General features: G+C 39.4%; 19 protein-coding genes across 21 annotated transcripts; 16 read left to right on the top strand and 3 right to left on the bottom strand.

The window, feature by feature from the left end:
- Positions 1-1911: 1911 nt before the first annotated feature.
- Positions 1912-24754, bottom strand: dus2 (dihydrouridine synthase 2). The gene is made up of 16 exons (XM_079809789.1): positions 24663-24754; positions 24249-24385; positions 24099-24144; positions 23923-24014; positions 23798-23841; positions 18845-18905; positions 15074-15121; positions 14918-14983; positions 11518-11588; positions 11337-11423; positions 11022-11190; positions 10566-10687; positions 6040-6183; positions 5522-5609; positions 2933-3006; positions 1912-2499 (listed from the first exon to the last, which is right to left on the bottom strand). The coding sequence occupies exons 1-16, from the start codon at positions 24688-24690 to the stop codon at positions 2238-2240; spliced, it is 1539 nt and encodes a 512-aa protein (XP_079665915.1). The 5' UTR covers positions 24691-24754; the 3' UTR covers positions 1912-2237.
- Positions 24755-25500: 746 nt separating this feature from the next.
- Positions 25501-59628, bottom strand: slc7a10b (solute carrier family 7 member 10b). Its single transcript, XM_079809028.1, has 11 exons — positions 59428-59628; positions 55362-55566; positions 55123-55274; positions 47613-47738; positions 45615-45768; positions 45191-45314; positions 39070-39173; positions 35280-35376; positions 34993-35142; positions 33403-33580; positions 25501-26240 (listed from the first exon to the last, which is right to left on the bottom strand). Exons 1-11 carry the CDS (start codon positions 59567-59569, stop codon positions 26119-26121), a joined length of 1554 nt encoding a protein of 517 aa, XP_079665154.1. The 5' UTR covers positions 59570-59628; the 3' UTR covers positions 25501-26118.
- Positions 59629-64465: 4837 nt separating this feature from the next.
- Positions 64466-75033, bottom strand: faap24 (FA core complex associated protein 24). 2 transcript variants are annotated; one of them, XM_079810295.1, is made up of 4 exons: positions 74707-75015; positions 72071-72210; positions 68027-68182; positions 64466-66640 (listed from the first exon to the last, which is right to left on the bottom strand). In XM_079810295.1, exons 1-4 carry the CDS (start codon positions 74813-74815, stop codon positions 66398-66400), a joined length of 648 nt encoding a protein of 215 aa, XP_079666421.1. In that variant the 5' UTR covers positions 74816-75015; the 3' UTR covers positions 64466-66397. The 2 variants fall into 2 exon arrangements, with proteins under 2 accessions (XP_079666421.1, XP_079666422.1); XM_079810296.1 differs by having other exon boundaries at positions 64470-66640; positions 74585-75033.
- Positions 75034-75104: 71 nt separating this feature from the next.
- On the top strand, positions 75105-116448 carry bmb (brambleberry). Of its 2 annotated transcripts, none has more exons than XM_079809787.1 (13): positions 75105-75221; positions 76857-77110; positions 79911-80039; positions 80180-80365; positions 84629-84851; positions 87436-87552; positions 94980-95159; positions 95245-95451; positions 100207-100369; positions 104784-104827; positions 114907-115031; positions 115582-115685; positions 115837-116448. In XM_079809787.1, the coding sequence occupies exons 2-13, from the start codon at positions 76871-76873 to the stop codon at positions 115964-115966; spliced, it is 1848 nt and encodes a 615-aa protein (XP_079665913.1). In that variant the 5' UTR covers positions 75105-75221; positions 76857-76870; the 3' UTR covers positions 115967-116448. The 2 variants fall into 2 exon arrangements, with proteins under 2 accessions (XP_079665913.1, XP_079665914.1); XM_079809788.1 differs by having other exon boundaries at positions 75114-75221; positions 115585-115685; positions 115837-116442.
- A 4377-nt stretch (positions 116449-120825) lies between these two features.
- On the top strand, positions 120826-121440 carry LOC307121993 (histone H1-like; the record flags this gene model as incomplete). Its single annotated transcript, XM_079809792.1, has 1 exon — positions 120826-121440. One exon carries the CDS (start codon positions 120826-120828, stop codon positions 121438-121440), a length of 615 nt encoding a protein of 204 aa, XP_079665918.1.
- A 787-nt stretch (positions 121441-122227) lies between these two features.
- LOC307121418 (histone H2A) lies at positions 122228-122614 on the top strand (the record flags this gene model as incomplete). The annotated part of the gene is made up of 1 exon (XM_079809007.1): positions 122228-122614. One exon carries the CDS (start codon positions 122228-122230, stop codon positions 122612-122614), a length of 387 nt encoding a protein of 128 aa, XP_079665133.1.
- Positions 122615-123224: 610 nt separating this feature from the next.
- Positions 123225-123635, top strand: LOC307121512 (histone H3.2; the record flags this gene model as incomplete). The annotated part of the gene is made up of 1 exon (XM_079809116.1): positions 123225-123635. One exon carries the CDS (start codon positions 123225-123227, stop codon positions 123633-123635), a length of 411 nt encoding a protein of 136 aa, XP_079665242.1.
- A 7909-nt stretch (positions 123636-131544) lies between these two features.
- Positions 131545-131856, top strand: LOC307121765 (histone H4; the record flags this gene model as incomplete). Its single annotated transcript, XM_079809526.1, has 1 exon — positions 131545-131856. The coding sequence occupies one exon, from the start codon at positions 131545-131547 to the stop codon at positions 131854-131856; it is 312 nt and encodes a 103-aa protein (XP_079665652.1).
- Positions 131857-132749: 893 nt separating this feature from the next.
- On the top strand, positions 132750-133124 carry LOC307122002 (histone H2B-like; the record flags this gene model as incomplete). Its single annotated transcript, XM_079809801.1, has 1 exon — positions 132750-133124. The coding sequence occupies one exon, from the start codon at positions 132750-132752 to the stop codon at positions 133122-133124; it is 375 nt and encodes a 124-aa protein (XP_079665927.1).
- A 15490-nt stretch (positions 133125-148614) lies between these two features.
- On the top strand, positions 148615-149214 carry LOC307121996 (histone H1-like; the record flags this gene model as incomplete). Its single annotated transcript, XM_079809795.1, has 1 exon — positions 148615-149214. One exon carries the CDS (start codon positions 148615-148617, stop codon positions 149212-149214), a length of 600 nt encoding a protein of 199 aa, XP_079665921.1.
- An 810-nt stretch (positions 149215-150024) lies between these two features.
- LOC307121999 (histone H2A-like) lies at positions 150025-150411 on the top strand (the record flags this gene model as incomplete). Its single annotated transcript, XM_079809798.1, has 1 exon — positions 150025-150411. One exon carries the CDS (start codon positions 150025-150027, stop codon positions 150409-150411), a length of 387 nt encoding a protein of 128 aa, XP_079665924.1.
- A 1606-nt stretch (positions 150412-152017) lies between these two features.
- On the top strand, positions 152018-152428 carry LOC307121998 (histone H3.2; the record flags this gene model as incomplete). The annotated part of the gene is made up of 1 exon (XM_079809797.1): positions 152018-152428. One exon carries the CDS (start codon positions 152018-152020, stop codon positions 152426-152428), a length of 411 nt encoding a protein of 136 aa, XP_079665923.1.
- Positions 152429-167240: 14812 nt separating this feature from the next.
- Positions 167241-167615, top strand: LOC307122000 (histone H2B-like; the record flags this gene model as incomplete). The annotated part of the gene is made up of 1 exon (XM_079809799.1): positions 167241-167615. The coding sequence occupies one exon, from the start codon at positions 167241-167243 to the stop codon at positions 167613-167615; it is 375 nt and encodes a 124-aa protein (XP_079665925.1).
- A 5427-nt stretch (positions 167616-173042) lies between these two features.
- LOC307121994 (histone H1-like) lies at positions 173043-173657 on the top strand (the record flags this gene model as incomplete). Its single annotated transcript, XM_079809793.1, has 1 exon — positions 173043-173657. One exon carries the CDS (start codon positions 173043-173045, stop codon positions 173655-173657), a length of 615 nt encoding a protein of 204 aa, XP_079665919.1.
- Positions 173658-174563: 906 nt separating this feature from the next.
- Positions 174564-174950, top strand: LOC307121606 (histone H2A-like; the record flags this gene model as incomplete). Its single annotated transcript, XM_079809239.1, has 1 exon — positions 174564-174950. One exon carries the CDS (start codon positions 174564-174566, stop codon positions 174948-174950), a length of 387 nt encoding a protein of 128 aa, XP_079665365.1.
- Positions 174951-175570: 620 nt separating this feature from the next.
- Positions 175571-175981, top strand: LOC307121602 (histone H3.2; the record flags this gene model as incomplete). The annotated part of the gene is made up of 1 exon (XM_079809236.1): positions 175571-175981. The coding sequence occupies one exon, from the start codon at positions 175571-175573 to the stop codon at positions 175979-175981; it is 411 nt and encodes a 136-aa protein (XP_079665362.1).
- Positions 175982-185350: 9369 nt separating this feature from the next.
- On the top strand, positions 185351-185662 carry LOC307121323 (histone H4; the record flags this gene model as incomplete). Its single annotated transcript, XM_079808842.1, has 1 exon — positions 185351-185662. The coding sequence occupies one exon, from the start codon at positions 185351-185353 to the stop codon at positions 185660-185662; it is 312 nt and encodes a 103-aa protein (XP_079664968.1).
- An 892-nt stretch (positions 185663-186554) lies between these two features.
- Positions 186555-186929, top strand: LOC307121486 (histone H2B-like; the record flags this gene model as incomplete). The annotated part of the gene is made up of 1 exon (XM_079809090.1): positions 186555-186929. One exon carries the CDS (start codon positions 186555-186557, stop codon positions 186927-186929), a length of 375 nt encoding a protein of 124 aa, XP_079665216.1.
- Positions 186930-200568: 13639 nt separating this feature from the next.
- On the top strand, positions 200569-200943 carry LOC307122001 (histone H2B-like; the record flags this gene model as incomplete). Its single annotated transcript, XM_079809800.1, has 1 exon — positions 200569-200943. One exon carries the CDS (start codon positions 200569-200571, stop codon positions 200941-200943), a length of 375 nt encoding a protein of 124 aa, XP_079665926.1.
- Positions 200944-220000: the final 19057 nt, after the last annotated feature.

Below are 220000 nucleotides of genomic sequence, written 5' to 3' on the forward strand. Positions count from 1 at the left end.
TAATTGACTTTAGAAGCTATCATTATGGTTACCCTGTATTTAAGGGGTTATTTTTACAGTACTGAGCAATATTAACTTATACTCACCGTAGGGTTAGGGTTTGTTGCATGTAATTGTGCATAATTTACTACAGTAAGTACGTGTAACATGTTACAAGCACACTAAAACAAAGTGTTACCTATTATTTTGGGTTACACTTTATTTTAAGGTGTCTTTGTTAATCTGTAATTATACATTAAGTACGAGTAATATTAAATAACTACATTCGAGTTTGGTTTGGTTTAGGGTTAGTTGCATGTCAAATCAATGAATCACATCCAAAATAAAGGTTTGTCTTTACATAATATACGTGTGTACTGTGTATAATTATACAAATGCACTCATTCATGTAGATATTTAAGGAATATTTGTATGTATATACTGTACATATATTTATATAATATATACGCACATATATCAACTTTTTATATATAAACAGGGTTAATGAAGGTACATTGAAGACACTTTTAAGACCATTAAAAAAATAAGGAATAAATTGAAGGAAATATAACACGTCAATGTTCTCTAAATGTAAATGTCTAGGACGAGTTATGAGTTATATTACTACTTTTCTTTTTGTTTTTACAAAAAAAAAGCTTAAAGTTTGAGAAGAAATCATGTGAAAGTGATTTTATGATTAAAAGAAGAACAATCCACCAATATAATTACACTTAAAATTCAAATGCAAGCTATTTTCATACCCATTAACAGATATTTTAAGCATAAACTCATTTAAATTTGTTCAGTTGCTCAGAAAACAAGAATTAATTTCTTCATTTTGCATCTCATGTAAATGTATCTTGATTTAAGGACGTTTAGATATTGGACCTGGAAAACAAACAAAAAAAAATCGGATATACATTTTTTGCAGTTCATTTTGTAATTAAATGTAGGGCCATGCATGAAATCTTTGAATTAATCTTTTTTTGTTTTATAGTTTATTCTGTTTTCATTTTTCTGGGCTCCGCTCTAATGGTTAATTTAAATTGTTTTAGTCAAAAAAACGTGTCTAATTAATTGAAATCATGAAACAGACAATTTAACAGCAAAAATAATAATAATAAAATAAAATGTAGGGCCCTATGAAATGAGATTTATGTTTTCTCTTAATCACAGGGCCCTAATTTAAATGTCATGACATTGATTTTAAGCCTTTCTGCTCCAATTTAAGACATTTTAAACCCGCGGAAACCCTGATAAATATACAAATTTTCTTAAATATATGCATGCGTGTGTATTTAAACATACATAATTATACACACATATTTTGGATGTGATTAACCGATTTGACAGCACTAGTAATTATGCATAATTTATAGCTATTACTTTAATAACTACACGTAACAATGACACCAAAATAAAGTGTTACCTTATTTTGATCGTAGAAGCTGTTAGTTTTATTTAAAGGCTAAGTGTGAATTTTCTCCAATGTTAAAACAATTTTTCCATCTTCTACGCAAAGACACATGTAACTAAAACCAGTTTATAGTGTTTTGGTCAAGACCACCTAAACCGAGACCGAACCAGCACTGGATCTAAAACATCCATGTCTACCCTCTGAGAAATGACTTCTATTTAATAAATAAATCAAATAAGAATAATAAAACGCTGTAGAGCGGTTACAAATAAATTCATCTGTGTTGCAGAGGTGGCACAGACGTTGAATCTGTACAATTACACCTCCATAAATGATCCATTTTGTTAAAAAGGTTACCACAGGATTTTTTTTAAAGGGCTGCCTACCCATACAGCTATTTTTGCACATTATAAAGCCCAAAATGCTGTCTAGTTAGGCAGCTCACTAGGTTGTGTCTCACATGCGAGTCTTTGAAGCTTTCGTTGTTCAAAACATGAGAAAAACAAAATCAAACGCATAGTTAAAACGGTTTATTTCACAATGACGCTAAAGTTTCATGACACCATATGGGACCGGTTTGTACTGTAGGAATTGGAGCAACACTGCGCCCTTCAGGTGAAGGGTGGAAATCCATCCAGATCATTATATAAAAAAGTGGCATAGGACAAAATGACAAACAGTATTTCTAATAGTCTGCAATAAAACAGAGATGGCACTTGATAATGATTTAACAACCGTAAAAGCAAATACAAAGCGCACGGTAGTTTGTCAGATAATATGGCACTTAGCGTTGACATGACGAGTAATGAAAGTGTTTTACAGTGAGTTCAGACGCCGAGTGTCAATGTTCACCTGTGGTCTGACCACAGTCACCATTCACAACTTTCGTCCTGCATTTCTCTTCCTCTTCCTGTGGGGGTTCACTTATGTGTCTCTTTCGTGTTGCTGACTCATTGTCATTTAGCGGAGCGCATTTGTTGTCGTCCCTCTTGCGTTTATTTACCAGTCCACTGTTCTCCTCTCCGAGCCGACCCTCTGGAAGCCCGAGAGTGCGTAAACACACTATAGCTGCCGCCTGCTCGGCAAACTTCTTCGACTTCTCCCTGGAGAGAGTAAAAATGCGTTCAGAGACAGAAATATCATTCTCTCTGAGTTACTACACTATCATTTCAAGCTTTCTATAGATATAATTCTTATTGTGACTGAGGTACACGGTTTCTTTTTCCTTTATTTTACAAAAGTGATTTGTTATTATGAGTGTATGCGAATAAAAAGACCCATTTAGAGTTTCAGATGATGTCTTAGTCTTGTCTGTATGACCCAAAACGACGGACTATTTTAAGTTCTTTCCTCTGTTACGAGAAAAAAAAGTCCTGGCGCGTTTGTCACGCCAAATTAAAACCCCATATTAGAACAATGTGTGGCGCCACTCGGCCAGATGTGCAAAAACACATTTATAAACTTCAATATTTAGTACAAAATAATCACAAAACATGCAGCCAACATAAAAAAATAGACTACACGACTCAGACTCACCACAGGGTAGAGCGGTACGTCTTCTCAGACACAATAACCGTAGACTGAAAAGCTCGATCTTGAGTTCGCTGCTCCTAAAGAGTAAACAAGCTGTTTAAACAATCGGTCATAGGTTAATAAATTAGTATAATCCTATACACCAGCGGTTCTCAACGCCACATTGTCATTAATGTTCATCACAGAACAAAGTGCTGCTGTGACTTTAAGATGTGCCGCTGCCGAACATGACGGGGATCTGACGCGCTGTCACTCACATCTCATTTTCTCACACAAGTTCATTTAAGACGTTATTTGACTAATTTGAGACTGCACAAAACGGGCACTTTGGCATAATTCTGTGCGTTATTGTTTGTTCAAGCGCAAAAGAGTACCCGATACTGGCGCACGTCTTTCTGAGCGTTGTGTGTGCGCGCGCGCGTCACGACTAGGGTTGGGTTTTTTTCCGGTGCCTAAACCAATACTTTAAAAAAATTAAAAAGGCCACAAAACGAGGTGGATGACATTAAATAATGGCTTTTTATTGATTTTTTAAAAATTATTATTTAAATTGAACAATTTATTAAAAGTTTAAAGTATACTTAAATATATAAATAAATTAAAAACACAATTTATTTAAATTCCCAGTAAAACCTAAGCCACCTAACCCAACTACAACAGGCCTAATTTAACACTAAACTGTTACACTACAGTACTAATAACAGCAAAGTAGACGGTATTCTTGCTCTGCTACAAACCAGCTTCAAGCTTCAGCTTTTTTTTTAAAATATGACCATGTTCTCTGGCTAAATGCTTTCGACGCATCACCTTACTGTTTCCATGGCGACGCTGTCATGCTTCTCACATGACACACAGCAGCCACAATAGCGCTGTATAACAGCTGTATCGGGTTTATTTGTTTTTTATTTTTTATTCAAAATATTCACAAACTTGCAAACTAAGTCACAAACTGTCTGATATTGTGATTTTCAAATATGTGTGAGTGAATGTGTGTTAGTTGATTTATAATGCGCGATGGGCGCCGCCATGTTAGTTTGCGCCTCAGAGATTTATCAGATTTATAACACGTATATTCATCCTCGTCTCACGAAATACATGAAAGTGAGTGACCGCTGAACTGGGAGAAGAATAGAGTAAACTATAGAGTTACTATATAATGTGTATCTGATGCGAATAAAACACGTAGTCAAATTATTACTGTCTGAAAGGATTGTTATTGCTGCTTCCATACGTCAGTGTGTATTTTTTGCTAGTACTTATGTGCATTTAAATGTCTGAAACAAACATGATGTGGTTGAAAACACTGAATAGTTGTGATATGTGACGAGCGCTGAGCGTGTGTGTGTCTGGCTCGGTGCCAGCCAAAGCGCAAAAGCACGTTTGTCTCTTATATACTTTTGTATTGTACAATAAAAAAAATCAAGTATTTAAAAACCTTAATAATACTACATTTATATGTAATACAATATAGGTTATAATAAAAGCATTAACAGAATTATTATTATTATTATTATAAAAAAAAGAGAAGACAATTCTAACATGTATGCTTGTCCTAATTTCTTTGTTTTCCAACGTTAAACCACTGAGCTTTTATTTTGGCGGAAAGCCACAGGGACCTTAACACTTTAACACTCTTTGTAACAACAGATTTATAAACATTCTCATTATGAATTTATGAAGATGGTTGACAAAGGTTGCGTTCACAAATGCAAATTATAAGCGACCCAAACACACAGCACTTACACAGTAACATTTACTGTGAATGGAAACTGAAAAATGAACAGTGCTGTGCTTAACTCTGAAACATGCAGCGTGTCAGAATGTAGATTTACAGAATTACATCACAACCGTTGCAATTTGATGATCGCACTAAGCCATGCATTGTATTTTTATTTATTTTTTTAAGTTACCGGGTTACTGCCGTTTCAACACTGATTTTTACTCTGTATTGGCGTTTTGAACCCTGGCTAACATGCTAATAGTGTCCCACAGATGGTGCTGCGAGTTAGACGCAATCCATGCATGAATAAAATGAATTCGAAAACCATACATTTAGCAGTTTATTTACTAATTGTTAAAGGCCATTTCGTGATGTCAATCATCATACAGTAACCAGCATTTTAATGCATAAAGCTACACTGTGTGATATTTTACCCCATCTAGTGGTCAAAAGGTATGTGACCATCCAGTGAATATTAGTTTCTCTTCCTCTCAATTCCGACTTCGTTTTAACTCCTACGGTGGCCGATTTAGTCCAAGATTAACATGACTTCCTGTTCGACCTCATCCACATTCGACACGGTGCCATCGAGTGTTAAAACGCGAAAGGCGAAGCTTGAATTCACGGGTATGTCCCTCTTTGGCTAATGTACTTTCAAGATGGAGGGGCAACATGGCGACCGGCATTCGAACCCCTTACCCGTATGCATTTTCAATGGCATATTATAAACTTACGAGAATACTTTATTACTTAAAAGAAGTAAATATACATTAGTGAGCACATTTTTGAAAGAACTAAGTGTGCTTTAAATCATTTATATGGAAGTTTGCCATGGCGCTAGTTGAGAACCACTGCCATCTAATGGAACTGACCGTCTCATATACAGGTTGATCAAGCTTTTCCTTCCGGGTCCATTCCAGCAGGTACATCTTTGGGGTGATCTGAGGTGGATAATCTCGCCTGGGAAACACAGACGCACATCATAAACACAGTAAATACAGTGCACAAGTCAAAGTGCTTTCGCTTGGTACATACTCTGCAAGAACAAAGAAATGTGTTTGTTTTCTTGAGGTGGCAAGAACAAGAACAAAAATAGTTCTGGCCAGTACATTCCATACTTCACGAGAAAAGCAGGTGCCGAACATCTCCGTTTCTCCGCATTAACCCCGCCCACTTTAAAATTCTGACCAATCACACAATAGTTCTCGGACACCCACAAGGAAAAAAATTCTGCTCAGACGATGTGTCGAGAACGAGCTGCGAGAACATTTTGATTTTCATTTTGTTCTCACAGCCCTGGGAGCGAGAACTTTTTTCTCTGTTCTTGCGGAGTATGTAGCGGCCTTTAGGGCCATGGGGCCACATGGGTCATGAGAGGGTCACAATTCACCTTTCAAAGCGGACAGGCATTGTGATGACATCATCATCCAGTTCAGGGTTTTCTGACTGATCACCGTTGGTCTGTCGGGCAGCTTTTCTAGCCTCCAGTTCAGCGTTGGTCTTCATGTAGAAGTCAGTCAATCCAAACACCTCACTGCAAAATAGACACACACACACAAATAAATAAACTATACACACCTTCACAAAGAAATTGCCATAAACTCATAACAAATATGAAATATAGCTGCGAGCAGCCATTAACGGGGCCAAGCGCAAAGAAGACGACAAGACATGCCAACATGGCTGGGAGGGATAGACCAACTGCAAAAATGAGCAATTAAAGGCGTTTTAAGATGATTTTAGGCAAAATGGCTGAAAAATCATATATAGTCACTAATAATATTATTTAATGGTTTGTCACTTTTGACCAATAGGTGGCGCACTAACGAAATTGTCATCTCACTCTGACCACACCACATCAATGACAAAGGCAAAGTTTGGTGTCAGTATGTCAAAGCATTGCAGAGATACAGCCTCAAGAGGCAGTTTGGCATCATGGCTCAACTTTGTCGCTGCAGTATATGAAAATGGTTTTGTCTGTTGACAGGAAATTAATACTTTTTGCTGTAATAGTCTGAAGATGTTACGATTCGATTTTGGTGAAAATCAGACAAATCGTCTAGGAGGAGTTTGAAAAAGTAGGTTTCTAAAGGAAATCCATATGGCGAACAGAATGTTTGGCCAAATATGGTAAAATTGAGATCCATGCTCTTGGCATGACCCAAGGAATCTATTAAAACCAGTTTTATGACAATAGTCAAATTTAATCAAAAGTTATTAGCATAATTGGAAAAATCATTATAACTTTTGTCCACAAGGTGGCGCTGCCTTGAAACTTTGTGTACTTTCAGGGCTTGGTGACGAAGACACACACCGAGTTTCTTAATGATACGCCAATGCGTTTGTAAAACATAGCACTTTCTGACAAAATTCAAAATGGCCGACGCCCAAAATGGTTGATATGGGAAAATTGGGTATGGTATGGCTCAGCGTGATGCCCCGACTCTAAAGAGACCAGTTTTGTGATGTTTGGCTAAAGCATTCTTAAGTTATAATCAAAAATATCAAATTTTTGTATCTCTGGACCACTAGGTGGCACTGCGCCGAAACGCTGCAGGCAGCCTCAGGTCATGGTTGGCATAACACACACCAAGTTTGGTTAGAATATGCCAAAGCGTTGCGGAGATAAAGCCTGACTTTCATTTTTGTGAGCACTGTCGATTTAATTCGAGCGTTGTTCAATAACAGTTTGACTAATCATCTCGAGTCTAATACGGTTTTGTCAGCAGAGTCTGGTGATGATCTGGTTCAATTTTCGTGCAAATTGGAGCAACGGCCTAGGAGGAGTTCGCAAAAGTAGGTTTTTCGGTTAAGTAAAAAGGGCGGGAAAATTATTATGACGGAAAGTGACGTCATATGGTGCAATCGGATTGGCTTGAGCCAAGGAATCAGAGGAAAAAATAATTTTGTTTCTAGCCCTTATGGTTCGAAAGTTATTAGCAACTATATGAGTCAAACTTTGGACAGGTGGTGGCGCTAGAGGGATTGTTTAAGAGATTCCAAAATTGGTGTGGTTAATGCTGGGACTGTCCTCTATCTGTGTGCCAAATTTCACAACTTTCCCGCAAGCAGTTCTATGGGCTGCCATAGACTTGCGGCAGAATAATAATAATAAGAAATCTAACGGTTTCAATAGGTGCCTGCACCTTCGGGGATTGGCCCCTAATTATATATTCTCTTACCCACCTAATACAACATAAATGACTAGAACATGGTAATCAATATATAACTATTCAACATTTCTGCCCAAACCATGGTAAATTACCACAGTACATTAAATGTTTGTAAGGGTGGCGATTTGGAGATTTCAAAGTAATTTTAAGCCGGGAGTAAACGCGACTCCTTTGAGCTTGCGCTCCGTTATCCTGGGCCGTGCTGCGCAGCTCAAAGGAAACCAGTGAAACAGCTGAACAGCTCTATTTGCTGTTACTGATCGAGAAATCGCTTCAGATGATTCAGTGACAGAGCGAACAAATCTGAATCGTTTCAGACCATTACGCAAGTGCGTTTGGCCAATTCACGGAAAAGAAAGAATCAAGCCAAAAGAATAATTCACAAATGATTAGTATCTCTGGTTCAGTCGACAGAAATATTGGAAAATGTTTCTCCCAGGTCAGTCGGCGTCTGCATGGTATGATGGACATGATTGGCGGGATGGATTTGGCCCACCTGTCCTTATTAACGGTCTGAAACCTTTTTAAATACCAAATACTTCATGCTATTTATATCAAATAATATTTGTTGAAAAATATTTAAATAAACAGTATTAGCCATCATAAAAGTATAAGAAGTTTGTACAATAGGAAATAAGCAAACTGTTCAGTCGAAAGTACAAAAGCAGCGCTAGTTATAGCCTTCACTGTCTACATAATGGACAGCTGAAAATACCCAAAAGCAGCGTCTAAACAAATGGTCAAATATGTGCCAAAACATTCATTTCATAAACACCTCCCCTCACTTTCAATTCCCTTACTGCAATGAAAGGTCAGATTTCTGTTAATTTTTTTATTAAACGTCAAAAAGATAAACAATGGAGATTTGATCCTATTTACCAGGGGTGCCAATAATTCAGTCCATGGCTGTATATACATACATTTCAATTCTCACTATTAGCTAATTGATTATTAGTAGGGGTATGACGCGATCATTGTTATGACGGAGTGTGAGGGTGAAGTAAGGATAGAATATGCCAACGCTACGTTTACATTACACTGTCGTTTTGCTTTTTATAGAAATAAAAACTATTTACTTCAGGTGGATAACAGTCGCTTCAATTCCATCAGCTCATCCAACACGAGCTGTTCGAGCCGTACATATGGCGCAGCACTGATCACATGACGGCGGAGGATTCGTTGCGCAACAAAAGCGTCAGACAAACGTCTTATATTTTGAAATGCGCATTCAGCACAACCGCTCGCAAAATAGTGTTGTCAAAAGTACCGACTGCGATACTAAGTAGGTACTGAAATAAAAAAAAATGTGCCGCTTTGAGCGCTGTTGAGCTGGAACCGTAAACACCTCTGACTGGCCAGTGCTCATGCGCTCATCGGATGTGTCTGTGATTGGCTACAATGATCAACGCACACAAGCGTTTGAAAGCACACGGAAGTGTTTGTAAGTGTTTTGAGAGCGGGAGTGTTTGAAAGCACAAGCAGGCGTCGACCAGCGCTGATAGGCACCTGCATTCACACGCTCCCGTGTGTATCTGTGTAAGCGCTTTGTGAAAAGCATGTATATTTACAACATGTTTTTGAAGCGCAGGTCATTGTAGCCAATCACAGACATGTTTGATGAGCGCATGAGCACAATGGCCAGTCAGAGGTGTTTACGATTCTGCTCAACAGCGCTCAATTTAAAATTTCAGTACCGACTTGGTATCGTGGTCGGTACTTTTGACAACACTATCGCGAAATTGAAAGTGAAAGTAAACGGGAGCATTTACTGAATATGATAATTCATACTCAAGTAGAACTGATATGACATTCATTACAAGATGATGATTTGAAACATTTCAAATGCACCTGCAAACAATTTTTCTAGTCATGCATTTCATCATTGATGATGAATTAAAAATACAATGTAAAAATATTGTCTCGTTCTCGTGAAACCAATCTCGTGTCTCATCTCGTAAGCTAAAAGTCTCGTCACACCCCAATTAGCAGCATGCATATTACTTGGATATTGGCTGTTTATTAGTACTAATATTAAAGGGTTAGTTCACCCAAAAATGAAAATTCTACTCACCCTCATGTCGTTCGACACCCGTCAGACCTCCGTTCATGAAGATATTTTAGTGTAAAGCATATGCTGAGAAAGGCTTCAGATAGGCCTCCATTGCCATTCAGTACATTTACACTCACAAGACCCATAAAAGGCACTTAAAACGTCGTTACAAAGTCCATCTCACCACAGTGACTCTACAATAATTTTACGAAGCGACGACAATAGTTTTTGTGTGCAAAAAAAATATCTAAATAACGACTTTATTCAACCTCTTCTTGTCTTCCGTGTGTGCCTCCACGACGCATGCGCGAGAATATGACGCAGATCATACATTTAGTAGCTTTTCTGGGTCTTGAGAGAGGAAATGTCATTGCTGCCAATGGAGGCCTTTCTGAGCCATCGCATTTCAACAGAAATATCTTCATTTGTGTTCTGAAGATGAACGGAGGTCTTACGGGTTTGGAACGGCATGAGGGTGAGGAATTAATGACAATTTTCATTTTTGGGTGAACTAACCCTTTAATCCTACACAATACCCAAACATCACATCTACCTTACTAACAATTAATAAGCAGTAATTCAAGTAAAAAGTAATTATCGAGGCAAAATTCATAGTTAATAGTGACAATTGGAGCCTAATCGAAAGGGACCATATACATAAACAGAAATTCCACATATACAAAACATAGTTACCATATCTCTTCACTGGTCTGAGCTGCATGCAAGCGTTTTCCAAATGGAGACTCGACTCTGTCTCGGAGCATCTGACATAAGCAGTATTTGGTGTTAAACGGGTTATTTTCATAGCGAACAGCCTGTTAGTAGACATAAGAAAAAAAGATCTCATTAAGACCCAAACAACATTTTTCACATGTATTTACAATACTATTTGGGAAGACACTTCTGGAATAGAATATGTTTATGGAAGATAATGTCAGTCATCTGATACATTCACTATGCATTTTATTGATCATAGTATAATATTTCAATGCATTTTATTTGACTAATTTTCCTTTCATGTTTTATGATGTGTTGCACAACTTTATTATCCCTGTGAACAACAAAAAATGTACTTACAAATATAAGTTATTGGTTGTTTGAATCATTTATGGCTGAACTCAAGACATGCTCAAATGTTGCCCCGCTTACGTATTTGATGTATTCCTCCATGACCTGCTCCACAGACAGCGCCCCCTGCTGGCGGAAGACTGAAGGATTCCACATGGCCGCCCGTGCGATCATGACAGACGATGCTCCTGTAGCAACTCGAAACGTCTCTATGTCCTCAAATGTCTTCACCATGTCTGAAGAGCCACCACTACAGAGAGACAAATGATGAACACACCAAGATAACTACAGGAACCAATCATACCAATTGCATTGCATGTGTAAATACGAAAAGTTTCCATTTCACAAATACTTCGAGTAGTTGTGGCATAAGTGTAATGAAGGGTAAAGCCTGACTTGGCAATGACAGGTATGGACACACTCTCAGCTACGGCCTGAATATAGTCACAGTGGACTGGATGCCGCGGCCTCTCCTCTTTCATCCTGACAACAACAGAAAGGTCAAATATAAAGATGCCGTCACCAGACGCAAGAAGAAATCACATGTAAGAAGATGTTTAGCGAACACGCTTCGAACCTGCCGTGCACTGCTATGGCCGCCACTCCTGTTTTTTCAATTCTCTTCACTAAATTCACTGTGTCCTCAAGCTGAAAGAGCACATTACATCAATGATTACTATTTTTATACAACCCCAAATCAGAAAAAGTTGGGACAGTATGGAAAACGCAAATAAATAAAAAAGAAGTGATTTCTATACTTTGACTTGTATTTCATTGCAGACAATATGAACACAACATATTTCATGTTTTGTCTGGTCAACTTCATGTCATTTGTAAATATGCATCCTTTCCTGTCATTCAGACCTGCAACACATTTCAAAAAAAGTTGGGACAGGAGCAATTTAGGGCTAGTAATGAGGTAAAATGGTTAAATAATGATGTGATTTGAAACAGGTGATGTCAACAGGTGATTGTAATTATGATTTGGTACAAAAGCAGCATCCAAGAAAGGTCTAATCCTTTAGGAGCAAAGATGGGCCGAGGATCGCCAGTTTGCCAACAAATACGTGAGAAAATTATTGAAATGTTTAAAAACAATGTTCCTCAAAGAAAGATAGGAAGAGATTTGGATATTTCACATTCAACAGTGCATAACAATTAAAAGATTCAAGGAATCTGGAGGAATTTCAGTGCGTAAAGGACAAGGGCGCAAGCCTAAGCTGAACAACCGTGATCTCCGATCCCTCAGGCGGCACTGCATCAAGAATCGTCATTCATCTAGAAGCGATATCACCACATGGGCTCAGGACTACTTTGGCAAACCTTTGTCAGGCACCACAATACGTAGTTACATCCACAAATGCCAGTTAAAACTGTACTGTGCCAAAAGGAAGCCCTATGTTAACAGTGTCCAGAAGCGCCGTCGACTTCTCTGGGCTCGGAGGCATCTGGGATGGACCATCACACAGTGGAAACGTGTACTGTGGTCAGATGAATCAGTATTTCAGGTATTTTTTGGGAGGAATGGACGCCGTGTGCTCCGGACCAAAGAAGAAAAGGATCTTAAACATCTTTTAAGTGTTGTGAAAAGGAATGGCAACATTACAAAGTGGTAAATGCTTTACTGTCCCAACTTTTTTTGAAATGTGTTGCAGGTCTGAATGACAGGAAAGGATGGATATTTACAAATGACATGAAGTTGACCAGACGAAACATGAAATATTTTGTGTTCATATTGTCTGCAATGAAATACAAGTCAAAGTAAATTTAGAAATCACTTTTTTATTTGCGTTTTCCATACTGTCCCAACTTTTTCTGTTTTGGGGTTGTATATATATATATATATAAAATCCTATCATATATTAATTACCAGGAACAATAAACATATACCAGGTTTCACAGAAAAGGCTTAAGGGTAGTCTCAGAATAAAATGCATGTTTGAGCTGTTGAGCAACTAGTACTGAGATATCTTAAAATATTAGTGCCCTTTTTTTCTGTCAAGATGTTACGATTAAATGTAACATTAAGGCCTAATCCTGGCTTAATCTAAGCCCTGTCTGTGAAACTGGGACTAAAGCCGGGTGCACACTGTGCGATTTTGGTCACGATTTGGCCGTCTGAGACAAATTAGGCAAATCCTAAAAGAATCTGAAGTCTTTGATCGTTAGTTTGACACGTTCAGCTGATTAATGACCGCTGCGATCAAATTTTACCTCAGACGAAATTCTGTCAGTGTCAGAAGATTTGGCGCACAGTCCTGCAGTGTGACTTCTCCTACGACCACCGTCAAATTATCTTCGTTTTTCTATCGTACAGTCTGACATTAATGACAACTGAGATCTTACAGTGTGACATGGCTTACAGCGGGGATCATGGTCGTACAGTTTGACAAGGAACAATCGTGAAGGACTATTATAAATCACACAGTGTGTACCCGGTTTTAAGGGTTTTAAAGTCATTTGTAAGAATTATTGGCACCCTTGGAAAATATGATCAAAGATGGCTGTAAAAATAAATCTGCTTTGTTTATCCTTTTGATATTTCATTCAAACACACGGCCGAGCTCAGTATTTTGACTGAATATTAAGCTAAACCTTATAGTATACCTCCTGAACATTTTCCATATATGGCACGTCTCACTGTATCATTGTGTGATACTTTTGTATACTTTCCGTAAAGTCGCCTTTCACTGCCATTATATGGAGGAGCGCGTGCAGGACTATTTTTTTTTTATTTCTGCTTTTGCGGTCTGAAAAAGATATAAGGACATAGGACATTGGAACAACAGCAGGGGGAGTAAAAGATGGCTTTGTTTTCATTTCAGGGTTAACTATCGCTTTAATCATCCATCACAATGAGTAAAACCACAGAATATAGTTCTGATGTGCAGCAGAAGATTGAGCTTCACAAAATAGAAAGTGACTAAGAAAAAATCTAAAGCATTGAAAATCCCCATTTCCACCATCAGGGCAATAATGAAGAAGTTCAATCAACTAAAGATGTTCTGAATCTGCCTGGAAGAGGACGTGTGTCTAAATCGTCCTAACGCACGAGAGGAGGAGAGTTTGAGTGGACAAAGACTCTACAAGATCACAGATGAGAATCACAGAGATTAGTTGAGTCTTGGGTCAGAAAGAGAAACAAATATCAAACAACTCCTACATCACCACCTCCTACATCACCACATGTTGTTTGGGAGGTTTGAATAAAAATCCTCCTCACTCATCCGGAAACAAACTCCAGCAGATTCAGTCACGACTTGAGCTTCAGACGGGACCTGGTTCTTAAAAAAAGATCTTTTTGGCAGCAAACACACCAGATGGCTTTGGTGGAAACGGGGATAAAAGTCCCCCATTCCAACGGTTAAATAAACCGCTGGATCTTTAATGTTTATTTTTTTGCTGGAGGTCCTGGACTTCTTGTTCAGATTCATGGCATCATGGATTCTAGCAAATACCAACAGATAGAAAATCAAAACCTGACGCTTCTGCTAGAGATCTTATAATGGGCCGTGGTTGGATCTTCCATCAGGACAACGATCCAAAACAAACATCAAAACCGTCCCAGTCCCTGACCTGAACCCTGTAGAGAATGAGTGATGAACTGAAGAGAAGAGCTGGAATCTGAAGGATCTGGAGAGATTCTGTATGGAGGAATGATCTCTGATCTCCAAAAGAGGTTGCAAAAAGTATTATGCCAATAATTATGGCCAACGTGTTTTGGAGAAAAGCATTTATTTCATAATGTGAGTTCTCCCCCACTTTCAATTCTTTTACTTCAATGAAAGGTTAAATTTTTGCGAATATTTTGAATGGAAGATCAAAAGGATAAACAATGCAGATTTATTTTTACAGCCATCTTTGATCATTTACCAGGGGTGCCAATAATTTGGTTATAATTAGGTTCTCTTTTCCAAAAAATTTGCACAATTTAAAATTACACAACAAAAAAAACACATAGAAAAGCATCACTTTACCGTTGGAAGTATTCTGATTTTACATGTGACTGGTTTGGAGATTCCATTCACAAGAGTGCTCAGAATCTAAAAGACAAGACGTTTAACATACAAAAAGTTAATAATCGTTATAAAACTGATATAGTATAAACAAATGCATAAAGTAAGAAAACTTACAGCTTCGATTTTCTCGGGGTCAGAGAGAAGCGCCGAACCCATTCCTCCCTATGTGAGATGAATGTGAACAGCAGCAGAAATAAATATGAATAAATACATAATCAAATGTGCACATAATACAACACAATTCACTCTTTTCTGCCATGACAAATTAAGTTATCACCTTAACACTAAAGAGCTGCAGGGATGATGTATTTTTACAGGTCAAAAGTTGCATTTTATCATCATCCCAAAGTCAATTGGTTTTGTTTAATTGGCTGAAATAAGGTCTGTGGTGAACACGGTTTATTCTACAACATAAAATACATCAGTAATGCCCTCTTGTGGTGCTTTTAAAGATTTAACTTGTCTTGTAAAAGGTGTCTAAATGGGACTACAGAGGTTGTCATTAACACCGAAGTGAACGGGTCACTTTCACAGCCTTGTTGTGTTTATAATCAAACTATTATAACTCAAACTTTCAGGGAAAATGTTTTATAGACTGAAAGAGTTGGCAGAAGCTTAGTGATGGTGACGTAGAAGTTGTGGTGTAGTTAGTGTTCATTTGTGGAGATTATCATGATGAACAGAACGTTTGGGAATCATAAGCTTTTGTTGGTCACAGAAGTTGGAAAGATGAATCGCACTTTGGCAATTGTAGTTTTTATGTGTGCTGAAAAAAAGGAGGAAGCGAAAGAGGGGAATATGGACACGGTCATGGCCAGAGAAAAGAGGCCAACCAGGCATTTTGCAAATCAAGCTTGAAGTAAATGGATTTAAGTTTTAACACCATGTTGCGTTGATCAACACGCCATTACATGTTGCATTTTTATCGGCTTGTCAGCAGACATAAGTCGTAGCAGCAAACACACTGAGATGATCATGCTAAATTTATGAAAATTATCTTTGGTCGCAAGACCGTGACAACAGCCATCTTTGAACCTCTCTCACTGTTGGACATAGGGATACTGATTAGGAGCCGTGTCCACAAAAATCGCTGCGATTGGTCATCTTTCATTTCAAAATCGTGGCTTCAAGGCTTGGCCTACAAAAACAGAGCTCTATTTGAGTGAGAAGCAAAAATTAAAGCTTAATATGAATGTTGTAATGCCTGAAGTGTAGGGCTGGGCGATATGGCCAAAAATTGATTTCGATCAAATCTGTTCATATCAGTCGATATCGATAAATATCACGATATTATTTATTTCTTTCAAATTTAAAGGCAGATTTTTGCTCCTAATTGAAGGTTGTACAAACCAGACTGTTAATTGTGGTTTTAAACTACTCTTTATTGTCAGAATATGACACACTTCACGTTTTTGAATTACTTACACTTTTCCAGTCATTTTTCCTTAACAAAATACATTTCTTAATAGAAAAAATTAATGTTCTAGTTTCTGCATGTTCTAATAGGTGATATTTTTTCTAGTCATGAAACAGGTTTGTGTCGCCTGACTTTGGCCTATATCTTCAGCTGCAGAATTAATAATATTACATGTTTAGTAATATGCACATTTGACAGTGAGTTGACAGTAGTGGTAGCTTGAGTTTGGAGGATGCAGATGTAAATTATGCGCATTAACAAAAACACGGACATCTGTAAAAAAATTCCTTATTTTTATATGGCAAAATATATTATGACCAGGGCTTAAAAACTGAAAAAAATATCAATCGGTTCACTCCGAGCAGAATCGATATTATAGCGTTTCCGTTTTTGCGTTCCTCATTAAACATTACTGTTCCGAAAACGGTTTGATTAAAAAAAATAACGGTTAATAACGTTATTTTAATTTAGCCTATACTTTAAACAAATATGTATAAATAGACTTATTTTCACTCAATAATAATATGACGCATGGTAATTAAACTTTAATATTTATTTCATAACATTTTTAAAACCACAACAGAAATGCATGCATTAATTACAAAGCATAAACAGCGGGACAAATATTGACCTGTTTTAATGGAGCGTTAGACAATCGAAAGTGGACATATGCCTAATTCTTTTCAGAAGAGTGATAACATTCTTTGTACATAACTTTTTTTCAACACGACTTGTTTAAAAAATTGCATGAATAAAGAATAAATAAACTGGATAACTATTGCTCTTTTAATGCTGCTAATTTCAAAGCAAACACTGCGCAACACGTCCTTGCAACGCATAATCAAATTCAGTCAGCTAATAAAGCTTGATCATTTAATGCAATATAACACCATTTAATACGAAGCATCAGCCGTCTATATAGAAAACACTGACCTGTCCTGTATTGGCAATCTGAAAGACTATAGGACAAATGTTTGATAGATGCTAGTAACCTACTTGGATAGGCTTAAACGGAATCCACAAACTAGCCTAAATCAGTCTATTTGAGCTTAAAGTCCGAACTGCTTATTTAAACGTACGAAAAGAATGTCCTCCAATACCTGCGCTTTCATTGATGACCTCAGTGAGGAAAGAAATGTACTTGAGGCATGAAAATGTGCGCTCCACACTGACGGTAGATTCATAGATGATGGAGCGTGGGCATTTCACTCACGCTTGATCCGTCAACGTCACATGCTGTACTACTCTATTCATTATTGGTCACTGCCAAATTAAAATATTAAAGAGAACGATAAAATAACGTTATTAACCGGTTAATGGCCATTTCAAATGAACGTTTCTGTTCAGAACGATTCAAATTGATTTTGATTTCGTTTTTGTTCCTCTTAAAATTTCGTTCGTTTCCGGTTTTCGTTTTCGTTCCTTGAACCGGTTCAGAGCCCTGCTTATGATGATTTTTTATTAAAATGAGGCATTGGTCTTCCATAGTATCATAGATTTAGATCATGATAACCACAGTTAAAAACATGCATATAGCTCTTCACTGCCTTGGTCAAATGTATCTATATGGTTTCTATGGTATTTGTATGAAAAACAGTAGACCTAGCCTAAAAACATTTAGCATAAATGCACAAATTCTATAGCTCAATCACAAAAAAATACTGTAATATTCCATTACTCCTTTAATACATGGAAAAGCCTTCTGACTGTATCATTGCACACAGTGTTTCTCCTGTTTGTCAGCGCTGTTACATCAGGCATTAAACTAGCTTAAATCACAGAGACATTTGTGTTTTCCATTGAATGCACGCGCTTCTGGGTCTCACAACGCGCTTTAGAGTTCGCATAACCGTTCAGAGAGGATCTCTTCTAGTGAGCTCCTGCCGTTTGGACTTTAACCAGAGCGGATATGGTCTGTGTGACGCGGATCAAATGAGTAACATTTCGTGCTACCTTTTATCAACAAATTCATCGTCTTTGGATGATGACTCAAGGTTAGCTTCACTTTTGAATTAATGTTCGTCACCGCATCCACTCATTTCCACTTGTGTACTTACGTTAAAAGCTGCACGCTGACTGACTCTGACTGGCTGTTCTCGCATTTATTTCTGTTGTGCAATTGGGTGATCTATAGAGTAAAAACGTCCAGAGCTTATCATTGTTATCGACATGAATTTTATCGCGATTCGATATATCGTTTATCGGCCCAGCCCTACTGTAGTGCATTTCCCCAGTGTTATCCAACATGACTTGATTTAAATGTTCCAGTAAAAGCATCCTTTTGTACAAGGGAGTTTACCGTGACAATATTTCTTCTTTATTTCAGGTCACAATGTTACTTTTGTTTTTCAAAATCCACATTTTTTGTGTTCATTTCTAATTTTAAATATGATTTTGAATTCCAGATATGCAATATGGCCTCAGACTTTCAAACCCCACTGTATGTGCGACACAGAACCGAACCGTACCTTTGTGGAGTATTCCTTGGGACAGCCCATATTCACATCAACGGCTGCGACATCGTTTTCCCTGTTCAGGATGAAAAACTGCCACGTCAAACAAGTTCAAAAGTGATCATTCAGAGCAACACTATACGCAACACTTGGTCTACTGTGAATATCCCTTACGCTGTGGTGAAAACCCTGGAACACAAATACAAAACTTTTCCTAATTTAAAGAAAGTAAATATGGAATCCAATATTTGGTGATAATATAGCATAATGAGAGAGATTTATAAGCTATCCCAGATAGCAAGAACATTTGGGTCAAATGTGGCAGAAGGCTGGTACATCTGGCCTAGATATGGCATGGCTGAGCACATGTGGGCCAACTTTTCACTATATATGCTTTTGAATTGGATCGTATGTGGCTTGGCTATGGCACATCATGGAATGTGTTAACTAGTGTTAATTTTGTCACCTATTTTTAATTTAGTCTTAGTCTTGTGCCAAATGTCCTTGTTAGTTTTAGTCATATTTAGTCATTCACATATCTTTTTTTGTTAGTCAAGTTTTAGTCGACTAAAAGTCTTGTCATTTTAGTCTAGTTTTAGTCAAAAGACAACACAAGGTATCTTAGTCAAGTTTTAGTCGACCAAAAGTCTAGTCATTTTAGTCTAGCTTTAGTCAAATGAAAACTCAATATATTTTGTGGCAAAATAAGTTACATAAAATATATATAACCTGCATAATGTGCAACAACACCATAGCTAACTGGTTGATTTACAGCATAGATGCCTAAAATCAGCATTAGCTCATGAGACGATGGGCACAAATATTGATTTCGATCTTGATTCAGTATGAATTCATATGTATATAGCCTATAAGGAACAATACGTTTTTTACACTTTTTTGGGGTTATATTATATTTGCTTGCATTCTTTACTATTCACTATTATTAACATTTCAAAATTTCACAAATAAGTAAGCAGTTATGATCTGCAATACTTTTTTGAGCAACTAGAATACATGTGTATTATTAAAGAGCCATGCAGGCACCAGTGGGTAATGGCATTACAAGTGAATTTTTGTATTTTTCCAGCCACAAAATGGCTCTAATTTACCTCTTTGCAGTGGAATTCTCTATTTTAACCTTAATTAACACACTAATTGTAATATAAATAATAAAAATATTAGAAGAAAAATATTTTAAGTGGTCATTAATGGACCATAAGTATTGCACAAATAGTATTTAGTACCAAAAGATCTCCTCAAAATATTCAATAAATATTATTGAATTAAAATATAGGCTATTTATTTTTAAAATAGTTAAGGTGTATGGTCACATTTGACCACCAATGAGTATAAGTGTGACTTAATTAGTAAGGAATACCTGAGGGCTAAATACAAGAAAAACATTAATATTAATGTTAACAATGTTGCATCTCTACCACTCTCCCTAATAAAATGATACTGTAAATGTGGCTGACGCACACTATGCTGTACTGTTTACCAAAAATTGCTGCAAACACCTGTATAGTGAAGCTGTTGTGTAACTTGCGCGGCTTAAGCCATTCACATATACTGACACAGCGCTAGAGGTATTGAGCGCTCCGTGAACCACGTGACCACACGCGCGCGGCCGCGAGATGACAGGCGGAGTCTGAGAGACCTGTAACCTACTCGAGCAACAGCGGGAATATTCGGAATATTTTGAACAGCTGAATATTCATCTCATGATGAAAAAGTAGAGACAATTGTAGACGAAAATGAAGAGAGATTTTATCTTAGTTTTTATTTTATGCAAAACATTTTAGTCTCGTCCTTTTTCATCAACAATAATGCATGTTAATTTAGTCTTAGTCAGTGTTTTTGGACATTGGTGCAGTCTCGTCATCGTCTCGTCTTCTTCATGGAAAAAAAGGTCGTTAACGAACATATTTAGTCTCGTCTCGTCTGACGAAATTAACACTAGTGTTAACTTATGGTTTATCATGTGCGGCAGGTTTGTGGGAGACTATCAGCCTATTAAACGACGCTATTTTCGAATGATGATTCGGATCGCGTGTCAAACCGCCAAACTGCTGAAATTTGGCGATTCAAACTGCTGAATCGACTCACTGATTCATAACGCTTCAAAGCTTCATGATGCCTTGTTTTGAAATCATCATCACTATATAAGTCGTTATTTAGGGTTTTTTTGCGCACAAAAACTATTGTCGTCGCTTCATAAAGTTATTGTAGAACCACTGTAGTGAGATGGACTTTGTAACGACGTCTTTAGCAGACCTGCCAACATGTACGCATTTTTCGTACTCGGCACGCATTTTGACCCTTTGGTACGCTTGTACGATTCGCTGCTCTCTATGTACGCATTTTGTTGCATCTCGCATTTCGCCGGTTTCAGTGCAGTCTATGACGTTGATTCTGCTGCTGAGACACAGCGTGAAAGTGGAGTGAAAAGCTTTCGGCCAATCAGAGCGCTTCATTTTAACCCTCCGCTTACATGCCCGCCCCTCCTAGACAATGCTTCAAGCCCGCGCCGAGCGCGTTCGTTTCATTTCAGTGCCTCAAGCGAGCTAGGCAGGCCGGATAACTGCAGGCTTGCATGCCATGGCTGAACCGCCTCACAGAGATGCGCTGTTGGCGGTTACAGCCGCGGTTGACTTGACGAAAAATTATATTTAAAAATGTGGCGGTTGAACCAATCAAATGGAAAAAAATATATACATTCTTAAATATTATTACAGTGCACTAAGCAAACCTGCAAGCTATGAGCCCAGCTGTCAGTATGGAGGCCTAGCTTCTCGTAGATATTTTAAAACAGCCAGTCATTGTAGTCTACCACTCGGGGAATAGGCATTTAAAACATAGACAGATTATGGAGTGATATAAAAATGGCATCGGGCAATGGCAGCGCGACGCGAGATGTTCAGAAGAACGCAAGAGCTAAACTTCTAAGCTCAATAACATCCACAGCAACACAAAAAAAAAAAAAAAAAGGTAAGAAAAATAGTCGAAAAAAGTTGCCCATCGTTTATTAGCAGATGTGCAAGGCAAGCGGGCAAGTTTTGGGGTTGTTGTGGATAATTAAAATGTGAACATGCACGTTGCACGTTGCACAGTTGTGCTGTTGACTTTCAGCAAATTTTAGTGAATGAATAGAGTTGGCGTTTCTGTAATATCAAAGCTCCATAATTAGTTTCTTGTATGATTTTGTTAGGCCTGCTGGTATAAATTAATTAACGTAACTGTTGTGTCGCGTCGCGTCTTGCCACATTCAATGTAGAAAGCATTGCTTTCGTTTGAGGGTGCTTAACTCGCACCAGGTGTAGACAAAAAGTTACCTGATTGGGACAGATGGTCGAATTCACATGACCCATTATAAATTAGCATTATGGTCTGCCATAGCCTACCCTATAGTATCAAAAAGACCAAAGCCATCTGATGCAGGGAAGATGAAAAATGGGGATAAAGACAGAGGTAAAGTGATGTAATGAATGAACAGTTTATCAAATTGCATAGTATTAAGATACTAGTAAATGAATGGCAGTTATTTTTACCTTAAACTTTATGCTAGCAATTGTGCTGGGTTGTCTAGAGAGGCACCAGACAGTGTGATTTTGCCTTAATCTTGTCAGATTTTTTTAAACGCATGGAATATCAGTTTTGTATTAATGTTTTACTCTACAGTTGTGTAGTTTTGTGTAGTTGTGTTAAATTATATACATTTTTATTTATTAATTAAAATTCATATTTAATTTGATTAAATATTAAATTAAATGTACATGTAAATTTGTAATAGTCTATTTATATAATAGCAACATTTTATGTCAAATTCAAATAAAATATCTACTACTCAGTTTCATTCATAGTGAAAATATGAAATGTGCCATAGTTTAGTGGAAGATTGCTGCCATCTACTTGAAAACAAACACTTTTGCTAGTGAACACGGTAGTTTGTTATTAATCTTACTATTTGTGTTTAATTTGTCTTTTGTTCTATTTTTGTATGACGTTTAACCATCATCAGCCTTTTTTGTTTATAATATCCTGAACACAAGGATGGGTGTGCAGTAACTGTATAACATTTATGGTCTACTTGTATTTGGTTATGGAGTAACTAATAAATCGTAATTGGTGAAAGTATATTGTGTATATTATGTATTTTAGTGTTAGGTATCTCATAGATTTCTTACTGGTGGGTGGACAACGGTGGAGCGTACATTGGCGGTGGGCTATCGGGCCCGCGGGGGGCCCGTGGGGGGGGGGGGGGGTGTACTCATAAAGTTTCTTCAAGGTTGGCAGGTCTGCTTTAGTAGCTTTTAAGGGTCTTGAGAGTGAACCGTGCCATTGAGCCAATGGAGGCCTTTCAGAGGCATCAGATTTACACTAAAATATCTTCATTTGTGTTCTGAAGATGAACGGAGGTCTGACGGGTGTCGAACGACATGAGGGTAAGTAATTAATGACAGAATTTTCATTTTTGGGTGAACTAACCCTTTAAGCCCCTCGAGTCGGCGATCGGCTTGCTTTCTTTCTTATCAGTGCCAGTTTTTGTGTACAGTAACAATAAATTTTTTTTTTTGCTTTTTGCAAAATAAAGAAAACAAACATGATGCGCGATCTGCAGCCTCTCTGTCAAAGACGTTCATTCAGATAGTCTTCAGAAAATGACCTCTAGCTTAGTGAATACTTGTCTCACAGACATGAGACATATGTCTAAAGAAACGCTGAAATGTCAGCATTTGTTTCCAGGCGGACCGTTAAAGAACGTAACACACGCGTCTCGTGGACATCCTGTAGAATTCAACCAATCAGAGGACGACTTCGAAACTCCTGAAGTGTTCCCAGTTAAGTGTGCCATATACATCAGACGCAATGGTTTGTTGTCTGAGGCTGCGATTGTCAGGAAAGGGAAAATCCTCTCAACATAAGGGATATATGATACTAACAGAAAAATTAAGAAAACTTCAAACTCACACAAGCTTAGCCACAGTCAGGGCTCTCTCTGGATCAGCCGTTCCCTGGAACACAAGCACAGAATCAGATTATGTTTTAAAATGAGTAACAAGGTAATGTTACGTTCAGGAAGTTCGGATACTGACCATCTGAAAGACCACACGGCTCTTCTCTTTACCGCAGGTGCGAAACATCACACGCTCATCTGGAGCAACAAAATCAACCGTCTCCAAAACATCTGAAGACACATATTTTGCCAAATGTGAACCCATTTACACACGGTTTGTTATATAATATCCTCAGACATCTGATATGACCGTACCGTTTACTACTCTCTCACACTGAGCCATTTTGATGTCAATCAGCTCCTGAAACACCAAAGGCCCCATAGATCCATGTTAACAAGTACTTTATCTTCAAATGCTTCATGGAAGGAAATGTGACGTGTATTGGTGTTAATGTTGCTCCTCACCTCACAGTACACAATATCTGCCCCATAGTCCAGAGCCAGGAGTCTCATGGGCAGAGTGCCCACCCGCACCATAGGGGCCAGAGCAGTCTTACCCTCAAAACACAGCCTGTCCGCCATCATCACCCATCCACCAACCGCTGCACAACAACATTTCACTTGTTCACTGTCAATGGTGAGATAAACGAAGCTAAACACAAATTATCGGCATTATATTTTCTAAAGTCCGTGTACCGTTATATAACTATCAGATAAAATCAAAGCATTTAAATGGTCCCATTATTAGTTTCAGTCATATATTATTAACTCAGCTAATATATAGCCAAATATATTCGGTATTCTGATTATATATATATATATAACACAACTGTGCCATTATAATTACAGTTATATAATCTCAATTTTGTAGATATTTACATGATATCAGCGCTGAACTTCCACGCATCAAACACAACTTCAGTCAACATTACAGCTGCGGCGAACACGCGTGCACTGCACTCGCTTCCGGTGTTGACGCCATCGCCGCGCGACTATAACTTAAGTTCCCAGGAAATGAGGATAATTTCACTTCAAAATATAAATCACGGCTGATTTTAAAGCTTGAAATTATTAAGCGATCATACAAATCAAATCAAATTAATAAGAACGTGAACATTCCCATTTAATACATGAACACACGCTTATAATCTTCAAGAGCCGTATTTTCCAGTTTTAGCGCGGAGGCGCCGTGGCTTAGTTGGTTAAAGCGCCTGTCTAGTAAACAGGAGATCCTGGGTTCGAATCCCAGCGGTGCCTTTTATAAAAATGTTTCCCCCCCCCCTCCTGCTATAATAGCGTTGTTTTGTACTACTACGCATCAAGTTAAGTGCTAAATAGTCTTGCTCATCCCAACTATTGAAGTTTTATAAACAATAAAACTCATTCCCTAAATAGCAATTTAGTTTGTTTCTATCAGTTTGTAGCATATATGTAAATTGTGGATTTTAATGACAAGTTCATTGGATCTGTTTGCAGTGTGCTTGCACTGGATTATTAGTAGCCACAATTGATCATCTAAATGTTACAAATCAGAGTAATGACCTGGGTTTATTTTGTTATTAACAAGGGAGTGTGGTTTTCTAACGTAGTGAAGCTACAGATTCGAATCAAACTATTCTTATTGGTTTCTCTCCTTATCTGAGTAAAAATAACTGGATAACAACAACAACGTAAACTTACCTGCCACAATGAAAGAGTTAGATCTATTATTTGTATTTACATCTTGTATTTACACTAGATGTATTATTTTATTTCTCATTTTCTAACAGCATTTTCCCCAGGATGGTTGAAAGGTTCTTCACCAAGGGTGAAAAAAAAAAGAAAAGAAAGGAGAATATAAATTTCAATCCCTTGTAAATAATTTTAAGCAATTAATTCTGAAATCACAGAGAAAATATGCCTGCAGGTGACAATATCATTTCAGACTAAAGACCAACATTGTGAAGAGTTAGAAACCATTTAAATGTATTTACAGCATAGGCGTAAAGAGCCTGTAGAAACTGTTATGTAGGTGTAAAGACATCACAGGTGAAGTACATCATACAAAAGAGAGGAGATTCTGTACATGTATCAACATAGGACATTTGCAAATGAACCCCAGTAGCAAATTATAGGGTTTAAAACAGTTTTCTGCAGGAGAAATAACATGCCTAACCGAAAAGTGAGCAACGCCCAATGCCATTTAAACTCATGGAAGCAGACACTCATTCAAATACAGTCCCCATTGAAATAAACGAGGCGGTTATTCTTTCATTTCTCTTTTTTACTATACTACTACAAGCCTGGGAAGTGTGGACTTTAAGTGAAGAGCTGCCAGATTAAAGTAATAGAAAATTCAAAGCGGTCCAGAAGCTTTGCTTGTGAAGGAAGATTTGTCAGTCCATTCTGCCGTTTCAATAGGGTCAAATTGTGGGAAAACAACAAAAAACACTCTTTGTCCCAGGTACGTAGCCCACTCTGTAAAAAAAAGACCACATATGCACATACATTTAGTTCATTAAAACATTGAATAATTGCATGGTTGTCATTAATACACAATTTAAAGGAATAATTCACACAAAACTTAATCATTTACTCATCCATATGCCATTGCAAACAATACGACTTGGGCAACATTTTACAAATATTCTGAATAGTTTTGTGTAAGAAACAGCCAAATTTAAGTTATGCACTAGAGAGAAAAATGCTCCCAAAATGTGCTCATTCACACGTGGTATATTTGTGCCAAGTTTCTCATCAGTCATGTGTGTTCAAATTTTGTATGCCCTGAAAAAGAAGCGCACTTGTAGTGAAAAGTCATTCAATGCTTTGGAGGACAGAAGAATACTGCAGAAATGTGAAGGTGTTATCTAAAGAGGAATGATTAGATTGTATTTCTGCTCCTGCCCAAAGAAGTGTTTCGAGAACGAGTCCATCAGGCTCATGTTTCGGCTGCTTAGAGTCCAGATTTGATCCTACAGTGAATATTTGGTCTCACATTAAACTCGTTTTTCACCGGCTCATGAACTGTTCGAAGCCTTTAACGTTGAGTGGAACGACAGACTCTTCTTGTAAAAAGCTGTCTAAATTTGAAGAAGGCTATACTGTGCTAAGTTATTTTATCTAAAGTATGTGTGCAATTCTTGCTCATTTCCTGACCAGTGATTAAAATAGTTAAGACCATTAAAAGATCACTAAACATTTTGCCATCTTTGGCTTGGTGCATAAAAAAAAAAAAAAAAAAAAAAAAAAAAACACTTGCAGAGAATATAATATTAATGAAATTAAAGGCCACTTAAGTGTACTTAAAAAAAAAAACAGGCTTTTTATGACTATGTTTTTAAAAAGTGCACTTTTAAATAATTTCAATAATTATGTTTTAAAGTCAATGTGTAAGATTTTAAGCTTAAAATCTCCAAAAACCACTAGAACAATGTTATATATTTGGTTGACTTGTGTACTTACGTTATCCCAAATGTTTCCAAGAATGTTTAAATCCAGAGAAATTAGCTATTTTAACCAGGACACGGACCGTGTCCATGCGCCGCCTGTCAATGACATCATAAACGTGTTACCCTCGATTTCCGATTTCTCGATTTTTTGTTTGTTTTATTTTGTAGGAACCGTGGAAACACCAAAGACGCTTTAAAGAGGTCATGAACTGGCTTTTTACATTTTTTTATACTGTTGTCTGAAGTCAACTTATGATGTTCATGTGGTTTTTACATTCAAAAACATCATAATCAATAAGTAATAGGCTATTTTTATTCATGTAATTTCATCCATGAACATGATTTCTGCCTGAGTCCCGTCCCGATTCTTTTACACCGGCTATGAGGTGAAAATACGCGCCATGAATCTGCTCAATCTTGGCGTCATCAAGCTACACCTTTGTTTTGAATAGGTGACCTCTAGCGGCGAAAAACTACATATTCTGCCTTTAATAATCTTTTGTTGTGCATGAATAATCTTTTGTTGCGTTGTGAGTATTTGCAGTGTGTTTCTGTATTTGGTTGCGTTGTGAGTATTTGCAGTGTGTTTCTGTATTTGGTTGTGTTGTGAGTATTTGCAGTGTGTTTCTGTATTTGGTTGTGTTGTGAGTATTTGCAGTGTGTTTCTGTATTTGATAGCGTTGTGAGTATTTGCAGTGTGTGTTTCTGTATTTGGTTGAGCTGTGAGTATTTGCAGTGTGTTTCTGTATTTGGTTGAGTTGTGAGTATTTGCAGTGTGTTTCTGTATTTGGTTGAGTTGAGTATTTGCAGTGTGTTTCTGTATTTGGTTGTGTTGTGAGTATTTGCAGTGTGTTTCTGTATTTGGTTGTGTTGTGAGTATTTGCAGTGTGTTTCTGTATTTGGTTGAGTTGAGTATTTGCAGTGTGTTTCTGTATTTGGTTGTGTTGTGAGTATTTGCAGTGTGTTTCTGTATTTGGATGCGAAGTGAGTATTTGCAGTGTGTTTCTGTATTTGGTTGTGTTGTGAGTATTTGCAGTGTGTTTCTGTATTTGGTTGTGTTGTGAGTATTTGCAGTGTGTTTCTGTATTTGGTTGTGTTGTGAGTATTTGCAGTGTGTTTCTGTATTTGGTTGTGTTGTGAGTATTTGCAGTGTGTTTCTGTATTTGGTTGAGTTGTGAGTATTTGCAGTATGTTTCTGTATTTGGTTGAGTTGTGAGTATTTGCAGTGTGTTTCTGTATTTGGTTGTGTTGTGAGTATTTGCAGTGTGTTTCTGTATGTGGTTGTGTCGTGAGTATTTGCAGTGTGTTTCTGTATTTGGTTGTGTCGTGAGTATTTGCAGTGTGTTTATGTATTTGGTTGTGTTGTGAGTATTTGCAGTGTGTTTCTGTATTTGGTTGTGTTGTGAGTATTTGCAGTGTGTTTCTGTATTTGGTTATGTTGTGAGTATTTGCAGTGTGTTTCTGTATTTGGTTGAGTTGTGAGTATTTGCAGTGTGTTTCTGTATTTGGTTGTGTTGTGAGTATTTGCAGTGTGTTTCTGTATGTGGTTGTGTTGTGAGTATTTGCAGTGTGTTTCTGTATTTGGGAGAGTTGTGAGTATTTGCAGTGTGTTTCTGTATTTGGTTGTGTTGTGAGTATTTGCAATGTGTTTCTGTATTTGGTTGAGTTGAGTATTTGCAGTGTGTTTCTGTATTTGGTTGAGTTGTGAGTATTTGCAGTGTGTTTCTGTATTTGGTTGAGTTGTGAGTATTTGCAGTGTGTTTCTGTATTTGGTTGTGATGTGAGTATTTGCAGTGTGTTTCTGTATGTGGTTGTGTTGTGAGTATTTGCAGTGTGTTTCTGTATTTGGGAGAGTTGTGAGTATTTGCAGTGTGTTTCTGTATTTGGTTGTGTTGTGAGTATTTGCAATGTGTTTCTGTATTTGGTTGAGTTGAGTATTTGCAGTGTGTTTCTGTATTTGGTTGAGTTGTGAGTATTTGCAGTGTGTTTCTGTATTTGTTGAGTTGTGAGTATTTGCAGTGTGTTTCTGTATTTGGTTGAGTTGTGAGTATTTGCAGTGTGTTTCTGTTTTTGGTTGAGTTGTGAGTATTTGCAGTGTTTCTGTATTTGGTTGAGTTGTGAGTATTTGCAGTGTGTTTCTGTATTTGGTTGTGTTGTGAGTATTTGCAGTGTGTTTCTATATTTGTTTGTTTTGTGAGTATTTGCAGTGTTTCTGTATTTGGTTGTGTTGTGAGTATTTGCAGTGTGTTTCTGTATTTGGTTGAGTTGTGAGTATTTGCAGTGTGTTTCTGTATTTGGTTGTGTTGTGAGTATTTGCAGTGTGTTTCTGTATTTGGTTGAGTTGTGAGTATTTGCAGTGTGTTTCTGTATTTGGTTGAGTTGTGAGTATTTGCAGTGTGTTTCTGTATTTGGTTGTGTTGTGAGTATTTGCAGTGTGTTTCTGTATGTGGTTGTGTTGTGAGTATTTGCAGTGTGTTTCTGTATGTGGTTGTGTTGTGAGTATTTGCAGTGTGTTTCTGTATTTGGGAGAGTTGTGAGTATTTGCAGTGTGTTTCTGTATTTGGTTGTGTTGTGAGTATTTGCAATGTGTTTCTGTATTTGGTTGAGTTGAGTATTTGCAGTGTGTTTCTGTATTTGGTTGAGTTGTGAGTATTTGCAGTGTGTTTCTGTATTTGGTTGAGTTGTGAGTATTTGCAGTGTGTTTCTGTATTTGGTTGAGTTGTGAGTATTTGCAGTGTGTTTCTGTATTTGGTTGTGTTGTGAGTATTTGCAGTGTGTTTCTGTATGTGGTTGTGTTGTGAGTATTTGCAGTGTGTTTCTGTATTTGGGAGAGTTGTGAGTATTTGCAGTGTGTTTCTGTATTTGGTTGTGTTGTGAGTATTTGCAATGTGTTTCTGTATTTGGTTGAGTTGAGTATTTGCAGTGTGTTTCTGTATTTGGTTGAGTTGTGAGTATTTGCAGTGTGTTTCTGTATTTGTTGAGTTGTGAGTATTTGCAGTGTGTTTCTGTATTTGGTTGAGTTGTGAGTATTTGCAGTGTGTTTCTGTTTTTGGTTGAGTTGTGAGTATTTGCAGTGTTTCTGTATTTGGTTGAGTTGTGAGTATTTGCAGTGTGTTTCTGTATTTGGTTGTGTTGTGAGTATTTGCAGTGTGTTTCTATATTTGTTTGTTTTGTGAGTATTTGCAGTGTTTCTGTATTTGGTTGTGTTGTGAGTATTTGCAGTGTGTTTCTGTATTTGGTTGAGTTGTGAGTATTTGCAGTGTGTTTCTGTATTTGGTTGTGTTGTGAGTATTTGCAGTGTGTTTCTGTATTTGGTTGAGTTGTGAGTATTTGCAGTGTGTTTCTGTATTTGGTTGAGTTGTGAGTATTTGCAGTGTGTTTCTGTATTTGGTTGTGTTGTGAGTATTTGCAGTGTGTTTCTGTATGTGGTTGTGTTGTGAGTATTTGCAGTGTGTTTCTGTATTTGGTTGTGTTGTGAGTATTTGCAGTGTGTTTCTGTATTTGGTTGTGTTGTGAGTATTTGCAGTGTGTTTCTGTATTTGGTTGTGTTGTGAGTATTTGCAGTGTGTTTCTGTATTTGGTTGAGTTGTGAGTATTTGCAGTGTGTGTTTCTGTATTTGGTTGAGTTGTGAGTATTTGCAGTGTGTTTCTGTATTTGGTTGTGTTGTGAGTATTTGCAGTGTGTTTCTGTATTTGGATGCAAAGTGAGTATTTGCAGTGTGTTTCTGTATTTGGTTGTGTTGTGAGTATTTGCAGTGTGTTTCTGTATTTGGTTGTGTTGTGAGTATTTGCAGTGTGTTTCTGTATTTGGATGCAAAGTGAGTATTTGCAGTGTGTTTCTGTATTTGGTTGTGTTGTGAGTATTTGCAGTGTGTTTCTGTATTTGGTTGAGTTGTGAGTATTTGCAGTGTGTTTCTGTATTTGGTTGAGTTGTGAGTATTTGCAGTGTGTTTCTGTATGTGGTTGTGTTGTGAGTATTTGCAGTGTGTTTCTGTATTTGGATGCAAAGTGAGTATTTGCAGTGTGTTTCTGTATTTGGTTGTGTTGTGAGTATTTGCAGTGTGTTTCTGTATTTGGTTGAGTTGTGAGTAATTGCAGTGTGTTTCTGTATTTGGTTGAGTTGTGAGTATTTGCAGTGTTTCTGTATTTGGTTGAGTTGTGAGTATTTGCAGTGTGTTTCTGTATTTGGTTGAGTTGTGAGTAATTGCAGTGTGTTTCTGTATTTGGTTGAGTTGTGAGTATTTGCAGTGTTTCTGTATTTGGTTGAGTTGTGAGTATTTGCAGTGTGTTTCTGTATTTGGTTGAGTTGTGAGTATTTGCAGTGTGTTTCTGTATTTGGTTGAGTTGTGAGTTTTTGCAGTGTGTTTCTGTATTTGGTTGTGTTGTGAGTATTTGCAGTGTGTTTCTGTATGTGGTTGAGTTGAGTATTTGCAGTGTGTTTCTGTATTTGGTTGAGTTGAGTTTTTGCAGTGTGTTTCTGTATTTGGTTGAGTTGAGTATTTGCAGTGTGTTTCTGTATTTGGTTGAGTTGACTTTTTTTTTCTTCTCTTTTTGACTGGTTATTGTGTCATTTTGCACCGTACCTGAGGTCTGATTGGTTAGCGTTATACAGCACACCTCCAGACCGGTCAAATAAAGTGAAACTGAGGCGTGCACTGCAGTGATGTCTGGAATCATGAGATCATTAAATGGTTATTGCAAGATGTGCAGCGCCAATCTGTCATAGCCTACATAGCATTATAATGATAACACGATGGAAATAGAATGCGGTAAATTCTCTGTGCTTAGCTCCCTGTGTATCAGCTGTTAAAGGAAATCCACAGAGAAACTAGAACACTCAGACTAGCGGGTGAAGTTCATGTGCGCATTCGCGTCCTTTTCTGCAGATAAGATTCTGCAGGTAAGATAAGATTACTTTTATGTTTTCTATATCTGATTAACCTAATATAAAACGCGTTTGGTTGAGCTTAATAAGCTAGCAAAGCGCTGCCGTTATACCAGCTTTTGTTCATTCTCTTCAGTTTCAGCTCAAATGCATTAATGCTCGACATTATAATATGGTTTAGCGACGGTCATATTCTTTTCAGATAGGATATTTCTTTCTCAGAATCATTGATATTAGTTATGCAGCAGTGCTATACTGTTCTCGTATTTTTTAACAGTAGACCTAGTTTATTTAAAGCTGTTTTTCGTTATGAGTTCGAAAACTCGCAGGGATGTCTGTAAACACTGCGATCATAATAAGTCAATCTGTCAGAGCATTATGAGAACACGTTTTTAATAAAATGTTGTTTCTGTGTGCTTTCGTTGTCCGTGTATCAGCGTTGTTAAGGGAAGAGCGCATTCAAAATGTTCCGTTTCCAACCATAGCCTGTAAAATCTAGCACGCTGAAGTTCACGTGTGCATTCACGTCCTTTTGTGTTGATTTAAGTTGTAATAGGTTCATATTAATCTGATATAGGGTGCGTTTGGTTGAGTTTAGCAAGCTAGCAAGCTAGCCAGGGTGGTGTTATTTCACAGTTTCAACTCAAATGCTCGATATTATTGACTTGGTTATTTGAGACGGTCATTTTATAAAGAAGTTTATTTTTCAAAGACATTTATGCATCATAATCTAGCAGTTATTTTTTGTTTTATATGTTCATATTTTCATATACCCGTTTTCATGTCACGTTTGTATGTCAACAACCATTTTAGTAACAGTATTTTCATTATCTCAATGACGGACATGCCCCGCCCCCTGCACATGCCCCGCCCCCGAGTACTCGAGTACTCATTTTTGAGACCCATCGATGATCGAAATGAGAAATTGACAAAAATGCCCATCCCTAGTTACTGTATGTGGCTGTGAGTATTTGTAGCATGTGTTGTCAAACGGATGGAGATGTGTTGTTAATTTGCATGTGTTTTCTTTAGTTGTAGCACCTTGAACTCTCTCGGTCACCGTTTATAACATGTAAGTGGCACTTGTTTGTCCTTTTGGAGCTTGACACTCACTGACCGCTGCTGCTGTATGGAAAACAGCAGCATGAACATTCTTCAAAACATCTGGTTTTCTTCTCCATCGATAAAAGGTTTGGGATGGCATGAGGATGAGTAAACAATTAAATATGTATACTGAGAAGATATTCTTTACTGTATTCCTATAGAGAACACATAATATAAATTGCACATCCAGTCTCCTTACCAATGAAGTCATATATGCATTTTGGCTTGTCTTTCCAGTAAACTCCCAGGAAATAAACTGGTACTCCAGTGAGCATAATGACCAGCCCCACTCCACACACCAGCGGCTCTGAGTGCAAACTGAAGCCCAGCAGCAGAACCCAGAAGAGCAGATAACACACCGGCACAAGGAGACTCACCTGACAAGAGAAGAAACCTGAAGCTTTGATATTCACACACTATAAACATGATCTGGTCGTGACTACTGTCTACTGCAGCAAACCAGGTGAACCTGCTAGATGCACTGTTTAATGCACCAGCTTTACTATGTGACATATAAGTACATGTTATGGATGTAGTATACATATACACTCACCTAAAGGATTATTATGAACACCTGTTCAATTTCTCATTAATGCAATTATTTAATCAACCAATCACATGGCAGTTGCTTCAATGCATTTAGGGGTGTGGTCCTGGTCAAGATAATCTCCTGAACTCCACACTGAATGTCAGAATGGGAAAGAAAGGTGATTTAAGCAATTTTGAGCGTGGCATGGTTGTTGGTGCCAGACGGGCCGGTCTGAGTATTTCACAATCTGCTCAGTTACTGGGATTTTCACGCACAACCATTTCTAGGGTTTACAAAGAATGGTGTGAAAAGGGAAAAACATCCAGTATGCGGCAGTCCTGTGGGCGAAAATGCCTTGTTGATGCTAGAGGTCAGAGGAGAATGGGCCGACTGATTCAAGCTGATAGAAGAGCAACTTTGACTGAAATAACCACTCGTTACAACCGAGGTATGCAGCAAAGCATTTGTGAAGCCACAACACGCACAACCTTGAGGCGGATGGGCTACAACAGCAGAAGACCCCACCGGGTACCACTCATCTCCACTACAAATAGGAAAAAGAGGCTACAATTTGCACAAGCTCATCAAAATTGGACAGTTGAAGACTGGAAAAATGTTGCCTGGTCTGATGAGTCTCGATTTCTGTTGAGACATTCAGATGGTAGAGTCAGAATTTGGCGTAAACAGAATGAGAACATGGATCCATCATGCCTTGTTACCACTGTGCAGGCTGGTGGTGGTGGTGTAATGGTGTGGGGGATGTTTTCTTGGCACACTTTAGGCCCCTTAGTGCCAATTGGGCATTGTTTAAATGCCACGGCCTACCTGAGCATTGTTTCTGACCATGACCATCCCTTTATGACCACCATGTCCCCATCCTCTGATGGCTACTTCCAGCAGGATAATGCACCATGTCACAAAGCTCCAATCATTTCAAATTGGTTTCTTGAACATGACAATGAGTTCACTGGACTAAAATGGCCCCCACAGTCACCAGATCTCAACCCAATAGAGCATCTTTGGGATGTGGTTGAACGGGAGCTTCGTGCCCTGGATGTGCATCCCACAAATCTCCATCAACTGCAAGATGCTATCCTATCAATATGGGCCAACATTTCTAAAGAATGCTTTCAGCACCTTGTTGAATCAATGCCATGTAGAATTAAGGCAGTTCTGAAGGCGAAAGGAGGTCAAACACAGTATTAGTATGGCGTTCCTAATAATCCTTTAGGTGAGTGTATATTGCATATAACTGAATACCTTAATGGGCCTGTATAAGTTTGGCTTCTTCCATCTGTAGTAGAGCAGGCCAGCAATAGTGACTCCATAGGAGAGGTAGTTGATGAAAGAGACATAGTTTATAAGGTTGTGTGTTTCTCCAATGCACAAGATAACGATTGTGGCAGTGCACTGAAAGACAAGATCAAGAGGCACAATATAGAAAGAATGTTAATGGGAACAAATTAGAACAAGTTACATCCTGGCAAGCAACACAATAGACTGGCTACTGTAACAAAAACTCATTGTTCTAAATGAAAGTCACATACACAGACAAGCAGAGCTGGAATCGGTGTGCAGCGCTTAAAGTGGATCATAGCAAGAAGGCTGGGTAAATGTCCTTCCCGGGCCCCGGAAAAACACAACCTGAATGTTGTTAAACAAATACACATGTAAACAGTAAATGCATAACAGAGAATCGCTGTCATAATCGGTACTGCTTTTCATTTAAAAACATCTAAATATCCTTAAAGGGTTAGTTCACCCAAAAATGAAAATTCTGTCATTAATTCCTCACCCTCATGTCGTTCCACACCCGTAAGACCTCCGTTCATCTTCAGAACACAAATGAAGATATTTTTGATGATATCCGAGAGCTCTCTGACCTCTCCATAGACAGTAAGGGTGGAACGGTTCAAACTACTCACATTCGGTTTGTATCAAGGTTTTAGGGTCATATGGTACACTTCTTTCCCTTTAAAGGATTGGTTCACTTCCAAATGAACATTTCCTGATAATTTACTCACCCCCATTTCATCCAAGATGTTCATGGCTTTCTTTCTTCAGTCGAAAAGAAATGAAGTTTTTTGAGGAAAACATTCCAGGATTTTTCTCCTCATCATAGACTTCAATGGAAACCAAAATGTTGAAGGTCCAAATCAATGGCGTTTCAAAGGAAGGGCTTCAGAGGCTCTGCGTGGTCCTAGATGAGGAATAGGGTCTTATCTAGCTAAACCATCGGTCATTTAAATTTTTTATTTTTTTTAAATGAATATACTTTTTAACCTAAATTGCTCATCTTGCACTGCTCTGCGGCTCGCCAAGGATTGCATAATCACGTCGGAAAGGTCACGCTAGAAGACTAATACAACTCGTGCGAAGATGTCGGACGATTTTGAAGTAGAAGATTTTTTTTGGTTAAAGAAGTTTGTATTAATCCTTGCACATTCGCTTGGGGCGGTACTTCTGCCTACGTCTTGCGCGACCTTTACGACCAATCCTTGGCACATCGCAGAGCAGCACAAGATGAGCAATTTAGGTTAAAAAGTATATTCATTTGTAATTTTTTTTGGCTAGATAAGACCCTATATCTCATCTGGGATCATGCAGAGCCTCTGAAGCCCTTCCTTTGAAACTGCATTGGTTCTATGATGAGGAGAACAATTTTGGAATGCTTTGCTCAAAAAGCTTACTTTCTTTCCGACTGAAGAAAGAAAGACATGAACATCGTGGATGAGATGGGGGGTGAGTAAAATATCAGGAAATTTTCATTTTGAAGTGAACTAATCCTTTAAGAAATAATGCACAGATCCAGTACATACTGTTACAGACGAACACGTCTTTCTCAACTGTTTATGTTTTACTTAAAGGGATAGTTCCCCCAAAAATGAAAATTCTGTCATCATTTACTCACCCTCAAATTGTTCCAAACCTGTATGAGTGTCTTTGTTCTGCTGAACAAAAAAGAAGATATTTTGAAGAATGTTTGTAACCAAGCAGATAGAGCAACCATTGACCACCATAGTAGGGAAAAAGTACTATGGTAGTCAATGGTTCTATCTGCTTTTCTATTCTTTTGTGTTCAGCAGAACAAAGACACTCATACAGGTTTGGAACAACTCGAGGGTGAATAAATGATGACAGAATTTTCATTTTTGGGTGAACTATCCCTTTAAGACAAAACCTACTATGTTTGCTAGGATACTCACCAAGTCTGGCACGTCGACATATTTTTGGTGTGAATTTGTCCGTTCAAGCGCAAGACTTGTAAGAGAACTCAATATTTGTCCGCTTTCTGCGACGCGCCGCGTGCGCCCTTCAGATGAGTACACACACACACACAAATCTTCTCTCCGCTCGCGCGAGTTCTCTTTCGCGCTTTGCTCTTGAATGTTTAATTTGGCAAGGCTTAAATGAGTTTAGTTTAAACACAACGTGTGCTGTTCAGGTCTCACCTGCGCTCGAGCGCTATCAACACTGGGTGATGATGGGTAACCCCCAAAGCGGGACTTGGGTTCGCCGGCATGAGAGTTGGACGCTCTAACATGGAGGCTAAAGGCTTCAACCTCTAGCGTCTGTCACTAACGCGTCTTTTGAGATCAGAGGAGTGAGGTTTACTCGCACAGCAACTACTAGCTGGCCTCTGTTACACTCACCCCCCTAAACCTCACTCCCATCCGGGTCACGGCACCAATGTAACCCCTCCTGTTCGAACCGCCCGCTCCAAGCGGGACTCGAACCCGGGTCCGCCGGCATGAGAGTCAGATGCTCTAACATGGAGGTTAAAGGCTGCAACCTCTAGCGTCAGTCACTAGAGCGTCTCTTGAGGTCAGAGTAGTGAGGTTTACTCGCACAGTAACTACTAGCGGCCTCTGTTACATATATGACAGGTCATGTTCGAGCATACACTCTTGTACAAGAGTGGCTGTTTCGTCCACGCTTTTTGATCATCGCTGTTGTGAAGCCAGAATGTGTATCAGAAACATACATTAGCACAACTCTGTCTGTCTGTTTTTCACGTTGTTATTTTCAACAAACCATATTATAGATGTGTCATCATATTTGAGATGAACCGCAGTGCAAGTGCGTGCCGAACAGTGGATAGAGAACCGTAAGGTTCAATGTTTTTCCCCCGAACCGTTCCACCCCTAATAGATTTAATAAACACTTTCAAGGCCCAGAAAGGTAGTAAAACATTGTTAAAATTGTCCATGTGACTCTAGTGGTTCAAGGGATCAGAGAGCTCTCGGATTTCATCCAAAATATCTTCATTTGTGTTCTGAAGATGAATGACAGTCTTACGGGTTTGGAACGACATGAGGGTGAGGAATTGATGACAGAATTTTCATTTTTGGGTGAACTAACCCTTTAAAACGCGATTTAATTACTTGAACAGCAAAATTGAGTAAGATACTACTTGTTTACAATATTAATAATATAGCTGCAAGCAGCAATTAAGGGTCCAAGCACAAAAAAAGGCACAATGAGTTATGCAAGCATGGCTGGGAACATCAGACCAATGATAACAATAAGTAACTAAAATTAAGCAAAAACAGGTGAAAATCATAAACGCAATCACTGATTAAGTTGTTTATCTCTTTTGACCAATAGGTGGCACTGTTGCCAAATTGATGTGTCAGTGTGAGGTGACAATGACACATAGTTTGATATCAATACAGCAAAGAGTTGCAGTTACAGCCTCAGAATCTGCATGGCATCTTTCCATCAAATCCGTTGCGTTATTCAAAAACGGTTTGGTGAAGCTTATAATAACTTTTAGCTTTATAAGATGACTTTTATAAGAGGATGTGAAGATGCAAAATTAATCAAAAGCTTTGCATTTTTTATTAGCATTTTACATTTTGAAACTTTCAGAAACCTTTCGAGTTTCGAAGCGATATGCTAATACAAAATTCAATATGGCCGTTGCCCAAAATGGCTGATATGGAAAAATTGGGCATCATTTGACTGCACTGAATTAAAAGAGACAGGTTTTTTATGATTTAGGGCAGACTGTTCAGAAGTTAGTATATAAAATATGACAGGGCTGCCATATACTTCAATAGTGGAAGAAGGAAGAATAATAACGATTACAATAGGTGCCTATATTTATTTTATATAGGTGCTGATTTCTGAAGGATCATGTGACACTGAAGACTGGAGTAATGATGCTGAAAATTCAGCTTTGATCACAGGAATAAATTACATTTTACAATATATTCACATAGAAAACAGACTTCTTTCACTTTCTTTTTTGCTGTCTTTTTGACAGCTGTGTGTGTGTTTTTTTAATGTAGGTAAGATAAAGGTAAAGGTGAAATGAAAAAGAAATGCGCTCACCTGGAGGAGGTGAAGAGGTAACCATTGATGCCCCCAAAAGTGGAGAGTGCCACAGAGATCGGCATGAGGGTGGAAAACACCCCGAGAAGTTTTTCACCGAAAGTCTAAGGCAAACGAAACAAAGCTTTAGCACATCATTAACAGAATCAGCACATTCAGAGGAGAAGGTTTTGCCCACTGATACCACAGTGTATTGCCATGTGCCGTCTGTGTTGTTTTTACACCTGGTTTACTAAAGTGTTCAAATCAAGCCATGTACAAATGCAGCCACACAATCTGTGTTGAGCACATTTACACAGCACTATTGCCAATCTTGTGTGATGTTTTTGAATTATGCAGCAGACTGCCATATTTTACTAAGATTATACAGCATCACTCCTCCACCACGATCCAGACACCGGAATCAGCGGTCAGTAAGAATTAATTTGTCTTTAATGACAGAAATTAACGAAATTAATACTTTTATTCATCAAGAATATATTAAATTGGGGGGAAATAATCATATAAGAAATTAATGATTTCTGAAGGATCATGTGACACTGAAGACTGGAGTAATGATGCTGAAAATTCAGCTTTGATCACAGGAATAAATTACATTTTACAGTATATTCACATTGAAAACAGCTCATTTACAATTATAATAATATTTCACAATATTACTTTTTTTTATCAAAGAAATGCAGTCTTGGAGAGCAGAAGAGACTTATTTAAAAAAAAAAAAACGACGCACGCACGCACGCACGCACGCACGCACACACACACACACACACACACACACACATTTTGGATTATTAGTATAACTGCCAACAAAATAAATTATGATAAAAACTCTATTTGAGTTAAAGCTATTTGCCAAAGCAATATTTCTAATTTTCATTTAGTTAAGTTGATTGAATTATGAATGAATAAAAAACTATATAGACAATGAAAAAACAACAATAAAAACACAACAAAATTACTAAAAATGTTCTTAAAGGACAACTCCAGATTAGCTTATAATGCTAGTATATGGGGCATATAATAAGTCAAATTAAATCGCTAGTTAAGACCACTAACAAGGCTCAAAATAGCCTCACACTAACACGGGAGCATAATGAGGGTCCCTACATGCAAACCGAAGCATTGAGAACTTTGTAAGTGTACAAACAGTTTAATAAGAAGATACTTTATTAAGACAGTACATTACGCGTATACAGACAGGAGCCATCTTGGAAAACAGTCTCGACAAGTCGAGCCACGAACGCTGTGCTCAGTGATGAACTGTGAGTTGGAATCTCATATGGTCCGTTGTTTCCGGAAGAAAGCACTGAACGCAACAGAGAAAATAAATAAATAAAAATAATTTAAAAAAAAACTGAACGCCACAGAGACTAGTGCTTCCAAAGATACACACTAAAGAGATGGCGGATTATTCAACCGTTTTCCAAGATGGCTCCTGTCTGTATACGCGTAATGTACTGTCTTAATAAAGTATCTTCTTATTAAACTGTTTGTACACGTACAAAGTTCTCAATGCTTCGGTTTGCATGTAGGGACCCTCATTATGCTACCGTGTTAGTGTGAGGCTATTTTGAGCCTTGTTAGTGGTCTTAACTAGTGATTTCATTCAACTAATTCTATGCCCCATATACTAGCTTTATAAGCTAATCTGTTTTTAGAGATAAAACTTTTTACATTCGATTTTCATGAAAATGCATCCCAGAGAACGATCTACTTAGTAACCATGTGTTAATTACCCCTAGGTTCATTTTTCACCGGAGTTGTCCTTTAAAATTAAAATGAAAACCGAAAAAAAGCTATATTAGTATCTCAGTGATACTAAAATAACACTGATTTAATCATCAATTGAACAAATAACTGCTGCCCTGATCAACAGAAAGCATTCACAAACACTTTTAAAGTCATCATGACATCAAAATGGACAATTCTTGCAGTATTTATTATAGATCATTTATCTGGGCTCTAGTGTTGTACGATATACCGGCACTAGAAAGTATCGCGATACCCTGCTATTAAAAGCGGTACGATATGAAATTGTATTAGTACCGGTACTTTAAGAATGACAGCACTATAATAAGAGCAGTATTTCTTCATTTGTGTCGATGTGTGACAGCAGGAGTCAGGACGTTTGTGCAGAGCTGCTTCCACTGTTCACTAAACAATGGAAGCAGACCAGTTAAATATGTATACGCGCAGCGCATGACAAAGAAAGCAATGAAAATGCAAGCATGAGAAAATAAAGCGCGGCGCAGGACCTGAAGCGCACACACATGCCTTTCACTCAGCATGCGATTGCGATGTCAGTTTCGCAGATTATTACGTTTGAATGGTCAAAAATATGTAAAAATGCATGTCCTGGCGAGTATTCAGGTAAACACAGTCGGGTAATAATAATTTGTTACATTTATATAGTGCTTTTCTAGGCACTCAAATCGCTTTACAAGGGGGGAATCTCTAGCCTGACTAGCTAGACCCACATCAAGATGTTGGGTCTGGAATCTCACCATCAGGGCTCAATCCGAGAGGCGGGACAAACGGTTGTCTTTCAAATTCACTCTGCACGCAATTGGATTGCGCCATGAGCGCCACAACCAACCAGAGCGAAGAAGAAGGTGAAGCCGAGCTAACATTAGTTGATAGACTTTCGCCGTATCCGGTAGGCAAAACTTATAACATGTCTTCTTTTCTTAAGAATGACTTCAGTGCCGTTCTTTGTTCTTTTCTCAAAGAAAAGCTTAACTCAAGTCTTCCAGAGTCGCGGCCAAAGCCGATTCAAAAGACAGCTGTTCGCCAGCTTCTTTGTTTACGTGTAGCACGCAGAACCTCCGCAACTCTGCCGTCATTATGTTAAGCCCCGCCCACCGACTCTACACACACACTGTGATTGGCCTGACCAGAGTTTGGTTTTTCCAGCTCTCAGGTCTACCGAGAGTTGCTAGACTACACTCGCGGCAAAATAAATTTTCTGCCGCTAGGGTGCGTCTAGATTTCTAGGCTAGGGAATCTCCTCATCCACCACCAATGTGCAGCACCACCTGGATGATGCGACGGCAGCCATATTGCGCCAGAACGCCCACCACACAACAGCTGATTGGTGGAGAGGAGAGAGTGATGAAGCCAATCATATATATATATATATGGGGATGATTAGGAGGCCATGATGGACAGGGGCCAATGGGCAAATTTAGCCAGGATGCCAGGGTTACACCACTACTCTTTATCGATATGCAGAGGGTATACAATGTTTTGGGTCCATTCAGGTCTTATGCTGTATTCACACCAAACATTGATTTTGAATGTTAAGTCAATGTAAAGACGCGTTGGCGCGCGTCAGGAGGTCCTGCAGCGCGATAGACGCGTTCCGCGCAGCGCGATGCAGGCGATTCCGCCTCATTCCCGCGCCCAGTTCCGTCTTGTGCGAGTGATTTTATTTGGTGCTTTTTGTGCATTCAAGTTGAAAAACCTGAACTTTGGCATCTATTCGCGCCGCATTAACCAATCAGGAGCCTGCTTGCTGCTGTCACGTGCTAAAGTGACGTGATGAGAAAGCCTGCATAATTTAAAAATACTACTGTTATTGTGTCACAAAATTTACTTTTAAGACTTTTTCAGGTGAGAATGTAGTTGTTTAAAGCTCAAATCTGTGGTTTATTTATAAGGAGAGCGCCTATTTAAAAAACAATAATTGTGTGTTTTTGGAGTTGTGAGATCCAGGCGATCAGCGCTCATTAACCCCGGCGAGAGCAGCCTTTCCTCGGCCAGTCCTTCTGCCGTCTGCCGCTGGCTCTGATGTCCTGTAGTGGTTAAACTTGAGATATAATTTGTCTTGTGTAGATCTAACCGGCGATCTTTGGTGTCATGAATCTATCATTTGTTGTCTGCCAAATCGTTTTGACTGAGGGCAAAGAGAAGTTTCATAATTTTTTAAGGATATTTAAATATACATGCAGTGAAGATAATGTAGTGCGTTGCCTGGACCACATATGTGTGGCTATTAATGTTTAATATATTTTTTTATTGAAAATGAAAAGAGGCAGAGTGGTGTTTTATGACATATTTCTCCTGGAGTGCCTTGAACGCACGTCTATTTTGCTTCAAACGCTCGTTTTATACGTGCGTCCAATTCGCTGTGGACACGCGAATGGATTCAAAATGTTCAAGCGCCCAACTAGACGTGATACATAGACACGAATTTGATGATTTTGGTGTGAATGCAGCATTAAAGGGCCGTATCTAATATTCTGTGTGATTAATGTCAATCAAACAACAAAAGAAAATAGAAAATCACCCCATCCTTGACAGACTAACTTAAAAAAGTTTTTTTTACACATTTGATTATTTAATTTCTTTCTTGAATGCAACTGTTAAATAAACCTACTGTAGCTGTCATATTGTTTGTAATTTGCATTTTTGCTTATTTGTTAAAAACAAATTAAATATCTATATTTTAATGACAAAATTACATTTAAAAAATATTAAATTACTTGTATCATGAAATCCCAACCTGTTCAGAATAGTGAAAGGTTAGTGTTAACTTGATTGATAATGTGATCGTGCCAAACATGTCTATAAGGATGTTCACACTAGCATGTAGTCATTATTATATAAGCAGGGCAGGAACATGCTGGCCAAGTGAGTTTTTAGTTAGTTTTTGTTTTAAATAAACGTATAAAACAATGAATTGTAAGTTCTGTCATATTATTAAATTACTTTGACTGTTTTTTGTTGCCGTGGTATTGATTCGGTATCGGTATTGAGGTATTTTAGTCTGGTATCGTATTGAAGTCATAATTTTGGTATCGTGACAACACTACTGTGCACATCATTGTTTTTAAATTCAATGCCCACATCTCTTCTTTTCTCTGATGATATGTTTACTGGTGCGAGGATGGGGCAATCCACAACCATCCAATCAATTCCCCAATGGCAGTGCTTGAAGTGGAAAAAATAAAGTGTGGGTACTCACCAGAGGGGGCGGGGCTTTGTTGGGGGCGTGGTTATGGGGGATTGTTTAGTCAATAATTCAAGAAGGTCCATATTTCAAAGCTCTTTCTAACTTGTACTCAGCCTTAAACCTAACATATAGTTCTTGTAATTGTTTAACTATAGCATTTGTTACAATACGGATTTATTTACAAAGCAAGACCATTGACGGCTCCTCATTACCATGCAGGCCAATGTGAACTTTCTAATCAAATAACACCGTTAGAAACTCTAGCTACAGCATGCCAAAGGTGTTATACATCTTTAGTGAAAACTCTATTCCCTTAACTGATTATCTATTATAAATTCTACTAGTCAAAATGTACCACAGTAAATACAACAGAACTTGATAAACTCTAGTAAATGTGGTCATCATGAGTTTAAAAAGCGTGCAGGATGATGCTTCCCCTCTTTTCATCAGTCGTTTTAGTGGCTGTTTTAGCTCATGTTCGACTTTCTCCGTAGTGTTTTGCTACATTCCCAATAGAATTCTAATTGGACGCACATTTTATCATCAGCGTCGCATAGGAACGGCTCGTGCAAATCTTTATTTTTGTCCGCACGAAGGTGCGCGTGGCAAAAATTACATCATCTTGGAGTGGGCGGTCGTGTGCGTTGAGAGCGCGAGACCGCATTTTGCTTGCCGTTGTGCCAGGAGCCAGGTGAAAGTGTAAACAAGGCTTAGCACTTTTGGAGCGTGATGGTGAATGCACCTACAGTGATCCGCACGCCACTTAATTAAACATTTGGGCGTTGGTTATAAAGGCGAGAAGTAGTGGTACGCAAGAAAAGGTGCAGGTGCGCTTAAGAGTCAAATGTAGCGGTGCTGGTACTGCGTACCGATGAGTACCGCCCCACTTTGAGCACTGCCTAATGGACAAAATCAAGCCCCGCCCTACACTTGTTCTTGTTGCAGAAGCAGTTTCACTTGGATATAAGTCACAATAGGGAAGAAAAGACCAGCACAATGTCTGTTTCATGCTGACTTTTATGACATACCGGCTGCTTTCTGCAGACTGTAATAGTGTGAATCCCACACACAAAAGTGACAAAAATGTTTAGTGAATCCATCCTCGAGTGTTAGCAGTGTTAATAATCTAATAAGAATAAACCCGGCGAGTCAAAGTCCTGTACTTACAACAGCCACTGCGTTGGAGGACAGCAGTTCCTCAGGAGACATGGAGGAAAAATAAGCAATGTTTGTGAGAGTGTACACAAATGTCACCAGTGGAATGGAGATGTATATGGCTCGTGGCAGATTCCTGATGTAAAACAAACAAACAAACAATATTCACATTTATATTTGATTTATATCCAGCCATAGTGCATGCCATGTTCCACATGGTAGAAATTATGGAGTAGATAATAATTATGGGTTCAAAAAGTCAAAACATGTATTTAGCCCATTGACAGGAATCTGACTGAAAGTTTAGGATTTTAATGTATACAGTGCATGCAAATTTTGCAATGTGACTCGAATGAATCATCCTGATAATGATATCAGTTGAATGGCAGCAGTTGTAGCGGATTTTGTGATTCCAGACATGTGGTATCAGACTAACCTCCTCGGATCCACCACCTCCTCCGTAACATAGTTGAGGAAGTTCCAGCCGCTGAAGGCAAAGGAGGCATGAAGGAAAGCCAGGGCGATCTGCCCTATAGACGGAGCTTTAATAAACGTGAACGCCACCTGTGGGGTCAGGCTCTCATAGTTACCTGAGCAGACAGAGACAGATCGGTTACTTTGACAAGTAACAAAAAGATGTGCTGTGAAGATATTTGAAAGGATTGAAAGGATAATTATATCTATTGACAGACTGATATAACATAGTTTGCCTTATCAAAACTGTTGTCAATAGATTTCCCAGGGGGTGTATGATTATGAACCAAATATTTCGGATTTCAATTTCATAATTATTCTAGACCATTTTGTAGACATCTCTACAAGAGACATCCCCCCCAGTCCAGTTGAAAGTTGGGGGTAAAGCACATTATGAAATAAATGTTTTCCTTCAAATAATTATTGGCACCCCTACAACCCCTAGGTCTCCCATTAATATATATATATATATTTTAGCACACCAGGGTGACTTAGAGCATGATATTGTCCAGCCATGATTTGAGTATACCCAGGAGTATAAATATGAGAAACACAAAGGCCAAATTCCCTTTATCATCCATCACAATGAGTAAAACCACAGAATATAGTTCTGATGTGCAGCAGAAGATTGAGCTTCACAAAATAGAAAGTGACTGTAAGAAAAAAGCTAAAGCATTGAAAATCCCCATTTCCACCATCAGGGCAATAATGAAGAAGTTCAACCAACTAAAGATGTTCTGAATCTGCCTGGAAGAGGACGTGTGTCTATATCGTCCTAACGCACAAGAGGAGGAGAGTTTGAGTGGACAAAGACTCTCCAAGATCACAGATGAGAATCACAGAGATTAGTTGAGTCTTGGGCTCAGAAAGCCTAAAAAAAAACTCCTACATCACCACATGTTGTTTGGGAGGTTTCAAGAAAAATCCTCCTCACTCATCCGGAACCAAACTCGGTTACACTTTATAATAACTACACACTATGAAGCATTAGTAAATAATTAATTCATAATTTATAAAGCATCAATATACATTAATAGGCAGTTTATAAATACAGCTATAAATGCTTTATTCTTGATTTATAAGCATATCTATAATGTGTTTAATAATTGTATTTTCATACTTTATAAATGATCCATTTATCATTTCTAAATTCAGTATTACATTATTTACAAACCAGTTATTTAGGAGTTGTCAGTGGTTCATATTATCATTTAGAAAGTGTAAGTAAAGGATTAATAAACTATTTAAATGTACATTTATACATCTTATTATTTAGACATATAGTAATAGTAGGTTCTTAGACATCTTGACATATAGTAGGTCCTGGACATCTTGTTCAGATTCATGGCATCATGGATTCTAGCAAATACCAACAGATAGAAAATCAAAACCTGACGCTTCTGCTAGAGATCTTATAATGGGCCGTGGTTGGATCTTCCATCAGGACAACGATCCAAAACAAACATCAAAACCGTCCCAGTCCCTGACCTGAACCCTGTAGAGAATGAGTGATGAACTGAAGAGAAGAGCTGGAATCTGAAGGATCTGGAGAGATTCTGTATGGAGGAATGATCTCTGATCTCCAAACTCATTACAGGAGAGCTGGTATCTTGGCAAAAGGAGGTTGCAAAAAGTATTTAATAAAAGGGTGGCAATAATTATGACCAACGTCTTTTGGAGAAAAGCATTTATTTCATAATGTGATTTCTCCCCCACAGGTTAGATTTTTGCGAATTTTTTGAATGAAAGATGCAGATTGATTTTTACAGCCATCTTTGATCATATTTACCAGGGGTGCCAATACTAAACTTTATTATTAACATTATAAGTGAACCGCAAGGAACATTAAAATAATGAAACAAATCCATGTCAGCATATAAATATATAAATTAATGATATATTCATTTCTAGAATGAATGAGACCATATTAACTCTCCAGATATCCATGTGACATTCTCACCTCCAAAGATCTGCACCAAACCGACGGTAATGATGAGCCCCAGAGCTAGAAGCTTTCCTACGGTAAACGCGTCCTGGATCCGTGTGGCCAAACGCACGCTGTAGCAGTTCACCCATGTCAAAAACACTACAAATATTCACACACACACAGAGAGAGACAACATAAACAGTTGAACAATGTCTTGATTGATTCATTTAATAGATGACTTCAAATGCAATGCTTTTCTAACAATGTGTTTAAAGTTTGCAAGTAAAATTACGACCTGTTGCCATCAGGAAATACTGATTTAGGATTAGCTTGTGTGGGGTACTTGACCAAAATGTGGGAACACTAAAGGGGGAGTTGGACTTGTAATTCTATGGGCTCATCCATCAGTGTCACCGCTTACAGACTCTTTCATAATCACTTTCCCTCTACCAAGAGAAGTTTAAGCCCAATTGAAACAAATAACTTTCTATGAGAACAAAAACAGGGAGCAAAGAGCAGGTCTGTGAGGAGATGGAATGCCTTGCGTTTTCCGGCCGCTGTTTTGTGTGCATGACTCCACATAACAGGCTTGAATAAAGAGAGCTAATGCAGCAATCACATGCTATAGACCCATGCCACCTCCATCACTGAGCAGTCAAGTGCTTTTGGCACAAATCCAGGGTAACTGTAACTGGGTCATTCCAAAGACTTTAGATTAGTGGAGGAGCCGGATCCGGGGCCCACTAGAGGGCCTCAGCAAACTTAAAAGATGCCTTAAAATGATTTAAAGGGTTAGTTCACCCAAAAATGAAAATTCGGAACACAAATGATATTTAAAGATATAAAAGATATTTTTGTTGAAAGCTGATGCTGAGAAAGGCTTCAGATAGGCCTCCATTGGCATTCAGTACATTTACACTCCCAAGACCCATAAAAGGCACTTAAAACGTCGTTATAAAGTCCATCTCACCACAGTGACTCTACAATCATTTTACGATGCGACGACAATAGATTTTGTGCGGCAAAAAAATCTAAATAACACCTTTATCCAACTTGTTCTTGTCTTCCGTGTGTGCCTCCACGACGCATGCGCGAGAATATGACGCAGATCCGGCGTTCGGACACATGACCCAGAAGCGATTTGTTTACAAGCAGAGGAAGACGCGCGTGTCTAAGCTGTTGAATTCTACATTGATCGTGCTTTAGGTCTCGGCGTAGTTCTCAAAATGGGGTTAAAGTGTGCATTTCATGGATTCCCGAACGCCGGCGCTACGTCATATTCTCACGCATGCGTCGTGGAGACACACACGGAAGACAAGAAGAGGTTGAATAAAGTTGTTATTTAGATTTTTTTTTGCGCACAAAAACTATTGTCGTCACATCGTAAAATGATTGTAGAGTCACTGTGGTGAGATGGACTTTGTAACGACGTTTTAAGTGCCTTTTATGGGTCTTGGGAGTGTAAATGTACTGAATGCCAATGGAGGCCTATCTGAAGCCTTTCTCAGCCATCAGCTTTCAACAAAAATATCTTAATTTGTGTTCCGAATATGAACGGAGGTCTTACGGGTGTCGAACGACATGAGGGTGAGTAATTAATGACAGAATTTTCATTTTTGGGTGAACTAACCCTTTAATACAACACTAAACAAGCATTCAAATCAGACAAAACAACTAAAAAACAAGATATTCCCCCTCAAAAAAGAAAAAGAAAGGATGAACCAGGGTAGAGACCTGTACTCCCGCGGGACCCAATGCAATAGAGTGCGGTGTAGGACTGGATGTGATGGCCGAGTGCAGGCGCGGGCGGTAAGGTATCGTGTGTATGCGGGTTGCGGGAGAATAAAACCATTTGCAGGACTTTTCCGGTCATGAGTATGAGGTAACGCGGCTCTGTTTATCATATTAGACACATCTGAGTGTGTTGAAAATTATGTTATGACTAGGGGTTGGGTATCGTTTGGGTTTTTTTCGATTCCGGTGCCAAACCGATACTTTTAAAACGGTTCCGGTGCCTAAACGGTGCCTGAACCGATACTTTTTTTTTTTAAAGGCCACAAAACAAGGTGGATGACATTAAATGGCTTTTTATTTATTTATTTATTTTTTATTTAAATTGAACCATTTATTAAAAGTTTAATGTATACTTAAATGTATGAATATAAATAAATACAAAACAATTTACTTATTTACAAATTATAATTGACTTATTTACAAATTCACAGTAAAACCTAAGCCACCTAACCCAACTACAACAAGCCTAATATAACTCTAAATAACAGTTACAGTAATAACAGCAGTTAGCCTAGTCTGTATTCTTGCTCTGCTACTAACCAGCTTCGAGCTTCAGCTTTATTTTGAAATATGATCATATTCTCTGGCTAAATATTTTAGAACGCATCGCCTTAATGTTTCCATGACGACGCACCATGTTTCACACATGACACACAGCAGCCGCAATAGCGCTGACAGCTCAGCTGTATCGGGTTTATTTCGTTTTTTCTTTTTATTCAAAATATTCACAAACTTCTTAACTGTGTCACGAACTATCTGATGTTCAAATGTGTGAGTGAATGTGTGTTAGTTGATCTATAAAGCGCAATGGGCGACGCCATGTTAGTTTGCGCCTCAGAATCGGATCTGTTGGATTTACAACATTTGAGTGCATTCTCGGCTTACGAAATACATGAAAGTAAGTGACCAGTGAACTGGAAGAAGAATAGAGTAAACGATATAGTTACTATAAAATGTGCATGTATCTGATGTGAATAAAACATGTAACCTTAGTCAAATTATAACCGTCTGAAAGGATTATCATTGCCGCTTTCATAGACATCAGTGTGTGTTTTTTGCTAGTAACGTTAGCCTACTTATGAGCATTTAAATGTCTGAAACCTGAAATAAACATGATGTGGTTGAAAACACTGAATAGTTGTCAAGAGTTGTGATGTGACCAGCGCTGAGCGTCTGTCTCGGGCTCGGTGCCAGCCAAAGCGTGAAAGCACGTTTGAATTTTGGCGCCGAAATGATGAACCGAAATCTGCGTTCTGATTCGGTCCGGTACATACCGGTTATATAAGTACCGGTGCCATATTGGAACCGGATTTCGGTACCCAACCCTAGTTATGACGTTATTCTGTGCGGTTGCTCGGCAGCTGCTATGACACTTGTTCACACTGCAGTGAGAGTAAAGCGTTTCTGCTAAATAAAACTGGACACCGAGGAGAACGCAGATATGATGGCATTGACAGGCGACTCCCTCACACGGTCATCCTCATTCTCATGATTTACAAATAGTTGGACACATATGGGATATTGTAAGTACTCAACTGAACAAAATATATAAAACTGGCCTTGTGGTTTTTGGATATTTTACTGGAAAAATGTTACATAGTGCACCTTTAATTAACATTAACATTAATTTGTGTGCAGCCTAGATTACAATAACCTGGTCCTGGTTGAAGTGCAGCATTAATGCAATTGGCCAAATCGGTGTTGTTTTGAGCAAATTAATTGCATTCCAGCTGAAAAACAAGCACTCTAGCACGAAAATGTTGCATATAAATTATGTTGCGCGCCTTCTTATCAAACCCGCCACAGCAATGATCAACCTCTCCTCCATTTTGCTTGGGAACTAATGTGGTCGGAACCAAAGTTTACAGCACTGCGTTCTCTGGAATCGTCTCAAGCGGAGCACTTCTACATTCCGATTGGTTGCCGCCGAACCACATCATAGCTCATTACCATAAAGTTGACCTGATTTCAACTCTCCTCGCCCCCCAAATAGTCCAAGACGCAGCGCGCCTCGCCACCGGCTCATGCTCTCGCTACAGGCGGTGTGAACACACAGTGAAAACAAATAAACTCTTATTCATCTAGGCATATTGCACAAAAGCAACAACTAAAATAAAATAAAAATGATTTACAGGCTCAAGCATTAGGCAGAGTTTCTATTTATAACATGTTTTTGCAGCATTGAGCAATGTAGCCAATCACAGACATATGTGTTGATTTCTTGAACGCAATGGCCAATCAGAAGCATTTAAGAAAGAATCCACTCACCGCTCAAGATTAATTAGAACGTCCGTGATAATTAATGCGATATGGCTCAGATTGTCAGTGAACTACGGCTCTGTGTAGTAAATGCCACTCCATCCGAAAGCAGGTGATGGCGATTTACTACTAATCAAGGAACCGGCTTTACTAACGAGATGCGCTTAACAATGTCATGCGATATATCCCCCAGCCCTAGAGCTTTGTGAGATCGCAATGAACTGAGATGTCAGCTTTTTAGGAATTATTAAAGGGTTAGTTCACCCAAAAATGAAAATTATGTCATTAATGACTTACCCTCATGTCGTTCGACACCTGTAAGACCTCCGTTCATCTTCGGAACACAAATGAAGATATTTTAGTTGAAATCCGATCGCTCTGAAAGGCCTCCATTGGCACAATGCACAGTTCACTCTCAAGACCCTTAAAAGGTACTAAAGACGTCGTTACAAAGTCCATCTCATTACAGTGGTTCTACAATAACTTTATAAAGTGACGAGAATAGTTTTTGTGCGCAAAAAAACCCTAAATAACGAATTATATCATGATGACCGATTTTAAAACAAGGCATCATGAAGCTTCGAAGCGTTATGAATCAGTGAGTCGATTCAGCGGTTTGAATCGCCAAAGTCACGTCATTTCAGCAGTTTGGCGGTTTGACACGCGATCCGAATCATGATTCGACTCACTGATTCATAACGCTTTGAAGCTTCATGATGCATTATTTTGAATTCGGTCATCACTATATAAGTCGTTATTTAGGGTTTTTTTGCGCACAAAAACTATTCTCGTCGCTTTATATAGTTATTGTAGAACCACTGTAGTGAGATGGACTTTGTAACGACGTCTTTAGTAGCTTTTATGGGTCTGGAGAGTGAACTGTGCATTGTGCCAATGGAGGCCTTTCTGAGCCGTCGGATTTCAACTAAAATATCTTCCTTTGTGTTCTAAAGATGAACGGAGGTCTTACGGGTGTCGAACGACATGAGGGTAAGTAATTAATAACAGAATTTTCATTTTTGGGTGAACTAACCCTTTAAGGGAGCGCACTTTGCGATTCTGCCATGCCAAACCATGCACGCGCTTGCTTTTAAGTTAAATTACTTGAAATGATGCAGAAAAACAATCTATGTATACTTTTATGAGTGCGGGAGCGGGACAAAACATGAATGTTGTGGGCGGGAGCGGGAGAAGGTAATGTATATTTTTGCAGGAAAAATCCGTCCCGCACAGGTCTCTAAACCAGAGTTCCCACAGTCTTGAAAAACTAGGACACCTAATTTTAAAAGTGTCCTTTCTAGATCTGGAAAAATACATAAATATATAATTTCATAAACTCTTAAAACTCCATGGGCATTACTGGCCACTTTATTAGGTACACCTTGCTAGTACTGGGTTAGACCACTTTTGCCTTCAAAACTGCCGTAATTCTTTGTGGCATAGATTCAACAAGGTGTTGGAAACATTCTTCAGATATTTTGGTACATAGTGACATGATAGTTGATGCAGATCCATGACGTGAATCTCCCGTTCCACCACATCCCCACGGTGCTCTACTGGATTGAGATCTGCTCATTGTCATGTTCAGGAAACCAGTTTGAGATGATTTGAGCTTTTTGTGACATAGCATGTTATCTCGTTGGAAGTAGCTCAGAAGTTGTGTACACTGTGGGGATGGACATGGTCAGCAACAATACTCAGGTAGACTGTGGTGTTTAAATTATGCTCAATTGGTACTAAGGGGTCCAAAGTGTGTCAGGAAACCACCAGCCGCCTGAACTGCTGATACAAGGCAGGATGGATCCATGCTTTCTTGTTTACGGCAAATTCTGACCCTTCCATCTGAATATCGACAGCCAACCTTTCTACAATCTTCTATATTCCAGTTTTGAGCCCGTGTGAACTGTTGCCTCAGTTTCCTGTTCTTAGCTTACAGGAGTGTTAGCCGGTGTGGTCTTCTGCTGCTGTAGCCCTAATGATGGTTGTGTGTGAAATCCCAGCAGATCAGCAGTTTCTGAAATACTCACCAGTACTCACCAACAACCATGCCATGTTCAAAGTCACTTAAATCACCTTTCTTCCCCATTCTGATGCTCATTTTGAACTTCAGCAGATCGTCTTGACCATGTGTACATGCCTTAATGCATTGAGTTGCTGCCATGTGATTGGCCGATTAAATACGTGTATTAATGAGCAGTTGAACAGGTCTACCTAATAAAGTGGCTGGTGAGTGTACTTACAGTATGCCAAGCTCTAAAATATTTTATCGGATTTATCGCAAATCAGTAAGTAAACGTGAGTTAAAAACGAGTAAAATCATTATTCTTAATCCGTATCCAGTAAATAATGAGTAATGCAAATTCATTAAAGGGATAGTTCACCCAAAAATGAAAATTCTGTCATTAATTCCTCACCCTCGTGTCGTTCCAAACCCATTAGACTTTCGTTCATCTTTGGAGCACAAATAAAGATATGAAAATTTTGATGAAATCTGAGAGCTTTCTGTCCCTCCATTGACAGCTACGCAACTAGCACTTTGAACCAGAGAGGCTCCGGTAGTTCGGGGGACCAAGGAGGCACCGGTAGTTCAGGCGCTGACCGTGCAAGGCTGAGACAGGACAGCCTCCGTGGATGGGTAGCCCCCAAGACTATGGGAACCCTCATTCTGTTTTCTGCACTGCAAATCCACTTTGATGAACTTCCAACGGATAAGGACTTGCGCTGGAATTGATCCAGTAAAACTTGTTACTGTGTATCAAGTGATGAGGAAGTAAGTGGTGGACCAATCACAACAGACTGGGTCGTCTGACCAATCAGAGCAGAGTAGAATAATTACAACAGACTGGGCTGTCTGGCCAATCAGAGAAGAGCAGGCACTCGGAAAGGAGGGGTTTAGAGAGACTGGATCCTTGATCAAACAGTTTCAGACACTGTGAGAAACGAGCTGATGCTGCAATGTATATTATAAGAAAATTAAAGTGTTTTTGACCTTGGATGCTTGTAAACCTAGACCTCCAAAACTAAGACTTTTTAAACTTTTTTAGACTTATCTACTGCATTGATGATATTTTACAACACTTATGCATACTTATATGCTGCTGCTGTTCATTTCGGAGCCCCCAGTCCTCGTTCATTTTCATTATATTGGAACGAGTATTTTTCATAAATTCACCTTCTGTGTTCCACAGAAGAAAGTCATATGGTTTCGGAATGGCATGATATGCTTTCTCCTATCAAATTGCAAGCATTCATAGGTGAAGGTTTTGGGAAACCTATTTGAAAACAGTCATTTTATTTGCAGTTTTGCTTGGTTGAACAGAAAAACACTTCACCAAATTCCCAGGGTTAAATTCTGCTGAATCCTCAGGTTAACTAAAGCCATTTCAAAATGCAGACGTTTAGCACTGTTATATAAACTCTGTCATTTCTTTAAACAGCCTGATGTTTAAAGAAATACATTGAATACATAAATAAAGAAGCAAGCACTCACATATGCAGATGGTGGACAGCATGCGTGTGGCTATGTATGGAGGAATGCAATGTGGAAAAACTGGCTGAAGCACATAGTTGGAGAAAGTGAGCGCTATGACTGCCAATGTGGTGGGATACATGATCAACACTGCACTCCATAATAGCAGAAACCTAGAGAGCAACACAACACATTCAGGATATGTGACGGATATCTGATTTTCATTCATTTTTAACAGATCGTTTTTGAACCTCTCATACCCCATGAGACCGCCAAAGATCTCGGTGACGTAGGAATAGTCTCCCCCAGATTTGGGGATGGTGACCCCTAGCTCAGCGTAGCAAAGGGAACCCAGAGCAGCTACGCCTCCTCCTAACACCCACACCACCAGCGCCAACCCAACGGAACCTGAATGCTCCAGAACACCCTTAGGAGAGATGAAGATTCCTGAGCCAATAATGTTACCTGAGAAAACAAACAAATCACATGTAATTGTTATTTCCCATCAACATTTGAACACAACAGCCCCAGTCATTCATAACGAAAACCTGTTTTACATTCACACCTTCATATTACATTTGCTCTTGGACAAACCAGTGAACACAATGAAATCCCACGGGTGTCTTTGATATATACCATTTGATAAATTATGTTCTATTTACTTCATATTCATCAGAGTATCATAGCAAAGTCCCTTTCAAGCAAATTCTGTTCACTCAGCGGCCATATTTTTCCGGCATCCAAAACCAAGTCCTATCTTAGGGGATCTACCCATCTAATTGGGGAATCTTGAAATCTCAAAAAATGCAGTACTTGCCGAACTCACAATTACATAACATTAATTCAATCAGCAACCAAATCTGAGATGAACGGTCACATAAATGTTTTTTAGATGCTTAAATAGCATTATTACACTCATCTCAGAACACAGACAGCTTTGCCAATTAGCAACTGGCTCTTTTATTTTAGAAGGCAGGACTTGTTCCGCCATATTGCACTTTATCCCATTCATAAGTAATATGAGTGCACTGTCTTTGTATATCTAAAGTCTTTGATCATGGTTTCTATATTTAACTGTCTGTGTTAAATGTCTCTGGAGGAGCTCTGACCTCATATGTGGTACCATTCGAAAGCTTAGAGTCTCTACTTTCTGGAGATATGCATCACTTTGGCATTTGTTTTACACAAAGTAACTTATTTACACTAAATTACTCTGGTACCATTTCCGCCTGGATTTGGCCGACCCAAATTGAAAAGCTTCCCATACCCACATACAGTGGTCTCTAAATTCAAAATGTTGGTGTCATTTTACAGGAAACCCTTTGAAGTTACATAAACCACTGCTAAAAGTGATAAACATGTAATCTGTTGTCTGAGCTGTAATACCCCCCACCCCCATATACAACCCCAAATCAGAAAAGGTTGGGACAGTATGGAAAACGCAAAAAAAAAAAAAAAAAAAGTGATTTCTAAATTTACTTTGACTTGCATTTCATTGCAGACAAAATGAACACAAAATATTTCATGTTTTGTCTGGTCAACTTCATGTCATTTGTAAATATGCAACCTTTCCTGTCATTCAGACCTGCAACACATTTAAAAAAAAGTTGGGACAGGAGCAATTTAGGGCTAGTAATGAGGTAAAATGGTTAAATAATGATGTGATTTGAAACAGGTGATGTCAACAGGTGATTGTAATTATGATTTGGTACAAAAGCAGCATCCAAGAAAGGTCTAATCCTTTAGGAGCAAAGATGGGCCGAGGATCGCCAGTTTGTCAACAAATACGTGAGAAAATTATTGAAATGTTTAAAAACAATGTTCCTCAAAGAAAGATAGGAAGAGATTTGGATATCTCTTTGGATATCATAATTAAAAGATTCAAGGAATCTGGAGGAATTTCAGTGCGTAAAGGACAAGGGCGCAAGCCTAAGCTGAACAACCGTGATCTCGGATCCCTCAGGCGGCACTGCATCAAGAATCGTCATTCATCTATAAGCGATATCACCACATGGGCTCAGGACTACTTTGGCAAACCTTTGTCAAGTACCACAATACGTAGTTACATCCACAAATGCCAGTTAAAACTGTACTGTGCCAAAAGGAAGCCCTATGTTAACAGTGTCCAGAAGCGCCGTCGACTTCTCTGGGCTCGGAGGCATCTGGGATGGACCATCACACAGTGGAAACGTGTGCTGTGGTCAGATGAAGCAGTATTTCAGGTATTTTTTGGGAGGAATGGACGCCGTGTGCTCCGGACCAAAAAAGAAAAGGATCATCCAGACTGTTACCAGCAACAAGTCCAAAAGCCAGGGTCTGTCATGGTATGGGGTTGTGTCAGTGCCCTTGGCAAAGGTAACTTGCACTTCTGTGAAGGCACCATTAATGCTGAAAAGTACATAGAGATTTTGGAGCATAATATGCTGCCTTCAAGAAGACATCTTTTCCAGGGACGTCCATGCATATTTCAACAAGACAATGCAAAACCACATTCTGCACACATTACAAAGTCCTGGCTGCGGAGGAAGAGGGTACGGGTACTTGACTGGCCTGCCTGCAGTCCCGACCTGTCTCCAATAGAGAATGTGTGGCGCATTTTGAAGCGCAAAATGCGACAACGAAGACCCCGAACTGTTGCCCACCTTAAGACTTGTTTGCAGGAAGAATGGGACAAAATTACACCTGAAACACTTCATCACTTGGTGTCTTCAGTCCCTAAACGTCTTTTAAGTGTTGTGAAAAGGAGTGGCAACATTACAAAGTGGTAAATGCTTTACTGTCCCAACTTTTTTTTAAATGTGTTGCAGGTCTGAATGACAGGAAAGGATGCATATGCATATATTAGGTTGCGTTTGTCGCTATGTCGTCGAGACGCTGTTATTTTCATCCCGGAGTCAAATCACCTTTCTTTGGCCAGGGACGCTGTACTTTGAGCACATGCATCTCCCCGTCAAGGTAAGAGGCGTGACCTTTCTGGGCAACGTGCGCTAAGCTGCTGTCGAATCACAGCACGGGAACCGCTGGCACAATCAGAGCTCGTTACGTATTTCTGAAGGAGGGACTTCATAGAATAAGGAAATTTTCAAGCCGTTTTTGAGGACAGTGAAAACAGCGGTATACAGATAAGTAAATTGTGTGAAAAATACAGTTTTTTTTTACACGTGAAACATGAACACGTGTTATATTGCACACTGTAAACACAATCAAAGCTTCAAAAAAACAGGAAAAACGGGACCTTTAAGAAATATCCACAGCAAGGAGTAAAGACTAGCTCCAGTCTCCCTAGCATGCAAACAAATACAAAAGATTATGTAACAAAACTGATATATCTATTTTTTTTTATTATAGCTACATTTTAAGTAGACCCCAATATTATTCAAAAGCAAACAATTATAGTTGCCTAGTCAACATCAGCACTAGCCCTGCTGTAGTACCTGAGAGAGTTTTCATGGCAAGACAATGATCAGCCCCCCTCACTAACCCGCTTTCCTGGCAGCTCTTCTCTCAAGCACTCGTACAACGAGATTACGCAACAGCAGGCATAAATAATTTACTGCTGCCCGTCAAAGCCCCGGATACCATCAGAAGCGGAGGGAACAATCTTTAGCTTTCATTCGGTGGCCCCTTTTAAGAGGACAAACACATCTGAGAGGCCCACATATGGTCGATGTTGATTTTAGACTTATTAAGTCAAAGTATAAAGTTAAAAAGATCTGAAAACTTTGACTGTTGTTTAACTCTCATTAATTGTTGAGATTCAATGATCACATTGTTTTCCGAGACTTTTTTTTTTTTTAAAGAATAAAAAAAAAAAAAACAGAGTCAAATACATAACTACAATAGTTCCTAAGTAGGCCTAATACAAAATAAATCACAAAAAAACAACAAACCAAAGATTACACATTTAATACACTTTTTTAAATTAAATAATGTTCACACAAAACAGTATAAGTTTATAAGCAATACATATAATAAAATCATAGTTACTATTGTTATTAAACAATGACATAGCCTAATTAATATTAATAAATACATTTATAAATACATTAAGCTATTAATATATAATAAAAAAGAATCAATCAATTTCTAGAGGTAAATAAAGAACTCACAATTAGTTAACCTAACTATGGTAGGCCTTTTGAAACAAGCATTTTGAAAATTCATAAATTGTATATATTGTGTGTATGTGTCCATAGAAGCCAAATATAGCTAAAGGTCAACAACTAACAAGATGGCGAATATCTGTGATGCATTTGTCTTTACAAGTCTTACTACGTTTACGTGTTAGAAGAACGAACATGAAAACAAGTTGTGAACTTTCCTTACCAATGATGATCGCGCACGCGCTCAGAAGTCCAATCTCCTTCTTGAGTGTCACGCGCTCAGGGATGCTGGAGTCTCGTTTAAGCTCGCTATCTTTCATGATGCTCCTCTGAGCCTCCGTCCTTTTCCTCTCTACTCCATCCATTTCAGTTACCGCACGAACAGAGAGCTGGGCTTCCTCTCTTCAACTCGCTTGAGAGGACTGAGAGACGGTGAAAAGGCCGCGCAGGCGCCGCATCGCGCGCTGTCCGGGCAGAATGTTAACGAGCGCGCGGCATGACTGATTCACACACGCTGATGCAAAGACGCTGCACATGTTCTGCCATTTCACAAAACCATCCGTTAGGCTGCTAGATATGCTGTTTGCACTTACTGCTTGGTTATTTGACATACAGTTGTATTGTATTTTGTTCTCAAAAGGGCAGCAGCAATTGCTCAAGTGATAACTTAACCAAACATAGGCCTGTTTTATGGCATGTTTACTAATCTAAAGAACACCAGCTGAAAGGGAGATGGGTTCAGGGTGATTCCCACATCCACAGAGGGTTCCTCAAGCTCCCATTCATCCTGAAAGGATCCCCAGTGTGGAATTTAGGAAGTCAAGTCGTGAATTTGTGGCTGCAGCTTTTCTCTGCACGCAGAATAAAGGAGGCCAGTTTTCAGCTGATCTCCCTGAGGAAAGCCGTTGAGTTGAGCTGCTTTGTAGTCCAGCAGGAAGGCTGAATCTCTGCCAGCAGTGTGCGACGCTTAAAAGAGGAAGTCGAGCAGAAAACCAATAGATCACAGGAGCAACAGAGAGGAGAGGTGGACACAGGGAGAAGATGTACTGCGGGGAGCAGACTATAGGCCTACACTCAAAAGCAGAAGAAAATGCATGATTTTGAATTAAAGGCACCATATGTAAGATTTTTGGATTAAAATATCCCAAAACCTCTAGAACAATGTTATATATATTGTTGACTTGTGTGCTTACATTATCCACGTTTCCAAGAATGTTTAAATCCAGAGAAATAAGCTATTTTAATTTTGCGTCGCCTATCAATGACATCATACCCGCGTTACCCTCGATTTCCGTTTTTGTTGTTGTTGTAGAAACCATGGAAACACCAAAGACGTTTTAAAATATTGTGTGTTTTATCATCGACAGAGAACTAATGATTGTTAAACAGCTCAACCGGATTTAAACAATAAAACTCGCTGTGTTTTCTTGATTTATCGCGAGTACCATGTTTTATTAGCCTGGTCCTACCAGATTTCTCTTCAACTGCCGTTTGAGAAATATTTTGACTCAGTGGCGACATCATAGTCCAACACAGCAGAAATTCAATAAAAAAAGCGAAACACGTTTTATTATTATTATTATTATTATTAATCAGGCATGGCGCCAGGATTCCAGTTTTGGATGGGCCAGACCAATTGTGGGTGGGTCTTAAATTAAAAACGTTATAAAATCACTGTTTAACCTAATTAAAATGACTGACTAAAATACTGTTATATTGTCTGTGCTTACATAATAGAGATTTTAATAGTTTGATGCTCTTTAAATATTTCGTTGCATTGTAAAAAGTTTCGGTGCATAGGACGGACCTTTCCACGATCGCTCTCTCAGTGGTTCTGACCAAAGAAGAGCGATTTGAATCTCCATTTAGAGATTCTTTAGCGCAACTCTCTATAAGGCCTATAGACTGTAAAAGTGGTCAGGAATCTAATATTTCCCCAAAACAAAGTTTAGTTCTGCATGTATAACATGAGCCCAAATATATGACAATTCTGTTTAATTGTGTTAACCCTCTAGGGTTCTTCATTTATGGGTCACACTCAGGACCTTCGGGTCAAAAATGACCGGAGGGCGGGATTAAGATAAAAAAGATTTGAGTAAATCAATGAAATATATTTTTGTTCAATAATATTTTTTCTTTTCTTTTTTGAGATAATTTTATGATTTATAATTAATATTAATGCAATTATTAGGACCCATTTTTTCCCATTGAATATAATAAAAAAATTATATATAATATATATAATTTTTTTTTATTAAAGTTGTATTTCATTTTAGAGTCAAGCCTAGGCCTCATGAAAGCAATTTTTTTAATGAGATCGGTGCCATCCGGTGGACACATTGAGCAGTTTTATTACGCAATAGCACATTTTTACCACTAGAGTGGATCTTGCGTTTTATAAAAACAATTTTTTAAATTGTAGCTTCATCGGAATGGTCCGAAACTTTATTGGTTCTTGGTATATGAGCACCCAAAAAAATCGGGGACAGGATTTGAAAAATCTAAGTGGTAGTAAAAAAAAATATTCACACTCAGGACCTTCGGGTCAAAAATGACCCCCATAGGAAATGAATGGGAAATTGGCAAAAATATGAAAATACAGAGTTTTTTTGCCAGGATGCAAAAAAAAGGACTCAACAGGGAAGGGGTGAATCTCTAAAACAGCAAGAGTGCAAAACAGACAAAAAAACTCACACACACACAAATGACCATTCCAAAAGCTAATTGTGTTTTTGTGTGTGTTCACCCCTTCACTGTGGAGTCCTTTTTTTCAGCATCCTGGCTGATTTGTAGATTGCATGCCCATAAAAACTTTGCCAATTTCCCATTCATTTCCTATGGGGGTCATTTTTGACCCGGAGGTCCTGAGTGTGACTAATTTTATTTACGACCACTTAGACTTTTCAAATCCTGTCCCCAATTCTTTTGGGTGTTAGTCACCAAGTTTCGGACCATTCCGATGAAGCTACGATTTTTTTTTAAAATGTATCAAACGCTTCGGGTCATTTTTGCCCTAATGAACCCCAGAGGGTTAAGAAAACAGGAAAAAGTTACGCACGTCAATCCATTCCCGACGATTTTACTTCTTATTTGTTAAATATACAGACAATTAGTTAATTAAAAGAAACTAAATAGGCTACGTTTTCTTTAACCCTCTGTATGACAAAAGGGCCAGCGCATTTTGTCCTTTACGACAGCGGAAAAAACTCACAATACTCCATCATTTTTAGCCATACAGATAGTGCAAGACATAATTATACACTATAAACAGTCTACTTTTATTTGTGTACACTCACAATAACAAGAAAGGGCCGTGGACTCGGGGAACAGACTGTTTTGCATGTACTCCATTCCAAACTCTGTCTTCATTTCAAAAAATGATTTTGTTTCTTAAACGCAAAGTTTTTCATTTCAAAAGCATTTCTAAATTCTGTTCATATTTCCAACAAACAAAATTCCAAAATAACAACTTTGAGTTAGCCTACCACCATGCAAATTAGACATTTCGCTCTTCTCTCACGGTGACTACAACCCGACTGGGAAAGGGTAATTAACTAAATGTTCTAAATAAATATGCACATAGCCTAGTTATAATAATAATAAAAAATACACAACTTATAATAAATAAACTCAAAAATTCTACAACACGTTGCATACTACAATATACAGGTGCTGGTCATATAATTAGAATATCATCAAAAAGTTGACTTATTTCACTAATTCCATTCAAAAAGTGAAACTTGTTTATTATATTCATTCATTACAAACAGACTGATATATTTCAATATTTTTTCAATATATTTCATGTTTATTTCTTTTCATTTTTATGATTATAACTGACAACTAAGGAAAATCCCAAATTCAATATCTCAGAAAATTAGAATATTGTGAAAAGGTTCAATATTGAAGACACCTGGTGCCACACTCTAATCAGCTGATGAACTCAAAACACCTGCAAAGGCCTTTAAATGGTCTCTCAGTCTAGTTCTGTAGGCGACACAATCATGGGGAAGACTGCTGACTTGACAGTTGTCCAAAAGACGACAATTGACACCTTGCACGAGTAGGGCAAGACACAAAAGGTCATTGCAAAAGAGGCTGGCTGTTCACAGAGCTCTGTGTCCAAGCACATTAATAGAGAGGCGAAGGGAAGGAAAAGATGTGGTAGAAAAAAAGTGTACAAGCAATAGGGATAACCGCACCCTGGAGAGGATTGTGAAACAAAACCCATTCAAAAATGTGGGGGAGATTCACAAAGAGTGGACTGCAGCTGGAGTCAGTGCTTCAAGAACCACTACGCGCAGACGTATGCAAGACATGGGTTTCAGCTGTCGCATTCCTTGTGTCAAGTCACTCTTGAACAACAGACAGCGTCAGAAGCGTCTCGCGTGGGCTAAAGACAAAAAGGACTGGACTGCTGCTGAGTGGTCCAAAGTTATATTCTCTGATGAAAGTACATTTTGCGAAATCAGGGTCCCAGAGTCTGGAGGAAGAGAGGAGAGGCACACAATCCACGTTGCTTGAGGTCCAGTGTAAAGTTTCCACAGTTAGTGATGGTTTGGGGTGCCATGTCATCTGCTGGTGTTGGTCCACTGTGTTTTCTGAGGTCCAAGGTCAACGCAGCCGTATACCAGGAAGTTTTAGAGCACTTCATGCTTCCTGCTGCTGACCAACTTTATGGAGATGCAGATTTGGTGACTCCATGCCACGCCGCATTGCTACAGTAATTCAGGCAAAAGGAGCCCCAACTAAGTATTGAGTGCTGTACATGCTCATACTTTCATGTTCATACTTTTCAGTCGGCCAAGATTTCTAAAAATGCTTTCTTTGCATTGGTCTTAAGTAATATTCTAATTTTCTGAGATACTGAATTTGGGATTTTCCTTAGTTGTCAGTTATAATCATCAAAATTAAAAGAAATAAACATTTGAAATATATCAGTCGGTGTGTAATGAATGAATATAATATACAAGTTTCACTTTTTGTATGGAATTAGTGAAATAAATCAACTTTTTGATGATATTCTAATTATATGACCAGCACCTGTATATGCAAACGACGATACCATAAGTGACGGAGTAGGCTATTTTAAGTTGTTACACTATGCCTAAGGGAAAAATCCAAACTTCACAGTCTATTTTAACGACATAACATCTCGTTATTACAACAAAACTGGAAAAAAATTGTGAAAAAAAAAAAATAGGCTATATGACGTGGCAGATAGGCCTATGCCTCACCGTATCATCGATCATTCCAACGCAGACAGAAGACAACGTGCTCTTTATTAAACTCAAAAGACAACAGAATTACAGGAATACTGGATTCTAAACACAGAAATGCCACATTATCATGAAGACCTTGAAGCAGATATGAGGGAGAAACACACACAAACACCTCAAGTAGGCTATAAGGCGCTTTCCTTGCCATTAATGCTTAATTGGATAACACGCCTACGTCTCCGATGCGGTTGCTGGGATATACATTAACCTACCAACATACGTGGCATAATTTTTGGAATGACTTATTGCGAGAGGAAAAATATAAGCTTTAGTCGCATAACATCGCTTAATGGAAACTTTGCCATTTCGCAATAGATTTTTATTGACATTTAGAAAATATCGCAAAAGTCTTGCGCAAATCTGTAATGGAAACGCGGCTAGTTCTCAAACACGCGTTTTTCAAAACACTACACACAATTCTCTGCATTTGGCACAATTTTCATGCAGAAAATCACGTTTTCACTGCCATTCAAATATGGACACTGACTCGTCACATGGGCAAACACCGGTCACACAGTTTTACAATTAGCAAACAGAGCTTTAGCATTAAAGGGCAACAGGTGAGCTCTTCCATTTTGGAGCAGCATAGGTTTTTTTGTAACTGTATACAGTAAATTCTTCTGTTGTTTTGTATGTGCAACTTTGTGTTGTTGGGATGTACATTGTTTTTGTGGGGAAAATAAAATATATTTGTTTCCGTGTATTGGTGTGTTATGAGTATAAAAACAACATTCTCAAATATTTTACAACACACTTATGTACTGTCTGTAGTAAGTGTAACACTGAAGTCATGATGATGAATGGAGAAGAAGTGTTCAACTGGTTCTTACAAATGTCTATTCAGATGATGGTTTGTGTGTGTCATTTGTGTGTGAAAACAAAATACCATTTTGAGAAGTTTTGAATGTAAAGTTTCATTTTGCAGGAGAATTGAGGGGTTTTGCCCATTGTGTGTGTGTGTGTGTGTTTTGATTTGTGTGTAGAGTTCTGAGAGTATGAGGCATGCTTTCAGAAAATGTGTGTAAACAATCAAGAAAAACTAACATATTTTAATATTTATTGAACAATAATTGAAAAATAAACAAACTAAAGAAAATAGTAGTTTTTTTGGGGTGTGTCTTTACTTTAGCCCCATTGTACCCACCTATTATACTCATTTAGCACATTTATAGTATATTACCTTTTTCATTTTGTATACTATTAATATGGTCTTAATAAAATATCATAAATCTGATGCATGTTATTGATACTAGTATTACTCAGTCAGACAGACGTTTGGTTATAATGGGAAATATACTTTACAGGAGTTAAAGTGTGACAATATTCTGATGATTTACCCGCTTATGCATGGAGCTTTGAATCCATATTTCTCCAGCTCTGGGGCGCCGCGCATGCGCAGAAGGTTTGTTTGGAATACATAAATGCATATGCAAATGTGAATCGGATTTCAAAGATTAGGGTTCAAATAAACGGCACTTTCAGAATCTGAAATCAGAAGGGATTCATTCAGACTGACGAAAATTAGAGCATACCTAATGTGGTTTCAGGCCCCTATTATCATCATCTAATGTTTCTGGAAAAAGTGTATGATGATGTTTTTGTGTAACTCATACAGGTAAAATGAATAAATACGTAAAATGAATAAAAACTAGAGCACAATAACAGCTCACACTGCAGTGGGGTAAAAAAAAAGTACATGCATCTTCAGCGCCACCTTTTGTCCTTTTGTTGCAAGTTCTACTGGCCGTTTGAATTAGCCATTATACTACAATATAATTGTGTTTCACTACTTCATAAACAATGACAGTTTCGTAGACATATATAGAGAATATTAGTGCAATCAAATCCAACGCACAGTTTAAAAAATGCTTAATGGTGTTTATTCGCCTCCTTCCCAACATCAGCTCTGCATTTCTATGTGAACGGGTTGTGGAAGAAGGCTGTGATATGCTGGGCTGTTGCCTGTCCCACTATGGGCTCTAGTTCATGGACGGAAGCACTACTGAGCTGATGGATGCTGGGAAATCTCTGGAGGAGCAGCATGGCCTTCACCTTCCCAACCCCGGGAATCTGCTGAACCAGACCCAACACCACCGGCTCCAGCAGCCTGGACACGCTCTTCCTGCGGAACGGGTTCTCCTTGTTCTCGCCAAGAACCTGTGGAGGACAAATGCCTTCTGAACAGCACTGACACAACATCATTTTCTTACATGACATTTCTATGTATGAATGCATGTACGATCAGGCATAACATTATGACAGGTGACAGGTGAAGTGAATAACACTGATGATCTCTTCCTCACAGCACCTGTTAGTGGGTGGGATATATTAGGCAGCAAGTGAACATTTTGTCCTCAAAGTTGATGTGTTAGAAGCAGGAAAAATGGGCAAGCGTAAGGATTTGAGTGAGTTTGACAAGGGCCAAATTGTGATGGCTAGACGACTGGGTCAGAGCATCTCTAAAACTGCAGCTCTTGTGGGTGTTCCTGGTCTGCAGTGGTCAGTCTCTATCAAAAGTGCTCCAAGGAAGGAACAGTGGAGAACCGGCCACAGGGTCATGGGCGGCCGAGGCTCATTGATGCCCGTGGGGAGCGAAGGCTGGCCCGTGTGGTCCGATCAAACAGACGAGCTACTGGAGCTCAAACTGCTGTGTCAGAATACACAGAGCATCTCAGTTTGTTGTGTATGGGGCGGCACAGCCGCTGACCCGTCAGGGTGCCCATGCTGACCCCTGACTCCGCCCAAAGCACCAACAGTGGCACGTGAGCATCAGAACTGGACCACAGAGCAATGGAAGAAGGTGGCCTGGTCTGATGAATCACGTTTTCTTTTACATCACGTGGATGGCCGGGTGTGTGTGCGTCTCTTACCTGGGGAACACATGGCACCAGGTGCATTATGGGAAGAAGGCAAGCCGGCGGAGGCAGTGATGCTTTGGGCAATGTTCTGCTGGGAAACCTTGGGTCCTCCATCCATGTGGATGTTACTTTGACATGTTCCACCTACCTAAGCATTGCTGAGACCATGTACAGCCTTTCATGGAAACGGTATTCCCTGTGGCTGTGGCTCTTTCAGCAGATAATGCGCCGCCACAAAGCACAAATGCTTCAGGAATGGTTTGAGGAGCAGAACAACGAGTTTGAGGCGTTGACTTGGCCTCCAAATTCCCCAGATCTCAATCCAATCGAGCATCTGTGGGATGTGCTGAACAAACAAGTCCGATCTATGGAGGCCCCACCTCACAACTTACAGGACTTAAAGGATCTGCTGCTAGCATCTTGGTGTCAGATACCACAGCACAGCTTCAGGGGTCTAGTGGAGTCCATGCCTCGACGGGTCAGGGCTGTTTTGGCAGCCAAAGGGTGACCTACACAATATTAGGTCATAATGTTATGCCTGATCAGTGTTATTTGGCATATGTTTTGCATGCTATTAAAAAAAAACTTAGCAGGTGTATCAGAGTTTATTTCCTTTTATGTTATATATAAAGTCAAATATGTATGTGCAAGTATACTGTAGAGAAATGAAGTGACATTGACTGACCAGCTGCGCGATGAGCTGAGCGGCTTCAGCGGGTGTGGACACAGGCAGCAGAGTCAGACCCAGCTCCAACACCACCAGCTTCTGCAGCCCGCTGAAGTACTGCTCACACACACGCGTCTTCTCCACAATCACAATACCCTGCAGACCGCTGTTAGCCTGCCGGAATAAGAGCGCTTTCATTTGACATTATCTTAAAAACAAAATGAAATGAAAAACAAAAGATTGTAAAACAAAAAATACAATTATGTATACACTGCTGGACAAAATGTTGGTATAATTAAGATTTGTTATGCTTTTGAAAGAAGTCTCTTCTATTCTATTACAATGCAAAACAACTGTTTTCCATGTGAAAATATGTTAAAGGGATAGTTCACCCAAAAATGTAAATTAGCTCATGATTTACTCCCCCTCAAGTCATCCTAGGTGTGTATGACATTCTTCTTTCAGACGAACACAATCAGAGTTATTAAAATGTCCTGGCTCTGGCAGTGAATGGCTGTTTCTGTTTTGAAGTCCATAAAAGTGCATCCATCCATCATAAAAGTGCATCCATCCATCATAAAAGTGCATCCATCCATCATAAAAGAGCATCCATCCATCATAAAAGAGCATCCATCCATCATAAAAGAGCATCCATCCATCATAAAAGAGCATCCATCCATCATAAAAGTGCATCTATCCATCATAAAAGAGCATCTATCCATCATAAAAGAGCATCCATCCATCATAAAAGTGCATCTATCCATCATAAAAGAGCATCTATCCATCATAAAAGTGCATCTATCCATCATAAAAGTGCATCTATCCATCATAAAAGAGCATCTATCCATCATAAAAGAGCATCTATCCATCATAAAAGTGCATCCATCCATCATAAAAGTGCATCCATCCATCATAAAAGTGCATCCATCCATTATAAAAGTGCATCCATCCATCATAAAAGAGCATCCATCCATCATAAAAGAGCATCCATCCATCATAAAAGTGCATCTATCCATCATAAAAGAGCATCTATCCATCATAAAAGAGCATCCATCCATCATAAAAGTGCATCTATCCATCATAAAAGAGCATCTATCCATCATAAAAGTGCATCTATCCATCATAAAAGAGCATCTATCCATCATAAAAGTGCATCTATCCATCATAAAAGAGCATCTATCCATCATAAAAGTGCATCTATCCATCATAAAAGAGCATCTATCCATCATAAAAGAGCATCCATCCATCATAAAAGTGCATCTATCCATCATAAAAGAGCATCTATCCATCATAAAAGAGCATCTATCATCATAAAAGAGCATCTGTCCATCATAAAAGTGCATCTATCCATCATAAAAGAGCATCTATCCATCATAAAAGAGCATCTATCCATCATAAAAGAGCATCTATCCATCATAAAAGAGCATCTATCCATCATAAAAGAGCATCTATCCATCATAAAAGTGCATATATCCATCATAAAAGTGCATCCATCCATCATAAAAGTGCATATATCCATCATAAAAGTGCATCCATCCATCATAAAAGAGCATCCATCCATCATAAAAGTGCATCCATCCATCATAAAAGAGCATCTATCCATCATAAAAGAGCATCTATCATCATAAAAGAGCATCCATCCATCATAAAAGAGCATCCATCCATCATAAAAGAGCATCTATCCATCATAAAAGAGCATCTATCCATCATAAAAGTGCATCTATCCATCATAAAAGAGCATCTATCCATCATAAAAGAGCATCCATCCATCATAAAAGTGCATCTATCCATCATAAAAGAGCATCTATCCATCATAAAAGAGCATCTATCATCATAAAAGAGCATCTGTCCATCATAAAAGTGCATCTATCCATCATAAAAGAGCATCTATCCATCATAAAAGAGCATCTATCCATCATAAAAGAGCATCTATCCATCATAAAAGAGCATCTATCCATCATAAAAGAGCATCTATCCATCATAAAAGTGCATATATCCATCATAAAAGTGCATCCATCCATCATAAAAGTGCATATATCCATCATAAAAGTGCATCCATCCATCATAAAAGAGCATCCATCCATCATAAAAGTGCATCCATCCATCATAAAAGAGCATCTATCCATCATAAAAGAGCATCTATCATCATAAAAGAGCATCTGTCCATCATAAAAGTGCATCTATCCATCATAAAAGAGCATCTATCCATCATAAAAGAGCATCTATCCATCATAAAAGAGCATCTATCCATCATAAAAGAGCATCTATCCATCATAAAAGAGCATCTATCCATCATAAAAGTGCATCTATCCATCATAAAAGTGCATCTATCCATCCTAAAAGTGCATCTATCCATCATAAAAGAGCATCTATCCATCATAAAAGAGCATCTATCCATCATAAAAGTGCATATATCCATCATAAAAGTGCATCCATCCATCATAAAAGAGCATCCATCCATCATAAAAGTGCATCTATCCATCATAAAAGAGCATCTATCCATCATAAAAGAGCATCTATCCATCATAAAAGAGCATCTATCCATCATAAAAGTGCATCTATCCATCATAAAAGAGCATCCATCCATCATAAAAGAGCATCTATCCATCATAAAAGAGCATCTATCCATCATAAAAGTGCATCTATCCATCATAAAAGTGCATCTATCCATCATAAAAGAGCATCTATCCATCATAAAAGAGCATCTATCCATCATAAAAGTGCATCTATCCATCATAAAAGAGCATCCATCCATCATAAAAGAGCATCTATCCATCATAAAAGAGCATCTATCCATCATAAAAGAGCATCTATCCATCATAAAAGTGCATCTATCCATCATAAAAGTGCATCCATCCATCATAAAAGAGCATCTATCCATCATAAAAGTGCATCTATCCATCATAAAAGAGCATCTATCCATCATAAAAGAGCATCTATCCATCATAAAAGAGCATCTATCCATCATAAAAGTGCATCTATCCATCATAAAAGAGCATCCATCCATCATAAAAGAGCATCTATCCATCATAAAAGAGCATCTATCCATCATAAAAGTGCATCTATCCATCATAAAAGTGCATCTATCCATCATAAAAGAGCATCTATCCATCATAAAAGAGCATCTATCCATCATAAAAGTGCATCTATCCATCATAAAAGAGCATCCATCCATCATAAAAGAGCATCTATCCATCATAAAAGAGCATCTATCCATCATAAAAGTGCATCTATCCATCATAAAAGTGCATCTATCCATCATAAAAGAGCATCTATCCATCATAAAAGAGCATCTATCCATCATAAAAGAGCATCTATCCATCATAAAAGAGCATCCATCCATCATAAAAGTGCATCTATCCATCATAAAAGAGCATCTATCCATCATAAAAGAGCATCTATCCATCATATAAGTGCATCTATCCATCATAAAAGAGTGTAAGAGGGTGAGAAAATCATGGGCTAATTTTCATTTTTGGGTGAACTAACCCTTTAAAATGTCATTTATTCCTGAGATCAAAGTTGAATTTTCTGCATCATTCAGTGTCACATGATCCGTGAGATCCTTTTTTTGGCTATTGATGAGTAGAAAGTTCAGAAGAACAGCATTTATTTGAAATAGAGATTATTTGTAATCTTTGAAATATGAAGCAGAAACTGTTTTCAATATCGATAACAATCATAAATGTGTCTTGAGCATCAAATCATCATATTAGAATGATTAGTGAAGGATCATGTGACACTGAAGACTGGAGTAATGATGATAAATACAGCTTTGATCACAGGAATAAATTATCTTTTAAAATTTTCACATAGAAAACATAGAAAAATATTTCACAATATTTTCACGATATTTTCACAATATCACTGTTTTTACTGCATTTTTGACCAAATAACAAAATAAGCCTTGGTGAGCAGAAGAAACTTCTTTAAAAAAAAATTTTAAATACTTAATTATTCCAAATGTTTGACTGCCTATATTTAAAATGTAAACGATCAGAATATGAAATAAAAGTACAATTTTAGAATAGCAGACAAAAGCAGATCAAATCGGTTATTTACATTTCTGAATCGGACAATCTTCCTCCTGTAGCCGTTCCCTGCCACCAGATCGCTTTCTGACACATAGAGGACACACGTCTTATTCCCGAGACAGAAGTCCACGACTCCCAGCTCCTCCTCGAAGATCATCTTCACACCGCCTGCGAGACAGAGCAGAGCAGCAGCAGCTCGTCAGCCGTCTGAGACTCTCCATACACGCAAGGGTTTATATACTGTACAAACTGTGTGTTCTCTCCTCTTAAACTAACCCTACCCCTAAACCTGCCCATCACACACACACACACACACACACACACACACACACCCTAAACCAACCCATCACACACACACACACACACACACACACACACACACACACACACACCCTAAACCAACCCATCACACACACACACACACACACACACACACACACACACACACACACACACACACACCCTAAACCAACCCATCACACACACACACACACACACACACACACACACACACACACACACACACACACACACACACACACACACACACACACACACACACACACACACACACACACACACACACACACACACACACACACACACACACAAAACCCCTAAATCTACCCATCACACACACACACACACACACACACACACACACAAAACCCCTAAATCTACCCATCACACACACACACACACACACACACACACACACACAAAACCCCTAAATCTACCCATCACACACACACACACACACACACACACACACACACACACACACACACACACAACCCCTAAACCAACCCATCACACACACACACACACACACACACACACACACACAACCCCTAAACCAACCCATCACACACACACACACACACACACACACACACACACACACACAAAACCCCTAAATCTACCCATCACACACACACACACACACACACACACACACACACACAACCCCTAAATCTACCCATCACACACACACACACACACACACACACACACAAAAAACCCCTAAATCTACCCATCACACACACACACACACACACACACACAAAACCCCTAAATCTACCCATCACACACACACACACACACACACAACCCCTAAACCTACCCATCACACACACACACACACACACACACACACACACCCTAAACCTGCCCGTCACACACACACCCTAAACCTGCCCATCACACACACACACACACACACACACACACACACACACACACACACACACACACACACACACACACACACACACACACACACACACACTACCCCTAAACCTACCCATCACACACACACACACACACACACACACACACACACACACACACACACACACAACCCCTAAACCTACCCATCACACACACACACACACACACACACACACACACACACACACACACACACACACAACCCCTAAACCTGCCCATCACACACACACACACACACACACACACACACACACACACACACACACACAACCCCTAAACCTACCCATCACACACACACACACACACACACACACACACACACACACACACACACACACACACACACAACCCCTAAACCTGCCCATCACACACACACACACACACACACACACACACACACACACACACACACACACACACACACACACACAACCCCTAAACCTGCCCATCACACACACACATACACACACACACACACACACACACACACACAACACCTAAACCGACCCATCACACATACACACACACACACACACACACACACACACACACAACCCCTAAACCTGCCCATCACACACACACACACACACACACACACACACAAAACCCCTAAATCTACCCATCACACACACACACACACACACACAAACACACACACACAAAACCCCTAAATCTACCCATCACACACACACACACACACACACAACCCCTAAACCTACCCATCACACACACACACACACACACACACACACACACCCTAAACCTGCCCGTCACACACACACCCTAAACCTGCCCATCACACACACACACACACACACACACACACACACACACTACCCCTAAACCTACCCATCACACACACACACACACACACACACAACACCTAAACCTGCCCATCACACTCTTTTTCTCTCTCTCTCTCTCACACACACACACACACACACACACACAACCCCTAAACTTGCCCATCACAACAAATTTCCCAAAAATACAGTGGAGTTTAGTATGTTGTTTTTAAAGCCATTTGGTTTTACGAGGACACAGGAAGTGAATGTAAATAATACAATATTGCCAGAGCTAAGAATATGAACATAAAAATAGAAGAAACTCTCTCTCTCTCTCTCTCTCTCTCACACACACACACACACACTTCATATATAGTAAATAAATAAGTTTCAAGCTCAAACGTTAATTGTGTCTCGCTCCAATTGTGTCACGCCTGCGTAATAACAGGTATGAATATACTGTATCGTGGGCATCTAGGATAGGACACATCATTGTTTAAACAAACAGCAGCAACAGTTTCACTCACTTTAACTCCAAAAACGTTTATAACATCAGAAGAATGTTGAACGTGAACATGAACGTGTCTTAAGGGGGTTTATTATCTCTATTTACGTCCAAAGTATCCAAACCCACACAGTCGTGCATCACCTTTGAATCCCTGCGCGAGCGTCGATCCCCTCCACCGCTCGTGAGCGATCATGTGCCCGTACGGAGGAGCCGCGTTCACGAGCTTCACGGGAACCGGTTTAGATTCCATCCCAGAAACTATCTGATCAATTCAACACTGTATCCAGAAGCCACAAACAAAAACATCTTTTTTTAGACGCTCAGAAACATATTAGCCTTACATACGTGTATTATTACATAACTGACGCGTATAATACGACAGTATAAATCGCTTGTTTTATCATAAACAATCTCCCATTTCCGACTTTCACAAAACACTCGAGTCTCGTCAAATCTCGCGCCAGTTTCACCCAGCAAATCTCGCGATGCTTCTTTAGCGTCACGCTGTCGCTGATTGGCTGACGCGAGTCCATTTAAACAGTCGAATCCTCACAAGAGCGTTTGGATGAGTTTATTCACTGCTCAGCTGTTGCGTTATTAATGGATTAATCTCATCTGAAGTTTTATTCAGCAGTCTGTGTGTGCCGCATTTGAAGGTAAGTCAAGAGAATGTGTTATTTCAGACGGTCAATGCTATCTGGATTAAATCGTGCATTTGAATATATATCCTAAAGTAACTGCATAACATGCATTTCCGAATAAAATGCAGGTCGTTAAAGTCCAGCACAGTTTGTAAAATCAACGCTGCATTAGTGAGATAATGTGCAATCTGACCGTTCTGGTGCACTGTCTGTGACTCCAGTCAGCTGAGGATCCAAGCCCGGGCATGTTTCAATCCCACGGACAGACACACTGGGATAGTGTCAATGGTGCACACTTTTATTTATTTATTTAACCAGGAAGGTCCCATTGAGAGAAAATATATATTCTACCAGCACAAGACCTAAATTACAAAAAGGTACATGACACCACAAGCAAAACGCATCCATATCTACAAAAAAAACATTTATACTGTCCCATAAAAAACAGACTTTAGAATATTTTTAAACAAGGCAAGAGGGGATTTTAATAAGAGTTAATCTATAGTTATACAGTGAAGACTATGAAGTGATATTTTACATTTCACTACTATTTCTGTACCTGGAAATGGAGTTTAGACCTATGAAAAACCTGAAAAATGTATGTTTGTTCTGTTGTATTTATTTGTGCTGTTGCTCGTGATTCTATTATTTGTTTATTTCATTACTGCCTGTCTTTAACAATATTTAAAATGTATTTGAGTTAGGCTTTTTGGAGTCAACCTTATTTATTAAGGTTGCATGGATCAAAAACAATAACTAGGCCGAATAATTTTATTTATTTATTTTTTGTGGTGTGGCCAGTTAAAATGTTGGCAGGGCAAGTAAAAATGTGAGCCCTGGGTGCATATTTCATATGTAGTATACCTTGATGCTCATTCCATGCATACGGAGCATAATTAGAAAAATCTACCTGTGTATTAAAAATTGGAATCTTAAGTAAAAGTATATTGGTTGATCTAGTATTATAGACACTTGTACAATATGTCAACAAACTAGAAATATACTGCGGTAATTTGCCCAGTAGAGCTTTTAAAATAAGTCAACATATGGTCTTTCCTCCTCAAGCACCAAGTCCATTTTGTCATTTAATTTACATTACAATGGTGTGTATGGACACTTGCACCAGTAACAAATCGTAAAGCAGCATGATGGACTACATTCATTTATTTATTTTTTTTTAATATTCAAAGTCCCATGTAATGCATATGTTAGAAGTTTGAAATTGATTATAAGCTTTTTGTGAATTAAAAGCTTTGACACTTAAACTCTCTGTAAAGTCAAAATTATAAGTATGTGTTCTGAGTTTCACAGAAAAATGTGTTATTAGCCAAATTTGAAAGATACAAAAAACTGCCAAGTAAATAAAATAAGCTATTAAAATCTTGAAAAAATGAGCAGTATTCTCTGCTCTCAAATGTGAAGTGTATGGTTTCCTGATAGACAAGTATTTGTGTAGTCAGTGTAGTGTAACAAATCACCTTTACAATAATGGAGAATACAGGGTGGTTTCAAATGCTCATCATGCCATACACGTGTATATAGTTGCATTCTTGTTGCATTTTCAGGATCAAACTGAAAATAAGGAAATTATTTGATGTCTTTTACGCATTTGTCCGCCTCATTATCCGTTTCAATTTGCTGTGTGTGCAGGGTCATAACTTAGGATGGGTCCCTGGTTTGTGACGCTGTGGCTGTTGAGTGTGCCGAATGGTGAGGTGGATGCTTTCTTTGACTGGCTGAAGAAGCCAGAACCAGCTCCAGCTCCGGCTCCTCCACAGGAAGCGGTCGCCTCCATTCTGCTCCAGGGAGAGACCCCGGCCTTTGAAATGAGTGTTGTGGATGAGAAGTTTCTGGCTGAAGTGAAGCACATGGAACTCAGTCCTCTGGACAGCTGCCATTTTCGGGTAAGCGAGTGAATGTGTGCACTAGTTTTACCATACAAAAAAAATTCTGCACACTACTACACTATTATAGCATGATTTTTTTTTTTTTTAAACAAAATCGATAACAGCAGAAGCTAAGATGTTATTTGAACTTATTTATTTATTCTTTTACACTCTCCTTCCAGGGGCGTAAATTTCATCTAACAGTTGGGGGGGACGATAAACATGAAATTTCTCAAGAGCAATTTTTGAAGGGGACACAAATAATACAACCAAAATCGTACTTGTAAGGATATGTGTACCACAAAAAAAAAATATAATAATATTTAAAAAAAAAAAAAATGTTGTGCTTATTTGGCGTTTTGGTGCACTGAAAAATGATCTAATGTCCGTTTTTCTTTTCTCTGTCATTTTATCTGACCAACAACACAAAACGATAGTTGTTTAAATATGAGTAAGGTTCCCCACGCAGTCATATTATAATTATTAAATTATCTCGAATCCTACACATAGTATTTTATACTATGATATTCAGATCTTTAGATATTCAACTGCAGCAAGCCCAACACAGATCTGGCGGAGCGGCCGTCCGCATATACTTTAGATTTAGAATTAGCGCCAATTCGAGGGCGGGTTCGGGTTGCTTGAATTATGGGTTCATTAGCCTATTATTCTTAATGAAAAACACAGCAAGAAAACAGTACAATGACACACTCCCTTAAATAGGCACTTTTACATGTCGCTTTGAAACCAAATGTTCCGCGATCATCTTGTCTGTCAGCTGTTTGCTCTGGTGATTAACGAAATCTGACTCTTGTTCGGCTCGTGCTGTATTGAGCAGACACATTCAGTTTTTAATTGTTGTGTCTGTTCTCTAACTAAACAAAATTATTTTATTACTATAAAAATTAAAACGACGGTGGCCCGGGGCGGTGCCGCGGTGGGCAAGTGATGTTAACAGTGTTTTGCCTAATCTGTATTAAAGAGAAAAGAGTCCGAAAGAGTTCATCTGATGTTTAAAGTGAATAAAATAGTATTGACAGCTTACTGGAGTTTCATAACTGCTGTCTGAAGGGCTTGTTGTCTCCCCAAACTTGTGTTGTAGTTTTTTTTACGTTCTATGGGTAACGTTAAGTTAGTTGAGGTGCGCGGTGGATCAAACCACTGTGGGGCAAGGGGGGAGGGGGGAACTCAACATTTTTCTAAACTTAAACGCATTTTTTTGTCCTGTTTGCTTTTGTATTGTTTTACTACTTACACATGTATTTTAAGTATATATCATTATATTATTTACAATACTCAGCATGGTTTTTAGGGGGGGACAGCCCTCAGATTGGGGGGGTCCTGTCCCCCCCGTCCCCCCCGTGATTTACGCCCCTGTCTCCTTCTCCCTCTCCTCTCCTCTCCTGAGATATATATATATATCTTATATAAATACATACTGTACACTCACCTAAAGGATTATTAGGAACACCACTAATACTTTGTTTGACCCCCTTTCGCCTTCAGAACTGCCTTAATTCTACGTGGCATTGATTCAACAAGGTGCTGAAAGCATTCTTTAGAAATGTTGGCCCATATTGATAGGAGAGCATCTTTCAGTTGATGGAGATTTGTGGGATGCACATCCAGGGCACGAAGCTCCCGTTCCACCACATCCCAAAGATGCTCTATTGGGTTGAGATCTGGAGACTGTGGGGGCCATTTTAGTCCAGTGAACTCATTGTCATGTTCAAGAAACCAATTTGAAATGATTGGAGCTTTGTGACGGTGCATTATCCTGCTGGAAGTAGCCATCAGAGGATGGGGACATGGTGGTCATAAAGGGAGGGACATGGTCAGAAACAATGCTCAGGTAGGCCGTGGCATTTAAACCATGCCCAATTGGCACTAAGGGGCCTAAAGTGTGCCAAGAAAACATCCCCCACACCATTACACCACCACCACCAGCCTGCACAGTGGTAACAAGGCATGATGGATCCATTTTCTCATTCTGTTTACGCCAAATTCTGACTCTACCATCTGAATGTCTAACAGAAATCAAGACTCTTCAGACCAGGCAACATTTTTCCAGTCTTCAACTGTCCAATTTTGGTGAGCTCGTGCAAATTGTCGCCTCTTTTTCCTATTTGTAGTGGAGATGAGTGGTACCCGGGGGGGTCTTCTGCTGTTGTAGCCCATCCGCCTCAAGGTTGTGCGTGTTGTGGCTTCACAAATGCTTTGCTGCATACCTCGGTTGTAACGAGTGGTTATTTCAGTCAAAGTTGCTCTTCTATCAGCTTGAATCAGTCGGCCCATTCTCCTCTGACCTCTAGCATCAACAAGGCATTTTCGCCCACATATATATATATATATATATATATATATATATATATATATATATATATATATATATATATATATATATATATATATATATATATATATATATATCTCTATATCTATATCTATCACTCAAATGATGGACAGTTGTCACTTCTTGCATATATGAAACCTAAATGTGATGAACAAGCGACCCATTATTATGCTTATAATAAGTATTTTATATCCCCCTAAATAAGTGTTTTCCATACATTTTTACTTTTTTTGCCACATTTTAGATTGACATGAGAGCAAGTTGGACCACACTGACACATTTCTTACTGGCATGCATCTTGCGGAGATCACCGGCTCTCTGCAGATTTTGCTCCTCTCAAACTAGCCTGTTGTTACAATTGGAAATGTGTTAAAACACTGACACTGTGTTCATCAAGCCACTTCATGCAGACTTTAAGACTTTAGTTATTCTGCTGATAGACATTGTATGCTGCTTTTTTAATAGGTTGTTGCTCAGCTCAAAGCCACTTGCAGCGGCCTGTCAGAAGAGCAGTTGGCCAAACTGGGCGTGGCTTTGTTCAACTGCCAATCAGAGGTGGAGGGTCGCAGGACTTACCCTTGCACTGAAGAAATGGTATGTGTGTTTTGCCATTTTGTAGGTCCTGAACCTGCTGAACTGTTTTTCAGTGAAATACTTGTCATTCTGTCAGTTTAAACAAGTATTTCTAGTCATGTAGTTTAGATATCTCTCTCTCTCTCTCTCTCTCTCTGCAGTCTATCAAAGAGTGCACAGCGGACATGGACTCGGACACGTGGAATGCGTATCACATTGTCAGTAACCGAGCGCGTGCCGTGTGTTATGCCGCGCGCCAGCAGCACTTTCGCAAGCGAGCGGAGCTAACCGTCAACGCCCTGATTTCCACCGCAAGTAGTCAACTGGATGCTATGAAAGATCTAAAGGTGTGTTATAAATAACTTTATTTTTTTATTTTTTCACACTCCACCGACCAATGCAGACAATCACCACATTACAGTACGTCACTTCTCAGACGTTCCACATCCCGACAAACATCTGTTGCTGTTGGTTAGTGCTCGTTTTCACCGACTGAACTGATGTCGACCAACGGCAACAGACGCAGACAGGGGTTATACAGTGATCTGACAAAACCAGGCAAAGTGGCTATTGCGGCCTGTCGTTTAGTGTGAATTGGCTTTGAACACGCCAAGGTCGCTCAGCTGGTCAAAATGTTAACCGGCTGTCCAGTAATGACGTGGGCATTTGTTATAGGTTACTGCTGTTGGTAAGGCAGCTCTTCTAAAATGTTGCCAGTTGTCAATGCTGGTTAACACTATTGTAAGGTTACAGCAATGATAACAAACACATTTGAAAAATGTACTTTAACATTTGGCATGTGTGTAGATTCTCTCAAATCTGAAAGGGTTAGTTCACCCAATGTACTCGCCCTCAAGCCATTCCAAACCCATAGGACTTTTATTCATCTTTGAAACACTAATACCTGCTTTCACAGACAGGGCTTAGATTAGGCCTTAGCTCAGTTAGGACATTTAAGTAGCTTTCATAAATGTGCCTTTAACATTACTGGTGTGCATCTTGAGACAGAACAATGGCGCTGACATATTTACAGATATGCTTTCAGTTAAAACAGCCCAAACATGCATTTTAGTCTAGCTTAAGCCTTGTCTGTGAAACCATGGGAAAAGTGAGATGTTTCATGAAACCTCAGATTCCTGTCCCAGATTTAGTTTACGCTTTTATTCACATATAACCATTAATCAGCACATATTCATAGAGCTCATCAAATATGGTTAATGGAAATTTAGCCATACATGCTTGAGAACACATCTCACTGGTTGTGTGTGAAATTAGTGTGGTTTAACCAGTGTTGGGCGCGTTACTTTAAAAAAGTAATTAGCTATAGTTACTAGTTACTTACAAATAGTAACGGAGTAAGTAACTGAGTTACATCATTATAAAAGTAACTAATTACCAGGGAAAGTAACTACTGTTACTTTTTTTTTTTTTTTTTTTCAAAACTTGGATGCCCCCAATATTAAATATGTTAAATGAATGAATTGGAACTAAATAGAATAAATTATTATAAAAAATTGTACATTAATGTTCACTATTGTAATGTTGCTGTGGGACAATGTGAGAGGCACCTATCAAATTCAAGACATTATTGTAAATATTATCAGTAGACCTACTATAGTGAAAATATGTCAAAAATCAGTGAATCAATGAAAATCAGTACTATGCTACTCCTTTGGTAGTGGAGCTCACATTATCACCTGGGTTTTTAGCCACTCATTTTGTGGCGGTATGTGATATGAGGCGCTTCATTAGATTAGTATTACTTGCCACTGACGTGGAGAGACTCTTTCTTCCTGGGCATAAGTTGCACGTTACATAAACATTCTTATCTTTCCCCTCAACGAGGGAAAAGTAGTGCCTATACTTCGGGTTTGCAAAAGCTACCTTTTGAAGTGGTTGGACTTGCCATGGGTCTGACTCCTCCTGGTCGTCGGTGTGTGACTGTGCATATGCGTGTGTGTGTGTGAACTCAACCTATCAACATCAACCTTGTCTCCCACCCACCAATCATCATCAGTTATGTGTACCACCCCACCCACCCCCTCGCACGCATGGCATGCGCACGCGCACACACTCACACACACACACAGACACAAAGACACACACACACACACACACCAACCAGAGAAAAAAAAACGTTGCAGGTCCGACTGACAGAGAGCCTGTTCGGATGAAAACCGCTTCAGTGAGCTCAATTATAGCAGCGCCACATTTTATTCTCTCTACCCCTTTTTAGGGGAAAATAAACTAGACTTCCCATAGACTTCAATACAAAATAGCGGCACAAAACAATGTCTTTACACAGCCGGCAGTCGTGAATAACTTAAGAAATCAATGTCCCTTCATTCTCCCACCGTCAAATTGCCATAACCCCACCCAGTGGCCAGAGGTGTCTTACCCGGACCGGTTCAAAGGGTGCCACAAAATGTAAAAACTTTTTTCAAAGGGTGCCATGACTGAAAAAAGGTTGGGAAACACTGGCCTACACCATGGTCCATCGTCGCACTAGGCACGGGGGTTTTATCGCAAATATTTCACTCGTACAGTGTGAGCAGACAAGTCGCGCTCGACGATCGGACCTCACAGTGTGAGCACATAAACCGCAAGCTTTGGCTTTTACATAGCATGCGATCTACTCGTACAGTGTGAGTAGGTAACCTTGCTGAAATTGCGCAGAAATCACACCGTGTATGCCCAGCTTAAGAGAAGCTTGACTTCTTGGCTCAACAGTCTTTTCTTGGCTCAAAAGTCTTTTCTTGGCTCAACAGTCTTTTCAATTTCGTCTTCCTCCATTTCAAAACGTGTGTATTAAGGTAAAGAAATGCTTAAAATATAATTTTTAACTGGCCAACGGAGAACACCATGATGTGTCACGCTGTGGTATTGCAAGATTGCTCTTTGCTCCAAAAGCTATAACAAAACATCCTTTTTAACTAAAAAAATTATATAACAAACATTTCATGTAAAAATTATAAATATAATGAATTTACTCTCTGCTTGGAGCAGGAAAATAAATGACCACAGATAACCTAATTTATGGGAGGGTGGAGACAAGTCACCCCGGAACCAAGATGATCATCTTTCTCCGCCGCCATTACTGAACTACAACTCAAACTAGCGCACGACATCAACGTCATCGTTCTCAGCCACTCCCTCTGTTCACTGATTGGACCGGTAAAAACTTGTTCGGAGAAAACCTAAGAATATGCCGCAGTCCCAGACGGAGAACTGAAGGAAAATTTAAATTGAGCGGAAGAACGTAGGAGGGCGGAGCCAGGCTAATTCACTGCCATTATAAAGCTTGAAAGAGCAATGCTATGTTTTAATATATCTCCGATTGTGTTCGTCTGAAAGAGTCGTATACACCTAGGATGGCTTGAGGGTGAGGGTGAGGGTAATTTTCACTTTTGGGTGAACTTTTAACTTGTTCTTCAGCCTTCCCGTCCCAATAGTGTTTCCGGAGGGCAATAGTCCTCCTCAATCCATGAATAGATTAAAGGAACACTCCACTTTTTTTGAAAATAGACTCATTTTACAAGTCCCCTAGAGTTAAATAGTTGAGTTTTACCGTTTTTGAATCCATTCAGCTGATCTTTGTATCTGGCGGTAGCACTTTTAGCATAGCTTAGCATACATCATTGATTCTAATCAGTCGCTTAGCATACATCATTGATTCTAATCAGTCCATTAGCATCTCATTCAAAAAATGACCAAAGACACTTTCAATATTTTTCCTATTTAAAACTTGACTCTTCTACAGTTACATCGTGTTCTAAGACCAACTGACAATGAAAAGTTGCGATTTTTCTACACATATATGGCTAGGAACTACTTTCTCATTCCTGCGTAATAGTCGCGGATCTTCGCGGCCGTACCATGGCTGCAGCAGCTCAATGATATTACAGCGCCTGAAAGTAGCCCAGCTAGGAAACTTTCAATGTGACCGGCATTAAGTTTGTGTAGTTGCAGAGAAAGTTTCAGGCTTGCAGCCGACAAATTGTGTTGTGGATTTACCTGTGATTAGCCATGGTTCTGTGTGTAGTAAAGGGCTGTGATAGTAAGACGAAGGTGTAACTACCACCATGTTTCACAGAATACCAACCAATCCTTGCGCCGCTGCAGCCATTACGCAGGAATGAGAAAGTAGTTCCTAGCCATATAGGTGTAGAAAATCGCAACTTTTCATTTTCAGTTTGTCTTAGCACACGATGTAACTGTAGAAGAGTCAAGTTTTAAATAGGAAAAATATTGAAAGTGTCTTTGGTCATTTTTTGAATGAGATGCTAATGGACTGATCAGAATCAATGATGTATGCTAAGCTATGCTAAAAGTGCAACCGCCAGATACAAAGATCGGCTGAATGGATTCAAAAATGGTAAAACTCAACTATTTAACTCTAGGGGACTTGTAGAATGAGCCTATTTTCAAAGAAATCCATGCATTTGTTCCTTTGATAGATGAGACGGATATAATCACGGATATAATCAAGTCCTGCTTTTTCTTGCTTTTATCCCATCTCATTGTGAAATGCCAGATTATGGGTAAAATAGGATGTTGTGAATGCAATTTCAGTTTGACTTTCCTGGTTCTTTATTCATGTTGTTCTGCAGGAGGGTCAGAACGAGCTGAGGGAAATGACCACTGCCTCACTGGACAGGCTGCTGGAGGGTCACAGTGCCCTACAGCACCAGCAAGGGGCCCTAAAGGAAGGGCAGGAGCAGCTGGACGCTTCTATCGGTGAAAATCTGCAGAGATTGGCACAGGAGAAGGCCCTCATCAGCACCGGGCAGCTGCTGGTGGCTCAATTAATTCAGGGCATTACACAAAGAATGGGTCAGTCACAGATAGATGCATGTTCTTCAAGCATGACCTGTGAATTCTCTTTATCAATGTATAAAATTGAATTAGGGGTGCACCGATCCGATATTAGGATCGGATATCGGCCGCGATACTGACAAAATAGCTGGATCGGGGATCGGAAAAATTAACAGATCCACAAGCCGATCCAGGTGTTTTTTTCCGTCGCAGCAGAACCTACGTCATTCGTCAGCTTCACGTGTGTCGCATGCTAGAAGTGAGCGAGCCAGAGTCGGCTGTGTGGAGGAGATATTTCACGCTTGCCACGCCAACTAGTTCGTCGCTGTTTCGAGGGTATTACTGCAAAGTCAGGGTCTTTCCTGCATTGACATTTTTTTGACGGCCAAAGCCTAATTTGATGAGTTATTGTGATTTACGAGTGATGTAGAACAGATGCTGCGCTTGTGACTGCGTGACAGAGAGACCGATCTGAGAGCTCCTCCCCCGCGCGCGCTCTCTGGGTCTTCAAAATAATCAGTGTTCGCTCTCATATTTCACATATTAATCCAAATCAAAAGCTCGGAAGACCGAAACCATGTTGCACGTGACACATTCGGACAATTTTGTCCTTGAATTATCACTGGGTGTGAATTGCGCTCAAAAAACATTGACTCTTCTCTGACCAGCTGACATAAAGCATACTTTCAATAAGCGGGAGACAAATTATATCCAGTTATGAAGTGTTTTCTCTGTGTTGACATCTTTCGCGATGTTCTAACAGACGGGATTCGCACACAACGCGTCTGCTAATGTCCGATTCGTGACCTAATGACTCCTTTGAACCGAATCATTTTAACGACTGGCCAGAACAACTGATCCGTCCAACACTGAACTCATGAACTCAGTTTATTAATTTACTCAGAACGCAACTGAAATGAGAACACAAGTGTGCTTACCCATTTTAGCAAGAGTGGGTAGTAAGAATTATTTTTAATTATCAACAGTATTTCATCTTATTTCTGTTGACAATGTGTAGTAAAATAAATAGGCCTAGCCTACAATCATTTAATCTGGAGTGAGGTGAAACCAGAACAAAGTTGTTATTAGCTAGCTGAACATTTTTATTAAATTGCATATGGTAGAAAATGAGACTATTTGTTAATTTGTAATGCTACTTTTTAATATTGATATGATTATATACCAAAACAATTATCTGTAGTGTAAAAAATGTTTGGTAACTGTCAGATTACTATTGTATGTTTGACCAATACACTGTTTTTTGTTTCCACTGCTACATTTTATTTATTTAAAGAAGTTAGATTACATTCTATTTTAGATTTGAATGCACAATTGTTTTTAAATAAATAAGAATTCAACACCTTACATACATCTGTTATTTTGTCTTAGTTATGTTTAGTTAGTAAAGTCTGGTGCCTTTAGTCTCTTCAAGGAAGGTATAAGGTGGAAGATATACAGTTTATTATTAATTCAACAATATATCGGATCGGTATCGGGTATCGACAGATACACAAAGCCCAGGCATCGGTATCGGTATCGGGACTGAAAAAGTCGGATCGGTGCACCCCTAAATTGAATAGTGGCTTGATGAGCTCTGCAAAGTAGGGCTGGGTCGATAAATGATATATCAAATTGCGATATTGATATCAATAACTATAAGCTCCATAATTAACCATGGATTTACTACTACCACCACCATGGATGACACTAACTGCACCATGGTACTGTGGCAGAAATATGGGATATTCTATTCATATAGAATTGTATTAATGTAGACGTGTATTAAAAGGAGTAATGGAATATTACAATATTATACAGTATTTTGTGATTGAGCTACAGAATTTGTGCATTTATACTAAATGTTTTTAGGCTTGGCTACTGTTTTTCATACAAATACCATAGAAACCATATAGATACATTTTTACCATGGTAGTGAAGAGCTATGCGCCGTGTTTTTAATTGTGGTCGTCATGATCTAAATCTATGATACTATGGAAGACCAATGGTTAATTTTAATAAAACTCAGTCATAATATTTATATTTCACCATATAAAAAATTAGGTTGTTACAATTTTTACAGACGTCTGTTTTTGTTAATGAACATAAATTTACATCTGCATCCTCCTAACTCAAGCTACTACTACTGTCAAATGTGCATTTCTAAGACAAAATATGTAGTATTATTAATACTGCAAACTGTGCCGAAGATATATGCCAAAGTCAGGCAACACAAACCGGTTTCATGACTAGAAACAATATCACCTATTAGAACATGAAGACATTCATTTCTATGGAGAAATTTATTTTATGGAAAAATGACTGGAAAAGGAATTCAAAAACGTGAAGTGTTTGTCATATTCTGACAAAAAAACGTAGCTTAACCACAATTAACAGTCTGGTTTCTTCAACTTTCACTTAAGAGCAAAAATCTGCCCTTAAATTTGAAAAATAAATATTTGCCATTTATCGTGATTAATTATCGATATCGACTGATTTGAAAAGATTTTATCGAGATAATTGTTTGGCCATCTCGCCCAGACCTACTGCAAAGTCATATTTGATTGGATATGGTTCTAGATCGTTTAATTTTCTCCGTTTACAGAGAATGTGAGTGGGCAGCTGAAGGATCAGACTGCAGAAGTGCAGGAAGGACATCAGGCGATTCTTGATGACCTGGCTGTGGTCCGAGGAAGTGCTCAGGACATCTACCATAAAATGGGTGATTACTCTCCAATGATGCACTACCTGTCAAAAGTTTGGAATAATTACCCTTTTTTTATATATATAAGGGATTCAAAAGGGAAATGAAAACTATCCCATGGTTTACTCACCCTCAAGTCATCCTAGGTGTATATGACATTCTTCTTTCAGACGAATACAATCAGTTATATTAAAAATGGCCTGGCTAATCCAAGCTTTATAATGGCAGTGAATGGCAACCCAAAATTTGAGGCCCAAAAGAAGCACATCCATCCATTATAAAAGTGCTCCACACGGCTCCAGGGGGTTAATAAAGGCCTAAAGCGAAGTGATGCATTTGTGTAAGAACAATATCAATATTTAACATGTTATAAAGTAAAATATCCAGCTTCCGGCGGACCGCCTTCCGTATTCAACTTACAAAAAAAGCGTAACTGGCGCGACTGTGTAGCAATTATGGACGCAGACATATAGATGAGTTAATCTTCCAATGATTCGATCAAATTAACATCCTTTTCAACAAAGCACAATGCAGCTCCAGGAAACCATCATCATCACGAGTGAGATGGGGGGTTTGTTTCTGCCCGGAGCTACTAGTTCTGACTTCCTATGGACTCGCCACCAAACTCAGTTAAAAGAGGACAAAAGGCTCGTGGTTGTCACAAGACAAAGAAACAACCAGACCTCTGTCTTTGCATGACCAGCCAATGAACTCCACGTGACAGCTAAAACTCAGAGTAAGCTCACAGAAACTGTTAGCTTATGGAGTACATCAAATAACTGATTATTGGACTTTCATTCAAATAGCCTTCGACATAACTTGTTAGTGTGTTTACAACTAATACACATGACTATCATGCATGTATATTACTCACAATTCATGCAATTATGTAACTATTGAATGAGTGGATGAAAAAGCATCGTGTTTGGTACCGGTGCGTTCGTATGGGTATAATCCAACAGATGAGCTGAATGAAATCTTTATAGAATTGATCATGTCCTTATAGTAAGAAATTAGGTCTAAATTTACTCTCTGCTTAAGAGCAGGAAACTAAATTCTAGAGATAACCTAATTTTGTGGGAGGGGTGGAGACACAGTCACCCCTGAAGCCTAATTGGCCAGAACCCATCCAGGGGATGGGCAAATGTTTGAGTTTAGTCTCAGAACACGAACGAAAAGTTCAGTTCTGTTCTCAAGTTCAGTTCTCAGTTCTGTTCACAGTTCTGTTCCCTACAGTTCTGTACAGTTCAGACCAGAAGCAGTGCAGAGTCCAGCTCAAGTTCGGTTCCAGTTCGGTTCGAGCTGGTTCGCGGCCTGTTCGCAGTTCAGAGATGAGCTCAGTCCTAGCAGTATGACCAGAGAGAGTTCGGAACGGAGTTCCCAGGAGACGATCTGACGATCGTGACAGACCAACATCAGAGAAAATGGGTTAACAACGATTTCATTCAGGCCATCTGCTTTTCTCTCACTTTCCTTTCTTTTACTTAAAGTTTATTTTATTTCCGCTAAGTCTCGGGTCTGTTAAAGTTTCGCCGTAAAAGTCTCTCAACAACGAGTTTCTAACAGCGCGCTCCAACTTCAAACAACGCCCACAAGACTTTCATCCAGCCGCCAACACCCCACGTGTTCGGCCTCCCCAGACGTCGACCAGACCTTCAGCGAATCAAAGATCCGGGAAAATCCCTGTACAGCCAGGAGAAGGGAATCCCCCTTTGTCAGACGACACGCGAAACCCAAACGCAAGTAACGCCTTTTTGATTCCAAGCTGAACTGGTGCATTAGATCAAATGTAATAACCCTGCCTAAGAAACGATAGGAGGTTAAATTACTGATCAATGGTTTCTTCAGGTCATGTTTCATAAATGCATAGATTGCTTAGGATTTCATAATTTCTCTCTCTTAGAACTTATTCTTTCCTCACCTTCTTCCTTTCTGCAACGTGTGAATGTGCGAGTGTGTGTGTTTATGTTAGATATTAGTTTGATGTGTTAGATTAGTCAATAAAGTTCCGTTTGTATTCAAAGATAACTGTTCTTGTGTTATGTGCTTATCAATTTAATGTCTTGAACTGCCGATCTAAGTTACCTGGCTGTTAAATAGTGTTTCACTATTGTTCGGATATTAATATCCGCTGCAGAGTTGATATTTACGGCCCGTTCAAATGAACGCTGGACGAGTCATTTGCTCGGCTGTAAAATAGACTCTCAAAATTCCCTATGAATTCATTAAATTCATTCATTTGAGCTAAATATACATGTTTCCCTTTAACAGAGCCCCCTTTAAGTCCTTACATATCGGCGGACGAATAAGTTAAGGTGTAAACATTAATTCTGAATTATTTATACTACATAGTGTCATTCGAGTCTTTCATTTTAATTCAGTTCCCCGTTGAGTTATTATTTTATCTGACTCATAGTCGCTACAACTGTATGACATTGGACGTAACGTATGCGTTTTGAACTGCGACAGGCGTTACACTTTCTGTGTAAGTTGAATACAGAAGGCAGTCTGGCGATATTTGACTTTATAAGTGTTTAAATATGGATATTTTTCTTACACAAATGCATCGCTTCGCTTCAGAAGGGCTTTATTAACACCCTGGAGCCGTGTGGAGCACTTTTATAATTGATGGATGTGCTTCTTTTGGGCCTCAAATTTTGCGCTGCCATTTATAATGCTTAAAAGAACCAGGACATTTTATTTTTTTTTATAACTGTGTTCATCTGAAAGGAATGTCATGTACACTTCATTGCCTGCATTACATATACAAACAAAAACACCACTGCCTCATTTCATAAAAAAATAAAAATTAAACATAATAATAATAATAGCCACACGAATGTGGTTCAGGTAACGCGTAGCTAGGCCTACATTGATTATCTTATATATTTATAATAAAACGAAGTATAAAACACCCTGCCTCTTTTCGTTTACATTTAAAAAATAATATATTAAACATTAATATGTGGTTTAGGTAAGGTGACCAGATTGCTGAAATGGAAACCGGGGGCATTTCCTATTTGAGAACACAAGTACAGACGAGAACACATATTGAGAAACGGCCAGAGTCTCAGATGTTTCTCCGTCGCTCTGCATACGTCATCTCCCTCATCGCTCTGATTGGTTTTAGGTCTATCCAATTGCGCCGAGAGGCATTTGAGCGACGCCCGTTGGTGACGCCCCTTTGGAAATTATTTTTCTATGAAGCTTTGCCAGACCATAACTCAGTTACTACTGAGAATGGTCTGGTTTTAACCAGGCTAGCAAATGGGTGTTGTTAATGTCAAGCCCTGAATATTATCCCTTAAATGTCACCCTAGTCTTGTCTGAATTTGTTCGCTTCACGTTATAATTTGCCAGACGTAGTTTTGGTATTGAGGTCAAAGTCCACTTGCCTTGCGTTCGTAGTTTTGAAGTGTTCCCCCTATTAAGCCACTTTCTTCTGGCATGTTCTGCAGACAGGGTGACCATCTTAGATTAAGTTTCCCTTAGGACTTTTGTAAAAGCCAAAATATGACCACACCTCAGATTTGGTCCTTTTAGAGGCTGAACAATCTCCAGAGTGCTGTCACTGCCTTCTTCCATTTCTTCTCATTCTAAAACAGCGGTGCGCTGCGCCAGACTGACGCTGACTGGACAAGATTTACCGCGAGTTTTCACAATCGTGATAATCACACGCGGTTTTAATGATAATTAAATTTTATACGATATTACTAACCGTCACTAAATTTTATCGTGGTTTATCGTGAAACCGGTAATCGTTTCATCCCGAGTCTATGATTGGATCATTGCAGTGATTATTATGTTTCTAGCATGGTATATGTTTGGCAACATTTCTTCATGGCCATATTCCAGGATGACCATGTCAAGATTCCTCAGCTCAAACTGTGAAAGAATGGTTGGGAGCAGGGACGTAGGAAGGCTAAGCCCCCAGGGTATTTGTAACTTGCGTTTGCAAAATCTTTGCACTCACATCTAGAGCTACACTTATGTCAACAACCAGTCAAGAAACCAAAATGTTAACAAGTAAATCGTGACAGACATATCCTCTTCTTCCATTTCTACTCTGTTAAAGAAAAGTTACTGTAATGCTAGCTTTTAGACACATCAAAGCTGCATGGGGGAATTTACTTAGGCCAGACTTTGCTCCTGATGAGTTACTATAAGCAATGACTTAAATGCTATCTGTCTGCTCATGTAAATGTATGATGAAGTAATAGCATACTATATCTAATTCCTCTCTATATAAGATAAGTTGTCCACAGAATGCTATTTAATTACACAGAACGCGCATGTATTCATCCCATTTTTGAGCTAAAATACAAATATACAGCTAAACCTAAATTGAGCTAAACCTATACAAATACCACAGCTGTACAGTTTTCACACCCTATACTAAATTGACCCTATACAATAGCCTAATGACATAACATTATTTAATATTTGAATCACAGCTTATATAGTGTTTTGACATCGACAACCCAAGTGCATATTTTACCTCAAACTTGCGACTAACTTTCTAAAGTAGCAATCGCTTCTCGGGTCGACATTAAAACACTGACAATTATATTCTGAATTAAAAATATTTGTATACCACTTAATGTGTTTTGTGTAAAGGTGTTCACGAGATGCCAACCTTTCGCGCAATTGCTTTCAACGTCGAACACTCGTTCTCATGAAGACGGCGGTGTATATGAGAGAGCGTGAGTGAGAGACGCAGGGAAAGGAAATGCAGCTGAACGTTATTTGCTCTATGAAAGACATTGATAAAGACGAAAACTAAGGACATTTAATCTATAATTTTATTTTAGTTAGTTTTGCCACACACGCATTACAGATTTGGTTAGTTATCGTTTTTTTGTAATGCCTCATTTTTATTTCAGTTAACGACAACCCACCTAGTTTTCGTTTTTTCGTTCATTTTCGTTAACGATTATAACCTTGGTAACGACGAGACAAGATGAATCCTCCAGTTATTTGCAGTAGCGCTCCGGTCTCCAACGCTCTGAAAGCTGCCACAGTTCACACCAACGCAACGAGACGCGGTGCATCATCTTGATCGCACCATGACTCTTTGTACTTCTGTCCAACTTCCGACTTTTCGGCTATTTTTTTGTAGCTGGATATATATAATTTGTTGCGTCTAAATATGAATGAGGATACGGTTATTGATAAATAAAATAGTTTGTTGTTCTTATCATTTAGGGGGGCTTAGGAACATTTTGGGGTAGCTTCAGCCCCCCTAAAATAGGCCTAACGACATCCCTGGTTGGGAGGAAGCTTGACGAATCATTTTCACACATGAATCGGCTCCTGAGTCCAGACCATAGACCGTAAAAAAATATGGACGACACAACTTCATTGACTTCCTCTGACCAGAGTTGAAGCTTTCGTAGGCCCACACACGGCGCTGAAATCTCGGGACCGGAGTTGTGCAGTAGAGAGCAGGAAGTAGAGGCGCGATTATCAAAAGCCCGCCCACACTCACAGATGCAGAATAATTCATTATGTTGGTGTGAAATAAACAGGTATAGAAATTTGGAAATTAAAACTAAAGCTCCTATCTCCTCCCAAAAATCCAGAAAAAAAGTCTGTTAGTGCCTTATTTACAACTTCACTCAGAGAAGCCGTCACTCTCAGCTGTAATCATGGCGTCACACCCCCCGTTTTTATAGGATCAACTAACTAAAACTAAACCTATTTAAAAACAAACACTTGAAATTAAATCATCAGGATAAAAACTGCCTAAAATGACGGAAACCATCTGTAGGAAACAATTATTTGAAGTGTAATTGAATTGTTTAGTGTCTCGCGTCCATTCTAAAGGCCTGTACACACCGGGACGAATATCGCGTGCGCTTATCGTGACGTTTTTCGGCGCGTCTTGAGTGTTCACACCCAAGCGATTTTCAAAGGCGCTGCGCCGAGTGAACGTGCACATTCAGTAGATGCGCTCCCGGTACACAAGATGTGCTGCGGCACTTTAAGCCTCTGACACTCGCTTGTCACACAGAAGGAGAAGAGAGACAGTATTTACGTGCTTGCCAAAACCATAGACATATTATGTATATGGACAAAACCATTCACACACTTTTTGCTAACTGGCAAGCAGCATTAGCAGTTCATCTTCTTCTTTGTCTGCTTACTTCCTCTTCGTCGTATCAATGTGTGCTCGGCAAGAGCGTTTTGTGCTTGAGCGCCAACAAGTCGTGTTTTACTGTCACTTCAGCAGCTCCAGGCACGTGAACTAAAGCGCTGATCTCATTGGTCGGCCAGTTTTTTACGCGCCGCGTCAAAATAAAAAAACAAACCCGAGGCGTTTTTTTTTAAATTACGCTTTTACGCCTGACGTTTTGCGCGTCGGTGTGCACACTCACATTGGCGCCCATTGTTTAGTCACGAGGCGTTAAACGTCGGCGATAAACGCGTGTGAAAATCGTCCCGGTGTGAACAGGCCTTAATACATGGAGAGGTGGGGTTTAGGAGCTATACTGGGACCAGCCACCTGGGGGGGCGATCGAGGCGCGGAAGCTTCAGTTTCTGGGAGGAGAGCTGCAGGCTTGGCCCAGACCTTAAATTCACTGAAAGTCTTTTGGATGTGCTGGAGGACACTATACACCGTGCTGGATCCGTGCTGGAGACCGTGTTCCTCTAAATACACATGCGTACTAGCAAAACAATGCATTTATAGTGTGTAAAATACACTGTCTATGAAAGGCAATAATCTTTTCAGTCATTTAAAATTGTCGATGTGTTTCATTCACATCAGATAAACATTGTGTAGGAAGGAGGGACTTATCAAAACATAATGTCAGATAACTTTGATAGAAAGGTATGTAATGGAGTACAATCAACCAATCAGCTGTTAAATTTAAGTACACAGTTAGATGACCAAGCAATGCTTAATTTTGTTCAGTCTGTGGTGTAAAAGTTCGTATTAGCAATTAAAGAAAAATCACTGGAGCAAAACATGGTCAGGTCAAAGCGTCTGAAGAATTTTGGTCCCAAATGTTAATCAGTTTTACTGGTAGTCACTGTATGAAGAATTTTTGGGTATATGTCACAGTTTACTTCATTTAGCTGTCTTCACTTAGATAAAGTAACTATAGTGTCCTGCACACTCTAGTAAAAAATATCTGGTGTCTGAAGAATTTTTGGTTTGACTGACTGACTTTTTTTTTTTTTTTTTTTTTTTTTTTTTTTTTTTTTTTGAACAATCAAGCATGAAAGCAGTACACTTCTAGTACTCCCCAAAAACAAAATCATGACTTCATAAAGGGCATACTAGGACCCCATTAAAACATCCTAGTAATTCCCTAGAGATCTCTCAGAACGCCGTAGCCATTTTGCTAATACTAGCACTGTATTAGCAAAAATCAAAAACGAGTGAGCCCTGTCTTAACAGCTAAGCTGAAATGATTGTTTGTGTTGATCCCATGATCCAGAGCTCAATCTGAACGGCTTCCTCCAGCAGCAGAACACCACGGCCCGCTTCTACTCCGAGCTCACCAGTAAGCTGGAGCGCATGAACGGGACTCTGGGATACATGCTGATGTATTTGGACAATATGCAGAATCGCCTGGAGGACAGACTGCATATGATCCAAGGCTATCTTGGCTGGGCAGGTACATCTTGTTTATTCATTTGTACTCTACTCAACAATATTAATATTTGGTTATGTATTGGATACATGTTTGATTCTCCTCCTAGGCCTGAGCCTGCGTGCTCTGTGGACGTGTGTGATGCACGCTGGTTACTTCCTGTTGTCTGCGGTGCTGCTGTCGTTCCTGCAGTGTGCCACCTTCTCCCGCGTCTCTCTGCTCCTCACCGTGCCCATCAATGCCATTGCAGAGATCAACCAGCAGTCTGCGCTCGACTTGGTCTCGCTCACTTTGCTGTTGTTCATGCTATCACTAGGTACTATATCCGTGTCGTTTCTACACCGCATTATATAATATATGTTTTTTTTTTTTTTTAATAGTGGCAGGAACATATTTGATCAGGGGGGCGGGGCTTGATATTGCGGGCGGTGACATGAAGGATTTTAAACAAAATCCTAACATTAAACAGCCAGCCAATCTGCATCTTACTAGGGATACACTGATTATTAATTTTGGCTGATACCGATAATTCTTTATATTTAAAGGGGTCATGAACTGAACTAGACCATGATACCGCGACTGTCAAGCAGTGTTAATTTTGACAGCATATTTTGATTTAGTTTTAGTCATAGTCTTTTGACTAAAATGCCATTTAGTTTTAGTCATATTTTAGTCACCTGAATTGTTTTTAGTTTTAGTCTAGTTTTAGTCGACTAAATATCATAAGATTTTAGTTGACTAAATTTACAGTAGATTTAGTCTCCTAAAATCTAGAGATTAGTTAAATTGTAATACATTAAGCATTTAAGTATTACATAACCGTCTGTCACTTGAACTGACATTTTGACATTTTGTTTTTAACATTAAAAATACACGAGAGCTCAATTCACTTTTTTATTTGTTTTTAAAAACATCTATATAGTTTTTATAACTTTGTATTTCTGTTTTAGTTAGTATATCATGTTAAGCTAAAGCTTCAAATAAGTTTTTTTATTTTTTTTTATTTCAGTTAACATTTATTTAATTTCAAGTAATGAAGTTTTTTTTTTAATGGTTTTAGTGAACTATTATAACCCTGATACTTTATTTAATATGTGTCAAATACTAGTCTTTCCTCCTGACTATGAATTAAATGGGAATGAAATTAAATACAGTTTGTGTAAGCAAAAACGAATATATAATGCTTGACTTTTAATTATAAACCAGCTGGAAATACACCAGGACTCTTATTTTGAAATCTTGCCTTATTATTGCAGTTGCAGGAGCTCATTCAAGTTCAGATGAGGAGATAAAATATAACCGTCTAAAACACATTACTATATAAACATCGTAAAGTAAACATTGTCACTATTCATCAGCATTAGTTCATAAACAATTTCCTGGCGTAAATGTGTGTTGTTCATTGATTGTGAGTCGGTCTGGAGCGCTGGATTGGGGATGAGCCTGTAGAAGCGCAACAGCGCCGTGTTTTCCAGCGGTTAGATCAGTTCAAATCAAATGTGCGCATCTGTTACTCAGGACATCAGTTCTGGCTGGATCTCTTCCCTAATCGTCCCTCCCTAACATTTTCGTCTCGTTTTTATTTGTTGACGAAAATGACAGTTGATTTTCGTTATAGTTTTTGTCATCCAGCACTAGTTTTTATTTAGTTATCGTCTCGTTTTCGTCAGTGAAAAAAGGTTGTTGACGAAAATTATGACGCAAATTATTCGTCAACGAAATTAACACTGCTGTCAAGACGTGCTGTGTTTAGTGTCCCCGCCAGCAGCAGTAGCGAGCGTTCCTTCAGTGCAGATGCAAGAGTTACTGGTCGCTTCATTAGTTTTCTCTGATCAGATATCTATCCGATTGTGAAAAGACCTGGAGTAAAGCCTTCCGAAATTCTTTCGAGACTGATTTAAATCCGATCACTCAAACAAACCAATTCAGAAGGTGGCCTGGGACGCATTTCAGACGAAAGTGTGAATGCATCTGGTTTAAAGCACATATGTAAATTTTACTCCTGGCAAATGATTAAATAAACGTGAGCGTGTTACAGGCTATAGATCAGGGGTTTTCAAACTGGGGTCCGGGGACCCCCAGGGGTCCTCTAGAAGGTTCTAAGGGATCCCCAAAAAATTTCAGAGAATAAAAGGCAAAGCAAAAATGGATAAAGTCTACCGAATATTCTAACCGTTTCATTTCGAAATGTTTCTCTCCTTTCTTGCCGTATACATTCCAAAATTGTATATGTTTGCTTTGCATCTTTAGTGAGTTTTTCTCACTATATTTCCCATTATCTTGATCTCTGGGGTTGTAAGGCAGTATTCTTAACACAGTACGTAAGCTGCTTACATACAATTATTGTGAAAGTTGCTTATACTAGGGATGGGCGTTTTTGTCAATTTCTCATTTCGATCATTGATAGGTCTCTCAAACGAGTACTCGAGGACTTGGGGGGCGGGGCATGTGCAGGGGGCGGGGCATGTCCGTCATTGAGATAATAAAAATACTGTTATAAAAATGGTTGTTGACAAATACAAACGTGACATGAAAACAGGTATATGAAAACATGAACATATAAAACAAAAAATAACTGCTAGATTATGATGCATAAATGTCTTTGAAAAAGAAACATCTTTATAAATTGACCGTCTCAAATAACCAAGTCAATAATATCGAGCATTTGAGCTGAAACTGTGAAATAACACCACCCTGCCGAGCTTGCTAGCTGGTTAATAAACTCAACCAAACGCACCCTATATCAGATTAATATGAACCTATTACAACTTAAATCAACACAAAAGGACGTGAATGCGCACGTGAACTTCAGCGTGCTAGATTTTACAGGCTATGGTTGGAAACGGAACATTTTGAATGCGCTCTTCCCTTAACAACGCTGATACACGGACAACGAAAGCACTAGGGATGAAACGGTATGGAAATTTAACATCACGAAATTATCACGGTTATCAATATTATCACGGTTATGTTCAAATGAGATGAAAGTGTTCAAAAAGAACAGATGCACACACTTAAAACATTTCAACAAGTTTTATATTTGAAAATCAACAAACAACAAAAAAATCAAGCAGCTCTATGCACTTTTTTTAAGCTAGATTCTGTGGGATTTCCTTCCTTATAATGGCTGTCGTCAATAGCAACGCATAATGCATAAATAATTTGTCGTAAATATAATCTCTAATATTATCTCTGATGAGAATATTGCTTGAGAATATATTTACAGTGTTCAGCAATGATGCATTTAAATCAGCATATTTTGTGCAAGAGCCCAAACAGTATCCAAGTGAAATAATGCATATCCATGTTTCCATATGATTTGACAGTTTATTTAATTAAATATCAAAATGTGTGCATCATACCTGACACTTAGATGAACACTTTACAGTCAGTTTTATGACTGTCATTCTCTTCAAATGCTATTGAAGTTTGAAACGTGTATAACGTTACCAATGTTGTATGTAACTTTTGAGACGGTCCCTAAATTTGCCAGCGTTATGCCAGTCATATCAGATGCGCTGTGGCTCTGCTGTGTTTGTTTGAAACCATTTTCGCAGCTGAAATAGACCAAAACAGGCAACCACTGTATGATGAGTGAATCTCTTGCGTACATCGCACGTTTATCTCTGCTTTAAATGTGCAGATTTGTGAGAGTGAGAGTGGTGCGCGCTCTGAACTAAACTCCGGCTAATCTGAACGCCTCTGATTATGAGATGACATCGCATTCATAAACTCAATAGAAACACGTGTAAGTGGTTATAATGCGCAACGCGATTAACAGATGGCTTTTGAGAAGACTATAATAAGTTCAACAGCCAGAGTGGCTAGTGTGCAGCCAAAATAACGTTACACCCGCAAATGGCGGTTGTTAATGTCAAGCCCTGATTATCCCTTAAATGTCCCCCTAGTCTTGACTGAATTTGTTCGTTCGCTTCACGTTAATATTTCCCAGACGTAGTTTTGGTATTGAGGTCAAAGTCCACTTGCCTTGCGTTCGTAGTTTTGAAGTGTTTCCCCATTACAGTGACTTTCTTCTGGCATGTTCTGCAGACAGGGTGACCATCTTCGATTAAGTTTCCCTCAGGACTTTTGTAAAAGCCAAAATATGACCACGCCTCAGATTTGGTCCTTTTAGAAGGCTGGAAAATCTCCTGGCGCTGTCACTGCCTTCTGCCATTTCTTCTCATTCAAAATAAAGCGCTGCGCCTGCACCAGACTGACGCTGACTGGACAAGATTTACCGCAAGTTTTCACAATCGTGATAATCACATGCGGTTTTAATGATAATTAAATTTTATACGATATTACTAACCATCACTAAATTTCATCGTGGTTTATCGTGAAACCGGTAATCGTTTCAACCCTAGAAAGCACACAGACACAACATTTTATTAAAATCGTGTTCTCATTATAATGCTTTGACAGATTGACTCTGCACATCATGCACTTAATTATATTATTCATGATCGAAGTGTTTACAGACATCACTGCGCGTTTTCGAACTCATAACGAAAAACAGCTTTAAATAAACTAGGTCTACTGTTAAAAAAAATGAGAACAGTATAGCACTGCTGCATAACTAATATCAATGATTCTGAGAAAGAAATAGCCTATCTGAAAAGAATATGACCGTCGCTAAACCATAATGTCGAGCATTAATGCATTTGAGCTGAAACTGAAGAGTTAACTTTGCATAGATTTTTTTTTTGGTCCTTTTTAACATTTCTGTCGTGAAATAGGTGTCAAATAATATTAAATGTTTAGCTACTTGCATCTTGCCTCACTATTTCACAGTTAAAACGGTTTGGCTTTTATAAACCGCAAAGCCCGCAGCCTTTGATTTGATTGGCCATCTTAATCATGTGGCAGACCAGCTTAAAAAAAAGTTGAGCTAGTAGATGTCTTGTTCTGTTCAGGATGCTCAAATAATCAGAGCAATATTTTAAAGTACTTGGGTATTTGGGGGGTAGATGAACCTACAGATGTCCTGTAGTTGCACATTAAATGCATTAAGATTTTTACAACACATGTTCATGACTCTCCTTTTGACACTCTTGTTCTTGTGATCCAGGTCGCTGGTTTGTGCTTCAGGTGCTTTGGGCGTTTTCTAAAATTAACGGCCAGACCTGCAGCCGTCCTCCAGCTCTCCCTATGGGCCCCAGTGAAGAGAAGACCCCAGAGAAAGAGAGCCAGTCGACGGAGCGCTGCCCCGCGTCCTCGTCCACTCCTGTCCAGTAAGTCTAGGATTGCAGGGAGTGAGGAAACTATGTTAACTGTAGCAACCATGGATCGCGGAAGCGGGGGGGCTTTCGAGGTCTGGTGCAAATGACATACAAAAAGACGTAGACTACAGGCTCATATGTATGCACAAATTAACCCTTAAAAGATCACAATCTCGATTCAAACACACACGTCATCTTATTCCTAAAGGTCAATGATTCCTGTGTCTATTAAACCATTTGAAATTACGATCACACTTGAATATTTAAACCTGCTTTTGCGCTGCCGCTCATGTAATCTTTGTTTGAAACGGGGTCTTTCTGTGTCTACTCTACCAGAGGCCCCCGGTTAAAAATTATTTGAATCATTTTGTTTGTCTGGTGAAAGAAATGCATAAATGAAGAAGAGATCCAAAATATTAAATGTCATGGATGTATTTTTACTGAGGAATCCACTATTTTGTAGAGGAGGGTCAAAATGACAATTTTTACCGAGATTTGGAGCCAAAAAAAATGACTTTAGAAAGAAGGCAATGGCATAATTTGTTTTTTACACAGAGATTGGTAGGTCTATTAGTTAAATCTGTTGACTTTAGCAATCTTTGTTACATTTATATGCCAATGGTAACAGTTAATAAATGGGGAAAAGGCAGTTCTTGTGTTTTTTGCCGCACGTTTGCATGACTGTAACCTCAAAGAAAAGTTTAAGAACCAGAATCTAAATCTTATCAACTGTAATCAACTGTTTTTGACCACTGAAAATTAGGGGTGTAATGGTACACGTATTTGTACCGAACCGTTTCGGTACGGGGCTTCCGGTACGGAGCACGCGTGTACCGAACGGTTCTGAATGCAATCTTTAACAGTTAACAGTCGTCTTATTTTACATGCGGAGCACTTCAATCGGATTTCCCACACAAACATATTAAGTAGGGCTGTAACGATTTGACCAAAAATAAAAACCTCGATTAATTGAACATTTTACCTCTATTACGATTAATGAACGATTATTTTTCTCTTTTTTTGCCCTCGTAAGGTTTTTGATTAAGTTCCTGATAAGGTTTGTACTGTAAATATTTTCTACTATTAGGCTAAAGGTGGAATTTTTTTTTCTAATGGAAGTGCATTTCTTTGTGATTTTTAAAACACTTGAAGGAAACGGTTCTCTTTCAGCAGTTATTGTCTATGGGGCAGATTTCTGTTTGTTGTACATCAGATACAGATCAATTAACACAGTAGGCCTACATTACATTTATCTGAATGCATTAATGAGAGAGAGATTGTGTGTGAATTACTCATACCGTCTCTATTCATTATGAAGCTGTGGTTTTTACGTACTTCAAAGGTATTAAAATATGCTAGAACGGTTGAGTTTCTAAGCTACTTTAGTGACTTTACTTTAGTCACAGGACAGCGTTGACACAGCGTCTCTGCGCTCCTCTTTGCGCACGATCTTCACGTGACATGGTAGAGGCCAGAGCACCTTTACAGAGGAAACCCACTCGTCACTAATACATACCAAAAAATGGTACAGTGGAGAGTAGAGGTTAAATTACCAATCCTAATCATAGGAGATTCTAACTTGTCTAGGATTCCCTTAATTGAACATTCCTTGGTCCAGATAAACAGCTCTCCTGGAGCTCAGATTCTCCATTTGAAGGAGATTCTGCGTAAATTGGATCCCTGTTTCAGAACTCAAAGTCCTTCTCTCAATCCTTAATAATTGCCTTAGGAAAAACAAACTAACTACTATACAGGGGCAGTTCCGACAGTTAATGTCACGAGCTAGAGGTTCTTTCCCGCGGGCGGAGATCTGGGTCCCTCTGATTCAAATTAATACAACTCCCACTGGAAGTACAAACCCTAGTAAGGGAAGTGAACCTCTTTTTAGAGGCTGACTTTAGAACCTTGAAAGGGATTGAGGAAGATCAGTTCCAGGTGAGTCAGAGGGATTTGATCCATTGGACAGCTGACTGATGTCTCAGTTAAACTAAAAATAGGGGGACCTAGAAATGTCACACAGCCCCTTTCAAACATTTTAAATCTTTCACTTGCCTTCTCCCTTTCTGAGGTGGAGGAAACGCTGCTGGAGAGAGGACTTTTTTTCATCCCTACACCACCTAGGGTGGATATGCATGGAGATCTCTGAGAAGCCCACGCCTATCACAGGAAACTTAAACTCTTAGACCATTTTGGCTATATTACGGATTTCTCTCTAGAGCCGTTTATCAACCCTTCTTTATTTAAATTGTTAGTGACCTGTATGAAAAGATGATAACAGCTAAACAGAAATACTACCTCTTTGGTGAAGATCCCCCTTAGTCTAGGAAATTTTATTTATTACCTAAGATTCATAAGTCTCCAGGAACCTGGACGATTCCGAATCAGGTCCCTCCTGGACGACCGATTGTATCAGATTGTGGGAGCGAATCATACAGGATTGCGGCCTTTATTGATCATTTCCTTAACCCCCCATCACAAAAACATGATAGCTATATTAAGGATACCTTTGATTTTATAGCAAAGTTAAAACAGATAAAAGTGCGACCTGGAGGGATGCTTTTCACCGTAGACATCGACTCTCTCTATACCAACATAGATACCCGATTGGGTTTGAGAGAAGTACAGGAGATCTTGGAGAAGTACCCCGACCTTTCCAGACCGGATGAGGCCCTTCTCATTCTATTGGAACTGGGCCTTACTCGGAATGATTTTGAATTCCATTCCCAACAGTATCTCCAAGTTTCTGGAACAGCAATGGGGAAGAATTTAGCCCCGGCATATGCCGATATATACATGGCAGACTGGGAGACAACAGTGTTCCCCAAATGCCATAAGTTACCCAGTTTTTATGTTCGATATTTGGATGATATTTTTGGTATTTGGGATCATTCAGAGATTGAATTCTCAGAGTTCATAACGACCCTAAATGAGCATCATGCTTCCATCTCAGTTAAATGCAATCTACAACAGGATAAAATTGAATTCCTGGACACTGAAGTATACATTGCCAGGGGTAATGAAGGGGAGGTTTCTCTGGGAACGAGGGTCTTTTTTAAGCCCACTGATACTCACGCACTGTTGCACAAGACTAGCTATCACCCGAAACACACCTATAAGGGAATTGTGAAATCACAATTAATAAGATGTAATAGGATTTGCACAGCAGCAGAGGATGTTGGTGGGGCTACTAGGACCCTCTTCCAAGCCCTCAGACATCGGGGTTACAGTAGAACCTTCCTCAGAAATATAAAGGTGGAGGTTCAACAACTTTTTCCACAAGGGTTAAAACCTAGGGAAGAAAATCGTAATAACCATCTGGTCCCCTTTATCTCGAACTTTTCTTCTGCCTCCTTGGCATTGAATTCAAAATTAAAAACCAACTTCCAGAGAATACAGAATCAGTTGGAACCCCTCACTCCGTTCAAAAGTATAGCAGCATTTAGACGAAACAAAAATGTGAAAGATTTATTAGTACATTCCTCCTTGGGTGGCAGACCTAAGAAAGATAAATATAGCGGTTTTCTAAAATGTACAAAATTCATTGAAAATAAATTTACTCACTTGGGTGCACCGGTTGTACATGCTCTGGGGTTACAGTCGTCTAACCTGGTCTACTGTATTGAGTGTAAGGTCTGCAACAGATTATATGTTGGCCAAACCAAAAATACCCTGTTGGAAAGATTAAAGCAACATCTGCGCTCGATCAATGGGGCCGGGAGGGCTGCTTACCTTTATGAGCATTTTTAGACTTCATGGTAGCACCAATTTGTTGATTTTGGGGATAGAAGCAGGATCCTGGTGGTCGGAGAAACAGAGATGGATGAAAGAGAAACAGTGGATTAAAAAACTGAATACGGTTTATCCCCACGGTCTCAACCAAGTGTATTAAACCTCTCAGAGTGGATCCTTATTAAAAAATTTAGGTTTCCTGGTAGAGGGTGATACACCATTATTTTATAATGTACTAGAAAAATGTATTATTTATTGCTAATGGTGTATTCCCGTATGAATTAACCCGGGGATCAACACTCTCCCCATATTAGATAGGGATGTAAAGAATTTTGTATACTCACCTTTTCCAATTGGATCGGATGGCTTCCATCGTTAATCAATGAACACCTGGTAACCCTCGGACTGTTGGAAACCTTAAATAAAAAGAGAGGATTAAAATTAATATATACCAAGGTGAGACGGTGTATAATACTTACCCAAGATGAAAACCTGAAAATGGGACTAATAAAACTGTTCAATGTATAATTGGCGGTGAACGGTCCAAAATGATTTGCGAGCCCGTGCCCCCACTTTCTGGTACGTTCCGCGATCCATGATAGCAACAGCCATCTCTTACCCTTCAATGCCATTTTTCACCCTGAGCATGCTTTATATTTTATACTACAGCTAATTTTGTGTGTTCTTGTCATTGTAGAAATGACCCAGACTGTGATTTGGAGGTGGAGAGCTTCATGATGGGTATTTTTCTCTTCTCTCCTGTTCCATTTATTGACTGCCTGTATCGTGTGTGTGTGTGTGTATATGTATGTGTGTATATATATATGTATATAATAATGTATGTATATGTATTAATGTATATATTAATGATGCTTGCTCATTTTTAGAGTTAGACAGGGTTTTTACGATCAAATTTAAGATCTTTATACTTCTAGGACCCGCACAAATAAAGTTACTGCCATGTGTCCATACCAGAGATGATTAGAGTTAGTGACTCGGACTCGAGCCGCATTTTATGAGACTTCAGACTTGACTCAATGACAACTCGTGAATATTTTAAAAACAACTTAAAGGGTTAGTTCACCCAAAAATGAAAATTCTGTCATTAATTACTTACCCTCATGTCGTTCGACACCCGTCAGACCTCCGTTCATCTTCAGAACACAAATGAAGATATTTTAGTTGAAATCCGATGGCTATGAAAGGCCTCCATTGGCACAATGCACAATTCACTCTCAAGACCCTTAAAAGGTACTAAAGACGTCGTTACAAAGTCCATCTCACTACAGTGGTTCTAAAATAACTTTGAATCGGCGAGAATAGTTTTTGTGCGCAAAAAAACCCTAAATAACGACTTGTATAGTGATGACGATTTCAAAACACGGCCTCATGAAGCTTCGAAGCGTTATGAATCAGTGAGTCGATTCAGCAGTTTGGATCGCCAAATTTCAGCAGTTTGGCGGTTTGATACTCGATCCGAATCATGATTCGACTCACTGATTCATAACTAATATATCTTCATTTGTGTTCCGAAGACGAACGGACGTCTTACGGGTGTCGAACGACATGAGCAGGGATGTAGTGGAGGCTAAACGCACGTAAACGCCGTTTACGCACCTCCCAAAATTCGGAAATAGCGTTTATCCACCTATAAATTGAGTTTATCCACCTCTAAATAGCCTACAGTTCCTAAGCCATTTTAAATTAAGCTTATGTCGTATTAGTTTCATATTGTTAATTTTCATTGTTTGGTTGTTTGTTTTACAGTTAGACGAAGTCTTTAATATTGCGCTGCAACTGTCAGTGTGAGTAGTGGGAAGTTCGGATCATTTTACTGACTCGGATCTTTGAGTCTCATTCAGCAAAATGAACTAATCTTTTCTCTTTCCGTCTCTATGGGACTGACAGGAAGAACAAAAGACTCGGATCTCACCTGTCGATTCAGAATCAGAACCCATATGTTGCGTAATGCGCATGCGCGGTCAACAGAAAAAGAACGAATCACTCTCTGAGACAACTCGGTAGTCCCGAGTCATATTAAAGATTCGTTCAAAATGAACGAATCATTCATGAACGACACGCAAGTTGACGCAACCAAGATTCAAAAATGGATATCCGGCAATTTAAGCGCCGTCAAGACAGCAGCCCTCCTCCTAATGCCAGCAAGTGAGTGAGCTCGGAAAACAGTACTAAACTTTGTTTTTGGGGTTAATTTGGTTCACGGTTAGATTCATGCCACTGACTCAACAAGTCACCTTCCTTTTCCCATTAGCCAATATAGGCCTACAAGTAAAATTCAGGATACATTATTATCAGATAAATAACTGGATGTAATTATATGCTTTCTCTGGTATTTAAACCACTGAAAGTTTGTGACAACAAGCTCCCTTTGCTAGTCAGCTAGCTAGTTATTTTTATCGCTACAGCCGTTTGCGGGTACGGTAAACGTTTCTATGGTAACAGCGAGTTGGACCAATCAGAGGCGTCGCTGTTAAGCTTAGGACCGTGGGTAGTGTAGTTTTTCTTACAGACCTCTAGCTACAGAAGCAGAAACTTTCGTTTCACAACTCGTGGTCAGTCTACCTCAGATATTTTAGACATTATGGCTGATAATCTAAATCCTTATGGAGAAAAATCAATGGGAGTTTTACTTCCTGTTTGCGTCTAGATTTCTCATAAATTCATCAAAAGTTTACATTTTAAATGCAATCGCAAGCGATCACTGTCTGCACCGTCATCATCAACACAAAGCTCTCGCTCTTCTGTACAATGCTGTCGGATCCAAAAATGGTCATCTCATTTTTATCAGCAACCAATTGTGAAAGTAAAAGGGGTTATTTAACTCTAAATGCGCAATCTCATTGGCTTATGCAAATTTCTGTGACCCCGTTTTCTCAAAATGAAAACCGAAATCTCCACTTCAGAAGCAACTACAGTAGACTATATACACCAAACTTTCCAGTCTTGTACCTAGTTATATTATAAAAACATTTACAGAGGGATTTGTAAATATACAATTCCTAACCTGATTTATATCAAATTTTATTCAAAAAAAAAAAACATGGCGAAAATATTTTAAGGCTATTGACACTATATTCTGATTAACAGGATAACAAAAGTAGACATAAATCCCTCAGTAAGTTTTTCCCCATCTAATATGTGAACACAATGAAAAAAAAAAATATTTTGAACCTGGCTTTATCCAATAGCCTACTCAGATTTCGTTTTTTAAAATATGTGCAAATTAGCGCATATATAATTAGATAATGCCTAATTTGCATATTTAAACATTAAATCATTTTTTTTTCTTCTCTTCTTTAATCAACTGGGAAAGTTGGGAAAGTTTCATAGTGATATCTGCTTGTTAAAAACTGTTAACCAAACCAACTGGTTGTTTGGTAACACGTAAAATATGTACGAATTAGCAAAAATCGTATGAATTCGTACGAGTGAGGTCGTATCAATTCGTACGAATTAGCCACCTCATAAAATTAGTACGAATTGCCGTGAGATCGGGCTGCATACACCGGTAGGCAGTGGCCCACCTTACCGTGACCACGATGCGGTCACCCAGAATTTATAGTTTACCCACCTCTTTTTTTACCACTACACCTCTGCACATGAGGGTTAGTAATTAATGACAGAATTTTCATTTTTGGGTGAACTAACCCTTTAAGTCTTCAAATCCTTAACTAATGCCATAAGTGAAATAATTTAGCTTTATTTGAATGTTATATCATCTGCTTCACAGGTATGTGGCGAGATTGGACCCTTGTCATAGAATTTGATTACGTATGTCCGTGTATTGTGCATAAACTCCGAAATGTCATAACGGTCCCTTGAAACATGACAGGATCCATCTGTTCTCACATTTGGATTCATTACCATGTCAGATCGGCTAGTGTGGAATGTGTGGAAAACATCAACAACGTCATTATTTTCGAAATGGCATCCACAAAGTTTAGTGACATTAACTCACAGCATTGCCGTTTTACTGTGGTGGAGCTGTGGCTCTCTTGGATTGCCAGCCTGTTAAAACATGAATAAAATCTAACCTTTGAACCCAGCACTACGTTTTACTTTTATCGATCTTTTTCGTAGCTTTTCTCTCTTAATGTGTGTCTACGAGAGGGATAAAAAGATGTTAATCCATTGATTACATGAAGCGCATATTTTAACGTATCGCAATCGGCATGCATACAGTTTTCTATTAACTAGAAAAGACTAGAAACATTCGGAGGTTTGATATTTTCTGCTCATGTCTGTCGTCGATAACAGTGCTGTGTAACAAATGTGACTGGCGCCATCTTGTGTCAACTCCACTTTTGTATTTTACATTTATAATGGATTATAACGTTACAGGCTGGATGTATCCCTTACATCTTAGGACCTTTTTATTAAAAAAAAAAAAAAAAAAAATGATAGAAAGGTCATATATTGAATACATTTCTTTAAAAAATATATAAATTTTTTTTTTTCCTTTTTAAGACATGAAATTACCTGAGACTCGACATGGACTTGTGACAAAAGACTTCAGACTTGACTCTGACTCCAGATGAAAGACCTGTGAACATCTCTGGTCCAAACATAACAAACCCATACAATCTCAAAACAAATCATCTATAATGAGTTATTATAAATGATTTTAAGTCATTTTAAAAATGTATAAAGAGCTTTTTTTTTTTTTTCTCCCTTTGAATTATTTCTTGATTTTTACTCCGTAGCAGATATGTTTAAAAATGTAGTGAAGTACAATACTTCAAACTAAATCTACTTAAAGTGTTACTTCAGCGATTAGCATTAAAGGGATAGTTCACCCAAAAACGATTTTGTTTATCTGCTTGGACACCTACATCCTGGACGCCCTGGGGGTTTGTTTCTCCAGTAGAACACAAATGAAGATGTTTAACTCCAACTGGGAGCTCCCGGTACACAAGGTGGTGCTGCGGCACTTTACGCTTCTGACACTCGCTTGTCACACAGAAGAAGAGAGACCGTATTTACGTGCTTGCCAAAACATTCACACACTTTTGCTAACTGGCAAGCAGCATTAGTAGCTCATCTTCTACTTTGTCTGCTTACTTCCTCTTCGTCGTATCAATGTGTGCTCGGCAAGACCGTTTTGTGCTTGAGCGCCACCAAGTCGTGTTTTACTGTAACTTCAGCAGATCCAGGCACGTGAACTAAAGTGCCGATCTCATTGGTCGGCCAGTTTTTAATGCACCGCGTTAAAACAAAGTCATGAGGCGTTAAACTTCGGTGATAAACGCGCACGAAAATCGTTCCCAGTGTGAACGCCTTTAGGCTAGTCAGTGATTTAATTGCTGTCCGAATTTTGAAAAAATCTATGGTTGGATTACCTACTTTTTTGTTTGTGTGTCAAACACCAAGGTCATGTGATTTGAATTGCCGTCTGAATCCACATCTGAGTTTACAAGAAGAAATGACTTCAAAATTTATATTTTTTGCCTCTTTGGCCACTTTTACGAAAATTGTTGCGCTTCACTGTAATTTGCATGTTTTTAAAAGATGTAGCCTTTTATGACTGAAATGCTGGAAAGTATTTAAAAGAACTATTTTATCACCGCTTGAAGGGGAGCTGTTAAGAACAAAGCATGTAAACATTTGAAATGGGCCGTTATTGTGGCAGCAATAATAACATTTTAAAATATGCATTCTATACAATTATATACATTTAAAAATATAAACCTAGCAGCTTTGTTTACCTCATTTATATTAAGAGGCTGCATTAACTTTGTCTGCCAAGACCGAAAACCCTTTCAAATAAATTGTGTTTAGCTTCCTATTTTTAAACAGGAGATTTAAATAAATTAAATAATATAAATAATGTCCTAATTTATTATTTAAATTAAATATGAATGTATTCTTATTATTCCAGGCATATGGCATATTATTTAACCCTCATTGTCCAGAAAGCTTATTTCATGTAATTAAAAAGGTAAATTATAAATGCAAATCTAAAATTACAAGATTTGATCAAATAATAAATACGTAATAACTGAAGCACATTCTTCACATTTTCAACTTCAATTCAAAATAATTTAATTTCATGGATGACCCTTTTAATTCACCTCAAAATATCTTCCATTGGGTGTCTTGGTACAGTTTAGCATTTTTTTTGTTTGAATTTGAGCATTTTTAGGTTGTTCTAGGTGTACTGAAGCATTCCTCACATTACATTCATTCCTAAGAGGGATGGATTTGTTACTTTTTTTTTATATAGATTTCAACCACAACACTCCTCGAATCCTATTGTGTGTGTGTGTGTGTATTTTTGGTTCAGGTGGGACAAAAGTCTTATGTGGCGTTCACACCGGACGCGATTCGCGCGAATAATTCGCGCTAATCGCGCGAAGGTGGACGCGTGTACATTTTGAGTTTGCTCGCGCGAATCGCGCGTGAAATTCGCGCGAATCGCGCGTGACATTCACTGCACAACAGATGCGAATTCGCGTCATGGGCGGGGCTTCCGCCAGCAGCTCGTCTCGTTGAGAAATGGCTGACATGGGCTGTGTTTACATGTCTTTTTTTTTGTTCATATCTACTGTTAATGTGTGACAAAACGTAGTTTTAAGACTTTTTCAGTCGATAATGTAGTTGTTTAAAGCTCAAATCTGTGGTTTATTTACATAAACAGTGCCTATTTGAACATTTTATCTGCCGTTGTCGGAGCTGTGAGCTGCAGCGGACAGCGTGCTCAGCGCACGTGAAAGCCGGCGAGGGCAACCTTTCCTCGGCCAGTCCTTCTGCCGTCTACCGCTGGCTCTGATGTCTCTGTGGTGTCTCGAGCTATAATTCGTCGTGTAATGGCCGATCTCTGGTCTCATGGATCTATAATTTGTTCCCTGGCAAATCGTTTAGGCTGAGGGCAAAGATAAGTTTCATTACTTTATATTTTTAGGCTATAACTGTACGTTGCAGTTGTAACGTTAGCCTACTAGCACTGACCTGATCTCGCCGCCTCATTCGCGCGAATCGCGCCGCAGAATGCCATTTCGCGTCTCTGCATTGACTTAACATGTAAATCACTCGCGCGAATCGCGCGAATCGCGTCCGGTGTGAACGCACCATTATGGTGCGTTCACACCGGACGCGATTCGCGCGAGTGATTTACATGTTAAGTCAATGCAGAGACGCGAAATGGCATTCTGCGGCGCGATTCGCGCGAATGAAGGTGCGTTCACACCGGACGCGATTCGTGCGATTGATTTACATGTTAAGTCAATGCAGAGACGCGAAATGGCATTCTGCGGCGCGATTCGCGCAAATGAGGCGGCGAGATTCGTGCGATTCGCGCGATTGAGGCGGCGAGAAGGACGCGACTTGAGCGTTTTGAACGCGCGATTCGCGCGAATCGCGCGAAACGCTCAAGTTGAAAAATCTGAACTTTAGCGGATATTTCGCGCCGCGTTAACCAATCAGGAGCTTGCTCTAGTAGTGACAACAATGAGGAGAAAATCTGTAAATTAATATCTGGTTCAGACAATATGATTATCACTATGATAACATTAAATGACATGAAACACAACCCAGTTTCTTTTTGTTAAATGCAAGTTTATGTATGATCAATAATACAAAAGTATAAGTAATGTATAACAAGCTATACATGAACAGTCAAACATTCAAAGTCAGTGCTAGTAGGCTAACGTTACAACTGCAACGTACAGTTATAGCCTAAAAATATAAAGTAATGAAACTTATCTTTGCCCTCAGCCTAAACGATTTGCCAGGGAACAAATTATAGATCCATGAGACCAAAGATCGGCCATTACACGACGAATTATAGCTCGAGACACACCACAGAGACATCAGAGCCAGCGGTAGACGGCAGAAGGACTGGCCGAGGAAAGGTTGCCCTCGCCGGCTTTCACGTGCGCTGAGCGCGCTGTCCGCTGCAGCTCACAGCTCCGACAACGGCAGATAAAATGTTCAAATAGGCACTGTTTATGTAAATAAACCACAGATTTGAGCTTTAAACAACTACATTATCGACTGAAAAAGTCTTAAAACTACGTTTTGTCACACATTAACAGTAGATATGAACAAAAAAAAAGACATGTAAACACAGCCCATGTCAGCCATTTCTCAACGAGATGAGCTGCTGGCGGAAGCCCCGCCTATGATGCGAATTCGCATCTGTTGTGCAGTGAATGTCACGCGCGAATTTCACGCGCGATTCGCGCGAGCAAACTCAAAATGTACACGCGTCCACCTTCGCGCGATTAGCGCGAATTATTCGCGCGAATCGCGTCCGGTGTGAACGCCACATAATGTGGCGTTCACACCGGACGCGATTCGCGCGAATAATTCGCGCTAATCGCGCGAAGGTGGACGCGTGTACATTTTGAGTTTACTCGCGCGAATCGCGCGTGAAATTCGCGCGAATCGCGTGTGACATTTACTGCACAACAGATGCGAATTCGCGTCATGGGCGGGGCTTCCGCCAGCAGCTCGTCTCGTTGAGAAATGGCTGACATGGACTGTGTTTACATGTCTTTTTTTTTGTTCATATCTACTGTTAATGTGTGACAAAACGTAGTTTTAAGACTTTTTCAGTCGATAATGTAGTTGTTTAAAGCTCAAATCTGTGGTGTATTTACATAAACAGTGCCTATTTGAACATTTTATCTGCCGTTGTCGGAGCTGTGAGCTCCAGCGGACAGCGCGCTCAGCGCACGTGAAAGCCGGCGAGGGCAACCTTTCCTCGGCCAGTCCTTCTGCCGTCTCCCGCTGGCTCTGATGTCTCTGTGGTGTGTCTCGAGCTATAATTCGTCTTGTAACGGCCGATCTTTGGTCTCATGGATCTATAATTTGTTCCCTGGCAAATCGTTTAGGCTGAGGGCAAAGATAAGTTTCATTACTTTATATTTTTAGGCTATAACTGTACGTTGCAGTTGTAACGTTAGCCTACTAGCACTGACTTTGAATGTTTGACTGCATTGTTGCTTTGTTTCATGTATAGCTTGTTATACATTACTGATACTTTTGTATTATTGATCATACATAAACTTGCATTTAACAAAAAGAGACTGGGTTGTGTTTCATGTAATTTAATGTTATCACAGTGATAATCATATTGTCTGAACCAGATATCAATATACAGATTTTCTCTTCATTGTTGTCACTACTAGAGCAAGCTCCTGATTGGTTAACGCGGCGCGAAATATCCGCCAAAGTTCAGATTTTTCAACTTGAGCGTTTCGCGCGATTCACGCGATTCGCGCGAATCGCGCGTTCAAAACGCTCAAGTCGCGTCCTTCTCGCCGCCTCAATCGCGCGAATCGCGCGAATCTCGCCGCCTCATTCGCGCGAATCGCGCCGCAGAATGCCATTTCGCGTCTCTGCATTGACTTAACATGTAAATCACTCGCGCGAATCGCGCGAATCGCGTCCGGTGTGAACGCACCATAAGGCGGCGAGATTCGCGCGATTCGCGCGATTGAGGCGGCGAGAAGGACGCGACTTGAGCGTTTTGAACGCGCGATTCGCGCGAAACGCTCAAGTTGAAAAATCTGAACTTTAGCGGATATTTCGCGCCGCGTTAACCAATCAGGAGCTTGCTCTAGTAGTGACAACAATGAGGAGAACATCTGTATATTAATATCTGGTTCAGACAATATGATTATCACTATGATAACATTAAATGACATGAAACACAACCCAGTTTCTTTTTGTTAAATGCAAGTTTATGTATGATCAATAATACAAAAGTATAAGTAATGTATAACAAGCTATACATGAACAGTCAAACATTCAAAGTCAGTGCTAGTAGGCTAACGTTACAACTGCAACGTACAGTTATAGCCTAAAAATATAAAGTAATGAAACTTATCTTTGCCCTCAGCCTAAACGATTTGCCAGGGAACAAATTATAGATCCATGAGACCAGAGATCGGCCATTACACGACGAATTATAGCTCGAAACACACCACAGAGACATCAGAGCCAGCGGTAGACGGCAGAAGGACTGGCCGAGGAAAGGCTGCCCTCGCCGGCTTTCACGTGCGCTGAGCGCGCTGTCCGCTGGAGCTCACAGCTCCGACAACGGCAGATAAAATGTTCAAATAGGCACTGTTTATGTAAATAAACCACAGATTTGAGCTTTAAACAACTACATTATCGACTGAAAAAGTCTTAAAACTACGTTTTGTCACACATTAACAGTAGATATGAACAAAAAAAGACATGTAAACACAGCCCATGTCAGCCATTTCTCAACGAGACGAGCTGCTGGCGGAAGCCCCGCCCATGACGCGAATTCGCATCTGTTGTGCAGTGAATGTCACGCGCGATTCGCGCGAGCAAACTCAAAATGTACACGCGTCCACCTTCGCGCGATTAGCGCGAATCGCGTCCGGTGTGAACGCCACATTAGAGGCTTGGACCACTCAGATTAACAAAATGTATTTTATTTTTTTTTAATTAAAAATGAGTTTCCAAATCATGTGACTGAGCAGGTAAGCAGCGTGTTCATTGAATTGCCATCAGGAAAGCATGAGTTTTACCACTGAGGTGCCATGCAAATCTACATAATCAATTGTCATGCGAATTACATACTTTTTTATTTTAATCTCATCCGAATCGGTCATGTCTGTTTTTCTCACACAACCTCAGTAAAGATTCTGTAACGCCCACTTCTAGAAAACGCACAATCCCACCTCTGTAACAAACACTGAGATGTCCGTCACATCTGAAATCACAGACCACACACAATCCTAGTGGTGTGGTGGGTTTTTGCGCTGACAAGCTCTACTTGCATTCTCTTCAGAAAGTGTTAACAGCCTAGCTTCTTTCTGTAGGTGACCCATGCATCCTGGCCATGTCTCCATCTCGCTCTCATAGCCCTCCAAAGTTCTGCCATCTAACTTTAGGCACGCCCACCCATTCGACACCCAGACTCAAGAATCGCCACAGCGTCGCAGGGGTGAGGTGTTGTTTTTGTTGGTGGTGGTTGTGTTAATGATAACTTTTAATAATAGATTTTATTGGAATTGCTAACTACTTAAGGCCTGTTCACACCAAGGGTGAATAACTATAGTGGTGAAGATGTAGTTAAAAACTAGGGCTGCAACAACTAATCGATAATGAAAATTAGAGTCGTTTTCTGGTCTTGGTTACAATAAAAGCTGTTTTTGGACTAGTTCCGGAACTTATGATGGCCGCTTATGTCAGTAGCTCAAGGAAAATTTGATTTCTCAATTCATGACCCCTTTAATGAGCTTGAGCTTTTAAAGTGACAGGCACTTAGAATAAGCAGAATGATCTCACCTGCTGGTGTGGACTCCAGTAGTTCTCTTTATAGTTATTGTTGTTGGGGTGAACGGGCCTTTATTGTATATTGAGACCATTTTTGTTTATTTTGAAAATCCAGCAAAACAAATATTAAATGAATAAATCAACAAATGCAAATCTTACTTCCTAGCGCAGTGTTTTTGCTCAAATTTGATGGATTGCAAACTACATCCTCTGATTAGCAGGCAGTGCTGGAGAATGTTCCTCACAGGAACCTAGGAGGAATCCTGGAGACCGTCAGCCACTCACGAAGCTCAAGCCCCAACCAATCACTTGCCAGCAGCAGGTATCCTTTACTGAAGGATTGCAGTCCACATAAACCTAAAATTGACCATGTCTGCTGAGGGCAAATGTGAATGGATTTACAGGAATCCAGTGTTTCGGTTCTAAATCTTTGGTCTCGCTATAGATGCGCATTAAGATTTTTGTTTTCTCAGTTCTTTTTCAGGTCGCTCGCTGTGCAGCGGTGTCACGCGGCTCGGTCAGCCATGCAAAAAGAGGGCTGTGGCGGGGCAGGACTACTGTAGAATACATGAAGGTGGCCACACCTCCTACAGTCGTCTTTGAAAGGAATTCTTTATAATTGATTTCTCTGTTTTGCAGAATGTGCATTGCACTTTTCTCTTTTACTTCTTAACCATTTGTTTTTGTTTTTTTGGTCATTGTGGATTTTATTACATGTTTGTTTGTTGTGCCACTTTTAGATGTATTCTGCATTATTTATAATAAATTATGAAATAAAATTGCAATGCACGCTTTTTACAAAAATGTACTAGATTTCAGCGTGCTATTTGCATACATTTTGTCTTGCAAGCCTTTATTGAAGCATTTTTGGAAGAAAATGTTGTAGTAATTGAGTGTATTTGCACTTTGACTCGATGAACTGGAATGCTAACGGACGGCGCTCTCGAAGTATTCCTAGGCGAGTGTGCATGGCCTCAAATTGGCCTGTTTCCACCTGGTATTAACAGACACTATTTTGTAAAAACGCTCCTCTTTAAAGCTGCACTATGTAACTTTTTTTTTTTTCAGTAAAATATCCAAAAACCACTAGGCCAGTGTTATATATTTTGTTCAGTTGAGTACTTAGAATATCCCAAATGTTTCCAACTATTTGTAAATCGTGAGAAATTTGCTATTTTACCCAATGAACCGGGACGTTTGAGGGCGTGGCCTGTCGATGACGTCATATCTGCGTTCCCCTCGGTTCTCGGTTTTATTCTGCAGAAACGCTTTACTCTCACTGCAGTGTGAACAAGTGTCATAACAGCCGCTGAGAGAACACACAGAGTAACGTCATCACATCATCAACACACTCAGATGTGTCTAATATGATCAACAGAGCTGCGCTACCTCACACTCATGACCGGAAAAGCAGAAATGGTGCCGGCGACTGGCATAATAAAAGTCCCGCTGCTCGCGAGGCGTGTGTTGCGTTCATCTTGCTCAGCTCCTGCTCTGCTTCACACTACAGTAACGTTAATCACATCCATCAACATGATTTCTGCCCGAGTCCTGTCCCGATTCTTTCCCACCGGCTGTGAGGTGAAGACCACATGTCCCAAGATTCTGCGATCAAAATTGGCGTCATCAAACTACGCCCTTTGTTTTGAATAGGCGACCTCTAGCGGACGGAACAGTTACATAGTGCAGCTTTAGGGCCTTGTGAAAGTATACTAGAGGTGTAATGATTTGATATCATTCAAAATACTGAACTTGTGATACTTTAATCCAAAATAATGTTTATTATTATTTGTTGTAGTATTACTTCTGAGACGTGGTAAAAAGATAACAAAAATGTATTGATGCTTGTTGATTTCAAATGCTAAATTTGCTTTTGCATCAGGGATGGACTTGAATAGGCTTGGACTTGGCCCTGGTCCCCAATGCATGGGTCAATGATGACACCAGAATAAAAATATATATGATTCTGAAGCTGACAATACAGAATTGATAGACACACATGCACTCACTTTGTCACTGACTACATATATATATTTATAAAAAAATTCCTGGTGAAATCAGACATTTTGCATCATCGGGACTCACAAATATTTCCACATTGCATTATTATAAATGTATTCAACATTATAGTAGTTTAATGTACTGTCACTGAAACTGTAAATGTGATTGATTTTTTTCTCCTCACAGTAAAATAACTTCACAAACTTTTCCAAAAATATTATATTCCAAAAATTTCAATTCTGTCTTCAATTAGTGGGTGTCGCATACATTTAAATGTCCATGTTTACTACAGTATGTGCGTTGATTACTAGTAAATCTGTTTATCATATAAAGCCACTGTGTCTTCAGAGTTTAGAAGACTGATTTAGCTTTTTACCTTTCTTTTCCTGTCCAGTCCCTGCCTCTAATAAAACACTACCACAAACATGTGTCGAGATGTAATTGATAATAATCTGAATTCTTAAGTACATGGGCCTGAGGGCTGTTCCATAAAGCAAGATTAGAATACAAGCCAGGCTTATTTTGTTTAGTCAGACTTATTGTCGGTGGATTCTATTTCATAAAGCAAACTTAAAATAGTTCAAACTCCATTACTCTGGCAACTTATGCTAGGAAACTGTCCGGGCAGGCTAAGCTGAGCTCCTCTAACACTGACCATCTGGAACGCAATGATATTACCGCTGACTTTCACATACAATTATTTGACTTTATTAACCACTGTCAGTTCAAAAATTCAACTTCAATAATACTACAATGATAAATGATACAAAAAAGAACACTAGAACATTATGATCTAAAAACAAAATGCTTTTTAAAGCAGAAGTTAAAATCCCCAAATTAAAATTAAAGACAGACTAAATTTTAACTGGTAAAATGAATCTGAGCTTAGTATTTGGCCTACCGTGTATTAGCCTACATTTGATTTACAATAGTCCCTTTACAATATACATATATTTACACTGATCAGGCATAACATTATGACCTAATATTGTGTAGGTCACCCTTTTGCTGCCAAAACAGCCCTGACCCGTCGAGGCATGGACTCCTCTAGACCTCTGAAGGTGTGCTGTGGTATCTGGCACCAAGACGTTAGCAGCAGATCCTTTAAGTCCTGTAAGTCACGAGGAGGGGCCTCCATTGATTTGGACTTGTTTGTTCAGCACATCCCACAGATGCTCGATTGGATTGAGATCTGGGGAATTTGGAGGCCAAGTCAACACCTCAAACTCGTTGTTGTGCTCCTCAAACCATTCCTGAAGCATTTGTGCTTTGTGGCGGCGCATTATCTGCTGAAAGAGCCACAGACACCAGGGAATACCGTTTCCATGAAAGGCTGGACATGGTCTGCAACAATACTTAGGTAGGTGGAACGTGTCAAAGTAACATCCACATGGATGGAGGACCCAAGGTTTCCCAGCAGAACATTGCCCAAAGCATCACTGCCTCCGCCGGCTTGCCTTCTTCCCATAATGCACCTGGTGCCATGTGTTCCCCAGGTAAGAGACGCACACACACCCGGCCATCCACGTGATGTAAAAGAAAACATGATTCATCAGACCAGGCCACCTTCTTCCATTGCTCTGTGGTCCAGTTCTGGTCTCACGTGCCACTGTTGGTGCTTTGGGCGGAGGTCAGGGGTCAGCATGGGCACCCTGACGGGTCAGCGGCTGTGCCGCCCCATACACAACAAACTGAGATGCTCTGTGTATTCTGACACCTTTCTATCAGAACCAGCATTAACTTCTTGAGCAATTTGAGCTCCAGTAGCTCGTTTGTTTGATCGGACCACTGTTTTTCAATTCAAGACATTATTTTTCAATAATTTTTATTCCTTATTTTTCCTTCTACTTTCTTTTCCTCAATACGTCAATGTGTTCGTAAAATATAACAACATTCAAAATGTCAGAGGCCTACAATTGCCGATATGGGAAAATGGGGATTGTTCAACTCAGCATGCTACACCGAATCTAAAGAGAGTTTAGTGAATTTTGGCCAAACCTTTCAGAAGTTCAGAAGTAAAAAATTTCTATTTTTCATATCACCTGACCACTAAGTGGCACTGCACCAAAGCTGTGAAGGTCGCCTCAGGTCATGGTTGTCATAACACACACCAAGTTTGGTCAGAATACACTAAAGTGTTGCGGAGATATAGCCTCAAATCCATTTTCCTGTGCTCTCTTCGTCAAATTCTTTCGTGCTTTATTTGAGAACGGTTTGATGGATCAACTTGAATTCCATAACGTTTTGTCTGCATGGTCTGAAGATAATCTGGTTGAGAACGATGACGTTGATGTCGTGCGCTAGTTTGAGATGACATACGTCACGACCATTTGGAGTGTTATGTTGTTTACTTCAGCCATAAGAAACGAGAAGACATTCTTCCGTTGCATCCCCATACACAGTTTATTGGCTCCACAAACACCACAGTGCATAATGTCCAATTTAGTATTCAATATGCTTTACATCTGTGGACCAGCAAGCTTATATTGTATGACCTACAATACCTTTTATATACTATAACATGTAGGCCTATTTACTGCACCTTTTTACCACACAACGTAGATCATACAACCATAAATGTCATTTTAGTTTTAAAATTAAATAGTAAGACATCTGACTGGCTGGTAATATTAGCAAAGTAGGGACAGTTTCTAATAAGTGTCTCTAGTTCAACATTAGGCTTCAGTATTTGAGTAATTTTCCTTTATACAACACAATTAAAAATATTTGATCCTTAAAACGTTGTCATTGATGTCATCAAAATCCCATGCCAACCAGCCAAACAAAGTTAGTTTATGAATTAAATAATCATTGTTCAGTTTTAATAGCAAAATGATATCCATTTAAGCTCATCAATGTCCAAAGTATGTTGTTTTAGGCTGAAACGTTTCTCAGTTTTGGTGCAGGGTAAAAGAGAGATGGTGTGTTGAGATGGTGTGAGGCACAACATATCGTGTGCTTCAAGCTGCCCAAAACAGCAGCTGTGTGAAAGCCTCCTCACGCCCTCACTGATGCTGATTTCATTAAAGTCTCCTTCAGACTGTTTGCTGAACACACAGAGGACGCGTTAGGGCTTTTGGAAACTTTTACACTTAAAATATCCATCAAATGTACAGGCGGCTTTTCCCCGTGGCTGATGCTCGCCTTGGGTTTGATCTGATGGAGGCAAAATAAACATTTCCTCTTCGCGTGTTTTAGTCTCTAATGAAAGCTCAGAGCTTCTGCTTTGTGTTCACTTTGTTTTGACTCTGATAAACTATTTTATTGTTCCAGTTTTGCCCGAAATGTAAGAGAAGAAAACACACGCATGAGGGGCTCGTGGACGCGCACAGACACCGAGCGGGCAGGTTGAGTCTATAAGGTTCTCATGTGTTTTTTAAGAGCAGCGCCGCGCGAGCGCCATTCATTCATTGCTGAAATCAGAACAGCGTCTGAAAGACTTTATATCCGATCAGAGAGAGATGGCAGAAACCGCCCCAGCCCCGGCCAAAGCGCCCAAGAAGAAGTCCGCTGCGAAAGCCAAGAAAGCAGGTCCAGGCGTCGGTGAGCTCATCGTCAAAGCTGTGTCCGCGTCCAAGGAGAGGAGCGGCGTGTCCCTCGCCGCCCTGAAGAAAGCTCTCGCCGCCAGCGGCTACGACGTGGAGAAGAACAACTCTCGCGTCAAGATCGCCATCAAGAGCCTGGTGACTAAAGGCACCCTGGTGCAGGTGAAAGGGACCGGCGCCTCGGGCTCATTCAAGCTCAACAAGCAGCAAGCCGAGACCAAGAAGAAGCCCGCGGTCAAGAAAGCGGCTCCTAAAGCGAAGAAGCCCGCGGCCAAGAAACCCGCCGCCGCCAAGAAGCCCAAGAGCGCAGCGGCAAAGAAGCCCAAAGCCGCCGCCAAGAAATCGCCCAAGAAGGCCAAGAAACCCGCCGCCTCAGCCGCTAAGAAGGCGACGAAGAGCCCCAAGAAGGCAAAGAAGCCAGCAGCCGCTAAGAAAGCAGCCAAGAGCCCCAAAAAAGCCAAGGCGGCTAAACCCAAGACGGCAAAGCCTAAAGCCGCCAAGCCTAAAAAGGCAGCTCCCAAAAAGAAGTAAACGTTCACTTTTTGTTCTTCAACGGCTCTTTTAAGAGCCAACTACTAACTCTGGATAAAGAGCAAAACTCGTGTATTTTAATAATTTGTTAATTTTGATAGGAAACAGCAAATGTGACTTGACCTCAACCAATGCAATCGGACCAAACAATGTAAAATGCTTAATTTTATATCTAAAATAAGTGGCCAAGTCACTTAATCACTCATGTTAAGTACATTTATATTCATTAGAAATGTATTAAAAATGGCCAAAAAGCTTATGGAGGGTTCAGGCAGTGATCACAGTACAGACAGAATAAACACACACACACACTGCCGGAGAATTGACAACACAAATAACCCCACATACAAGTATAGAGTATAATATCCATATTCCATAATATAAAGTGCACATGTCAAACCCCAAAAACATTGATAATAAAGTAAATTATTTGAAATCAGTATATATTTGTGTATATATACTGTTTATATATATTAATTCATATTAACTGTGCACAGAAAAACATATTTAAATTAATATTTAGGAATCTAATTCCCTTAACATCTGTAATGCATTTATATGAATTTTCTATCACAAATATTTCAATAGTTTCATCTCTTCTATCTTAATAGTCACTCGTCAAAGGGGGTTGGGCTTTGGAGGGAAGTTCAGTGATTGGTTGAAATCTTATCAGATTCTAAACCAATGGGCGACTGGCACTTTCCTTTAAAGACAGTGTGTGGAGGCGCGGATTTACATTCTGTTAGCTTCGACTGTGAAGGTTGTTAGTAACTGATATATATTGAGAATGAGCGGCAGAGGTAAAACCGGCGGTAAAGCCAGAGCAAAGGCTAAGACTCGCTCCTCCAGGGCGGGACTGCAGTTCCCCGTCGGCCGTGTTCACAGGCTTCTCCGTAAAGGAAACTACGCTCAGCGCGTCGGTGCCGGTGCTCCGGTTTATCTGGCCGCTGTGCTCGAGTATCTTACCGCTGAGATCCTGGAGCTGGCTGGAAACGCCGCTCGGGACAACAAGAAGACCCGCATCATCCCCCGTCACCTGCAGCTGGCGGTGCGCAACGACGAGGAGCTGAACAAACTTCTGGGCGGAGTGACCATCGCTCAGGGCGGCGTGCTGCCCAACATCCAGGCGGTGCTGCTGCCCAAGAAGACCGAGAAGCCCGCCAAATCCAAATAAACAGATTAAATACTGTTTTAATAACCCAAAGGCTCTTTTAAGAGCCACCCATTTTATCTCTTAAAGGGCACATTATTTATAAAAACATAAACGCATTGATTTGATAAAATAATTGGCAATCAAATGTAGAATTGTTTTATATCGACAAATACAGCACTAGCAGTAATAAAGTGCATGCTTATTAACATGTAAATCCCGAACTTTTGTTTGGTAGGGATAATTATTTGTTCTGTTTGTTTCCACTGCTTTTATGCCATAGTAGTAATTTTATTCTAATCCAAGATCTGCCCAACCATTAAGAATAAGGTGAATATTTCAGGACAAATAAATACAACAATGCAAGTTTAAAGCTATGTGTTCCACTGTTTGAAGAGCAAAATAGTTAAGAGAAAAGAACACAATGAGCGGGAAACCCTCCGCATGTTTGAAAAGAGGGAACGCACCGTCATTGGCTAGAAGACATAAGCATACGTCACATATCAGCCAATCACAAGCCTCGGCACCTTCGCGTCACTGTGAGCTTGTGGCGGTTCAACGCTTTAAAGGCAGGCGTGTAGCATAAGAGCTGCATTTCCAGCGCCAGCAGGACAGAGAGAAGTGAACTACAGCAATGGCAAGAACCAAGCAAACCGCTCGTAAATCCACCGGTGGTAAAGCCCCGAGGAAGCAGCTCGCGACTAAAGCCGCCCGTAAGAGCGCTCCGGCCACCGGCGGCGTCAAGAAGCCTCATCGCTACAGGCCCGGGACCGTGGCTCTGCGAGAGATCCGCCGTTATCAGAAGTCCACCGAGCTGCTGATCCGCAAACTGCCCTTCCAGCGGCTGGTGAGAGAAATCGCTCAGGACTTCAAGACGGATCTGCGCTTCCAGAGCTCCGCGGTCATGGCCCTGCAGGAGGCCAGCGAGGCTTATTTGGTCGGTCTGTTTGAGGACACCAACCTGTGCGCCATCCACGCCAAGAGGGTCACCATCATGCCCAAAGACATCCAGCTGGCCCGCCGCATCCGCGGAGAGCGCGCCTAAACCCGCATCTGCATCAGCCGCTTCAGACCCCAAAGGCTCTTTTAAGAGCCACCAAAACTACACAGAAAGGGACCATTTCCAGTTTTACGCTTGATGTAATAAATGTGGGTTTGCGTTTCATTACCACGTCCGGGTCTCTGCTCTATAAATCATAAACTGCCTTTATAAAAAATGCGTCGAAATGGTGAGATATTACATTGTTTAATCTCTTGGATAAATACAAGATTTTGTATTTCAATGAGCAATATTTAGAAATTGTGTTTTTAGGGAAGCCCGAAAGTCACCAACTAACCGGGTTTATGGAATATGCAAATGAGTTAAATAACTTTTAATAGATTTAATAAAATTTACTTTTATAATGAAAGAACTAATCTTAGAGAGCAGTTAACCATTATGAGGTGTATGTTTAGAAAGTTGAAGACCACCAAAGCGTCAGGTCCTGATGGGCTTACACCTTAAGTGCTGAAGAGCTGTGCTTTTCAGTTAGCCAGCATCTTCTCTACGTTATTTAATTATTATTTTTCTGCTAATGTTTTGCCTGATTTATGGAAGGTATCCTGTATCATACCGGTACCCAAAAAGAAAGCAGTGGAGTGTATGAGTGACCTGAGACCGGTGGCCCTCACCTCGGTCGCCATGAAAGTGTGTGAAAAAATCGGTTTAAATATTATTTAAAACGATTTTTTTCACACACTTTGGTCATGTTAAAATATTTTATGGTTTGAATTTTGAGGATGTGAGTTAATTTAATTTTCCCTCTTTCTGAAAATATCTCAGCAACATGGAAGCCGTCGACTGAGACAGCCCTGCAAATGTCCAAAATACACAAAGCCTACTCCTCTTTGCATCAATAAAATGTGCAACACTTTGTTTTACTGCCAAATTAATTAATTATTATATGTAATATCTAATTAATTTAACTAACAGTGGAATGTTTTCCTCAACATCTCGCGAATTTGGGGTACGTGAGTTCCCGAACATTATGCATGATGGGATATGCTTAGCCTAGATAATGTGTGTTTAGTGTGCATTAAGGGCACTTGCGCACAGCTCTCAAGTGGACAAGACTGCATGTGTGGGTATTTGGACAGGGCAGAAGTCTGCAGCCTCTGAATTCTTCTGTGGATTTATTGGTGGGTTGCAAACCAACTGGGAAGGTTCATACCGCCACCTACTGCGCTGGAGTATGACAAAGATGTAACACAAGGAAGGTTTTCTATATTCTGTTTTTCAGTCCACTATTTCTCAAGAACGGCATTAAAGCTGTAATTATCCTACCACATTCTAATCCTGTCTTTAAAATATTGTATAAGGTGAATTCTGTAATATCCAAGTCTTGCATATCTCTTATAAGATCAATTCTTTCCTACTCACATTTTTATTTTTTTACATCTATTCAAACATGTTCAACAGTTTCCATTTCCGGACATACTTCCAAGGTGTGTTTGCCCATGATATGGAGTGTTGCGGTAAGATTAGTGTGACCAATTCTTAATCTTGCAAATATAATAAATTCCATCCTATTTATATTATGACTAATTTTACCTTGTTTTATGTTACTTTGTATTCTATAAAAATGTCTTTCTTATGTGCATCCTGGTATTTCTGCCATTTACGCCCACAAGCTTGTTGAATCAAAGACTTTCCTTCTGGCCTGCTTCAGGTGACTATGTTGTGTTTGAGCATAAACAACATCTGCAAAGTTACAACGTTCAAAGTTTAAAGCAAAGGGAGATATTTGCTTTTAAAGAAATCAATTTCTAAGGTCTACAGCAAACGGCCGGTAGGGACTACAGACATTCCTCCAGGGTTGCTGACACAACTAACCCCAATATTTACATAAACCCCTCCTCCGAGAATATTAAATAAGGGGGGCGAGGCCATTTGTATTGCTGTGGAGAAGAGTTGTTGTTCTTATCTGTTTGGTTACAGGATCAGTAGCACTCCACAGAGGGGAAAAGCTATTATACAACAAGAGAGTTCTTAAGGATATAGAAAAGCTCAGCCACCACTTTCAGACGTCGTCACTGGAGGCATTCCACAATTTTGCGTTTTGCCCCAAAGAACGTGATTTTCCCTTTCATTGTGCAGGTAATAATCTTTGACATATTCAGTAATATTTATAAACATTGTTTCTAACAATTGTTATGGATTTTTTTAATTCATTATTTTATTAATGATCTTTCCCTATAATAAATAATGTATTTTCCTAATAAGGCAGAAAAAGGTTCAATTGGCTAGGAGCCTTGCCTGTGGCCCTATGTTATCTATGCTATGAGTAGCAGAGATATAAAGAGGTAGAGAGCCTTGAAGCGGCAGGTCAGATATCTGTGTCTCTTCTTTTATACACATATCCTTTTCAATGATTCTTTTTATTATATCCATAACCTGAAGAATCCAGGATAATCAAAATAAATATCTCTTTCTCTGCTTTCATATGTAATCTAGAGATGATTGTCAGTCAAGAGAATTTGAGAGTGCATGCCAAGATGGGAGGCTGTTGGGGTAACAGTTTAGGATCCAGGACCAGAAGTGAAAAATGAAGACCAAGAGTCAGGAGTTAGATTAATTAAAGAAATATTTTCTAAAGAATAGTTTCCAGTTTCATCAGCAGAAGCCAGCGTCAGAGTCTCTCGTGGAATCGCAGGCCAGACTCTAACCTACAGAGAATTTTGCCCACCAGTTATACTATTTACAAGGACATTGATTACATCAACAATAACAGATGGCCTAAGCCTTAATTGGCTACAGAGACCTAAAAGCCTAAATATTTGTCACACATGTATAGATATACCGAAATGGCGTAGTTTAGTCAGGATGCTCGTCGCAACATCCCTCCCAGACAGGTAAGATTGGCCTCGGACACCGTAAAAGGCGCCTGCATGTCGGGAGGGAGATCAGGCCCAGATCAGATAGCTCCAACAAACCTGCACAGAACATGTGAAACGCACACACATACAAGCACTAGGGCATCACACTCTAGTTAATGTCAGGGGATTATGACCGTTTATCAAGAGAACACTCAATACCCAAACAGCGACTCCGCCATAACTATCCTTCACGAGAGTGAGCCATGCATCCTGGCTGGACGTCAACACAGGCATCTGGGGAGACTAGATTTGACACTACAAAATCATCCTCAAACTAAATATATAAAAGTATAAAATCACACAGAATTACATGAGGCTTTCATGCAAGAAAGAAACCATTATAATCATTGATTGAACATTTGTCTCTTATTCAGAGTTGTTTGTTTATTTGCCACAATACAGTCTACTAATCTTTGCATATTTTGTGGATTGTGCAATGATTACAGGCTGTATCTTGCAGCAATGCACTATAATGAAAATGCTAACCGTGAGCAGGCAACAACAACTGAAGGACAGGCTGTGTATAAGTTCATTTTTCCAAAGTCCAAAAAAAGGGGAATGCACAACAAAGCCAGTGAAAATAGAGCCAACATACAGTAAGTTGTAAAATATATGTAAAAAAAAAAAAAAAAAACCTATAAAAAAATAAGCTTAACAAAATATTTAAAAATATAACACAAATCTAAATTATAAAACAAAGGTAGATTGTTTATCAGTAATTATGTAAAACCATAGAGTGACTCTGTATTCTGTCTTATTACAGACTATGTTGATGACCTTATGAGCCTTCTGCTACATAAAGTCTTTGTGGACCCCAGGCTATATGCGGAAGAGCTGCACACAATCCCATATTCCACCTTCTCTGTCATCACAGTTTGAAAAACCCTCCAAAGAAGAGGTGATTGCCCACCGTGTGCCACGATTCAGTCGAGGGGTGGCCGGAACCCAACATACTGTCCAGCTGGATCAGGAAACTGATCCGGCCAACAACACATGACGGGATGACAACCCTCACACTACGTCCTAGATAGCCCCAGCACCAGCTGACAAAGCTGCGATAGGCCAGATAACGGAAACGCCTATGGCAGGAATAGAAAACCTCAATATTGTATATAAAACCAGTGGTATATTGGAAACATGTATATGTGAAATGTATATGTGAGCAATTTTTTAATACGCTTGTTTTTGTTACTAAAGGTATGTTTCAACCCATGCAACAATTCTAACATTTTAATAACTTATCATAGATTACACTTAACCTGATTTTAATACATTTCTTAAACAAATTGATATAAAACAAGTTATGAAAATATTGTGGTGACATATATGTCACATCGGGCTGTTAACCTTACAACAGTTGGTGGAATTTTGATGTTATGTATTTGTCATATTAAGAAAAATATTAATGAGCTGCTCAATTAATTTAGCAGATTCAATATTTTTTTTAGTGTTATATATTTTCTCTATGTTTTATATAAAATCTGGGACTCAGAAAAATGTTAACAGCACTGTTTAATGTAATTGAAATATTGATTGGTATTGATCTGCGCATGATCTGCACCAAATGCCAGGAAATCATGCATACTTGGGAAAATGACAAAATGACATACCATGGTGGCTCACAAAATGTTTTCAGACTCTACCAGCATGTCTACATTTCACTGACAACAATGATTCTTAAAATCAGCAAGCAGGGGATAAGTGTTGGAAGATCCGTCTATGGCTTGATATGTATTGTTAAATTTTTTTTAATAATATGCATAATTTTGATAAATGTTGTGGAAAAGAAAAGAAACAGAAAAAAACTGCTATTTAGCAAAAAAATATTAAATGTTTTTTTTTTAAACTGAGAAATAAATGCCCAATGTGACATATTTGTAACATAAAAAATGTATCATAAACGCCCAATGTCACATATGTGTAACATTACAGATCTCTCACAAGGAGGGGTTGTATTTCAAAAACAACTGCAGAAACATGTTACAAGTGGTCCATTAAGCCTGTTTTATATGCCCCATAATTTTCTTATAAGGATAAATTGGTCCGGGTTCTTATGGGTTAAAAAAAAATTGGAATAAAATGAAAACAAAAAGTTTTCAAATCACCTGAGCCAATATTTGATTCGCAATAGAACATAGACAACATAAATGTTTAAACAGAGAAATTGTACACTTGTATCCACTAAATGAGCTAATTTCAAGCTTGATGCCTGCTACAGGTCTCAAAATAGTTGGGACGGGGGCATGTTTACCATGGTGTAGCATCTCCTCTTCTTTTCAAAACAGTTTGAAGACGTCTGGGCATCGAGGTTATGAGTTTCTGGAGTTTTAGTGTTGGAATCTGGTCCCATTCTTGCCTGATATAGGTTTCCAGCTGCTGAAGAGTTTGTGGTCGTCTTTGACATATTTTTCGTTTAATGATGCGCCAAATGTTCTATAGGTGAAAGATCTGGACTACAGGCAGGCCAATTCAGCACCCGGACTCTTCTACAACAAAGCCATGCTGTTGTAATAGCTGCAGTAAGTGGTTTTGTATTGTCCTGCTGAAATACACAAAGCCTTCCCTGAAATAGTCGTCGTCTGGAAGGGAGCATATGTTGCTCTAAAACATTACCTTTCAGCATTCATAGCAGGGGTGCGGGAAGATGGTTTAGGTTGGGGGGGGGCTGTGTTTTTTTTTTTTTGGGGGGGGGGGGGGGGGGCTGTGGCGTCATACAGTCATATACAATAAAAGAGCCTGCACAGTGACAGAAAATACAAATTGACGCAAAAAACCTGCCTACCTTACCAGAGCATGTGAGCAGAGCATGAACCGTTCACTCATGAACCGTTCACCGGTAAAATGGCGTGCGCTGAAATCCCGCTCCTATATGGCATTTCTCTGTAGCCTACTATACCTGTAGCCGTGTTGGGTAAGTTACTCTAAAAAAGTTATGAATTACTAGTTACTAATTACATCTTCAATAGTGTAATTAGATTAGCCTACTGTAGCTACAAATGACTCTCTCCAAAGAGTATTTAATTACTTATTACTAATTAGGCTACTTCCCAAATCTATATCAACCTCGACTAGTTAAGCGATTCAAGGATAGACATGAAACGGTTCTTTTAATTCATTCAAATAAATAATATAAAACTCAGGGGCGCAGCTAAGGGGGGGAAAGTTAGGATGATTCTAAGGGCCCACACACATTTGGGGCCCCCAGAGATGGGTTTTATTAGTGGTAACAGTACTAGTAGTTATGTATTATAAATGTATAATCTACCAAAGAGTTACAAATATAAAAAAATGATGGCGCATTTCCGGCAAAATCCAGCAAAACGCTCCACTCATGAACTGCGCTCACGCTAAACAGTAAAACTACGTTCACTCAAATCCCACTCCGACATGAAAATTCTCTGTGCTATAATTGTTGCAGCCATTAAGGTATTTATTTTCATATTTAAATATTATAATGTTGTTGTTTTATGTGTATGTTGTCAATCTATGTCGATTATGAAAAGTGAACAGCATGAGATAGGACACATCATAAGATGAATGGAGTTGATCAGATATGATTGTGACCACTTCCTTAAGTTTTGTTTTGTATAAATTGTATCTTAATTTTAATCAATGTTTCATCAGCCAATGGGGTTATTCTGGGTTGAGCGAGTGGAGCTTAATTGGTCAGTATTATTAAATTGCAGACAAAGATTTTGGAAGGCTAGGTTGGTGTGGTAAGGGCCCAACATCAAATTCTTTCATAGGGCCCAAAATTGCTAGCGGCGCCCCTGATAAAACTACATCAATTATTCTGACCAAAGTATTACAAATGTTATAAGGATACATAAAACGTACATTTTAAAGTTAGACTTTAAATGTTGATGTTAATTCCATTATTGTATAATATATAATTGTATTTAGTATTTAGTTCAATTACGTCAGAAGTAACTGTAATTAAATTACAGAAAAAATAAAGAGTAATCTCTTTTCTTTACTTTTTCAAGGGAAAAGTAATTAAATTACAGTAACTAATTACTTAGTAACTAGTTACACCCAACACTGCTTGTACCCATTAAAACACGTATTTAGTTTCAGTTTAAATATTATAATGTTATTTTTTTTTAATTCAATGTACGTTGAAAAGTGAACAGGACACATAAGATGCATAATAGCCTATGTCAGAAGACGGGGGTCTTCAATAAGTTCAATAACACTGCAATAAGTTTTGATTTGTTGAAAGCCTTTGAATTTCGTTTTGTATAAATTGTATCTTAATTTTAATAAATATTTTATCAACCAAATTGCCCGGATTGAATAAATAATAAGCAAATAGCCTGTAACAGACAATGACATGGAGGCGGCGGCGCTGCGTGAACAACGGCTTAAATGAACAACTACTAGAAAAAAGGAGAAAAAAAAACTTTAGTCAGGGGCAGCCCTAACTATTTCAGATAGCCTATATTTGATCCAGCATGTCACAAAGGGAGTTCTGGGTTGAGCGAGTGGTGCTGAGCGGAATAAGCTTCAGAAATGAACGGAATCTCCAGAAAGGCGCTTGATCTCCAGTAACAAATCTTCAGCTGCTCTCTAATAGTGGCATCATGGGCTGTTCTGAAACGTTTATGCGATGTTGAAGGCCAAAGAAGAGATTACTCTTATGGTGCAAGTTCAGCTAAAGGGAGACATACAGTGTAGATCAGAGAGGCCTGAAATCATTCATACTCTATAAATATACCCGCCAATGTCACATAAAATTATACTGTTATATACAATTAATGCATTAAATATATATATATTCATTCAGTATCTCTTTATATGATATAATTATCTTCGTCAAATGAATCTTATAAAACGTGTTTTTCTAATATTAAACAAAGGACAGGCCTCGAGAGATCAGGGTTAAATCACATCGTCTTGTGCTGAACTATATCGAGGGGCGGGGCTGTTGCGTGGTCGTGGTTTCTGTCAGGTCCTATAAGCAAATATAAAGGGCCTCCTTGTAGCGCTTCTGCTCCACTCGTTGTTGTCATTTGACCGACTGTAGTACTCAGTTAATCATGTCTGGAAGAGGCAAAGGCGGTAAAGGGCTCGGTAAAGGAGGCGCAAAGCGTCACCGTAAAGTTTTACGCGATAACATCCAGGGAATCACCAAACCCGCCATCCGTCGTCTGGCTCGCCGCGGCGGTGTCAAGCGCATCTCCGGTCTGATCTACGAGGAGACCCGCGGAGTGTTGAAGGTGTTTCTGGAGAACGTGATCCGCGATGCCGTGACCTACACCGAGCACGCCAAGAGAAAGACCGTCACCGCCATGGATGTTGTGTACGCGCTGAAGCGGCAGGGACGCACCCTGTACGGCTTCGGAGGATAAACGCCTGAAATTAAGAGATACTACAAACCCAACGGCTCTTTTAAGAGCCACACACTCCCTCACATAAAGAGTCATGTCACAGCAATGCTGGAAAAAAGAAATTAAGTATATTAATGAAAAATAAATGCCCAATCTTACAGATAATTACAGATTTTTCACAAAGAGCCATTGTATTTCATAAACAACTGCAGAAGTTTCAATTGGTCCATTAAAACTATATCCCATAATTGTTTTATAAGGAGAAAATGGCCCGCGCTCTTATGGGTTAAATATTTTTAAATGAACGATATGAATATATAACCGATATGTGAAAATAAAATATTTGCGTTTCATCTCAATTTAAGGTTCTAAGGTGTTTTAATGATGAATAATTGCAATCAGCTTTTTGCTTTATTTATCTTTTGAGTTCTAATGTGTGTTTCAGAGAAGAATTCTATTGCAATTCAGTGATTTACAGAATCAATAAAAAAGTTAAAATGGAATGTTGGTGTAAAGGGACTTTTGTATAGGAGGGAATTTTGGTACAAAATCTATTGGTAAAAGGGATCTTATTACTTTATTCTAAAATGGGTTTTCAGATTACACAATCTTGCAGAATATTAGTATTTTCAAACTTTTATTCAAGCAAAAGAGCGGGAAAGTAACAAAGGAAACGAGATCGTGTGGGTCTCCTTCAATCACAAAGCGGTAGGAGGGGCTAATATTTACCCGCCCGTGATTGGCCCTCATTCCTCTCAAGTTGCTTTGAGTTGTCCAATGAAATACGAGCTTATGGGTTCGGCCTATGAAATCAGGCAATCAGATGTTTCCGTATCTCTCTGTAAATTAGCATATGGTAGTGAATAAATTGCTCTGTATCGCTCTTGAGCTCTCATTGATTCAGTATCAGCATCATGCCTGAACCAGCAAAGTCTGCGCCTAAGAAGGGCTCCAAGAAGGCCGTCACCAAGACCGCCGGTAAGGGAGGAAAGAAGCGCAGAAAGTCCAGGAAGGAGAGCTACGCTATCTATGTGTACAAAGTCCTGAAGCAGGTTCACCCTGACACCGGCATCTCCTCCAAGGCGATGGGCATCATGAACTCTTTCGTCAACGACATCTTCGAGCGCATCGGCGGTGAGGCGTCTCGTCTGGCGCACTACAACAAGCGCTCCACCATCACCTCTAGAGAGATCCAGACCGCCGTGCGTCTGCTGCTGCCCGGAGAGCTGGCCAAACACGCCGTGTCCGAGGGCACAAAGGCTGTGACCAAATACACCAGCTCAAAGTAGAGTCAACTGAGACTCAGCGACCCAAAGGCTCTTTTAAGAGCCACCCATATTCTCATTTAAAGAGCTTCTAAAGTTTGCAAACTGAATCAAATATTATTCTTGAGTGATGGTGTTTCAGCAAAGTGCTATTTAAATAAGGATATATCATTATGAATCAAGCATTAAAAAGAAAATAATTAATACTAAACTGTCATTTTCAGCACTTTTATAGTACTTTTTTTGTTGTTTCTTTTCAATTACATTTCCTCAAGCTATGGCTTTTTCTTCTCTAATCTACACAAAACGTCACATCTCTAGCAAAACTAATAGCGCTATAGAAATAGAGATGGCTTAAAATTTGAAATGTATATTATTTGTTTCTGAAAACATTTTGATCTCTAAGTGATCAATTTATGTATACGTGTTTTCACACATGAAACACAAGAGCAGATAGTTTTGAATGATGTGTCTAATGTAGCATATGTGCTTGCAGTTTTTCAGACTAGGTCTGAAGATTAGATATGAGTGAATGGTTTCACCGAGTGGCCTCAAGTACTACTTTTATTAGGCCGGTTTCACAGACAGGGCTTAGACTTAGTCAGGATTTGGTCTCAGATCAATTAAGACATTTAAGTAGCTTTTATAAACATACCTTATATACAACATTACTGTGTGCATCTTGAGACAAAACAATGGCACTGAAATATTTTAAAATGCATTTCATTCTGGGACTAATTTAAGCCTTGTCCGCGAAACCGGGGGAATGTGTGTAAGCCATTAAAAAAAAAACTGTAAAAGAAGCAATTGAAAGAGATGCATCTGAAATGTAAACTTATTCTTTTGATTCAGATAACCTCTCTTCCTAAGATGGTATGATAACTATGCAATGCATTTTGATTATATGTGCTATGGCGTGACTTTCAATTAATTATCTGCTTTGGGGACTCAGAGAAATGTACCTCTTTGATATACTTTTCCTTCTTTATAGAATAGAATAAAGTCACTTCTGTACTAAATGTAGTATCAGCATGTTTTGGAGAAGTGCTTTGATGATAGTTAGTTAAGATGTTCCCAACCTTGAGGGAAACTGCTATTCTGTGGAGCATAGAGACAGAGCGTATTTAGGCCACGCCCACACCGGGGGGGGGAAACAATCCAACGCTCTCCATTGACTTTGCATTGCGTGAGGCTGCCTCATTGTCATTTCGGACTTATAACAAAAAACAGAACAATGTCTAAAAGCTGATATGTGACAAGGTGTACAGCAAACAAGCTTAAAAAACACAGAAATAAGTTTTTATAAGCTGTCGACCCAAAAAAACGAGCGTTTAAGAAGATAAAAGTGGATACAGGCAATACGAAGTGAAGCTTCAGCAGGAAGAATGGGTAAATTTTGGAATCCTGACACTCAGTATGCCTCAATATGTCTATGTATGCAGTAAATATGTTGTCACTGTTAAGTCAAATATCCAAATGTCCGTTTTATATATTATATTTACTGTCGCTGATTACGTTCCCCTCTAGTCGCCGTAGTTCTCAGTGTAATATGACCCGTCGCGCGCTGTCTCAATGGCCTGAATCCACTTTTTTGTCCTTAAACGCTCTTTTTTTGGGTCAACAGCTTATAAAAACGTCTGGGTTTTTGCTTCTGGGGTTTGTTTAGCTTGTTTGCAATACACTTTGTCACATATCAGCTTTTATACATTGTTCAGTTTTTTGTTATAAGTCCGAAATGACAAGGAGGCCGCTTCACGCAATGCAAAGTCAATGGAGACGGTTTGATTGTTTCCCCCCCCGGTGGGCGTGGTCTTCAGATTATGACGCGTGTCGCTCTGTCTCTATTGTGTGTGTGCGTTTCATGATTCTGTGCAGATCCAGTATTGGAGATGGTCCTTTCGGCAGACGATTCTAGACTTGGAGGCGTCTTTTCTGTGACCTCCGAGGTCACTGGGGACTAATCGGGGCCTGGGCGACATCAAGTCTACGCATTTTTAGTGATATATGCTCCTATCTGTCTACGTGTAGAAAGTTGCTTACGTTGCATGTTGTTAGAACCAATCAGAATCATTCCACATGTCAGTAATGACGTGGCTAGACCTTGAAAACAGTATAACTGTTCAGAAAATTGTATGTACGTTAGACGGAGGCGGGGAGACTGTTAGAGGGAGCGCGGCCTATGAACTCCTCTTGAGCTGGCTTCTGCTGATGAAACTGCAAACTATTCTTCAGTAAAATTTTCTTTAATTAATCTGACTCCTGACTCCTTGTCTTCATTTTTCACTACTGGTCCTGGGTCCTAAGCTGTTACCCCAACAAGGTAAATCTCAATAGTGACAAATGCTAGAGGTTACAGCCTTTAGCCTCCTTGTTAGAGCGTCCAACTCCCATGCAGTTAGACCAGGGTTCGAGCATGGCTTCGAGTGGGCGGTGTGAACCAGAGGGATTACAACTACAACAGTTGCTCACAATCAATTTGCCTTTAGTGATTTTGCCTTCAAAAAAAGTACGAGAACGTTTTCGCAGCAATGTTTTATTGTGGGATGAATTGAGAGCTTTTAATTTGAAAAGTTCTGAAAGACATTCAAAAGAGTCTGTGGAATGGATCGCTAGACACGCCTCTAAAATAGCCATCATGAAATGTGTGGTATGAAAAACAAACAGTGAACCATTGAAATGTTTGCTTTTAACGCGGAGCATCAGCACCAAATCAATTTCAGCTTCATTTTTATCAAAAAAGACAAAACAACCAGCAAAAAAAGGTGCCATGCTTTGTCTCGTGGTGCGTCTGATATTATATTCTTTACAAACAGCGACAACTTTGTTGCAGATGAGACACACCGGCTTTGCATTCACAAAACCAGGTAGGACCATTGTTGTCTTTCCATTCTTCTTTCTATGCCCTATTTTCGCTGTCGACTTTCCTCTTTAGACTCTTTGATAGTGCCATTTTCTCTCACCGGCTGGCTTAAATGTCAAAGGAACACTCCACTTTTTTTGAAAATAGGCTCATTTTACAAGTCCCCTAGAGTTAAATAGTTGAGTTTTACCATTTTTGAATCCATTCAGCCGATCTTTGTATCTGGCGGTAGCACTTTTAGCATAGCTTAGCATACATCATTGATTCTAATCAGTCCATTAGCATCTCATTCAAAAAATGACCAAAGACACTTTCAATATTTTTCCTATTTAAAACTTGACTCTTTTACAGTTACGTCGTGTACTAAGACCAACTGCTGCAGCCATGGTACGGCCGCGAAGATCCGCCACAATTACGCAGGAATGAGAAAGTAGTTCCTAGCCATACAGGTGTAGAAAAAATCACAACTTTTAATTTTCAGTTGGTCTTAGCACATGATGTAACTGTAGAAAGTTTTAAATAGCAAAAATATTGAAAGTGTCTTTGGTCATTTTTTGAATGAGATGCTAATGGACTGATCAGAATCAATGATGTATGCTAAGCTATGCTAAAAGTGCTACCGCCAGATACAAATATCGGCTGAATGGATTCAAAAACGGTAAAACTCAACTATTTAACTCTAGGGGACTTGTAAAATGGGCCTTTTTTTAAAAAAAAAGTGGAGTGTTCCTTTAACATCACTCTGCTCATGACGCAATTGCGTAAAAAAAATTCAGTTCACTACGTGTGGATGCCAAGGAATAATTCTGAGTGTTAAAGTAGGCTACATCAAATAATTATTACAATAAGTTAGGCTCCATTGTGTAACAAGCAAATTAAAAAACACTTGTATTATTCACATTATGGAAAGAGGAAATAAAACATAGTTTGTTAAGAGCATGACTCAAACATGCCATTAATGGGCTTATTTAAGTCCTCTTTTATTTTGCGAGTTATTTTTATCCATTCCGCATCTCCCACATATGTGTGTTTTAGCAAGGCGGTCTGTGTTGTGAGTTGGTGAATGAAAATTACGTGTCACTACTGCTTTATTAATTTATCCAATTTTTTAACAGAGTAACAGCTCACTACCAGTTACAAAATACACTATAACAGTATGTCACAGGCAATTGTAGTTGCATTTTTCATCAATGAATTTCTTAAATTATAGTTTGACTATGTTCTGGCCCACCTTCTAGTGGCGATTTTTCTTTTGGCCCGATGCCAAACTTACTTGTCGACCCCTAATGTAGAGGATATGACTTACACACCAGAGGCCCGTTGCACAAAAGTAGAATTAACACATCCAGGATAAATGACTGAGCTGAGCTCAATGAAGCCAAAACAAGGCTCCAGACTTAATTGGTTGCTCAAAGACCAAGCCAGGATGAGCAGACACGGATTCATCAAGCCAGGTTAGACCAATCCTGGATAGGTGCGCGCTCACGGCTCACTCAGATAGACCAATCACAGATTCGCTGATTCACCATGGCAACTAGAGCGGCGTACTTTTCCCCGTCGGAGGCACAAATCCTCATGGAGGCATACGAGGAGGTAAAATACATCATTAAGAAGAAAGGCAACACCGCCACAGTGATAAAGCAAAGAGAAAAAGCGTGGCAAAGTATTGCAGACCGCCTGAATGTGTAAGTAGTGCACAATTACACACTCACCGCTCCGCTGAAACATCACAATTACAATCCAAATAGTTAATTCACATCTCCAAAAACGCAGTTGCACTCTGATTATGAAACAGTTGAATTTTTAATTGAAATGGACTGCAGGTATAAGTGAAATTGTGTAAAGTAACTCCATCACACTGTATAAGGCTTTGATCAATTATTATCAAAGCCTTACATTATTACTACGCTCAGTAGTACGGTTTAATCTTAGCCGTTGTACTCTGCTTCTTAAGTTGTCCACCGATTTTTCTGTGTGTTCTCCTGCTTTTATTAAAGTAAAGCTGCTTTGAAACAATGAAACAATTGTGAAAAGCGCTATATAAATAAAATTAAATTAAATAAAATTAAATTGAATAAATAGATGAGCTAATAATAATAATAATCACTTTAACTTATATAGCGCTTTTCAAAGGACCCCCAGGAAGCACAGCAGGCCTACAACCATGCCCATGCCCATGCCAGGGCCAGAGTTGAAATGACCTTTGGCCTCCTGAAGGCACACTTTCACTGCCTTCACAAATTAAGGGTCAGCCCTGTGAGGGCATGTGACATTACTATGGCTTGTGCTGTCCTCCACAATGTGGCCTGCCTGAGGAAGGAGAGGGCCCCAGAGGGCCACCAGCCATGGACTGGGACAATCCGGCAATCTTCCCTGATGACGACAGTGGTCGGCTGCTGAGGGACCAATATGTGTTGAATTATTTTTGTTAGTATGTGTGCATTCAAATTTGGTTAAATATGTCCTGCGGTGGCTGAGGAATTTGGGCCTGTTATGATGTTTGTGCTGTATACTGTGTGTAATACAAGCTTGCAGGGAGGCTACTGCATCCATTCATTAATTTGTCTGTTCAGTTGATGTGTATGGATTTGTTCTGCATTTATTTCAGTGTGCAGACATGCGGGGTGTGTTATATACAGGCCTTTGAATGTGTATTTATCCTTTTGTTGTATAAGATGCTTTGATTCTGTGCTTTCCATCTTGTAGAGTCACTGTGTGACTTCAGTTTCGAAAGGAGCTGATGGTTTACCTGCTTTGTTTTATCCTTATTCAATAAAGGAACATAATGTTACACTTTGTGTTTTTATATTTATATGGAATGTGTATTTTATACGACAGAGTATTAGGGCCACACTGAGGAAGAAGGAAAAAGTCATACATTTATGAGACTGGTTCTTTCTGCGGAAAAGATGCATATTCTTTTTACAGTCCTGATACTTATGACAATTTGACGCTGATGTGCCAAAAGATTAAGTATGTCCTTGTTTGTGAAACCATACTGAAGAACAATTCCACGAAATGCCCCACAGCTGTCATTTTTAACAACTGTCCTCTTCTAAAACAACGGGTTACAATATTATGACTTCATTCTCGAAGTCTGTGAATTTTCAGTTTTTTCCTCTGTGGCCCTAATATTCTATCATTTTATATATAGCCTTATAGTCTATGGGAAACTGCAAATTATCTAATAGCAACATCATCTAAAAATCATAATTTATCCAAAATGATAGAAATTATTGATCACAAACGTTTAAATATTAACAGTGGATCTAGTTATATGTGATAACAATGTATATTGGGCAGTGGAATAACTATTGGTTTCCGTTTGTGGTGACTGCTGACTGACATAAGGGATGAGATTAAATAGATCCTAGAATTTAGCCTGGTCTGGAGCAGGCTAGCTCCACAGAATAAATCTCCATGGTAATTTATACCATAACATCCTACTGCCCCCTTATCCAGCTTTAGTGCAACCGGATCACGGATAAATTGAGCCAGGGTCACCAAGATATCCCGGCTTAATCCCTTATCCTAGTTTTGTGCAATAGGCCCCAGTTGATACAAATACAACAACAACAACAACAAATGTTGAGTTTAATGCTATTTAAACGTTTAAGTAAAGTATTGTATGAGACTTGCAAAACAGAGAGATCATTAGTATTAGTAAGTCAAAACACTGCTCTCTCATTTAAAAAAAAATATATATCTTCTGGTATGAGACAATGTTGTTTTCCGGCCTTTCCAAGCATTTGGCACATCCATTCAGTATTTGAGTAATTTTCATTAATACAATACAATTAAAAATATTTGATCCTTAAAACGTTGTCGTTGATGTCCTTAAAATCTCATCCCAGCAAACACAAAACGTTTTTACAACGTTTCACAACGTTGTATTTTGGTTGCAATTAGGTAATGTTGCAGTACAACGTTTTAAAGACGTTTTAAAAACGTTTTTTTAAATAGAAAAATAATGTAACCAAAATAAAACGTTTCAAAAACGTTGTAAAAATACCAACCTGGTACGTTTTCTTTAAGTAGTCAAAAAAACGTAAATATTACGTTTGTCTACTACCAAACTACAACTTTTGTTAGACGTTTTATTCTGGTGTTAAAATAACGTAATCTGCACGTTGGAATAGGACGTTTAAAAAACGTCATGACAGTACAAAATACAACCAGATGCCAAACCTCCAATGATAGGCTACGTTCTGTTTGTGTAAAAATATCAGTAACATTTTACCATTGAGGCGATTCAGTGACTGAGTGAGACTGATTTATGCAGCTGAGCATTCGATATCAAAAGGACTTAAAGGTAGCCTAATATGTGAATGCTTACTTTCTGTGGTCTCTGCTCATTTAACTGATAGCAAGCTATATTAGAATAATCCAATCGATTATTGTTGTTTCATAGCTCATCATGAGCCTGGCGCGTGGATCAAACAGCTCATAGAGTGTAAAAATGAGCCCGATCACACGAAAATGCGTATAAATATTACTATATACGCACGAACCTAGGCTGTGATGATGTAGGCCAGGCTGCACTATCCAATTAAACAACGTTATCAACTTTCGGGACATTTTCTACTCCATCAGTAGGCCTATGTGCTGTTTTAATTCTTGAAACGCTGTGTAATTGACATATGACGTGTTTAATGGGCGTGCGTGTTGAACATTCGAGTCGCTTTTAAACTGGAGCGGTGGGAGTTACCATGGAAACGGGGCGACACAGTGAAACAGCAAGACTCCGCCTGCGTCCTGTCACTGTTGTTTTCACTGATTTCAGGTAAGTTTAGTCCCTAAAATTACACATATAATGTTAAATTACACATATAATACATACAACTGTTCCGTTGTTATGTTGAATATTTAATTTATAGAAATTGTTTAACGTTAGTGTCTTCGGAAAAAATCCGTTAGCCGTTAGGCTAACTTTATGAGAGGTAACGTTAACTTAGGCTAACGTAACTAGCCTTGAGCTCTTGTTTATGAAAGTTTGGGGTTTTAATCACATATTATGTGAAGATACGAGGGCTTTGATAGTTTTGTTAACGTTTTGCTGGCAATTTGTCAATGGATGAATGGAAGTAACGTTAATCTAATTATTTAACCTAAAAGTTTGCACTGTAAGGTTAATCGGTGACGTCAATCACATGGAGCGTGACAATGAGCTGAAACTATTTCAAACACCTTTTTTCTTTTATCTTACATGGTTTTCCATCAATTATTATTATTACGTATATATCTCCATGCATCTGTAAAACCCCAAAACATAAATTCTGATATCTAAAGATATTATATATTGTATATCCTGTATATTCTTACTTTTTTCAGCATTTTAACCACGTGCTCTAGTTTATTTATTTCTAATAAACCTGACATTGTATACCACATATTGTTGGCTCTGTGACAAATTGTTTATGTTTCTAGATTCTGATGGATGTGCACAGAACATCTCTAAGGTACTATGAACCATCTGACTTGTAAGTAAAACCTCAAACATTCCTGTGTGTATATGATACAACAAATGTTGATAGTTCTTGTAAATTAAATGGTCAAATGTTCATGAAGTGACTCTGAGAGCAGCTCTGCAGATAAAGTTAATGTATAGAGAGACAGCAGACACTGAAATCATTGCAAGCGTGACACACGCTTTAGTTTGCGTAGTAGTCGAAACTGCAGCGCTCATTCACACAGACATGGCAGAACATAAAGACTTCAGATTTCATTAGCAGTTTTTTTAGCTTTAATATTCACAGACACTAGTCTGTATCGGTATCTGATTCATTGTACCGCCCTACTTTTAATTTATTAATTCAAAAATTGCCAAATTCTGTGGTTCCAAGTTCCGCTTTATACAGTAAATTGTGACTGGATTCTGTGGTTTCATGCATGTTTTTGCATCACGGAAATCATATGACTCTACGTGGTATTTGCAGTATTAAAGAGATTTAGTTTTGAGAGTTATTTATTGTTGTGTTATAAATTTGTTACCATTAGTATAAGAAGGGTATGAATGACTAAAAGACTAAATTTCAGTCCGGCAGAATTCTCTGCACACTTTAACACAGAGGCCAAATGAGCATTTTGAATGTAAGAACCTCACATTATATTTATAACAATCCTTGTTGATATTTGAATTGTATTTCAGGGCAGTTTGTGAAGACAGAGATAAACAAGAGATGTTGTGACAACCTGGACAGAAGTCGGTTCCAGATCCACCTTCCACACCAGATTTCTCTCTCATATGGATTGCTGTCTGCTGTCATATTATATGTTCTCTGCAGAATTAAGCCGCGTTTCCACCACAGGAACTTTACCCCGGAACCAGGAACTTTGGGGGGGAACTCGGTGTGTTTCGACCGCAGGAACCAGGGTCTAAATGAAGTTCCGGGTAAATATTTCCCCCTCCAAACGGCCCTGCTTGCGAGGTGGGACTTTTGAAAAGTTCCCGAACTTTCGGGGGTGGGACTTGGGCGCTGAACATGCTGATTGGTTGAGCTCTCGCAGCTATTTTTTTTTCCACCGCCATATTTACGAGTCTTTTGCGAGGTGAGTTCTGTGGGTTTTGCGTTCAGTAAATATTTTTTTTTGCAACAATGGAGTTCAACAATAAATTCGACCGATGGACCGACGACGAGGTTCAGGCTTTATTGAGCATATATGCGGAGGAGGACATCCAGCGGGAACTGGAAACGGCGACCCGCAATGAAAAGGTATAACTGAAGATATCGGCTCGGTTCCAGTCACACTGGAAAACAGTGCAGAGAGAAGTTGAAGAAATTAAGACAAGATTACAAGAAATTAAAGGATCATAACAACCGGAGCGGTTCCGACCGGCGTATCAACAAGTGGTATGACCGCCTGGACGCGTTGCTGGGACACAGACCGTCCTTTTCTGGCGCAGCGGTAACGAAAGACTCGGCTAGTGCGTTGTTGGAAACCATCCAGGAATCCGAGTGGGTTGAAGGTAAATATATCATCTTGGTATCATCTATTAAACTCGTTGCAGTGTTTAAACACGTTGCAGTAACTTTTTTCAACGTGCTTTTCCAGACGTAACGAGTGGCCCTGATGAATCGCAGGCAACGGAGACCAGCGTGTTTTCCCCCGCGGTCACCAGTACGTTATAAAGCTGACAAAAATGTGTATATATTTAAAAACTGATGTGTAATCCTTAATGGTTTTGTTGTTTTTAATTGTAAACTTAAATTGCCCATGATAAAATTTGCACACTGGGCATTGTTCAAGCTGGCCAAACAATTGTTCATTATTTGTAGTGAAAACACTTTAAATAATTAATTGATGGTTTCTATCGTTTCATGGTTGCCTTGTGTATTCATTTCCATGTGTTTCTGTGCAAGTTTTCTACTTAGGGAAAAGGAAAAAGGACTGTGACTTTTTTGATGCACTGAGGGACATGGGCCGGGCCGTCCTGCAGCATGGACAAGAACAGCGAGACCAATATATGCAGCTGTTACTGGATAGCCAGGCCGAGGAGAGATGAGGAGGCAAGAGTTGGCATTCCACCAGTCAGAAGCGGAAGAAAGCTGAGGGACTTTCAGACCGGGTTTCTGTCTGTTCTTGGACAGTTTGTCCAGTCGTTCAAGAAGTAGCCACAATGACCAGCCGCTTGAATGAAGCATTTGCTCTACCACACTTGTACTTTATATATTGTACATGTTGGCACAGCTCTTGGACAGGTTACTGAAAAATACACTTTTTTTTATATTGTTGTTTTCACATTTTATATTTTCATTTTATTGTTCTAGTAATTTATTTGTCTTTGCACACTTTTATTTTAATTTTGTAAGAACTAATCTGTCTAAAATAAAGTAAAATGTGTAAAATGTCACTGTGTCTTTAATTTCCACATTCTAACTATATAACCACATTCTAATTGTATTCATATAGTGTAGGAAGCAAATAAAAGGGCTGCTGCTCGCAAGTCTTTCTGAATATGCACATAAACATATCTAGAAAACCCCAATATTATATTTTTAAATGTATAACTATGTGAATGTAGTATAATAACTTATAACTTAAGTGAAGCCATAAGTGTGGTCCTGCTTCATTTCAAATTTGAGGAAGAAGTCTCTAAAATTATGCATTTAATGAAGCATATTGTATACTAGTCATGTGAATTTTTTTTTGTTGTGAATGTTAAGAGATGTTATTGTGATAAAAAATAAAATACTTGCAGTCTAGTACCTAATCTTTCAACTGCTTAATTCAGTCTATTGTTTTCATTCAATTAACTTTTCACACATCTGTCATGACTGAAACCTCATTATCCTTTTATAGAAAATGTTTTGTTTTGGAATTGAGCTATTACAACACATTCAGATTTTGGATTGCCCATCATCCCATTTTGCATTAAAATGGTCAAACCAGGTGAAAGTGCACGTTTAAATAAACAGTGTTGGTAATGTGTGTACATAATCAGCAAAAGCAGCGCTGCTTGCATCTCCTCCACTTGTTATTGTTGCAGACAGTATCGTGCAAAAGTGATTACTGTCCGTCGGTAACTGGGAGAAGCAGTCGCGCGCATTCCCACGTCACCGGACTAATTTGCCTAATCTCCCCGGTACTTTAGACCGCGGTGGAAACGCAGATTGTAGCAGGTCTGGGGGAGAAAAAGTTCCTGGGAAAAAAGTTCCTGGTACAAATAGTTCCGGGTAATTTCGGTGGAAACGCGGCTTTAGGTGCATGCAGATATTACTCAAGAACATGACTAAACTTTGTTTGCTATAATACATCTATTTAGTGCACCAGTGTGAAACATACTTCCCCCCACATTTGCTGTATATCTATATCTTTGTCATAGTATTCTTTCAGTGGTTAAGGGGATTTTACATGACGGGCGTCAACGTTAGTAAATGCAATGATCTCAATGAAATGAAGCGTCCGATTTCTGGTGTTGTGCCGAAATCTGACCTACCAAATTATGTGACCCTAGTTGACTGTTACAACTAAACCCATCCCTAATCCTAACCTTATAACTAGGGTCACAGAATTCAGCACTATAACAGAATGAATCGGCATTGAATGAATGGTTTACTTACTAACTCACTCATTAAGACAGCCCCTTGCTGCCACCTACTGGCATAACAATGTAACCTGCTACGGAAGCGCTGAAAAACAACTAAAACACGGACTGTTTCTCAAAATCAAGTATGCCAATATTATTTATTGAACAATAATAGCCATTATAAACTTTACATATGTAATGTATATTAATTAATAAGTTATAAATTGTATTTTAATTATTATAACAATTGCAATAAAATAATTTGTAACTAGTTAGAGAAAATGTACATTTTACAGATGAGTTTTTTTCTGTTATAACATCTGTGCACTGACATTTCTTGGATTTTTCTATTTGTTAATGTTCTTATTTAAATTTGCTGTACTTTATTTGTACCATTTTGTTTTATTGGCGTAGTTTTATTTATCTGTTAAGAATTTTCTGTTATTATTAATGAGGGCGCTAATTGTAGTCTTTGAAAAAAATCTCAAGGTCCTTGAAAGTACTGGAATTTAATTATACATTATCTCTACAAACAATGACAAATGTGTTATCATTTAACACTTTTGTTGTTGTTCCAAACTTGTGTGACTTTGTTAGACATTAAAGTTAATGTTTCTGACCTTATTCACCATTCACTTTCTTTGGTTCAAAAAAAGTGAATGGTGAATAAGGAACATTATGCTTATCTCTTGACTAAGGTTAACATTAACACCTCCATTTGTTCAACCATGGAAAGAAAGTCATACAGGTTTACATTGGATTTACGCAGGGATGAGTAAATGACAGATTTTTCTTTTTTGTGAACGACCTAATCATATTTCTTATATTGTGTGAATAAATACAATGAGTGACTACATTTGTGTATAGTATAAATCATTAGTACTACATATGTTAATGTAGTTTTATAAAATGGGCAACAACCAGAGGTCAGCCCTACAGGTAAGGTGAAATGTAAAAAGTGTTAGTAATGAGCTGAATATTCAGATGTACAGAAATATCGTAACCTGTGACTAGCCTATGACGAATTATAAGAGATCTATAAATACCACTTAATCCATTTCTCTTACTGTAGTTATAATATTGTTTTATATTAAAGTCATTTTTCAAAGATAACAGTAAATACATTTTGATTACATGTGTGAAGTGAAGAACAGTTTGGACGTGATAAATACGTTTCTGCAACGTTGAAAGGAGACGTGATAAAAACGTTATAAATACGTTTCTGCAACGTTGTGAAAAAACGTTTTTATAACGTGAAAAAAACCCGACATCTGTCGTATTAAATACGTAGGATAAAAACGTTATCACGACCTTTTCACAACGTGAAAAAAACGTTTTTACAACGTTGCTGGGATGCCAACCAGCCAAACAAATTTAGTTTATGAATAAAATAACCCATTGTTCAGTTTTAAGAGCAAAAATATATCCATTCAAGCTCATCAATGTCCAAAATATATAGTTTTAGGCTGAAACGTTTCTCAGTTTGGGTGCAGGGTAAAAGAGAGATGGTGTGTTTGGTTTTACGTGTGAGACACAACATATCGTGTGCTTCAAACTGCCCAGAACAGCAGCTGTGTGAAAGCCTCCTCACGCCCTCACTGATGCTGATTTCATTAAAGGTCCCATGGCATGAAATTTTCATTTTATGAGGTTTTTCAACATTAATATGAGTTCCCCTAGCCTGAATATTGTCCCCAAGTGGATAGAAATGTTGATCGGTGTAAAACCGAGTTGTGGCTGTCTTTCTCTGCCTTTGAGAAAATGACAGGCCAGACTAGCCAATCCTGAAGTCTCCTGGTTTGACGTCCAAGCAGGCACGGTTTCCTCCCTTTCCTCCGCCCAGAGAATCTGGCACGCCCATGCAAACGCTCGTCGAGAGATCATTGCATCATTGCTTGTGAACGAGTGAACGCTGGCAGTTTCTCAGTGTTTGGATGTACAAATGAAAACAGAAGTCTTTTTTCAGTTCCTTCTGATCTGTGATCAGTGATTTCTGATGTGTAGCTAATTATTTATTATTCGTGCACACAATGCGGCTTCTCTCTCTCCAGACAGAACGGTGTTTTCGTGTTTTATATCTTGTGAGTCAGTGTTTTTGTACGTCCTCGTCGCGTCTATCGGTTCTAAAATGTGCATACAGTCATGAGTTTCTGCTCAACATCAGCAGAGATAAACCTCACACACGCCGAAGCTCGGCCTTCAACATCCCCGACCCACAGTACTGCATCTGGCCCACAGCGGAGGCACCAAACGCGGCGTGAGATTAAGCAGAAGGGGGGTAAGCTTGAGCATATCCGGGCTAGCCAGCCTAGCCCACAATAAACTGGATTACATCCGATTACTGCTGTTGTGTCTTTGTTTGCGCTGTGTACTCAACGCGCGTCACTGACGCTTTTATTTTATTTTAAAAATAATGCTATTATCAACACTTACTTTTAACTCGTTCATCTCGACAGCTGTAATGGTACTTTGCATGTGTTACAAAGTTGGTAGAATAATGATGAAGAGACGGACTCGGTGTGACTGTTTATTCAGAACTCTCAGATACAAACACAATAAACTCGCGCTGACTGACAGCGCTCTCATAACTCAGTAGTTACTATAAATAACTTTGTTAGCAATCGCTGAGCTCAGTCTCTGATACATTAGTGATGTCCGGTTCGCGAACGATCTTTCTTTTGAACCAGTTCTTTTTAGTGAACCGAATCAGTTCACCAAATCGGACTGAATCGTTCTAAACGGTTCGCGTCTCCAGTCAGCGCTGATCCATAATTTACTAAAGTTACTAACTTTCTGACATGAGTGACAGTCCCTCCGACTAGAAATAGACTAATAACCTAAAGTATATGCTGTAACTAAAACAGTTCAGACATGCTGAGAACTGATGTGAAGTGAACTCAGGTCCATCCGTCTCCCTGGCAGACTCGTGCCTGCTCGTGCCTCGATAAACCACGCCCCCTCCGCTCATATAAAATGCAAAGATGTCAGCCAATCACAACAGTGTGTGATTTTACTGAAGTCTCACAGCAGACACGCCTCTTGAAGCAGGGCATTCAGCCACAGGGCAAACAGCAGTATAGAAAAAATGCCTTTTATTTCTAAATTATGACATTTTATGATGTAAAAGTCATACTAACAATATAAGTACAGCTCAGGAAACATTATAAAATAATAGAAAAATGCCATGCCATGGGACCTTTAAAGTCTCCTTCAGACTGTTTGCTGAATACACAGAGGACGCGTTTGGGCTTTTAGCAACTTTTACACTTAAAATATCCATCAAATGTACAGGCGGCTTTTCCCCGTGGCTGATCTGATGGAGGCAAAATAAACATTTCCTCTTCGCGTGTTTTAGTCTCTAATGAAAGCTCAGAGCTTCTGCTTTGTGTTCACTTTGTTTCGACTGTGACAAGATATTTTACCGCTTCAGTTTTGCCAGAAATATAAGAAAAGAAAACACACGCATGAGGGGCTCGTGGACGCGCACAGACACCGAGCGGGCAGGTTGAGTCTATAAGGTTCTCATGTGTTTTTTAAGAGCAGCGCTGCGCGAGCCCCATTCATTCATTCATTCATTGCTGAAATCAGAACAGCGTTTGAAAGACTTTATATCAGATCAGAGAGAGATGGCAGAAACCGCCCCAGCCCCGGCCAAAGCGCCCAAGAAGAAGTCCGCTGCGAAAGCCAAGAAAGCAGGTCCAGGCGTCGGCGAGCTCATCGTCAAAGCTGTGTCCGCATCCAAGGAGAGGAGCGGCGTGTCCCTCGCCGCCCTGAAGAAAGCTCTCGCCGCCAGCGGCTACGACGTGGAGAAGAACAACTCCCGCGTCAAGATCGCCATCAAGAGCCTGGTGACTAAAGGCACCCTGGTGCAGGTCAAAGGGACCGGCGCCTCGGGCTCATTCAAGCTCAACAAGCAGCAAGCCGAGACCAAGAAGAAGCCCGCGGCCAAGAAAGCGGCTCCTAAAGCCAAGAAACCCGCCGCCGCCAAGAAGCCCAAGAGCGCCGCGGCAAAGAAGCCCAAAGCCGCCGCCAAGAAATCGCTCAAGAAGGCCAAGAAAACCGCCGCCTCAGCCGCTAAGAAGGCGTCGAAGAGCCCCAAGAAGGCAAAGAAGCCAGCAGCCGCTAAGAAAGCAGCCAAGAGCCCCAAAAGAGCCAAGGCAGCGAAACCCAAGACGGCAAAGCCTAAAGCCGCCAAGCCTAAAAAGGCAGCTCCCAAAAAGAAGTAAACGTCTACTATTTTGTACTCAACGGCTCTTTTAAGAGCCAACCACTAACTCTGAATAAAGAGCAAAACTCGTGATTTTTAATAATTTAATTATGAAAAAACAGACAAGATGTGACTTTTGACTTCAACCCATGCAATCAGACCAACCAATGTAAAATGCTTAATTTTATATCTAAAGTAAGTAGCAAGTCTTGATTAACTCAAGTTCAACAAACCATTTATTTTCATTAGAAATGTATTAAAAATGGCCAAAAAGCTTATGAGGGTTCAGGCAGTGATCACAGTACAAACAGAATAAATAAACACACACACACACACACACACACACACACACACACACACACACACACACACACACACACACACACACACACACACACACACACACACACACACACACACACACACACACACACACACACACACACACACACACACACACACACACACACACCCCAAAAACATTGATATTAAAGTAAATTATTTGAAGTCTGTTTAAATGTTTTACATAACTGTGCACATAAAAACACATAGTTATATGAATATTTAGGAATTTATTTCCTTTTAACATCTGTAATGCATTTATATAAATTTTCTATCACAAATATTTCAATAGTTTTATCTCTTCTATCTTAATAGTCACTCGTCAAAGGGGGTTGGGCTTTGGAGGGAAGTTCAGTGATTGGTTGAAATCTTTTCAGATTCTAAACCAATGAGCGACTGGCACTTTCCTTTAAAGACATTGTGTGGAGACGCGGGTTTTCAGTCCGTTAACTTCGACTGTAATTGTTGTTTTAACTGATAAATTAAAATGAGCGGCAGAGGCAAAACCGGTGGCAAAGCCCGCGCAAAGGCTAAGACTCGCTCCTCCAGGGCGGGACTGCAGTTCCCCGTCGGCCGTGTTCACAGGCTTCTCCGCAAAGGCAACTACGCTCAGCGCGTCGGTGCCGGTGCTCCGGTTTATCTGGCCGCTGTGCTCGAGTATCTTACCGCTGAGATCCTGGAGCTGGCTGGAAACGCCGCTCGGGACAACAAGAAGACCCGCATCATCCCCCGTCACCTGCAGCTGGCGGTGCGCAACGATGAGGAGCTGAACAAACTTATGGGCCGAGTGACCATCGCTCAGGGCGGCGTGCTGCCCAACATCCAGGCGGTGCTGCTGCCCAAGAAGACCGAGAAGCCCGCCAAATCCAAATAAACAGATTAAATACTGTTATTAAAACCCAAAGGCTCTTTTAAGAGCCACCCATGTTATCTCATAAAGGGTACGTTGTTTGTTAATATTCAATGGAACCAAGGCATAGATTGATAAGAAAATGAATCATCAAAACAATCTTTTGAACGTTTGCTTCTTATGGACATGTAATAATATAACCGCAGAAACAAAGTTGTTTCCGCGGGTCTTTATTTGACCATCTACAATTTAAGGCCTTAAAGTTTTAAATTGGAGCAGAAAGTCTTAAATTGTATATCATGGATATTCTCAAATTTTGGATGAATAAATCAAAATACTGGATCAGTGGCTACACTTAAAGAGCGAGTTCACACAGAAATTAAGATTCTATCATTTACTCGCCCTAATGTGAATAAATAGTTCACCCAAAGACAGAAAAGAGAATTTGGTAATAAATAAAACCTCATAGGGCCCTAATACATTTTTTGTTCAACTTTTATTAAATAGGTAAAAAAAAACAAAAAAACAAAAAAGGTTTCATGATTTTCAATGAATTAGACTTGCCTTTTGACTAATAACATTTAATCTAACCATTAAAACTATAAACTAAAATAAAATAAATAAAATGTATTCAAAATGTATTTCTACATTTAATTGCATGCATTGCAAAAAAACAAACAACACCACATATACACTTAAATCAAGAGACATTTACTGAGATGCAAAATGAAGAAATGTATTCTTGTTTTCTGAGAAACTGAACAAAATTAAGTGAGTTTATGCTTAAAACCAGAACAAATATCTGTCAATGGGGATGAGCATTACTTATTTGAATAAAATTTGTCGAATTTGTTTTAATCATAAAATCACTTTCACAAGATTTCTTGTCTTGTCATTTTGCTTCTCTAGTAAATGGATCTTGATTTAAGAATCTTTTAGATATTTTCATTGGAAAACAAGACACAACTACTGCAAAAGAACATTACTTTGTGTAGTGTGATCTTAAAGTTCAGTAAAAGTTATTTCCATATTCTAGTGTTTGGGAGAAAAGCTTCTTTTGTAAAATTAATCAAAAAGTAATGGAGATATGTTGAAGTGTTGCTAATACAGCTCGTGTGCTTCCTATCCATTTACATTTAGAGAACATATTGACGAACAATTTATGTTCCCTTCAATTTATTCTTTCAATTTTCTTTAATCTTAAATTTACCTCCAGAAACCCTGACAAAGTGTGCATGCTCATGCTCATCCTGAAACGTGTTTGCTTGATAGAGATCATTCTTTGGGTCGTGTCTTGTTTGATTGCAGGGATTGTTTGATTTTAGAACAAATAAATACAATAATGTTAGTATAAAGTCTGTGGGTCTGTTTCACTGTTTGAAGAGCAAAGTAGTGATAGTGTTCAAAAGAGAAAAAAGAGCTTTGAGCGGGAAACCCTCCACATGTTTGAAAAGAGGAAACGCGCAACCATTGGCTAGCAGTCTCAAGCGCACGTCTCACATCAGCCAATCACAGGCCTCTGCACTCTCGACACTATGACCTCACGCTGGTTCAACGCTTTAAAGGCAGGCGTGTAGCATTAAAGCAGCATTTCCAGCGTCAGCAGGACAGAGAGAAGTGAACTACAGCAATGGCAAGAACTAAGCAAACCGCTCGTAAATCCACCGGTGGTAAAGCCCCGAGGAAGCAGCTCGCGACTAAAGCCGCCCGTAAGAGCGCTCCGGCCACCGGCGGCGTCAAGAAGCCTCACCGCTACAGGCCCGGGACCGTGGCTCTGCGAGAGATCCGCCGTTATCAGAAGTCCACCGAGCTGCTGATCCGCAAACTGCCCTTCCAGCGGCTGGTGAGAGAGATCGCTCAGGACTTCAAAACGGATCTGCGCTTCCAGAGCTCCGCGGTCATGGCCCTGCAGGAGGCCAGCGAGGCTTATTTGGTCGGCCTGTTTGAGGACACCAACCTGTGCGCCATCCACGCCAAGAGGGTCACCATCATGCCCAAAGACATCCAGCTGGCCCGCCGCATCCGCGGAGAGCGCGCCTAAACCCGCATCTGCATCAGCCGCTTCAGACCCCAAAGGCTCTTTTAAGAGCCACCAAAACGGCACTGAATGAGACCATTTCCATTTAATCACTTAAAATGAGTAGAACGTTATAACATTAACACTTTCTGGGTCTTAATTCTTTAAATCATTTACGTTTACTATAGAATATAAAGGGTAACATATGGAAATTACTTTTATTTTTACCAAATTATGCAATATCTTACACAGATTCTTATACATTAATGAATATTTTCGTAGACATGTTAGTACATAATAACACACACACACACACACATATATATATATATATATATATTTATAATCAACCCTATGGCAATAATTAATTTCTATTAATTTCCTCTTTATTCAGAGAAGTAATAAATCACACTAGGATTTTAAAGGGCAGGCCTTAAGGCCAATTTATACTTCTGCGTCGAGTGTACGCCGTAGGCTACGCCGTAGGCTACGCGCGTAGCCGACGCCGTCGTGAGCATTTATACTTCTGCGCTGTTGTCTGCGTCAATGTGCAATTCCACATGCAGACACTAGAAGGCAGTGTCCTCGGGCATGTTGGTGTAATCAAGACAACAGCCGAAGAAGAAGCTGCTTGATGTGTAGAATCTGTACATTCATGTCGGAATATCAGCAGCAGTGAGAGAGCGGCTTTTCTTGCAGCTTGAGTTGTTGTATCTAATACAAATTAAGCATCTCTAGTTGATTAGTAAAGTTAAATAAGGCGATCTGGCGCTGGAATGCATTTGTGAAACTATGCGGAGCTCGTGGCCGCTGTTTTCAGCAGCGGTGGCTCAGCAAGCGATTGTTGTTGCGGAGACTTCATTCACGAAATATACCCGAATGTGTCCCTGTTCTTGATATACAATTACTGATTAACATCTTTGGTTTTAATGAGAAAATAAATAAACTATACTCAGCGGATCTATGTATTTATTTACTACCATAAAGAATCGCTGGACTGCAAAATAGTGTGTTATAGCAGACGTAAGGAACTATCATCCAATTTCTGGACACACACACACACACACACACACACACACACACTCCTATCGCAGATTTTTTATTTATTTATTGACCTGAGGGAAGGGTTCTGGCAGACCAATCACAGCGCTTGCGTTCCGCGTAGAATTGACGCGTTGTTACATTTTTGGAGAGGTGCGCGTCAGGCTACGGCGTAGGGTACGGCGTATCCAACGCGTCTATGCGTAGGGTACGCCGTACCCTCTGCGTGCACTCGACGCAGAAGTATAAATTGGCCTTTAAGGTAGCCAATGATGTGCTGTGTTTTATTCAAAACTGTCCCACTGTCACCCTCAAGGCCCATTTATACTTCTGCGTCGAGTGTACGCCGTAGTGTACGCCGTAGGCTACGCGCGTAGCCGACGCCGTCGTGAGCATTTATACTTCTGCGCTGTTGTCTGCGTCAATGTGCAATTCCACATGCAGACGCTAGGAGGCAGTGTCCTCGGGCATGTTGGTGTAATCAAGACAACAGCCGAAGAAGAAGCAGCTTGATGTGTAGAATCTGTACATTCATGTCGGAATATCAGCAGCAGTGAGAGAGCGGCTTTTCTTGCAGCTTGAGTTGTTGTATCTAATACAAATTTAGCATCTCTAGTTGATTAGTAAAGTTAAATAAGGCGATCTGGCGCTGGAATGTGTTTGTGAAATCATGCAGAGCTCGTGGCCGCTGTTTTCAGCAGCGGTGGCTCAGCAAGCGATTGTTGTTGCGGAGACTTCATTCACGAAATATACCCTAATGTGTCCCTGTTCTTGATATACAATTACTGATTAACATCTTTGGTTTTAATGAGAAAATAAATAAACTATATTCAGCGGATCTATGTATTTATTTACTACCATAAAGAATCGCTGGACTGCAAAATAGTGTGTTATAGCAGACGTAAGGAACTATCATCCAATTTCTGGACACACACACACACACACACTCCTATCGCAGATTTTTTATTTATTTATTGACCTGAGGGAAGGGTTCTGGCAGACCAATCACAGCGCTTGCGGTCCGCGTAGAATTGACGCGTTGTTACATTTTTGGAGAGGTGCGCGTCAGGCTACGGCGTAGGGTACGGCGTATCCAACGCGTCTATGCGTAGGGTACGCCGTACCCTCTGCGTGCACTCGACGCAGAAGTATAAATTGGCCTTCAAGGCCAATTTATACTTCTGCGTCGAGTGCACGCAGAGGGTACAGCGTACCCTACGCATAGACGCGTTGGATACGCCGTAGCCTGACGCGCACCTCTCCAAAAATGTAACAACGCGTCAATTCTACGCGGACCGCAAGCGCTGTGATTGGTCTGCCAGAACCCTTCCCTCAGGTCAATAAATAAATAAAAAATCTGCGATAGGAGTGTGTGTGTGTGTGTCCAGAAATGGGATGATAGTTCCTTATGTCTGCTATAACACAATATTTTGCAGTCCAGCGATTCTTTATGGTAGTAAATAAATACATAGATCCGCTGAGTATAGTTTATTTATTTTCTCATTAAAACCAAAGATGTTAATCAGTAATTGTATATCAAGAACAGGGACACATTAGGGTATATTTCGAGAATGAAGTCTCCGCAACAGCAATCGATTGCTGAGCCACCGCTGCTGAAAACAGCGGCCACGAGCTCCGCATGATTTCACAAACACATTCCAGCGCCAGATCGCCTTATTTAACTTTACTAATCAACTAGAGATGCTTAATTTGTATTAGATACAACAACTCAAGCTGCAAGAAAAGCCTCTCTCTCACTGCTGCTGATACTCCGACATGAATGTACAGATTCTACACAACAAGCTGCTTCTTCTTCGGCTGTTCTCTTGATTACACCAACATGCCCGAGGACACTGCCTTCTAGCGTCTGCATGTGGAATTGCACATTGACGCAGACAACAGCGCAGAAGTATAAATTGGCCTTCACACTGAAGACACCTGTTGATGAAGTGCTCCAGAAATTGCTCTAATAACCTCATTTCTAAACATCTCTCCTGAAGAGGTTTTTTTTTGCAGCATCTCTGGAAACTAAATGAGATTTGTATGCACAAATCTACTTTGTCTAATATATTTTTACTGTAAATTGAGAAAATATCAATGTTTCCATTTGGCAACGCTGTGCCACAGTGGAATTGCAGTAATGTATTTCCTCATTGGGATTTTTTATAGATAGTAGCATCAATAATATAATTGGTATTATTTACAGTTTCAAAATAAATGGGGATAACCCATGCTAAACCTAACGATCTGCTAGGGATATTTGAATACATTGGAACATCCACAGTATTATTCTAAAAGGTGATCAAATTAAACATCTTCCAGCTGATTCAATCTTAGATTACCTGTTTGTCAAAAACATGGCTTCATAAAAACTCCATATCTTCTGCCTTATACATGTAATCTCAATAAATTAGAATGTCGTGGAAAAGTTAATGTATTTCAGTAATTCAACTTGAAAGATGGAACTAATATATTATATAGACTCTTTGCATGCAAAGTGAGATATTTCAAGCCTTTCTTTTTGTTATAATTTTGATGATTATGGTTTACAGTTTATGAAAACCCCAAATTCAAAATCTCTGATTATTACATGAAATAATAATAAAAAAAGATTTTAACCCTTTAAGACCTAAGGGTTTTTTACAATTAATTTTCCGCCTGGTGTTATTTACTAAAAAAGCTTGTAAAACATCAACCCTGTTGTGCACAGACAATTGACACACCTCTTTTTTTTCAAGACAAGCTGCACTGTCAGTATTTTTGTGTTGCATTGATGTCACCTGAATGTAAAATAAGTTATGGGACCATAAATACAAATGAAAACATAAAACGGAAATTGAATCACTCAAATATTTATTGAAAACACACACAAATAAATAAAAGCTAAGCATATTTCCTCTGGAAAACAGTTTGTTCAAGTCTTTGGAGTCCTGGAACTCAGGAATAAACATGATAACTTATACAGAACCAAAACTATTTACATTTTTCCAAAAAAAGTCCAGGCGCTTTTGGCCTCTTTGGATTTTGGATATTTACTGGTGCCAAGCCTCAAAACAGTTCCTATCAGGAACTTCTCCACAAACTTTCTTCTCAAACTTTTTCCTCAAACTTTCTCCACAAAACTGCAGCGCGTCTCTCTCTCTCTCTCTCTCCTCAACACTAGCCGTGCGCCTCTCTCTCTCCACAATAACAGAGCTGTGGTAATGCGTAATGACGCACACCAACGTGGATGACGGATCAGCCTGTCATTGGTCAAACCCTCATCCAAAATGGCAGCTAGCATCGCGCTAGCGGCAAAAATGACGGAAAATTTATAAATTATGGACATCAAGTGGATATATCTTGGATGTAAGCGTTTTGATTTATTGCTGAACAACTCCAAAAAGATGCACATGTTCCAGGCTGGATAGAAAACCTTCTGTAAAGGCTACAAAGACACCAAAGACACCCCCGTGATGGCTAGCTCGTTAGCTTTCTGCTGGAAAAAACGGTAAGAAAATCGATAAAAGTTTCATGAAATAATATAGATATTTATCGGAGGTGCCGTGTGACGTCGTGGGCGATGCCGTCGGGCTCTGAGGGTTAAATCCAGAAATATCTGCCTTCTGAAAAGTATAATCATGCATATACTCAGTAGTTGGTTTGGGCCCTTTTTGCATTAATTACTACCTCAATGCGAGCGTGGCATGAATGGTCTCAGCCTGTGGCACTGCTGAGGTGTTATGAAGACCAGGATGCTTCAATAGCGGCCTTCAGCTCTTCCGCATTGTTCGGCCTCATGTCTCTCATCTTTCTCTTGGCAATGCACCCCAAACCAACACAGACTGGAAACTTCACACTGGACTTCAAGCATCTTGGATTGTGTGCCTTTCTATTCTTCCTCCAGACTCTGGGACATTGGTTTCCAAATGAGATGCAAAATTTGCTCTCATCAGAAGAGAGGACTGGACCACTGAGCAATAGACCAGTTCTTTATTTCTTTAGCCCAGGAAAGATGCTTCTGACGACATTTGAAGCCCATGTCCAGGATCCGTCTGTGTGTAATGGCTCTTGATGCAGTAACTCCTCAGTCCACTTCTTGTGAAGCTCCCCCACACATTTGAATGGCCTTTTCCTGACAATCATCTCCAGGCTGCGGTCATCACTGCTGCTTTTGCACCTTTTTCTTACATACTTTTCCCTTCCACTTAACTTTATATTAATGTGGTTTGATATAGCACTTTGAGAACATCCAACTTCTTTTGCAATTACCTTTGGAGGCTTTTCCTCCTTGTGCAAGGTGTCAATGATGGTTTTCTGCACAGCTGTCAGGTCAGCAGTCTCTTCCCCATGATTGTGAATTTGACGCTGTTCCGACGGTCCCTGTTCCGGCGGACTCTGTTCCGGCGGACGCTTTTCCGGCGGACGCTTTTCCGGCGGTCGCTGTCCCGGTGGACCCTGTTCAGGTGGACCCTGTTCCGGTGGTTCGTTTTCCGGTGTTCCGGTGGACCGTGTTCCGGCGGTCCCTGTTCCGGCGGACTCTGTTCCGGCGGACGCTTTTCCGGCGGTCGCTGTCCCGGTGGACCCTGTTCAGGTGGACCCTGTTCCGGTGGTTCGTTTTCCGGTGTTCCGGTGGACCGTGTTCCGGCGGTCCCTGTTCCGGCGGACCCTGTTCCGGCGGTCGCTGTTCCGGCGGACGCTGTTCCGGCGGACCCTGTTCCGGCGGTCGCTGTTCCGGCGGACCCTGTAAACCTTCTGATACAGTAAACCTGCTAATACAGTAAACCTTCTGATACAGTAAACCTGCTAATACAGTAAACCTGCTAATACAGTAAACCTGCTGATACAGTAAACCTGCTAATACAGTAAACCTGCTGATACAGTAAACCTGCTAATACAGTAAACATGCTAATACAGTTAACCAGCTTCTGATACAGTAAACCTGCTAATACAGTAAACCTGCTGATACAGTAAACCTGCTAATACAGTAAACATGCTAATACAGTTAACCAGCTGATACAGTAAACCTGATAATACAGTATAATATTAAAATTAAAATAACAAAAATAATCGTCCACCCCTAGTTCAGGTTTTTTTTGTTTACCTGGATGTTCTGGATGTTAAATATAATTTAAATAGATTTTAAACACTTAAAGCAATATCGTATCGCATATCGAATATCGCATTATTTAACAAGGTATTGCATATCGTATTTTTCTTCAATATCGTCCGTTCAGGCTGATCTTTTTTTTCTCGTTTTGTGAAGTGACATTACAAGGTAATAACAAATCAATAAATAAATCAATAAATCAATAAATAAATAAATAAAAATAAAAAATGAAAATAAATGTGTCTTGTGCGTGACCATGACAACAGGAGATGGTTATCGACCATCCAGTAGTGCTGCAGAGAGCAAGAGGGTTGCCTTGGAGGAAGAAAAACGGGCAAGGCTGACACATGCAGCAAAACACAGGAAGCAGGCCCCTGAACTTACGAGGCCGGGTACAAAGTATCCCATGTTGATGCATTTGTAACCAGTGGGATCTTGAGTTTTCAGTTTTGAGTGTTAATAGATAAGCTAAGATGATTTCCAACATGCTTTTTATCTGGTTGTTGTCTTCTTGTTTTTGTTTTATGTATGTATTCAGCTCCCATATCTATTGAATAATTTTTTGTGTTTTATAAAGGGTTGTTTTGCCCTGCATAAAACACAAAAACTTTTAACCCCTTACCTGTTAGAATTTGTTTTCAGGCAGATGCAAAGATACTTAATAGTGTCTAGAAATGAGCATGAAAAGTAAATTAAAAAAAATTTAAATAAAAAGAAAAACCTTTGAGAATGTTTTCTCTATCCATGTAATGTTCTCACCTTTTTTACCCCTCACCTAGCCTAGAAATCTATACGCACCCTAGTGGCAGAACATTTATTTTGCCGCGAGTGTAGACCTGAGAGCTGGAAAAACCAAACTCTGGTCAGGCCAATGACAGCGTGTGTAGAGTCGGTGGGCGGGGCTTAACATAATGACGGCACGTCACGGCAGAGTTGCGGAGGTTCTGCGTGCTACTCGTAAACAAAGAAGCTGACGAACAGCTGTCTTTTGAATCGGCTTTGGCCGCGACTCTGGAAGACTTGGAGTTAAGCTTTTCTTTGAGAAAAGAACAAAGAACAGCATTCTTAAGAAAAGAAGATATGTTCGAAGTTTTGCCTACCGGATACGGCGAAAGTCTATCAACTAACGTTAGCTCGGCTTCACCTTCTTCTTTGCTTTGGTTGGTTGTGGCGCTCATGGCGCTATCCAATTGCGTGCAGAGGGAATTTGAAAGACAACCGTTTATCCCGCCCCTCGGATTGAGCCCTGATGGTGAGTTTCCAGACCCAAAATCTTGATGTGGGTCTGGCTTGTCAGGCTACCCCTCACCCGTTTGCATCCCTGCAATGTGTATATCATAATGTATTCTCTTCACCATTCAATGTGAATTTATATGAGAATATTCCTAAATGAAATAAGGAAATCTATTCAGTGATTGGTCCATGCCTATGTCGTCATCCAAAATCCCGTTTGTGGCACAGCAAAGTGCCGTGAATCATATTTACGACTGACACTTAAGATTTATTCCTACACATCACTTAAGTTATGACTGAGATGCTTGATAACTAACTTTTCTGTGCACCTTTGAGACAATATTTTTTTACTCTTAAGTCAATTCTTAGCAGCGTTCTTGTGAGTAATTCTCAGAGGCTTGATAAATACAGGCCCAGGTCTGTCTAATGGTTACGGTCCTACTTGAGTTCCAACACAAAACCTTGCCACCTTATACGGAGACTAATGAAGGAGAGAGACCTCGCCCTGTGAACATTTCTTAAGACTAAGTTACTGACTGACAGACACATCTTCACTTCTCTAAGAAATAAGAAGCACATTTGCAACAAAGCAAATCCGAGCAAACTTAAACCTAAAGCAAACTTCTTTGTTTGTCTGCAGGAGAAGCCAAGGGAAATCACAAACAAATCTGGGACAAATAGAAACTCTCCTACTTTGTGAATTCTGTTAAGACGATAGTACACACCAATCAAACTGGAATTCAGGATCCGCCACCTCTTAATCAGCCTTGTCTCTAATGGAGGTCTCTGAATCTAAAGTTAATGCATTTCTGAACTCTCTTAAAGGGCCTCATTTATAAAATTTTGTGTAGAAACTATCCTACGTTTGATCTAAGATCATGGTTGTTTCTCAAACGGAAGGCTACATCCTACAAAGACTTCGTCCTTCCTAGTCTAGTCCTTCTGAGGCTTGTAGGCTAGTGTCCTCCTCAGCAATTAAACACCAGAATGAGACGGTCTAGTAAGTGCGCATGGCTACGTCACACATGTTCCCGCCCCCACAGTCACGTCACGAAAATACTATTGAAACTTAATTTTGGAAAAATACTTTGTATTACAAATCTTTATATTAATTGGCTTTCTATTAATGCAATACAGTGAATGACAGCCGTCTGCGGTCTCCCAGTGGTTTACATTATTGTCAGTTTAGTGTTAGTGATTCATTTACAGCAAAACAAAAGATAACATCTATGCTTTTATGTCCAGAAACATTATTTTTATCTTACATTTCATTATAAACTCAGACAAGCTCAGTCTTGACTCATTTTCCATCAGTTTATTTTTGTGAATTTAAATTTGTGCAAAGGATTGTGGGTGATTAAAAGCTGCGAAGGATACGTTTGATGTATCCTTCAAAACAGGCTGAATAAAGGACGCAAAAGGTCAAACTTAGATGGCCTTCGGCAACGTTTTGATGACGTGGCAGCCGAGATATGCAGCCTTCGTAGGATGCAGCCTTCCGTTTGAGAAACACCCCATTTCTCAAATGTGTGTAAGTGTGATTCGGAAAAAAATTAACGTATGCACACAAAAAAAGTGTGTATGCTTCTCTTTCACATGTGAAATTTATAAATCGCAAATTATCTTGAAATTGTGCGCAGCTGAATGGTTTCAGGTCTCCGCCTTGTAAACGCCCCCTAATTAAGATCATTAATATAATTGTATAGCCTAGATTAGTGTAAATAATTTACACGTGTGGAATCAAAGTAAGCCTATACATGCTAAATAATTTAAAGGGTTACTTCACCAATTAGCATTAAGCTTTGTATCAGTAGAAACCATAGACCGTAAAAAAATATGGACGACGCGACTTCATTGACTTCCGCTGACCAAAGTTGAAGCTTTCATAGGCCCGCTCACGGCGCTGACATCTTGGGACCGAGTCTGCGCAGTAGCAATCTCGGGACCGGAGTTGCGCAGTAGAGAACAGGAAGTAGAGGCGCGATTATCAAAAGCCCGCCCATACTCTGACAGATGCAGAACAATTCATTATGTTGGTGTGAAATAAACAGTTATGGAAGTGTAGAAATTAAAGCTAAAGCTCCAATCTCCTCCCAAAAATCCAGAAAAAGTCCGTTAGTGCCTCAGTGACAAGTTCATTCAGAGAAGCCGTCAATCTCAGCTGTCAATCATGACGTCACACCCCTCGTTTTTATAGCATCAAATAACTCACTAAAACTAAACTTATTTAAAAAACGAACACTTGAAATGAAATTATTGTAATAAAAACTGCCTAAAATGACAGAAACCATCTTTAGGAAACAATTATTTGAAGTGTAATTAAATTGTTTAGTGTGTCTCGCGCCCATTCTAATACATGGAGAGGCGGGGTTTAGGAGCTATACTGGGACCGGCCACCGGGGGGCGATCGAGGCCCGAAAGCTTCAATTTCTGACTGGAGCACTACAGGCTTGGTAGAAACCAGGTAGTATATTCGAATGACTGTGCTTCCCTCCCTCATCTCCCCCTGAGACGAGAGATTTCTGTCTGATTTTTCGTCTGGAAAAAACCTCAGATGACGCAAAAATCATCATTTAGCGTCATCAGAGGCTTTTTTGGCCAGATGCTAGAGACTTCAGCCAGTAGTAGTATGACAAGTTTGTCTAAAGGTACAACACTGAAGCCCATTCTCTCCCTGTACAAGCAGGCCTACAAAGTGTTAGATAGAAAACCCAATACTCACCACCATTGCGATATTTTGGGCAAATATGACATCCTTAGCTGGGAAAATCAAAATACACTGACGGGGGAGAGATATACTTATACAAACTTACTTACTTAAACATACTTAAACACTTATCTCCTGTATAAGTTATACAAAATATAATTTATACAGGAGATCAGAGGTTGAATAAATAAATAACACTTTACTGTCACACACAAAAAAAATATAGTAATTAGATCAGTGGGGAACAAAACAAAACAAAAGGTAAGTAAGCGGAACACAACCACATATTACACCACAGAACCATATAAAACAACAAGAAATATAAAAAGTATTCAATACTGTGACTCAGGTATGATACAGTTCAGTTCATCCAATATGTGTAAAATAGTTTAGTTTGTGTGTGTAATGTAAAAAAAGGTCAGATCCAATCCAATTCAAAAGCATTCACTCTGCTCTGTCAGGTCGTCTGGCTGACGAAGAAGAAATTCACTTTGGATTTGGGTCGCCATCAAATCTTTATCCAATGTCAAACTTTTTTTACTGTAACATAAAACCTGACCAAAACAACTCACCCAAATGTATTCCCTTCAGGTTGTTGTCGTAAACATTAGTATGTCTTTTACTTAAGGTCTTAAAATCAACTTTGAAAACCTTAAAATCAGCATTAATCTCTTCTCAATCTCTCTGCTTCTCGTCTCTGTTTCTGCCGTTACTCTCTCACCTTACAGGGAAGCGTCAATGCAATCCTTATAGGTTTGTTTTTATTCAAATGTTCCTGAACTCTTATTTAATGCGTACTTTTAACACATTTACTTGTGAACAATGAAATATTATATTATCTTTTAAATTATAATGTTAATGTTATCTATTTATTTGTTTATACTCATTTAGGCCATATTTTAATGTGGGTTCCAGATGCTTTTCCGTAAGAGCTTCTTCCGTTGTGGAACACATTTCCAAATGAAATAAGAAACATTCCTTTACACAAAGTCTCAAAGCTTCTAGACAATCAGACACAGGATCATTTCCAAACTATGTAGTTCTTAGCTCATTTAACTATTACTGTTGTTATTTAACTTGCTGCTAACATACTGCATGGCTTGGGTATGTATGGAATATTTTATTAGTATTTTATCAACAGTCTTCTATAGTGCTGGTTTATAATTTAGGTGCATTTTACCATTTTTTTAACTGCGTCTTTAAATATTGTATAGAGATTAACATGATGTTGGCTGTGTTTTATGTTTATTCCTGCATGCCTGCATGTACCTACATAAGGTTTATTTATCATTTTAAAGGTTTCTAACATCTTGCTAAAGGACTGCAGTTGAACATTAGCCAGCTGGCTAACACTGGCACATTTACAGAAATGTTGATTCATGTGTGTTGTCCTTATAAATAAAGAAATGAAACATTTATTTGAAGTGTTTATTGTAGTATAGTTGTATTTATGTATAAATAACACAATTATGTCTTTTCAGAAAATGAATACATTAATACATTAACGGAAAGGGGCAATATGAGTTCCAACCCAGATAGCATGGTCACATTGAAACAATGTTGAGTCAGTGTTGATGCGTCAACGCCAATTACATTGAATTAACGTTACAAAGCGATGTTGTTTTAGCATCACTCTTGCACCCTCAGTTAATGTTGAAGCAATACTGATATTTTAACCACAAATCAATGGTAATAATGTTGATTCAACATTACGAAGTGATATTTTTTCAACACGTCTTTGGCACTGTTGAAACAATGTTGAGATTTTAACCATAAATCAACGGTAATATCATTGATTCAACATTATAAAGTGATATTTTTTCAACATCACTTTTGCACCCATAGGTACTGTTGAAACAACTTTGATATTTCAACAAAAAAAATCAATTGTAATAATCATTGAATCAACATTATGAATTGATGTTAGTTCAATAACACGTTTGCACTCGCATTTAATGTTGAATCAATGGTGAAATAAAAATCAATGGTAATGCTATTGAATCAATATTACACTATCATGGATTCTACATCACTGATGTTGAATCAATATTGAAATTAAGAAAAATAATCAATGGTAATATTGTTTGATCAAGGTTACAATGTGATGTTGATTCTAGATCACTTTTGTTGAAACTGAAAATACAACTGAAATGTAATGACAACATAAAACAATGTTGTTATCTGATGTTCTAAGTTAATGTTGAAACAACTTTAATATTTCAACTTCACTTCAATGGACCATTTCAAATTTGGAGAAAACCCTTTGAAATATAAATGACAGTCTCAGCAGTTGAGTCAATTTATTTTATTTAACGGTTTACCACAATCAGTGACAAAGATATAAAATATCTTTCATTAGAAAAGAAAGGGGGAAAAAATAGGACAAAAGCAATACAACCTTTAGTTTCAGACGTCTGATGTCATTATAACTACAGGTGGTCCAACGGTTCAGGTTTTAAAAATCTGGCTTGCATGAGACGACTGCCTCTTTTCCTTTGGGTTCTCTGAAATCTGAAAAAGAAAGCATGATATTACTTAAGAACAAGTCAATTCAGTTGTCATACATACAGTCACATTCAAGAATGTTAATATAGCCACTAATCAAAATATGATTAACTTAAAAAAGTTGCTCAACACAAAATATTCAAACTATGATTATAGATATAGTAGTATAGTATAGCTAGTAGTTAAGTTCTGAATATTTATTCTATTTTTCTAAAATCTATTAATGCTTCAATATATAAAAAAGTGTGTCTGATTTTCCCCACCGAGTTTATCTCCAGCCTAAATTAAACACACCTGAAGCAGCTGATCGGTCATTAGGATCAATGAGAACTTTAGGCAGGTGTTGAGCAAAACATGTAGAGGAATAAACACCTCTGAGCTATGACCATAGACCATTACATTTTTGTGAAACTACATAGCATTCAAATAACAAATTAATCTTGAAGAATAAAAGAGCTTAGGTTTTCAACTAAAAATTCTTTAAAAGGATAGTTCACCCTGAAATAAAAATTCTGTCATCATTTACTCATCCTCGAGTAGTTCCAAACCTGTATGAGTGTCTTTCTTCTGCTGAACATAAAAGAAGATATTTTAATGAATGTTGGTAACCAGACAGTTGACCGTCACCATTGATTTCTATAGTAGGAAAAAATACTATGGATGTCAGTGGCTGCCATCAACTGTAATGATGTTATAATCTGTAATAATCAACAACTCCCTAATAATGGCATGGTCTGTTTCGAAACTTTTATCACATGTTGAAGGCCAAAGCAGAGATTACTCTTATGGTGTAAATTCAGCTGGGAGACATACAGTGTAAATGAGAGGCCTGAAATCAATTATATTCTGCAAATATACCAGAAATGTCACATAAAAATATACTGTTATAATATTCATTGAATATATTCATTGTCATTCAGTTTCTCTGTATATGATATGATGATCTTCGTCTAATATCCTCTTCATTAGATGTATCTTTATCTTTTAAAACGTGGGTTTTAATATTAAACAAAGGACAGGCTTCGTTAGATCGGGCTTAGGATTAAAAGCACATTGTTTTGTGCTTGAATATCGAGGGGTGGGGCGTGTTGCGCTGCGTGGTTTCTGTCAGGTCCTGTACGCAAATATAAAACACCTCCTTGTAGCGCTTGTCTTTCATTTGATGTTCTCGTTTGACTGATCAGGTGTGAGATAAATATGTCTGGAAGAGGCAAAGGCGGCAAAGGGCTCGGGAAAGGAGGCGCTAAGCGTCACCGTAAAGTTTTGCGTGATAACATCCAGGGAATCACTAAACCCGCCATCCGTCGTCTGGCTCGCCGCGGCGGTGTCAAGCGCATCTCCGGTCTGATCTACGAGGAGACCCGCGGAGTGTTGAAGGTGTTTCTGGAGAACGTGATCCGCGATGCCGTGACCTACACCGAGCACGCCAAGAGAAAGACCGTCACCGCCATGGATGTTGTGTACGCGCTGAAGCGGCAGGGACGCACCCTGTACGGCTTCGGAGGATAAACGCCTGAAATCTAGAGAAACCACAAACCCAACGGCTCTTTTAAGAGCCACACACTTCCTCACATAAAGAGTCATGCATTGTCGATTATACAGTTAAGTGTAGAACTATTAATCTGGGTCGAGAATGAAATCATTTTATCAGCTTGTTCTTTTTAACAATGGTGATACCAAAATATATTGTTTCAAATGACATGGAGACTTTTTGATTTACACTATTTTGTTGTACAAAAATATTTAGATAATGTGACTGAAGTTCGCAGAAGGGAAAATGTAGAAAACACGAAAATGTTATTAATTTACACAAATGGGCTTAAATTTACTATGTAGTTTAAACAGTTCAAAAGTTTTATGAATCCATGAAGTTCAGAAGAAAAGCTGTTTTTAAAGAGTGTCGTTATTGTTCTTTCTCCAAAACTCCCTCAATGGCTCTTTAATAAGGAGTTTTACAATTTCATGATTTTACAGAATATTGTCCAGAACCGCTTATTTTCTCAAACTATAAATAATAAGAAGCGGGAAATGAAAAAGGAAAGAGTCAGGGTGTCGTGGGGCGGGGGCTATTATTTATCCTCCTGTGATTGGCCCATATTCCGCTCATGTGCATTACCTTGTCCAATGAAATACGAGTTTATGGGTTCGGCCTATGAAATCAGGCAATCAGACGTTTCCGTATCTCTGTGTAAATTAGCATATGGTAGTGAATAAATTGCTCTGTATCGCTCTTGAGCTCCCATTGATCCAGTATCAGCATCATGCCTGAACCAGCAAAGTCCGCGCCTAAGAAGGGCTCCAAGAAGGCCGTCACCAAGACCGCCGGTAAGGGAGGAAAGAAGCGCAGAAAGTCCAGGAAGGAGAGCTACGCTATCTATGTGTACAAAGTCCTGAAGCAGGTTCATCCTGACACCGGCATCTCCTCCAAGGCGATGGGCATCATGAACTCTTTCGTCAACGACATCTTCGAGCGCATCGCCGGCGAGGCGTCTCGTCTGGCGCACTACAACAAGCGCTCCACCATCACCTCTAGAGAGATCCAGACCGCCGTGCGTCTGCTGCTGCCCGGAGAGCTGGCCAAACACGCCGTGTCCGAGGGCACAAAGGCCGTCACAAAGTACACCAGCTCAAAGTGAGGTGTTTTGTGACTTTAACTACCCCAAAGGTTCTTTTAAGAGCCACCCATATTTTCAGTTCAAGAGCTTTTTATTATTGTGTGATTAATTAATAGTTGTTCCATTGATGGTCTGTTTCAGTGAAGTGCTTTGTGAACAAACAATTCTGCGATAAATAATTTAATATAAAATAATGTTGATTATAAAAGTGCAATTTTTGACAGTGCAATAGTGGAAAAAAAGTACAATTATGTTTCTTATAATTAACGTTACAGTGTTTTGATAGGTCTTGTTTTTTATTTATTTTTAATTTTTTTTCTTCTTCACGAGCAAAAGTAACACAAATATTGTCCTTGGTCAGGAAATCCCCATAACCCTTATCTTCTCAAACCCAAAAAACAACTTTTAGGAATAAGTTGTAAATGTCTAAACAACTGAGATTTTTGAATGTTTAAATTTAAGATGAATGTAGTTATTAAGCTCTTCACCTCCAGTGTCCTTCAGACTTTAGTACCAGAGTAATCTCTGGGATTCTGTGCCTTTTGATCATGATCTTACTGCCTTAAAATGTTGAACAATATAAATGTTATACACGTCTTAGTCATAAATAACACTATTGGAATTGTAAGCATATAAGTAGAAAAAAAGAATTAAGACATTTTGCAGCTTTTTAAATTGCCATATACAGTATCAGCATTTGTCTTTTGTCTCCAGGCCTGTGTATCCCAATTTTTCTATAATTTTGTTTATCATTTTTGTACATAGTTTAGTATCAGTAAAGACTCTATAATGTGTATATACATTTCAATTATTACATTTATTTTAATCATAAGCAAGGTTTTTATTGTCCACTTTGATGTTTTTGACACTTTCCCATTAAATTAAAGTTGGAAAAATTAAAGGAATAGTTCACTTTAAAATGTAAATTTTGATGATTTACTCTCCCCCCCCCCCCAAGCCACCGTAGGTGTATATGAATTTCCTCTTTCTGTTGAATCCATAACTTTCTGGTGAGTTATATTAATACATATCCTGACACTTCCAAGCTTTATAATGGCAGTGACAGGGTCCATTGAGTTTGAAGCTCAAAAATAGCACATCCATCCATAATAAAAGTGCTCCAAATGGATCCAGGGGTTAATAAAGGTCTTCTGAAGCGCATCGATGGGTTTGTGTAAGAAAGATGTCCATATTTCAAACTTTCTGCAGTAAAATATCTTGCTTCTGCCAGACCGTCATCCATATTCAACTGGTGCAGAAAGTGTAACGCCTCTTAGAAGTTCAAAACGCTTACGTTAGAAGTTCTAGTGATAAGTTGCTCCAGTTACGTTCTTTTCAAACTCAATGGACTTATAAAGCTTGAAAGCGTCACAATATTTATTAATATAAAACTGATTGTGTTCATCAGAAAGTCATGCACACCTAGGATGGCATTCTGGGCCGCGTCATCAGAGCGTGCGCAAACCAACTGGCTGGAGTTTTTACGGACATTTTTGACCTGTCCCTCTCCCTGTCTGTGGTCCCCACATGCTTCAAAACGTCCACCATTGTGCCTGTACCGAAGCGATCAAAAATCATCTGCTTAAACGACTGGCGTCCTGTCGCTCTGACCCCCGTCATCAGCAAATGTTTTGAGAGACTAATCAGAAACTACATTTGCTCTATTCTCCCTCCCTCACTGGACCCACTGCAGTTTGCATACCGCAAAAACCGCTCCACTGATGATGCCATTTCATCTACAATACACACTGCTCTCTCCCACCTGGAAAATAGGAACACATATGTGAGAATGCTGTTTGTAGACTACAGCTCAGCATTCAACACCATTGTGCCCTCCAAACTTGACATGAAACTCCAGGCTCTAGGCTTAAACAGCTTGTTATGCAGCTGGATCCTGGACTTCCTGTCAAACAGACGCCAGGTGGTCAGAATGGGCAGTAACATCTCCTCATCACTGACTCTCAACACTGGAGCCCCTCAGGGCTGTGTTCTCAGCCCACTCCTGTACTCCTTGTACACACGTGACTGTGTGGCAACCCACAGCTCCAACACCATCATCAAGTTTGCTGACGATACGACGGTGGTAGGTCTCATCACTGAGAATGATGAAACTGCCTACAGAGAGGAGCTGCATACTCTGACACGATGGTGTCAGGAGCACAACCTCTCCCTCAACGTCAGCAAGACCAAGGAGCTGGTGGTCGACTTCAGGAGGAATGAGAGAGAACACCGCCCCATCACCATCAATGGAGCACCGGTGGAGAGAGCTAGCAGCTTCAAGTTCCTCGGTGTCCACATCACAGAGGAACTCTCATGGTCCGTCCACACCGAGGCCGTTGTGAAGAAGGCTCATCAGCGCCTTTTCTTCCTGCGACGACTGAGGAGGTTTGGAATGAACCACCACATCCTCACACGGTTCTACACCAGCACTATAGAGAGCCTGCTGACTGGCTGCATCACCACCTGGTACGGCAACAGTACCGCCTGCAAAGCCCTGCAAAGGGTAGTGCACACGGCCAGCTGCATCATCGGAGGTGAGCTTCCCTCCCTCCAGGACATATATGCAAGGCGGTGTGTGAAAAGAGCTCAGAGGATCATCAGAGACTCTAGCCACCCGAGCCATGGGCTGCTCTCACTGCTACCATCAGGCAGGCGGTACCGCAGCATCAGAACACACACCAGCCGACTCCAGAACAGCTTCTTCCCACAAGCAATTAGACACATTTAACTCTTGATCCATCAGGATCATAATACATACTGGACAGAATATCACTCAGCACAACCCACTGTAGATACACACACACATATATACTCACCTAAAGGATTATTAGGAACACCATACTAATACTGTGTTTGACCCCCTTTCGCCTTCAGAACTGCCTAAATTCTATGTGGCATTGATTCAACAAGGTGCTGAAAGCATTTTTTAGAAATGTTGGCCCATATTGATAGGATAGCATCTTGCAGTTGATGGAATTTTGTGGGATGCACATCCAGGGCACGAAGCTCCCGTTCCACCACATCCCAAAGATGCTCTATTGGGTTGAGATCTGGCGACTGTGGGGGCCATTTTAGTCCAGTGAACTCATTGTCATGTTCAAGAAACCAATTTGAAATGATTCGAGCTTTGTGACATGGTGCATTATCCTGCTGGAAGTAGCCATCAGAGGATGGGGACATGGTGCTCATAAAGGGAGGGACATGGTCAGAAACAATGCTCAGGTAGGCCGTGGCATTTAAACGATGCCCAGTTAGCACTAAGGGGCCTAAAGTGTGCCAAGAAAACATCCCCCACACCATTACACCACCACCTCCAGCCTGCACAGTGGTAACAAGGCATGATGGATCCATGTTCTCATTCTGTTTACGCCAAATTCTGACTCTACCATCTGAATGTCTCAACAGAAATCGAGACTCATCAGACCAGGCAACATTTTTCCAGTCTTCAACTGTCCAATTTTGATGAGCTTGTGCAAATTGTAGCCTCTTTTTCCTATTTGTAGTGGAGATGAGTGGTACCCGGTGGGGTCTTCTGCTGTTGTAGCCCATCCGCCTCAAGGTTGTGCGTGTTGTGGCTTCACAAATGCTTTGCTACATACCTCGGTTGTAACGAGTGGTTATTTCAGTCAAAGTTGCTCTTTAATCAGCTTGAATCAGTCGGCCCATTCTCCTCTGACATCAAGGCATTTTCGCCCACAGGACTGCAGCATACTGGATGTTTTTCCCTTTTCACACCATTCTTTGTAAACCCTAAAAATGGTTGTGTGTGAAAATCCCAGTAACTGAGCAGATTGTGAAATACTCAGACCGGCCCGTCTGGCACCAACAACCATGCCACGCTCAAAATTGCTTAAATCACCTTTCTTTCCCATTCTGACATTCAGTTTGGAGTTCAGGAGATTGTCTTGACCAGGACCACACCCCTAAATGCATTGGAGCAACTGCCATGTGATTGGTTGATTAGATAATTGCATTAATGAGAAATTGAACAGGTGTCCCTAATAATCCTTTAGGTGAGTGTATATACACACATATTTATTTAACGTATAGCGTATCTATTGTACATTTGGATGTCTATTGTGAAAATTGGATACTGTATAGTTTATTGTATATTGTTTTAATGTATGTTTAGTGTATATTGTTCAAAAGTATATTGTGCTGTGAGAACTGCACTCACATTGTGTAAATTATTTATTGTTTATTGTAGTGTATACTGTGCTGTGAGTAATTGTGTGCGCATCAGATGTGTAATCTGATGTTGCTTTAAAATGTTGTTCGTCTCATGTCATGACTGCTATGTTGCTTGGAACTGCACCTAAGAATTTCACCTACTGTTGCACTTGTGTATATGGTTGTGTGACAATAAAGTGATTTGATTTGAGGGTGAGTAAAGCATGGGGTAATTTTCATTCTAAAGTCAACTACTCCTTTAAATGGCATCATACCCTTTGGAGGGAAAACTACTTTGTCTATTTTTACCAATTGTATCTTTCAAATTTGATGTGGTCAATCTTAGTACAGTCACCCTGTTAAGGGAAATTAAAAAAAGTAGAAAAATCATAGTTATAAAATTACAATTTTAAAGACCATGCAATTCTTTATAAGACAAACCTTGATAAACCTTCCATGTTAGCTTGTTTTTCCCATCTAAAGCCAGTTCAATCTAAAGTAAGAAAGTAACTGATTGTATGTGAGCGATAGGAAATCATCCAGCCATCCATTCTTTACACTTGTCCACCCTGTTATTATTTTGTCTGCTCTATCACCGTGTTCACCCTGTTTTACAATAATTTCATAAAAATAAGTGAACAATGATGATTTAGTTAACACTTGTGTGATCAGATGTATTTATTATTATGATTATTGTTATTATGAGGACATATTTTCTGCTGGCCAGACATAAGAGTCACAGAGAGACTCGGATCCTCCGGATGATGTGCGTGTGCTTCAAGCTGCCCCAAACAGCAGCTGTATGAAAGCCTCCTCACGCCCTCACTGATGCTGATTTCATTAAAGTCTCTTTCAGACTGTTTGCTGAACACACAGAGGAAGCGTTTGGGCTTTTATTAACTTTAACACTTAAAATATCCATCAAATTTACACGCGGCTTTTCCCCGTGGCTGATGCTCGCCTTGGGTTTGAGCTGATGGAGGCAAAATAAACATTTCCTCTTCGCGTGTTTTAGTCTCTAATGAAAGCTCAGAACCTCTGCTTTGTGTTCACTTTGTTTTGACTGAGACAAGATATTTTACCGCTTCAGTTTTGCCCCAAATGTAAGAGAAGAAAACACACGCGTGAGGGGCTCGTGGACGCGCACAGACACCGAGCGGATAGGTTGAGTCTGTAAGGTTCTCATGTGTTATTTAAGAGCAGCGCCGCGCGAGCGCCAGTCATTCATTGCTGAAATCAGAACAGCGTTTGAAAGACTTTATATCCGATCAGAGAGAGATGGCAGAAACCGCCCCAGCCCCGGCCAAAGCGCCCAAGAAGAAGTCCGCTGCGAAAGCCAAGAAAGCAGGTCCAGGCGTCGGCGAGCTCATTGTCAAAGCTGTGTCCGCATCCAAGGAGAGGAGCGGCGTGTCCCTCGCCGCCCTGAAGAAAGCTCTCGCCGCCAGCGGCTACGACGTGGAGAAGAACAACTCCCGCGTCAAGATCGCCATCAAGAGCCTGGTGACTAAAGGCACCCTGGTGCAGGTCAAAGGGACCGGCGCCTCGGGCTCATTCAAGCTCAACAAGCAGCAAGCCGAGACCAAGAAGAAGCCCGCGGCCAAGAAAGCGGCTCCTAAAGCGAAGAAGCCCGCGGCCAAGAAACCCGCCGCCGCCAAGAAGCCCAAGAGCGCAGCGGCAAAGAAGCCCAAAGCCGCCGCCAAGAAATCGCCCAAGAAGGCCAAGAAACCCGCCGCCTCAGCCGCTAAGAAGGCGACGAAGAGCCCCAAGAAGGCAAAGAAGCCAGCAGCCGCTAAGAAAGCAGCCAAGAGCCCCAAAAAAGCCAAGGCAGCGAAACCCAAGACGGCAAAGCCTAAAGCCGCCAAGCCTAAAAAGGCAGCTCCCAAAAAGAAGTAAATATTCAAAACGTCCACCAATATTTTACAAACCAATATAGTTTATTCCTCAAAGGCTCTTTTAAGAGCCAACCACTAATTCTGAAAAAGAGCAAACTTCGTGTATTTTAATAATTTAATTATGAACAAAAATAGCCAATATGCATTTATAACCCATGTAATATGAACATGCAATGTAAAATTCTTAATTTTACATCTAAAATAAGTGATCAAGTATTCAATCACTCAAGTTGAACAAACCATTTATTTTCATTAGAAATATATTAAAAATGACCAAAAAGCTTATGAGGGTTCAGGCAGTGATCACAGTACAAACAGAATAAACACACACACACACACACACACACACACACACACACACACACACACACACACACACACACACACACACACACACACACACACACACACACACACACACACACACACACACACACACACACACACACACACACACACACACACACACACACACACACACACACACACACACACACACACACACACACACACACACACACACACACCATATTATAAAGTGTACATGTCAGACCCCAAAAACATTGATATTAAAGTAAATTATTTGGTCTGTTTAAATGTTTTACATATTAACTGTGCACACAGAAAAATCGTTAAAGGGATTTTTAGGAATCTAATTCCTTTAACATCTGTAATGCATTTATATAAATTTTCTATCACAAATATTTCAATAGTTTCATCTCTTCTATCTTAATAGTCACTCGTCAAAGGGGGTTGGGCTTTGGAGGGAAGTTCAGTGATTGGTTGAAATCTTATCAGATTCTAAACCAATGGGCGATTGGCACTTTCCTTTAAAGACATTGTGTGGAACAACAGAATTTCATTCTGTAAACCTCGATTGTGAAGGTTGTTTTAACTGATTAATAAAATGAGCGGCAGAGGCAAAACCGGCGGTAAAGCCAGAGCGAAGGCTAAGACTCGCTCCTCCAGGGCGGGACTGCAGTTCCCCGTCGGCCGTGTTCACAGGCTTCTCCGCAAAGGAAACTACGCTCAGCGCGTCGGTGCCGGTGCTCCGGTTTATCTGGCCGCTGTGCTCGAGTATCTTACCGCTGAGATCCTGGAGCTGGCTGGAAACGCCGCTCGGGACAACAAGAAGACCCGCATCATCCCCCGTCACCTGCAGCTGGCGGTGCGCAACGACGAGGAGCTGAACAAACTTATGGGCCGAGTGACCATCGCTCAGGGCGGCGTGCTGCCCAACATCCAGGCGGTGCTGCTGCCCAAGAAGACCGAGAAGCCCGCCAAATCCAAATAAACAGATTAAATACTGTTTTAATAACCCAACGGCTCTTTTAAGAGCCACCCATTTCATCTCAGAAAGAGCTAATTGTTTATAAAATAAATAAATAAACGAATTGAGTTGATTAGAAAAAAAATCAAATGTAGAATTGCTTTATATCGACAAATACAGCACTAGCAATAATAAAGTACATGCTTGTTAATAACATGTAAGTCCCAAACGTTTGTTTGGTAGGGATAATTATTTGTGTTCTATTTTTTGCACTGCTTTTATACAGATTGTAGTAATTTTACTCTAATCTGAGATCTGCACAACCATTAAGGATAATGTGAATATTTCAGAACAAATAAATACAACAATGCAAATTTAAAGCTTATGGGTCCGATCTGTTTGAAGAGCAAAGTAGTTAAGAGAACAAAGCGCCTTTGAGCGGGAAACCTTCCGCTTGTTTGAAGAGAGGAAACGCACCGTCATTGGCCAGCAGTCATAAGCGCACGCCTCATATCAGCCAATCACAAGCCTCGGCACCATCGCGTCACTGTGAGCTTGTGGCGGTTCAACGCTTTAAAGGCAGGCGTGTAGCATCAAAGCAGCATTTCTAGCGTCAGCAGGACAGAGAGAAGTGAACTACAGAAATGGCAAGAACCAAGCAAACCGCTCGTAAATCCACCGGTGGCAAAGCCCCGAGGAAGCAGCTCGCGACTAAAGCCGCCCGTAAGAGCGCCCCGGCCACCGGCGGCGTCAAGAAGCCTCACCGCTACAGGCCCGGGACCGTGGCTCTGCGAGAGATCCGCCGTTATCAGAAGTCCACCGAGCTGCTGATCCGCAAACTGCCCTTCCAGCGGCTGGTGAGAGAGATCGCTCAGGACTTCAAGACGGATCTGCGCTTCCAGAGCTCCGCGGTCATGGCCCTGCAGGAGGCCAGCGAGGCTTATTTGGTCGGCCTGTTTGAGGACACCAACCTGTGCGCCATCCACGCCAAGAGGGTCACCATCATGCCCAAAGACATCCAGCTGGCCCGCCGCATCCGCGGAGAGCGCGCCTAAACCCGCGTCTTCATCAGCCGCTTCAGACCCCAAAGGCTCTTTTAAGAGCCACCAAAACTGCACAGAATGAGAGAATTTCCAGTTTAAACACTGAATATGAGCAGGTGGCCAATGATGTGCTGTTTTTAAGGCACATGACATTTGAATGTCCCTCCAAAACTCTTTCCCACCATCACAGAAGCTGAAGTGCTCCAGAAATTGCTCTAATAACCTCATTTCTAAGCGTCTCTTCTTAAGGGGGATTTATTTACAGCATATTTGGAAAGTCAATTATATATTTTTATTCACAAAAACTTGTCCAACAGTTTTACTGTAAATTGAGTAAATATTGATGTGTCCATATGGCACCGCTGTCCCACAGTGGAAGTGCAGTGATGTTTTCCCCCATTGGGATTGTTTATAGATAATAGCATCGATAATATGATCACAGTTATTTATTTATTTGAAGAGTTTATTGTAGTATAGTTGTATTTACATATAAATAGCAAAATTATGTATTTTAATTAATACATTAACAGATAAATCAATATGAGGAATGCAGAGTTCACTCATGGGATGAGAGTGAGGATGAGTTTGTCATTTTGAAGATTAAATGATGTGGATCTACTTATTTTTGGTTTGCTTGAGTTCTAAGTATATAAATCTATCAATTTCTAAAAGAAATCATAAATTCATAGAAAAACTACTTTTTAACTATTTTCCATTGTGGTACAGCGTTGCCATAGCAACATTTCAACATTTCATTACAACAAGGATTTTTTTCTCAAGACTTTGTTTTGATTTTTATGATTGTAGCCTTTTCATGTAATAAAAACACATTTTATTCTGGATGCCAAAGCTTAGACTTTAATGGCGGAGACATTTAAAGAGATGGAGAACATCTCACAATTACACTCGTAACTCATTTTTAGACAGTTCTTAACCTTTTATCCAGGGGTCCGTTCTTCGTACGTGGCTAACTTAGTTAGCCGGATTTGATTGTTGATGATTTGGCATGATCTTGGATTGTTTGGTTCTTCAACGCTCATTCTGGACTTGCTGTCATAGCAACAGGTCCGGAAGCTTAAACCTGCTCTGGAGCGGCTTATTTCATGTAAACAGGGGCATCTTGAGGTGATACTTAAAATCTGTCCCAGCCACTGCTACTTTATTACAAGAGTTCATTACTGAACCAGGGGCAATAATAATACTTTTAAATAATAATAATATACAAATGTTGTACTGTATATGTATATGAGAATGTATATAATATTATAATGTTGTGTATAATACTAGACACAGCCACTTGATTGAGAAATTTATTTGTGATGGAATAATTACTTTATCATTTTATTGGAGGTTTACACACGTGTTGGGACGGCTTGATGCAGCGCAAGAGATGCAGATAATTTGATCATGACCCTTAAAGGGCAGTATTGCAGGTTAGAGACTCCAGTGAGTCAATGTATAGAAAAATAATGTAGGAACTAGATTTTCTTTAAAATATACTTTAAAATACACTATTAAGGCTTTTGGAGTCGTTTTTGTGAGAACATTTTACTTCCGCATCTAAAAATGCCAAACCCGGACGTGACATAACGAGAGGGAGTGCGGTGAATCTCAACGATAGGAAAACAATGGATCGCAATGACAGCTCGGACGCTGAGGACATTATAAATGTTTATTAATACTCATATGAGAGAGGCCACAGCCATACAATTGTGACACACAATTAGGGACAGACCAGGATTAGACAGAACAACGATTACAGGAGACAGATTGAGTATTTATGTGAGGAGAAACAGTGGAGAACAGCGGCAGGTGTCTCGGAGAGAGACCAGTGTTAGCTAGATAAAGCTAGCTAACGATATTATCACTGTGCTCAGATTACAACACTCACTGTACTGATTATTATCATGTATCAGGCAATAGCAAAGCTGGTAACGTTATTGTCATCTAGTAAGTTATTGATTTACTTACCAATAACAGAAACTTATAGGCTTTGACCATTAGGAAAAGTCACACTCGTTAATATCCGTCCACACTAAACGTTATGTGATATAACGTTAGCGGTTTCTCACCACGACTGATTTGGTAACTTACAAGACTCACGCCACGGTGCACAGTTCACGTTTTCTCCGAGCTACATCTCTGACGGATCCGGGACCGCCATATCTCCCACTGGATCCGGGACCGTCACATCTTCCGCCGGCCGCCGAACCACAGACAATATCGTTGTGTTATTGTGTTTATCCTTTATTCATTAATTCTGTATTATGGGTTTATTTCGTGCCGATTCACCGCTAGTGTGAGGATGTATATGACGTTATGAGTATGTATTTAAGTGAACTTGAATGTGCATACATGGCATGAATAAAATATCACATAATTCAGAACCTTTTTTCGAAAAAGTGTGAGACTGTATTCATTTGTGTTAATGTACATAGGCTACTTTGTATTCATTAATGTAAACACGACGGCAAAGAAGCATCGCGTGTGGATGTTTGTTCATCCTTTAGGCAAGGTACACACTGGCTGCGTGACACGTGCTGCTCGAGCCGCGCCGAAAGCATATGCTAGAAATAGAACCGATGCTACACACAAGAGTGTTGGAAGCGTTTCCAGGCAAAATAGAATAGGAAAAGCTGTTTGTCATTTTGAATTCAAGAATACATATTAATAAATGACATTTTTATGTGTGAAAGTCTCTAGGTTTTGACATAAATGCAGATATAATTGTAATTAAATAAAATGTATATAATATCGATTTTCAAATATTGCTCCTGCCAATGCAGAACAAAATATTTTGTAGCCTATTCGGCCGTCAATACTGCCGAGTGCTGACGTTGTCTTTGCTGTATCAGTAGGCTATATATTTATATAAATATTTATTTATATATTTTATGTTTAACATGAAGTATAGGCCTTCCACTACGTCACCTAGCAGCAGCAGCGCCGCGTCAGACACGCTTCTGGTGTGCAAAGACACATAAAACGCCACGCAGCTGAAAGCAACAGAAACGCCACGCTTGCAGTAGCCGGTCTACAGATAGAAAACGCCACGCTCACGTCACGCAGCCAGTGTGTAGCCGTCCGTACATGATTATAACAATGTTTGACTCCATCATATCGCCGGGATGATAATCCTCCGGTCTAAAGCACTATACACACCACCGTGTGTTTTGAAGCAGATGCGCGAAGGGAAGTCCCGTTTCTTCACCTGCACAAAACGCCACCATGCAGAATTCCTAACTTTTTTTTTTTAGGAAACCTGTGGACTCGATGCCCTGACAGGCTGGATAATAATTTACCATGACAATGATAAATTGGAATAGAAAAACTACCGAAAATACACAGACTCTACTGAATACCAACCTATTCTGCACTGAGCCAACGCAGAGCTCGGCGAACCACTCCCTCTCGTGACGTAATATGACGCGATGTTGAAAAAAAAGCGCTTTTTCCAAGAGGCCAACGAAATGGCCACTTTATCTACTAAATTTGTGCTCTTATGTTTTTTTAAAACATTTTAAATCCTGCACTACCTTTTCATATGGTATTTTCATACAAGGTTATATATTAATCTCGAAAAAAATTTAACCTGCAATATGCCCTTTAAGAAACTTTTATACTGTCACGTTACAAATCTGCTTCAAATTGAATTAAAAATTAAATTACAACATTGAAATAAAAATGTAAAGGGTGTACAAATACTACTCGTGAATATAAATAATTGGTAATCATGTTAGAAAATGTTTTATCATGGTCGTTTAGCTGTTTCCTTATAAAGGTCCAGAAATTTGTGGGGGGTTTTTTGTGTAATTTGTTTCTTTTGCCAGGTGGCTGTTTTAATTTTATGATGTCATTACGTTGTCTTGCCGGCAGCCAATCGCTGCATTGCTAATCGTAATTTCGAGTATCGATGCATCTGCCCTCTTCAGGGAACAAAAGAACGTGCAGTGATCTCAGATCAGTGGTTCTCAAACTTTTTATACCAAGTACCACCTCTGAAAATATTTGGCTCTCCAAGTACCACCATAATGACCAACATTAAAATACAGTAGCACAGTCGGCCTAACTATTCAGCTACAGCTCTGCACAGTTCAAAAACTAGGCATTTTATTCCTAATACGAATATGTATTGTTGTCAGCCACTTTAACATTGTAAATACACTGTTTGTACCAAGCGGCAACCTCCCGCAGTTTCTCTTGAAGCCAATACGGAAGTGCCTCAAACTGCAATTCATCGACTGGCCGCTAGGGACAGGATCCAGAAGGGAGCAGAATCTCATTGAGCCCCATGTTAAAATGGCCAACTTTAGAGCAGAATAAAACATGTTTACAGCCTGGTACAAATTGTGCTTTTGGTCTATACGGCTCATTTTGCCCTTCATGACAACTGTGAGGGGGGTGAATTTTTTTTATAACTCATTCGTTTACATTATATAAAGCCTTAAAATTCTGCATAATTAAGGGCGTGGCCATTTCGAGTGACAGGTGGATAGCCATTTATCTGCTGTCTGTTAGTCATCGCGTCACTTAAGCTCCGCCCACGTCCCGCCTTTTTGCCCATTTTCTGTTATCCGGGAGTGACGCGCGATGACGCGCTGCCAAGATGGCTCGTCCCTACTTTGCGCTTCAGAACTGCTCATCAGAATCCTATGGGTGACGTCACGGACACTACATCCATATTTTTTTACAGTCTATGGTTTGTACATTAACACTGCACTGTGCTTACATACAGGTAAATAAAATAATTAAATAATGATTTTATTAAACTGTGTTGTACAGTTAAATTAAAACTGTACTGTAATTAAATGTAAAACAAAACCTTTACTAAAATAAAGATTCAATTAAAATGTATGTGTTTTAACATTAATTTATTTAGTGATTCCTCTGCGTACCACACTTTGAGAACCACTGTTTTAGATAATTTAATCCAGATATTTTAATCCAATCCGCAAATTCGTTTGAAAAACCAAATTAGCCAGACATCAGGTGTCACCATTAAAAGATCTGGGGTCTGTCAAATCATCTCAGATGTGTTAAGTGAGGTACGAAGAACGGACCCCAGGAGTTTGCCACTTCTTTTCATCTTCAGTCTGTCTGAAAACATACAGCTGTTTTCTTTCCAACTCTATCATTCGCTCATCCACAGTTTTGATCAAATCTTCAGCTGCTCCCTAATAGTGGCATGGGCTGTTCTGAAACTTTTATGGTATGTTGAAGGCCAAAGAAGAGATTACTCTTATGGTCAAGTTCAGCTAAAGGGAGACATACAGACATACAGTGTAGATCAGAGAGGCCTATATAGGTCTATAGCCGGTTTCATCGGGCATGTTGCCACAGTTACACGCCTGGCCCGAAGTTAACTCACCAAAAAGCCTTAAAGGTCTCATGGCATGGCATTTTTTTATTATTTCATAATGTTTCCTGAGGTGTACTTATATTGTTAGTATGATTTTTACATCATAAAATGTCATAATTTAGAAATAAAAGGCATTTTTTCTATACTGATGTTTGCCCTCTGGCTGAATGCCCTGTTTCAAGAGGCGTGTCTGCTGTGAGACTTCAGTAAAAACGCCCACTGTTGTGATTGGCTGACATCTTTGCATTTGAATGAGTATCAGATCTTGTAGCGGAGGGGGCGTGGTTTAACGAGGTCTACGGCACAAGCTGCTGCCAGAGAGACGGATGGACCTGAGTTCACTTCTCATCAGTTCTGTCAGCACGTCTCAGTTCAGTGAACTGCAGGGCCGGATTAACCATTAGGGCAACTGGTCACTTGCCCAGGGGCACAGGACATCTAAGGGGCCCTGGGCACTGTCAAATATTATGTTAGATCACGTTATAAACGCAATCCTCACTTTCCTAATAATATGCAGATTTTGCAACCCGTTCGATCAAAATATTATGTTAAATCACGTCAAAAACAGTGTCTGTAGCTTTTTGCGCTGCTGTGCAGCGAGAGGACGAGCTGTCACGCCGAATCACGTGACTTGAAGCTCTGAAATCAGCTGTTGAGGCGGATGGACAAAATTTGGCCTGGTTTGGGGTCAGTTTGGTTGTTTTCAAACATCTACATTTTATAGTCTAATTGGTTAATAATAAACTCAAGTGTGCATCATGACACACACTGGCCCACATCCCCCTTCTCTATGACGTAGAGTCAGCTGGCATTGGTGTTGACGTCGCCGTCGAGCACGCACTTTCAGCCAATCAGCGATCAGCAGGGAGTCGCGACTCGCGCTCACTCATGACAGGTTTTCAGCGCGAAATTGTAGCTGGAAATCAAATGATCGCTATGCCAAAGTGGCATAAATATGTAAGTTATCTACAGTAATGAGTGGGAGAGTGACCCAACTCTCAAAACGTGGATTACACCTGTGACTCAAAGACTCTTACATATAACTAACTCAAAGAGCACGGTTGAATGATTGAATTGAAATAGTATATGACTCCTGTCCATCATGGTGTGCACACTGGCCTGATCAGGACATCTGCACCTTTTAAAGCGTCTAGACTGCGCTGTACTCGTCCCAACAGCTGCTGAAAGAGGTTTGAATAAACGATTAATCCATTTTGACTGTGTTAAGTTCTGCGTTATGTTCTATAAATATTGTACTTCACGAAAGACATAACGTTACTGTAGTTCTATCTGAAGTTAAACACAAAGGTAAACGCATTATTGTTGTAAATTTTTTATTGTACAGTATCAGTGAATGACACGTTTTGGCTGTGGTGTGTGCAGTAAAGTGTGCGTAATGCCTGCTAATTACATTGTTTATTCCGATTATATTGGGCACTTTTTGCACTTAAATGATGCATGTGTTGTTCCATGGGTTAAAATCATCGGTTAATTTCGTGATTTTGACAGTTTCCACTGCTTGGACATTTTAGTCATGCATGACTTGTTTTTGAATGCCCTGTTTTGATCCATTTTCCTGAGAAATGTTTTTTATTTTAACTTTATTTTGACATTATTTGGTTTTAAGGAGATACAATGGTGCTAATCAGCCTTGATTGACATGGCAATAAAATAATATAACATTATTTTGGCAGTTCAAATTTTGGGCGTCTTTTTCTTGAATTGGGTGGGTTTTAGTGAGCTTTTTGGCTTGAAATTGTCGACCCAATCAGTCAACACTGTCTGAAATTTAAACAGGAGCGCTAAAAGAAAATTTTAAAGAGAAAATTAATTAAAATTAGTCAACATTGTGAAACATATTCCAAAAATAGCCACAATTTCACATTGTAGCATTTTAGAAATAAAAAATCTCTGGTTTTAAGTTAAGGCTTCACTAGCGGTCTGCTTTATTTCACTGTTGCAGTCAAAATATAATTGATTGACTATATTGAAACATTTAATAATTACTCTGTAGCAGCCACCAAGTTCTGTGAAAGATTCATTGTAAAAAGTTATGTTAAACATTAGTGCATCATTAGTGTTCTGTCTCTTGAATGCACTTTATGCTGAGGCTATTACATACATCGCCACTGAGCATTGCAGAAGCCTGTTTTGTTAGTATAGAAGTATAGGCTATATGCTCTTGGTGATAGCGACTTTGCGATTGTTGCTTTGGGGCAGGGTCTTGGGGCAGCCCTTGAGTCTTGTTGCCCAGGGCAAAGGAAATTGTTAATCCAGCCCTGGTGAACTGTTTTAGTTACTAGCAAATGCTACAGGTTATTTGTTTATTTCTAGTCAGAGGGGCTGTCACTCATGTCAGAAAGTTAGTAACTCTAGTAAATTATGGATCAGCGCTCACTGGAGACGCGAACCGTTTAGAACGATTCAGTCCGATTTGGTGAACTGGTTCGGTTCACTAAAAAGAACCGGTTCAAAAGAACGATTCGTTCACGAACCGGACATCTTGGACCAGAGACGGAGCGATTGCTAACAAAGTTATTTATAGTAACTACTGATTTGTGAGAGCGCTGTCTGTCAGCGCGAGTTTATTTATTTTTTATCTGAGAGTTCTGAATAAACACGAGTCCCAGTCACACCAAGTCCGTCTTCATCCTTATTACCAACTTTGTAACACATGCAATGTACCATTACAGCTGTCAAGATGAACGAGTTACGAGTAAGTGTTGATTATAGCATTATTTTTTAGATATTTTAGATATTTAGATATAGATATTTAGATATTTTTCCTATCATGTGAAAAGCGTCAGTGTGTATTGAGTACACAGTGCAAACAAAGACACAACTGCAGTAATCGAATGTAATCCAGTTTATTGTGGGCTAGGCTGGCTAGCCCGGATACGCTCACGCTTACCCCCCTTCTGCTTAATCTCGTGCCGCGTTTGGTGCCTCCGCTGTGGGCCAGATGCAGTACTTGGGGTCGGTGATGTTGAAGGCCGACCGGCCAGTGCAGCCCGAGCCTCGGCGTGTGTGAGGTTTATCTCTAAAGAGATGTGACTCAGCCGATGTTGAGCAGAAACTCTCGACTGTATGCACATTTTAGAACAGATAGACGCGATGAGGACGTACAAAAACACTGACTCACAAGATAGAAAACACGAAAACACCGTTCTGTCGGGAGAGAGAGAAGCCGAAGAACGAATAATAAAGTTCTGTGTGAACTTGAATAATTAGCTACACATCAGAAATCACTGATCACAGATCAGAAGGAACTGAAAAAAGACTTCTGTTTTCATTCGTACATCCAAACACTGAGAAACTGCCAGCATTCACTCGTTCACAAGCCATGATCTCTCGAGGACAAATATGGCGCTTGCATGGGCGTACCAGATTCTCTGGGCGGAGGAAAGGGAGGTAACCGTTCCTGTTTTGACTTCATAACAGGAGACTTCAAGATTGGCTAGTCTGGCCTGTCATTTTCTCAAAGGCAGAGAAAGACAGCCAGAACTCGGTTTACAACGATCAAAATTTCTAGCCACTCGGGGACAATATTCAGGCTAGGGGAACTCATATTAATGTTGAAAAACCTCATAAAATGACAATTTCATGCCATGGGACCTTTAAATGCTTCATAAATATCCAGCATGCGAGAGCAGCTTCTAATGTAATTTAGGCTGTCTGTCAAATGTAATTTTCTTACTATTTATTTTGCTTGTTCAGAAACGATCTACTCTAGAGGTATTCTGGCTGCGTTTACACTTGGCATTAACATGCGATAATGATATAATTATCTTAGTCAAAATAATCTTATAAAACTTGTTTTTTAATATTAAACAAAGGACAGGCCTCGTGAGATCAGGGTTAGGGTTAAATCACATTGTCTTGTGCTGAACGATATCGAGGGGCGGGGCTGTTGCGTGGTCGTGGTTTCTGTCAGGTCCTATAAGCAAATATAAAGTGCCTCCTTGTAGCGCTTCTGCTCCACTCGTTGTTGTCATTTGACCGACTGTAGTACTCAGTTAATCATGTCTGGAAGAGGCAAAGGCGGTAAAGGGCTCGGTAAAGGAGGCGCAAAGCGTCACCGTAAAGTTTTGCGCGATAACATCCAGGGAATCACCAAGCCCGCCATCCGTCGTCTGGCTCGCCGCGGCGGCGTCAAGCGCATCTCCGGTCTGATCTACGAGGAGACCCGCGGAGTGTTGAAGGTGTTTCTGGAGAACGTGATCCGCGATGCCGTGACCTACACCGAGCACGCCAAGAGAAAGACCGTCACCGCCATGGATGTTGTGTACGCGCTGAAGCGGCAGGGACGCACCCTGTACGGCTTCGGAGGATAAACACCTGAAATCAAGGGACTCCTACAAACCCAACGGCTCTTTTAAGAGCCACACACTCCCTCACTTAAAGAGTCATGTCACAGCAATGCTGGAAAAAAGACATTAAGTATATTAATGAAAAATAAATGCCCAATCTTACAGATAACTACAGATTTTTCACAAAGAGCGATTGTATTTCATAAACAACTGCAGAAGTTACAATTGGTCCATTAAAACTATATCCCATAATTGTTCTATAAGGAGAAAATGGCCCGCGTTCTTATGGGTTAAATATTTTTAAATGAACGATATGAATATATAACCGATATGTGAAAATAAAATATTGGCGTTTCATCTCAATTTAAGGTTCTAAGGTGTTTTAATGATGAATAATTGCAATCAGCTTTTTGCTTTATTTATCTTTTGAGTTCTAATGTGTATTTCAGAGAAGAATTCTATTGCAATTCAGTGATTTACAGAATCAAGAAAAAAGTTAAAATTGAATGTTGGTGTAAAGGGACTTTTGTATAGGAGGGAATTTTGGTACAAAATCTATTGGTAGAAGGGATCTTATTACTTTATTCTAAAATGGGTTTTCAGATTACACAATCTTGCAGAATATTAGTATTTTCAAACTTTTATTCAAGCAAAAGAGCGGGAAAGAAACAAAGGAAACGAGATCGTGTGGGTCTCCTTCAAACACAAAGCGGTAGGAGGGGCTAATATTTACCCGCCCGTGATTGGCCCTCATTCCTCTCAAGTTGCTTTGAGTTGTCCAATGAAATACGCGTTTATGGGCTCGGCCTTTGAAAACAGCCAATCAGAAGAATCCTGTATCTCTTAGTAAATTAGCATATGGCGGTGAATAAAAGCCTCTGTATCGCTCCTGAGCGCACATTGACTCTTCATCATCATGCCTGAACCAGCAAAGTCCGCGCCTAAGAAGGGCTCCAAGAAGGCCGTCACCAAGACCGCCGGTAAGGGAGGGAAGAAGCGCAGAAAGTCCAGGAAGGAGAGCTACGCTATCTATGTGTACAAAGTCCTGAAGCAGGTTCATCCTGACACCGGCATCTCCTCCAAGGCGATGGGCATCATGAACTCTTTCGTCAACGACATCTTCGAGCGCATCGCCGGCGAGGCGTCTCGTCTGGCGCACTACAACAAGCGCTCCACCATCACCTCTAGAGAGATCCAGACCGCCGTGCGTCTGCTGCTGCCCGGAGAGCTGGCCAAACACGCCGTGTCCGAGGGCACAAAGGCTGTGACCAAATACACTAGCTCAAAGTGAGGTGACCTCTGACCTTACCCACCCCAAAGGCTCTTTTAAGAGCCACCCATCTTCTCATTTAAAGAGCTTATAATGTTGTGAGATGAATTGAAAGTTATTGTTCCATTGGTCAGTTTCAGTAAAATGTCGTTGAAAAAACATTTGTCGTAAACCACCTATTAACTTAAAATATTTAATATAATTGTGCAATTTTTGACAGTTTTGTATTAGAAATAATTGAATGGGGTGCATCTGGGGCAGGACAAAAGAAACAACTTAATTTTTCTCATCCAATTTCTGTGGTAATGAAACACGATTATGCTTGTCAATACTGACAATTGTTATTAATTCTACAAATCCTTACTTATTCATAATTATCCATATCAAATTAACCCAAAACTGTTTTAATTGCACAGCTGTTCGGTTCACTCACATTATATATATATATATATATATACTATAGCATATGTCAAATGTGAACTATACTGTCACAGCTCTAAACTGCTCAATGTAGATGAACATGATTGACAACAATTTATACAAACCTCGTATTTCCATATCAAACTCAAAATTTTCAGTAGAATAATTTTCTTTCTCAGTGTCAGAAACAAACAGCCTAACAACAAATGTTGAGTTTAATGCTATTTAAACATTTAAGTAAAGTTGCGTATGAGACTAGCAAAACAGAGAAATCATAATTATTTGTTGACAAAGTCAAAACTCTGCGCTAATGTTGTTTCTTACAGAACTTTCTGCCTCTTGCTCTTCCTGGTTTTTAAACTTTCTTCCTGCTTTTCATCTGTGGACCAGCAGTAATATATTGTATGACCTACAACACTTTTTATATACTATAACAAAGGCCTATTTACTGCACCAAAAAGTGCTTCTAGTTCAACATTAGGCTTCAGTATTTGGGTAATTTGCATCATCAAGACACAAAAAAAGTTTGATCCTTAAAACCTTGTCATAAAAATCTCATTCCAACCAGCCAAACAATTTTGTAAACCCTTATACTGTTAGTTTATGAATAAAATAACACTGAAGCGGCGGTAGATTCCAGAATCTTTCAATGTAATTATGTGTATATATACACACAGGGCTTGACATTAACTTTTTTGCTCACCAGCCACTGTGGCTCGTGGTTTTCCAAAGTTACTAGCCACTCAGCATTTTCACTGGCCACAATTTAGCTGTTTGGAAATTACATTTTATATGATTAAAGTTGACTTTGGCATGCTTAACCCTCTATGGCATAGTGTTGCCCTCAGGCAACAAACTACCTTTTTGGACCTCACACCGGTCCTTTTCTGTTTGGAGGTGAAGCAGTCCTTTCATGAAGCAAAGCCACATGGGACACAGTGCCATCAATTGGTTGGATAAATATCACTTTTTAACATGTTTAAATTGAAATACATTCATTAAAAAAAATATATGCATGTGCATCAGCATGTAAAGAAGTATGTTTGATTGTTTCAATATTTATTTTGTTTTTATTTATATACTAAAACTGTGTTTTTTTGTTTGTTGCCTCAGGGCAACACTGTGCAGTTAGACCACTTTTGTTCACGCAATATCAGTGTTTGTGCATTCAAATCTTCCTGGGAAGTTTGTTTTTACACGTTTAGAAAACTCAAAGAATGTGCATTATGAGTATAATTTATGTTTTTTATTATTATTATTAACACCGATCAGGCATAACATTATGACCAACTCCCTAATATTGTGTTGGTCCCCCTTTTGCTGCCAAAACAGCCCTGAGCCATCGAGGCATGGACTCCACTAGACCCCTGAAGGTGTGCTGTGGTATCTGGCACCAAGATGTTATCAGCAGATCCTTTAAGTCCTGTAAGTTGTGAGGTGGGGCCGCCATGGATCGGACTTGTTTGTTCAGCACATCCCACAGATGCTCGATTGGATTGAGATCTGGGGAATTTGGAGGCCAAGTCAACACCTCAAACTCGTGCTCCTCAAACCATTCCTGAAGCATTTGTGCTTTGTGGAAGTGTGAAAGAGTTAAAGAGGCCACAGCCACCAGGGAACACTGTTTCCATGAAAGGGTGTACATGTACTGCAACAATGCTTAGGTAGGTGGTTCATGTCAAAGTTACATCCACATGGATGGAGGACCCAAGGTTTCTCAGCCAAACATTGCCCAAAGCATCACTGCCTCCACCGCCACGCCTTCTTCCCATAGTGCACCTGGTGCCACGTGTTCCCCAGGTAAGCCACACACACACACACACACACACACACACACACACACACACACACACACACACACACACACACACACACACACACACACACACACACACACACACACACACACACACACACACACACACACACACGGCCATCCACGTGATGTAGAAGAACATATGATCATCAGACCAGGCCACCTTCTTCCATTGTTTCGTGGTCCAGTTCTGATGCTCACGTGCCAGTGTTGGTGCTTTTGGCGGTGGACAGGGGTCAGCATGGGCACCCGTGATGAAGAGATCATCAGTGTTATTCACTTCACCTGTCATAATGTTATGCCTGATTGGTGTATGAATATAATACATTTGTTGTTAGTTGTAATTAGTGGTAGTGTTTTTGTATTGTTTGATGTTAAACAATATATTGTTGGGGTAACAGCTTAGGACCCAGGACCAGTAGTGAAAAATGAAGACCAGGAGTCAGGAGTCAGATTAATTAAAGAAAATTTTACTGAAGAATAGTTTGCAGTTTCATCAGCAGAAGCCAGCTCAAGAGGAGTTCGTAGGCCGCACTCCCTCCAACAGTCTCCCCGCCTCCGTCTAACGTACATACAATTTTCTGAACAGTTATACTGTTTTCAAGGTCTAGACACGTCATTACTGCCATGTGGAATGATTCTGATTGGTTCTAACAACATGCAACGTAAGCAACTTTCCACACGTAGACAGATAGGAGCATATATCACTAAAAATGCGTAGACTTGATGTCGCCCAGGCCCAGATTAGTCCCCAGTGACCTCGGAGGTCACAGAAAAGCGTCTAAAGGTCTGGCATCGCCTGCAGGAAGGCCCATATCCAATACTGAATCTGCACAAATCATACAACGCACACACACAATACTCCAGAGAATACCAGTTTTCATCAAGGTCGGGACATCTTAACTAACTATCAACAAAGTCCTGCTTCAAAACATGCTGATACTAACTCTACTTCAGAAGTGACTTTATTCTATTCTATAAAGAAAGAAGATATATCAAAGAGGTAAATTTTTCCCTGAGTCCCCAAAGAATCCCACAGATGTTACAGGGATGACCCCGGGGGGGGGGTCACCTCAGGAAGACATATAGTTAACACATGCTGATCTCGTTTGACTCCCTGGAGTGTTATTACTACACCAAGGGCATCTGCCTGCCAGCACGTCTTGACACAGACATCAGAGCAGCACCTCAACAATAGGAATTCAAAAGCACAGCAAAAACACTTCAATCATCAAAATCACTCATTGAATACAGAGAGGATTAAATATAAATAGGTTATATGTGAATTGATTTAGTAAATGTAGGAAATGGTTATAAATTGATTATCATTAATTCTTATTTTGATATTAGATCATAAAATCATTCTTGAAGGATATGTGTCTGATGAAGAGACAAGTGATGTTTGGCTTGACCCTTGACCCTTCAATATAATTTTATCTAATGCACATATTGCTTGTTTTCCCTATTGAAAATCTATGTAGAAAACCTTGGAGTTTTAGTACCCTTGTGGCACAGTGTTGCCCTGAGGCAACAAACCACAATCTGGTTCAGGGGTGGGGGGGCGACACTTTTTATGATGGATATATTATCAGGGACCCCCAAGCTCCCAAAAAATGGGGTGAAATATTTTTTTCCCCAAAAAATAAAAAGTCATGCCATAGAGGGTTAAATTACTTGATTTAGAAGATTTAAAATCCTTTAAAACTTTCAAATGCAGAGTGACCACCCAAATCAAGACTGCATTTCAGCTGGTATGTGCAGGTGGGCAAACTCAGTATGAGTTTAAGCTAATATGAGAAATTGAATATGATATGAGTTATTTTTGTTAGGCTATGTAAAATAACAAAGAAGCAAATTACAAAAACAACAGTACATTTAAAAAAATCTTTTTTTTTCAGATACAGTAGGTTTATTTAATATGTATACATGTATTTTTTTATTTTATTTTTATTTACAGGGACAGTGCATATTAATGAACATTTCTGTCAATATGCCAGAGTTAGCCAAAAGGCTATTTTTCACCTGCAGTCCCTAGACAGATGTCATCCTAAAAGAGAGTAAAAAAAGTTAAATTTTACATAACAATATAACAATTACAATACAATTTTAAAAAGCACTAAGTTAAGATGTACAATAAAAACACATCTGACCAACAACAGATAAACAGCAGACAAATACATGAGCACATACACACAACGCAAGAATCAAACAGGAGGCAGCGAAACAGGTCTAGTATTGGGCTAATGTTGACAGCTCTGATTTTCAATTAACCATTTCTTTAACTGAATCTTAAATGTACTATATGTGGTTACGTTTCTAATATATATGGGGGTTAGGTTCCACTCAGTAGCAGCTCGAACAAAAAAAGCAGTTTGGCCAAATGCACTTTTCCTAAAAGGAATAATGCAATCTCCCCTCGCTGCACGTCTGGTTCTGCTATAATCAGCCGTTCGAATATTGACAAACTGGCGAAGAGGAGGGGATGATTGACCATGAATAATTTTATAGAAAAGACATAAATCTGCAAATTTTACCATGTTTTCCCAGCTGAATAATATGTGTTTTTGTAATATTGGACAATGATGAGAAATGGAAACAGGAAGTTGTTGTTACTCAGGCATACAATGTCCGATCTGCCCTAAACTTCATGTTTGAAAGTCCTGACCTGAAGACAACTACACGGCAATATTCAATATTCAGCCACCTGCTGGTAGAAGGAAGTGTGGCACATCAAAATTAATTTGCTGTATATTTCTCCTAAATATACCCGCTTAAATGCATCGTGCTCACTGTTCGCTGTTTTCCTGAGGCCACCGGGTGGCGGTGGCCCCGGGTACAAGGGCCCTTTCAACGCTGCTTGCAGCTTTAATTTAGTTTTGTGTTTTGTTAGGTTTTGAACTTAAGTTTAACAGATTTGAAAAGAGTATGTAAACATGTGCAAATTGACCTATAAATTACATAATTAAATATTAAATACGTTTTTGTGGTGTCTAAAAGCCTGTACACACCGGGACGAATATCGCGCGCGCTTATCGCCACTGTTTTTTGAGACGTTTTTCAGCGCGTCTTGAGTGTTCACACCCAAGCAATTTTCACTGCTGATGCGCAGAGTGAACGTGCAAATTCACTCTCTGACAATAGATGGCGCTTAGTGAAAAACAGAAATAGCCCGGTACATGAGGTGGGGCTGCGCTCGGTCCACTCGCTTGTCACACAGAAGAAGAAGAAGAAGAAGAAGAAGAAGAAGAAGAAGAAGAAGAAGAAGAAGAAGAAGAAGAAGAAGAAGAAGAAGAAGAAGAAGAGAGACAGTATGAGGAATGAGGAAAGACAACGAAAAAGACGTAGATTTAAGTTAATAAGAAGAGAAGACTATGGGGAGTTCTATCGACTGATACAAGAGCTAAAAATGTATCATGAATGTTTTCGGGGGTATTTTAGAATTCCGTCAGCGAGTTCGAAGATTTACTTCAACAACTGGCGCCCTTGTTGACAAAAGAACAAACACACTACCGTAAACCAATCGACCCAGAGCAGCATGGGTTAGCGTGTGTTTACGGTGAGTTTGTCTATATTTGTAGCTTTGAGATCTAAAAACGAGTATTTGTCTAGTTCAGTTTTCTAAGCACTGGGGACTCGTTCCGAACTATTGCATTCAACTTCCGACTTGGCGTGTCGACTGTGGCGTTGATAGTGAGTGAGACCTGTGATGCAATTTGGCATTGCCTCAAAGATGAGCATTTGCCAGTGCCTACTGAAGAGATGTGGAGGCATACAGCCTGGAGGTTCCATGATGGAAGGAATTTAGCTAATTGCTTGGGAGCTATGGATGGGAAACACATATACATCAAGGCCCCTGCGAACTCTGGTTCTCTCTACTTTAAATACAAAGGTAAGTTCTCTACAGTCTTACTGGCGCTAGTTGATGCGGATTACCGCTTCCTGGGGGTTGATGTGGGGAGCTATGGCAGCAACAGTGATGGAGGCATCTTTGCCAATTCTGTGCTGGGAAAGGCACTCAGAGATTGAACTCTGAATGTTCCACCACCAAGTGAACTTCCGGATGCTCCTGAGCTGGGAAAAGTTAACCACGTCATTGTGGCAGATGAAGCTTTTCCTCTGAAACCATATCTCCTTCGGCCATACCCTGGACACCGCATCCCCACAGACAAGCAAATTTTAAATTATTGTTTGTCTCGTCCACGGCGCATCTGTGAAAATGCATTTGGCATCCGCAGCAAACACTTCCGGGTTTTCCGAAGAACTTTACAGGTTCAACAAGCTGTTGTTGACAAAGTTGTCAAAGCTGCTTGTGCATTGTGCAATTATTTACGCCCGAACGGAAATGACCAGGATTGTGCCACAGAGGATGACCAGGATTGTGAGCCAACACTGCAAGGTTTTGAACATTAGAGGGGGCAGCGGGCATCTGTGGAGGCACAAAATTTCAGAGAACTGTACAAAGGGTATTTCAGCTCACCAGCAGGAGAAGTTGCTTGGCAATATGACCATGTGAACCATGGTCTGGAGCACAGATAAAATCAAACTGTACATTTGTGCATCATTCATTATATTCCCATTTTGAAAACCACTTGTGTGTGTGTGTGTGTATAATCTTTTTTTCTCTTTACAAACAATTTCTCTGTGAACTTGAATACATTTGTATCATATCTATTGTGCCCAAGTGTCTTTTTTTATCAATAATATACCAGTACTCACCACAGCAAATTACATATTAATTTAATAGTTAAATATAAATGTAACTTATTTCAATAAGGTCAAGAATACAAATATATGCCAGGTGTAAAGACATCGTTAAAATAGTCCATGTGACTCCAGTGGTTAAACCTTATTGTTATGAAGCGAATATTTATGGAGAGAAAACTTTTTGTGTGCAATAAAACAAACAAAATGACTTTATTCAACAATTTGTTCTAGCCTGTTTTCAGAACGCCGGCTTACCATTGGCCGACACTGTTCACGTGAGCACCACGACGCATTTGCACAAGTTGTTCTGCCGTAGAACTAGGAAGTCTGACACAGATGAAAATAAATTGTTGAATAAAGTCATTTTGTTTGTTTTTTGCGCACAAAAATGATTCTCATTGCTTCATAAAATTAAGGTTGAACCACTGGAGTCACATGGACTATTTTAACGATATCTTTACTTCCTTTCTGTTTAAATAAATGTCCTGCAGGGGAATACCAACTCTAGATAGAACAGACACTTAACCGCAATAGCTGGGTCTCCATCCAACTTTTTAATGTACATTTTAACGATTTGAAAAGGAATCCTGATTGGAAACTGTTAAAATTCACATAAAATATTCTAATGTGAAGTTGTTGTAATATATAAATTGTTAATGTTAAATACATCAAGATAATTTTCTTCTATGAGCAAGTAGCAATTAAGTAATTTTTTTAATTTGTTTAATGAATTTTTACACTGTTTTCATCAACAAATATGAAAACTTTAAACTTTTTTCTCTCTCTCTCTCCCAGGCGGGCAGCAAAGCAGAGAAGAGACAAAGGCTCAACACAACTGTCTGCTCCCTCTTAAGAACTCTAGACTTTTTGAGTTGATGGGCTAGTAGTGGTGTGAGCTTTTACAGTAGCTCTGAAATCCCTCCGGTGCGAGGACGATCCGTTTAGATCTGCTCTGACGGATAGATCTGTATAGCCTTGGTGGTAAGAGGAAGGACCGTGTAGATCCGCTCTGACGGTCTAACAAAGTAGAGATAGCCCTGGTGTTCCTGTTCAGGAAGATTTGACTGTAAGGGTAATGTTTAAATGCACAGTTACCTGACAAATATTTTTTGAGTACTCCCTCCGGTGCGAGGAAGACCCGTTTAGATCTGCTCTGGCGGGTAAAACATCTAGAGAACGCCCTCAAGTTAGGCCAAGAAGATTTATCTGTAAGGGTACTGTCTAAACGCACAGTTACCGAACAAATATTTTTAAAGTAAACCTGACTCTCCATTTTCTTCCTCCCCAGATAGGGGATTTCATCTTTATTTTTATTTCCTTTTAATTCCTATTATAACTATTATACTATATACATTTTTATTTTATTCACTTATGACTATTTTAACTTCATTTCTGTGTAAAGCACTTTGAATTGCCACTGTGTATGAAATGTGCTATACAAATAAACTTGCCTTGCCTTGATTTATCAGTACAAGCTGTTTTATACTTCTGCGTCGGACCTACGCCATATCCTCTACGGCGCAAGTTACGCGTTGGTTTTCATATATATACGTTGTTGTCCGCGTCAATGTGCAATTACACATGTAGACCGCTAGGAGGCAGTGTCCACGGGCATGTTGATGGTAACCCACAGTATCAAGGCAAAAGCCGAAGAAGAAGCAGCTTTGTTTACTTTGTCATTGCATGCGTCTCAATCAGCTCCTAGTTCAGTAGTCAGGGCACTGATCAGGACATAGGTCAATGGGCTGACTCCCTGATCAGTGACTACTGAACTAGGAGCTGATTGAAACGCACCCGAAGTATCAGCAGCAGTGATGGCGGCAGATAGCGGCTTGAGTTGTTGTATCTAATACAAATTAAGCATCTCTAGTTGATAAATAGAGTTACATAGGCGATCTGGCGCTGGAATGAGTATTTGAAATCATGCAGAGTGCACGTGGCGCTGTTTACAGCTCGTGCACAGACTAGCGCTTCACTCGATTGCTGTTGCGGAGACTTTATTCGTTCCGTTGAAATCACAAAACGAAATGCACCCATTGTGATGTGTCCCTGTTCTTGATATACAATCACTGATTAATATCTTTGTTTTTAATGAGAAAATAGATCTATGTTTTTATTCACAAACATAAAGAATTTCTGCACTACAAAATACTGTGTTATATAGCAGATGTAAGGATGAAACTATCATCCCATTTTTGAGGAGGTGCGCGTCAGGGTACGTGCGCATCACACAGCCTACGGCGTAGCTACGGCGTACACTCGACGCAGAAGTATATATTGGCCTTAAGCCTGATCAAAGCTTAGTTCTGCTCACAGCACATCTCAAATAGTCTCTGACAATTGTTCAGTCTAATCATGGCCTTCCCCTCTCTCTTGAGCATATAGCTGGCTCATAATTGTACAGCTGTGGTCCGTCATATGAGTATGAATAAACATTTACAATTTCCTCAGCATTGCGACCCATTGTTTTCCTATTGTTGAAATGGACCGCACTCCCTCCCGTTACGTCACTTCCGTTTTGGCTTTTTTAGATGCAGAAGTAAAATGTTCTCACAAAAACGACTCCAGAAGCCTTAGTAGCGTATTAATAAATATATTTTAAAGAAAATCTAGTTCCTAATTTTTATAAATATATACATTGATTCACTGGGGGCTGTAACCTGCAATATGCCCTTTAATAGAGAAACTTATCATGGGATATACAGCTCATGAAGTCAAAATAAATAATCAAAATAATCAAAATATATGAATATCAAAAACTCATTTGAATGTTTTACTCAAGTGTAGATGATATAAAAAGTGACATGAAAGGTTTTATGTGGTTGTATGCTGATCGTTTTGCCTGTTTAAAGGTTAAAATGTATGCAGTCAGTAAAGTTGTGCTTGTGAAAGAGTATCAAACGTGAACCCTTTTAACATTTCAGTTTTTATACAATAATTTGTTGGGGTCTCCATTGTTTGTGTTTTCTAAATTCCCATTAATAAAAAGATAAAAACAACAACAACAACAACAAAAAACACTTAAAATAAACATGTACCAACACAGGTATAAACAGAAGATAAAATAGATGTGCCTCTCTATTATTAGTAAAATTATTAAATAAGATTGTGAAATAGCCTCTTGTATCTTCGTTTATTCGGGTGAGTTTGTAGTAAAGCACTTTTCACTATAAACCACTGTAAATTATATGATCTTTGTGAAATAGCTTTTATGAAATGAGTTTTAATATAAATAAACGTCAGGGTTGAGATTTTACCACATGTGCTCTAGTTTGCTCTAGCTCTAGCTCTAGAAAATACAGTAAGACATTTAAAGGCACGCAACGAAAAGCCTTTCTACCATGGCTGAACAATGACATTCGTCAGCTAATGAAAAAAAGAGACAATGCATTGAAAAAATCTCTGCCCTCCAAAACAAATACAGACTTTCTCATCTTTAAAGGATTGAGAAATGCAGTAGTCAGAGAACTGCGTAAGGCAAAGACAGCCTATTTTATGCAATTGATTGAGGAATCGGAAGGAAATAGTGCATCCCTTTGGAAGCACCTTAATAGCCTTACAAGACTGAAACCTAGTCAACAAAAAACAATAGCTGAGTTGGAAGTGAATGGAGTTATCAGCACTGACAATTCAGTTATTACAAATGCATTTAATAATTTCTTTATTCAGTCTGTGGAGGAGCTTGCTGAGACTTTTGAACCAGCAACCCTATCACAGACCACAAAGTCTGACCAATCAGATCTTTTTCAAATTAAAGAGGTTAGTCAGGATAAAGTTCTTAAAATTATTAATAAATTAAATAATTCTAAGGCAAAGGATATATTTGGGTTGGACACTGCTTTTATTAAAAATTACTGCTCTGCCTTGATTAAACCAGTAACCCATCTTGTAAATCTTTCCATCAGAGTAGGCAAATTCCCACAAAGTTGGAAACAAGCCATCATTACACCGATTTTCAAAGCTGGCGTAAAGAATCAAGCAAGCAACTATAGGCCAATCTCAATACTGCCGGTTTTATCCAAAATTTTAGAGAAAATTATCATAGAACAGTTAATAGAACATCTTGAAGGTAATAAACTTATCAATTCTAAACAGTTTGGGTTTAGAGTAGGGTATTCTACAGAAATGGCTAATTGCTACCTTACCGAGAACATTAAGAGTAAGCTGGACAAGGGTAATGTTGTGGGAGCTGTGTTTATTGACCTAAAAAGGCCTTTGACACTGTGAACCACACCATACTCTTAAATAAACTTGCCATCTTCAACTTCTCTGAACATGCTATCGGATGGTTTGCATCATATCTGGAACATAGGGAGCAACGTGTTAAAATAAACAATGAACTCTCAACATCATTACAATGCACAATGGGTATTCCACAGGGCTCCATTTTGGGGCCACTGCTCTTTAGTCTATATATAAATGATTTACCTACATGCTGTCAGTCAGCTAACTGTCAAATGTATGCTGACGATACAGTAATTTATGCATCAGCTAGGACATCAACTATAGTAGCAGAAACCCTGACCAAGGAAATGGAGGGTATATCCAAATGGCTTAAAGACAATCATCTGACTCTTAATGTCAAAAAGACTGTATCTATGTGCTTCTCAATTAGAGGAAAAGCTAAATGTATTATTAAAATAGATCAAGAAGTCATAGAGGAAGTTGAGGAATTTAAATTCTTAGGTATTATTTTGGACTCCCAACTCAAATTCAATGCACATATTAACAAACTATGCAAGACTGTCCGGACAAATCTAAACTGTTTTAGAATGATTAGGTGTCATATACCTGTCAAAGCAGCTTTACTGTTTTTTCATGCTATGATACTCTCTCATTTATCGTATGGTGTTACTGTATGGGGCCAAGCTTCCCAGACAACAGTCAAACCCATCATATCATTACATAAACAAGCACTGAAAATAATGGATCAGAAACCAATTAAGTGGCATCACTGTTTGATTGTACAGAAGTATAAGCTTTTAAATTTTGACAGTTTTATCAAGTTTTCTTTTCTTAAGTTGATTTTTAAATGTATAAATAATCTAGCTCCGGTCGTACTCTGTCCTTTTGTGACAAAAATAAACACAAGGAAAGTTGCCACTAGGAGAGCATTGGGTGGTAACTGCATAGCAGAGAGACGCAAAACTACTTTTGGCCAGTCAAGTTTCTCATTGATAGGGACCCATTTTTGGAATGATTTACCAACGGAAATAAAAATAGAAACAGACCTGAAAACTTTTAATAGAAAGGTGAAACACTGGCTGAAAGAAAATCAAATATGTGAACATTGAGCTATCGTCTGTGTTGGATGTGATGTGTTGTTTTGTGTAATGTGGTTGTGTAAATATATTAGGTCGTTGTTTTTAGAAAGCCCTGACCAGGGACTGGGGTTGCAAATTAGCCTATCAGCTAGAAACCTTTTATGCAACACATCTACACATTTTTTGTTATGGCTTTGTCTATGATAATTATGTATGTAATAATGTGCGCTGCATTGTCCCTGACAAATAAATAAATAAATAAATAAATAAATAAATAAATAAATAAATAAATAAATAAATAAATAAATAAATAAATAAATAAATAAATAAAAATTGGGGGGAGGGGTGTGTGCCATGTGACACGGCGGTGGTTTCTGTCAGGTCCTGTAAGCAAATATAAACTGCTTTCTTGTAGCGTTTATTATCCACTCGTTATTGTACGAACGACTTAAATACATAGAATCAACTATGTCTGGAAGAGGCAAAGGCGGTAAAGGACTCGGTAAAGGAGGCGCTAAGCGTCACCGTAAAGTTTTGCGCGATAACATCCAGGGAATCACCAAGCCCGCCATCCGTCGTCTGGCTCGCCGCGGCGGTGTCAAGCGCATCTCCGGTCTGATCTACGAGGAGACCCGCGGAGTGTTGAAGGTGTTTCTGGAGAACGTGATCCGCGATGCCGTGACCTACACCGAGCACGCCAAGAGAAAGACCGTCACCGCCATGGATGTTGTGTACGCGCTGAAGCGGCAGGGACGCACCCTGTACGGCTTCGGAGGATAAACGCCTGAAATCAAGAGAAACCACAAACCCAACGGCTCTTTTAAGAGCCACACACTCCCTCACCTAAAGAGTCATATCACAGCAATGCTGGCGATATATTATATTATTTCTAATAAGCTGATATGAATAAAAAACAAAAATATGTAAATTATGCATAGAAAACATTGGCTTTTAAAATTTCTACACAAAATTGTATTTTGAGATTGTTTAAATGCTGTATTGCGTTAAAATCGGCTTTTGGCTGATATTCAAAACGAGTTGTATAATGTTTATTTCAGAGAATATAACTGTCTATTGCAATTTCAAGTGAATTACAGAATCAAGAACTAAGTTAAAAAGGTGACAATAAAGTGATATGTTAGTGGTAAAGGGTCTATTTTAAAAATGGATCTTATTACTTTATTCTAAAAATGAGTCTTCAGACTTTAATCAAATCTAAAAAGAGCGGGACATGAACAAAGGAAACTAAAATGTGCGGGGTCTCCTTCAAACATAAAGCGGTGGGCGGGGCTAATATTTACCCGCTCCTTTGAGTTGTCCAATGAAATACGAGTTTATGGGTTCGGTCTATGAAAACAGCCAATCAGAAGAATCCTGTATCTCTTAGTAAATTAGCATATGTCGGTGAATAAAAGCCTCTGTATCGCTCCTGAGCGCACATTGACTCTTCATCATCATGCCTGAACCAGCAAAGTCCGCGCCTAAGAAAGGCTCCAAGAAGGCCGTCACCAAGACCGCCGGTAAGGGAGGGAAGAAGCGCAGAAAGTCCAGGAAGGAGAGCTACGCTATCTATGTGTACAAAGTCCTGAAGCAGGTTCATCCTGACACCGGCATCTCCTCCAAGGCGATGGGCATCATGAACTCTTTCGTCAACGACATCTTCGAGCGCATCGGCGGTGAGGCGTCTCGTCTGGCGCACTACAACAAGCGCTCCACCATCACCTCTAGAGAGATCCAGACCGCCGTGCGTCTGCTGCTGCCCGGAGAGCTGGCCAAACACGCCGTGTCCGAGGGCACAAAGGCTGTGACCAAATACACCAGCTCAAAGTGAGGTGACCTCTGACCTTACCCACCCCAAAGGCTCTTTTAAGAGCCACCCATCTTCTCGTTTAAAGAGCTTATAACGCTTGAGAGATGAATTAAGTTATTGTTCCATTGGTCAGTTTCGGTAAAATGTCATTGAGAACAAATATTTTGTCGTAAATCACTTAACATAAAATATAGAATATAATCGTGCAATTTTTGGCAGCTTTTTTTGCATTCAAGTGAGGTGCATCTGGAGCAGGACAACAGAAACGACAGTTTTTCTCTCATCCAATTTCTGTGGTAGTGAAGTATCTTAACGATGATGCTTGTCATTACCGACACTTGCTATTAATTCTACAAAACCTCACTTTTTCATAATTCTCCATATCACAGCATATCAAATTAATCCAAAACAACTATAAGTATGCAGTTTTATTTGTACAGATGTTTGGTTCACTCGCATAAAGTGATCCTAATTATTTGTTGACAAAGTCAAACAAGTTTATAAAGTTAAACATATCTTATGTTACGGCATCTAGTTCAACATTAGGCTTCAGTATTTGGGTAATTTGCATTATCAAGACTAAATTAAAGTTTGATCCTAAAAACTTTGTCATCAAAATCTCATTCCAACCAGCCAAACAATTTTCTAAACCCTCAAACTGTTAGTTTATGAATAAAATAACTATCATTGTTCAATCAGTTTCAAGAATAAAAGTATACCCATTTCTGTCAGGATCACTATCGTCAAACAATTAGCATAAGCCGCGTTTCCACCGAAATTACCCGGAACTATTTGTACCAGGAACTTTTTTCCCAGGAACTTTTTCTCCCCCAGACCTGCTACAATCTGCGTTTCCACCGCGGTCTAAAGTACCGGGGAGATTAGGCAAATTAGTCCGGTGACGTGGGAATGCGCGCGACTGCTTCTCCCAGTCACCGACGGACAGTAATCACTTTTGCGCGATACTGTCTGCAACAATAACAAGTGTAGGTGATGCAAGCAGCGCTGCTTTTGCTGATTATGTACACACATTACCAACACTGCTTATTTAAACGTGCACTTTCACCTGGTTTGACCATTTTAATGCAAAATGGGATGATGGGCAATCCAAAATCTGAATGTGTTGTAATAGCTCAATTCCAAAACAAAACATTTTCTATAAAAGGATAATGAGGTTTCAGTCATGACAGATGTGTGAAAAGTTAATTGAATGAAAACAATAGACTGAATTAAGCAGTTGAAAGATTAGGTACTAGACTGCAAGTATTTTATTTTTTATCACAATAACATCTCTTAACATTCACAAAAAAAAAATTCACATGACTAGTATTACAATATGCTTCATTAAATGCATAATTTTAGAGACTTCTTCCTCAAATTTGAAATGAAGCAGGACCACACTTATGGCTTCACTTAAGTCGTGGTTATAAGTTATTATACTACATTCACATATTATACATTTAAAAATATAATATTTGGGTTTTCTATATATGTTTATGTGCATATTCAGAAAGACTTGCGAGCAGCAGCCCTTTTATTTGCTTCCTACACTATATGAATACAATTAGAATGTGGTTATATAGTTAGAACGTGGAAATTAAATACACAGTGACATTTTACACATTTTACTTTATTTTAGACAGATTAGTTCTTACAAAATTAAAATAAAAGTGTACAAAGACAAATAAATTACTAGAACAATAAAATGAAAATATAAAATGTGAAAACAACAATATAAAAAAAGTGTCTTTTTCAGTAACCTGTCCAAGAGCTGTGCCAACACGTACAATATATAAAGTACAAGTGTGGTAGTGCAAATGCTTCATTCAAGCGGCTGGTCATTGTGGCTACTTCTTGAACGACTGGACAAACTGTCCAAGAACAGACAGAAACCCGGTCTGAAAGTCCCTCTGCTGCCGTCTGCTTTCTTCCGCTTCTGACTGGTGGAATGCCAACTCTTGCCTCCTCATCTCTCCTCGGCCTGGCTATCCAGTAACAGCTGCATATATTGGTCAGGCTGTTCTTGTCCATGCTGCAGGACGGCCGGTTAGCATCCTCCATGTCCCTCAGTGCATCAAAAAAGTCACAGTCCTTTTTCCTTTTCCCTAAGTAGAAAACTTGCACAGAAACACATGGAAATTAATACAAAAGGCAACCATGAAACAATAGAAACCATCAATTAATTATTTAAAGTGTTTTCACTACAAATAATGAACAATTGTTTGCCCAGCTTGAACAATGCCCAGTGTGCAATTTTTATCATGGGCAATTTAAGTTTACAATTAAAAACAACAAAACCATTAAGGATTACACATCAGTTTTTAAATATATACACATTTTTGTCAGCTTTATAACGTACTGGTGACCGCGGGGGAAAACACGCTGGTCTCCGTTGCCTGCGATTCATCAGGGCCACTCGTTACGTCTGGAAAAGCACGTTGAAAAAAGTTACTGCAACGTGTTTAAACACTGCAACGAGTTTAATAGATGATACCAAGATGATATATTTACCTTCAACCCACTCGGATTCCTGGATGGTTTCCAACAACGCACTAGCCGAGTCTTTCGTTACCGCTGCCCTAGAAAAGGACGGTCTGTGTCCCAGCAACGCGTCCAGGCGGTCATACCACTTGTTGATACGCCGGTCGGAACCGCTCCGGTTGTTATGATCCTTTAATTTCTTGTAATCTTGTCTTAATTTCTTCAATTTCTCTCTGCACTGTTTTCCAGTGTGACTGGAACCGAGTCGATATCTTCAGGTATACCTTTTGCGGGTCGCCGTTTCCAGTTCCCGCTGGATGTCCTCCTCCGCATATGCTCAATAAAGCCTGAACCTCGTCGTCGGTCCATCGGTCGAATTTTTTGTTGAACTCCATTGTTGCAAAAAAAATATTTACTGAACGCAAAACCCACGGAACCCACCTCGCAAAAGACTTGTAAATATGGCGGTGGGAAAAAAAAATAGCTGCGAGAGCTCAACCAATCAGCATGTTCAGCGCCCAAGTCCCACCCCCGAAAGTTCGCGAACTTTTCAAAAGTCCCACCTCGCAAGCAGGGCCGTTTGGAGGGGGAAATATTTACCCGGAACTTCATTTAGACCCTGGTTCCTGCGGTCGAAACACACCGAGTTCCCCCCCAAAGTTCCTGGTTCCGGGGTAAAGTTCCTGCGGTGGAAACGCGGCTATAGTTTAGATTGGCGGTATGGTTCTGTTCTGGGCAAGAACTCCCTGCTCATCCATGCAGTCTAGCATGGGTAAGAGCAGAGAGAGCAGTGATAAACCCCCCTTCGGGTAAACAGAACAAAAGCAGTCATTAATGTCATATTAAAGAGTACAACCCAATTCAGGAATGTAGCCTGATTCAGGGGAATCAGAATGCCAAATCCTGGCTGGGGATGGAGGAGGGTAATTAGCTCAGAAGAACGCAATAGCAGCTGATGATACTGAAGGAGCTTTTATATGCATGCTATGATAGGCATCGTATCCCTATAGGTAGACGTGATCAGCTGAAGCAAGCTTGACTAACGTGCCCTGCCAGAACTAAAGCTATACGCTGGATTTAAGCTCATCAGTGTCCAAAGGTCGAGGAGTTTCTTAGTTTTGGTAACACATTCTCACACCAAACTCGTCACATATTGAGGCTTGGTCAGGACCCTTCAGTGTCACTTTTCGACGCTCAGCTGCTCCATTGATTTCAGTGAGAAACCTCTGGCATCAAAAACAGTTGTTTATTGCTCTTTTCATATGTTCTCTAAAGTCTGTATTCGGCCTCTGAGGAGTGGCTGAGTGTCAGTAACACTGCTTACTCATTCATCCCGGCTTCCACAGATCAAATATGGATTTGTCTTGCATTTATTTTATTCTTGTGATGTGATTCTTCTTTATTGAACATATAAGTGAAAAGGCAGAGAGAAGAAAAAAAAAAAAAAAAAAAAAAAAAATATATATATATATATATATATATATATATATATATACATACATACTTACATATATATAATACAATTAAAATAACAAATAAATAAGAACATAGACTTCTCAGTGCAAGCTTCCAAAATTAAGTAATTCAAAATCAAAGAATTTCCCCCAGCACAAATTAAATTTGTGTTATCAGCAAATAAAATGGTTTTCAGTTTATTAGACACCTCCCATACATTATTTATACATAAATTAAACAACAACGGTCCCAGCTCTGACCCCTGGGGAACCCCACAGGTAAATTACCTTTGACTTTGATTTAACGTTTTGTAGTTCTACATATTGATATTGATTATGTAGTTATTTAACCAAGTAAGTGCTCTCCCCCTAATTCCATATTTGGGCCATTCTACAGAATTGGGGCAAAGTCAGAGGTGGAAACATCTTGAATTTTTTTCTTTTTTTTCTCAAATTTTGCATGTATGCAAAATGTTTAATATCCAAGGTACACATTTCTAGTAATTGTGCAGATAATTCTCATATTGTATTTTCATAAAATGCTGGAATATTTTCCTTCTCCCCAAATTTGTCACTACCAAAACACAAAATAAATAATTTATTAAGAAGGCTTATAATGACCTATTAAGATCTACCTTGTAAATTGAGATTTTTTCAATTTTTTAAAATTGTTTTTACAGGTTAAATCAATAACAATTACTATTTTAATAATATTTTAAGTGTTATTTATGAGATTTGTTGTATTTTGAATCCAATTTTTCTTTGCAAAAGGCATACAGTTTATCATACTGATTTCAAAGGTAAGGATTCATTAGTTTGAATATGCATTGCACCAAACACTATCATAACAGCTTAGTTGATAATTCAATATACTTTATTTTTGACAAAACATCCCATGTTATGGAAGTGACTGCACATTTTCGGTAGTGACAGTAATGTTTTGGTAGTGACCACTATACTTAGTTTGCCATGGCTGAATCAGACTGTCAACATTTTATGTTAATATAAATAACTAACTATGATGCACATTTGCAGTCAGCATCAGCGAGAGGCGTCAAAGCTTACGATGGAACCCTAACCCTAACCTGCTCCTGTGCATCACGTCAGGGCTTACACTTTTATGATGGATGGATGCACTTTTATGATGGATGGATGCACTTTTATGATGGATAGATGCACTTTTATGATGGATAGATGCACTTTTATGATGGATAGATGCACTTTTATGATGGATAGATGCACTTTTATGATGGATAGATGCACTTTTATGGCCTTCAAAAACCACCCAACAATTCACTGCCATTATAAAGCATGAGTGTGTGTGTTTTTACATAAAACATTAATTTAAGAATAATTTTTCCTTGTTTCTTCCCTGAACATTTGTTTGTATTCTCTCTCTCTCTCTCTCTCTCTCTCTCTCTCTCTCTCTCTCTCTCTCTCTCTCTCTCTCTCTCTCTCTCTCTCTCTCTCTCTCTCTCTCTCTCTCTCTCTCTCTCTCTCTCTCTCTCTCTCTCTCTCTCTCTCTCTCTCTCTCTCTCTCGTGCGCATGTGCGAGTGAGTGTTGCGGGGAGCGTGTGTGAGAGAACGCTGCAGTGGTGAGAGTGATCTTTTCTCTTTTCTTTCTGTTTTCCCCACACTGTTTTATCATAGTTGTAGAGTGTTTTAAACTATTGGTGTATTGTTGTGTGAAGTATAAATTAAGGGGACGCCGTTGGCAGGTGTTGCCATGGCGGCATCACCGGTGCTGCCCGGTCAAAGTTTTGACAAACTTTCACGTAGGCATGGCATTAAAGTATTGCCGTCCTTTAATTGTTCCGTGGAAGATTGTGCTTTGGCTGTTGGGAAGGCTGTCGGTTATAATAGTATTGTGTCGGCTTCCCGAATGAATAGCGCTGTGGTTGTTTTTTTGGACGCCATAGAGAAAGTGAATAGTGTTGTTCAGAGTGGAGTTGTGATCCAAGATACGCTTGTTTCTGTTGTACCGTTAATTCAACCAGCAAAAAGAATAATCCTCTCTAATGTTCCACCCTTCATTAAGGACGAGTTGCTAATAACAGAATTGTCCAGGCATGGCAAAATCATGTCGCAAATTAAAAAATACCGTTAGGTTGTAAGTCTCCGCTGCTCAAGCATGTTGTTTGTTTTAGACGGCAAGTGTACATGATTTTAAACAATGGCGAGGATGATTTGAATGTGACATTCAAATTTCGAAATGATGGTTTTGATTATGTCATTTTTGCATCTTCCGATACAATGAGGTGTTTTGAGTGCGGTAGAGAAGGTCACACTAAGCGCGCGTGCCCTGGGAGGGCTGAGGCGGCTGAGGCGACAGGTGCGGCTGATTTCAAATTAATATGAATAAAATAGTATCAGTAGGCCTAATACATTTTGGCGCCCCTATGGATGAGATGCGCCCCTAGCATTTGCCTATTCCGCCTATGCCACGGGCCGGCCCTGTTGATGGTCAAATGTGACCATACACCTGGGGCCTGTTTCAGAAAGGAGGTTCAACCAACTCTGAGTTTAAACCTGAACTCTGAGTTGACTTACTCTGAGATGGGAAACTCTGAGTTTTGGGTTTCAGAACAGCTGAATTGAGGTAGTTCAATCAACTCTGAGTAGACTGACTCTGAGTTAAGCTCATGCACTCCAACTATGAAAAGCCACGATCAATGGAGCTCCGAAATTACGATTCACCATGGCAACAGCACCCAACAAAAAGACGTTTGCATACTTCCGGGTCAATACACAAGTTTAATTCTTAATTATTTTAATTAAGTTTAATTTTCATGGTATCAAAAAGGCAAACAAAGAATGTGGCATCAGCTAAAAAAAAAAAAAAAAAAAAACATAATTCAATCAGGAAAAGCTTTAAGCATAAAATGTGCATGGGTGTTGGTTTAATGACTTTACAAACATTTGACATATTAAATAAATATCATTCAGTGTCCAATGTGCAGCAGCTTTTCCCACATAGACCCTTTTTACAGAGTGTGATGACGTGTTTTAATGGTCATCAATATCGTAAATCCTGCAACGTTTTTTGTATTTTTTTTTATGTATGTACATTTATAACACTAATACTTTGTATTATATTACTTTTGCATCAAATTACAAAAATCAAGTTACCGCTGCTGTGAGAGTGTTTCTAATACAGCGTCTATGGGAGTGATAGTTAAAATTAACATCTTTCTCTCTTTTCACTGCAGTTATCAATCTCACTTTAATTTTTCCATCTTTTTGAAAGTTGTGAAATCACTATTGTGGAGTTTTTCTTTTGCTATTTGAGCAAATGGAGACACAAAAATATATATTTAATGTATTCTCTCATTCACCGCTATAAGAGTTAACCCAACTATGACGACTTCAGCTTCTGAAACCCAGAAATGTGAAAAGGGTCTATGCTCTTTCACATAATGACATGTTCTCTGATCCCACCTGTTACATTTATTAATCAGGGTAATGATATTAAACAGTTTACTTCTACTCAGGGCAGCCAAACTCCAGCACCACTGACAGATGAAGAGGAGATGGAGGAAGAATATTAACATCCAACAGGAAAAAGAATAAAGTATTTGTAGGAAATAAAGATGACTATAAAAATGTAAATAAATGTATTTAATAGCTGTGGTGGTGGTTATGGCATATATCTCATACTACCATCTGGCAGCATCCTTCCATTCCATACAATAATCCGTTTTCAGAAAGTGTGATGATGGGTATATGAGTGTCATAAATGCGTCCAACCACTGGAAATCCTAAAGGAAATTCAAATTATTAGGTTACTTCTGGAGGATTATTATCAAGTGAACGTCAGGATCCTTCCTGTATAAAAGGACATGCCATTTTTGTCATTTAGACAGTGTCCTCATGATGAAAAAAATGAGCAATGAATGTTCCTGCAAAGAATGCTTTTCTTACTTTGTATTTTTGTCAAGTGGCAGAAAATTAATTTTTTTTATATTTATACTTGAAATACGACCAAAATACTCAGTAAAAAAAGCATTTGTGGCGTTTGAATGAATGAATAAAGTATTTAAACACTGCTGGTGCTTTAAAAAGGGGGAGGAGAACGAAAGAAACTCTGGGTTTACCAAAGAAAACCTGCTCCTGACCAGGTTAGGTTCACAGAGTAAGTTACCCTGGTAACTGACTCTGAGTATAAGTTACCTCTCTTTCAGAAACAGGCTTGGCTTACCCTGCTTTCTCGGGTTTAACATACCTCCCATTCTGAAACAGAAAACCCAGAGTTTCCCTTTTTTCAGGGTTAACCTACTCAGAGTTTTCACTTAACCTCCTTTCTGAAACGGGCCCCTGAACTATTTTTAAAATAAATAGCCTATATTTTAATTCAATAATATTTATTGAATATTTTGAGGAGATCTTTTGGTATTAAATACTATTTGTGCAATACTTATTGTCCATTAATGACCACTTAAAATATTTTTCTTCTAATATTTGTATTATTTATATTACAATTAGTGTATTAATTAAGGTTAAAATAGAGAATTCCACTGCAAAGAGGCACATTAGAGTCATTTTGTGGCTGGAAAAATAAAACATTTCACTTGTAATGCCATTACCCACTGGTGCCTGTATGGCCCTTTAATAAATATACATGTAGTCTAGTTGCAGATCATAACTGCTTACTTATTTGTGAAATTTTGAAATGTTAATAATAGTGAATAGTAAAGAATGCAAGCAAATATAATAAAATAGTGCTAAAAGGCAAACTTATTTTTCCTTATATGTACAGTAGGCTATATACATATGAATTCATACTGAATCAAGATCAAAATCAATATTTGTGCCCATCGTCTCATAAGCTAATGCTGATTATAGGCATCTACGCTGTAAATCAACCATTTAGCTATGGTGTTGTGGCACATACATTATGCAGGTTATATGTACTTTATGTAACTTATTTTGCCACAAAATATATTGAGTTTTCCTTTTACTAAAATGACTAGACTTTTGGTCGACTAAAACTTGACTAAGATACCTTGAGTTGTCTTTTGACTAAAACTAGACTAAAATGACGAGACTTTTAGTCGACTAAAACTTGACTAACAAAAAAAGATATTTGAGTGACTAAATATGACTAAAACTATCAAGGACATTTGGCACAAGACTAAGACTAAGACTAAATTAAAAATAGGTGACAAAATTAACACTACCCAGAAGAGACTGACACAGCAAACAGCGAGACAAATGACACTGAAGATGAAGGTAAAAATTGGTGCTTGACATTTACCAATTAGTTTCAATAATGAGAAAAATGAGAATCGGAGGCATATCTGGATTTAATAGAGGCCTATGCATTTTGACGAGCATCTTCATCAGGGCAGTATGACATGCATGTGTAAAGCATGGCAGTTAAATACAGGTCATTGTGTGATCAGTCATATGACAGCTATGCATGCAGTAGAACTAACAATGCAAAACAGCACTAATATTTATATATATATATACACGATATATTCAGGAGGATAAGAATGCAGCAAGAACATGGCATCAGATATTGGCTATATACAAAATAGGGTTGCACTACTACAGAATAGCATAAAACATATGGGAGACAGTCTTCCATGTTCCAGCTGTATTGCATTGTAAACTATATTGCATGCATAGCTGATTGTGACTGATCACACCTGTGTCATACTGCCCTCATGAAGACTAATGTCGAAGTGCATTGGTATCTGTTAAATCCAGATGTGACTTAAGATTTTATTTTTGGTATATGTTGCGCCTAGCATGTCCTGCCTTTCCTCTTTTCATAAATATTCATTATTCTGTTTTACAGATATGGATGTTCCAGCACACAAGGAGAATGCTGGTGAACCCTACCAGGTGTCCGTAACACCACATCAGGAACCACTGCTCGACCATCTACTTGCCAAGGAGTCTCCTGGTCCACCACCTTTCCCATTTAGTGGCACTAGGCTCCAAAGGTGGGGAGAGACTCCACAAGAGATCTCAGCTCAGCATAAAGTTTACATTGATTCACTCTCTGTGACATATGATCAGGCAAATAAACTTCAGAATGAAACAAAACAACAGGCTGATTGTCCCAAATGGTTTCTTCTGAAGTACTCAAGACTCACTGCTTCAAATTTTGGAAAAATTTGCAAGAAAATGAGCAGTAAAAAAGCCAAACCAGAACTTGTTGCACGTGACATGCTTCATCCAAAGCCCCCGACTGATTTCCAAAAAAAAATGCTCTCTTGGGGAAAAGAAAATGAAAGCGTCGCCATTCAAGTTTACAAAGGACTAGCACAGAGAAGACATGTCATAGTACATGAATGTGGCTTGTACATCAGCCCAGAAGAACCCATTCTAGCCGCCACTCCTGACAGAGTTTGTTATGACAGCACAGAGGTCAGCAAGTGGGGAATCATTGAGGTGAAATGCCCATACAGTGTGCGAGACAAACCCCCAAGTGAGGCAGCAAAATCTGACAACTTCATGAGCAAATTGCATGATGGGGCCCTAGAACTCAAACACGACCATGAGTACTACTACCAAGTACAAGGACAAATGGCCATTACTGGCGCTCAGTGGTGCGATTTTGTCATTTACACAAAAGCTGGCATTTCTATTCAGAGAATTCCATTTAACCCCCAGTTTTGGATGTCAGCTGCTTGCAGATTACATAGCTTCTTCTATTCCTACTTTGTACCCATGTTCATTGTATCACAAGAGTCTGCGAAGTAATGTAAACAAAACAGTGATATGCAAGGATACTGGAGGAAAAGCTTTATTTCACTAGTGGAGGTAGCAGATTAACAAGTGCAGTGATTATTGTTACTATGTTGTCTGCACTCTTGACCAGTCCGAGTTCCCATGTTGTGCTCAGAATCCGGAATTTTTTCATCCGACCAATGGCCCGTTCTACCTGTTAAAAGAAAGGAATATAGTAGAATATATATTTTAATCAGCTGATGTGTACATTTGAAGTACTTTGCATTTTATTTGTGTTAGCTATTTTCAACAGAGCACTTTGGCAAAAGCAATGCACTTTTTATTTTATTTAAGAATGTCTATTTTTCGAGGCAAGACTGAATGTTCTTAAATTATTAATGGATTTCTGCCTTAAAATGTTATTAAAATAATTGCTGGTTATAATTGCAAGCATATGTTTGAAGCCTAGTTTGTATTCTTCAGATCATAGGTTTATGAATCTAGACTGAATATTACAAAAGTTAATAGAAGACATCTTAAATACATTTTAGTTATTCTTTCTTTATCCCCCTCAAGTCAAATGTTTTGGAAATAAGTATTCATAAAACAGGAAACTTGACTATAAATTGAATGTAGAGTAACACAGTTTCAACTTACGTGAATTCTGACATTGGCAGTTTTCCTTGAGTCGATGACTTCCTTGTGGCTAAGCTGATTTTTGCCCTTTGTGAATGCAGGGATGACGAGGCTTGCTCCTCTGCAGAGAAGTTCTTCTCGAATGAGGAATCCTCGATCTGCCATAACCTTCAACACAATCATAATATATATATATATATATGTGTTACAACTATTTTATTTATTTGAGAGGGAGGGTTTGGAGTGGGATAGATTTACATGTTATAAAAAGAAGCAATTTACCTGGTCCCCATGCTCCAGCTGTTCCAGGAATCCACTGTTGATTGTCAGCTCCTTGTCTGATACCCAGCCACCCCAGCACTTGGACAGAAAGCAAACTGCTCCTGTTGGAGTAATTCCCACCAACAGCTTCAACGTGTTGTGATGTTTGTAATTGGAGTATGTAACATTTCGAGCTAGTAAATTAGATGGCCGCTGTATGAAGATCTCACTGCAGTCAATTATGACACAAGTATTTTTGTATCTTCTAGTTTTCTTAAAAGCTTTAGGCAGGTTTCTTATTATCGCCCCTTTTTCTGGCCACACTATCAGGAACTTCAGGGCATCAGCCATTACAGAGCTTCTGATGTTCACTATCTTTGTTACTTGGTCAGCACTTATCTTGAACCTGAAGAAAGATAAGAAAACATTAATGAATAGAAATCATGATTAATTATTTTTCCAATATTACAAAAACTTCTAAATGGTTTATTTTTGTGATGACAATCAAAAACCACAGTTACAGGCAATGAATCTCACCTGTATGCTAGGTCCTTGTTCTGCAGTCCCAGCCTCAGCTTCATTAAAAGAAGAAGGACCTTGTCTGTGATGCTTAATTTCTCACAGAAGTAGGGCAGTTGACGAGCAGACACCACTTTAACTATCCAATCAAATAGTTTCCGACTTCTGAGGCCTTAAACAAAAAGTGGTAGTAATTTGGATTGTCACCTACATCGGGTGTAGATTGGATGCTGATAGACATATTTATTAAGCAGTCCAAGTGAATGTGCCGCAAAAAGTGATGAAAACATGTACAATTTTAATAATATATATCATTGCATTACAAATCTCAATTTCATTCATTTGCATTTATTTTATCTGCTCAAATCAAGGTCAAATAAACTTAAAAATAAAATTTTACTTATTTTTACATCATATATTGAAGTGTTCAGTCATATTGAACTAAAAAGCACATACCTGTGTAATACTTGAGTTGTTTTTCGCTCAGATTGTTTTCAGTGAATTCTTCTTTATTTAGAGCTTCTTGGAGTTTCGTGCTCTTCTCATTGTAGTACACAGCTGCTCGTTGCTGTGCCAGAAGTTCTTCTGCCAGTCTCTTGGTCTCTGCCTCGAGCTGCTGTATTTTCGCTGCCTGGTCAGAGCAATTGTCGCTTGTTTCTGTGGTCATTTCGTTGTCAGCAGAAGTGGGATCGGGGTCAACACTGACGGTCACTTCACAGTCCATGCTAACATCATCATGACCACCCAGACCCGGAACCGTAGCGGAAGTAGAAGTGGAAGGCATTGCGGATGGAAGGCGTTGCCTATTGATCCTCCATTCATATCGCTGAATAGCCTTTTCTTTTGCTTTTAAGTTTTGCTATCCATAATAGCCCATTTTGATGTGAGGAACATAGTCTGGGTGCTGTGGATCGCGGTTTGGGACACCTGAATCAGAATGCGAAAACATATGACTCGGTTGATTTGACTCAGTTTTATTTATTTTTTATTCAATCTTCTATAAATACATAGTCACTAAGACTTACCATGAACAAAATGTGCCTCACAAACTCGATCAGAAGCTGCAGGAATCCAGGCTTTCTTCGGAGCGTCCAGGCTCAATCGCCTAATTGCACGCAACCATTTCTTTCTTTTTTCGCTATCCTTTTCGGAGGGAATTCGAAAACTTTTTATCAGGCCCCCAACGAGCCGTACAATCGACCACACAGCAAGAGTGAACCATCTTCTTCTCTAAATCCTCCTCCAAACGTGCAAAACAATCGAATTACCGGTATCTACTGGTGTTTCTTGCCACACGATTCCCATGATGCAACGCGACAAACATAAACAATGACGTCACAAAAGATCCGCCTATATGCATTCACCTTCACTATTTCTCTCAGAAACGATGATCGTGTTGGTAAGTACTCTGTGTATCCTTAAATTCTTTTATTACTGGCAAAGATCGTTTACACTCCTCTTTTTCTTGTAACGTTACTTAATCCAGCGTGCGTACAGACAGGGTTTCCAAGTGTCTTTGCAATGTCGCGCACAATTGCTACTCAAAACTATAGCCCAAGTCAATAACTTTCCGGGGAGTTCTCCGGCGTTTGGTTGGCAAAATATGTTATTTTGGCAAGGTTGCCTGCTAAAATTCGCATTCCTGGGTTTATATAATCACATAATTGGGGTCGCTTCAACCCGCGGACATGGAGAAAAACACGGACTTGGCAACACAGTGCAGTTGAGTTCTGTTGACATTTGACAACTAACGTTACGCGTCGCTCCGTTGCTCTGATTGGTTGTGGGTCTATCCAATTGAGGTCTTTCCTGGCTCGGTTGAAACACGCCCCATAATCAAAGCTCAATGGAGCGGTACCAGACTCATATTCTGACTAGAATTGAGTATGGCCACGCCAGGCTAGGTAATTTGCATTATCAAGACAAAAAAAGTTTGATCCTTAAAACCTTGTCATAAAAATCTCATTCCAACCAGCCAAACAATTTTGTAAACCCTTGTACATTTAGTTTATTAATAAAATAGCACTGAAGCGGCGGTAGATTCCAGAATCTTTCAATGTAATTATGTGTATATACACACACAGGGCTTGACATTAACTTTTTTGCTCACCAGCCACTGTGGCTCGTGGTTTTCCAAAGTTACTAGCCACTCAGCATTTTCACTGGCCACAATTTTGCTGTTTGGAAATTACATTTTATATGATTAAAGTTGACTTTGGCATGCTTAAATTACTTGATTTAGAAGATGTAAAACCCTTTAAAACTTTCAAATGCAGAGTGACCACCCAAATCAAGACTGTATTTCAGCTGGTATGTGCAGGTGGGCAAACTCAGTATGAGTTTAGGCTAATATGAGAAATTGAGTATGATATGAGTTATTTATGTTAGGCTATATAAAATAACAAAGAAGCAAATTACAAAAACAATAGTACATTTAAAAAAATCTTTTTTTACAGATACAGTAGGTTCATTTAATATGTATACACGTGTTTAACATCTGTAGTTGTTTGATTGACATTAATGACAGACAGGTATTTAATTGGACTGCTGAATGCATGGATGTAATATTCTGACACATATCCAGTTATTACCTAACCGACTGTGTTCTTGCGAGATCATCTGAGACATCTTGAGACATCTGTGTGCGCGTGTATTTGACTATTCAGACGCAAGGAGAACTGATCGTTCTGTTGTGTGTCATTCAGCGCGATTCCGCCTGTCCCGCCTTCTCTAACTGCAAGTTAATCGATAAAGAATTGTCATTTTGTGATACGACAGTCTTGGCATTTCATTTGGCTGGAGACTGAAATTATATTCAACCCGCCAAAGTGGCTAGTGGGAGTGGCTGTCGCACCGCCACAGCTGAAATCTACTGCTGAAATCTGTCAAGCCCTGTATATATATATTTTAATTTAATTTAATATTTCCTTTTACTGAAACACTAATGAATTGGCCTGTCTGTACCTCTCACTGAGAGAAAAGCACATGTTATCAGCATGTTTTGGTGAAGTGGTTTGTTGATATGTAGTTAAGACTCTCCAACCTTGGGAGAGCTGTGATTCTAGGGAGCTTTTGTGTGTGTGCGTTGCATGATCTGTGCAGGCCTAATATTGAAGATGGACGTTTTCTGCACACAACACCAGACCTGAAGGCGCCTTTCTGCAACCTCTGAGGTCAACAATGATCTAATTCTAGTGATAGGGCGACAACTAGTCTACCTAGTTTAGTGATATGCTCTGCTATCTATCCTTGTGTGGAAATATACAGTGATTGTGCATTATCTCTGCCAATCAGAATCATTCAACATGGCAGTATTGACGTGGCTAGACCTTGAAAACAGTATAAATGTTCAGAAATTGTATGTATGATGGGCGGAGGCGAGGAGACAGTTAGAGAGAGGGTGGCCTACAAACTCCTTGTGAGACTTGAAGCTTCTGTGAATGAAACTGCAAACTATTCTTCAGTAAATTTTTCTTTAATGAATTACTCTCCTGACTCTTGGTCTTCATTTTTCACTACTGGGTCCTAAGCTGTTACCCAAACACCATTGTGAAATGTTTATTTCACAGACCTAATAAATACACCAACATTAAAGGTCCCATGGCATGGCATTTTTCTATTATTTTATAATGTTTCCTGAGGTGTACTTATATTGTTAGTATGATTTTTACATCATAAAATGTCATAATTTAGAAATAAAAGGCATTTTTTCTATACTGCTGTTTGCCCTGTGGCTGAAGGCCCTGTTTCAAGAGGCGTGTCTGCTGTGAGACTTCAGTAAAAACGCCCACTGTTGTGATTGGCTGACATCTTTGCATTTGATATGAGCGGAGGGGGCGTGGTTTAACGAGATCTATGAGGCACGAGCAGGAACAAGCTGCTGCCAGAGAGATGGATGGACCGGAGTTCACTTCACATCGGTTCTGTCAGTCTCAGTTCAGTGAACTGTTTAAGTTACAGCATATACTTCAGGTTATTAGTCTATTTCTAGTCGGAGGGCCTGTCACTCATGTCAGAAAGTTAGTAACTTTAGTAAATTATGGATCAGCGCTGACTGGAGACGCGAACCGTTTAGAACGATTCAGTCCGATTTGGTGAACTGATTCGGTTCACTAAAAAGAACCGGTTCAAAAGAAAGATCGTTCGCGAACCGGACATCACTAATGTACCAGAGACCGAGCTCAGCGAATGCTAACAAAGTTATTTATAGTAACTACTGAGTTATGAGAGCGCTGTCTGTCAGCGCGAGTTTATTGTGTTTGTATTTGAGAGTTCTGAATAAACACGAGTCCCAGTCACACCGAGTCCGTCTTCATCATTATTACCAACTTTGTAACACATGCAAAGTACCATTACAGCTGTCGAGATGAACGAGTTATGAGTAAGTGTTGATAATACCATTATTTTTAGAAATGTTCCTATCATATGTAAAGCGTCAGTGACGCGCATTGAGTACACAGCGCAAACAAAGACACAACAGCAGTAATCGAATGTAATCCAGTTTATTGTGGGGAAAGCTGGCTAGCCTAGCCAGATACCCTCACTCTTACCCCCCTTCTGCTTAATCTCGCGCCGCGCTTGGTGCCTCCGCTGTGGGCCAGATGCAGTACTTGGGGTCGCGGATGTTGGAGGCCGACCAGCCAGTGCAGCCCGAGCCTCGGCGTGTGTAAGGTTTATCTCTAAAGATGTTACTCTGCTGATGTTGAGCAGAAACGACTGTATGCACATTGTAGAACAGATAGACGCGACAAGGACGTACAAAAACACTGACTCACAAGATAGAAAACACGAAAACACAGCTCTTTCGGGGGAGAGAGAAGCCGCAGCGTGTGCACGAATAATAAATAATTAGCTACACATCAGAAATCACTGATCACAGATCAGAAGGTACTGAAAAAAGACTTCTGTTTTCATTTGTACATCCAAACACTGAGAAACTGCCAGCGTTCACTTGTTCACAAGCAATGATCTCTCTCACGTTTGCATGGGCGTGCCAGATTCTCTGGCCGGAGGAAAGGGAGGAAACCGTTCCTGCTTGGACGTCAAACCAGGAGACTTCAGGATTGGCTCGTCTGGCCTGTCATTTTTCAAAGGCAGAGAAAGACAGCCAGAACTCGGGTTTACACCGATCAACATTTCTATCCACTTGGGGACAATATTCAGGCTAGGGGAACTCATATTAATGTTGAAAAACCTCATAAAATGAAAATTTCATGCCATGGGACCTTTAAGCTCTTCAAACCAGTTAAATATAATCAAAATGGGATGCATTTCCTTGACAGCATAGACACTAGTCAAGTTGCCTTCCACTTTCTTTTTTTAATGGTGCAAGAACAAGCACAGACATTTAAACAAAGCAGCTTGTCCAAATCTACAGAACTGACATGGTTTAGTCTGGTTAATGCCACACTCTGGAAACAGTTTATTAAGAACTTTCATGAGTCAAGGTTAAATGCCCCCCCCCCCCCCCCAAAGAAAAAGGGGGACAAGTTTAAAACCCTTTAGACCCCATTTAAACCTGTATTTATATTCCACTTGTGAGCGGACTGATAAGTGCTTTAGTACCAGGAGTAAACAAGCCCTCAGACACCAGTTAAGGGACTAAACCAGCTTTTATTAAAGCACCAGTCTACTTTTCAATAAACATTGGGGCTAGCCTCAAGAGAAAAAAAAAAGACTGATCACAATTTAGGATTAAAAGGACAGAAGGTTGATGCTGTTTTTTTTATTGCAGATGTAATGCATGACTTCAGAGAGCTTTCAAATATCATTACCAAAAAACAGAGGGACTTGGCATGCTTGAATATCAAGACAAGCAGTTATGTTAGTCCATAAAGCCACAAGTAGAGACCAAAACAGATTAAACAACCCCTAATTTGATACCATTAAGAACAGGGACCCAGGTTAGCAACTGGAACTTGGCAAATAGGTCAGGTTTTGGCAGAAGCGTGGCTTGTTTAGTTAAGTCAAGCACAACCTTGAAGCAAAAACAAACAAAAAATACTGGTTTAGTAGTGTGGCCCAATAAAATAAGCAGAACAGTCATGAAAGATCAATAGCAAAGAGACACAGTTGAGTTAAGTTTATTAAAACTACTAAAGTCAAATGACCAGGTTAACTTCTCCACTAGACACCACAGTTTGCCCACTAGAGACAGTCTTGACGTTAGCATCTCTTTCTGGAAAATAAATGGTACAATCGTGTATCGAGGCATTTAAAAAACAAATTTTCATGGTTCCTTAAGTCCGTTTACAACAAGCACTCACTTTTTTTAGTGCAGCTTTGCTCACAGGAGCCAGAAGAGGGATGGCACACTGCTGTACTACAGTGGATGAAGATCTAACAGAAGGGGAAAGGGTTAAGCCACAGAAATCACTATAAAAAAATAAATACAAAAAACTATTAAGGATTCAGGCAAGGCTGCAGAGCATAAGGTTTCCTGTAGAGGAGCCAGTGATGCTGGATCCACAAATGTGAACATCACAAAGCGCTTGTAGTGGGTTGGGAACTGAAAACCAGAAGATCCAGCCACCGGAACCAATGTGGTCAGGTAATGGTCATCCTGGTAAGGGCATCTGAAAGGCAAATATGCAGCCAGAAATGCCTTACAGCACACTAGATGGATAAAAACTAGACTTACGCACTCATCGACCAGAAGGTCCCACTGGGGTAGACTGAGTGGACTGGGGGGTTGATGTCGCCCAGCAACGTCCCAGCATTAGGACAATGTTGGGGTCGGTCCTCTCCAAAATGCGCACCTCAACATAGACAGGCTCCCGCAGGACTTTTGTGACTGGATAATCAACATCACTGTAGTAGGACGTGTATGCCTCATCACCTGAGGAAGAATACCAGTGTTTAACCAGAAACTGCTGCAAGCAAATATAAATACGTTGTTTTTTAAAAAAAAACCTACTCAAAATGTCTGTCCCTTGTGATGGAACCAAGTGGTCCAACACCCACTTCATACGAGGAGGTCATCTGGTTCTCATACACGACATATCCACCATCCTCCTGCAAATAGTAACTGTTGGCATCCAGTCCAT

This window comes from Gobio gobio, assembly GCF_949357685.1.
Source record: "Gobio gobio genome assembly, chromosome: 25".
NCBI classification, from domain to species: domain Eukaryota; kingdom Metazoa; phylum Chordata; class Actinopteri; order Cypriniformes; family Gobionidae; genus Gobio; species Gobio gobio.

Coding starts and splice junctions, on each gene's coding strand:
- dus2 (XM_079809789.1), bottom strand. CDS start 24,690: ATGCGTGGAAGTTCAGCGCTGATATCAT. Junction 11,424..11,517: donor GCCATAGCAGTGCACGGCAG/GTTCGAAGCGTG, acceptor TGTTGTTGTCAG/GATGAAAGAGGAGAGGCCGC. Junction 10,688..11,021: donor TGGAGGAATACATCAAATAC/GTAAGCGGGGCA, acceptor GTCTACTAACAG/GCTGTTCGCTATGAAAATAA.
- slc7a10b (XM_079809028.1), bottom strand. CDS start 59,569: ATGGATGGAGTAGAGAGGAAAAGGACGGAGGCTCAGAGGAGCATCATG. Junction 47,739..55,122: donor GCTGTCCACCATCTGCATAT/GTGAGTGCTTGC, acceptor GAATATTTGTAG/TGTTTTTGACATGGGTGAAC. Junction 35,377..39,069: donor TACCTCTTCACCTCCTCCAG/GTGAGCGCATTT, acceptor AACAACATTCAG/GTTGTGTTTTTCCGGGGCCC.
- faap24 (XM_079810295.1), bottom strand. CDS start 74,815: ATGGAATCTAAACCGGTTCCCGTGAAGCTCGTGAACGCGGCTCCTCCG. Junction 68,183..72,070: donor AGATTGTCCGATTCAGAAAT/GTAAATAACCGA, acceptor TTATTCCGGCAG/GCTAACAGCGGTCTGCAGGG. Junction 66,641..68,026: donor CTCAGCTCATCGCGCAGCTG/GTCAGTCAATGT, acceptor TGTCCTCCACAG/GTTCTTGGCGAGAACAAGGA.
- bmb (XM_079809787.1), top strand. CDS start 76,871: ATGGGTCCCTGGTTTGTGACGCTGTGGCTGTTGAGTGTGCCGAATGGT. Junction 77,111..79,910: donor TGGACAGCTGCCATTTTCGG/GTAAGCGAGTGA, acceptor CTTTTTTAATAG/GTTGTTGCTCAGCTCAAAGC. Junction 84,852..87,435: donor GGGCATTACACAAAGAATGG/GTCAGTCACAGA, acceptor CTCCGTTTACAG/AGAATGTGAGTGGGCAGCTG.